Here is a 288,358-nt window from a genome sequence, read left to right on the forward strand (position 1 = left end):
TTACTGAGAACAATAATTAGGCTACACACTTGAAGCACATGGATAAAAACTCCAGTTCTGTTGAAATGAATATGAAGACATCTAAAAAGCATACAAACAGTACCGTATAGTTTAGTGAAACACTATTGTTGCTTTAGCCTCTAATCTTCATTGGCATATTGAGAAGGCGCATTTGAAGAACAGTCAGTAGGCTATGACAATGAGCACATGGCGATGTTTCTTCTTCTTCAATAATACGTTTGTTCATAGTTATGAAATACAATACTTAGTGGTAGCCTAATACATTAAATGCATGCATAACCTTTTTCGGAAGTTAAGGTGTTAAAGTTAACCATAGACCTATATTTAGCCTCTGCAATAACATTTTATTGTGCTGGAGAATGCTTTTATTAAAATTACAATTTGGCGGTCCAAAATTGTGCACAACTGCGGATGTAACTCCTCCTGCCCCTCAAAATATGAAAGTTCCTGGAATGAATACTAATAATATTTTATTCGAGTAGCCTAAAGTTAGCCTATTATACATTGATTTATTGCATGTTAGACCTTCTATTTCTATATGCTTAACTATTATTTAGCGGTAAGATATTATCATGGGACCAAATCCATTAAAAAACAAATCCATAGGCCTAGTTTGTTTTTGAGACGTAGGCCATATAGGAAATTATTATAACCGAATTGAGATAGGTCTACACCACTCAAGTAGATAAAAAAGCCTTATATATATATATATATATAATTTTTTTAAAATATATATTTCAGTGATGACTTCAGGAGCGAGAGTAATGGCTTTACAAGGGTGGTTTCCTCTCCCTCCCAAAACCTGGCTCCAGACCTGGCTCTTGCCTCGTCTTCTCCAGCTCCCTCTACCCAGGGCCCGCCGCGCAGGGTCTTGATAACGGCCCGGTGTCAGTGGGGACAAGAATGGGTGATAAAGACAATGTTAACTGGACTAAGACTTACATTTTGTACCAGAGTGGCAGTTATGCAAAACTAATAGCCTACTTCACTAACCATGTATGCATAAATTAGGTTGAGATATTAAGTTTATTTCATGAAGTCTATGCTAGCTTTTTGCTAGCTTTTTGCAATACCAAAATGATATTGATTGACATTTTGCAAATAATTTTGAGAGGCATTGGATTGTTTTCACAACAATAATAAAAAAATAGGCTAAATAAAGATAATAAAAAATAGAACGGCCAATAATATATTCACGATTTGGCTATACAGTTTGTATAGCCAAATAAATACAGATTAGAAAAATGTCCAACATGGAGTAGACCTATCAGCTATGGCTGGTCACTCAAAATAGATAGGGATTATCTTGATTTGTTGACCAGTTACTGTAGCCTAGATCACGCAAATAAAATACATATAATTAGCTAATCATATGCTTGGTATTTAAACAAAAAAGCATGTGAATTGAAGTCGAAATGGTAGTGTTCCATTCAGCGCGTCTCTTGAGACTGAGTGCACAGCTGAAGGCCCTAGCAAGGCTTGACTGTCATTTCCTGAGCAGGCAGATCCCTCAAGAGTGACTTCGAAATTGGATGTCTATCAATGTCCTGATGACGTCGAGAAATGCCTTCAAAACTGTCCACTAGGGGCAACAGTGAGCACTATTACCACCAAGGTGGCTTGGGTTTTGATAAGGCATTGTGGACGGGGTGGCAGATGAGCATAATCCCATGACTGGTTGAATGTTTGATCCAAGTGGTGGACAATCATTTTACATTTTAGGGTTTTTAATCCTATCCCAAACCTTAACCCTTACCATAACCATTCGAAAAGAGCACCTAAACTTAATGTTTTAACCCCATCCAAAACCTTAACCTGTGGAGCAACTTCAAAATTTGACGTTTGGAGAAAGGGAAAGATACTGAGCAGATGGAGTCAACCCAGGGTGTCAAAAACACTTTGAAATTTGATGTTTGGAGAAACATGTAAAAACGTCTAATTCTGCAGTGAGACTGTGAGAGCTTGTTGTTCCTGAGAGGTGTAAGGGTCGAAGATTAAAGTCAGGCAGAGTGTTGTTGTCTGTATGGTCGCTGGCTGGGCTCACTGCAGTGTTTGTTGTCTCAGTGTTTTTATTGACACCGGGGTTAAGCACTCCAAATATCAGGGGTCACTCTCCGTTCCTCAGGTGTCCACAGTCACACATCAGTCAGGAGTTAAGAATAGCTTGGAGAACACCAAAGGCTGGCTCAACTGATTGTTCTGTACGCCACTAGATTTTACAGCCTCTCCTAGAGCTTTTTCAACTTGATTAGATTGAGTTGATTGATACAACTTTTGTATTGAGTTTTGTGGTGAAACATGCAGTGTAGTAAGCTAGTCATTGTAGTCATACTTATTGGTCACTTTAAACAATACCACTTTATATAATGTTTACATAACCTACATTACTCATCTCATATGTATATACTGTATTCTATACCATCTACTGCATCTTGCTTATGCCGTTCGGCCATCGCTCATCCATATATTTATATGTACATATTCTTATTCATTCCTTTCCACTTGTGTGTATAAGGTAGTTGTGGTGGAATTGTTAGATTACTTGTTATATATTACTGCATGGTCGGAACTAGAAGCACATATGCTAACCATGTGTATGTGACCATTCAAATTTGATTTGATTTGATATGGTGGCCTTTTCAAATTCTAAACTTGAGTTTGTTTGCTTTTTAATTTTGAATAGTTGTAGGCTATGTAGTGGAGTACCTCCTTTGTATCATTCGTTCAGGGATTATATGCAATTTTTGATATTGTGTTGTACAGATACACATATTGTTTTCCGTTATGTCATATTGGCTATATTCCATTGGTCACACCCACAGAGATAAACAATAATTTATTTATACTGTAGTTTAAAATTATCATAATACCCAAGGCGGTAAATATAAAGTTATAATGCTGTAGTTTGACACATACAACAACACAGAGTTACACCTGGAGTAAAACAAACATACAGTCAATAATATAGTAGAAAAATAAGTCTATATACAAAGTGAGCAAATGAGGTGAGATAAGGGAGGTAAAGGCAAAAAAGGCCATGGTGGCGAAGAAAATACAATATGGCAAGAAAAACACTGGAATGGTAGATTTGCAGTGGAAGAAAGTGCAAAGTAGAAATATAAATAATGGGGTGCAAAGGAGCAAAATAAATAAATAAATAAATACAGTAGGGGAAGAGGTAGTTGTTTGGGCTAAATTATAGATGGGCTATGTACAGGTGCAGTAATCTGTGAGCTGCTCTGACAGCTGGTGCTTAAGGCTAGTGAGGGAGATAAGTGTTTCCAGGTTTAGAGATTTTTGTAGTTCGTTCCAGTCATTGGCAGCAGAGAACTGGAAGGAGAGGCGGCCGAAGTAGGAATTGGCTTTGGGGGTGACCAGAGAGATATACCTGCTGGAGCGCGTGCTACAGGTGGGTGCTGCTATGGTGACCAGCGAGCTGAGATAAGGGGGAACTTTACCTAGCAGGGTCTTGTAGATGACCTGGAGCCAGTGGGATTGGCGACGAGTATGAAGCGAGGGCCAGCCAACGAGAGCGTACAGGTCGCAGTGGTGGGTAGTATATGGGGCTTTGGTGACAAAACGGATGGCACTGTGATAGACTGCGTCCAATTTATCGAGTAGGATATTGGAGGCTATTTTGTAAATGACATCGCCGAAGTCGAGGATCGGTAGTTAAGTCAGTTTTACGAGGGTATGTTTGGCAGCATGAGTGAAAGATGCTTTGTTGTGAAATTGGAAGCCAATTCTAGATTTAACTTTGGATTGGAGATGTTTGATGTGAGTCTGGAAGGAGAGTTTACAGTCTAATCAGACACCTAGGTATTTGTGGTTGTCCACATATTCTAAGTCAGAACCGTCCAGAGTAGTGATGCTGGCAGCGATCGGTTGAAGAGCATGCATTTAGTTTTACATGTATTTAAGAGCAGTTGGAGGCCACGGAAGGAGAGTTGTATGGCATTGAAGCTCGTCTGTTGGGTAGTTAACACAGTGTCCAAAGAAGGGCCAGAAGTATACAGAATGGTGTCGTCTGCGTAGAGGTGGATCAGAGAATCACTAGCAGCAAGAGCGACATCATTGATGTATACAGAGAAAAGAGTCGGCCCAAGAATTGAACCCTGTGGCACCCCCATAGAGACTGCCAGAGGCCCCACTCTCTCTTGCCTCCTCGCTCCTCTGTATGCTATAGAGGTACCACCTTTGTAAATACTGGACTATCTGGGATCAAAATCACGAAGAAAAAAAAGCTTGCTCTTATATATTTTCTTTTCACCTATAGTACCAGTCAAAAGTTTGGACACACCTACTCATTCAAGGGTTTTTCTTTATTTTACTATTTTCTACAATGTAGAATAATGGTGAAGACATCAAAACTATGACATAACACATATGGAATCATGTAGTAACAGCAAAAGTGTTAAATAAATTGAAATATATTTTATATTTGAGATTGTCAAAGAAGCCACCCTTTGCCTTGATGACAGCTTGCACACTCTCAACCAGGTTCATGAGGTAGTCACCTGGAATGCATTTCAATTAACAGGTGTGACTTGTTAAAAGTTAATTTGTGGAATTAATTCATTTGAGCCAACCAGTTGTGTTGTGACAAGGTAGGGTTGGTATACAGAAGATAGCCCTATTTGGTAAAAGACCAAATGTGGCAGGAACAGCTCATAATGCAAGAACAGCTGAAATAATCAAGAGAAAGAACAGCCCATCATTAATTTAAGACATGAAGGTCAGTCAATGCAGAACATTTCATGAACTTTGAAGTGCAGTCGCAAAAACCATCAAGCACTATGATGAAACTGGCTCTCATGAGGACCGCCACAGGACAGGAAGACTCAGAGTTACCTCTGCTGCAAAGGATAAGTTCATTAGAGTTACCAGCTTCAGAAATATCAGCCCAAATTAAATGCTTCACAGAGTTCATGTAACAGACACATCTCAACATCAACTGTTCAGAGGAGACTGCGTGAATCAGGCATTCATGGTCAAATTGCTGCAAAGAAACCACTACTAAAGGACATCAATAAGAAGGAGACTTGCTTGGTCCAAGAAACACGAGCAACGGACATTAGACTGGTGGAAATCTGTCCTTTGGTCTGATGAGTCCAAATGTGAGATTTTTGGTTCCAACCCCCGTGACTTTGTGAGACGCAGAGTAGGTGAATGGATTATTTCTGCATGTGTGGTTCCCACCGTGAAGCATGGAGAAGGAGGTGTGATGGTATGGGGGTGCTTTGCTGGTGACACTGTCAGTGATTTATTTAGAATTCAAGACACACTTAACCAGCATGGCTACCACAGCATTCTGCAGCGATACGCCATCCCATCTGGTTTGCGCTTAGTGGGACTATCATTTGTTTTTCAACAGGACAATGACCCAACACACCTCCAGGCTTTGTAAGGGCTATTTGCCCAAGACGGGGAGTGATGGAGTGGTGCATCAGATGACCTGGCCTCCACATTCACCCAACCTCAACCCAGTTTAAATGGTATGGGATATGTTGGACCGCAGAGTGAAGCTGGTTGAGAAAATGCCAAGAATGTGCAAAACTGTCATCAAGGCAAAGGGTGGCTACTTTTGAAGAATCTGAATTTGTTTAACACTTTTTTTTGTTTACTACATGATTCCATATGTGGTATTTCATAGTTTTAATGTCTTCACTATTATTCTACAATGTAGAAAATCTTAAACATAAAGAAAAATCCTTGAATGAGTAGGTGTGTATAATTGACTGGTGCTGTATAATTGATGTATTCCCCTTGGCTTTATGGGGTTAACCTTTTTACTCTTTACGTTCAACATCTAGCCAGTTCAAGCCTCCTCACAGCAGAACATTGTCCTCTGAAATTTTTGTCACATGCGCCTAATACCTTACAGTGAAATGCTTTCTTACAAGCCCTTAACCAACAATGCAGTTTTAAGACCTTTTTTTTAAAGTCTTAAGAAAGCATTTGCTAAAATAAGTAAAAAGTAAATAAATAAAATAACAAATAAAAATATAGAAAAATAAAAAATTTAGGAGCAACAATAAAATAACAGTAGCAAGGCTATATACAGGTGGTACCGGTACAGAGTCAATGTTAGGGGGCACTGGTTAGTCGTGGTAATATGTACATGCACTGTAGGTAGAGGTAAAGTGACTATGCATGGATAATAAACAGAGAGTAGCAGCAGCGTAGAAATGGGGGTGGGGAGGTGGGGGCAATGCAAATAGTCCAGGTAGCCATTTGATTAGCTGTTCAGGAGTCTTATGGCCTGGGGGTAGAAGCCTTTTGGACCTAGACTTGGCACTCCGGTACTGCTTGCCATGCGGTAACAGAGAGAACAGTCTATGACTAGTATTCGGCAATTGTTTGGGCCTTCCTCTGACACCGCCTGGTATAGAGGTCCTGGATGGCAGGGAGCTTGGTCCCAGCTATGTAATAGGCCGTACACACCACCCTCTGTAGTATCTTGCGGTCAGAGGCCAAGCAGTTGCCATACCAGGCGGTGATACAACCAGTCAGGATGCTCTCGATGGTGCAGCTGAGGATCTGAGGATCCATGCCACATTTTTTCAGTCTCCTGAGGGGGAATAGACATTATCGTGCCCTCTTCACGACTGTCTTGGTGTGTTTGGACCATGTTAGTTTGTTGGTGATGTGGACACCAAGGAACTTGAAGCTCTCAACCTGCTCCACTACAGCCCCGTCGATGAGAATGGGGGCGTGCTCGGCCCTCCTTTTCCTGTAGTCCACAATCATCTCATTTGTCTTTATCACATTGAGGGAGAGGTTGTTACATTTAAATTGTTTGTTATATTGTAAAATAATGTTTTACTCCAAAATACATTTATTTCTTTGTGCAGCTATTGGCTATGTTTCCTAATTATGACAAACTTGTCCCAGTGCTTTCTTGAATAATAATTTTAAGTCACATAATTTTAAAGTCACAATCAGAAGTTTGTGTTTCAGCCCAGCAGCATCCCGCTACTTGATTTGGTAGAGCTGAGGGATGGGACTGTGGAATTATGACCATTCTCAAACTCATAAACAGAGTTATGGTTACAAAGACTGACAGTCTATAAGGTAAACTTGATAGTTTTTAACCTGTTTGGGGTAGGGGGCAGTATTGAGAATTTTGGAAAAAATATGTTCCCATTTTTAACTGCCTCCTACACCAACTCAGAAGCTAGAATATGCATATTATTGTTCAGGTTTGGATAGAAAACACTCTGAATTTTCTAAAACTGTTTGAATGGTGTCTGTGAGTATAACAGAACTCCTATGGCAGGCAAAAACCTGACAAGGTTTCAAGCAGGAAGTACCCTGTCTGACAAGGAGTCGTGCGTCTTGCATCTTTTTATTGAAAAGTAAGGATCTTAGCTGTAACGTGACAATTCCCAGGGCTCCAATAGGCTCTCAGAGCCCGCGAAATAACTGAAGGTTTACGAGGGAGCCTCAGGTTGAAACAGATTGTCGCCTTTTGTAAGTGGATGCTCCGAGGACCTTTGAATGATGCGCGTGCATGAGTCGCTTCTGAGGAGAAATTTTATTCGGCTGTTTAGGCTCAATGCATACTCCCGGTCGGAATATTATCACTTCTCTACGACATAAATGGCATAAAAATTGGTTTTAAACAGCGGTTGACATGCTTCGAAGTACGGTAATGGAATATTTAGACATTTTTGACACGCCAATGCGCCATGCGCGAGACCGGGAAGAAGCATTCTAGAACTCACGAACAAAACGTCGCTGTTTGGATATAACGATGGATTATTTGGGACCAAACCTACATTTGTTATTGAAGTAGAAGTCCTGGCAGTGTATTCCGATGAAGAACAAGCAAGGTAAGAACATTTTTCTTATAGGAAATGTGATTTTGGTGGAGGCTGACCTGGGTGGGTATCTAAATAGCTAGCCCTGTAATGCCGGGCTATGTACTTAGATTATTGCAAAATGTGCTTCATCCGAAAAGCTATTTTAAAATCGGACATATCGAGTGCATAGAGGAGTAATGTATCTATAATTCTTAAAATAATTGTTATGCTTTTTGTGAACGTTTATCGTGAGTAATTTAGCAAACTGTTAGTAAATTCAACGGAAGTTTGCCGGGGGTTATGCGTTTTCTGAACGTCACATGCTAATGCAAAAAGCTGTTTTTTGATATAAATATGAACTTGATTGAACAGACATGCATGTATTGTATAACACAATGTCCTAGGTGTGTCATCTGATGAAGATCATCAAAGGTTAGTGCTGCATTTAGCTGTGGTTTGGGTTTATGTGACATGATATGCTAGCTTGAAAAATGGCTGTCTGATTTTTTCTGGCTGGGCACTCTGCTGACATAATCTAATGTTTTGCTTTCGTTGTAAAGCCTTTTTGAAATCGGACAGTGGGGTTAGATTAACGAGATTCTTGTCTTTAAATAGCTGTAAAATAGTCATATGTTTGAGAAATTGAAGTAATAGTATTTCTAACGATTCAAAAATCGCGCCACTGGAATTTCAGTAGCTGTTACGTAGGTGGGACGAAATCGTCCCACATACCCCAGACAGGTTAAGACATGTTTTGAAACTCTGGATTGTTTGTATAGAATGACTCAAATGACAGAAAACAAATCAAATAGTGCAACAACCATTTTGTCTTATGATAGAATAAAACACTTGTCCTAAGCTCAATAAAAAAGTTATATTCTTCAAGAACCAATGGATATGTATAATTAAAGGTGCACTTCGCAGAAATCGCTCCGCCATTTCCTGGTTGCAAAAACTCAAATAGTTCAGTTTATGTGACTAAACAATCAAGTATAGTGTAGAGAATCATTGTACCATCTAAACCGCTGTGAAATATATTTTACACAAAGGCCTTTGGAGACTATACGATTTTAGCCGTCTTATGCCACAATTTTGCAGTCCCAGACTACATTTCTATGTCATGGGCAAATTCTTAGGTCGTAAACAGTTGTTGGACTTCTTGGCTCGTTCAGTGTGACAGGGTATACGGTCTGCAGATGAAGTACCGCTACGTGTGGTCGTAAGCTCAGACAAAGTTCTAGCAGTGTCAGAATTGTTTTGCCTTTATCGTGTAGTGTGTGGCTGGTGTTACGAGCCGATCTCTGTGACTGACCAATAGGAACACGGCTGGCAATGAGTATGCACACAATAATATGATTATTGAGAATAGTCAGATTAATATAATAGTTTGATTAAACATTTAGCCTACATGCTGTGCAATAAGAACGATTTCCCTAATAATGATAAATGCACAAAATCGCCAATCAAAATAAATGTTCTACCACAGCAACCATATTATTTTGTGGAAGCCTATTTGATTCTGAGTTCGGACACATAAAGTTTGTATGTGAAAACTATTTCTAAGATGAAAACTTTCAGTGAGGCTTGTGCTGGTGGCACATGCGCAGATCAAATACACCGCTGCAGTTGACATAGCCTTGCAAGCCAATCGCAGAATGTGATGACAGAACTGAAGCAAATCAAACAATCTGGCCAGGTTCATATCAATATTTTAATTTGGTAGCATCGGACAATGTGACATATTATAATCGTAAAATACAATGGCCTCCCGAGTGGTGCAGCGGTGTAAGGCATGGCAACGCAGTGCTAGCTGCGTTACTACAGATCCTGGTTCGATACTGGACTGTGTTGCAGCCGACCGCAACCGGGAGACCCATGAGGTGATGCACATTTGGCCCAGCGTCATCCGGGTTTGGGGAGGGTTTGACCGGCCGGGATGTCTTTGTCCTATCGCACTCTAGCAACTCATGTGGTGGGCCGGGCACATGCACGCTGACACGGTAGCCAGGTGTACGGTGTTTCCTCCGACACATTGGTGGGCTGGCTTCCGGGTTAAGCGTGCATTGTGTCAAGAAGCAGTGTGGCTTGGCGGGCTTGTGTTTTGGAGGACGCACAGCTCTCGACCTTCGCCTCTCCCGAGTCCGCATGGGAGTTGCAGCGATTGGACAAGACAGTAACTACCATTTGGATATGACTAAATTGGGGAGAAAAAGGGGGTAAAAAAATATAAAAAAATTATCAATTTGAAGCTGGTGTACAAAACCGAAACTAAAAGCTGCAAAAACGAAACGTAAGAACAAGAAGCATAGTAATAGCGCACATAGAACAGCTCTTCCACTTCTTAGACGTTCTTTCAATGAAAATTACAGATCTATAACTCACATTTCTGTGTGAATTTGGTCAGGTCACCAAAAAAGTTACATATTGCAGAATTCATTGAAATGACAATTGAAGAGGAGAAAATCATCAGAATGTACCTTTTGTTTTGGAGAGCTTTGGACACAAAGAAAACAACACTGTAACATCAAAGAGAAACAGTACTGACAACTGTAGCTAATACAGTCTGATCTGTAGGCTAGGAATATTTTATATGTTATAACACACAAACAATTAGGCCTGATGAACCCAAATTTGTTCATATGTCTGAATTCCACAATGACTTCCAATAAACTACAAAGTCTCTTTGAAAGAAAATCTGTTTATAACTGCTTGGGACTTGCGTAAGAGGATCTGTAGAGGCTTTAAAAGGAGATTGTCTCGGTTGTAGCCAAAACCATATTGCTAGCCTTGAGTCTCCTGGTCTTCATTAGGGGGCAAAGGAGGGGATAGCTGGTTCACTGCTACCATCGGTGTTGTTCACGTTTACATCTCGAACACTAACCGTGCCTATGGGAAAGGGGATAAGACTACGGGAGGGGGGGTAGAGACTACTATAGGGACCAGAGAGAGAAAGACTTTGGATGTAAGTGGGCTCTTTAAAAGTATGGCCTGTTGTTGGAAAGTCTCAAAGAGTGAATCTGTTGTGCCCTTAATGGAATCCTCTAGATCAGAGCAAAGACTCTGTGCACTCTGCCCATGAAAACAAGGATTAAAACTCTTACTGGGGAGGCCTGAACTTGAATTCTTGCTGACGTAAATAAATAAGTGTCTTAAACCATAAATATGGGTTGGGTATAAACCCATACTCCAGAGGGCTGTTTGTATGAATGGAAAGTCCGACTTAATAAATCGGTCGCCCTGAACTTTACAGCTTCGGTCGGTTTTACGAAAACTATTATAGTCAGGTTTATTTTTCTAGCTGTTTTTTAAAGATTTGTGTTGTTATTTGGGTCCACTTTGACTTTTGGGCTATGAATGGCAACAGTGAAACGGTATATAGCCAAGGTTATATAATAGTTTCTTTTAAAGGGTCTGTTTTTCGTAAAGCAGCGATATTAACCTCTTTGTAAAGGGGTCTGCCGAGTGACTCCGCCAAGAACGCCACCCCCGCACCTGGTGTGCATTAGAAACTCAATAAGTAAAGTGGCAGACATTTTATTGCCATATTGAAATTTCTCAAGCTTACACGCTCCCCCTCAAATCCCCTCCAACCTCTCCACCTCCACTCCTTCCAGTCTCTTGCCTTCAACCTTCCCCTTCCAATCCCAGAAACCCCATTCCTCCCAACTCCTCTTTCCCCTCCCTCAGTCAGCCTGGACTGTTTAATGGCAGCACTAATACGATGTGGATGTGAGTGGATCGCTTTCCTCTCAGAACATAAGGAGCGGCTTGGTTGGGCTCATGTGTGTGGGTGTGTGGGTTAGTGTGTTTTGGGGGGGCGGGTGGGGGTTCTGGAAATTCAGTCTGAGGAAGGGGAGAGAAAAAGGGAGAGAGGGACAGTGAGGGTTTCACGGGGCGTCTAATCCCTGGGTCTCTCCCAGCAACCAGGCACTTAGGGCTGAATCACAGAGGCCCCACTCCTTGTCTCACTGGACCAACCTCCTCCAACCCCCACTATTCCCCACCGTAAATCAGCACCTTCTTTCTGCCCCCACCAACTCCCTCTGCTGAATCACCCCTCAAAATACTCACTATCTACCCTAGGAGAGGATAGCGATATGATTGTTTCTATTACTTTCTAACTCTCTTTCCAAGACACATATACACCACCCATGCTATCATTCACGTTCACTGATCCATTCAATCTCTCTGGTACACAATCTCTAAGTGACTCCCAATCTGACACTCCTTTTCAGGCAGACAAGTACACACACACACACACACACACACACACACACACACACACACACACACACACACACACACACACACACCCTCTCTCACTTTCTCAGACACTCTCAAACTCTTACTCCTTAAATCTCTCCCTCTCCATCTTTCTCTCACCCTCCATCTCTTTCAGAGCATGTTATTAACAGTATTAGGGCTGGTCTGTCTTGAGTCGCTGGGAGGGTAAGGCAGGTAGCTTGGCTAGTAGAAATGGTACTGTACGCTTCAGAGACTTTCTCCATGAATGACCCATGCAGAGTTTTTCAATGTATTTTTAAATCATTACCGTATGTCCAATAAATCACTGTTTCATAAAAATTATATTTTTTATAATTTATTTCCCCGAGCCTCCTTTTTCCATTGAAATGTGCAGTCTGATCGTGTGGGTGTGTTGATCATTTAAAAAATATATTTACATACACAGCTCTGTTTGGTAGATACGATTGTCTAAACTCTAAAGCATACTCCACTTACCCCTTCAAAGTAGGAGGATGCACATACAAATGAAGATGACTGGTCATTGGTCAGAATAGTCAGATTTGATTGTAATGTCATGCTGTGGGCCAAAAACTCCATCCCAGCTGAACAGGCTGAAATTCCAGGCGCATTTTCCAAAAAGCTATTATTTTGACCTCAATGTGGAAATATCATTGGAAAAAACAGGAACATTTATTTTGACTGCACTGCCCCTTTGTACTGATGGGGAGTTTGTGTGAATTTGGCATTGTAAATGCATGGTCTCTCAAAGTATGATCTATTCCCTGCTCCCGAGGTATGCCTGCCTGCCTTTACTTTCAGATTTATATTCCGGGTTAACATCCTTGACCGCGCTTGAAATATCGTACGTTTGCTCGGTGCCAACACAATCGTTTCTTGATTCATATATATCCCTCAATGTTTCCATCATTCGTGAGTCTATTACTTCACACAATGTTGAACACCTGAGAAAAACATCTAATCTCAACTTAATAACCATAACCAACGTTTCGTGGAAAATACTGTAATACTGTCGAAGATTTCTGAGGTGAAATTCCAACTGGTTGCTGGGCAGGTTTGGAAGCAACTCCACTCGGCACTTACCGATATCAAAGGTAGAATAAATAATTACTGGCTGCAGACCAACAGCATTATAGATAACATTGTTCAAAACGTCAACAGAGCATCCTCTTCCTCGCAGTCCTCTCCACTTCCCTTTACCCAGACTCCTCGGCTGACCTTTGACCTCCACATGTGACCTCCTGTGACCTCCCTATGTCCAGCTGCAGACACAATCTCACAGCAGTCTTTTACCCCCGAGAGACCACGGTAGCCACGGCATGGTGGCAATGCTCTCTCTACTGTAGGTCACGGGAGGTCAATGTCAACAACGCTCTCATCCCGCTGGGGAAATAGCTTCTTAAGGAGGCCGGAGGGAATTCAATGCCATTTCGAAATGCATCAAAGGAATTGTGATGGTATGGTTATCACTCCATTATTACTGCATTATTGAAAGTGAAGTCATTGTGGTCAATAAGTGTTTTGGACATAAAAGGGCATTGAGTGCATTGAATTGAGGTGTGTTGTGTGATTTTCTGTGTCTGGGTGTTATTAGTTAGGTCAGGGGGTGATGGGAGTAATCAAAAGGTTTTTCAGAATTACCTCAATACTGTAGATCCCCTACAGTAGTCACAACGATGCACCAAACCATAAAAGTGCATGGTTTGAATTTGAGCTGAGCTACTTTCTCAACATGGCTTCCCTGCTGTTACCCTAAGTACATGATCAAACCACCGATACCCTGACCCAGTATTACACATAATGGGAAACCTAGACCTCGACCCTCTCTGGACACCCCATAGGGCTTTTCACACTACTGAGCCGAACTGACCAAACCTAAAACAATCTGTTCTGAGCTGGCTTGGTTACGCATCCGCCATAGTCGCTGGAATCGTGATGAGAAAGACAATGTGTAAAGATTTTTTTAAAGTTTGGTGGAGTTTGGTGCGGGTCTGCACGGTAGTGTGAAAAGAGTATAAGAAAAGAACATTACTACTTCCCTGGGCAACGCCAGTATTTATTATGGCTCTCTTTTACTGGAGAGGGTTCTGTTGACTGATCTGCAAGCCGAACAGGACCTGCAATGTAATAAAGCTTTGCTTTAAGCTTCAGCCTTCAGAGTCGGCTAGTTGGCTGGATGTCGTCAATCACGTATTATGTGGTCAGCAGCGAAACTGTTCGGACACCTGGAGATATTGGGAAAGATGTGTGTTTGCATGAGTGTGTGTCCTCATCACCTTAGTCCACCAGACAGGATATACAGAACTCCCTAAGGAGTAGTTATCATGTTATCATGTTTAGCACCAACACACAGCTGCAGGTACAGTAAAGCCAGTCATAAGTACAAGGGAAGTTCATTCACTATTTCTGTGTTATACCATTGCACTAAGGGATGGGAAGTGAGCCTGAACAGGTGAATAGTATATGATGATTGAATAGTACCTAGCGTTGCAAAATTTTACATAAATCCTGGTTTATTACCTCCTGATTCCGGGAATCTTCAGGGAATTGTGGATAAAGTTATCAGATTTTCCACTAATAGTACCTATTAAAGATAGCACCTCTAAATATATTGGTACAAGTTCACAGCCAAAATACATCAGGATAAATCTGGAGCGTTTGAAAGAAAGACTCATGTTGTTTTCAGACAAAGTTGTGCTTCGTCTAAAAGATCCAACATGAACCTACAGTATCATCATTGATGATATCATCAATATTTGGGTGTTGGAGTGAAACTAGTTCTGCTGGAGGCTGTACACACACAATCTCTCACCAACATCAACGACAGCCATGATTTACGACATGTATCTGTTGATACCTCTGGTATCAGAAAAGAGAGAAACCATAATCAATATCATATCATGTGTTATCATATCAGTTAACTATGATAGTAATAACTTTGTTATAACTTAATAACTTCTTAATACCTAAAAATTTGTTGGCTAGTTAAATTGGACACATTGACAGAAATGATGATTAATGTGCATTTTCCCAAAAAAAACAGTTCAAAAGTAAAGTAAACTTTTTTTTTTACACAAACATAGAGTAAATGGGTTAAAAAGCCCCTTGTGTGGCCGCGGTAGGTGACAGTGAAGGTGGGGTTCAGTTCAATGTTAGAATGTGTGGCCTGTATATCACACAGATGCGTGCTACGACATGGAAACCAGGGCAAGATCCCTGGGGGAGGAGGTAATCCAGTCACAATACACACACCACACACCACACACACACACACACACACACACACACACACACACACACACACACACACACACACACACACACACACACACACACACACACACCCTGAACTGGTTCACCTGTCCTTGAGACTCGGATCTGGTTTCTGACCCCTGCCTGGCCTGACCTCGAGACTGCATATCGTCTGGTACTGTTTGGACTTGCCTTTGCCTACTCCCTTTGCTGTAATAAATATCAGAGCTCTACCATCTGCCTCCTGTGTTGGCATTTGGGTCTCGCCTTGTGCCCTTATAGTACGAACTGGCCATGACAGATCTAGCAGACTTGGACCAGCTCTGTCACATTGTCTCCCTGTAGGGAGCCACCATTGGGAGGCATGAGGAGCTACTTCGTTCCCTGACGGAATGCCACGACCAAGGGTTCAAGGCGATAATGGAGCAAATCAGTGAATTAGCTCATAGGCAGCACGTCACATCTGAGACCTGCCAACCACCCAGTAACCTTCCTACTAGTGGTGGATTGGTTCAACCTACCTCGGCTCCCCAAGAGCCCCGATTATCTCCTCCGGAACGTTATTCAGGCGATTTTGGTATCTGCCGGGCGTTCCTAGCCCAGTGCACTCTCATCTTCGAACTCCAGCTCTCTTCATTCCCGTCGGAATGAATGTCTGGAAGGGCGCTCTCCTGGGCAACAGCTGTGTGTGCCAGAGCTTGGAGGAATTCATGGCAGAAGTGAGGAAGGTTTTCAATTCTCTGGTGCCCGGGAGGGAGGCGGCTCAAAAACTACTGCAGGTACATCAGAACTCCCGTAGTGTGGCAGACTATGCAGTAGATTTTCACACATTGGCCACCGAGAGTTCCTAGAATCCGGAGGCTCTGTTCGACACCTTCCTCAATGGACTGTCGGAGGGGATAAAGGACGAGATTCACAGCTCGGGAAATACCACTGGACCTCGATTCCCTTACCGCCCTTTCAAATTAGGATTGATGGTCGCCTACGAGAACACCGGTGTGAGAGGAGTTCGGACTTCGGGAACACTCGGTCATCTGATGGCACTCGTCCTAAGAAATCTGGAAATCCCCAAAGTGCGTATTTCCGAGGAGAGCCGAAAACACCCGAGGTTCCTCGAGAATCATCAACGACGGGTGAGTTGGATACTCCTGAGCTTATGCAACTGGAAAGAGCTAGGTTATCGGTTTGAGAAGGCTCACGTAGGCTGAGTTCAAACTGTTGTCTGTACTGTGGAGGGGCAGGACATTATATAGCTACCTGCCCTGTTAGGAGACCCTTGTCTCTGGTGGGTACAAGTATTCTGGTGAGCCAGACTGGGAGATCCCTAATTCCCATCACCTGCACTCCTTTTTTGTGCTTTTGCTGTGGGGAGACCAGTCTAAGTCTCTCCGAGTGCTCATTGACTCTGGGGCTGATGAAAGTTTTATGGATGCTACCATGGGTTCTGAATTAAGTATTCCCACTCAACCTCCCTCTGTCCCCATGGATGCAAGGGCACTGGACGGCCGCTCAGAGTCACCCATAGTACAGTGCCCGTTCATATACGGGTTTCAACAAACCACAGTGAGACCATACAGTTCCTCCTCATTGCATCTCCCCATGTTCCTGTTGTCTTGGGATTTTCCTGGCTCCAAAAACACAACACTGTTATTGACTGGACCACGAGCTCCATCCTGGGTTGGAGCCCATTTAGCCATTCCTACTGTTTTAAAGCAGCACAGTAGTCCCCGAGACGTCCTCCTCGGGGCGTTAGCAAGGCTTTGGATGCTCCTGCAATTCCAACTGAATACCATGACCTCCTGGAAGTTTTCAGTAAGGCACGTGCTACTTCTCTTCCCCCGCACTGTCCTTATGATTGTGCCATTGACCTCCTCCCAGGCACCACACCATCTTGTGGTTGGCTGTATCCTCTATCCGGGCCGGAGACCAAGTCCATGGAGGAGTACATAGAGGAGTCTCTGGCTACTGGAGGCGTCTGTCCATCTGCATCTCCTGCCGGCACAGGGTTTTTCTTTGTGGAGAAGGACAAGACTCTGCCTATGTGCATTGACTACCGGGGTCTGAATGACATTACGATTAAGAATCGTTACCCCCAGCCACTCCTCTCCTCGGCTTTTGAACCTCTCCAGGGGGTCACCATTTTTTCCAAGCTGGACCTTCGGAATGCCTACCACCTGGTTCGGATACGTGAAGGAGATGAGTGGAAGCCAGTGGACATTATGAGTACCAGGTCATGCCGTTTGGACTCTGGTAAACAATGTGCTCCGGGACATGCTAAGCTGTTTTGTGTCCGTCTACTTTGACGACAGCCTTGTTTTTTAAGGTGTTGTCCTTCTCTGTCCCTTACAATGGTCCCTCCCCAATCCCTGACACACACGCACGCACGCACACACACACACACACACACACATACACACAATCCCCCCTGGAGCTGGCACCCGGGGCGACGTGACTGATGCCTCAAAGGCCACCTGGACTTTCTCCCCTCTTAGTCGCTGGTTGCCTGGATTTTCCAAATGAGCACCTGGTATTTCTGGCACTGACATGTTTTTCAAGACTGGAGAGGGATGAGCTGGACTGCATTACCGTGGCATTATTTATTCTCTAACACCCCCTCCTCTTTTTCTTTTTCACCTGGCCTAATGTTTAATCTGGCATCCTCTGTAATTGTATGTGCTGGAGGATTACTCAGGGCTTGGATACTGTTTTGGTGCTTGTCAAGTGTGTGTCAGGGGACACGCTGTCACATTGTCATTACCATGGTGAGTCTACAGAGACCTTGGTGAGTCTATACAGAGAGCTTGTGAGTCTGCTTAGAGCATTCCGAGTCTACAGAGACCATGGTGAGTCTACAGAGACCACGTTGAGACTACAGAGACCATGCTGAGACAAAAGAGACCATTGTGAGTCTACAGAGACCATTGTGAATTTACAGGGACCAAGGTGAGTCTACAGAGACCATTGCGAGTCTACAGAGACTATTCTGAGACCATGCTGAGTCTACAGAGACCATGCTGAGGTCATGATGAGTCTACAGAGACCATGGTGAGATTAGAGAGCATGGTGTGTCTACAGAGGCCATGATGAGACCATGGTAAGTCTACAGAGAGTATGTGCCCTCAACCATTTTCTGTGTGGTCAAATGAAAATGGATGTTATTGTTGATGCTGTGTTGATGTATACAGTAGCTTGCGAAAGTATTCACCCCCCTTGGCATTTTCCCCATTTTGTTCCCTTACAACCTGGAATTAAAATGGATTTTTTTTTAGGTTTGTATAATTTGATTTACACATCATGCCTACCACTTGAAGGTGCAAAAACTTGAGCGTTCATAACTATTCACCCCCATAAAGTCAATACATTGTAGAGCCACCTTCAGCAGCAATTACAGATGCAAGTCTCTTGGGGTGTGTCTCTATAAACTTTGCACATCTAGCCACTGGGATTTTTGCCCATTCTTCAAGGCAAAACTGCTCCAGTTCCTTCAAGTTGGATGGGTTCTGCTGGTGTACAGCAATCTTTAAATCATACCACAGATTCTCAATTTCATTGAGGTCTGGGCTTTGACTAGGCCATTCCAAGGCATTTAAATGTTTCACCTTAAACCACTCGAGGGTTGCTTTAGCAGTATGCTTAGGGTCATTGTCCTGCTGGAAGGTGAACCTTTGTCCCAGACTCAAATCTCAGGAAGACTGAAACAGGGTTCCCTCAATAATTTCCCTGTATTTAGCGCCATCCATCATTCCTTCAATTCTGACCAGTTTCCCAGTCCCTGCTGATGAAAAACATCCCCACAGCATGATGCTGCCACTGCTAAAGCAGTTCTCGGGGTGAGGAGAGGTGTTGGGTTTGTGCCAGGCATAGCGTTTTCCTTGATAGCCCAAAAGCTCGATTTTAGTCTCATCTGACCAGAGTACCTTCTTCCATATGTTTGGGGTCTCCCACATGCCTTTTGATGAACACCAAACGTGTTTGCTTATTTTTTTCTTTAAACAAACATACCACCCTGAACCACATAAAACAAATACCCTCTGCCACGTCCTGACCAAACTACAATACTAATTAACCCTTTTACTGGCCAGGACGTGACAGTACCCCCCCCCCCTTAAATGTGCTAACCCCGAAAGCACCTTAACAACAAAAAAACAAAAAAAACAACAAAACAAATTTCCCCTCTACTAAAAGGGAGGGAAGGGAGGGTGGCTGCCATCAACAACGGCACTGTGCTACACCCCCCCTCCCCAACCCACCTATATCAGGAGGTGGCTCCGGTTCTGGCCGTTCCAGGCAGTCGGGCCACTCTGGCAGTTCGGGGCAGTCTGGCCAGTCTGGTAGCTCGGGGCAGTCTGGCCAGTCTGGCAGCTCGGGGCAGTCTGGCAGCTCGGGGCAGTCTGGCAGCTCGGTGCAGTCTGGCAGCTCGGTGCAGTCTGGCAGCTCGGTGCAGTCTGGAAGCTCGGGGCAGTCTGGCAGCTCGGGACAGTCTGGCAGCTCGGGACAGTCTGGCAGCTCGGGACAGTCTGGGCAGTCTGGCAACTCGGGACAGTCTGGGCAGTCTGGCGGTTCAGGCAGTTCAGGGCAGTCTGGCCACTCCGGCAGTTCAGGGCAGTCTGGCCACTCCGGCAGTTCAGGGCAGTCTGGCCACTCCGGCAGTTCAGGGCAGTCTGGCCACTCCGGCAGTTCAGGGCAGTCTGGCCACTCCGGCAGTTCAGCGCAGTCTGGCCACTCCGGCAGTTCAGCGCAGTCTGGCCACTCTGGCAGTTCAGCGCAGTCTGGCCACTCCGGCAGTTCAGCGCAGTCTGGCCACTCCGGCAACTGTTGACTGGCGGGCAGCTCCGGTGACTGTTGACTGGCGGGCAGCTCCGACAACTAATGACTGGCGGGCAGCTCCGACGACTGTTGACTGGTGGGCAGCTCTGACGACTGTTGACTGGCGGGCAGCTCTGACGACTGTTGACTGGCGGGCAGCTCTGACGACTGTTGACTGGCGGGCAGCTCTGGTGACTGTTGACTGGCGGGCAGCTCTGACGACTGTTGACTGGCGGGCAGCTCTGGTGACTGTTGACTGGCGGGCAGCTCTGGTGACTGTTGACTGGCGAGGCTGGGTTTACGCACTTGAAGCCTGGTGCATGGTGCTGGTACTGGGCTTACCAGATTGTGAACACGCACCTCCAGGCTAGTGCGGGGAGCGGGAACAGGACGAGTCGGACTGGGTTGACGCACTTCCGGGTTCGCATGAGAGACAGGAGCTGGAAACCCAGGGCTATGGAGGCGCCCAGTCGGTCTTGATCTTACCTCCTGCACAACCCGCCTTGGCTGGATGGAACTAGTAGCCCTGTACGAGCGGGGTGCTTGTACAGGGCAGACTGGGCTGTGCAGGGGCCTGATGGTAGCCATGCGTAGAGCGGGAGTTGGGTAGCCTGGTCCTCGGAGGCGTACCGGCGACCAGATGCGCTGCGCAGGCATCCTCCTACCAGGCTGGATGCCCGCTCTAGCACGGCACCTGCGAGGGGCTGGACTAACGCGCACCGGACTGTGCGTGCGTATGGGTGAGATAGTGCGCTCCTCAGCGAAACATGGCGCTCTCCACCCCATACGCTCCTCCATATAACCACGGGTAGCTGGCTTCCGGCTCTTCCTAGGCCTAGCCAAACTACCCGTGTGCCCCCCCAACATTTTTTATTGGGGGTGCCTCTCGTGCTTCTCCCTCAGCGCGTCCATGGCCTCGTACCTCCGCCTCTCTGCCTTGGCTGCCTCAATTTCCCACTGCGGGCGGCGATAATCCCCAGCCTGGTGCCAAGGTCCGGCCCCGTCCAGAACTTCCTCCCAGGTCCATTTCTCCCGCCAGTCCATCTCGAAGTCCCTCTGCTCCTTCCTCTGCTGCTTGGTCCATAGTTGGTGGGAGATTCTGTCACGGTTGTCGTCGGTAATGGAGGACCAAAACGCAGCAGGTATGTGTATGCTCATCTTGATGTTTATTTACTTTCAAAAATGAATATCAAAATAACAAAACCACGAGAACGAACGAACGAACGAAATGAACGAACAACAACAACAACAACAACAACAAACAGTCTGGCAAAGCATAAGGCTCAACACAGAACAATCTCCCACAATTAAACAAACAAACACACCCAACTAATATAGGACTTCCAATCAAAGGCAACACCAAACAGCTGCCTTCAATTGGAAGTCCACCCCAATTAACACAACATAGAAACACACTCACTAGACTACACATAGAAATACATAAACATAGACCATCAAACAAAAACCCGGAAATACTAAATCAAACACCCTTTAAACAAACACACCACCCTGAACCACATAAAACAAATACCCACTGCCACCTCCTGACCAAACTACAATACTAATTAACCCTTTTACTGGCCAGGACGTGACAAGCTCAGACACAAGACGTACACTTAAGTTCAAAGGTTTGGGGTCACTTAGAAATGTCCTTGTTTATGAAAGAAAAGCTAATTTTTTGTCCATTAAAATAACACCAAATTGATCAGAAATACAGTGTAGACATTGTTAAACAGCGGTTGACAAATGTTTTGTCACGAAACGCGTCGGGCGCGTCACCCTTCGGATAGTGTCTTGAACGCACGAACAAAACAGAGGATATTTGAACATAACTATGGATTATTTTGAACCAAACCAACATTTGTTATTGAAGTAGAAGTCCTGGGAGTGCATTCTGACAAAGAACAGCAAAGGTAATCAAATTTTTCTAATAGTAAATCGGAGTTTGGTGAGGGCCAAACTTGGTTGGTGTCTAAATAGCTAGCCCGTGATGGCTGGGCTATCTACTCAGAATATTGCAAAATGTGCTTTTGCCGAAAAGCTATTTTAAAATCGGACATAGCGATTGCATAAAGGAGTTCTGTATCTATAATTCTTAAAATAATTGTTATGTTTTTTGTGAACGTTTATCGTGAGTAATTTAGTAAATTCACCGGAAGTTTGCAGTGGGTATGCTAGTTCTGAATGTCACATGCTAATGTAAAAAGCTGGTTTTTGATATAAATATGAACTTGATTGAACAAAACATGCATGTATTGTATAACATAATGTCCTAGGATTGTCATCTGATGAAGATAATCAAAGGTTAGTGCTGCATTTAGCTGTGGTTTGGGTTTATGTGACATTATATGCTAGCTTGAAAAATGGGTGTCTGATTATTTCTGGCTGTGTACTCTGCTGACATAATCTAATGTTTTGCTTTCGTTGTAAAGCCTTTTTGAAATCGGACAGTGTGGTTAGATTAACGAGAGTCTTGTCTTTAAAATGGTGTAAAATAGTAATATGTTTGAGAAATTGAAGTAATAGCACTTCTAAGGTATTTGAATAACGCGCCACGGGATTCCACTGGCTGTTGAGTATGTGGGACGATTTCGTCCCACATACCCTAGAGAGGTTAATGTTGTAAATGACTGTTGTAGCTGGAAACGGAGGATTTTTTGATGGAATGTCTACATAAGCGTACAGAGACCAATTATCAGTAACCATCACTCCTGTGTTCCAATGGCACGTTGTGTTAGCTAATCCAAGTTTATCATTTTAAAAGTTAAATTGATCATTAGAAAACCCTTTTGCAATTATGTTAGCACAGCTGAAAACTGTTGTCTGATTAAAGAAGCAATAAAACTTCTTTAGACTAGTTTAGTATCTGGAGCATCAGCATTTGTGGGTTCGATTACAGGCTCAAAATGTCCAGAAACAAAGAAGTTTCTTCTGAATATTGTCAGTCTATTCTTGTTCTGAGAAATTAAGGCTATTCAATGCGAGAAATTGCCAAGAAACTGAAGATTACATTTACATTTACATTTAAGTCATTTAGCAGACGCTCTTATCCAGAGCGACTTACAAATTGGTACATTCACCTTATGATATCCAGTGGAACAACCACTATACAATAGTCATCTAAATCTTTTAAGGGGGGGGGGGGGGTTAGAAGGATTACTTTATCCTATCCCAGGTATTCCTTAAAGAGGTGGGGTTTCAGGTGTCTCCGGAAGGTGGTGATTGACTCCGCTGTCCTGGCATCGTGAGGGAGCTTGTTCCACCATTGGGGTGCCAGAGCAGCGAACAGGTTGGACTGGGCTGAGCGGGAACCGTGCTTCCTCAGAGGTAGGGGGGCCAGCAGGCCAGAGGTGGATGAACGCAGTGCCCTTGTTTGGGTGTAGGGCCTGATCAGAGCCTGAAGGTATGGAGGTGCCGTTCCCCTCACAGCTCCGTAGGCAAGCACCATGGTCTTGTAGCGGATGCGAGCTTCAACTGGAAGCCAGTGGAGAGAGCGGAGGAGCGGGGTGACATGAGAGAACTTGGGAATGTTGAACACCAGACGGGCTGCGGCGTTCTGGATGAGTTGTAGGGGTTTAATGGCACAGGCAGGGAGCCCAGCCAACAGCGAGTTGCAGTAATCCAGACGGGAGATGACAAGTGCCTGGACTAGGACCTGCGCCGCTTCCTGTGTGAGGCAGGGTCGTACTCTGCGAATGTTGTAGAGCATGAACCTGCAGGATCGGGTCACCGCCTTGATGTTAGTGGAGAACGACAGGGTGTTGTCCAGGGTCACGCCAAGGTTCTTAGCACTCTGGGAGGAGGACACAAGGGAGTTGTCAACCGTGATGGTGAGATCATGGAACGGGCAGTCCTTCCCCGGGAGGAAGAGCAGCTCCGTCTTGCCGAGGTTCAGCTTGAGGTGGTGAGCCGTCATCCACGCTGATATGTCTGCCAGACATGCAGAGATGCGATTCGCCACCTGGTTATCAGAAGGGGGAAAGGAGAAGATTAATTGTGTGTCGTCTGCGTAGCAATGATAGGAGAGACCATGTGAGGATATGACCGAGCCAAGTGACTTGGTGTATAGTGAGAATAGGAGAGGGCCTAGAACAGAGCCCTGGGGGACACCAGAGGTGAGAGCACGTGGTGCGGAGACAGATTCTCACCACGCCACCTGGTAGGAGCGACCTGTCAGGTAGGACGCAATCCAAGCGTGGGCCGCGCCGGAGATGCCCAGCTCAGAGAGGGTGGAGAGGAGGATCTGATGGTTCACAGTATCAAAGGCAGCAGATAGGTCTAGAAGGATGAGAGCAGAGGAGAGAGAGTTAGCTTTAGCAGTGTGGAGAGCCTCCGTGACACAGAGAAGAGCAGTCTCAGTTGAATGCCCAGTCTTGAAACCTGACTGATTAGGATCAAGAAGGTCATTCTGAGAGAGATAGCAGGAGAGCTGGCCAAGGACGGCACGTTCAAGAGTTTTGGAGAGAAAAGAAAGAAGGGATACTGGTCTGTAGTTGTTGATATCGGAGGGATCGAGTGTAGGTTTTTTCAGAAGGGGTGCAACTCTCGCTCTCTTGAAGACGGAAGGGACGTAGCCAGCGGTCAAGGATGAGTTGATGAGCGAGGTGAGGTAGGGGAGAAGGTCTCCGGAAATGGTCTGGAGAAGAGAGGAGGGCGGCCGGCCGTCACGAGACGCGAGATTTCATCTGGAGAGAGAGGGGAGAAAGAGGTCAAAGCACAGGTTAGGGCAGTGTGAGCAGGACCAGCGGTGTCGTTTGGCTTAGCAAACGAGGATCGGATGTCATCAGCCTTCTTTTCAAAATGGTTGACGAAGTCATCCGCAGAGAGAGAGGAGGGGGGAGGGGGAGGAGGATTCAGGAGGGAGGAGAAGGTAGCAAAGAGCTTCCTAGGGTTAGAGGCAGATGCTTGGAATTTAGAGTGGTAGAAAGTGGCTTTAGCAGCAGAGACAGAAGAGGAAAATGTAGAGAGGAGGGCATGAAAGGATGCCAGGTCCGCAGGGAGGCGAGTTTTCCTCCATTTCCGCTCGGCTGCCCGGAGCCCTGTTCTGTGAGCTCGCAGTGAGTCGTCGAGCCACGGCGCAGGAGTGGAGGACCGAGCCGGCCTGGAGGATAGGGGACAGAGAAAATCAAAGGATGCAGAAAGGGAGGAGAGGAGGGTTGAGGAGGCAGAATCAGGAGATAGGTTGGAGAAGGTTTGAGCAGAGGGAAGAGATGATAGGATGGAAGAGGAGAGAGTAGCGGGAGAGAGAGAGCGAAGGTTGGCACGGCGCAATACCATCCGAGTAGGGGCAGAGTGAGAAGTGTTGGATGAGAGCGAGAGGGAAAAGGATACAAGGTAGTGGTCGGAGACTTGGAGGGGATTTGCAATGAGATTAGTGGAAGAACAGCATCTCGTAAAGATGAGGTCAAGCGTATTGCCTGCCTTGTGAGTAGGGGGGGAAGGTGAGAGGGTGAGGTCAAAAGAGGAGAGGAGTGGAAAGAAGGAGGCAGAGAGGAATGAGTCAAAGGTAGACGTGGGGAGGTTAAAGTCACCCAGAACTGTGAGAGGTGAGCTATCCTCAGGGAAGGAACTTATCAAGGCATCAAGCTCATTGATGAACTCTCCAAGGGAACCTGGAGGGCGATAAATGATAAGGATGTTAAGCTTGAAAGGGCTGGTAACTGTGACAGCATGGAATTCAAATGAGGAGATAGACAGATGGGTCAGGGGAGAAAGAGAGAATGTCCACTTGGGAGAGATGAGGATTCCAGTGCCACCACCCCGCTGGCTCGATGCTCTAGGGGTATGCGAGAACACGTAGGCAGACGAGGAGAGAGCAGTAGGAGTAGCAGTGTTATCTGTGGTAATCCATGTTTCCGTCAGCGCCAGGAAGTCTAGGGACTGGAGGGTAGCATAGGCTGAGATGAACTCAGCCTTGTTGGCCGCAGACCGGCAGTTCCAGAGGCTGCCGGAGACCTGGAACTCCACGTGGGTCGTGCTCGCTGGGACCACCAGGTTAGAGTGGCAGCGGCCACGCGGTGTGAAGCGTTTGTATGGCCTGTGCAGAGGGGAGAGAACAGGGATAGACAGACACATAGTTGACAAGCTACAGAAGAGGCTACGCTAATGCAAAGGAGATTGGAATGACAAGAGGACTACACGTCTCGAATGTTCAGAAAGTTAAGCTTACGTTGCGACAATCTTAGAGACTAAAATGACGAAAATGCTAGCTAACTAAGACAACACTACACAAATCAAGTCGTTCCATTGTAATGTAATAGTTTCTACAGTGCTGCTAGTCGGTAGAGGTTGGCTATTATACAAAAGCAACTTTGTAGCTAGCTAACATAACATAACACTAATCAAGACGTTCCTTTGTAATGTATTTAGTTTCTACAATGCTGCTCGTCGGAATAGTTGGCTAGGTATGGAACGATGGCGTCGCGGGGGACGGAAATAGCTGGCTAGCTAACCTAGCTAACCTCGATAATTACTAAACTACACAGTTATCAAGCTATGACAAAGACAGCTATGTAGCTAGCTAGCTAACACTGCACTAGTCAAATCGTTCCGTTGTAATGTATTAGTATCTACAGCGCTGCTAGTCGGTAACGGTTGGCTAGCTAGCGGTGTTGACTAGCTAGCAGCTAGCAGCTAGCAGTGTTGACTACGTTAGGAGGACGAAAAAAATAGCTGGCCTCGATAATTACTCTAATTACTCTAAACTACACAATTATCTTTGATAGCTAAGAAAAAATTGTTCAGATCAAACAAACCAAACCGTTGTAATGTAAAGAAGTGTAATATTACCTGTGGAGCGAAGCGAAGTGCGACTGCTCGCTCCGGACCGGAAGTACACACAAAATGACAATTGGAATATTTTTCCTAATTGAAATGAAGAATAATATACAGTGTAGTCTTGGAAAGTGATAAACTGTTGTGTAGACATACTTGGTAATAAATAAATTGTATATTTTGCAGTGGTAAAATGAAAGCAGTGGTGTTGTAAGGTGCAGGAGTCTCCCTGCAATTCATGCAGGTGCACCAGCGAGGTTGTCCGGTGACCCTGGGATAGCGCTCCGGTACTCCATGATGTCAAAAATCACTCCAGATAGACAGGAAGCGGCCAGCTCCAGCACCTCTCCACTTTCTTCAAAGGACAGGTCTTGCAATTTAGCCAGCAATGATAATACAAAACAAACATGAAATTACAGAATGCAGCCAAATATTGTGTGATATTTTTTTATAATGTTGTGAAAGATTTTGTGGAAGATTTTTACTAAACGTAATCTTGCCCAGACTCTCTTCTTGCAGTCAAGCGGCCTTTCAAGGTCTTCATGTCCAAGTAAAGGAGTCAGAAACGGGCAAAACACTTGCCTAAGCCAAGTTTATTTTCCATGAAGGAAGAGCTATGACAGTCAAAATGCATTATCTTACAGTGCTTTTTGTTTGATAATTAATGTACTAAACTAATGATAACTAATGTACAAGATATTGCTGTCTTGAACCAGGCATGGAAATTCACGGAAGCTATTATCAACCATGTAACGTAAACTCACCCCATTCGGTACAAATGTGCGCAACCGCGACATTCAAACGAGGCTGCAAAGAAAACTAATGGGACTGTAGCGACTGTGTTGACTTCAAAATCTGGGGTGTGAACTATGTTTCTATTCACGCGTTGAGCGACATGGTAATGGCTCTATAGTATAGGAGAAAAGTTGAAAAAACTGACCCTCCGTTACATCATGATGTGTCATGCCGTAACGTACAGCACGCATAAAGCAACTATTTCTGTCTTACAATCTCTCTCCACCAGATGTAGCACTTCTCTCATCGTTTTAAAACAAGAAATGGACAGTGACGGGGTAATTTTTTGTGTCATCACTGCATGCGATCATGACTCTCAAAGCCGCTGTTTACTTCTGATGATCACTTTAGCACCGCCCTAAAAACCCGATTCAAATTCGACACAAACCTTCAGATAGGTATGTAATGACACATTATATAAACTCTTTATAGTCTTTTATTTACATTTTAGAGGCGATAAGGTGATAAGTTGGACAGATTGAGTGAAAAAAATAAGTTTTCCCACACGACATCTGTCCTTCTTACTATCACGCATTAGTTTCGCTTCCCCACACGCCATTTTTAAAAAGATCCGAAGGAGCTCATTGTCTTAGTGAGTTATGCAGAAACGGGCAGCGTGGAGCTCATGTCATTGATTTTGTTGGAATGGGGAGAAATTGTGCTTTACAATGGTATTGACATTACAGTTGATCTGGAAGAACTACGTTTTTGGGGAGCTAAAATAAGGTAAATTGTACGGACCAAGGCGATGTACAAAAGTGAGTGAGTTTACGTTAGCTAGCTAAGTTATCTAGCTAGCGACCTTGACATTGCTAACGTTAGCTACATTTCTTGCTGACAACGTGAATATTATAACATGTATAACATTTTAGTAATTGTTCTGAAGACATTATTGTTCAAATAGAGTCGAATTATCTTCAATCTTGTCCATAACTGTTATTGCATTTGCATTCACAGTCTCAAATTTCCCAACTGTTGGGTTGTCAATAGTTACCACAGTCACAAAGTTGGCATTGGCTACAATGGGTTTCCACTAGATAACAAAGCCACAAAGTTTCAGAGCGGATGTTGATGCTACGTCATCCCAGCAGTGACTAACAATGAGTTGGGCTTCTTGGATAGCGTGTTCAACTCTAGAACAAATACTGCATTCTTGCCAGAGGGGTCTCCAAAAACACCTGGTGACACATAGCTACGCAGCGCAGCGCAGGTTTAACTATGAATATCAAAATGTTCAGCTGATAAATCAATTTGATTACGTGACTTTCAATTCACTTCTACATTATATTTTGTGTCTTCATTTATCTTAATTAAGTTGAATAAATCAATGATCGAATCAAAGATCCAAGATATAGATCCAAGATACAGATCCAAAAATAGAGAAGAGGCAATATATCCTTTCGGTCTATTCAGCGAACCTCCACAACGACGCTTCTTAAATATTTGTTGTCTTGTCTTCATCCCAGAGGATTTGTACCTTATCCTCTTACATCTAGATGTTCCGCTAGCGGAACGCCTCACCAATATCCAATGATAGAGCGTGACGCGAATTACAAACACCTCAAAAATCCCCAAACTTCAATTTCTCAAACATATGACTATTTTACACCATTTTCAAGACAAGACTCTCCTTTATCTAACCACATTGTCCGATTTCAAAAAGGCTTTACAACGAAAGCAAAACATTAGATTATGTCAGGAGAGTACCCAGCCAAAAATAATCACACACCCATTTTTCAAGCTAGCATATAATGCCACAAAAACCAAAACCACAGCTAAATGCAGCACTAACCTTTGATGATCTTCATCAGATGACACTCCTAGGACATTATGTTATACAATTCATGCATGTTTTGTTCAATCAAGTTCATATTTATATAAAAAACCAGCTTTTTACATTAGCATGTGACGTTCAGAACTAGCATTCCCACCGAACACTTCCGGTGAATTTACTAAATTACTCACGATAAACGTTCACAAAAAACATAACAATTATTTTAAGAATTATAGATACAGAACTCCTTTATGCAATCGCGGTGTCTGATTTTAAAATAGCTTTTCGGTGAAAGCACATTTTGCAATATTCTGAGTACATAGCCCGGCCATCATGGCTAGCTATTTTGACACCCACCAAGTTTGGCACTCACCAAACTCAGATTTACTATAAGAAAAATTGTATTACCTTTGCTGTTCTTCATCAGAATGCACTCCCAGGACTTCTACTTCAACACCCAATGTTGTTTTGGTTCCAAATAATCCATAGTTATAACCAAATAGCTGCGTTTTGTTCTTGCGTTCAAGACACTATCCGAAGGGTGACGCGCCGGCGCTTATCGTGACAAAAAAATTCAAAATATTCCAGTACCGTACTTCGAAGCATATCAAACGCTGTTTAACCTGTTCGGGCTAGGGGGCAGTATTTGCACGGCCGGAAAAAAAACGTACCCGATTAAATCTGGTTACCACTCCTGCCCAGTAACTAGAATATGCAAATAATTGTTTGATTTGGATAGAAACCACCCTAACGTTTCTAAAACTGTTTCAATGGTGTCTGTGAGTATAACAGAACTCATTTGGCAGGCCAAAACCTGAGAAGATTCCAAACAGGAAGCGCTCTCTCTGACCATTTCATGGCCTTCTTGATCATCTCTAACAAAATCAGGCTCTCAGAAGGCGCCAGAAAGCTGATTCGTGGCTTTGCAGCCCATGGCTGAAAAACATTAGCGCATTTTGATAGTGGTCGATCTGAGGACAATGGGACGGGGCGCTTGTGCCCGAGTCGACTCCATGTTTACTTTCTCTGTCTTTGAACGAAAACCACCACTCCCGGTCAGAATATTATAGCTTTTTTACGAGAAAAATGGCATAAAAATTGATTTTAAACAGCGGTTGACATGCTTCAAAGTACGGTAATGGAACATTTACAATTATTTTGTCACGAAACGCGTCGGGCACGTGACCCTTATTTACCCTTCGGATAGTGTCTTGAACGCACGAACAAAACGTCGCTATTTGGATATAACTATGGATTATTTGGGACCAAACCAACATTTGTTATTGAAGTAGAAGTCCTGGGAGTGCATTCTGACGAAGAACACCAAAGGTAATCAAACTTTTCTAATAGTAAATCGGAGTTTGGTGAGTACCACACTTGGTTGGTGTCAAAATAGCTAGCCTGTGATGGCTGGGCTATCTACTTAGAATATTGCAAAATGTGCTTTCACCGAAAAGCTATTTTAAAATCGGACATAGCGAGTGCATAAAGGAGTTCTGTATCTATAATTCTTAAAATAATTGTTATGTTTTTTGTGAACGTTTATCGTGAGTAATTTAGTAAATTCACCGGAAGTGTTCGGTGGGAATGCTAGTCACATGCTAGTCACATGCTAATGTAAAAAGCTGGTTTTTGATATAAATATGAACTTGATTGAACAAAACATGCATGTATTGTATAACATAATGTCCTAAGATTGTCATCTGATGAAGATCATCAAAGGTTAGTGCTGCATTTAGCTGTGGTTTGGGTTTATGTGACATTATATGCTAGCTTGAAAAATGGGTGTCTGATTATTTCTGGCTGGGTACTCTGCTGACACAATCTAATGTTTTGCTTTCGTTGTAAAGCCTTTTTGAAATCGGACAGTGTGGTTAGATTAACGAGAGTCTTGTCTTTAAAATGCTGTAAAATAGTCATATGTTTGAGAAATTGAAGTAATAGCATTTCTAAGGTACTTGAATAACGCGCCACGGGATTCCACTGGCTGTTGAGTAGGTAGCCCATAGAGGTTAAAATACATTTTTATGCGATTTTTCTCGTTAAATATCAATAATATTCCAACCGGGAGACCTTGTTTTTGTTCAAACACTGAAAATAGAAAATGGAGTCTTCACATGCACGCGCGCACCAGTGTCATTGTTCTCAGAACGACCACTTTCCAAAAGCCCCACTGTTTTTCGCCCAGGGACTGCAGAGTTATCATTCCCCGTTCTGGCTCCTTCTGAGAGCCTATGGGAGCCTTAGAAAATGTCACGTTACAGCAGAGATCCTCTATTTTCGATAAAGAGGCTACAGAAAGCCATGAAATGGTCAGACAGGGCACTTCCCATATAGAATCTTCTCAGGTTTTGGCCTGCCATATGAGTTCTGTTATACTCACAGACACCATTCAAACAGTTTTAGAAACTTTAGGGTGTTTTCTATCCAAATCAAATAATTATATGCATATTCTAGTTTCTGGGCAGGAGTAATAAGCAGATTACATCGGGTACGTTTTTTATCCGGCCGTGGAAATACTGCCCCCTCTCCTAAACAGGTTATTTATGTTGTGCCTGACTAACTGTCATAGCATCATATGATGCAGAGGGAGTCAGCACAGTGCATTCTTCACCGTTGACACTGCCAGGCTAAGATTGTCTGTCTCTCAGCAGTGCTGAGACTTCGGTCACCCACTCAGACCTGGATGAGCCAACCTGCAGCAATGAGCCATCCTACCTAGAGCATGCCCTGTAAAGAAACCAAGGTGTTTGCTTTTAGACATCCAAACAAATTCCATAACACTATATCACTGGCTCAGAAAGATGAGCATGTGTGTGTGTGTGTGTGTGTGTGTGTGTGTGTGTGTGTGTGTGTGTGTGTGTGTGTGTGTGTGTGTGTGTGTGTGTGTGTGTGTGTGTGTGTGTGTGTGTGTGTGTGTGCATGTGTGTGTGTGTGTGTGTGCATGTGTTTGTGTGTGTGTGCATGTGTTTGTGGGTGTGTGTGACCGTGCATGTCATGTCTTTGTAAGTAACCCGTCCCCAGGCTCGAATTGCTGGAGCATAGAGCCTGGTAACTTTGTGCAACAAAGTGGGACTTGAAAAGGATGTGGTTAAAATCGAGCCTGGGAACAAGGTAGGGAGCAAGCCTGCTACAGCTGTATTAGATGGGATGTTGAAAAATTGAGGAAATCGTCAATCAAAATCAATTTTCTATCACAATGACCATATTATTTTTGGGGAGGCCAATGGATTCTGAGTTCGGCCATTTAAAGTTTATACAGTATGTGAAAAACTATTTCTAAGATGTGTACTTTCAGAAAAAAATATAATAAAATAAAAAAAAGAAAAAAAATAGAAGCATAAACATTTAGCTACACTCGTATTAACATCTACTAACCATGTGTATGTGACCAATAAAATTTGATGTGATTTGATATTCCGGACTCACTTCCTTGTTTGTCACCTGCGCCGCTCGCGGATTGAAGTCAATAATGTAGGGGGGAGGTTCTAAGGGTTATGCTAGATGGTGATGGACTGAGAGATCAGGCAATTAAAACTCGTGGTTGTTTCGTCTGCTCCTGCCATAGACTTCCAGTTGAGTCCTGTTCTGAGGCACTGTGAAACCAGATGGTTCAACAGAGAGAGAGACGGCTGGTGGATGAGATTACTGTGTGAGTGTATGTGTGTGTGTCTGTTTCAGAGATGGTTTTGTAAATGGACATATAACACCTGAATAGCTGGAGCCTACTTCCTTCCTTTTTACACCAAGCCATAAAGCTGGTAAATAGCTAATCAAATGGCTACCCGGATTATCTGCATTGACCCTATCTTGCACTCACTCACAGGACTATACCCACTCTCACACAAACCCACGCACACACATAATACACACACATTGATTTCCATTCAAAATACTATTTTCCCTAACCCCTAAACCTAACCCTAACCCTAACCCTAACCATTATCCTAACCTTAACCCTGTACCCACGAGGGAGAATTTTCCTTGTTTTACTATCCTTGTGGGGACTTTTGGGGATTTCCGGTACCCACAAGGATAGTAATACAATCCCCCCCCCCAAAGAAACTTTCACACTCATCATATGCTGCTGCTACTCTGTTCTTTACTCTTATTATTATCTATCCTGATGCCTAGTCGTTTTACCCCTGGCTGTATGTATATATCTATCTCAAATACCTCTTACACCTGCGCATTGATATGGTACTGGTAATCTATATAGTTTAGTTCTTGTGTATTTTATTTCTTTTGTGTTATTATTTCTTAGTTTTAACTCTGCATTGTTGCGAAGGGCTCGTAAGTAAGCATTTCACGGTAAGTGTACACCTGTTGTATTCGGCGCATGTGACAAATAAAAATTTATTAGATTGTCTCGCCTAACGTTATTCTCAAATGGTTCTTACAGGGGAGTGAGATGCCTTGTGGAAACCACAGCTCTATAAAGCTCTATGTAGCAAATCCCTAGATGCTAGATAGCTTGAACCTAATAGGGAACAAAAACAGCTCAAAAGACAAGCGTGAGAAGCACCCGAACAGAAAAGACTACAAAACCATGAGTTGCCAAGTACAAAAATGCTGATAACGTCAGTCAGTTTTTTTTATGACAACAGTACAGTTATATGTTTTTAGCTTGTCTGTACTTTCTGTTGTTTCTGCCATTTGTTTTGAACATAAATGCCGCGTGCCGCTTTCTGTGTGAACGTATTCTTGTTTCCAAAGGGTGCTGACTGCAAAACCTGGCAGAGCACTGCGGTGAGTTACCAAGGTCACACACCTCCTCTCTCTCTCTATAAAAAAAATCCTCAACCAAATTGGAACCTTGGCAGCCTCCTCCCCAGCGCTAGGGGCAAAGGTGCTCTAGATTAAAATAAATCAGCAAATTGAATTCTACACTCGATGAAACAAACACATTCGCTGGTGCACGGGTGTCTATTCGCCTGAGACGAGATGGCCAGCTCCAGGCAAGATACTGTCCCACCTCTGAACGATGTAATATGCAAAATTATTAATGAACTGTTATTGCAAAATGTGTCACGGAGTTCGAGATAGGGCGAGGCGACCCGAGCCCAAAATAAGTTGAAAAAGTAGGCTCACTTGAGCTATGGTCCACAGCTATTTTCAAGGCTGGGAGTAAGTTTAGCATATTTCCTGCTATAAATTAATGTGTGCTGGGGTTACTTCCTTGAGTGAGATTTTTGTTTTTTAAGTTTAGCTATGTTGTCACGTCCTGACCATAGTAAGTTGTTATTTTCTATGGTAGAGCAGGTCAGGGCGTGACGAGGGTTTTCTAGTTTAGTTTTCAATGTTGTTATGTCCTAGTTTTGTATTTCTATTTTGGGTTGTTCTAGTTTTGTATTTCTGTTGGGCTGTGTTTGGGATGATCTCCAATTAGAGGCAGCTGGTCATCGTTGTCTCTAATTGGAGGTCATATTTAAGTTGGTGTTTGTCCCACCTGGGTTTGTGGGAGATTCATTTTGAGTAGTGAATGTTTTCACCTCTGCGTCACGGTTTGTTGTTTTTTGTCATTCAGTTTATTTTATGTATTGCATAGTTTCACAGTATAAATAAAATATGGAACGACACACACACTGCACTTTGGTCCGCTCATTCCTACGACAACCGTGACATATGTATTGAAGTAGACACGAATCGTTCATCTGCTTCATGAAAGTAATTTTAAGTGGTTGCATTTGTCAACTGCATCAAATGATAACTTAGGTATTACAATTACTTAACCAACACAGTAATCACAATTGCACAATCACGATCTCACCATCTGTTTCATTGCCACTAAGCCATCTCCTTAACCAATGGGCCATACTGCTGCGACAATCCACATTAGCTTAGGGCTCCATTGGCCTATGAGAGCATCAGTAGTGGCATGCGGGTAGTGGCAGATCGGTTGGGCACCCGCGCCCACAGATAAACCTCTGCTCCCATGGTATGATGCATGATGGGATCACCCAAGGGGCCCATACTGTGGGCAGACAGTGTGACCTGTCTCCGCTACTAGACCAGACAAAGGTCCAGGCAGGCAGGAATGTCAACTTCTGTCAGCTGCTCTTCCAGTACACATGAACAATTAAGGCTATTCCTCATCATTCTATCTTCTTCACTTCCCTCCTCCTTTTCACTCATGCACGCATGCACACACTCACTTACTCTTTTTTTTAATCCTCATTGAGCATTCTGCGCTGTGCTCTTGCAGTCATCTTTGCAGGACAGCCAGACCTAGGGAGAATAGCAACAGTGCTGAACTTTCTCCATTTATAGACCATTTGTTTTACCATGGGCTGATGAACATCAAGGCGTTTAGAGATACTTTTGTAACCCTTTACAGCTTTATGCAAGTCAACAATTCAAGTCTTCTGAGATCCTTTTTGTTCGAGGCATGGTTCACATCAGGCAAAGCTTCTTGTGAATAGCAAACTCAAATTTTGTGAGTGTTTTGTATAGGGCAGGGCAACTCTACCCATAATCTCCAATCTCATCTCATTGATTAGACTCCAGATTAGCTGACTCCTAACTCCGATTAGCTTTTGGAGAAGTCATTAGCATGGGGGTTCACATACTTTTTCCAACCTACACTGTGAATGTTTAAAGGATGTATTCAATATAGACAAGAAAAATACAATAATTTGTGTGTTATTAGTTTAAGCACACTGTGTGTGTCTATTGTTGTGACTTAGATGAAGGTCAGATCAAATTTTATGACCAATTTATTGTCACGGCTTCCACCGAAGTTGGTCCCACTCTTTGTTCGGGCGGCGTTCGGCGGTCGAAGTCACCAACCTTCTAGCCATCGCTGATCCTCTTTTCATTTTCCTTTGGTTTTGTCTTGTCTTCCATCACACCTGGTTCCAATCCCATTCAATTACATGCGTATTTAACCCTCTGTTCCCCCTCATGTCCTTGTCAGTGATTGTTTATTGTAAGTGCTTGTGCACGTCTGTCCTGTAGTGCGTCGGGTTATGTACCCATTATTTTGATTGTTCTCTTTTCCGGTGGGCTTTTTGTTATTAAACTGCGCCGTTTGGAAACACAGTTTTTGTTCTCCTGTGTCTGACTTCTCTGCCACCAGTATGCACTCCTTACATTTATGCAGAAATCCAGGTAATTCCAAAGGGTTCACATATTTTTTCTTGCCACTGTATCTCCACTAAATAACCCATCCAGAAAAATAATATTTTTTTTACCCCTTTTTCTCCGGAAATACCGGTACAGAGTCAATGTGCGGGGGCACCGGTGTCGAGGTAATTAAGGTAATATTTACATGTACTCTAGGTAGTTATTAAAGTGAATATGCATAGATAATAACAGGGAGTAGCAGCAGCATAGAAGGGAGGGATGGGGGCAATGCAAATAGTCTGGGTAGCCTTTTGATTAGCAGTCTTATGGCTTGGGGGTAGAAGCTGTTTAGAAGATTCTTGGACTTGGCGCTCCGGTACCGCTTGCCGTGCGGTAGCAGAGAGAACAGTCTATAACTAGGGTGTCTGGAGTCTTTGACAATTTTTAAGGCCTTCCACTGAGACCGCCTGGTTTAGGGGTCCTGGATGGCAGAAAGCTTGGCCCCAGTGATGTACTGGGCCATACGCACTACCCGCTGAGCAGTTGCCATACCAGGCAGTGATGCAACCAGTCAGGATGCTCTCGATGGTGTAGCTGTAGAACCTTTTGAGGATCTGAGTACCCGTGCCAAATTTTGTCTGTCTCCTGAGGGGGAATAGGTTTTGTCGTGCCCTCTTCATGACTGTTTTGGTGTGCTTGGACCATGTTAGTTTGTTGGTGATGTGGACACCAAGGAACTTGAAGCTCTCAACCTGCTCCACTACAGCCCCACCAATGAGAATGGGGGCGTGGTCGGTCCTCCTTTTCCTTTAGTCCACAATCATCTCCTTTGTCTTGATAACGTTGAGCGAGAAGTTGATGTCTTTGCACCACATGGTCAGGTCTCTGACCTCCTCCCTATAGGCTGTCTCATTGTTGCCGGTGATCAGGCCTACCACTGGTGTGTCATCAGCAAACTTAATGATGGTGTTTGAGTCATGCCTGGACATGCAGTCATGAGTGAACAGGGAGTACAGGAGGGGACTGAGCACGCACCCCTGTGGGCTCCCCGTGTTGAGGATCAGCATGGCGGATATGTTGTTTCCTACCCTTACCACCTGGGGGCAGCCCGTCAGTAAGTCCAGGATCCAGTTGCAGAGGGAGGTGTTTAGTCCCAGGGTCCTTAGCTTAGTAATTATCTCTGAGGGCACTATGGTGTTGAACACTGAGCTGTAGTCAATGAATAGCATTTTCACATAGGTGTTCCTTTTGGCCAGGTGTGAAAGGGCAGTGTGGGCTTTCACACTGCCCTTGGGTTGTGCTGTGGCGGAGATCTTTGTGGGCTATACTCAGCCTTGTCTCAGGATGGTAAGTTGGTGGTTTAAGATATCCCTCTAGTGGTGTGGGGGCTGTGCTTTGACATAGTGGGTGGGGTTATATCCTGCCTGTTTGGCCCTGTCCGGGGGTATTGTCAGACGGGGCCACAGTGTCTCCCGACCCCTCCTGTCTCAGCCTCCGGTATTTATGCTGCAGTAGTTTGTGTCGGGGGGCTAGGGTCAGTCTGTTGTATCTGGAGAATTTCTCCTGTCTTATCCAGTGTCCTCTCTAATTCTCTCTCTTTCTCTCTTTTTCTCTCTCTCTTTCTCTCTCTCGGAGGACCTGAGCCCCAGGACCATGCCTCTGGACTACCTGGCCTGATGACTCCTTGGAGTGGATTTCGGGTTTCTGGGATAATGGTGTTGATGTGAGCCATGACCATCCTTTCAAAGCACTTCATGGCTACAGACGTGAGTGCTACGGGTCATTTAGGCAGGTTACCTTAGTGTTCTTGGGCACAGGGACTATGGTGGTGTGCTTGGAACATGTTGGTATTACAGACTCAGACAGGGAAAGGTTGAAAATGTCAGTGAAGACACTTGCCAGTTGGTCAGCGCATGCTCGGAGTACACGTCCTGGTAATCCATCTGGCCCTGCGGCCTTGTGAAAGTTGACCTGTTCAAAGGTCTTATTCACATTGTAGTGGTTAGAGCCTAGTGGTTAGCCTAGTGGTTAGAGTGTTGGACTAGTAACCGAAAGGTTGCAAGTTTGAATTCCTGAGCTGACAAGGTACAAATCTGTCATTCTGCCCCTGAACAAGGCAGTTAACCCACTGTTCCTAGGCCATCATTGAAAATAAGAATTTGTTCTTAACTGACTTGCCTAGTTAAATAAAGGTCAAATAAATTAAATAAACATTGGCTGATGAGAGTGTGATCACACAGTTGTCCGGAACAGCTGATGCTCTCATGCATGTTTCAGTGATACTTGCCTCGAAGTGAGCATGGAAGTTATTTAGCTCGCCTGGTAGGCTCGTGTCACTGGGCAGCTCACGGCTGTGCTTCCATTTGTAGTCTGCAATAGTTTGCAAGCCCTGCCACGTTCAACGAGAGTATGAGCCAGGTGTTGTACAATTTGATCTTAGTCCTGTATTGATGCTTTGCCTGTTTGATGGTTCATTGGAGAGCATAGCTGGTTTTCTTATAAACTTCTGGGTTAGAGTCCAGCTCCTTGAAAGCGGCAGCTCTACCCTTTAGCTCAGTGTGAATGTTGCCTGTAATCCATGGCTTCTGGTTGCATGTACAGTCACTATGGGGAGAACGTCATCGATGCACTTATTGATGATGTCAGTGACAGATGTGTTGTACTCGTCAATGCCATCAGAAGAATCTGGGAACATATTCAAGTCTGTGCTATCAAAACAGTACTGTAGCATCTGCTTCATCTGGCCACTTTTTTAAAGGACCGAGTCATTGGTGCTTCTGGCTTTAATTTTGCTTGTAAGTAGGAGTCAGGAGGATAGAATTAAGGTCAGATTTGCCAAATGGAGGGCGAGGGGAGAGCTTTGTACGCATCTCTGTGTGATGAGTAAAGGTGGTCTAGAGTTTTTTCCCCCGCTGGTTGCATTTTCTTCCCTCTGGCTGCACATTTAACATGCTGATAGAAATTAGGTAAAACTGATTTAAGTTTCCTTGCAATAAAGTCCCTGGCCACTAGGAGCGTTGCCTCTCGATGAGCGTTTTCCTGTTTTCTTATGGTGGTATACAGCTCATTGAGTGCGGTCTTAGTGCCAGCGTCGGTCTGTGGTGGTATGTAAGCTATGAAAAATACAGATGAAAACTCTAAAAGCTATAAAAAACACAGATAACTCTCTAGGTAGATAGTGTGGTCTACAGCTTATCATGAGATACTCTACCTCAGGCGAGTGAAACCTTGAGACTTCCTTAGATATCATGCACCAGCTGTTGTTTACAAATATACATAGGCTGCCACCCCGTGTCTTACCAAAGGCTGCTTTTCTATCCTGCCGATAGAGTGTATAACCCGCCAGCTATATGTTATTAATGTCGTTGTTCAGCCACGACTCGGTGAAAAATAAGATATTACTGTTTTTAATGTCCCGTTGGTAGGATATACGTGCTTTCAGTTCATCCCAGTATTTTGCAGAGATTGAATGTTGGCTAACAGTACGAATGGCAAAGGCAGATTAGCCATTCAACGCCTGATCCTCACAAGGCACCCCAATCTCTTTCTGCAAAATCAGTTTCTTCCTTCTGCGAATGACGGGGACGAGGGCCTGTAAAAACAGGCAGCCATCAAAGCGACTTGATGTTGAAATGTTAACCTCTTATGGCTAGGGGGCAGTATTTTCACGGCCGGATAAAAAACGTACCCGATTTAATCTGATTATTACTCCTGCCGCTAAAAGCATTAGCGCATTTGCTAAGTGGTCTATCAGCGGACAATGGGACTGAGGCTCGTGCATGAGACGACCCCATGTTTTTATTTTTTCGTCTTTGAATGGATACAACGACTCCCGGTCGGAATATTATCGCTTTTTTACGAGAAAAATAGCATAAAAATTGATTTTAAACAGCGGTTGACATTCTTTGAGATACGGTAATGGAATATTTAGAAATGTTTTGTCACGAAATGCGTCGTGCGCGTAACCCTTCTTTACCATTCGGATAGTGTCTTGAACGCACAAACAAAACGCCGCTATTTGGATATAACTATGGATTATTTTGAACCAAACCAACATTTGTTATTGAAGTAGAAGTCCTGGGAGTGCATTCTGATGAAGACAGCAAAGTTAATAACATTTTTGTTATAGTAAATCTGACTTTGATGAGTGCTAAACTTGGTGGGTGTCTAAATAGGCTAGCCCGTGATGGCTTGGCTATCTACTCAGAATATTGCAAAATGTGCTTTCACCGAAAAGCTATTTTAAAATCGGACATAGCGATTGCATAAAGGAGTTCTGTATCTATAATTCTTAAAATAATTATGTTTTTTGTGAACGTTTATCGTGAGTAATTTAGTAAATTCACCAGAAGTTTGCGGTGGGTATGCTAGTTCTGAACGTCACATGCTAATGTAAAAAGCTGGTTTTTGATATAAATATGAACTTGATTGAACAAAACATGCATGTATTATATAACATAATGTCCTAGGAGTGTCATCTGATGAAGATCATCAAAGGTTAGTGCTGCATTTAGCTGTGGTTTGGGTTTATGTGACATTATATGCTAGCTTGAAAAATGGGTGTCTGATTATTTCTGGCTGGGTACTCTGCAGACATAATCTAATGTTTTGCTTTCGTTGTAAAGCCTTTTTGAAATCGGACAGTGTGGTTAGAGTAACGAGAGTCTTGTTTTTAAAATGGTGTAAAATAGTCATATGTTTGAGAAATTGAAGTAATAGAATTTCTAAGGTATTTGAATAACGCTCCACGGGATTCCACTGGCTGTTGAGTAGGTGGGACGATTTCGTCCCACATACCCTAGAGAGGTTAACTTCTTGAGGCTACCTGGGACGTTAGCGTGCCCCCCGTGGCGCACCCTATCAACAGCAGGTGCATTTCAAGAGCGGCAAATTTGAAACCAAATAAATGTACAAATTCAAATTTCTCAAACATACAACTAACTTACAGCCTTTGAAAGATAAACATCTTCTTAATCTAACCACGTTTACCGATTTCAAAAAGGTTTTACGGGGAAAGCATAAAGTTAGGTTATGTTAGGAGAGTACATTGACAATAGCGGTGTGCAATGCATTGTCGATTCAAAGACAGGCTTCACCAAAACCATACAATCAGCTAAAATTATGCACTAACCTTTTACAATCTCCATCAGATGACACTCCTAGTAAATAATCCATTACCTTTGATTCTCTTCATCAGATGTCTCTTCCAAAGAATCCCAGGTCCATAACGAATGTAGTTTTGTTCAAAAAAGCTCATCATTTATGTCGAAAAACCTCCGTGTTGTAGCGCATGATCTAAGCCAGCCGGACTTCACTTCACTTCAAGAACGGAAAAAATATATTTCCGTTCGTTCAAACATGTCAAACGTTGTATCGCATAAATCATTAGGGCCTTTTTTAACCAGAACATGAATAAAATTCAAGGCGGACCATTGGGTTTTCTTTTAAAACGTTTCGGAATGAGAGTACCCACCATCAAATCGCGCGCCAGGTGTCTAATGGACCATCACGTTCCATGGCTCTTATTCGGTCAGATCTCACTGTAGAACACTCAAAACACTTTGTAAAGGCTGGGGACATCTTGTGGAAGCAATAGGAAGTGCCAGAATATTCCTCACCCCCTTTGTTTTTCAATGGCATAGGCTCAAAGTCAATTCAACACATCAGGTATCCACTTCCTGTCAGATTCTGTCTCAGGGTTTTGCCTGCCAAATGAGTTCTGTTATACTCACAGACACCATTCAAACAGTTTTTGAAACTTTAGGGTGTTTTCTATCCATATATAATAAGTATATGCATATTGTAGTTACTGGGTAGGTGTAGGAGGCAGTTAAAAATGGGCACATATTTTTTCAAAAAATTCTCAATACTGCCCCCTATACCCTAACAGGTTAAGCTTTTAACTGATGTATGACACTTGTATTTTCATGAATGTTGAATATTACTATTTCTGTAATTTGAAATTCGCGCTCTGCAATTTCACCAGAAGTTGTCAAGATGGGACTCTAGCATCCCAATGATCCGCAAGAAGTTAATGTGAGACTTCACTAGTAAACCCCCTTTGCATGTTGTATGGAATCCTTTGTGCTGTGGGAACAGTATAAGTATAGCTAGCTGGCACGAGATGTTACAGCTAACAAAGGAATAGCAGCCATTTTGTTTTCCTGTGTCACTGCTAAACTCTTCCGTCTTGGGCGACGGAAGAGTTCCACCATCGTACTTCCTTTCGAGTTTAGCTTTGTGCGATCAGTGACACCTGGGGGTTAAACATGGCCAGTACATTTCTTTAACCTCTATGGGACCCCTTCCCGTTCTCATCCCGGTAACGGGATTGCTTGACAAGATAGCATGGCGCGAAATTCAAAACAGCAAAAATCTAATAATTTCAATTTCTCAAACAATCAACTATTTTACACCAATTGAAAGATAAACATCTCCTTAATCCAACCACATTGTCCGATTTCAAAGAGGCTTTATGGTGAAAGCATAAAGTTAGATTATGTTAGGACAGTACATAGACAAAAAATTACACACAGCCATTTTCAATGCAAGGACAGGCGTCACCAAAAGCAGAAAACCAGCTAAAATTATCCACTAACCTTTGACAATCTTCATCAGATGACACTCCTATGACATTATGTTAGACAATACATGCATTTTTTGTTCTATCAAGTTCATATTTATATCCAAAAACAGCATTTTACATTTACATTGGCGCGTGACGTTCAGAAAATGTATTTCCCCCAAAACTGCCGGTGAATCAGCACTACAATTTACAAAAATACTCGTCATAAACGTTGATAAAATATTAAACTGTTATTCAAATAATTATAGATTAACATCTCCTGAATGCAACTGCATTGACAGGTTTCAAAATAACTTTACTGGGAAAGCAGACTTTGCAATAATCTGAGTACTGTGCTCAGAAAAATACAGTACGCAATACAGATAGCAGCCATTTTGGAGTCATCTAAATGCATAAATAGCATTAGAAATATTCACTTACCTTTAATAATCTTCATCAGAAGGCACTTCCAGGAATCCCAGGTCCACAACAAATGTTGTTTTGTTCGATAAAGATCATCATTTATGTCCAAATAACTCCATGTTGTTTGCGCGTTCAGTAAAATGTCACGACGAAAAGTTCTATTTACGTTCGTTCAAACATGTCAAACGTTGTATAGCATCAATCTTTAGGGCCTTTATAATGTGAAACTTCAGTAATATTACAACCGGACTCATGCATTGTCTTGAAAAACGTTTTGGAACAGAGCTACCTCTCGCGTTAATGTGCGCCAATGAACTGACATCCTTCCCTGGGTTACCAACTTCCCAGCCTTCTCATTCGGTCTCTGTTCATTATAGACGCCTCAAACAACTTTCTAAAGACTGTTGAAATCTAGTGGAAGCCTCAGAAATTAATCCTTAGTCACTGTGTGTTTGATTGGCAATGACTTGAAAAACCTACAAGCACCAGATTTTTCATGTCCTGGTTGTATTTTTCTCAGGTTTTTGCCTGCCATATGAGTTCTGTTATACTCAGACACCATTCAAACAGTTTTAGAAACTTCAGTGTTTTCTATCCAAATCTACTAATAATATGCATATTCTAGTTTCTGGGCCAGAGTAGTAACCTGTTTGAATTGGGTACGTTTTTCATCCGGCCATGAAAATACTGCCCCCTACACCCCAACAGGAGCAGCTTGCGGAGGAGCAGCTTACAGAGTCAATAAACACAGCAGCCTCTTCAGGTGTGTAGAGTTTTTTTTTAGGCGATCCGTTGACCACAATCTTCAATGTGGCTGGGTACACCAGTGCGTAGTCCATCTTCATTCTCTTGAGTTGAGCCTTCACCTCATCAAACGCTTTGTGTCTTCGTACAACCGCTGTGGAATAATCATTGAAGAATGAGACCTTTGGACCTTTACGTTGACTACCTTCAGAACCGATGTTTCTAGCCGCAACCATGACGCGCTGCTTGTCAGTGAAGTTGTGGAACTTTATAACCACTGGCCGTGGGCGCTGGTTGGGACCAGGTATCAGTGCTTGAGAGTGATGGGCTCTGTCCAGCTTCACACGACCAGCCTTAGTGTCCATTTGAAAGGTAGCCAGGGATCCATTCCTCAACTTTTACTGAACGTGTCCCTTCAAAATATTCCGGGAGTCCCAAAACACGGATATTGCATCTGCGTCCTCGATTGTCCAAGTCGTCAATGTGCTCTGCCATTTTGCGCACCTGTTTCTCAAGCACTTTTATCTTAGTGTCCATTGATGTAGTTGAAGTTTCCACAGTAGCAATTCTTCCTTCCGCCTCATCCACACGCTTGACAACACTCTGTAATTCAGCTGATTGGCCTGCTATTGCTTCCAAGACCTGCTTCCAATCTATCTTAACATCAATCACTTTAGTAATGTTATCCATCATCCTTTGAATCACCAGGTCCATTGTGCATGGATCCACAATGGTGTTAGCTTCGCTATCGTTAGTTAGCTCCTCCTGCACATCTACAGGGATGGTGGTTTTGGTTGAGTTCTTAGTAGTTCTGTTGGGCATGTTGTTGGAGATTTTTGAGAAATAGCCGTCAAGACTCATTGTAGGATAACTTATTTAGCAAATTCTACCACTTTTTCAAGCTAGGAGATTTATGTAAAAATATAAATTTACCAATGCCACGGGGGGAGCTCGCTGAAACTGTGTTCTCTCTACGGCGCCATTTTGTCTCCCCCGTGTTCAATCTATCAAAGAACCATCAGACGTAGAGCTCTGACACTTTATATACATGTTCTAGAGCTTAAGTCGATAGTGCACGGTGAGTTATGTGGCTCTAGAAGGTTCTCAAGATGAGAAACAGCCTCGTCCGTTTGCAATGACTTTAGTTAATTTTGAACATCACAAAAGTGACAACATTTAGAAAAGCCCCAGAATCACAAGAGTAGGTGCATTGAAACCGCCTTGGCCCATTGAGACGGACCCTAAACTTTCTATCCGATAGGTCTTTCAGGGACCCCGTAGCAATGCCCGGAAAAAGTGCGGAATTTTCAGCACTAGTAGCAACGCCCTTAACTAGTGCTGAATTTTCAGCACTAGTTAAGTTCGTTGCTCGGGCTCCGAATGACCTATCGATCCAAAACTCGGGATTCGGGATTGCCTCAGCTAGGCCTATACATAATGTCAGAACTGGACCCGCAGCTAGTGTTTTTTTTTTTACTTCACTAGGGTAGGGGCAGCATTCGGAATTTTGGATGAAAAGCATGCATATAATTGGTAGATTTGGATAGAAACCACTCTAAAGTTTCCAAAACTGTTAAAATAATGTCTGTGAGTATAACAGAACTAATTTGGCAGGCGAAAACCTGACAAAAATCCATCCAGGAAGTAGGATTCCTTTATTTTTGTAGTTTTCTATTGAATGCCTTTACAGTATCCATTGACTTAGGACTCAAATTGCAATTCCTATGCCTTCCACTAGATGTCAAAAGTCTTTAGAAATTGTTTCAGGATTGTATTCTGAAAAATGAGGGAGTAAGACCAGTCTGAATGTCTGGACCCTACAGTGTCACAGAGCTTTTTCATGCGCACGACCGAGAGCACGCCTTTCTTGTTTACCTTTTATTTTGACGACGTTATTGTCCGGTTGAAATATTATCGATTATTTAGGCTAAAAACAACCTTAGGTATGATTATAAACATCGTTTGACATGTTTCTACGAACTTTATGGATACTATTTGGATTTTTCACCTGCATGTTGTGACTGCATTTGAGCCTGTGGATTAGTGAAGAAAATGCGCGAAAAAAATTGAGGTTTTTGGATATAAAAATAATTTATCGAACAAAACAAACATTTATTGAGTAAATGAATGTTTTCTGAGTGCAACCATATGAAGATCATCAAAGGTAAGTGATTAATTTTATCTATATTTCTGACTTGTGTAACACTTCTACTTGGCTGGTTACTGTTTGTAATGATTTGTCTGCTGGGCGCTGTTCTCAGATAATCGCATGGTATGCTTTCGCCGTAAAGCCTTTTTGAAATCTGACACCGTGGTTGGATTAACCTCTCTGGGCTAGGTGGGACGCAACAGCCAGTTGAATCCTGTGGCGCGTTATTCAAATACCTTAGAAATGCTATTACTTCAATTTCTCAAACATATGAATATTTTACACAATTTTAAAGACAAGACTCTCGTTAATCTAACCACACTGTCCGATTTCAAAAAGGCTTTACAACGAAAGTAAAACATTAGATTATGTCAGCAGAGTACCCAGCCATAAATAATCAGACACCCATTTTTCAAGCTAGCATATAATGTCACATAAACCCAAACCACAACTAAATGCAGCACTAACCTTTGATGATCTTCATCAGATGACAATCTTAGGACATTATGATATACAGTACATGCATGTCTGTTCAATCAAGTTCATATTTATATCAAAAACCAGCTTTTTACATTAGCAGGTTACTAGCATGTGACTAGCATTCCCACCGAACACTTGAATTTACTAAATTACTCAAGATAAACGTTCACAAAAAACATAACAATTATTTAAAGAATTATAGATACAGAACTCCTCTATGCACTCGATATGCCCGATTTTAAAATAGCTTTTCGGTGAAAGCACATTTTGCAATATTCTGAGTAGATAGCCCGGCATCACGGGCTAGCTATTTAGACACCCACCAAGTTTAGCCCTCACCAAAATCAGATTTACTATAAGAAAAATTGGATTACCTTTGCTGTTCTTCGTCAGAATGCATTCCCAGGACTTGTACTTCAATAACAAATGTTGGTTTGGTTCAAAATAATCCATAGTTATGTTCAAATATCCTCTGTTTTGTTCGTGTGTTCAAGACACTGGGCCTGGAATTACGTCATTCAGCTTTTTCCCGGGTTCTGAGAGCCTATGGGAGCCGTAGGAAGTGTCACGTCATGCCAGAGATCCCCTGTTTTGGTTAGAGATGATCAAGGAGGGCAAGAAATGGTCAGAGAGTGCGCTTCCTGTTTGGAATCTTCTCAGGCTTTGGCCTGCCAAATGAGTTCTGTTATAGTCACATACACCATTCAAACAGTTTTAGAAACTTTGGAGTGTTTTCTATCCAAAGCTAATAATTATATGCATATTCTAGTTTCTGGGCAGGAGTAATAATCAGATTAAATCGGGTACGTTTTTTATCCGGCCGTGAAAATACTGCCCCCTAGCCATAAGAGGTTAAAAGCTTTAAAGGAACCTGTAACCACACCTGTACAGCATAAGAAAAGCCAATATAAAAAATAGACACACATTGTAATCCAGATGCATGCCTGGATAAGAAATGTCATAATCAATATAATGAATGTACTTGTGACTGCAGCGTGGTAGGGACCCCTATTATTTTTTAACCAGACTGTCACAGTTGCGCCACCAATTGAATCGGTTCAGTGATTTGTAGAGTGTTAAATGATTTGTAGAGGCAGGAAAAGCCTGCCTCCAAGAAATTACTTAGGGTGGGAAACAATAGTGGCGCGAAGCTAAAAAAGAGCTGATAATTTACATAGAGAGGAGTGACTATGTATGTGATGTAAAAATGAAACTGTATAAAAGGAGTGTGCTGAGGCTGGGAAAAACAGTTGATCCATGGACCAGCTCGGCTTGTTACTTTGTAATAAAGTCTACTTTGAATTCACAAGTCCCGGTATCTGAGAAATATTATTGGTCCAATATTATATACGACAAACCCGATCTAACATTTCTGGAGAGACCTGAATAATAATAATATATAATAATATTAAGGTTGCAGTGACACATCCATAACCTGAGCAGAAACCAGATTGTATTCCCGAGAGAATACCAGCCAGTCAGTTGATTATTGACAATTTCTTCCAACACTTTTGATAAACAGGGCAAAATAGAAATATGCCTATAACAGGGGGAGATCAAGCTGATGTACATTCCACTTATTCCACTCCAGCCATTACCGCCAGCCCATCCTCCCCAATTAAGGTGCCACCAACCTCCTGTGGTTGAACAGGGGTCTCCAACCCTGTTCCTGGAGAACTACCCTCCTGTTGGTTTTCGCTCCTACCCCAGTTGTAACGAACCTGGTTCAGCTTATCAACCAGCTAATTATTAGAATCAGGTATGCAAGATAAGGATTGGAGTGAAAACCTTTAGGACGGTCTCTTTCCAGGAACAGGGTTGGAGAGCCCTGATTTAGAACCACCATAAAATAAATCTGGATCTTTTCTATCAAACTTTGAAATGTGTCTGCCCTTATGGATTCATAGAATATATTTATATAAGCTGTACAGGGCTCTGTAGCATCAAACAGATGCTAGACATTCAGATTTCCAAATAATAATTATTTGTCAAATTCTAAAATAGTACACTATTTCATGCTATCTCAAGAGAACTGGGTACTCAACAAGAATGTATATGGTAAAAGTAACAAACAAAAACTGTTTTATGACCAGTGTAGTACAGTTCTGTGTGTGTGTGTGTGCGTGTGTGTGTGTAGACACACAAGTGCAGAGGACTGTAGCTACAGATTGTTACACCAGATAATGTGATTCACCCCCCAAAAACTGCTGACATCTTGTCTATTTGTCGACTGCCAGCACTTCTGCCCTTCTTATGTGAACACACCCTCCTCCTTCTGGTCGGTTGCATGTAAAATATCCACATCTCAGGAAATCGTTCTCGACCTATTGATGTTTGATGGCCCGAATGTCTGGCGAATATTGAAACTCAAGCCAACTTTACCACGTTTTTTTCAACAAGCTTTTCTCTTCGGACGCTTTTATCTGCTCTACCACGCACCTGTCTGGTAAGGTTGAATGCCTCCTCTCCTACTCAGCCTCCCGAAATAAAGCTTCTCCCAAGCAGTGTGACACCTGCTCCTGTTGCCTGCTGCACTGCAGTAATGGGCACTACCATTATTCTGTGTTGTTACAGCATTTAATCCACATAATGCATAGTGCATTTAATGTAAAAATAATATAATTGAAACCCAAATCAAAAAGCTGCATTATATGAATTGACCAAATGCCATTCTAATTTCTTAAGATAAATATTGACATAGTACTAGCTCAAAACATTTTTTATTTGCAAAAAAATACAAGTTAATCAGTGGGTGATGGTGATTTCAGAGAAAAAAGTGCGGGTACAAAAAGCATAAAAATCCCCCAACACTATTCTGATAGTGCTCAGTCTTCCCTTTGGCTCAGCTCAGGTGCCCACACACACCATTGAAATTGACACACACACACATACACAGAGAGAGAGAGGGTCACTCAGCTTAGAGATGTCATCCAATCAGCAGCAGATATTTATTTATTTAAAATGTCAAATGTATGTCTTCATGCAAGAACAACAAAAAAGTGCACTGAATCAAACCAATTCGCACCGAATCATTTCAAACTAAAACTAAACTGTGTATCGGTGCCCATGTATCTACATGCGTATCCAATCGTTCATGAAAGGAGAGATGCACATCCCCAATACTTGCTCTGAAGTAGAGGCGTCTCACCTGTCCTATAATGTTTAATGAGAGAGGGGTTACTGGATCGTTTCTTTAGTCATGCTAGTACACACTATCACGCTTTAGGTTGTCACCGTGAACACTATAAATCCTGAAGCCCTCCTCATTACATCCAGTCAAGCTATGCAGAATAGGCTTTGAGTAGTGTTGGGGGCAGGGAACAAGCTCCTTTTGCTATCCCAGGGGTCCAGACAAATTTAGTATTGAGCAGGACCCCTACAAGGCAGGCTATCCTACCACCTGTTACATGTAGCTAATGTACAAATAATTTTCACATATTCACATAGAAATGAATGCAATTAACTTTTGTTGTTATGCTAGCTCTTTGATATAATTGTAAATAAATGTTTTTACTTAGCTAGGTTTGTTTTGTTGATTTTCTTGTAATTAACCTCACTCTGAATTGTGTGTTTGTCTATATGTGACCCACCACCTGGTTTCGGTCCTAAGTAGCAAAATTTGATGAAATGTTTTTTTTTTAATCATTGGATGAAAGTAGAGACTCACAGCTGGATAATTCTATATCATACACTGCAATTGAGGAACAATGGGAAAGTAATTCTGCTTTGAAAGTTCCTAAACTTGTAACAATTTTTTTTTTATTGGCCTGTGAATGTATTGGTACACCTACTGGAAAGCTCTTCTTTGTCTACACCCATTCAGCTTTATTCACACCCTCTTAAGCCTTAGCCCCACCCATCTCTTTAAGGATTCACAATGTAGTAAACACCAAAGAAAAAGGTAGTAGTAAAAATACACTATATCTAGTCCTTTTCCTACATCCTAATCTGATTTTCGTGCAGGTCATGTTGGTCTTCACATTACCGTCTCTGGTAAACACACACTATATCAAATAAAATCAAAGTTTATTTGTCACATGCTCAGGTAACAGAAGGTGTAAACGATACAGTGAAATGGTTACTTGCATCGTGGAGTCTGCTGTTCAGACGTGTAGCTAGCTATCTAGCTAAACAATGAACCATAATCCCAACTCAAAAGAACTGGGAACTCTGAAATCTGACAACAACTGGGAACTCTGGTAAAAAAAACTAGCTCTGACTGGGAAAAATCCATTTGAACGGTCATCCAACTCGGAATTCCAACTTGAGAACTTGGGCCTCTTTCTTGAGCTCCGCATTTCCAACATGAAGATCACTGACGTCATGATTCGACTTCGTATTTTTTAGAGTTCCCAGTTGTTTTGAGCACTGCAATACTACCTTGCAAAAATATGCAGGTAGCTAAAGCTAATCAACTAGATTCAATGTTAGCTAGCTAGCTAACATTAGGGTATAACTTGCAATGCAAATGGATTTCTGAGATACTAATAACATTACAAAACAGATCATAAGCGTAACGTTAGTCAGTGAGCCAGCTAGCTAGTTAACAGTAAGCTTGCAATGAAAACTACTTTTGACTAAATTAGAAAAACATATACTGTATTATACCGGAACATTTTGCTAGACTCTTACCCATATACATGGATGAACTCTTCTCCCTCACTGTCATGGATGCCATGGTTACCCTTAGTTTGAAGATGTAATCCGGAGACAGGAGTTTTATACAACAGCCCTATGTGTTCTCTTTTGGACTCTCTTCGCATTTGGCAATCATCTCTCTGCTTCCACCGGGCATTCCACTGATTCAAAATTCGGCCGACTTCTTCCGTGACAACAACACAATTTTTCCCCACCAGTGTCATCAGAAGACTCTACAATGTCTGGTTCAATTAAAATGTATTTACCTAAATCTATCACGGCTGTCAAAAGGAGCGGACCAAAGTGCAGCGTGGTTGTAGTTCCACATTTGATTAAATCCGTGAAACTTTGCAATACACAAATAACTGAATATGACAAAACAACAAACCGTGACGCAGAGAGAAACAAACACTACTGAAAATATAATAACCCACAAAACCCAGGAAGAAAAGCACCTACTTAAGTATGATCTCCAATTAGAGACAACGAGGACCAGCTGGAGATCAACCCAAAAACAACAACATAGAAATAGAAAAACTAGAACTTAAACATAGAAATACAAAACATAGGAAAACACAAAACAGCCCCTGTCACACCCTGACCTACTCTACCATAGAAAATAACATAGTCAAGACATGACAGTACCCCCCCCAAAGGTGCAGACTCCGAATGCTCCTAAACAAAAACAAACAAAAGGGAGGGTAGGGTGGGCAACTCCTGTTTATGGCGGCTCAAATGCAGTCCACATAACCTTAACCTCCAGCAGAGGAGGCAGCTCCAGTTCGAGGCATAATCCCCGCTCCACCCGCTGATCCTTCTGCTTTATTATCACCGGACCGTGGATCGTCGTCGAAAGAACCGGACTGTAGATCATTGCTGGAGGTTCTGGGCTGCAGGCCGCCGCTGGAGGTTCCGGGCTGCAGGCCGCCGCTGGATGTTCCGGGCTGCGGAGCGTCGCTGGAGGCTCCGGACTGGGGACCGTCACTGCAGGCGCCTTGCCATGGATCATCACTACAGGTTCCACGCCATGGATTATCACTGGAGGCTTTGTGCCATGGATCATCACTGGAGGCTCTGGGCCATGGATTATCACTGGAGGCTTCGTACCATAGATCATCTCTACAGGCTCCGGGCCATGGATCATCCCTACAGGCTTCTTGCCATGGATTATCCCTACAGGCTCCGGGCCCTGGATTATCTCTGGAGGCTTCGTGCCATGGATCATCCCTACAGGCTCCGGGCCATGGATCATCACTGGAGGCTTCGTGCCATGGATCATATCTACAGGCTTTGGACCATAGATCATCACTGGAGGCTTCTTTCGTGGAGCTGGAAGAGGTCTCACCGGACTAGGAAACGTCACTGGGAGTTCTGGACTAGGGAACGTCGCTGGAGGCCGGGTGCGCAGAGCAGGCACAGGGTATACTGGGCCTTGGAGGCGCACTGGAGGTCTGGAGCTTATGGCTGTCACAACCCGTCCTAGCTGGATAACCTCCGTAGCCCGGCAAGCGCGAGGCGTTGTGACACGTTGTACAGGTTTGTATTGGCAAACTGGGGGTACCGTGCAAAGAGCTGGCGCAGGATAACCTGGGCCGAAAAGACACACCGGAGACCAGGAACGCTGAGCAGGCACACTCCTTCCTGGCTGAAAGCCAACTCTAGCACGGCAACGGTGGAGAGCTTGCACCGAGCGCACCGGGCTGTAGTTGTGCACTGATGACACAGTTCGCATCTCCTCATAACATGGTGCTTGCTCGATCACTCGCCCCCCACGGTAAGCACGGGGAGTTGGCTCAGGTCTCCACCCTGATTCTGCCAATCTCCCCGTGTGCCCCCCCCCCCCAATTTTGGGGGGGGGCTGCCTCTTGTGCTTGCCTTGTTGCCGGGCTAGTTCCTCTTTGCGTCACGGCTCTGCTCACGCTGCCTCCACCTGTTCCCATGGGAGGCCATCCCATCCAGCCTGGATCTCATCCCACGTCCAGGATCCCTTGCTGTCCAGAACTTCCTCCCAGGTCCATTTCTTTCCACACTGCTTGGTCCTTTTGTGCTGGGTTATTCTGTCACGGCTGTCAAAAGGAGCGGACCAAAGTGCAGAGTGGTTGTAGTTCCACATTTTATTAAATCCGTGAAACTTTGCAATACACAAATAACTGAATATGACAAAACAACAAACCGTGACGCAGAGAGAAACAAACACTACTCAAAATATAATAACCCACATAACCCAGGAAGAAAAACCCCTACTTAAATATGATCTCCAATTAGAGCCAACGAGGACCAGCTACCAGAGCAGTAGCAAAACTTTATCTCTTCTTCATGATAAAAAAAACACGCCGCAGAAAGGATTATGCACACATACTGAGCAGCTCATGTTATGGACAGAAGCATGCTACATGACAGACCAATCCAAAACCATCTCTCAGCATGTCCAGCCCATGTATTATTTTAGCCAATTATGGCTAGCGGGAAGGTTCCTATATTTTTCTGTGGCTAAACCAACTAGGCTCTTAATTTAACAATTGTATTCATATTTACAGATGGCATACAAGTTTGTTATTAAGGCACATGAAAGAACAGCTTCATTTTTACAGCCCTCTTACCTCATACCCAACCTGTAAGTGTGAAGGTGGTATCATGTCACACCAGGTTAAGATCACAGACAGATTTGCTGTTGTATTCATTAAATTGTACATGTATCTACATGGGAACAGACACCAATTCATTTTACAGTCCTGTTATTACAAACATGCATGGGTCGCATTAGCTTTCAGAAATCAGCATTTTCAAAACACAAACCATCAAAAATGATGCGTTTTAAACCATTTCAAATGCGTTTTGTCTTCAATAAAGTAATCAGGGGTTTGCAACTATAGTTTTCCTTCACGCAAAATATATTAATGCAACACATTCATCAGATGATGACAGAAGTGCAACGCTATTTTGGCTAGCAGCCACACATACTGTAAGTAAATGAGCTTACAATGAAAAAGCAAGGTGTTTTTTGCAAAAACAATGCATGGCCATCATACACTACATGACCATAAATGTGGACACCTGCTCGTTGAACATTTCATTCCAAAATGTCGCAGTTGCCATTCCAATTCATCCCAAAGGTGTTCGATGGGGTTGAGTTCAGGGCTCTGTGCAGGCCAGTCAAGTTCTTCCTCAACGATCTTTACCAACCATTTCTGTATGGACCTTGCTTTGTGCACAGGGGCATTGTCATGCTAAAACAGAAAAGGGAATTCCCAAACTTTTGTAACAAAGTTGGAAGCACAGAATTGACTAGAATGTCATTGTATGCTGTAGAATAAAGATCTCCCTTCACTGGAACTAAGGGGCCAAGCCCGAAACCATGAAAAACAGCCCCAGACCATAATTCCTCTTCGACCAAACTTTACAGTTGGCACTATGCATTGGGACAGGTAGTGTTCTCCTGGCATCCGCCAAACCCAGATTCATCCATCGGAATGCCAGATGGTGAAGAGTGATTCATCACTCCAGAGAAAGCATTTCCACTGCTCTATGGTCCAATGGCGGCAAGCTTTACACCACTCCAGTAGACGCTTGGCATTGCACATGGTGGTCTTAGACTTGTGTGTGGCTGCTCGGCCATGGAAACCCATTTCATGAAGCTCCAGATGAACAGTTATTGTGCTGACGTTGCTTCCAGAGGCAGTTTGGAAGTCAGTAGTGAGTGTTGCAACCGAGGACAGATGATTTTTAAATGCTACGCGTTTCAGCACTCAGAGGTCCCATTCTGTGAGCTTGTATTGCCTACCACTTCATGGCTGAGCCGTTGTTGCTCCTAGACGTTTCTACTTCACAATCACAGCACTTACAGTTGACCGCAGCAGCTCTAGCAGGGCAGAATTTTGACGAACTAACTTGTTGGAAAGGTGGCATTTTATGACGGTGCCACGTTGAAAGTCAGTGAACTCTTTAGTAAAGCCCTTCTACTGCCAATGTTTTTCTATGTAGATTGTTTGGCTGTGATTGGTTAAAAGGGCTTTCCAGACGGTGTCTATTCCACAAGTTAACACCGACTAAATCTATGATGTTAAAATGCCTATTTACTCTGTTCCATCTATCGGCGCAATCTACTGTCTCATCATCCCAGGCAGTGAAGATATAAACTTGATCTTTACTATAAAAAGCATCTTGACATTATCTCACATTTCTTTTAGACTAACATTTAGTTTTTAACAGCGGAGATTTGTATAAACCTTACTGTCTGTCTCTCCGACATTTGCAACATTGTTTCAATATTCAAATTCGATCTCCATCTGTCCCATAGTAATAAACGTGTAGGGGTCGGGAGTTGGGACGAGAGAGAGAGACAGGCAGCGTTTCTTAGCCAGTCTAAATCATAAATCAGCTGGCATCATTTTTATGAAATATACAAATAAATGTCAATTGAAAAAGGTAAAACGAAACAAAGTGCAGCTAGTTTGCAATCTTTCCAGCTTCAGCTTGAAGTTATTGTGTTAGCTGTGTTGTTTGCTAGCTTCTCTGAACAACAGTGTCCTAACGAGAGAGCACATGTTCTATGCCAGGCAAAATAGTGCATCATTAGCTCATTGCTATGGATGTATCCAAATAAATGTCACTAGAAAACAGCTTAAGAACCTGTTAGGGTATAGGGGGCAGTATTTTCACGGCTGGATAAAAAAATGTACCCGATTTAATCTGGTTACTAATCCTACCCAGTAACTAGAATATGCATATACTTATTATATATGGATAGAAAACACCCTAAAGTTTCTAAAACTGTTTGAATGGTGTCTGTGAGTAATACAGAACTCATTTGGCAGGCAAAACCCTGAGACAGATTCTGACAGGAAGTGGATACCTGATGTGTTGAATTGACTTTAAACCTATGCCATTGAAAAACAAAGGGGCTGAGGAATGTTTTGGCACTTCCTATGGCTTCCACTAGATGTCACCAGCCTTTACAAAGTGTTTTGAGTCTTATACTGTGAGATCTGACCGAATAAGAGACTTGGAATGGTGATGGCCAATTAGACCCCTGGCGCGCGAGTTGATGGTGGGTACTCTCGTTCCGAAACGTTTTAAAAGAGATCCCAATCGTCCGCCTTGAATTTTATTCATGTTCTGGTTAAAAAAGGCACTAATGATTTAAGCTATACAACGTTTGACATGTTTGAACGAACGTAAATATATTTTTTCCGTTCGTGAAGTGAAGTCCGGCTGGCTTAGATCATGTGCTAACAACACGGAGGTTTTTGGACATAGATGATGAGCTTTTTTGAACAAAACTACATTCCTTATGGACCTGGGATTCTTTGGAAGTGACATCTGATGAAGAGAATCAAAGGTAATGGATTATTTACATAGTATTTTCGATTTTAGATCTCTCCAACATGGCGGTTAGTCTGTATCGCAATGCGTATTTTTCTGGGCGCAGTGCTCAGATTATTGCAAAGTGTGATTTCCCAGTAAGGTTAATTTTAAATCTGGCAAGTCCATTGCGTTCAAGAGATGTAAATCTATAAATCTTTGAATGACAATATAATATTTTACCAATGTTTTCTAATATTAATTAATTATTTTGTTGTCATGACTTGACTGCCGGTATTGGAGGGAAACGATTTCCTGAACATCAACGCCATAGTAAAACGCTGTTTTTAGATATAAAATGAACTTGATAGAACTAAAAATGCATGCATTGTCTAACATAATGTCCTAGGAGTGTCATCTGATGGAGATTGTAAAAGGTTAGTGCATAATTTTAGCTGATTTTATGGTTTTGGTGACGCCTGTCTTTGAATCGACAATACATTACACACAGCTATTGTCAATGTACTCTCCTAACATAACCTAACTTTATGCTTTCCCCGTAAAACCTTTTTGAAATCGGACAACGTGGTTAGATTAAGGAGATGTTTATCTTTCAAAGGTTGTATGTTTGAGAAATTAGAATTTTGACATTTATTTGGTTTCAAATTTGCCGCTCTTGAAATGCACCTGCTGTTGATAGGGTGCGCCACGGGTGGCACGCTAACGTCCCACATAGCCCCAAGAAGTTAAATTAAGTCAGCTACTGTTGTTATTCTTTCTGCACTGTTTGATGTGACTGTAAGTTAGCCGTAGTTGGCTATCTAGCAAGCATTTACATTTAAGTCATTTAGCAGACGCTCTTATCCAGAGCGACTTACAAATTGGTGCATTCACCTTATGAAATCCAGTGGAACAACCACTTTACAATAGTGCATCTAAATCTTTTAAGGGGGGGGGGTTAGAAGGATTACTTTATCCTATCCCAGGTATTCCTTAAAGAGGTGGGGTTTCAGGTGTCTCCGGAAGGTGGTGATTGACTCCGCTGTCCTGGCGTCGTGAGGGAGCTTGTTCCACCATTGGGGTGCCAGAGCAGCGAACAGTTTGGACTGGGCTGAGCGGGAACTGTGCTTCCTCAGAGGTAGGGAGGCGAGCAGGCCAGAGGTGAATGAACGCAGTGCCCTTGTTTGGGTGTAGGGCCTGATCAGAGCCTGAAGGTACGGAGGTGCCGTTCCCCTCACAGCTCCGTAGGCAAGGACCATGGTCTTGTAGCGGATGCGAGCTTCAACTGGAAGCCAGTGGAGAGAGCGGAGGAGCAGGGTGACGTGAGAGAACTTGGGAATGTTGAACACCAGACGGGCTGCGGCGTTCTGGATGAGTTGTAGGGGTTTAATGGCACAGGCAGGGAGCCCAGCCAACAGCGAGTTGCAGTAATCCAGACGGGAGATGACAAGTGCCTGGATTAGGTTCTGCGCCGCTTCCTGTGTGAGGCAGGGTCGTACTCTGCGAATGTTGCAGAGCATGAACCTACAGGATCGGGTCACCGCCTTGATGTTAGTGGAGAACGACAGGGTGTTGTCCAGGATCACGCCAAGGTTCTTAGCACTCTGGGAGGAGGACACAAGGGAGTTGTCAACCGTGATGGCGAGATCATGGAACGGGCAGTCCTTCCCCGGGAGGAAGAGCAGGTCCATCTTGCCGAAGTTCAGTTTGAGGTGGTGATCCGTCATCCACACTGATATGTCTGCCAGACATGCAGAGATGTGATTCGCCACCTGGTTATCAGAAGGGGGAAAGGAGAAGATTAATTGTGTGTCGTCTGCATAGCAATGATAGGAGAGACCATGTGAGGATATGACAGAGCCAAGTGACTTGGTGTATAGCGAGAATAGGAGAGAGCCTAGAACAGAGCCTTGGGGACACCAGTGATGAGTGTCACGTCCTGGCCAGTATAAGGTTAATTGTTTTTGTAGTTTGGTCAGGGCGTGGCAGAGGGTATTTGTTTTATGTGGTTCAGGGTGGTGTGTTTTGTTAAAAGGGTGGTTGATTTAGTAATTCCGGGTTTTGGTTTATGTTTAAGTATTTCTATGTGGAGTCTAGTGAGTGTATGTCTATGTTAGGTTAATTGGGGTTGGGACTCTCAGTTGAAGGCAGGTGTTGTCTATCTGCTTTTGATTGAGAGTCCCATATCGTAGGGTGTGTTTGTGTTTGGATTTTGTGGGTGATTGTTCTGTGTTGAGCCTATGCTAGCCAGACTGTTTGTAGTTGTTAGTTCTTTCTTTTTGTTTTGTTATTTTGTACGTTCATTTTTTGAAGTTAATAAATTCTCAAGATGAGCATACACGTACCTGCTGCGTTTTGGTCCTCCTTCACCGACGACAACCGTGACAGTGAGAGCACGTGGTGCGGAGACAGATTCTCGCCACGTCACCTGGTAGGAGCGACCTGTCAGGTAGGACGCAATCCAAGCGTGGGCCGCGCCGGAGATGCCCAACTCGGAGAGGGTGGAGAGGAGGATCTGATGGTTCACAGTATCAAAGGCAGCAGATAGGTCTAGAAGGATGAGAGCAGAGGAGAGAGAGTTAGCTTTAGCAGTGCGGAGAGCCTCCGTGACACAGAGAAGAGCAGGCTCAGTTGAATGCCCAGTCTTGAAACCTGACTGATTAGGATCAAGAAGGTCATTCTGAGAGAGATAGCAGGAGAGCTGGCCAAGGACGGCACATTCAAGAGTTTTGGAGAGAAAAGAAAGAAGGGATACTGGTCTGTAGTTGTTGACATCGGAGGGATCGAGTGTAGGTTTTTTCAGAAGGGGTGCAACTCTCGCTCTCTTGAAGACGGAAGGGACGTAGCCAGCGGTCAAGGATGAGTTGATGAGCGAGGTGAGGTAGGGGAGAAGGTCTCCGGAAATGGTCTGGAGAAGAGAGGAGGGGATAGGGTCAAGTGGGCAGGTTGTTGGGCGGCCGGCCGTCACAAGACGCAAGATTTCATCTGGAGAGAGAGGGGAGAAAGAGGTCAAAGCACAGGGTAGGGCAGTGTGAGCAGGACCAGTGGTGTCGTTTGACTTAGCAAACGAGGATCGGATATCGTCAACCTTCTTTTCAAAATGGTTGACGAAGTCATCCGCAGAGAGGGAGGAGGGGGGGGAGGGGAAGGAGGATTCAGGAGGGAGGAGAAGGTAGCAAAGAGCTTCCTAGGGTTAGAGGCAGATGCTTGGAATTTAGAGTGGTAGAAAGTGGCTTTAGCAGCAGAGACGGAAGAGGAGAATGTAGAGAGGAGGGAGTGAAAGGATGCCAGGTCCGCAGGGAGGCGAGTTTTCCTCCATTTCCGCTCGGCTGCCCGGAGCCCTGTTCTGTGAGCTCGCAGTGAGTTGTCGAGCCACGGAGCAGGAGGGGAGGACCGAGCCGGCCTGGAGGATAGGGGATAGAGAAAATCAAAGGATGCAGAAAGGGAGGAGAGGAGGGTTGAGGAGGCAGAATCAGGAGATAGGTTGGAGAAGGTTTGAGCAGAGGGAAGAGATGATAGGATGGAAGAGGAGAGAGTAGTGGGAGAGAGAGAGCGAAGGTTGGGACGGCGCAATACCATCCGAGTAGGGGCAGAGTGAGAAGTGTTGGATGAGAGCGAGAGGGAAAAGGATACAAGGTAGTGGTCGGAGACTTGGAGGGGAGTTGCAATGAGATTAGTGGAAGAACAGCATCTAGTAAAGATGAGGTCAAGCGTATTGCCTGCCTTGTGAGTAGGGGGGAAGGTGAGAGGGTGAGGTCAAAAGAGGAGAGGAGTGGAAAGAAGGAGGCAGAGAGGAATGAGTCAAAGGTAGACGTGGGGAGGTTAAAGTCACCCAGAACTGTGAGAGGTGAGCCATCCTCAGGAAAGGAACTTATCAAGGCGTCAAGCTCATTGATGAACTCTCCAAGGGAACCTGGAGGGCGATAAATGATAAGGATGTTAAGCTTGAAAGGGCTGGTAACTGTGACAGCATGGAATTCAAATGAGGAGATAGACAGATGGGTCAGGGGAGAAAGAGAGAATGTCCACTTGGGAGAGATGAGGATTCCAGTGCCACCACCCCGCTGGCTCGATGCTCTAGGGGTATGCGAGAACACGTAGGCAGACGAGGAGAGAGCAGTAGGAGTAGCAGTGTTATCTGTGGTAATCCATGTTTCCGTCAGCGCCAGGAAGTCTAGGGACTGGAGGGTAGCATAGGCTGAGATGAACTCAGCCATGTTGGCCGCAGACCGGCAGTTCCAGAGGCTGCCGGAGACCTGGAACTCCACGTGGGTCGTGCGCGCTGGGACCACCAGGTTAGAGTGGCAGCGGCCACGCGGTGTGAAGCGTTTGTATGGCCTGTGCAGAGGGGAGAGAACAGGGATAGACAGACACATAGTTGACAAGCTACAGGAGAGGCTACGCTAATGCAAAGGAGATTGGAATGACAAGTGGACTACACGTCTCGAATGTTCAGAAAGTTAAGCTTACGTTGCAAAAATCGTATTGACTAAAATGACAAATGATACAGTACTGCTGGCTGGTGGAGTAGGCTAGCTAGCAGTGGCTACGTTGTTGACTTTGTTTGAACGTGTAGCTGGCTAGGTAACCTCGATAGTTTCAGTACTACACCTTGTCATGATACAAAAGCAACTTTGTAGCTAGCTAACATAACACTAATCAAGACGTTCCTTTGTAATGTATTTAGTTTCTACAATGCTGCTCGTCGGTAATAGTTGGCTGGGTTTGGAAAAAATGGCGTTGCGGGGGACGGAAATAGCTGGCTAGCTAACCTCGATAATTACTAAACTACACAATTATCAAGCTATGACAAAGACAACTATGTAGCTAGCTAGCTAACACTGCACTAGTCAAATCGTTCCGTTGTAATGTATTAGTTTCTACAGCGCTGCTAGTCGGTAACGGTTGGCTAGCTAGCAGTGGGTTTGATGATGGCTAAGTCTGGAGTCTGGACAACGGCGTCGCGTCGCGGCTGGCTAGCTAACCTCGATAATTACTCTAAACTACACAATTATCTTAGATACAAAGACAGCAAAGACAACTATGTAGCTAGCTAACTAACACTAACACTAAACTAATCAAGTCGTTCCGTTGTAATGTAATAGTTTCTACAGTGCTGCTAGTCGGTAGAAGTTAGCTAGTTGGCTAGCTAGCTAGCAGTGTTGACTACGTTAGGACGAAAATAGCTAACCTCGATAATACTCTAATTACTCTAAACTACACAATTATCTTTGATACAAAGACGGCTTTGTAGCTAGCTAAGAAAAATTGCTCAGATCAAACAAATCAAACCGTTGTAATGTAATGAAGTGTAATATTACCTGTGGAGCGAAGCAAGCAAGGGATAAGAATGTTGCCAGCCAATGGAACATTTAGAATGAACGACTGGGTCGCGTCCATAGAAATATAACAAAAAGACTGAATGACTGGCAACAGAACCAATAGAACAAACGACCAACCGGTGTCACGTCCTGACCATAGAAAGCTGTTATTTTCTATGGTAGAGTAGGTCAGGGCGTGACAGGGGGTTTTCTAGTTTAGTTTTTCTATGATGTTATGTTCTAGTTTTGTATTTCTATGTTGGGTTTTGTTTGGGATGATCTCCAATTAGAGGCAGCTGGTCCTCGATTGTCTCTAATCGGAGATCATACTTAAGTAGGTGTTTTTCCCACCTGGGTTTGTGGGAGATTGTCTTTGAGTTAGTGTATGTTTCACCTCTGCGTCACGGTTTGTTGTTTTTTTTATTCAGTTTATTTATATGTATTGCATAGTTTCACAGTGAAAATAAAATGTGGAACGACACACACGCTGCACTTTGGTCCGCTCCTTCCTACGACAACCATGACAACTGGCTTGGGTAGCAACCCTAGATTTGTTTTGGGACTATATCTTGTGGAAGGATGAAATAGTATGAATAAATTAATCAAAATAACATTTTAAATCAAAATGTCAATCATTATTTGAAAATGTTGGTAAACTGTTGTATGAAAGTGATAATGCCCTCGAAGCTGGTGTGTGGAGGATATATTGAGACGGTTTGCCAGCCCTCGACTGAGTCTCGGGCCACACAATACCCGTGCCAATATATCCTCCAAACACCGGCTTCTCGGGCCTTATCACTTAATTTATCACGTTACAGGTAAGACCCAAATGCAGACTGTGTTGAAGTAACAATGTTTATTACAGCAACAGGGGCAGACAAACGACAGGTCAAGGCAGGCAGGGGTCGACAATACAGAGTAGTGGCAAAGGCAGAGGCAGAGGATGGCAGGCAGGCTTAGGGTCAGGTCAGGCAGAGGTTGGTAATCCAGAATAGGAGCAAAGGCACAGGACGGTAGGCAGGCTCAGGGTCAGGCAGAGTGGTCAGGCAGGTGGCCTCAGAGTCAGAACAGGCAAAACCAGGAGAGTGAGAAAAAGAGAGACGGGAAAAGCAGGCACTGACACAAAATGCTGGTTGACTTAACAAACAAGACGAACTGGCAACAGACAAACAGAGAACACAGGTTTAAGTACCCATGGATAATTGGGAAGATGGGCGACACCTGGAGGGGGGTGGAGACAAGCACAAGGACCGGTAAAACAGATCAGTGTGTGACATAATTGTAGGTTCCATGTCTGTCTGGTGACATTGGATGCAGTTTTTTTGAGTGACAACAAAGGAGACCAATTGGAGAACATGATCATGGAATTACAGGTTCATAACGGAATTGTTGTGTAGTCTGTGGGTTCTTTAGAAGATAGATGTATGACTATGTGAACAAACACTGGATGGAGACCGATACTCTTTTGCAGATATATATATATATATATTATTATTATTTAACCTTTATTTAACTCTTTATTTAATGAACAACTGACCACAGTTACAGCCTTGCATCAACTCAACTACTTCCTGTCATGCACCAACAATTAACAAAACATCTGACCAATCAGAATAGAGCAAAGTCGTTGCCAGAAAGATCATCAAATGATCATTACAATTGCAGACAACTGACTCACCATACTTTAGACCTACACAACAGTGACTTAGAAAATGATACATATTATAAAATAATCATAGAGTTGTGTCAAATTGGGTTCTTTGAATTATAGCAGTCCGTTACCACTGGTAGAGAGGATTTACAGTAGTAACTTGTACATTGACAGTTTACTATGAATGAAGGGTACAGTATGTTGACCACTGTGGCACCATTTAAGTCTTTCAACCCATCAGTATTTTGTAATGAAGATGGGCTTTCCAAGTGAGTAACTCCTAAAATAACATAGGTCACTTTTCAGTTTAGTCATGCTCTTCTTGATATCCCAACTTACATGCAAAATATCTCCTATTTTAAATGACCACTTTCCAGTCGCAAGACTTTATTTTTTGAGTCATGTTAATGTTATAGCTAAACCGGCCACCGAGTAAAAAAATGTGTGGGATTGGAGCAATAAAACTATTCATACTCTGGAGGAAACTTTTCGCAGGTCTAAAAGAGCTGAAATGAGAATGTGGTCCCATCTAATTGGATTATGATATAATTTATCTTTTGCAAAAACCACTATGTAGGGCTGCCAATGGCTACCCCACAAACAAGAGGGCAGAGACCATGCCAAAACCCTATGGCAGACATCAGCTATTTCCCAGATTCCATTCCCTCCAAGCCTTGCTCAAATGAGTCCACCCCCCTCCTCATACTCTTTGTTGCTGTGGAAAAAGGCAAATCAATAATGCATGTCATGATTAAATTACAATTTAAAATGTGATGATAAAAATGTTAAAACTAACTTGTTTGTAAAAGTCAGACTGCATTACAATATTCCAAGCAGTGCTAAAAGTAGTGAAGGAGAAGAATATTTCGCCAAACTGAATTTTACGCAAGTTGGACTTCCAGCAGCTGGACTTCCAGCAGGCACAGGGACTGCCTTTTCACTGGTGGAGGGGTCTTTTTGGTGCCTTACCATGGTGAAAATAAACAGCCACTCACTGGCATTAAGTGGTTGCCAATAAAATGTATCTCCGCCGCACTAAATAGACCACAGACAATAAGAATACATGTAAATCAGAAAGAGAGCGAGAAGGAGAGAGAGAGAATGCAAAACGTACTCCAAATTTGGGACTCAAAAACTTCAACTTTGGATTTAAATGTCTGAGTGGAGCTCGTCGCAGGGATTTGTCATTAAAATGCAAACAGATTTGCCAGCAGTGCAGCCATTCTGTCTACGGTTGATTTTCCAACAGAGAAATGGCTTTTCAGTAAAAAATGCATATATTCATTTGATACAATATTCATAGACCTCATAATTATGTCTATAAAAGTCAGGTTGGATTTGTGGGATTGAGTTTGATGGGTGTGAGATTACCCCTTGTGAAATATTGCAATTTTTGATAGCTAATGGACGCCGCATGTGTTTGTGCGTAGATGCATGAGTGGTCCCAAATTGTAGTCAGTCAGTCAGTCAGTCAGGAGGAGTGACCAGCCATCCAAAAGGGAGTTCTGCACCCGTCCCTTTGAAATGAGTAACACAGGATGTAGCGGTGACCAAGTGGGCAGTACTTCCTGTCTGTGTGTCAACCTGTTTTATGGTCCCCTCTGGCACCTAGGTCTGCTGGATGATGGAGACAGACATTGTAACCTGCTGAACCATGTGTAGCTATTTGTCAACACAGTTAATAACCTTGGAACAGACATCCAAATTCCAGCCAACCAACCATTAGAATCAAAGATATCTCCCCCTGTCTCCCTGACATCCTCAGAAGTGTTTTTTTCTGTGTAATGTTAATTAAAATGACAAATTGGTCTCTACCCTACAATTCAAAAGGGATTATTGTATCGTCTACCCTTCAGTGTTCAATTCATTCTATTTTTGTGGATGAGTACATCTCGTTAATATGATGAATGTGAATGCTGTACATCCTCAATCATGGTAATTTTATTATTTTTCAGTGCATTGGGTCTTAAACGTTTGTCTCCATTTAATGTATAAAAGCCAATATGATATTATACAGGCATGGTTAGACCTGATGCTTATACTAAGTCTTCTGTCATTGTTTGATGCCAGGGCTCTAAAGTGCGATTATTTTGGTCGCATATGCTCCTAGATATTTTTATGTGCGACCTGACATTTTATTTTGGGAGCACCAGTGCGACCAGGAAAAAATCACCAAGATAATAATTGTTGTAATGATAGGCTTCCCTGTGCAGTTGTTTCCGAGTGCCCTAGACAAAAAAAACGAGCACAGATTAATTCAATCCAAAGCCTACATGTAAAGAATATTAAAGAATATTAAAGAATGCATCAGTGATTTGTAATTCTTGCAACTTTCTGCAGATAACAGAATGGGAATGCCTGTGTCTACCACTTTGTGTAGCCAGCTAGCTATTACAAAACAATCATTTCTAAACGGTTTCCCATAAAACTTTCCAAATTAAATGTTAACTGCAAAGTAGGCTTACTTGGCAGAATGATATGATGATTTGTATCAATTGTGTGGTCTTTAGTTTTGCAAACTATGCCTTTGTGCATGCAGTACAGATACACAGCCAGCCAAACATCAGTCTCTTGAGGTCTGCAATCGAAATTAAAGGGCAACTATACCCTCTTCCCCATACCTCACACATTGTTTCCTGGTATGGTTTAAACATTGTTTTGGACTGAGAACATCCAATTGTGTTGTTTTCTATTTAAAAAGTTTGATTTTGACAGTGAAAACTTTTTAATGTTATTTTGTTTTGGGGGGAATCCGAAACTTGGTTTTTGCCGTTATCATGACTAAGAAATGTACTGGCTCGTAAGAATTCTAAGTGGCTGGTAGATTTTTTCATCTACCTGCCACAGTGGCTGGTGGACCAAAATGTAATTTTCCAGGCCCTGTTCATAAACCATGTCGTGGGTCCTTACAAAACCACTCATGGGCATTGGTTTACACCTTGTTCAGTCATGTTACCTCATTAGCTAGCTAGCTAGCTAACAGCCAAATGTCTTTCCAGTTTGTGGTCACTTAGAAATGTCCTTGTTTTTGAAAGAAAAGCACATTTTTTGGTCCATTAAAATAACATCAAATTGATCAGAAATACAGTGTAGACATTGTTAATGTTGCAAATGACTATTATAGCTGGAAACGGCTGATTTTTTTATGGAATATCTACATAGGTGGACAGAGGTCCATTATGCGCAACCATCACTCCTGTGTTCCAATGGCACGTTGTGTTAGCTAATCCAAGTTGATCATTTTAAAAGTGAATTGATCATTAGAAAACACTTTTGCAATCATGTTAGCACAGCTGAAAACTGTGCTGATTAAAGCATCAATAAAACTGGGTCTGCCCTTATTGTCTACAGCTGGACACTCATTCCCACCCATGTACCATGGAAGGAAGGTCTCCATTGAAAGGCCACTACACATATCCCAAGGTTAGGTAAATGTCTTGAGGGTCTAGCCTCCCAAAAATATATGACAAACTAAAACAACACAAGGATGAAGTGATGACATACTGTATAAACAATCAATTAGCGCAAGAGAACATATGTTTTCCATCTCTGTTTACCCTGTCTGTCAACATGTTTCTTGGGTCCAATAAGCTGATGTCCCCTTGTACCACCTGTCTCCACTCTCCTGGATCCAGGACCCCAATGGGCATGGCGTGGTCAACAAAAGTGGGGTGGATATACCGTGTTGATGACTCCGTGTTGTCAGTGTCTGTAGTGTCTGTGGTGCAAAAGTAGTTGTGGAGGGCCACTCAGCTTTCTCTGGGGCAACCTCAAGAGCTCGTCCCAGGAGTCTCCATCTTGCAGCAAGGATTCCAAAGCAGTTCTCAGAAATGATTTTGTCTCTTGTGTGACGGTAGTTGTATATCTTCCTTTGCGTCATCAAGGCCAGTGGAACCTTTGAATAAAATAAGCGTTTCCATTAGTATTGAACAGGAACATTAAGGCCATCAAACATGTAGTGTAACACCTGTGTAACCTATGCTTGGACATAGGGCCCCATCCTGCCAGATCACTTTTATGTGAGGCATATAATTACAGCGTCTATACTGGTTTAATTTTTACATCATATGTATATTCAAGTATTTAGCGTATCTTAACTGGAGATGGTCACATCAGATTTACCCTCAGAGGGAATTTCTTGTCTCACAAAGACATATGGGCTCTGTGTTTGGGTACCCAGCAAGCACTCTGGCCTTGGTTGCAGCATCTGGCTTGCAATGAGATGAGATCCAAACAAGCTTCGCGAGATGATCCCTGTATATCCCTCCCAACCATACGAGGGCTTTGCTCTTCTTACCAGTCCAAAAAGTCTGTACTCTTCCATATAGAATCATCAAAACAAATAGGAGAAAGTATATCAGCTATTCATGTGTAACAGTCATATCCCCAAAAGAGACATTCCTATGGTAATATATGCCTTATGCCTTAACCTACAATTTAGTTCCACCTCCCACATATGCGGTGACATGACCTGGTTTAAACGTCTCTAGAGACAATATCTCTCTCATCAGCCCTTGCTGTCTCTGCCTGGCCGGTTCCCCTCTCTCCACTGGGATTCTCTGCCTCTAACCCTATTACAGGGGCTGAGTCACTGGCTTACTGGTGATCTTCCACGCCGTCCCTAGGAGGGGTGCGTCACTTGAGTGGGTTGAGTCACTGACGTGGACTTCCTGTCTGGGATGGGGCCCCCCCTTGGGTTGTGCCGTGGCGGAAATCTTTGTCGGCTATACTCGGCCTTGTCTCAGGATGGTAAGTTGGTGGTTGAAGATATCCCTCTAGTGGTGTGGGGGCTGTGCTTTGGCAAAGTGGGTGGGGTTATATCCTACCTGTTTGGCCCTGTCTGGGGGTATCATCGGATGGGGCCACAGTGTCTCCTGACCCCTCCTGTCTCAGCCTCCAGTATTTATGCTGCAGTAGTTTGTGTTGGGGGGCTAGGGTCAGTCTGTTATATCTGGAGTATTTCTCCTGTCTTATCTGGTGTCCTGTGTGAATTTAAGTATGCTCTCGCTAATTCTGTCTTTCTCTCTTTCTTTCTTTCTCTCTCTCCGAGGACCTGAGCCCTAGGACTACCTGACATGATGCCTCCTTGCTGTCCCCAGTCCACCTGGCTGTGCTGCCGCTCCAGTTTCAACTGTTCTGCCTGCGGCTATGGAACCCTGACCTGTTCACCAGATGTGCTACCTGTCCCAGACCTGCTGTTTTCAACTCTCTAGAGACAGCAGAAGCGATAGAGATACTCTCAATGATCGGCTATGAAAAGCCAAATGACATTTACTCCTGAGGTGCTGACCTGTTGCACCCTCGACAACTACTGTGATTATTATTATTTGACCATGCTGGTAATTTATGAAAATTTGAACATCTTGGCCATGTTCTGTTAAAATCTCCACCTGGCACAGCCAGAAGAGGGCTGACAACCCCTCATAGACTGGTTTCTCTCTAGGTTTCTTCCTAGGTTTTGGCCTTTCTAGGGAGTTTTTCCTATCCACCGTGCTTCTACACTGTCACGACTTCCGCCGAAGTCAGTCCCTCTCCTTGTTCGGGCAGCGTTCCGCGGTCGACGTCACCGGTCTTCTAGTCATCGCCGCTTCACCTTTCATTTTCCATTTGTTTTGTCTTGTTTTTCTGCACACCTGGTTTTCATCTCCTCATAACTCCTATGTGTATTTAGCCCTCTGTTCCCTCCATGTCTGTGTGGGGTATTGTTTATTTGTCAAGGTTGGCACGCTTCCGGCTGGTTTGCGCAGAGTTTTGTTTTATACCCGTGCTTTGTGGCAGCTGGTACTTTGTACTTGGTTGTGGTAATTTGTGCTGCCTCACTTGTTCCTTGGGCATTTGTTTTTGTGACGCGGTTGCGTTCTGTTTTAATATTGCCTCAGTAAAGTGCTTTGTCCACTCATCTCTGCTCTCCTGCGCCTGACTTCCATGCACCAGCTACACCCATCATTGACATACACCTGCATTGCTTGCTGTTTGGAGTTTTAGGCTAGATTTCTGTACAGCACTTTGAGATATCAGCTGATCTGGAATCAAATACATTTGATTTGATTTGATCATTACTCAATGCCTAGGTTTACCTCCAATGTACTCACATCCTACCATATCTCTGTCTGTACATTATGCCTTGAATCTATTCTCTCACGCCCAGAAACCTGCTCCTTTTACACTCTGCTCTGAACAAACTAGACGACTAGTCCTGATAGCCTTTAGCTAAAATTTGAACCAGGAACAGATATAGCCCTTGGTTCTCTCCAGACCTGACTGCCCTTGACCAGCACATAAACATCCTGTGGCGTTCTGCATTAGCATCGAACAGCCCCCGTGATATGCAACTTTTCAGGGAAGTTAGGAACAAATATACACAGGCAGATAGGAAAGCTAGGGCAAGCTTTTTCAAGCAGAAATGTGCATCCTGTAGCACAAACTCAAAAAAGTTCTGGGACACTGTAATGTCCATGGAAATTAATTAACCTCTTACATCTAGATGTTCCACTAGTGGAACACCGCTCCAATATCCAATGATAGTGCGTGGCGCGAAATACAGAGCGACTTCCAAATTGGTGCATTCACCTTATGATATCCAGTGGAACAACCACTTTACAATAGTGCATCTAAATCTTTTAAGGGGGGGGTTAGAAGGATTACTTTGTCCTATCCTAGGTATTCCTTAAAGAGGTGGAGTTTCAGGTGTCTCCGGAAGGTGGTGATTGACTCCGCTGTCCTGGCGTCGTGAGGGAGCTTGTTCCACCATTGGGGTGCCAGAGCAGCGAACAGTTTGGACTGGGCTGAGCGGGAACCGTGCTTCCTCAGAGGTAGGGGGGCCAGCAGGCCAGAGGTGGATGAACGCAGTGCCCTTGTTTGGGTGTAGGGCCTGATCAGAGCCTGAAGGTATGGAGGTGCCGTTCCCCTCACAGCTCCGTAGGCAAGCACCATGGTCTTGTAGCGGATGCGAGCTTGAACTGGAAGCCAGTGGAGAGAGCGGAGGAGCGGGGTGACGTGAGAGAACTTGGGAAGGTTGAACACCAGACGGGCTGCGGCGTTCTGGATGAGTTGTCGGGGTTAAATGGCACAGGCTGGAAGCCCAGCCAACAGCGAGTTGAAGTAATCCAGACGGGAGATGACAAGTGCCTGGATTAAGAACTGCGTCGCTTCCTGTGTGAGGCAGGGTCGTACTCTGCGAATGTTGTAGAGCATGAACCTACAGGATCGGGTCACCGCCTTGATGTTAGTGGAGAACGACAGGGTGCTGTCCAGGATCACACCAAGGTTCTTAGCACTCTGGGAGGAGGACACAAGGGAGTTGTCAACCGTGATGGCGAGATCATGGAACGGGCAGTCCTTCCCTGGGAGGAAGAGCAGCTCCGTCTTGCCGAGGTTCAGCTTGAGGTGGTGATCCGTCATCCACACTGATATGTCTGCCAGACATGCAGAGATGCGATTCGCCGCCTGGTTATCAGAAGGGGGAAAGGAGAAGATTAATTGTGTGTCGTCTGCATAGCAATGATAGGAGAGACCATGTGAGGATATGACTTGTGACTTGGTGTATAGCCAAGTGACTTGGTGTATAGCGAGAATAGGAGAGGGCCTAGAACAGAGCCCTGGGGGACACCAGTGGTGAGAGCGCGTGGTGCGGAGACAGATTCTCGCCACGCCACCTGGTAGGAGCGACCTGTCAGGTAGGACGCAATCCAAGCGTGGGCCGCGCCGGAGATGCCCAACTCGGAGAGGGTGGAGAGGAGGATTTGATGGTTCACAGTATCAAAGGCAGCAGATAGGTCTAGAAGGATGAGAGCAGAGGAGAGAGAGTTAGCTTTAGCAGTGCGTAGAGCCTCCGTGACACAGAGAAGAGCAGTCTCAGTTGAATGCCCAGTCTTGAAACCTGACTGATTAGGATCAAGAAGGTCATTCTGAGAGAGATAGCAGGAGAGCTGGCCAAGGACGGCACGTGCAAGAGTTTTGGAGAGAAAAGAAAGAAGGGATACTGGTCTGTAGTTGTTGACATGGGAGGGATCGAGTGTAGGTTTTTTCAGAAGGGGTGCAACTCTCGCTCTCTTGAAGACGGAAGGGACGTAGCCAGCGGTCAAGGATGAGTTGATGAGCGAGGTGAGGTAGGGGAGAAGGTCTCCGGAAGTGGTCTGGAGAAGAAAGGAGGGGATAGGGTCAAGTGGGCAGGTTGTTGGGCGGCCGGCCGTCACAAGACGCGAGATTTCATCTGGAGAGAGAGGGGAGAAAGAGGTCAAAGCACAGGGTAGGGCAGTGTGAGCAGGACCAGCGGTGTCGTTTGACTTAGCAAACGAGGATCGGATATCGTCAACCTTCTTTTCAAAATGGTTGACGAAGTCATCCGCAGAGAGGGAGGAGGGGGGGGAGGGGGAGGAGGATTCAGGAGGGAGGAGAAGGTAGCAAAGAGCTTCCTAGGGTTAGAGGCAGATGCTTGGAATTTAGAGTGGTAGAAAGTGGCTTTAGCAGCAGAGACGGAAGAGGAGAATGTAGAGAGGAGGGAGTGAAAGGATGCCAGGTCCGCAGGGAGGCGAGTTTTCCTCCATTTCCGCTCGGCTGCCCGGAGCCCTGTTCTGTGAGCTCGCAGTGAGTCGTCGAGCCACGGAGCAGGAGGGGAGGACCGAGCCGGCCTGGAGGATAGGGGACAGAGAAAATCAAAGGATGCAGAAAGGGAGGAGAGGAGGGTTGAGGAGGCAGAATCAGGAGATAGGTTGGAGAAGGTTTGAGCAGAGGGAAGAGATGATAGGATGGAAGAGGAGAGAGTAGTGGGAGAGAGAGAGCGAAGGTTGGGACGTCGCAATACCATCCGAGTAGGGGTAGAGTGAGAAGTGTTGGATGAGAGCGAGAGGGAAAAGGATACAAGGTAGTGGTCGGAGACTTGGAGGGGAGTTGCAATGAGATTAGTGGAAGAACAGCATCTAGTAAATATGAGGTCAAGCGTATTGCCTGCCTTGTGAGTAGGGGGGAAGGTGAGAGGGTGAGGTCAAAAGAGGAGAGGAGTGGAAATAAGGAGGCAGGGAGGAATGAGTCAAAGGTAGACGTGGGGAGGTTAAAGTCACCCAGAATTGTGAGAGGTGAGCCATCCTCAGGAAAGGAACTTATCAAGGCGTCAAGCTCATTGATGAACTCTCCAAGGGAACCTGGAGGGCGATAAATGATAAGGATGTTAAGCTTGAAAGGGCTGGTAACTGTGACAGCATGGAATTCAAATGAGGAGATAGACAGATGGGTCAGGGGAGAAAGAGAGAATGTCCACTTGGGAGAGATGAGGATTCCAGTGCCACCACCCCGCTGGCTCGATGCTCTAGGGGTATGCGAGAATACGTGGGCAGACGAGGAGAGAGCAGTAGGAGTAGCAGTGTTATCTGTGGTAATCCATGTTTCCGTCAGCGCCAGGAAGTCTAGGGACTGGAGGGTAGCATAGGCTGAGATGAACTCAGCCATGTTGGCCGCAGACCGGCAGTTCCAGAGGCTGCCGAAGACCTGGAACTCCACGTGGGTCGTGCGCGCTGGGACCACCAGGTTAGAGTGGCAGCGGCCACGCGGTGTGAAGCGTTTGTATGGCCTGTGCAGAGGGGAGAGAACAGGGATAGACAGACACATAGTTGACAAGCTACTGAAGTGTTATTTCTTGTATTATTGTCTCTTGTGTCTTTAGAGAACTGTTTCACTTTGATATCCTTTTTCTTCTGTCCTGATTTTCTCTTTCTTTTCTTCTGTTAACTAGATATTCTTTGTTATTCTTCGTTAGCTAGCTAGCTTCTTCCAAAAGAGTCCCTAGCAACTGCTTAGCAACTGGTAAACAATTCAGCTAGCTAAGATAACTACAATTTTATGAAAAATAGTAACTTTTTTCAAAAGCCTATCTTCTTTGTTTGTTGCTTGTTTTTTCTTCTATTCAGTCTTGCAGTTTTCTTTTGCTTTTTTCCGAAGTACTTCACTCTAAAAACCATGTAAATTTCAATATTTGTAGGAGCTCAATTTTTCAGCAGCTGCTGCTCAATTTGGAACTCCGGAACAAAAAAAGACAAGACTCTCCTTTCTCTAACCACACTGTCCAATTTCAAAAAGGCTTTACAACGAAAGCAAAACATTAGATTATGTCAGGAGAGTACCCAGCCAGAAATAATCAGACACCCATTTTTCAAGCTGGCATATAATGTCACAAAAACCAAAACCACAGCTAAATGCAGCACTAACCTTTGAGGATCTTCATCAGATGACACTCCTAGGACATTATGTTATACAATACATGCATGTTTTGTTCAATCAAGTTCATATTTATATCAAAAACCAGCTTTTTACATTAGCATGTGACGTTCAGAACTAGCATTCCCACCGAACACTTCCGGTGAATTTACTAAATGACTCACGATAACTCCTTTATCCAATCGCGGTGTCCGATTTTAAAATTGCTTTTCGGTGAAAGCACATTTTGCAATATTCTGAGTAGATAGCCCAGCCATCACAGGGCTAGCTATTTTGACACCCACCAAGTTTGGTACTCACCAAACTCAGATTTACTATAAGAAAAATTAGATTACCTTTGCTGTTCTTCGTCAGAATGCACTCCCAGGACTTCTACTTCAACAACAAATGTTGGTTTGGTTCCAAATAATCCATAGTTATATCCAAATAGCGGCGTTTTGTTCGTGCGTTCAAGACACTATCCGAAGGGTAATGAAGGGTGACGGGCCGGCACATATCGTGACAAAAAATGTCAAAATATTCCATTACCGTACTTCGAAGCATGTCAAACGCTGTTTAAAATCAATTTTTATGAGATTTTTCTCGTAAAATAGCCATAATTTTCCGACCGGTAGACGTCTTTTTTGCTCAAAGACTGAAAATGTAAAATGGACTCTTCATGTGCACGCGCGCACCCGTCTCATTGTTCTCAGATCGACCACTATCCAAATGCGCTACTGTTTTTCAGCCAGGGACTGCAAAGTCATCATTCAACGTTCTGGTGCCTTCTGAGAGCTTATGGGAGCCTTAGAAAGTGTCACGTTACAGCAGAGATCCTCTGTTTTCAATAAAGAGGCTAAAGAAGGCCATGAAACGGTCAGAGAGGGCACTTCCTGTTTGGAATCTTCTTAGGTTTTGGCCTGCCATATGAGTTCTGTTATACTCACAGACACCATTCAAACAGTTTTAGAAACTTTAGGGTGTTTCCTATCCAAATCAAACAATTATATGCATATTCTAGTTTCTGGACAGGAGTAATAAACAGATTAAATCAGGTACGTTTTTTATCCGGCAGTGAAAATACTGCCCCCTATCCATAACAGGTTAAAGGGAGTGCTCCTAACCGCAGCTTGTTACCTGTAATAAAAGACACCTGTCCACAGAAGCAATCAATCAATCAGATTCCAAACTCTCCACCATGGCCAAGACCAAAGAGCTCTCCAAGGATGTCAAGGACAAGATTGTAGACCTACACAAGGCTGGAATGGGCTACAAGACCATCGCCAAGCAGCTTGGTGAGAAGGTGACAACATTTGTTGCGATTATTCGCAAATGGAAGAAACACAAAAGAACTGTCAATATCCCTCGGCCTGGGGCTCCATGCAAGATCTCACCTCGTGGAGTTGCAATGATCATGAGAACGGTGAGGAATCAGCCCAGAACTACACGGGAGGATTTTGTCAATGATCTCAAGGCACCTGGAACCATAGTCCCAGCTGGTAACACACTACTTGGTAACACACTACACCGTGAAGGACTGAAATCCTGCAGCGCCCACAAGGTCCCCCTGCTCAAGAATACATATACAGGCCCGTCTGAAGTCTGCCAATGAACATCTGAGTGACTCAGAGGACAACTGGTGAAAGTGTTGTGGTCAGATGAGACCAAAATGGAGCTCTTTGACATCAACTCAACTCGCCGTGTTTGGAGGAGAAGGAATGCTGCCTATGACCCCAAGAACACCATCTCCACCATCAAACATGGAGGTGGAAACATTATGCTTTGGGGGTGTTTTTCTGCTAAGGGGACAGGACAACTTCACCGCATCAAAGGGACGAAGGACAGGGCCATGTATTATCAAATCTTGGGTGAGAACCTCCTTCCCTCAACCAGGAAATTGAAAATGGGTCGTGGATGGTTATTCCAACATGACAATGACCCAAAACACACGGCCAAGGCAACAAAGGAGTGGCTCAAGAAGAAGCACATTAATTAACCTGTTAGCAGGGGCGAAAATCTGATATCAACTTTGGAGGGGACAATTGCATAAAATTTTCTCAAGAGCAATTCCTGAGGGGGACACCAAAAGTAGTGCTGTAACACATAGCCTACATTGTAATATGGTAAATGTATATTGAGGAACCAAAGAAATAAGGTGTTTGCCGTACCCAAAACTACACAACTAATCACAACAGCAATACCATTGCCTTTAACAAATCTTAGTTCAGTCACCAGTTTAAGTTGAGAGTGGGGGTATCCATGGCATTTTCCAATTATGTTCCTATTTTACAAGTAAAAAAATTGGAGAACCTTTCATAACCTCTCTAGGGTATGTGGGACGAAATCGTCCCACCTACTCAACAGCCAGTGGAATCCCGTGGCGCGTTATTCAAATACCTTAGAAATGCTATTACTTCAATTTCTCAAACATATGACTATTTTACACCATTTTAAAGACAAGACTCTCGTTAATCTAACCACACTGTCCGATTTCAAAAAGGCTTTACAACGAAAGCAAAACATTAGATTATGTCAGCAGAGTACCCAGCCATAAATAATCAGACACCCATTTTTCAAGCTAGCATATAATGTCACATAAACCCAAACCACAGCTAAATGCCGCACTAACCTTTGATGATCTTCATCAGATGACACTCCTAGGACATTATGTTATACAATACATGCATGTTTTGTTCAATCAAGTTCATATTTATATCAAAAACCAGCTTTTTACATTAGCATGTGACGTTCAGAACTAGCATATCCATCGCAAACTTCCGGTGAATTTACTAAATTACTCACGATAAACGTTCACAAAAAACATAACAATTATTTTAAGAATTATAGATACAGAACTCCTTTATGCAATCGCGGTGTCAGATTTTTAAATAGCTTTTCGGTGAAAGCACATTTTGCAATATTCTGAGTAGATAGCCCGGCCATCACAGGCTAGCTATTTTGACACCCACCAAGTTTGGCACTCACCAAACTCAGATTTACTATTAGAAAAATTTGAGTGTCATCTAATGAAGATCATCAAAGGTTAGTGCTGCATTTAGCTGTGGTTTTGGTTTTTGTGACATATATGCTAGCTTGAAAAATGGGTGTGTGATTATTTCTGGCTGGGAACTCTCCTGACATAATCTAATGTTTTGCTTTCGCTGTAAAGCCTTTTTGAAATCGTACAATGTGGTTAGATAAAGGAGAGTCTTATCTTTCAAAAGGTGTAAAATAGTCATATGTTTGAGAAATTGAAATTATAGCATTTTTAAGGTTTTTCGTATTTCGCGCCAGGCGCTACTATTGGATATTGCTTAATCTCCATATGAGGTTAAGCACCAGCTGTCAGAGCAGCTCACAGATCACTGTACCTGTACATAGCCCATCTATAATTTAGCCCAAACAACTACCTCCTCCCTACTGTATTTATTTATTTATTTTGCTCCTTTGCACCCCATTTTTTCTATTTCTACTTTGCACTTTCTTCCACTACAAATCTACCATTCCAGTGTTTTACTTGCTATATTGTATTTACTTTGCCACCATGGCCTTTTTTGCCTTTACCTCCCTTATCTCACCTCCTTTGCTCACATTGTATATAGACTTATTTTTTTCTACTGTATTATTGACTGAATGTTTGTTTTACTCCATTTGTAACTATGTGTTTTTTTATGTGTCGAACTGCTTTGCTTTATCTTGGCCAGGTCGCAAATGTAAATGAGAACTTGTTCTCAACTTGCCTACCTGGTTAAATAAAGGTGAAATAAAATAAATAAAATAAATAAAGATATGATATCCTGGACGCCAAGTGATCTGACATCATGTTCTATAAGTACCAACGGGCACTTTCAACTGGTTAGATTACAGAAAGATTGTTCTTTTCCCCAATCTTTTGATGTTGCCCTACTCTCTCTATGTTAACAAAGGGCTTTCCAAGAGTCCATTCTGTAGAGTAGAGAGAGAAAAGGGGGGAAGGTATTTATGGGGGGTCATAAACCTCACCAAGAGGGCAACATCATGACACTATGGATATGGAGAACACATTAACATCAACACGCCAGAGGATATATCCATTGGACTTGGGGCTCTGCTGGGAGTTCAAATTCTGCTTTGCCAATAAAATCATAATAAACACTGACAACTAAAATATTGTGTTATTGTTATGCATATTATTATTAATAATAATCGGGGAGGGGGGTTCCCCCACAGTTTCACTTTGAAGAAACCCTAAAGGATACTCCAGTAACCTTTTATTTTTGGAGTGTATACTGTATGTGCCATACAGGGTGAACTTGCCTCATGGGGGAATGATGCAAAAAAAATATGTAAGCACCTCACAGCAGTCTACAGTCTGAACATATAGAAAATGACAGGGACTTTTCAAGTGCTCAGATGTCTGCCATGACAATATGTTGAACAGTTTCCAGCCTGAAATACCTCTCAACCATACTCCAGTAGCTGTCAGTTTCAATTTCAGTTTTGGACCAGAAGACATATTATTTTCCCCTATAATGGCATGATCTCTGCACAGTGAATGCCAGCAGCTTGCAACAGGCTCCATTGAATGACCGGCCAAAAAAAATATGCAGGGAAGCCATCGTAACAGCTGTGTTTGCTACTAAAGAAGACGTAGGGATGATGATTTGCCATTCTGCATTAGGGCCATCTTTCAGTGCAATGGCTCTGACCTTTCACTCGCCCAGTCTCATTAAAGAAAGGGATGCTGGAAAAGCAGTTATGAGGTTATGCATTGCTCAATGCCTCCATCTCTTCCCCAGAGTGGCAATACACATTCTCCAGCAACCTTGTTGCTTGACCCTCCGTCATAACTGGGCAAATTGGATATCTGTTTTCCTCTTCGAAAAGAGAGAGATGAAGTAGAAAAACAAACTCCTTCAGGCCTTCATAATATTAATCTCCTGGATATGATTAGACAAAAATCCAGGGTGTTTGACAGGTAACTAAAGGAAACTATAAGGACTCGTGAGAGTAAAGATGTGGAATATGGAGTTCTAAGTGCAAACATAGTTGTTAAAAGAAAAGAAATGTATGTTTGCGTACAAAATCTATCAAAGCATCCTCTTATGTAGAATTTTCTATTGCAAATTATTGTCCATGTTCATACTGTATGATTTAGTGAATGTTTCACAGTAAAAAACACACCCTCTCCACCAGTTCTTAATCCTACTTGTTCTTGCGTTATGTTGATAGCTATCACAATTACGCTTACAAGGTCCCTCCAAAAATTGCCATAATGTAAATTCACTAAATTGGCTAAATAATGAACAGGAGACCTTCATGTCATGGCCATTGTAATTTCATGACACGTGAAAACAAGATGATTACAGATGTAGGATCTTAATTTGAGCCAGATTGCCAAAGCAGGAAAATAATCCTGCAGCAAGAGGAAATGTGAGTTATTATGTGGATTACAATTAATGGACATTTTTGTAGGGTTTGATACATGTTTAATTAGGGCAAATCAAGTACAAACTTTAGATGCCTTTTAAAACCTTAAATACACTCAGTGCAGGAAAATTCTCATCAACAAAAGAGTGATCAAATTGAGAGCATCACTAAAGGTAAACATTTCTGCCCAATTTCATGCACACTATAATTTTTGTACAGCTGTGTGGAAAGTGTTTTGCATACAGATGTGATGCGATAATAAGACAATTGTTCTCTACATCAAATGAATGACAGCAGGAATTACCTGCACAAAAAAATTCCACAACTATCTGTCTAACTCTCTCAAGCCTCTTCAAGCAATGTTTGCAAGCCTTTATGGAGCCTCTGTGAGCTCTTGTCTGGAAGTATATTTTTTGCAAGGCATGTGTTTATTAGCTAGTGTCTGTGTGTTTGGCAGTGGAACTGAGATTTGGGTGCTTCCTGCTTGCTGTTGAGCAAGTACCCCTTTCATTTAAAGTAGACCGAGCAGAACATCAGAGGCAGAGAGGATTTCTGGTCTGGGGAGCCGCTCCAAGCTCGAGCTACCCTACCCACACACTGTTAATTAAGGGCCCGGCGCCCTTACCCTGCTCCAGCATGAATGCCTGTCCTCTGGGGACGGTTTCAACTGGGCCCCCAGGCTCCGCTGTCTGAGCAGGCCTCAGGAGGGCACCGGCTGGGGCAACAGAGCATATAGACAGACTGTGCTTCATAGTGGGACACTGTTTTTACCCAATTAAGACTTCCCTTTCTTATCGCCACCAACATCAAGGTCTACTGGTCACACAAATTAAGGGTCAATTATGCCTTGGAAGCACCAGAGAGATCAAAGCTGTGTCCACTGAAGTAGAAACCGCTCTGGAGAGCAAAACAGCTTGATAAGGTTGGATTGGGTGATTTAAAAGGAAGCTGACCACCAGAACCACACCAAATAATAATTTATGAACAACTGCTTTAAAAATGGGTCAAAGATAAACACATTGAGACAACTGTTGTTAGCCCAATTGTTGTTATTCTGCAAGATATGAGCTCTGATAATGCATTCATAATGATACAAGGCACAGTTCAATTCAACTGAATCTTTTCCTCTACCAGGCTCTCAAAAACTAAAAGGTTTTGCGGTGAAAAAGATGGAAGGAATCAACCCGACTGAGAATTACGGCTGCTCCAAGACACCGTCTGATTGGCTGTATCTGCAAAAAAAATGTATCAGCCTGCAGAAGAATGAAGAAATAGAAAAAAACAACAGGAACAAAAAAGACAGAGGAAAACATAATTCATCTTCCCTCACTTTGTTTCCTTGATTCTCTCCCTGGCAGTAATTCAATGCAAATCTCCCAGCAGTCAAACACATTTCAGAAATTAATGGAGCTTTATGGATTCAAATGTAATTTGCTAACAGTTAATGAAAACCCTCTAAATATAAACAGAGGGGTGCTTATTGAACTGGCGTCAGGGAACGGTTGAAACACCAATGCTCGGTCCGTCTGATATTTACAGATCGGCCCTTCTTCTATTCCCAGGGGAGATGAGATAGGGTGCCAATCTAATTTCAAAACGTGTGTAACGATATCTGCTCGGGCACGTGGTCGTGTTCACTTACCATGTAGAAATGCATTTTGTAAATGCTAACTTGTGTGTCCGCGTGTTCCATGACCTGCTAGTGTTTCATGTCTGAGTGCTATTCCTGTGGTAAGCCCACCTGCTCTGCCCCCCAAAAGAAACAGAAAACTAATAGGTAAACAGAAAGTGGGCAATAAACGGTGTTCAGCTACTGTTTGGGGACTTGCATGTGTTGAGCCCATCCTTGTGAAGAAAGTAATTTTCCTGAGTCTGTTGAAAGCAACAGCATATGAGACAGTCATAACTATTTAGTTAGTGTCCTTCACAGACACATTTTTCAGTATTTATTTGACATACTCCGTGTCCCTCGAAATATTCCAAAACTGTCTGGAGGCCTCAGCAGTGACACCAAGAGAGCATATGTTGACATGTGTGTAACGCTAAGCAGATTCACCCTGGGAGAAAGTTTGTCCCGTGTGTGTGTGTTTATGTACGTGTGTCTATTTGTGTGTGTGGAGGGAGGGAGGGAGGTAGCTTGACGACTCATATTAAATTATTCCTCTGCTCTTTTGTTCGTAACATACTTTAGTCTGACTGATTGAACTGATTCCAGAGGCAGATCCAAAACATCGCCGGCAGAGAAGAGGTACTCGGAGTGGACTTCTGGTCTTACACCACCCACCGCTTCCGAGGATATTACTCGCTAAAATGTTCAGTCTCTGGATAATAACCTCTCTAGGGTAGGGGGCAGTATTTTCACATCCAGATAAAAAACGTACCCGATTTAATCTGGTTATTACTACTGCCCAGAAACTAGAATATGCATATAATTGTTTGATTTGGATAGAAAACACCCTAAAGTTTCTAAAACTGTTTGAATGGTGTCTGTGAGTATAACAGAACTCATATGTCAGGAATAAACCTGAGAAGATTCCTTACAGGAAGTGGCCTGTCTGACCATTTCTTGCCCTCCTTGATCATCTCCAACAAAAACAGGGGATCTCTGGCATGACGTGACACTTAGTATGGGTCCCATAGGCTCTCAGAACCCGGGAAAAAGCTGAATGATGTAATTCCAGTTCCAGGATGAAACACACTAGCGCTTTTGGCAAGTGCTCTATCAGAGGGCCATCAGACTGAGGCTCGTGCATGAGGGGATCCCATGCTTTTACTTTCACTCTCTTTGTAATAAAAAACGATTTCCCGGTCGGAATATTATCGCTTTTTTACGAGAAAAATGGCATAAAAATTGATTTTAAACAGTGGTTGACATGCTTCGAAGTACGGTAATGGAATATTTAGAAATTTTTGTCACGAAATGCGTCGTGCTCATCACCCTTATTTACCCTTTCGGATAGTGTCTTGAACGCACGAACAAAACGCCGCTATTTGGATATAACAATGGATTATTTGGGACCAAACCAACATTTGTTATTGAAGTAGAAGTCCTGGGAGTGCATTCTGACGAAGAACAGCAAAGGTAATAACATTTTTCTTATAGTAAATCTGACTTTGGTGAGTGCTAAACTTGCTGGGTGTCTAAATAGCTAGCCCTGTGATGCCGGGCTATCTACTTAGAATATTGCAAAATGTGCTTTCGCCGAAATGCTATTTTAAAATCGAACATATCGAGTGCATAGAGGAGTTCTGTATCTATAATTCTTAAAATAATTGTTGTGTTTTTTGTGAACGTTTATCGTGAGTAATTTAGTAAATTCACCGGAAGTGTTCGGTGGGAATGCTAGTCACATGCTAGTCACCTGCTAATGTAAAAAGCTGGTTTTTGATATAAATATGAACTTGATTGAACAGACATGCATGTATTGTATAACATAATGTCCTAAGATTGTCATCTGATGAAGATCATCAAAGGTTAGTGCTGCATTTAGCTGTGGTTTGGGTTTATGTGACATTATATGCTAGCTTGAAAAATGGGTGTCTGATTATTTATGGCTGGGTACTCTGCTGACATAATCTAATGTTTTGCTTTCGTTGTAAAGCCTTTTTGAAATCGGACAGTGTGGTTAGATTAACGAGAGTCTTGTCTTTAAAATGGTGTAAAATAGTCATATGTTTGAGAAATTGAAGTAATAGCATTTCTAAGGTATTTGAATAACGCGCCACGGGATTCAACTGGCTGTTGAGTAGCCCAGAGAGGTTAAGGTCCTGGAGTGGCCTAGCCAGTCTCCAGACCTTAATCCCATAGACAATCTGTGGAGAGAGCAGAACGTTCGAGTTTTCAAACGTCATCCTCGAAACCTTAATGACTTGGAGAAGATCTGCAAAGAGGAGTGGGACAAAATCCACTTGAGATGTTGATGTTTGCAAACCTGGTGACCAACTACAAGAAACGTCTGACCTCTGTGATTGCCAACAAGAGTTTTGCCACCAAGTACTAAGTCATGTTTTGCAGAGGGGTCAAATACTTATTTCCCTCATTAAAATGCAAATCAATTTATAACAATTTTTTTTTTTTTTTTCTGGATTTTTTTGTTGTTATTCTGTCTCTCACTGTTCAAATAAACCTACCATTAAAATTATAGACTGATCATTTCTTTGTCAGTGGGCAAACATACAAAATCAGCAGGGGATCAAATACTTTTTCCCCCCACTGTACATTGACTTGAAATCACTGACCTCTAGAATAATGGAACACTAGTCATTTTAATAATGTTTACATATTTTGCATTACTCAACCCATATGTATATACTCTATTCCACTGTATCTTAGTCTATGCCACGCTGACATTGCTCGTCCATATATTTATATATTCTTAATTCCATTCCATTACTTAGATGTGTGTGTATTGTTGTGAAATGATTAGCTATTACAGTACTGTTGGAGCCAGAAACACAAGCACTTTGCTACACCCGTAATAACATCTGCTAAACACTTGTATGTGACCAATAAAAATGTATTTGATTTGACTGCCATTATTGAATTAGTTTGTGGTGAGGAGTGGCCTTGGACAAAAAAAAGTCATCAGCGATTTGGTCATTTCTAACCAATCAGAGTATCAAAGCCAATGACACATTTTCTAACTGTCGCTTTACCCACTTGTTTCTGGACCAATCAGAGTAACCGAATGTGGTCGCATTCGGAGAAGTGTCAGAGAGGTACTCATTGCGGTGAAGAAACTAACGTCCGTGGGCGTGGCGTAGCATTTGGCTGGAGCAAGGAGTCTGGGTAGCCAGGCAAGAAGGGAGGGTGGTTGTGTTGGAGAGAATGAAGAGACTTGGCATGTCTTGTCTGTCTTTCACAGGCATTTTCTCAGTCGCCGGAATGTTTTGTTTCGAGAAAAATGACGAGCTGAAGCCGTGGCACATTTTCCCATTCTAAAAAACGTGGATAGGGATAACACAAAGCACACATTCTCTCCCATTTACACCGATCGCCACAATATTGGGGAAAGTGGAGATGCAAGAAAATGGGATTTCTGACCGTGCTTAAAATATTTTTTGAAAGTCCTTGTAATTTAGATCAGACATTTCTGGCATGCGAGGGAGACTGTGCCAAGCCTCTGACTTGTTAAGCATGGGGGAAAATTTGTAACGAGTGTGCTGAGAATCGGGAAGCAAGTTCAGAGAGTGAGTGTTAATAAATAAAAGAAACAATGAACACAAACACAAACAACGTACCGACATGAAAACAGAGTTAACACCTGAGGAAAGAACCAAGGGGGAGTGACAGATATAGGAAAGATAATCAAGGAGGTGATGGAGTCCAGGTGAGTGTCATGAGGCGCAGGTGCGCGAGACGATGGTGACAGGTGTGCTGGATAATCAGCAGCCTGATGACCTAGAGGCCGGAGAGAGAGTATCCGTGGCAGTACCCGCTCCAGCAGCAGGACGCCGTCAAATGGGACGAACTCGGGGATCAGGAGCGGACCGGTCACCCTTGCTGATGAGCGAGAACCTGTCACGCAAGCTGAGGCACGGGAAACTGTCGAGTCAGCTGGGGTGCGGGAACCTGACAGATTGGTTGAAGCAGGGGAGCCTGACGATTCGGCTGAGCTATGATAACCTGACGAGCCGGCTGAGGCAGGGAAGCCTGGCAATATGGTTGAGGCATTAGAGCCAGTAGCAGTTCCCGGACCGAACGTCATTACTCTGACAAACAAATAAAATAAAGAAAACACTCCCTGCTTCCCTTAGGTGAGGTGTTAGTCTGTAACGAGTGTGCTGAGAGTCGGGAAGCAAGTTCAGGGAGTGAGTGTTTTAATAAATAAAAGAAACAATGAACACAAAACACAACATGAAAACAAAGTCAATAAAATCTGAGGAAAGAACCAAGGGGAGTGATAGATAAAGGGAAGATAATCAAGGAGGTGATGGAGTCCAGGTGAGTGTCATGAGGCGCAGGTGAGCGAGACGATGGTGACAGGTGTGCGGGATAATCAGAAGTCTGGTGATCTAGAGGCCGGAGAGAGAGTATATGTTACAAAATTGATTTCCAGGACAGGTCAATCTCTCAGCCTCCCCGGGCTGCTTTATTGATTGGAATTTGACCGTGGCTCTGGGCGGTTAACATAAATTTGCACCAGTTAACGTGTGAAACATTCCGATGCTTGGTGGGACTTTGCACGTCCAAAGTAATGACAAGTCTTCAGGCTCCCATCTCTAGTCGTAACACCTGACACCGATCTATTAAACATTCAAGTGCTGAGGAGGGAAGATTCCTGGGTGTAATAGCGTTACTTCAGTGTACCCATTGTCTGGAGTAAATCTGGACTGTCGACTTTAGCTCAAATCTTGGTAGATCACTTGCCCTAAAAGAGACATTACATGTCAAGGAATGTAATGTCAAGAAATAGCATCATTAATAATAAAACTTGCACAACAGTCCTATTAATTGCAGTATAAACGGAGTGTGAATAGTAAGTGTTTATGTCGACACCGAGTTGCCTGATCGTAGCCCTTTGAACTGAATCCAATCCTCTGTTTTGGTCATCATACCGCAGCCATGTTTGATGCTGGACGTATGACGCTCATGGTGCTACTGACCACATTTGGGCTTTAAATAAAAATGTTAACAAAGACCTCAGAAGGTGAACGATGGCTTGGGTCGTGGTCTCAAGGGTGGGTGTCTGGAGTATGGGGATTAGGGGTTGGAGATGGGGAGCGAGTGAGTGGCATCAAGAGGGCCATTCGTCATCCTGACAGAACGGTGGCATCAAGTGTGACATTCCTGGGTGTGGGGGGCCACCAGCGCCGGAGCTTGCCATAGAAACACACCCCCTGAGCCCGGGGCACGGCCCCTGCCACACATCTGGAGGGGAACCTGATCCTTTTCCACAGCCTGGGGGCCGGGGTGGGGGCTGAGAGGTGGTGTGGGGAAGGGGACGGTCCTTTCACTTATGAGCTGATCCCTCCATGCAACCCTGTTGGCACTTACATGTGAGGTCAAGATCGTAAAACATCAGAATGTACAGTTGGCGAGTTGCAGGGGGTCCGTGGGCCTGTGCCGGGGGGAGGGTAAGTCCAGACCTATTTGCATCACTCCGTGTTTGTTTGTGTGTGTGGGGGTGTTTGTGTTTGTGTGATTGTGTGTGTGAGGCCCAGCTGAATGATAGTGTCATTGAGGGTGGTGCAGGTTTTCTAAACATCGTATATCGTATTGTTGGGGGGAGGGGATGAAAGTGGGGGGTGGGTTACAGGTTCGGGGGGCAGCTGAGACCAACATCCCCATCTCAGCCAACCCCAACTGGCCATTAATTCCTCATTCATCCTTGATTTCTTCCATGCTGTGGGCTCATTTGTCTTTTTTGTAAGATATTTTATTTAAAAAAAATTACAATACAAAGCATACATTACACATACAAAAGACAACATACAGATGCACACAAACATCAACGACATCACACCTGCTCAGACCCACCTGTTCTCACCTCCAGTGCCTGCACTACTCTCCGCCACAATGTCTCAAATTGCACCATTTTGTTCCTCTCCATCGCCCATGCTCTTTCAATATTTAGATAATTAAGTGTATGATTTTTCCATTGTCTTAACGATGGAGGATTGATTGATTTCCAGTTTTTTAGTATACGTTTTTTCAAGATAATTGATGAGAAGAGTACAGTCCTCAGTCATCAGGTATCTCACAGCACCCACATATGACGTCTTGAAATATGCAGACACTGATTAAAAGTACATTACTAACAACCAACTTTCTAACTCTGCCCATAACTTTTGTACTTTATTGCATTCCCAGAAAGCATGGAATATTGAGTCATTGTTAGTTTTACACTTAAGACATGACTCTGTTGTACTGTAGAATTTGTGAATTTTGTCTCTTGTATAATACATTCTATACATTACTTTATACTGTATTAAGTGTACATTTACGTTAACTGTAATTTCGTTAGTTATGTTCCAACATCCATTATTTTGCCAGTTATTTGGCTTTTCTCCGCAATGAAAATTCCACGTGCCACATCAAGACAGGCATTTTACTATTCTGGCTCTGCTCATCCTGGTCCTAAGGGGTGAGCTGCAGACAGAGCAGCATGCACAAGCCTACAGATAAGAAGTGACAAATGTTTCTCCCCTCACCTTTCTCTCAGGAGATTTAGTGACTCGCTTGACTTTTTAATCCAAGACTTTTCATCTTTTTGAGACAATGGCGACACTTCACAGGGCTCTTCTTTTTTCTTTCTTCAAAATCCAGCACCGTATTACTTTAACTAGTCTGCTCATGTTTTAGATTTGTCCCTTGGGTTTGACAAAATGTAGGATTTTCATTGAACAATGGGGTCGTTTTCATGAGGCGTTATAATAAAGCATTCCATGCAATTCACCGTTATAATAAAGCATTCTATGCATCATTGCATTTGCAAACTTACAGTGCATTCGGAACGTATTCAGACCATTCACTTTTTCCACATTTTGTTACGTTACAGCCTTATTCTAAAATGGATTAAATAAAACATGCTCCTCATCAATCTACACACAATACCCCATAATGTAGAAGCGAAACAGGTTATAAGACATTTTTGCAAATGTATTAAAAATCTGAAAAGTATTTGCTTTGCTGTGAGACTCGAAATTGATTTGGAAAGGCACACACCGGTATATATAAGGTCTCTCAGTTGACAGTCTGTCAGAGGACAAACCAAGCCATGAAGTCAAAGGAACTGTCCGTAGAGCTCCGAGACAGGATTGTGTCGAGGCACAGATCTGGGGAAGGATACCAAAAAATGTCAGCAGCTTTGAGGGTCCCTAAGCACACAGTGGCCTCAATAATTTTTAAATAGAAGAAGTTTTGAACCATCAACACTCTTCCTAGAGCTGGCCGCCCAGCCAAACTGAGCAATCGGGGAGAAGGGCCTTGGTCAGGGAGGTGACCAAGAACCCGATGGTCACTCTGACATAGCTCCAGAGTTAATCTGTGGAGATGTGAGAACCTTCCAGAAGGAAAACCATCTCTGCAGCACTCCACCAATCAGGCCTTTATGGTAGAGTGGCCAGATGATAGCCCGCTTGGAGTTTGCCAAAAGGAACCTAAAGAACTCTCAGAACATGAGAAACAAGATTTTCTGGTCTGATGAAACCAAGATGGAACTCTTTGGCCTCAATGCCAAGCGTCACGTCTGGAGGAAACCTGGCACCATCCATATGGAGCAAAGTACAGAGAGATCCTTGATGAAAACCTGCAACAGAGTGCTCCGGACCTCAGACTGGAGCGAAGGTTCATCTTCCAAAAGAACAACGACCTTAAGCACACAGCCAACACATCGCAGGAGTAGCTTTAGAGCTATTCTCTGAATGTCCTTCAGTGGCTCAGCCATAGTACGGACGTCAACCCAATCGAACATCTCTGGGGAGACCTGAATATAGCTGTGCAGCGATGCTGCCCATCCAACCTGACAGAGCTTGAGACGATCTGCAGAGAAGAATGGGAGAAACTGCCCAAATACATGTGTACCAAGCTTGTCGTGTCATACCCAAGAAGACTCCAGGCTGTAATCGCCGCCAAAGGTGCTTCAACTAAGTACTTAGTAAAGGGTCTGAATACTTTTGTAAATGTGATATTTCCGTTTTTTATTTTTAATACATTTACAAAAAATAAAACCTGTTTTTGCTTCGTCATTACTGCTTAATGATGAGGAAAAAAATATTTAATCAGTTTTAGAATAAGGCTGTAACGTAACAAAATGTGGAAAATGTCAAGGGGTCTGAATACTTTCCGAATGCACTGTTTGTAAGAACCTACTATTCATAATGTGATGACTAAATGTCAAAATGTAGGCAAAAAATATAACTCAATCACTGTTTGCAAAAAATACCTCAATGCCGCTCGTAGTGGAATAGGCCTAGGCTAGGCTAAATCAGATACGTTTCTTTTCCTTTCTTTGCACGGGAAAATTGTGGCCCTTTATATACACATTTCAATCAATTCTACTACACTTTATATGACTGGAGACATTAGCAGAATCTTTTTAATACGACGTTCTAGCCTAGTGTTTGATATGCAATGCATTGGTGGAGAAAACGATTGGAACCATTTACGTGCTTGACCGCTAGGTTTTATGGGTATTTTGACACCTCTATTGTGGGGCTCCATTAACAGGCAGTGTTGACGAGTGTCCAAACGAGAACGTAAACATTTCTTGCTATCCCACGCAATATCAGGCATTATCAGCACATTGTTATGGATATATCCAAATTAATGTCAATAGAAAACAGCTACTTTGCTGTTGTTCTGGCTGCAGAGGTCATGACTGTGAGGTCATGACTGTGTTAGCCATAGCTAGCTGGCTAGCTATCAAGCAAGGAATAAGAATGTTGCCAGCGAGCATGGCAACGGAACATAAAGAACGAATGACTGGGTCACGTCAATAAATACCGAAGTAATCAAACGAACGACTGGGTCATGTCTCTAGCAACCAAAAGATGAGAAAGTATGAATATGCTTATTAAAATTAAAATATGAACTTTTTTTTTCTACTGGTAAATGTGTGCTTTCCTATTGTTTTCTTTGGCAACTGTGGTATAAGCGGGATGAATGCCTCCGTTCTGTACATTACCTTGGAAAAATTAACTCCTCAAAGGGACTCGGCTCCACCTCATCCTGCTGCGTCGTCCATTATTTCCAAGGTGATGTACAGAACGTTATAGACATGCCGCCTATGGTCATTTTCCAACACAAAGGTGACTTAAAACTCTTCCGATAAGCTCTGTCGAAATGAGGGATATCACTTTAAAAGAATGCCAGGAAGAATATGTTTGTCAGTCCTCAGTTAATGGATTCTTAATCAATGTCACTGTAAAGGAATCACTTTTCTCACAGACACATTCCACTGAGGTCCTGATAGCCAAAGTGAATCGCTCATCACACAATGACAAGCGTGAATATCCACTGACACAATGTTATGTGCTATTCCACACAGCAGTTTGGCTGGTTCTCTGGAAAATCTGCTCCACCCTCTCTATCTTAAGCATTGATGGCTTCAGGATGGTGGCGGGATGCCTGGAGAGCCCAATGATGGCACGGATCTTTAATAAATTTGTCTCCTTGAGTACAATGAGGGAGGATAGTTGTTAACATTATAATGTATCGATCAGTTCGACTCCCCTTTCCCAAGGCTGTGCACGACGGGCCATTACTCATCTCATCTCACCCCTCTCGGATCTATTGGGTGTCCACTGTCCCCTCTCTGTTCATGTGATAGGACTCTATACTCTCCTCGACAACCCCAAGCAGAGGCCTCTGTTAGAATACTCTAGGAATGCATCCTCCCTTCCTTGTTTCCTTGAGATAAACACAGATCTATAAATTAATGGATAGATGTAACCCCAATTGCTTGTAATAATCCACCCAACTTCATATATTTGATTACAAGGAAGGTAGAAACAAAGGATGCTTTTTTAAAGTATTTGAACAGGGCTAGTGTCTCATAGTAAAGGAAACATAGAGGGATGATAGAAATATGCAGTTCTCTTATGTGGGGCCAGATGTCTTTCAGCTGTAAAGGATGGGTAGCATGGCTCTGACAACCCATAAAGGCTGAAAGACAATCCAATTCAGCAAGACTGTCCAAATGACTTTCTAGGGCAATGGATCATCTTGGATTTTAATGGCTTGTGATTGTTACAGGTTAAAGGGTTGACCATGTTAAGAAGCTTGTGTGTGTGTGTGTGTGTGTGTGTGTGTCAGCGTGAGCGTCATTGTGCACAAACTTGTGTGTGTATGTATAACTTTGAGACATATTTTTATGAATGAAGGAGTGTGTTTGTGAGTGTTTGTGTGTGAAACAGTGCATGATGGCATTTCATCTGACTGAGGACAGCCTGCATGCACGCACACATACTGACCATACACACATACACACACACTTTCAAACACAAACACACATCCCAGCTCATGAGGAGGCCCCCAAAATCACCAACTAGAGGATGGATCCATCAGGATGAGTGTATCCAATCACCATGGCCGCTCCTGTCTAGGACTATTTGATGTCCTGCTGAAGATGGATGACGAGTCCATCGCTGGGTCACTGAAGATCAAATATCAATTTCCAGGATGATCATGCAAACCTATGTACCAATATGGTCCTGCTTCCAATCATGTTATTTTTCTGACCTGTTTCACTTAAAGCTGCAATATGTAACTTTTTGGGCGACCTGACCAAATTCACGTAGACATATGAGTTATAGATCTGTCATTCCTATTGAAAGCTAGTCTAAGATGTGGTATATCTGTTCTTTGTGTGCTATTTCTATGTTTCCCGTACTTGAGTTACATTTTTGCATCTTTTACTTTAGGTTCAGCTTCAAGCAGCTGAAAATACAATATGTTTGGTTATGGGAAATATATTTCAGAGAGGCTTAGATAGTAGAATGATTCTCTACAGTATACTTGCTTGTTTTGTCACATAAACTGAAAAGAGGTGAACTATTCACATTTTTGCAACCAGGAAATCCTTTAAGAGATTATACCGTTTTGACTTCAGTGAAGGATAATTATTTTCTTCTCTATCCAGAGATAATTTCTATATAATATGTTGTTACTGTAAAGCTTTTTGTCCTCTGTTATGCAATGTTAATATCAATATGAGCATTGTCTGAGTGTTTTGTGTATCAGGAATTCAAGATGTCAACTTTACAACTGCTCAACTTAGACCTCAGCATTGGTCGACTGTCTTGAATCCCAACCATCAGCAGAATCAGAGCGTGTTCAATCAAACAGTGCATTGTTATTGCGCCGGGTCAAACTAACCTGATCATCATTCATTCAGAGCTAACTTTCTATGCTCAATCATTGCAACTTCATTGGAGCCTGCCCAAGCCTGTGTTAGTTCAGGAAGGAGCCTTCCATGATGTGTGTGTGTGTGCGCGTGCACATACAGATTTTTTTAATTTTAAAATACATTCCAACATATATTATGGAATGTATTTATATGTATATATAAATGAATGTAAAACGTATATCACAATTAAATGCATCATTTTTTTCATATATATTTATTGGTAAATATATTTTAAAATCTATTTGGAAATGTTTTGTAAAATATATTCCAACATGCATTTAAATGTATTTGTAAGAAATACATTTTGTAATTAAAATGAATGGCAAATATAAAAAAAATTGGCCAAACTGTAACGAAATGGTGGCTGTCTTAACAATTTGTATTATTTGTCCTCGCTAGAGACAGCTATATCGGCTGTCCAGATTTTTCAGGTGGTGCTACAGCACCCTCAGCACCCCTACTTCATGCGGCTATGACCAGTTGGAGGGCCTTTCAAGTGGGTATTTCCCAGATGTGGTAAATTTCTACTTGGTTACAAACGCACCATAATTCCACGAACCATCCACTGTAGAACTGTTTAATAATAATATTTAAATACATATAAAATAAAATAATAATGAAAGCAACATAGTGCCCGATCTCGAGACCACCCACCTACTTGCAGGCTGACCTCTTGAGATGGAAAAACATGTTTTTTATGAAGTTGAACATGTGCTCTTTAAGACAGAATAAAAACATTTGGAGAAATCAAACAATTATTTTTTTAATCACCATCACATTTTAAATTATATCACTGGCAGTTTTGGCTTGCTGGCCCAAAACGTATCTGTCATGATCGTTATATAAATAATCAAACCAAGGCGCAGCGTGAGTAGAGTTCCACATATTTATTACAGTGAAACTTCAAAACGAAGAATTAACGAACGTGCAATATGTAGCGCACATAAGCACACACAAAAAATATCCCACAACGCAGGTGGGAAAAGGGACACACTAAGTTTGATCCCCAATTAGAGGTAACGATTATCAGCTGCCTCTAATTGGGAACCATGCACCTACCACAACATAGAAATAAATTAACTAGAAATTGCCCTAGTCGCGCCCTGACCTAAAACATCATAGAGAACCCCGTGGGCTCTCTATAGTCAGGGCGTGACAGAATCTCCATTAATCAATATGAAAAAAGTCATTTTAGAAAAGATGCAAATGTATCTACATGTATTTGAAATACATTTTACGTGACGTAAAATATACAGATTTTTCTTTTTCCGTATGGGGTGTGTGTGTCTATAGCTCTCTGAGACGTAACGGGCCCCAGTGTGAGGAGCACACACAAGCAATCCCTCACCCCATCCCAATTTGGAGATAATTAAATGCGATTATAAAACAAAACACTTCCCCGCCACAAACTACCACTCTCCAGGACAAGTTCCGGTGTGCTTCTTTTGTGGGGCTCCGTACCGCTCCACTTTGCTGCCATAGGGAGCCAGTGAACTGAGGAGGAGTGAATGAGAGTGTAGGCAGGGAGTTGAATGTGTTGGCCTACTGCAGTGTTGGACCACTGTGTGTGTTGAACATGGAGGTAGCCAACAGCTAGCTACCATGGGAGCCAGTTCTGGGTCCTCCCGGTTGAGAAAAGAGGAGTGTGTCAATTAAACTGAAAGTAAAAGTGGAGGAACTGCTCAAATAGACAGAAGATTCCAAGAAGTGTCATATTAATACTGTCAATTTTTACAAGGACTGGAAAGAAAAGGCAATACATCTCACACAACTATGACAATTGATGATTCATAATATCTATCACAATACTTATCACATCTATATTTAATATCTAGTCAGGACTATATCCATTAGACATATATATTTTTATGTAGTGTTGCCATTAGAGATGTTAGTTATCTTCCATTGATTGATTATCATTGATGACTGAATTTGGGTTTCATCTCTACCCAAATCTAACCTGAAGCTCAGGACCTGAAACAAGAATATGCATATTCTTGATACCATTTCAAAGGAAACACTTTGAAGTTTGTGGAAATGAGAAATTAATGTAGGAGTATATAACACATTAGATCTGGTAAAAGATAATACAAAGAAAAAAACATGTTGAAGCAGTTCAATACTGAACAATATTTTGTATCAAGTCTGCCCAAATGTGCTGAATTGGTCAATTAATACATTTTCAAGTACATAACTAAAGAGAACATACACAAATGATATGGTAATACAACATTTAAGTTTACACACTCCCAGGAATGTCATACATGATGAATCATTAGATTATACACTAACTTTCACACATCTAGATGGCCATCTAGATGGTGGGTGTGGAGCCAGAGACAGCAGGGTTTCAAACTGTAGAACCCAGTTCCTACATTTGAATATAAAAACGGATTTTATCAAAGAAAACTATGCTACCTTTTATCTATGAGACCCTCAGGATGACAAATCAGAGCAAGATAACTGAATGTAAGTACATTATTTACCTTCAGAGGTGAATGTATCAAACCAGTTGCCGTGATAAAAGTGTTTTTGTTGTTGTGCACTCTCCTCAAACAACAGCATGGTATTTTATCACTGTAATATCTACTCTAAATTGGACAGTGCAGTTAGATTAAGAATAATTTAATTATGACAACCATCACAGCTCAACACAGCGTTTAGACCATCTGCTTTGATTATTTTTTTTCACCTTTATTTAACCAGGTAGGTTAGTTGAGAACAAGTTCTCATTTGCAACTGCGACCTGGCCAAGATAAAGCATTGCAATTTGACACATACAACAATACAGAGTTACACATGGAATAAACAAAACATACAGCCAATAATACAGTAGAACAAAATAAAACAAAAAGTATGTTGATGAGAGATAGAGAGATAGAGCCATCAATTAACAAAGCAATTGCTGTGGTCCTCAAATTATGGTGTCCAAATGCATTAATGTTGACCAATAACTCTCAGAAATTCAGGAGAATTCTTTTTCTTTCTTTTTATTTTCTTTCTTTCTTTCTGTCTTTCTTTCTTTCACTCTCTGTATGTCTATCTGCCTGTCTCTCCCCTCTCTCTCCTCCTCTCTCAGTGTCTCTCTCCATCTCTCTTTAACTCCCTCGTTCTCCATCTCTCTCTCTAGGAGTCTTGATGCTGTAAAAGCCTGACATTCGCAGCTGCCTGCCTGTCTTCCAGGGAAGTCACTGTCTGTCCTTGAACAGGTGGGGTTGAGAAACTAATTTGTCGGCTGATTTCGGTGCGGTCGTCCCGGTCAGCGGTCTCGACCCTCCCTGGTGGCTGTGTTGAATTTTAATCCCTGCCGGGGACTCTGCGAAGGACAGCCAGTGATGGCTAACACCATCTCTCTGGCAGCCCCTGTCAGAGCAGGGCCACAAACTCCACAGACAAGACAATGAGCATGGGTGGGAGGTTGGAGAGGACCGAGGGGGAGGGGCGGAGGGGTTGTGTGTGTGAGAGAGAGAGAGAAAGAGAGGGAACAGAGGAGGTGTGGGCTTGTCAGTTTGCGTGTAAGTATATGATTGTGACTGTGTGCGTGAGCAGTTTGATGTGTTGGAGCGAGTTCTATTTTCCATTTTCAAATGTGCTAATCATCTTTTAATTAACGGTCCTTGACAATCTATCACTGATTTGGTCTTTCATTCACAGCAATAATGATGCTGCCTTGACAGCTAAGTAGCACAGAACTTGAATCCTTGAAAATATTACATACTGCTGAAAACATCACTGAACTGTAAAATGCACTATGTAACACCGCATTTCTGGTCAGGTTTTAACTCATAGCTCACTCAACCTTTTTCTTCCTCTCTCTCTTTTATCATCTCTCCCATCCTCTTTTTTCCCCCAGCCTCTCTCCCACTCTCTCTTTCTATCATTCTCACCTCCCTCTACCCATCCTCTCTCTTTCTCCCTATGCTATTTTATGTGTGTGTGTGGGGGGGAAGTAGATCAGCTTTAAAATTGCAGATAGATTGTGACATCCATCAATGTAATTGTCTACATCATTTCCAATCGCCCATAAAACAAATGTAAATATATACAGTATATACTGCATGTATATAAAATATGTAAACTCAGCAAAGAAAGAATCGTCCTCTCACTGTCAAATGCGTTTATTTTCAGCAAACTTAATTAACATATGTAAATATTTGTATGAACATAACAAGATTCAACAACTGAGACATAAACTGAACAAGTTCCACAGACATGTGACCAACAGAAATTGAATAATGTATCCCTGAATAGAGGGGGGTTCAAAATCAAAAGTAACAGTCAGTATCTGGTGTGGCCACCAGCTGCTCTAAGTACTGCAGCACATCTCCTCCTCATGGACTGCACCAGATTTGCCAGTTCTTGCTGTGAGATGTTACCCCACTCTTCCACCAAGGCACCTGCAAGTTCCCGGACATTTCTGAGGGGAATGGCCCTAGCCCTCACCCTCAGATCCAACAGGCCCCAGACGTGCTCAATGGGATTGAGATCCGGGCTCTTCGCTGGCCATGGCAGAACACTGACATTCCTGTCTTAAAGGAAATCACACACAGAACGAGCAGTGGCTGGTGGCATTGTCATGCTGGAGGGTCAAGTCAGGATGATCCTGCAGGAAGGTTACCACATGAGGGAGGAGGATGTCTTCCCTGTCACGCACAGCGTTGAGATTGCCTGCAATGACAACAAGCTCAGTCCGATGATGCTGTGACACACCGCCCCAGACCATGATGGACCCTCCACCTCCATATCGATCCCGCTCCAGTGTACAGGCCTCGGTGTAACGCTCATTCCTTCGACGATAAACGTGAATCCGACCATCACCCCTGGTGAGACAAAACCGCGACTCGTCAGTGAAAAGCACTTTTTGTCAGTCCTGTCTGGTCCACAAACGGTAGGTTTGTGCCCATAGGCGACGTTGTTGCCTGTGATGTCTGGTGAGGACCTGCCTTACAACAGGCCTACAAGCCATCAGTCCAGCCTCTCTCAACCTATTGCGGACGGTCTGAGCACTGATGGAGGGATTGTGCGTTCCTGGTGTTACTCGGGCAGTTGTTGTTGCCATCCTGTACCTGTCCCGCAAGTGTGATGTTCCGATGTACCAATCCTGTGCAGGTGTTGTTACATGTGGTCTGCCACTGTGAGGACGATCGGTTGTCCATCCTGTCTCCCTGTAGCGCTGTCTTTTGCGTCTCACAGTACAGACATTGCAATTTATTGCCCTGGCCACATCTGCAGTCCTTATTCCTCCTTGCAGCGTGCTTAAGGCACGTTCACAAAGATGAGCAGGGACCCTGGGAATCTTTATTTTTGTGTTTTTCTGAGTCAGTAGAAAGGCCTCTTTAGTGTCCTAATTTTTCATAACTGTGACCTTAGTTTCTTAATGACCGTTCCACAGGTGCATGTTCAATAAATGTTTATGGTTCATTGAACAAGCATGGGAAACAGTGTTTAATAAGCCCTTTACAATGAACATTGGTGAATTTATATGGATTTTTACGAAATATCTTTGAAAGACAGGGTCCTGAAAAAGGGACATTTCTTTTTTTGCTGAGTTTATATTTTCAATGAAGCATGAATCATCAATATTTGGACCGTATAGATTAATGAGCCAAATCTGTTTGTCACACCCTGATTTGTTTCACTGGTCTTTGTGATTATCTCCACCCCCCTTCAGGTGTTGCCCATCTTCCCCATTATCCCCTGTGTATTTATACTTGTGTTCTCTGTTGGTCTGTTGCCAGTTCATCTTGTTTGTCAAGTCAACCAGCGATTTTGCATCTCAGCTCCTGCTTTTCCCAGTCTCTCTTTTTCTCACCCTCCTAGTTTTAATCCGGCCTGTCCTGAATCTGAGCTCGCCTGACTGATCGCTCTGCCTGCCCCTGAGCCTGCCTGCCTGCCGACCTGTACCTTTGCCCCACCTCTGGATTATTGACCTCTGCCCACCCTGACCCTGAGCCTGCCTACTGTCCTGTACCGTTGCCCCACCTCTGGGTTACCGACCCCTGCCTGCCTTGACCTGTCTATTGCCTGCCCCTGTTGGATTATTAAACCATTGTTATTTCGACGTTGTCTGCGTCTCGGTCTTATCTTCACAGCTGATAGTTTATGGTCCAATAACATGTTTAAAATAATCCATCTACCTTCTGGAACTGTTTGAACAATTTGTACATTCGGATCAAAAAGATTGTTCATAAATAACATCACCCCTTTTGAGTTGCTTTGCCCATGGGAGAAGTATATTTCTCCCCACCCCAGTCCTTTTTCCACACAACTTAATCTAAACGTTTTCTGTTAACAATAGATATTATATTCCTTCTCTTTTAGCCAAGTAAATACTGATAATAAGAAATATTATCTGCCAAGCCATTACAATTATATCTGGCTATATTTATTTCACCATTTACGCAATGAGATACACGTTTCAATTCTATTCATCATAATACAGTGCCTTCGGAAAGTATTCAGACCCCTTGACCTTTTCCACATTTTCTTACATTACAGCCTTATTCTAAAATGGATTAAATAAAACAATTTCTCAGAAATCTACATACGATACCCCATAATTTGAAAGTGAAAGCAGGTTTTTAGAAATGTTTGCAAATTTATTAAAAATAAATTAACATAAATAACGTATTATGTAAGATTTTAGAGCCTTTGCTATGATACTTGAAATTGAGCTCAGGTGCATCCTGTTTCCATTGATCATCCTTGAGATGTTTCTACAACTTGATTGGACATGATATGGAAAGGCACACACCTGTCTATTTAAGGTCCCACAGTTGGCAGTGCATGTCAGAGCAAAAACCAAGCCATGAGGTTGAAGGAATTGTCCGTAGAGCTCCAAGTCAGGATTGTGTCTTGGCACAGACTTGCTGGAAGGCTATCAAAAAATGCCTGCAACTTCGAAGGTCCCCAAGAACACAGTAGCCTCCATCATTCTTAAATGGAAGATGTTTGGAAGCACCAAGACTCTTCCTAGAGCTGTCCGCCCAGCCAAACTGAGCAATCGGGGGAGAAGGGCCTTGGTCAGGGAGGTGATCAAGAACCTGATGATCACTCTGATAGAGCTCCAGAGTTCCTCTGTAGAGATTAGAGAACATTTTACATTTTAGAATAAGGCTGTAACGTAACAAAATGTGGAAAAATTAAAGGTGTCTGAATACTAAAACCTCCCCCCATCCCTAGTTGGATTGTCGTCCCAGTGATTGGCAGACCACCCCTGTCAACCTGTATCCCAGGGCCTTTGAAAGATTTGGACCCATCCTTTAAAAAGAGCACACTGTGCCACCCACAGAACGGAAGCAGATGAACTGCCTCCCTACCCTTTCTCTTTCACCCCCTCTCTCATACACTTGCATACACACAGAAGCGTAGACATGCAAGTGTGCACATACAGGCCAGGATTCAATGCAAGGTGTGTTACAGTGCAGCCCACTATAACAGACTTAATGTACAATTGAGATGACATGCACATTGTTTACCATGAATGTGATCTCTTGCGAGCATTGGGGAAAATGTCTTTAAAAGTCCTATTGTTGGCTGAACAGTCTGCTTTAACATGACATATAATGAATCCCTATCACAGTCTTCATCTCTATCTCTCTCCCATCCTCTCACGACCTCTTCCCCCATTTAATGCACTTGACAACGTGGTCTCGGCTGCCCTAGACAGAAGTCACCCTGGTTGAGCTGCTGCCAGAGTAAATGACGGAGGCTGCTATGAGGGAAAGATGAGGTGTTCTTTCCACTTTACTGACACCCTTCTCCTATCTCATTTGCTCTGAGCTCTGATCATCTCCTTCTCCACTTTCCTATGTTCAATGTCCTGCATGTTGAGGCCTATAGTGCTAGCCTCCACTTGTGTGTGTTTGTGTCTGTGCTGAGTGTGTGCATGTTTATCTGTGTACTAGGCACTATGCAACCTATGCTTTTGATGGATCTCATATGCATTCTCTGTGCGTAGACAGCTCTCATGTTACGCTTTCACACGCAGGGAGACAGAGAGCAGAAGAAACAGACACGTTGTCGTATCTGAGAGTTGTCTGTCTGTTCATGCCTTTCTGCTACACAGCTGCGAGGAAGATGTTGGGTATTTTTTTCTTGCTGCTGTTCATCTGAAATATTTTTTTCCCCTTCCCTGCGAAAGCTCACAGGGTCTCGGCAGGGTGTCCACACAGCTCTGCTCTGTTGTGGAATCACCAGGGCTCCTCAGGGAGATGTTGTTTGAATTTCAGATCTCAGAGTCTGTAACAGAGTGGAGCAGGCTGCTGCAGAGTTATAGAGAAAGAGAAGGGCTGTGCGTCAGACCAGGAGAATTGAACAGGACCAGATCAACCTCGCCCAGGGAAAAGAACATGGCAAAGAACAAGGCTAGAGCGAATCATATTGTGTGAATTATATTGACAGGCATGGCTGCATAAAATCCTTTGGTTTAAAAAGTCTCCTTTCTGGTGTATGACCTCAAACTAGCTATAATTAAGATAGCAATGGCATATACCCCTACCGGTTAAGAGCATTGGGCCAGTAAGCAAAAGGTCGGTGGTTCAAATCCCTGAGCCGACTAGGTTAAAAATCTGTCTGTGCCCTTGAGCAAGGCACTTAACCCTAATTGCTTCTGTAAGTCGCTCTGGATAAGAACGTCTGCTAAATGACGAAAATGTAAATTTAATAAACAACCATGTCATTTGTTGCTGCTTGTACACACCAGGCCCACCCACCCATGTGATGACAGAATTTAAAGAATGGAGCCACCAAGACCTTGGGGGAATCCTCGATGACTCCATTGGTGAAAACTTTGTAAAATGACAACGGATTGAATCCAAACTTGGTTCTTATATGAATGTATGCCAAGATTTTCCTCTTTTTTTTTTACATACAGTAGTTGCCGTTGGCTTCACAGTCATGGTCCTGCGATACAGATGACAGAGCTAATTGTAGGGCTTGGAACACCAGTGCTGAGAAATGTTGTGAAAACAGTGCTTAAAGCATGCTGGTGGCACTGACCCCAATGTCACAGTGTATTTATTCTCTTGAATGAAACCAGCACCGCTCTATAGACTCTTTGTTTGAACGCTGGCTGCAGTTGAGCTCTGCCAACTTCAACTAATAAGAAACAAACAAAAACATTCGCAGAAGACTGCTCACTATAGAGGATATACTATTGAGATTTGGGTCTATGGTAAATAAGTTGGGATTGTCTTGTGAAATCATTTCGTGCCATATCTTATAACAGCAGCAATATGTAACAATTTACACAAAGTGCAACTGTTTGGTATAGGATTAATTCGGCACTTTATGGGTGTTTGTGCATATGTGACAGTGGCATGTGTTTATGGACGTGAAGGGTTGTCTCTGTGTTTCATAATTTTCCTTTATTTAGCAAGAGGCTGTATCTACTGTATCTCACCAGAGAAAGCATCCGAGCGAGCAAAACAGCACCCCTCTATCTAAGTATGTGTAGCCCATCTATCTGATGCTGTCTGGTCAAAAAAAGTATGACATTGTTGCCACCCATAACATTGAATGCAAGGCAAGCCGGTGAGCATTTGGCCTCCTTTGATTTAAAAAAAAGTATAAAATAATAGCCAATCAGCATTGAGCTAAACTAAGTGAGCTTAACTGTGAAAGGTCCTGGAGCACCAAAACAAATGTGTCATGGGAAGCCAGTTTGGATTTGGCTTCACACAAATCACATCACATCAAAAGCACAACATAAGCAAAACTTGAATTGTTGCATTTCATTGTCCATACATTAGCCATGGATGGAGTTAGGGATTTGGACTTGTGGTATTACTTAATTCTCTGCACTGGCCAATGATTATAACAACAATTCTGATCCCACCATGAATTCATTATATTGTGCCCCTGGCATGAGAGGATGGAAGTACAATATGTAGCTAGATGTAGTAGGCTAATGTTAGCATGAAAGGAAGTTAGGCTAGCGAGCAAGCATTTTAGCAAGGTAACCTGGGACAACCTAGGTAAGACCTTTTCGTCAACATGAAAGAGAAGAGGATGGCATTGGCTTTTCTCTACAAGTAGGGTGAGTCAACATGTTTTTCTACTTGTACACACAGAGAGAGAGAGAAATCAGAACCATGGAAATCATATTTAGCTTGCATTGATTGGACTAAATTGTTTTTGGTATTTTTTAGAAATGGTGCTGGAATAGTGGAGGCAGATCCTGTTTTCTTTGTGACTTGCGGTAAATCTCTAACTTCAGGGGCATCAGCGTAGCCTAGTGGTTGGAGCGTTGGACTAGTAGCCAAAAGGTTGGAAGATCGAATACCCCAGCTGACAAGGTACAAATATGTCGTTCTGCCCCTGAACAAGACAGTTAACCCACTGTTCCTAGGCTGTCATTGAAAATAAGAATTTGTTCTTAACTGACTTGCCTAGTTAAATAAAGGTATAAAAAAAGTATGTGGTTCTAAATCAATAGTTGTTTAGTAGTCTGAAAATGTTGGAAACATTTAACTTGCTTGACCATGCTGTATGTAGGTCATGTAACTGTTTGTCCCATGCAATATGCTCTCTGGTTTTCTGATGAAACAAAAATGTGGCTGAATTTATACTTCCACTGTCTTCTTATTGTCTTGGCAATGCATATGAACTAACAGGTTATTGTGCAAACAACGCAATTATCACAACACATAGGTTGTAATATGGCATTTTTTCTGGCTTGGCTTCCACCGTAATTTTACCCAAGCACCGCTACTGGTGTGTGTGTGTGTGTGAGAGCGCACTTCTGTGTGCATGCTAATGTGTGTCTGTGTGTGTGTGTGTGTGTGTGTGTGTGTGTGTCTGTGTGTGTGTGCCTGCATACGTTTGTGGTCTAACTGCAATAACCATCTGGCATTCAACAATAATCATACATCTCCCAAACTAAAGTACATACATTTCATTAACAACTCATTTTCCATTGATGTGCAGTCAATAGCCTTTGCATTTTGCTGCTGGAAAAGCTTCAATTCAAGCACCAATAGTCTAATAGTACACCAATAGACTTGTTTCCTTTTTTGACCAAGGTCCTACTGAATCCAAATCAGTACTGGTTAGCCATGCTTTGCTACACCCAACGGGTTGAAGAGTCAAGGGTGTGTAAACTTGGCTTCTACTGACCTCTCTGACAGAACTTCTGCCCCATTGGGATATTGGGTCAATCAGGGCCACGGCTTAGCCCACCATGTGATGCGGTCGATGAGAGGTCAAAGGGTTCAAGTCCATTTCATCTTGCAGGTGGATAGGACTAATCTTACCTGGTCATGGGTGTTCTGCCACCCTAGGCGAGACAAAAAAATGACACCCTCCTCCTATACCCCCGAAAAACTAGAATATTGTAGCCCTACAGTGTAACCCACAATGGAATTCTATGAATGCACATCCATGTGGTGTGCCTACCGTTTGTAAAATGGGCAGTTGCATTGGATTTATTGGTCCTGATTCCTGTGACTAATCATGTTGTCTATTAAAGCTATATCAGCCTGAGCCTATTTGCAATGACAATAAATGTGTTTACACAAAACAAATACAAACGTAAAACCATTGATTATCATGACAATTTTAGCCCACCGGGTGAAACTTCTGGACAGCTGTTGTGAATAGCTTGATTTTCCATTCCATATTTTCCATTTTACTTTGACCTATCATGTTTTTGGATATTGTCACGTCCTGACCAGTATAAAGGGTTATTTGTTATTGTAGTTTAGTCAGGGCGTGGCAGGGGTGTGTTTGTTTTGTGTTGTCTGGGTTTTTGGGGTATTGTTCTATGTTTTGTATTTCTATGTTTTTTCTTTGTTGTGTATTTCTTTGTTGGCCTGGTATGGCTCTCAATCAGGGACAGCTGTACATCATTGTTGCTGATTGGGAGCCATACTTAGGTAGCCCTTTTTCCACCTGTCTTTTTTGGGAAGTTGTTTTTGCACTGCTATGGTTAGCCTGCAGTGCTGTTTAGCTGTCGTTCATTTTTTTGCTTTCTTGTAGTGTGTCGTGTTCTCAATAAAGTAAATATGAGCATTCACGTACCCGCTGCATTTTGGTCCAATCCTTTCGACGGCCGTGACAGAACTTCCCACCACAAACGGACCAAGCAGCGGGGTAAGGAGCTGGAGAGGAGCTATCTGGAGTCGTGGACTTGGGAGGATATCCTAGCCGGAGAGGGACCATGGAGGAAGGCTGGAGAGGAACGGGAGTGTTATGCTGGAACACGGCTGGCATGGAAGCCTGAGAAGCAGCCCCAAACATTTTTTGGGGGGGGGACACACGGGTAGTTTGGCTGGGCCAGGGTTGAGCCCTAAGCCAACTCCCCGTGCTTACCGGACACAGCGTGGTACTGGTCAGGCCCCGTGCTATGGGGTGATGCGCATGGCATCGAGACCGAGCATCCACAGGCCGGTGTGCTTGGTGCCAGCGTCCCGCATTTGCCGGGGGGAAGCGGGCACCCAGCCAGTACGGTTGGTGCCAGTCCTGCGCTCGAGACCGCCAGTGCACCTCCACGGCCCAGTGTATCCTGTTCCCGCTCCCCGCACTAGCCTTGAAGTGCGTGTCTCCAGTCTGGCGCCTCCAAAGCCAGCACCACGCACCAGGCCTCCAGTGCATCAGCCCAGTCCAGTACGTCCTGTTCCCGCTCCTCGCACTAGCCTTGGGGTGCGTGTCTCCAGTCTGGTACCTCCAGTACCAGCCCCACGCACCAGGCCTCCAGTGCATCAGCCAAGTGCAGTTCGTCCTGTTCCTGCTTCTCGCACTAACCCTGTGGTGCGTGCAAATAGTCTGGCTCCTCCTCAGCCAGCCCCACTCATCAGGCCTTCAGTGCGCAGCTCCAGTCCAGAGCTTCCGACGACAGTACCCCGTCCAGAGCTTCCGACGACAGTACCCTGTCCAGAGCTTCTGGCCCCCAGTCCGGAGCCGACAGAGATGGCCCACAGTCCGGAGCCGACAGAGACGGCCCACAGTCCGGAGCCGACAGTCGCCCTTCAGTCCGGAACCGGCGCAGCCAGAGTCGCCCTTCAGTCCAGAACCGGCGCAGCCAGAGTCGCCCTTCAGTCCGGAACCGGCGCAGTCAGAGTCGCCCTCCAGTCCGGAGCTTCCAGAGTCGCTCTCCAGCTCGAGGTCTCCAGCGATGCGCATCAGCCCGAGGTCTCCAGCGACGCGCCTTCAGCGGGGGTGGACAGGTTTGGTTGGGAACTAAGGATGGAGCCTGAGCCACCTCCGTGGTAGGAGGATTGGGGAGGGGGGGTGTTGCACAAGAACCGTCAGTGATGGTGGCCACCCTCCCTTCCCTCCCCTGTAGCTTTGGAATTTTTTGGGGGGGGGTTATTGTTTTGTTAGTTTTTGTTTCAGGTGCATCTGGGGTCTGCACCTTTGGGGAGGGGTACTTTCACGTCCTGACCAGTATAAGGCATTATTTGTTATTGTAGTTTGGTCAGGGCGTGGCAGGGGTGTGTTTGTTTTGTGTTGTCGGGGTTTTTTGGGTATTGTTCTATGTTTTGTATTTATTTGTTTTTTCTATGTTGTGTATTTCTTTGTTGGCCTGGTATGGCTCTCAATCAGGGACAGCTATACATTGTTGTTGCTGATTGGGAGCCATACTTAGGTAGCCCTTTTTCCACCTGTCTTTTGTGGGAAGTTGTTTTTGCACTGCTATGGTTAGCCTGCAGAATATGTTTAGCTATCGTTCATTTTTTCACTTTCTTGTTTTGTGTCGTGTTCTCAATAAAGTAAATATGAGCATTCACGTACCCGCTGCATTTTGGTCCAATCCTTACGACGGCCGTGACAGATATGGTGTTTCTTAACATGTCACATTCACATCAAAGCATTCTTTGGGGGATTGGGGGATATTTAAGCTAGGCTATATGAGCTTAGAAACGAGCATGATGTAAAAAGTGTTTGTCTTTGTAGGCTTCAGAAAAAGCCACACACTCATTCTACCACAGGCTATAGGCTCTTCGATTTATGTCAGATGATTTTTAGACATACCGCTGGTGGAGCGCCGCAGCAATGCGTATCTCCAACATCCCCTTGATGAGAAAATGGGTCTGAGTTTCATTGCTGTAGCATGGTAATCCAATGTATAGAGGTTATCTTGCACTATAGTCATATGTAGTGAATATTTGGTCCCGCTTTAAATGACCTGCAGCTTATAAAGGTTTCATAAAGCCTTCATGTCCTTCATAAACACTACATAAATGTGTTACAAATCATCTATATCCATATGTCATGCTTTATAAAGGGTTCATAAAATGTGGCATAACTGTGGGAAATAACCACCAATGTCAAATGGGAAATATTTCATAAACCTGTGCTTTATAAACGGTTGCATAATAAAGGCCTTATAAATCATATTAAATTGAGGCTTCACAAAGCATTATATATGTATTCACGCATGACTGTAAGTTGCTTTGGATAAAAATATTTGCTAAATTTGATATTATATTTCCCTCTTAGTCAATATTGGACCTGACCTCAACTTCCCCCAAAATGGTGTGTTGCAGGAAGACACACACTCTAAAGCGCGGCAATGCAAAGCAAAAAACTTTGTTGGGGCTTTTAAAATACCTTTTTTTTCTTGCTGACTTCTGTTTTTTCCTGAAATTAATTTTTCTTGGTTTTGTTTTTCCAGGGTTCGAATTTCCCCCATGTTTTTCTGGCTTTCCCCAGTTTTTTCACACTTTTTTTAATATATAAAAAAATGTATTTCCTGTGTTCACAACATGTGACGTTCGTTAAAAGAAGTAGACCAAGGTGCAGCGTGGAAAGTGCTCATATTTATATTTATTGCAACTCAGAACACTCAAACAAAAATAACAAACCAAGGAAAAATGAACATCACATTCTTCAGGCTAAACTGAGCTGTACAAAAATAAGATCCCACACTGAAGGAGGGAAAAAGGGCTGCCTAAGTATGATTCCTAATCAGAGACAACGATAGACAGCTGCCTCTGATTGGAAATCATATCAGGCCAATCAAAGAAAAAAAAACATAGAAATATGACAACTTGAATGCCCGCCCCATGTCACACCCTGACCTAACAAAACAGAGAAAAACGGCAATGCTTTAACCACATCAGGGGATGACTTTGGGGGATGGGGAGATGACTTATATATACACTGCTCAAAAAAATAAAGGGAACACTTAAACAACACAATGTAACTCCAAGTCAATCACACTTCTGTGAAATGAAACTGTCCACTTAGGAAGCAACACTGATTGACAATAAATTTCACATGCTGTTGTGCAAATGGAATAGACAACAGGTGGAAATTATAGGCAATTAACAAGACACCCCCAATAAAGGAGTGGTTCTGCAGGTGGGGACCACAGACCACTTCTCAGTTCCTATGCTTCCTGGCTGATGTTTTGGTCACTTTTGAATGCTGGCGGTGCTTTCACTCTAGTGGTAGCATGAGACGGAGTCTACAACCCACACAAGTGGCTCAGGTAGTGCAGCTCATCCAGGATGGCACATCAATGCGAGCTGTGGCAAGAAGGTTTGCTGTGTCTGTCAGCGTAGTGTCCAGAGCATGGAGGCGCTACCAGGAGACAGGCCAGTACATCAGGAGACGTGGAGGAGGCCGTAGGAGGGCAACAACCCAGCAGCAGGATCGCTACCTCCGCCTTTGTGCAAGGAGGAGCAGGTGAAGCACTGCCAGAGCCCTGCAAAATGACCTCCAGCAGGCCACAAATGTGTATGTGTCTGCTCAAACGGTCAGAAACAGACTCCATGTGGGTGGTATGAGGGCTCGACGTCCACAGGTGGGGGTTGGGCTTACAGCCCAACACCGTGCAGGACGTTTGACATTTGCCAGAGAACACCAAGATTGGCAAATTCGCCACTGGCACCCTGTGCTCTTCACAGATGAAAGCAGGTTCACACTGAGCACGTGACAGACGTGACAGAGTCTGGAGACGCCGTGGAGAACGTTCTGCTGCCTGCAACATCCTCCAGCATGACCGGTTTGGCGGTGGGTCAGTCATGGTGTGGGGTGGTATTTCTTTGGGGGGCCGCACAGCCCTCCATGTGCTCGCCAGAGGTAGCCTGACTGCCATTAGGTACCGAGATGAGATCCTCAGACCCCTTGTGAGACCATATGCTGGTGCGGTTGGCCCTGGGTTCTTCCTAATGCAAGACAATGCTAGACCTCATGTGGCTGGAGTGTGTCAGCAGTTCCTGCAAGAGGAAGGCATTGATGCTATGTACTAGCCCGCCCGTTCCCCAGACCTGAATTCAATTGAGCACATCTGGGACATCATGTCTCGCTTCATCCACCAACGCCACATTGCACCACAGACTGTCCAGGAGTTGGCGGATGCTTTAGTCCAGGTCTGGGAGGAGATCCCTCAGGAGACCATCCGCCACCTCATCAGGAGCATGCCCAGGTGTTGTAGGCAGGTCATACAGGGACGTGGAGGCCACACACTACTGAGCCTCATTTTGACTTGTTTTAAGGACATTACATCAAAGTTGGATCAGCCTGTAGTGTGGTTTTCCACTTTAATTTTGAGTGTGACTCCAAATCCAGACCTCCATGGGTTGATAAATTGGATTTCCATTGATTATTTTTGTGTGATTTTGTTGTCAGCACATTCAACTATGTAAAGAAAAAAGTATTTCATAAGATTATTTCTTTCATTCAGATCTAGGATGTGTTGTTTAAGTGTTCCCTTCATTTTTTTGAGCAGTATATATATATATATATATATATATATATATATATATATATATATATATATATTCTGGGTGCAGCAGTAACTGAAAGGTATATATATATATATATATATATATATATATATATATATATATATATCCTACAGACCCTATTGATACTGCTGCACCAGAATAGTTATTGCTCTAAACCAATATGTATTCCATGTACAGTGATTCGCATTGGGGGCAGTTATTTGACCTTGGACATGTTTTAAAACCTTATTTGAATTTAATGCAAATGTCACTTAAATATGAACAAATAGGAATCATTGTTAATGTTTAGACCTTTATTTTTCATATATCATGAATGGTTATTGAAACTTTTCTACTAATACGTGGGGGATTTTTTTTTTTTTAAATCCCCAAACTCCGTGACCCGGAAGTACTTTATTAGTGTTGCTGATGAGACACTGATCATGTGATTAGTTGGCAAATCAAATGCCCCATTTGTGCTGCCACTGGAGAGCGAAAAACAAGTACTGGTCAAAAGTTTTAGAACACCCACACTCATTCAAGGGATTTTCTTCATTTGTACTATTTTCTACATTGTAGATTAACAGTGAAGACATAAAAACTATGAATTAACACATATGGAATCATGTAGCAACCAAAAAAGGGTTAAACAAATCAAAATGTATTTTATATTTGAGATTCTTCATTTTGCCACCCTTTGTCTTGCTGACAGCTTTGCACACTGGGCATTCTCTAAACCAGCTTCATGAGGTAGTCACCTGGATTGCATTTCAATTAACAGGTGTGCCTTCTTAAAAGTTAATTTGTGAAATGTCTTTCCTTTTAATGGGTTTGTGCCAATCAGTTGTGTTGTGACAAAGGTAGGGGGGTATACAGTAGATAGCCTTATTTGGTAAATGACCAAGTCCATATTATGACAAGAACAGCTCAAATAAGCAAAGAGAAAGGACAGTCCATCATTACTTTAAGACATGAAGGTCAGTCGCAAAAACCATCAAGTGCTATTATGAAACTGGCTCTCATGAGGACCGCCACAGGAAAGGAAGACCCAGAGTTACCTCTGCTGCAGTGGTTCAGTTCATTAGAGTTACAGACCTCACAAATTGCAGCCCAAATAAATGGTTCACAGAGTTCAAGTCACAGACACATCTCAACATCAACTGTTCAGAGGAGACTGCATGAATCAGGCCTTCACTTTCAAATTTCTGCAAAGAACCAACTACTAAAGGACACCCGTAAGAAGAAGAGACTTGCTTGGGCCAAGAAACATGAGCAATGGACGTTAGACCGTTGGAAACCTGTCCGTTGGTCTGATGAGTCCAAATTTGCGATTTTTGGTTCCAACCGCCATGTCTTTGTGAGACGCAGAGTAGGTGAACGGATGATCTCTGCATGTGTGGTTTCCACCGTGAAGCATGGAGGAGGGGGTGTGGGGGTGTTTCGAGGGTGACAATTCAAATCAAGTGCTATGCATGTGTGGGAACTCCTTCAAGACATTTGAAAAAGCATTACTCATGAATCTGGTTGAGAGAATACCAAGAGTGGCAAAGCTGTCATTTACACTTTTTTGGTTACTACATGATTCAATATGTGTTATTTAATAGTTCCGATGTCTTCACCATTATTCTACAATGTAGAAAATAGTAAAAATAAAGAAAAACCCTTGAATGAGTAGGTGTGTCCAAACTTTTGACTGGTACTGTACATCTTCATATATAACCCAAAGGTTAGGATGAATATTTGTATTTATTTATTTCACCTTTATTTTTGTATTTACCTTCATTTAACTAGTCAAGTCATTTAAGAACAAATTCTTATTTTCAATGACAGCCTAGGAATAGTGGGTTACCTGCCTTGCTCAGAGGCAGAATGACAGAATTGTACCTTGTCAGCTCGGGGATTTGATCTTGCAACCTTTCAGTTACTAGTCCAACACTCTAACCACTAGGCTATGCTGCCGTAGTAGGCTAGTTGAGAACAAGTTCTCATTTGCAACTGCGACCAGGCCAAGATAAATCAAAGCAGTTCGACACATACAACAACACAGAGTTACACATGGAATAAACAAACATACAATCAATAATACAGTAGAAAAATCTCTATACAGCATGTGCAAATGAGGTAGGATAAGAGAGGTAAGGCAATAAATAGGCCATGGTGGTGAAGTAATGACAATATAGCAATTAACCTCTTATGGCTAGGGGGCAGTATTTTCACGGCTGGATAAAAAACTTACCCGATTTAATCTGATTATTACCCCTGCCCAGAAACTAGAATATGCATATAATTATTAGCTTTGGATAGAAAACACTCCAAAGTTTCTAAAACTGTTTGAATGGTGTCTGTGAGTATAACAGAACTCATTTGGCAGGCCAAAACATGAGAAGATTCTGTTCAGGAAGTACCCTGTCTGACCATTTCTTCCCCTTGTTGATTCTCTCTTTCCATTACAAAGGATCTCTGCTGTTACGTGACACTTCCTACGGCTTCCATGGGCCCTCAGAGCCCGGGAAAAAGCTGAATGACGTAATTCAAAGCCCTGGCTGAAACACACGAGCGCTTTTGCTAAGTGGTCTATCAGCAGACAAAAGGCTTAGGCGCGTGCCCGAGTCGACCCCGTGATGTATTTTCTTTCGGATGTTTACCTAATTGCAGATTCCCGGTCGGAATATTATCGCTTTTTTACGAGAATAATGGCATAAAAATTGATTTTAAACAGCGGTTGACATGCTTCGAAGTACGGTAATGGAATATTTAGAAATCTTTTGTCACGTTATGCGCCATGCGCACAACCCTTATTTACCATTGGGATAGTGTCTAGAATGCACGAACAAAACGTCACTGATGGAACATAACTATGGATTATTTTGGACCAAACCTACATTTGTTATTGAAGTAGAAGACCTGGGAGTGCATTCTGACGAAGAACATCAAAGGTAATCAAACTTTTCTAATAGTAAATCTGATTTTGGTGAAGGCTAAACTGGATGGGTGTCTAAATAGCTAGCCCTGTGATGCCGGGCTATCTACTGAGAATATTGTAAAATGTGCTTTCACCGAAATGCTATTTTAAAATCGGACATATCGAGTGCATAGAGGAGTTCTGTATCTATAATTCTTAAAATAATTGTTATGTTTTTTGTGAACGTTTATCGTGAGTAATTTAGTAAATTCACCGGAGGTTTGCGGGGGGTATGCTAGTTCTGAACGTCACATGCTAATGTAAAAAAGCTGTTTTTTTATATAAATATGAACTTCATTGAACAAAACATGCATGCATTGTATAACATAATGTCCTAGGGTTGTCATCTGATGAAGATCATCAAAGGTTAGTGCTGCATTTAGCTGTCTTCTGGGTTATTGTGACATTATATGCTAGCTTGAAAAATGGGTGTCTGATTATTTATGGCTGGGTACTCTGCTGACATAATCTAATGTTTTGCTTTCGCTGTAAAGCCTTTTTGAAATCGGACAGTGTGGTTAGATTAACGAGAGTCTTGTCTTTAAAATGCTGTAAAATAGTCATATGTTTGAAAAATGGAAGTTTTCGGATTTTAGAGGAATTTGTATTTCGCGCCACGCCCATCATTGGATATTGGAGCAGGTGTTCCGCTAGCGGAACATCTAGATGTAAGAGGTTATGAGTGTGCTCCTAATCTCAGCTCGTTACCTGCATAATAGACTCCTGGGAGATAGCAATCTTTCTGATTGAGAGGGGGTCAAATACTTATTTCCCTCATTAAAATGCAAATCAATTTATATCATTTTTGACATGCGTTTTTCTCGATATTTTTGTTGTTATTCTGTCTCTCACTGTTCAAATAAACCTACCATTAACCTCTCTGGGCTAGGTGGGACGTTAGCGTCCCACTCTATTCAACAGCCAGTGGAATCGCGTGGCGCAAAATACAATACCTCAAAAATGCTATAACTTCAATTTCTCAAACATATGACTATTTTACACCATTTGAAAGATCAGACTCTCCTTTATCTAACCACATTGTCTGATTTCAAAAAGGCTTTACAGCGAAAGCAAAACATAGATTATGTCAGGAGAGTATCCAGCCAGAAATAATCACACACCCATTTTTCAAGCTAGCATATATGTCACAAAAACCAAAACCACAGCTAAATGCAGCACTAACCTTTGATGATCTCCATCAGATGACACTCCTAGGACATTATGTTTTACAATACATGCATGTTTTGTTCAATCAAGTTCATATTTATATCAAAAAACAGTTTTTACATTAGCATGTGAATTTACTAAATTACTCAAGCGTCCCACCTCGCCCAGACAGGTTAAGCTATGTGTCACTCAAATACTGAACACCTGGTTCCACATGGTTCCTCAAGTTCTTGGTGACCTGGGATGACCACAGTAGATAGATGGAGAAGGGGCAAAGGAGGGACATGGGGACTCTGGCGAACTTTCTCTAAATTGCATCCTTCTGAGACTCATTAGAACTCTAATGTCTTTACACTGGGAACAATTGCCTTGCTCTTTCTCTGGTGGTGGTTCCAGAGTCAAAGTAATAATATATATATATCCACAGGGAAAAGCACAAGCAGGATATCAAAGTTATATGCTTAGTATTTTCACTTATTTAGAGCTAGCACATAAACACCCAACGGTTCAACTAGGTCTTATTCAAGGCTGTTCCAGAGTAAAACCAAGGCCGCTTAATAAGGCAGGATATAAAAGATTATCGAGGGCATGTTTTTAATAAGACATGAAAAGGAAGAAAAGCACTCTCTGGTTCCTCGTTTAGTTTTTCTCTTCCACAACTTCCTTTGACAAGTGCAGCAGCTGTGGCTCTGGGGATAGGGACATCTTCTCCAGGACTCCAGGAATGTCTTGGAATCATATTGGGAATCTTCGAGCATCCACAGAATCATTTGCCTGAATCTCCATATTTATCAAATGTATTAATGACCAGATCTTGTGAAGGAAGTGTGTGTCTTTTTACAGGAAAGTTGCGCTTTGATTTCTCCTATTGAACTTAATGTTTGGTATTAGTAATGTCCTGGATTTAGTTGAATATACTGTATGTTATTAGGCCAGGAACCAGGGCCATAACCTCATCCTCAGCCCCTATCATTCCATGTAACACCCTTTATTTACATAATCAGCTTTTCAAAATGTTCACAATGTTTGTTGGTGTTCTTATACTCTCAATTAAGTTAATTCTCTGTCTTGACTTTGCTCCATTGTTTTAACATTCGAAAAAATAAATGCTTGGTTCCTGTTCCGCATTGGAGAAAGAGATTGCAAAGAACTAATGTAAACAGATAAACCTATGGGTAATTAAATAGAGCTGCAATGACATAGCGCGTGACTGGGATTGTTTCCTCTCCACCTGCAGCTCTGGATCTGTGCTGCTCTCCTGCTTATTGTCCACAGAAGTGCACTGCATTGTATTATATTGTGTTGTGATATGTGTGTATGAGAGAGAGAGAGAGAGAGAGAGAGAGAGAGAGAGAGAGAGAGAGAGAGAGAGAGAGAGAGAGAGAGAGAGAGAGAGAGAGAGAGAGAGAGAGAGAGAGAGAGAGAGAGAGAGAGAGAGAGAGAGAGAGAGAGAGAGAGAGAGAGAGAGAGAGAGAGAGAGAGATCAGTACAAGTAGAAAACCATAGTATTTTGGTGAGGGTAGAGAATGTGGTTCTGGTGTACATGTGTCTTTCCAGAGAGAGAGAAAGTAAGTGAGGCTGAGAGAGTGAAGGGGAGAGCGAGAGGGAGAGTTAGGGAGATGGGAGGGAGAAATTGAGAGGCTGCCTAGCACTTTTCTCAGTGAGCTGACAGGGCTCGACGCTTGACTAACAGGACTGTTTTGACAGGTGTCAAATGGTCCGTATTGCCATTTCACCGCTGGCCCTTGGGAACCCGCATCAGTGCCCGCAACAGGACTGGCCAGGCTGCAGAAAAATAAAGAAAACCGTCATGGAGGAGAACAAAAAAACGTGACCTCTTTACCATTTCCTCCCTGCTTGGTCTCCTCTGGATTCTCCCAGAGTTTGGGCATCTGCTGTACGTTTGCTGCTTTTACAGTCTGTGAGGTAGGTGTGTGTGTGTGTGTGTGTGTGTGTGTGTGTGTGTGTGTGTGTGTGTGTGTGTGTGTGTGTGTGTGTGTGTGTGTGTGTGTGTGTGTGTGTGTGTGTGTGTGTGTGTGTGTGTGTGTGTGTGTGTGTGTGTGTGTGACCCATATAAAAAAAGGGTGATGGGAAGGTTGTCTCTTCATGGACCATTGAAAAGGTTGGATAGTTGGAGAGCAAGGTGAGGATAAGGTAGTTTATTTTTCCCATTGGCTTTAGACCGTTTCTATGTAATTACCCACACAAAGACAGCCCACAATGGGGTGGATTATTTTAAGAGAATTATAATTGTAATTTTTTTATGGCCATTTCTTTTAAGCAACCATTTTTGAATTTAACCTTTATTAAACTAGGCAAGTCAGTTAAGAACAAATTCTTATTTTACAATGACGGCGTACCTCGGCCAAACCCTCCCCTAACACAGATGATGCCCTATAGGACTCCCTATCATGGCCGGTTGTGATTACATCCCAGGATCGAACAGGGTCTGTAGTGATGCCCTGGCACTGAGATGCAGTGCCTTAGTCCGCTACGCCACTCGGGAGGCCATGTCTGATTTGATTACATGCTGTGATTATGTGTAGTGACAATAAACCTCTAGTGGTATAGGCTAGTACATGACCTTCACTCATGAATCAATGCACTACCACATTGAAGAAAAAGCAAGTTATCTTTGAGGTATAAGTTTAAAAAATGATTTAACTGAAGCATAAAAATCTCAGAGAAGTTGGATGGATATATGGTTTGGTTTATTTTGAGTTTCTTTCTATCGCCCTACAACAATTAGCATCCCTGCTGCTGCCTAGAAAAATTATGATATATCACCAAACCATGCCCTTGAAAGTGTTTGAAACCACATTAGTCGGTGGACAACCTCCAAATGCATGAAACTTTGATCTGTAACGAGTTTGTAATTGACCTCGTTAAATGGTTAAGATGAGCCAGTACATAACAGTGTTGTGGTATACAGAGATGTATCACTGGTGATTGGGGTATGTTTTATAGTTTGTAGTTACCACATTGAATGAAGTGTCTTATCCCTCCTGGTGATTTGATGCAGCTTCACGCCTTTGAATAAGAACCCAATGTGACCAAAGTAATGATCTATGGGGTTTGTTGGGGATGGGGATGTACATTTTACCATTATAAAATACACAAGGAAAATGATCTGTGGTGAATGGTGGCTAACGGTAAAATCACAAGATAATGACTCAACTCAATGTGCTGAGGCGCACTGGATGCACAAAATAACTTTTTCTGTGTGTTTCTATTGCGAACCAGATTTTATTAAATGTAAAAACATTTTACCGACCTTGTGTGTAGAGTGAAAACTCTTGAGGCTATTGGGAATTATAAGCCATATGAAAGGCCAAAAGGGGAAGGTTGCATGGCCTCATGGTGTAATTTTTTGGGGTGAAAGTTAAAACTATCAGTCTTTTGTGAGCCTGCTTCCCTTCTAATACACATTCCTCCCTACTATATCTCTCAAACATCCACAGAGAGTAGGTCACGTAGGCAGTTATGGTTAGCCATACAGCAAAAAGGCAGTATGGTTTTCTGCTCATATTCCCCATGGCAGGTGGGGTATGTGACCATTCTCCCCACCCACCCACCCATCCTCCTTGTCGATGACAACTGATCCAGATTTCGGGGAAACCGTGACCTACACTGTACCTTAACTTTTGCCCTTTTCACTACAGGAGGCCCTGGACCACACATACACTACTCGTTATGCACAGTCCCATAAAGACATTGTTTTTCGGGAATTAGATAATGTAATTTGATATAGCTATAAAGTGTTTACGAGATTACGTCATCAATGAAACCTTTTCCCTGCAACCCCCCTTTACATCAGCCTGGTAATTGGGCTACTGTTCTCCCTCTCTCCCTCCAAAGTGGATGAGTTCAACACCTCATTCGGCATCTCTCCATCGGCCACATCACTATCTCCTCCTGTCCAACAATAATTTGGACTCAGAGGGCTACAGTACAGGGGATCATTGTAGGCCTATATGGAGCCAGTCCCGTTAAGATATAATAGGTAACTCTGGAATAGCATGGCCGGCGGTTTGTCTCTGTCTGCCACAATGACACAATTTATATCACAATTTATATCATCCCCCTGAGCCAAGGCGGTCTGAATCAGCTGAAAAACAGCAGAAGAGGACAATAAACACTAGCTAAACTTTGCCTGTCCCCTTTTGCTATTTTAAATGCGATATAAGCACTCTTTTCACAAAGAGTCCGATTCAGTTTCCCTGGTGTGTACTAAAACAGAAGCCCCCCCCCAGTTTTATGAGGTGTCCTGTTTTTCTACCATACCTCCAGTGATTTAGGTGATATGCTTGAAATAAAGGTTCAGAGGGGCATGGGGCAGCTTGAGTTTTACTGTGCCCCCACTTAAAAAATAAATAAAATGAAATTACACAGGATGCTGTATAATTGTGCTATGGGGGGACCGTTTGACCCTTTTCTTAATTTTGGGTTTCTTTGTTTTTCAATGTGCCAAGCTGGACTTTGACATTTTACTTGCATGACTTTTCAATTACATCCAGTTGGTTAAAAAGTCACAATTCCACACCGAGAACCTCATCTCAGAGCGAAATATGGAAAAGGGATAAGGCCTATGTTTGAGGGAGCGAAGAGAGTGAGAATTTATGGGCGGCTTGGTGAGTTGGATCTGCGAGTGTTCCCGTGGTCTCATAGCACCTCACCCTTCCAAGTTAAATACTCTGCTCTAGTGTCCAAAGAGCTCATGATCCGTCTGTAATCCAGTCTTATCAAGTCAAAATGCACACAAAGAAACTACTATTTATGTCAACTCAAATGGCATTTTCTCATTTGTGTCATCATTTATTCATTCTGTCGAGGAATGATTCATGAAAAAAAGACTAAACAAAAAAAATGACTGTTCTATCAAAACACCAACCTATGAAACTGCCTGTAGTGTGAATGTTAGATAATCTATCTCCTTGACTAAATAATGTTAGGGAGAATTATTAAGTGTGTGTGTGTGTGTGCATGTGAGTATGCATGTGTGCACATGTGTGTGTGCGCTCACATGCGTGTGTACATGCATGTCTGCTCCTTGGCATGGTGGGGTGGGTGTTGGTTATGTATGGGCTTATAAGCGGAAAACATGTACGAGTCTCATTTCTGTACAGCACCTTGAGATATCAGTTGATGTAAGAAGGGCTTTATAAATACATTTGATTTGATTTGAGTCAAATCACAAATCTACTCTACATTATTACCACATACTGTTAAGTGGGCAGGCCATACAGTATATACCCAATGATCATTTTATTTGCTCTGTATACGCTTTGTTGTTTTTTTAAAGTTTTTTTTTACAAATTAGACCTGTAGCAGACTGTTTTGTCGCCAGAGGAGGAATTAAACAGGTTCCCTGGCATTTATCCAGCATGTTTTTACGAGCTATTTTGTCCTTCTAAGTATACGGTTTATCGTGTTTAATGATGCTCTGCATTTTTACCGATTCCTCATTTCCCTTCATTGGCTAACGAGAGTGAGAGACTGGCTGGGGGAAGTGATAAAAGAGGTTTGTGGTTGTGTAACACGTGTCATAAAACAGAAAGAAAAAAGGCCTGTGTGCATGCGTGTGTGAGTGGGTGTGTGTGGTGTTGTCTAAAAGTTACAACAAGCGGCAGTTTAAGATGCTGAGTGTGTTAGGATGATGAGGTGAAGTCTGTGGAGCGTATGGCGGTGTGTGTGGGTGTGTGTGGTGGAGCATACTTTAAAGTATTAAAACCAGGGGTTGGAACCGGTTCAGGGAACAGAACCGAAAACTGGAAAATAACTACATTTTTCAAGGAACAGAATCAGAACCGGAACGAAAGTGATCTATACTGTTCTGGAACAGAACCATTATTTTAAAAGCATGGGAACTGGTTAATAATGTGTTTTTTTCATTCCGGGCATTTTTTACAGTCCAACAAAAAATGCAACACAGCGTCTATGCAAAACCCTCCCTCTGTCAATCATAAACTTCTTCCATTGTCTGCCTGTCAGCTGAAAATCTTTGCCAGTGTGTGGGTGTAGGTTATCTGCCCCTCCCCCTCCGAAGCATAGCCGTAGCCTACTGATGATAAAAGCGTGATTCAGAAGCTAGGGAAAGATTTTTTTTATTAGAGAAGAATGGATTAGGTTTTTCAATGCTAGTTAGGGATAATGTAGTTATCACATTTCACATTGGATTTATTAATTACAAAACGGTAAGAAGTGTTTTTAATTCTGGTCCTGCTCTGAACACACCAGCTTCTTAGCTAGCTAGCTCTGGTGCAAAGTTAAGCCAACTCTGAAGTTAATAGACATTCAAAGTTCCTCCATATGTGCTCCTCTGTAGGTTAAATTCTGTGGGCCTAATTCAGATAATGCATGTCATCACAAGATGCCCAGTGCTTCAAGCCAAGCCTCCTCCATCCTCCACCTGCACAATTTCAGTTGCATCTCGTGCCCTACACTTGTCTTTCTATCATGCATGTAAACAACTCACTGAGCTACAGCTTGACCGCTCCATATCAACCTGCTCTATCTGCACTGCATGATTGGTGAAGTAATTTAAGATTTCAGAGATTTAAAAAGGAACAATATGAACCAGTACTTTTTTTGTTTATTTTGCTGGTCGGAACAGTGGAACGGAAGAAAAAAAGAATGGTTATGTTCAGAATGAAACGATTGGAAAATGATTTTGGTTCCAACCCCTGATTTACACCCACAATTAGATTCCTGAAATGGGACGTTTTAAATTGTCAGACACAATGTCAAACACTCTATATACAGTCCATAACTCGGCAGTATTGGTTAGCTCTAACCAAATCATCCCTATCCAGACTGAGATATGTCATTGGGTATCGACTGAGGGTTGAGGCGCTCTAGAACCAAGTGGAAGAAAACCAGGGCTGTGTCCCAAATAGCAGCCCTACATAGTTCCCTACTTATGACAAAAACCCTAGGGGCTTGGTCAAAATGTATGTAGGGTGACATTTGGGATGCACTACAGGGATGCACAGTGATAATGAGGAATGGCTAGTTGTTTGACATGACTTCATCAGGTCCTGTCTTCATTTGGTCATAGAGCGCAGGCTGTCCCAGATGCCTATCTAGAAATTGTGTGTCTCTCTAATAAAGCCAGAACGTCACAAAGCCTAAATACTGCACACACCCGCAAAACTCTGTGTCTACAAAACATAGTCAACATGAAAGTGACAGACATAAGAAATTACCTGTTTCCAAGGAATTAATGGTGGCGAACACAGATAGCCATGTAGAGTCGTCCGCTTTCAAGCCAAACACACACCAATAATGGCCCAATAAATAACTGTAATAATGTTGCAATGAAAATAATTTTATTACCAAATGTACCCCTATAAAACAGTACAGTCACTCCAGGGCCAAGTGTGTTTTCCAGCAATCCCTCTAATGGTAATATGGCTATTATCTGAGATGGTGGCCTGTTTGCTCACTGAAGAAAAATACCAAAAGCAGGTATTTATGGTGAGATACTCAATCTGGTGCTGGTTATGTATTACTGACCAAGGCAGTTCACACTGCAAGGCTATCATGGGAAAATGTGCTTGAACTGCAGCTCTGACTTTGAGGCTGATTGTGGCAGTATTTTCTGTGTGTGTGTACATTATGTGTGTGTGGCGAAGGGCATCTAGCTAAAGGATACTGACCATACCACTCTAAAGCACCCATCCATACTAATTTGCCGCACCTACGATCTAAGAGATCACATTGTTATTGTTTTAATTTTCTAATAATGTTTATTTTGTTATTGAACCTTCATTTAACTAGGCAAGTCAGTTAAGAACAAATTCTTATTTACAATGACGGCCTACCACGGCCAAAACCTAACCCAGACGACGCTGGGAAAATTGTGACCCACCCTACGGCCAGTTGTGATGCAGTCTGGAATCGAACCAGGGTATGTAGTGAGATGCAGTGCCTATCTGTGCCTGTCTGTTATGATTGCTGCTCAGTGTTTGACTTGTCCTCCCCCCTATCCACTGTCGCTGATGGTATGTCCCTTTCTTCTTGACTAATGTAAGCTAATATTCATGGTTGACCCAGTACAGCGCCATTTAGGAGCATGCTCCTCACTAATGTAACTGAAACTCCCCTGTTGACCCTGTCTCCTTCCATAAAATAGTGTAATCTTACTAATGGAGGTTCAAAATCCCTTTCTCTAGCCCCTTTCCACCCTGTCCAATTCCAAAGGCAAAAAAATACTGCATACCTTGTTGTGGTCATTCTCAGTTGTAATGCTGTTTGGAGTGCACTCGATGGTTTAGGTCCTCACCTGGCCAAAGTAGAGAGAGTGAAATGTGCAATGAAACATTATATGTCTGGATTGAAGATTGGATCGTGTTCAGCCCAGAATAGACATAAACGTTATAATGCTCTAGAGCATTTAAATGTTTTTCTTCCACCAAATTATTTAATTAGGTAACATTTGATGCTAGATGACTCATCCTCCACACAATTTGTCACCTACACACATGGAAAGTGGATTATGTCCCAATCAGTCAAATGTAAGCACAACTGGAGAAACCTCTTTTTTCAACATTTTGCCTGACAGCATTAAGGCAGATAGAGAAAGTGTAGGAGCGTACAGTACTAACCTGCTGCAAGCCACTTTAGCTCGCTAGCTAACTACTCGCCTGAACATCCACCTGAGATACAGTAGCTAGCATAGCAACATGCTAGCTATTCACAGTTGGACAATTTGCCACAGACTATCAAACATTTCAGCTTACTCTACCGGTTGTCTGGGGATTTGGTAGTTTGTTCAGTTTTCATATGCACAGTTTGTTCAGTTTTTGGCAACATGAGAGGCTAGCTAGCGATCTTGGCTAACTGTGTGATGAAACAATTAACTTGTTTCACTTGTCTCCAGTTTTGATAACATGTTGATGTATCCTCTTTCCAAGACCAGGCATGTTGTGAAAGGTGGAGACAATATATTTTGGTCCTTCCATTATCCTGTAACTAGAACCCAGAGGTATGTCTGTGTTTACCTATTTTCACATATTGTTTTCACTGAGGATTGTGTTATTCCTGGGCAATTATTCTATAGATTCCCAGACCGCAGCACAAACCTCCCCTGTTCGGCTATTATCGTCAGAAACAAATCCATTAATTGACCCATTTGTCAGTGGGAGCTCAAGTGTGTAAACGTCATGCACAAGGTGTGTTATAGTTGGACCTTTATCAAAAGAGGCGCACTCAGGCAAATACATGAAATATCATCTCCCTCTGCATATTTCCATCTCCTTCCCAGAACTTCTCCATTTTGTGTTTGAAAATGTCTGCTGCCCCAGACAAAAACACATGCACATTAGTTTCGGACACTTCTCAAATTCTTCATAGTTTTAGAAAGTTGCTAATACCATAAAATACATAGCCTTGGGATCTATGACAAATAAAATGAAAAAAAAGTATTTCTGCAAATATCTCTGTATTCCTCTCAATTTTCACCTAAAATCACATACCCTATGCAAGGATATGCATATTCTTGATACAATTTGAAAGGAAACACTTTGAAGTTTGTGGAAATGACCCCTAAACAAGAGGATATGACATAGATAAACATGTTTAAAGAATAATTGTATACAGTCTGCTATCTGTAGTGGTGCAATATCTTTTCAAGGGAGAACTTTATAGCACTGGAGTTAGGTGATAACTCACCATACTATTTATACACTTAGGGAAATTAATGGGCTATTATCTGTATTGTATGAGACAGTAATTTACTGATTTTGCACTTGGAAATTAACTGCTCCGTTTATAACCCAGCAACAGGGAGCTACTGTAGGGACCAAGTACCAGAAAAAGGCATTCAATATTGATGTACCTCATTGGTGTGTGTGTGTGTGCTTGCTATGAGGATAACACAGTGCCACCAACGTGGCCCGCTCCCAGGGAATGTGGGCTCTCGTTCTCCGTGGCTGACGTGAGTAAGACATTTAAGAGTATTAACCCTCGCAAGGCTGCTGGCCCAAACGGCATCCCTAGCCGCATCCTCAGAGCATGCACAGACCAGCTAGCTGGAGTGTTAAAGGACTTAGGTGACCCGTTTCAGGAAACTAGGCATATGTTGCAGGTCACGATTTCACAGGTGAGCCGTTTGAACGTAAACATTTTTTTAAATCAAAATACGTTTTTTGGCAGAAATGCCTTCTCGAACATGTGAACTTTCATGTGCCTTAACAAGCTTCCTTGCCATCTGTAAATACGATTAAAATTGTTAAATTACAAGCCTAGTTGGTTTAGCCAAAGAAAAGGTCAGGAACCTTCCTGCTAGCCATGATTGGCTGAGATGAGTGGGCTGGACATGCCGAGAGATGAGTTTCAGATTGGTCTGCGGTGCAGTATCTTGTGCATATAAAATGAGCTGCTCGTTATGTGCAGATAATCCCTTCTACTGCAGATTTTTTGAAAGATATAATGTTAGCCATGGAGAACTGCAAATATGTTGCTACTGCTTTCAATAACATTGCTGCCTTGAATTTATCAGGAGCTATTGACAAAGGTCAGTGGGAAAAAGTTGTGATGGAGTACTTTCTGGACGACGATCGTTCTATGCTGACTATCTCTGACTCTGAAAATGAATCAGACGATGAGGAAATCCCTGATTTAGGTAAAAACATATTTGGTTTACTTTAGCTAGCTATGACAATTGGATTGTATTGCTAGTTAAAGCTTGCTGTTTGTTAGCCAGCTGAAGTTCGATGGCTGGCTTAATAGCTAACATTGAACTTATTTGGTTAACTTTAGCTAGCTATGACAATCGGTTTGTATTGCTAGTAACGTCACTCTATGGAGTGGGATTGTAGTTAAATTTTTAGCGAGCTAGCTAATGCTACATGTCTAAACAAAATACCCCAAGTTGAAACTTGCTGTTAGCTAGCTACTCTTAGCTGAGGTTAGATGGCTGGCTTGCTAGCTAACATTACCTTATGTGTATGAAGTGTGTGTAACATTAGTGATGTTTTCTCAGAATGCCATTTCACATTGCTAGTTATAGCCTAATGTTAGCTAGCTAACTAGCTAACATTGAACCTATTTGGTTAACTTTAGCTAGCTATGACAATTGGTTTGTATTGCTAGTTAAAGCTTGCTGTTAACTAGCCAGGTGACGTTAGGTGGCTGGCTAGCTAGCTAGCATTACGTGTATGAACTGTATGTAGTGATATCTCAGAATGCAATTTTGCATATATTGTATAATAATGCTAAAATATTTGTATCTGGAATTTCTCTTTCAGCATCAGTAGAACAGGCCTGACTCGCCTCCACCAGTCATACAAGGAGAATGGTCTAATGCCTCCCATCAAAAAGAGAGCTGGCCCAAGCAAGCACAGGTTACACCTGAAGCATGAGGACTTGCAGCAAGTGGTGAACTTCGCAGAGGATAATGCAATAGTATTAGCAGGACGCCACTTAGAACACAAACACTTTGGTGGAAAGCTGCTGCCATCCCATGTGACAAAAGCAGCAGTGTGGCGTCTCTACAAGGAATCAATGACAGCATTTAGTATGTAAAGCATAAACAACACGTTTTGATTATTTAATTGACCTCCAACATGATTGGCACGACTTTTATTGATCTCACATTATTTCTGCCTCCGACTGGTGATTTGGCCTCATCAAGCAGCGCTTCAGAAGACCAAAGTGAACCCTTTGTCTGAGATTGCTGGTGTTGTGAAAAGCTATGGCTGGCAACAACCCCTGAGGGGAGGTTGATACCCCATGGAGCGCTCAAAAGGGGAGAGTCCAGTTGCTGAACAGGGAAGGGTGTTCTGGGCATACTCCACCCAGACCAGTTGTTGGCTCCAGGTAGTGGGGTTGGTTGAGACCAGGCATCTTAAGGTGGTCTCCAGGTCCTGGTTAGCTCACTCCAACTGGCCGTTCGACTGGGGGGGAATCTGAAAGAAAAGGTTGCCCCGAAGCCCCAATTAGGGTGCAGAACGCTTTCCAAAACTGAGATGAGAATTGAGGACCCCATTCGGAAACCATATCCACCGGGAGTCCATGGATCAGGAAGATGTGTTGCACCACGAGCTGGGCCATTTCCTTGGCAGAGGGAAGTTTGGGGAGAGGGATGAAATGAGCGGCCTTAGAGAACCGATCCACTACTGTCAGAATGACAGTGTTGCCATCAGACAGAGAAAGCCCAGTGACAAAGTCCAGAGAGATATGGGACCAAGAACGATGAGGAACCGGTAGTGGATGAAGAAGGCCATAAAGAGCTTTCCGTGGAGTCTTGTTCTGGGCGCACACCGTGCATGCAACGACGAAGGCAGAGACGTCAGAAACCGTTGTGGGTCACCAGAAACATTGTCGGAGGAGTGCTAGTGTACGGCGGGAACCTGAATGACAGGTTAGCCTGGAGGATTGAGCCCATTCCAGGACCGGACTGAGTTAGGGACAAACAGCCGGTTAGCCGGGCCCCTTCAGGTTCAAGCTAGGAGTATTGTGCCTTGCGAAACAGGGTCTCAATACCACAACCCACTGGGGCTGCAAGGCATGAGGTAGGGAGAATGGTTTCGGAGACCGAGGGTGTGGCAGAGGAACTGTATAGGCGGGAGAAAGCGTCAGGCTTAACACTTTTGGACCCTGGGTGGTATGACATGGTGAAGTTGAATCTAGTAAACAAGAGAGCCCACCGAGCCTGCCTGGAGTTAATGCGCTTGGCTGTACGGATATATTCCACATTTTTATGGTCGGTCCAGACCAAGAATGGCTGTTCTGCTCCTTCCAGCCAGTGCCTCCACTCTTCCGAAGCCATCTTGACCATCAGGAGTTCTCGGTTGCCTACGTCGTAGTTCCTCTCTGCAGGATTGAGACGATGGGACAGGGAGGCACAGGGATGAAACTTTTGGTCATGGGCAGATCGCTGGGACAGGAAGGCCCCCACTCCAACGTCAGAAGCATCAACCTCTGCCACAAATTGATGAGATGGGTCCGGATGGATGAGAATGGGTGCTGTTGTGAACCGATGCTTCAGCTCAACAAAGGCTTTGTTGAAAGCTGCAGACCATTTGAAGAGTACCTTGGGAGAGGTGAGTGCCGAAACCTAGGAGTCATTGCAACTGCACCCTGAACGTAGGTTGAGGCCAATCCACCACTGCTTTCACCTTTCCAGGATCCATCTGGACATTACCCTCAGCAATGACATATCCCAGAAAGGCGATTGTAGAGTGGTGGAACTCACACTTCTCGGCTTTCACAAATAATTGGTTCTCCAGGAGGCACTGGAGGACCTGCCTGACATGAAGAAAATGTTCTTGGGCCGACCTGGAAAAAAACAGGATGTCGTCAAGGTAGACGAACACAAAACGGTTTAGCATGTCCCAGAGCACATCATTTACCAAAGCCTGGAAAACAGCAGGGGTGTTGGTGAGACAAAACGGCTTGACCTGGTACTCATAATGTCCGCTGGTCCTTCGCTTATCCGAACCAGGTGGTAGGCATTCTGAAGGTCCAGCTTGGAAAAAATGGTGGCTCCCTGGAGCTGTTCAAAAGCCGAGGAGGGGAATGGTAGGGGGTACCGATTTTTAACCACAATGTCATTCAGTCCCCGGTAGTCAATGCATGGTCGCAGGGTCTTGTCCTTCTTCTCCACAAAGAAAAACCCTGTGCCGGCAGGAGATGCAGATTGGTGGACGGCCCCAGTAGCCAGAAACTCCTCTACGTACTCCTCCATAGCCTTGGTCTCCGGCCTGGATAGAGAATATAGCCGACCCCGAGATGGTGTGGTGCCTGGGAGAAGATTAATGGCACAATCATAAGTACGGTGCTGGGGAATTTAAGTAGCACGTGCCTTACTGAAACTTTCAAGGGGGTCATGGTATTCAGTGGGAATGGCAGAAACATCCAAAGCCTTGCTAACGCCCTGAGGAGGACATCTCGGGCCGTCATTGATGATTCATGATGGAGCTCGGGTGACTTCGGATCCTCTCGGAAAAACTGCCGTAGGGAAGTTCCGGATTCCTTCGAAGGTGAGCGAGCCATGGTGGAAGAATGATTGTGCACGAGACCAGACCTCCTCTCACTCCTGCATTCCCTTAGGTATCCATCAATTCTAATGGAGAGGGCGATGAGGGAGTTGAGGTCCACCGGTAATTCCCAAGCATTTAGCTCATCTTTTACCACCTCAGATAATCTGTGAAGAAAAGTATCGGAAAGAGACACCGGATTCCAGGCACTCTCGGCTGCCAATGTGCGAAAATCAACCGCATTGTCTGCCACACTACGGGAGTTTTGACGTAATTCAAGAAGATTTCTGGCCGCCTCTCTCCCGGATACCGGAGAAATGAATACCTTCCTCAACTCTGCCATGAAATCCTCCAGATGACAAAAAATGGTGGATTGTTGCTCCCAAACTGCCGTAGCCCAGGAGAGCTCCCTTCCATAAGTATTCACACCCCTCACACCACTCAGGAACATTCAATGTCATCTGGGTAAGCAACTCCAGTGTATATATGGCCTTGTGTCTGGCTGAAAGGTGAATTTGTCTCCAAGTATCGCCCCAAAATCCCTAGACCTTGCTGATGACAGGCATACCTATAACATGATGCAGCCACCACCATGCTTGAAAATATGAAAATGGTACTCATTGATGGGTTGTGTTGGATTTGCCCCAAACATAACGCTATGTATTCAGGATATAAAGTTCATATCTTATTCCCATTTTTTGCAGTTTTGCATTTGTGCTTTATTGCAGACAGAATGCATTTTTGGGATATTTTTCATCTGTACAGGTTTTCCTTCTTTACACTCTGCCATTTAGGTTAGTATTCTGTAATAACCACAATGTTGTTGATCCATCCTCAGTTTTATCTGATCACAGCCATTATTAACAAGGGAGTCACTTCTCTTGCAAACAGAGTCAGGGTATATGCAGCAGTTTGGGCCGCCTGGCTCGTTGCGAACTGTGAAGACTATTTCTTCCTAACAAAGACAGCCGACTTCGCCAAATGGGGGATGATTTAACCTGTTTAGGATAGGGGGCAGTATTTTCACGGCCGGATAAAAAACGTACCCGATTTAATCTGGTTGTTACTCCTGCCCAGAAACTAGAATATGCATATAATTGTTTGATTTGGATAGAAAACACCCTAAAGTTTCTAAAACGGTTTGAATGTTGTCTGTGAGTATAACAGAACTCATATGGCAGGCCAAAACCTGAGAAGATTCTATACAGGAAGTGCCCTCTGACCATTTCTTGGCCTTCTATAGCCTCTTTATCGAAAACAGAGGATCTCTGCTGTAACGTGACATTTTCTAAGGCTCCCATAGGCTCTCAGAAGGCGCCAGAACGGGGAATGATGACTCTGCAGTCCCTGGGCGGAAAACAGTAGCGCATTTGAATAGTGGTCGATCTGAGAAAAATGACACGGTGCGCGCGTGCACTTGAAGACACCATTTTCTTCTTTCAGTCTTTGAATGAAAACAACGTCTCCCGGTCGGAATATTATCGCTATTTTACGAGAAAAATCGCATAAACCGTGATTTAGCATTCTGATAGTGTCTAGAACGCACGAACAAACGCCGCTGTTTGGATATAACGATGGATTATTTGGGACCAAACCTACATTTGTTATTGAAGTAGAAGTCCTGGGAGTGCATTCTGACGAAGAACAGGAAAGGTAAGACCATTTTTCTTATAGGAAATATGATTTTGATGAAGGCTAAACTTGCCGGGTGTCTAAATAGCTAGCCCGTGATGGCTGGGCTATGTACTTAGAAAATTGCAAAATGTGCTTCATCCGAAAAGCTATTTTAAAATCGGACATATCGAGTGCATAGAGGAGTAATGCATCTATAATTCTTAAAATAATTGTTATGCTTTTTGTGAACGTTTATCGTGAGTAATTTAGTAAATTGTTAGTAAATTCCCCGGAAGTTTGCGGGGGTATGCTTTTTCTGAACGTCACATGCTAATGTAAAAAGCTGGTTTTTGATATAAATATGAACTTGATTGAACAGACATGCATGTATTGTATAACATAATGTCCTAGGTGTGTCATCTGATGAAGATCATAAAAGGTTAGTGCTGCATTTAGCTGTGGTTTGGGTTTTTGTGACATTATATGCTAGCTTGAAAAATGGGTGTCTTATTATTTCTGGCTGGGCACTCTCCTGACATAATCTAATGTTTTGCTTTCGTTGTAAAGCCTTTTTGAAATCGGACAGTGTGGTTAGATTAACGAGAGTCTTGTCTTTAAATAGCTGTAAAATAGTCATATGTTTGAGAAATTGAAGTAATAGTATTTCAAACGTTTTAAAAATCGCGCCACTGGATTCAACTGGCTGTTACGTAGGTGGGACGAATTCGTCCCGCCGGTCCCATAGAGGTTAATCCAGCCACTTTGTCAGATTTCAAAAACGCTTTACAGCGAAAGCATAACATGCAATTATCTGAGGACAGCGCCCAGCACACAAAAGCATACAAACATTTTTCAACCAAGCAGAGGAGACACGAAAGTCAGAAATAGCAATAAAATGAATCACTTACCTTTGAAGATCTTCATCTGGTTGCAATCAGAAGGGTCCCAGGAACACAATAAATGGTCGTTTTGTTCGATAAAGTCCCTCTTTATATCCCAAAAACTCTCTTTTGTTGGCGCGTTTTGTTCAGTAATCCACTGGCTCAAAGGCGGTCAAAACATGCAGACGAATACATCCTAATAGTACCGGTAAAGTTCATTGAAACATGTCAAACGATGTTTATAACTAATCCTCAGTGTGTCAATTATCGAAATAATCTATAATATTTCAACCGGACAATAGCGTATTCAATAGAAAGGAAAAACAACGAAGGGTGTGCACACAGTGATGCACGCAATCCAGTTCTGCATGCTTCTCCAGTCCCTTGACCAAAAGGTATTTTCTTTGTCGTTTTTCAGAAAACAAGCCTGAAATCATGTGTAAAGACTGTTGACATCTAGTGGAAGCCATAGGCACTGCAATCTGGGCCCTAACCAATTACATTGTCAAAAGGAATTCAATGGAAAACCACTCACATCCAAAAAAAATCCACTTCCTGGATGGATTTTCCTTGGGTTTTCGCCTGCAATATCAGTTCTGTTATACTCACAGACCTAATTTTAACAGTTTTTGAAACTTTAGAGTGGTTTCCATCCAATTCTATATGCATATCCCAGCTTCTGGGCCTGAGTAACAGGCAGTTTACTTTGGGCACATCATTCATTCGAATTTCCGATACTGCCCTGTCACTAAAAAGTTAATCTGATACTGTTATAGCTCCGGCTAAACTGTTTGATGTATGTAAGCACTTCAGTGTTATATCAAGCTAATAAGTCACTTGCAAGACAAGAAAGTTGTAAGTGTGCTTAACTGTATTTTCATTTACTTTATAGTTCTCACGGAAGGTGATAATTCTGACTAAAACTACAGAATAAAGCCGCCAGCAAAAATCAAGGAACGGTTGTGCTCGTGGTTACTGGAGGGAGCTGCATAAATGTCCCTGTATTTGCTGTGTGTGTGTTGATAAAGCATACAAGACAGGTAGCTTGTTAATGCCAACTGATATATTTGTGTTCAGTTGTCTTAACAAAATGTTTGTTTGATTTTAGGATGACGTCTTCATCCCTGAAAATATTTTCATCCTGGTGGAGACTGTGCAGGAGGCAGAGGAGGTACATGCAAATCCATGTTATTTGTAACGCTATTGTTCATTTCATGTATATGCAGTGATTTTGCAATATAACTATAGCCTAATAGATGCCTTAATTGTTTTCTACAAACAGGAAAGAAAGGTTAGTACAGCATGCCAAACTGACCCCTGGGTGCCAGAGTGTTCCTGTGCTGCGGCGGAGAAGAGGTCCACCGGGACCATCACTAAAGAGCTCGGGGCCCAGCTAGATTGCGCTCATGACCATCAGTATACAACTGAGTCCTGCCCCTATACGCCACAGGTGGAGCTGACGGAGAGTAAGATCAGTGAAGACCATAACTTGCTGTATGAACCTGAGAGCTCAGAATCACAATCATCACAGTGCGAGCCAAGATATACTATCAATCACTTTGGGGGAGTGGGCTGGTGTTCCGAAAATGGAGAAGGAGCAGGCCATTCTTCAGCGAATTCAAAGATATACTCGTCCATAAAGGGAATCGAAGTGGAATAGTTTTTCCACAGATTTTTTTTACCCGTTTCAATGGATGTCCTTCCTTGTCCCGGTCCTGCTGTTTCGACTCTCTCAACCTATGAATGCTCAGCTATGAACAGCCAACTGACAATTGTTCCTGAGGTGTTGAACTGTTGCACCCTCTATAACCACTGTGGTTATTATTTTGATGTAAAAGGGCCTTTTGTAAAATACATTTGAGTGATTGATTGTTTGCTGTGCTGGATGCTGTGTATTCACTGACTGTCTGAGTGATGGGACATTTTTATAGTATCTGTAACATATTTTGGTGTGTATTTCATTTGCATCTTAAAGTGGTAAACAGCAGTAGAAACAATAACAAAGTGTCTCCCTGCTCCTCTTTCGGTAAATAGCTGAGGGATGGGGCTGGACAAATGTAACCACTCTCAAATTCATAGACAGAGCTAAAGATGCAAGGACTGACCATCCACGATATCAAAATTGTAATCCTGTTTCTATGATCTGCTTCCACTACCATGTACCCAGTTTGCATTGGATAAAGGCTTCTGCTAAAAGGCATATATTATTAAAGTCTACTTTGACTCTGCCAACTAGCTGCCCAGTGTAGTTACCATTCCTTTCCAATAGATGACAGCCAAAGCTAGTTGAAGTCACTACTCTAGCGACAGGGACCCAGGATTAGTGCGCACTGAAAGTAGTTTTATCTTCAAAGCAAATTTATCTGGTTATGCTTGAACCTGTTATTATAGTGGACAAGCTAACTAATATTATCTTTACATAAGGCACAGGCATTATGTCTATGTCTTAGGCTAGGCCAGATTTACTAAATTAACTGGTTTTATTCAAACTTTAATTCAATGCCTTTGCTTCTGGCTGTGTGCATCTTATGGAAGAAATGACAAACGCAGGGATGAGACACCGTACACCTCGTCCAACTCTCCCTTGTGCCCATAGGGTGAACTGGCGATAATCTCAGCTCTGCAAACAAAATCATAAGAAAAGTTAGTCTGATACCGAAACTAAATCACAATGTATTTATAATGAGAATGCCCCAATATTGGTTAGAATGAAACTGTACGAATCATGATGCTGTCTGGGATTCAAACTCTGGTTATGTAATCAAAAGGTAAATGTGTTACCGTCACACCAAAAAGCGCTGGTGATAAACATCGTTATAGAATACTGATTATATATATTGAGCATCTACCCATTACTGATATTAACCTTAAACAATTTATATCGAAACAAAATTTCACCAATTATTTAACTGGCATATCGGCTGCTGACTGGTCGAGTAACTGTCACGTCCTGACCGGTATAGGGGTTATTTGTTATTGTAGTTTGGTCAGGACGTGGCAGAGGGTATTTGTTTTATGTGGTTCAGGGTGGTTGTTTGTTTGGAAGGGTGTTTGATTTATTATTTCCGGGTTTTGGGCTATGTTATATGTTTTGTATTTCTATGTTCATTCTAGTATTAGTATTTCTTTGTTTAGGTCATTGGGTGTTGTACTCTCAATTGGAGGCAGGTGTTTCCTAGTTGCCTCTGATTGAGAGTCCTATATATAGGTATGTGTTTGTGTTGGTAGTTTGTGGGAGATTAAGGCTATACCTAGCACAATGCCTTACCGGCCTGTTATTCGTCATTGTGTTTTGTGTACGTGTTTATTTTGGTTTTTCCTTCTTTGCAAATTCAATAAAAGAAGATGAGTGCACATAACCCCGCTGCGTTTTGGTCCGACAATGATTTTTCTTTATCATCTGACAAAGAAGAATTTTACAGTAACCTCTTCTGCCACGAAGTCATTCATAAGCAATAATGACACGTCCAATAAATACATCGCCATCCAGACAGACTAACAGGAACCTCTGACTGGATGTAATATAGCTACCATCCGCTGGGATTGTGTGCTGTATTGCCACCATCTCTCTACAAGACACACACTCATACTCTAGCCATTACCTGACAGCATCCCCACTCACACCAGTTTGTGTTTGCCTATGATGACCCTCTAGCTGAGGTGTTTCAGGCAACATATCTGTGTTGTTACTGCTACAAGAACGATCTCTTGATCTGGGGTAACGATTGGCTCAAACATGAAAGGCTTCAGTAGGGTTATTGGCTCCCTAAGTAACATTATTTCATTCTCTGTAATAAACTCATTCTCTGATTCGGAGCTACTCGTTAAATTCTGCCATTTTTGGGAGTTCCAAATGTTCTCTCCTGCCAGTATGGCGATTTACATGCACAGGTAGCTGGCGTTCTAAATCATAGTGTTTCCATTCCCCTTTAAACTTTGTAACAGTTTTAAAGTCACCATTGGCCTCATGGTGAAATCCCTGAGCGGTGTCCTTCCTCTCTGGCAGCTGAGTTAGGAAGGACGGCTGTATCTTTGTAGTGAGTGGGTTTATTGATACATCATCCAAAGTGTCATAACTAACTTTACCATGGTCTAAGGGATATTCAATGTCTGCTTTTTACATTTGTACTCTTCTACCAATAGGTGCCCTTCTTTGCGAGGCTTTGGAAAACCTCCCTGGTTTTTGTCGTTAAGTCTGTGCTTGAAATTCACTGCTCGACTGAGGGACCTTACAGATAATTTTATGTGTGGCGTACAGAGATGAGGTAGTCGTACAAAAAATCAGGTTAAACACTATTATTGCACACAGAGTGAGTCCATGCAACTTACCCGCCTGCTCGACCCCATCCCCTCCCTTCTCCAGACCATCTCTGGAGACCTTCTCCCATTCCTCACTTCCCTCATCAATTCATCCCTGACTGCTGGCTGCATCCCCTCTGACTTCTAAATGGGCTAAGTCACTCCCCTCAGGATACCATCACTCGACTCCTCTGACGCCAGAAACTACAGACCGGTATCCCTTCTTACTTTTCACGCTGTCTCTGATCAACTCTCTTGCCATCTCTCTCAGAACAATTTTCTCAACCGAGACTTGGCGTGACACTGGACAGCACGCTGTGATTCTCTGCAAACATCAAAGCAGTGACTTGCTCTTGCAGGTTCATGCTCTACGATATCCGTAGAGTACGACCCTACCTCACACATTGGTGGCTTTGTTGATGTTTAGGGGAGAAATGTGTTTTGCAAATGTACAACAGAGTGGAACACGCTTTAATTGCCCTAGCTTGCTCTCCACGCAGCCAACTGACAGAGGGAGGTAGTCTTGGTCCTTGTTCCTTTCAAAGGGAGATCTGAGGTAGTTGGAGGGGTGAAGATTGAATAAGGATGTTATCTGTCTGCCACAGCCCACTATCCCCAACCCCTGGCCTTAAGCCAACATTTCAACATTGTACTGTATCATGATGCTTCTCATGAAGAAGAAAAACATAGAAATGTGAACATTAAACAGGATTTGCTCAGTCATTCTCACCGAGCCAAAGCACAAAGCTTTTGTATTTGGCTTAAACTGCATTGATATTAGATAACACTGTCAAGGTATTTGAATTATTTCAAATGAACATCATCATATTTTGCAGAGTTGGCACAGTTGTCGAGGGCACTGGCGTTGTAGTACAGTTAAGTTCAGTCAAACCTCCCAAATACAGAAGTCTGAAAAGCCAGGAATGAGGCAGAAGAGAATATATCACAAACAGTCAGAAGGAAATGCATCATAGCCCCATAGCTCCAAAATAATACTTCAGCTAAAGGTCTTGAGTGGATTAGAGTGATGGGATCGGTTTGCAGAAGCAATACTCAACCCTTGCCATTCATTATACTGCCCATGACTCTTAATGTGGTCATATTGTACAACTCATGCCAAACAGTACATAGCCAAAATGATTAAGCATCTCTATACCATAATCTTGATTTGGATAGGAAACATCCTAAAGTTTCTAAAACTGTTTGAATGGTGTCTGTGAGTATAACAGAACTCATATGGCAGGCCAAAACCTGAGAAGATTCCAAACAGGAAGTGCCCTCTCTGACCATTTCTTGAACTTCTTTGTCATCTCTATCCAAAACAAAGGATCTCTGCTGTAACATGACATTTTCTAAGGCTCCCAAAGGCTCTCAGAAGGCGCCAGAACGTTGAATGATGACTCTCCAGTCTCTGGCTGAAAAACAGTAGCGCATTTGGTAAGTGGTCGATCTGAGAACAATGAGACGGGTGCGCGCGTGCACGTGAAGAGTCCATTTTACTTTCTCTGTCTTTGAACGAAAACAACGACTCCCGGTCGGAATATTATCGCTTTTTTACGAGAAAAATCGCATAAAAATTTATTTTAAACAGCGTTTGACATGCTTCGAAGTACGGTTATGGAATATTTAGAATTTTTTTGTCACGAAAAGCGCCAGGCGCGTCACCCTTCTTTACCCTTCGGATACTGTCTTGAACGCACGAACAAAACGCCGCTATTTGGATATAACTGGATTATTTGGAAGCAAACCAACATTTGTTGTTTAAGTAGAAGTCCTGGGAGTGCATTATGACGAAGAACAGCGAAGGTAATCCAATTTTTCTTATAGTAAATCTGAGTTTGGTGAGTACCAAACTTGGTGGGTGTCAAAATAGCTAGCCTGTGATGGGCTGGCTATCTACTCAGAATATTGCAAAATGTGCTTTCACCGAAAAGCTATTTTAAAATTGGACACCGCGATTGCATAAAGGAGTTCTGTATCTATAATTCTTTTAAAAATTGTTATGTTTTTTTGTGAACGTTTATCGTGAGTAAGTTAGTAAATTCACCGGAAGTGTTTGGTGGGTATGCTAGTTCTGAACGTCACATGCTAATGTAAAAAGCTGGTTTTTGATATAAATATGAACTTGATTGAACAAAACATGCATGTATTGTATAACATAATGTCCTAGGAGTGTCATCTGATGAAGATCATCAAAGGTTAGTGCTGCATTTAGCTGTGGTTTTGGTTTTTGTGACATTATATGCTAGCTTGAAAAATGGGTGTCTGATAATTTCTGGCTGGGTACTCTGCTGACATAATCTAATGTTTTGCTTTCGTTGTGAAGCCTTTTTGAAATCGGACAGTGTGGTTAGATTAACGAGAGTCTTGTCTTTAAAATGGTGTAAAATAGTCATATGTTTGAGAAATTGAAGTAATAGCATTTCTAAGGTATTTGAATATTGCGCCACGGGATTCCACTGGCTGTTGACTAGGGTGGGACGCAAACATCCCACCTAGCCCAGAGAGGTTAACGAGAGTCTTGTCTTTAAAATCGTGTAAAATAGTCATATGTTTGAGAAATTGAAGTAAGAGCATTTCTAAGGTATTTAAATATCACGCCACGGGATTCCACTGGCTGTTGACTAGGGTGGGATGCAAACATCCCACCTAGCCCAGAGAGGTTAACTGTTAGTTTTGCAATTTTGGGTGGGATGGTTCACCAATTTTAAATGTTGCCACTACTTGTCACTATGTCAATAACAGTAGTTTTGCCATTTGTACAGCAGTAAAAAACTCAAAAGCACACAAACCAGAAACAATGCCTATTTCCATGTAACATGTTTTTCTCCTTATCATGTCTCAGTGCTCACACACACCGAAGTCAGTTGAGGAATGACGAGTGCAATGCATACAGGTGTGACATTGTTTTCAGATCAGAATTCACAATCACCCCCTTTACCCAGATTAAACCTCCCAAACCTCTGCAGAGCTACTGATTAAATTACAGATCTGAACTCTTTCAGCCTCTCATTCTCCCGTGCAGATGTGAAATTTGCTAGAGACTGCTCTGCAGAGCACATCAATGGGGGGATCCTAGCCCGATATGCTACTTTAGGCTGACATACCCCTGAAACTAAACGCTCCCCAAAAACACTCTCCCGAATAAAATAGACCCGGTTTTGAGAAAGACGTGACATAAATATCTTGAGTGTCTGTGATCTCAGTCAGCTCGTCTTTCCTAAGGGAACGCTCTCGATGTCTCTTTTTTTCCAGACGTACTGTAAATCGATACGCTGATGTAAAAATCACTCTGTATTCTGTTCTGCATCAACACATTTGTTTTTTTAAGACGCCATGCTGTGATGTGGAAACGGAGTCACGATTGTGGCAGCTCACAGACCCACAGAGAAGGAGTGGCATGATGAAGAGAGGGTATTCATGGTGAGTTTTACAGTACACAGGCCCCTTCAATGATTTCACAGAATAACAGTTTCATGTTGCACATACGTATAGGTTCTGTTTTAAATTATGTTCAGCTTATAAAAGACTTTATAAAGCCTTCATAATGCCTTGCTAAGCACTACATAGATGTGTTACAACGCATCTATAACTGTACGTCATGCTTTATAAATGTGGCATAACTGTGTGACATAATCACCAATGTCAAATGTGACATAACCCAGTATGTTGAATATGAAACGTGCTTCATAAAGTGTGACATGTTGTGCTGAAGGATGGTATATGCTCTAAAGTGATGGGAAACTCTGGTGGACCAACGCATCAAATTTGGCCTTCATTAGTTAGAGTTAGGTTTAAATTGTGGAAATGGGCAGGCTTTAGCCATAATTATGACTTCTAGACTGTGTTAAGTCAACCTAAATAAATGTTACATGTTTCTCTTCTGGAACCAAGTTACTGTACATGTTCCTCAGTACATAAACAAAAACTAGCCATACCACGCGGTCTTTGATCTTTTAGCGGGGGAGGGGGTGAACGGGTTGGACTACTCCAAATAATTTGTAACATTTTTATTTCACCTTTATTAACCAGGTAGGCCAGTTGAGAACAAGTTCTCAATTACAACTGTGACCTGGCCAAGATAAAGCAAAGCAGTGTGCCACAAACAACAACACAGAGTTACACATGGGATAAAGAAACGTACAGTCAATTATACAATAGAAAAATCTATGTACAGTGTGTGCAAATGTAGAAAAATAGGGAGGTAAGGCAATAAATATGCAATGGAAAGGAAATAATTACAATTTAGCATTAACACTGGAGTTATAGATGTGCAGATGATGATGTGCAAGTAGAGATACTGGGGTGCAAAAGAGCGACAGGATAAGTAACAATATGGGGATGAGGTAGTTGGGTGTGCTATTTACAGATTGGCTGTGTACAGGTGCAGTGATCGGTAAGCTGCTCTGACAGCTGACGCTTAAATTTAGAGAGGGAGATATAAGACTCCAGCTTCAGAGATTTTTGCAATTCGTTCCAGTCGTTGGCAGCAGAGAGCTGGAAGGAAAGACGGCCAAAGGAGTGTTGGCTTTGGGGGTGACACGTGAAATACACCTGCTGGAGAGCGTGCTATGGGTGGGTGTTCCTACGGTGACCAGCAAAGCGGGGCTTTACCTAGCAAAGACTTACAGATGACCTGGAGCCAGTAGGGTTGGTGACAAATATGTAGTGAGGGCCAGCCAACGAGAGCATACAGGTCGCAGTGGTAGTATATGGGGCTTTGGTGACAAAACGGATGGCACTGCAAAAGACTACATCCAGTTTTCTGAGTAGAGTGTTGGAGGCTATTTTGTAAATGACCTCGGTGAAGTCAAGGATCAGTGAAGTCAAGGCCAGTCAGTTTTACGAGGATATGTTAGGCAGCATGAGTGAAGGAGGCTTTGTTGTGAAATAGGAAGCCAATTCGAGATTTAATTTTGGATTGGAGATGCTTAGTGTGAGTCTGGAAGAAGAGTTTACAGTCTAACCAGACAACTAGGTATTTGTAGTTGTCCACATATTCTAAGTCAGAACTGTCCAGAGTAGTGACGCTAGTCGAGCGGGAAGGTGCGGGCAGCAATTGGTTGAAGAGCATGCACTTAGTTTTACTTGCATTTAAAATTAGTTGGAGGCCTCGGAAGGAGTGTTGTATGGCATTGAAGCTTGTTTGGAGGTTTGTTAGCACAGTGTCCAAAGACGGGCCAGATGTATACAGAATGGTGTCGTCTGCGTAGAGGTGGATCAGAGAATCACCATCAGCAAGAGAAACATCATTGATATATACATAGAAAATAGTCGGCCCGAGAATTGAACCCTGTGGCACCCCCATAGAGACTGCCAGAGGTCCGGACAACAGGCCCTCCGATTTGACACACTGAACTCTATCTGAGAAGTAGTTGGTGAACCAGGTGAGGCAGTCATTTGAGAAGCCAAGGCTATTGAGTCTGCCGATAAGAATACGGTGATTGACAGAGTCGAAAGCCTTGGCCAGGTCGATGAAGACAACTGCACAGTACTGTCTTTTATCGATAGCGGTTATGATATCATTTAGGACCTTGAGCGTGGCTTAGGTGCACCCATGACCAGCTCGGAATCCAGATTGCATAGTTGAGAAGGTATGGTGGGATTTGTTAACTTGGATTTCAAAGATTTTAGAAAGGCAGGGCAGGATGGATATAGGTCTATAACAGTTAGGGTCTAGCGTGTCTCCCCCTTTGAAGAGGTGCATGACCGCGGCAGCTTTCCAATCTTTGGAAATCTCAGACGATACTAAATAGAGGTTGAAAAGGCTAGTAACAGGAGTTGCAACAATTTCGGCTGATTATTTTAGAAAGAGAGGGTCCAGATTGTTTAGCCCAGCTGATTTGTAGGAATCCAGATTTTGCAGCGCTTTCAGAACAACAGCTGTCTGGATTTTGGTGAAGGCGAAGCGGGGGGGTCTTGGGCAAGTTGCTGCAGGGGGTACTGAGATGTTGGCCGGGGCTGGAGTAGCCAGGTGGAAGCATGGCCATCCGTAGAAAAATGCTTGTTGAAATGATCGATTATCGTAGATCGATCAGTGGTGACAATGTTTTCTATCCTCAGTGCAGTGGGCAGCTGGGAGGAGGTGCTCTTATTCTCCATGGACTTTAGTGTCCCAAAACTTTTGGGAATTACTGCTACAGGATGCAAATTTCTGTTTGAAAAAGCTAGCCTTAGCCTTCTTAACTGACTGAGTATATTGGTTCCTGACTTCCCTGAAAAGTTGCATATCTCGAGGGCTATTCGATGCTAATGCAGAACGCCACAGGATGTTTTTGTGCTGGTCAAGGGCAGTCAAAACATGGGTGAACGAAGGGCTATATCTGTACTTAGTTCTCCATTTTTTTAATGGGGCATGCTTATTTAAGATGGTGAGGAAAGCACTTTGAAGAGCAACCAGGCATCCTCTACTGACGGGATGAAGTCAATATCCTTACAGAGTACCCGGGCCAGGTCGATTAGAAAGGCCAGCTCCCTGAAGTGTTTTAGGGAAAGTTTGACAGTGATGAGGGGTGGTCGTTTGACCGCGGACCCATTACGGATGCAGGCAATGAGGCAATGATCGCTGAGATCCTGGTTGAAGACAGCAGATGTGTATTCAGAGGGCAAGTTGGTCAGAATGATATCCTGATAGGGACAGACTTTCCGCTAGCAGAACGCCTCACCCATATCCAATGGTATAGCGTGGCGCGAAATACAAATACCTCAAATGCTATAACTTCAATTTCTCAAACATATGACTATTTTACACCGTTTTAAAGATAAGACTCTTGTTAATCTAACCACACTGTCCGACTTCAAAAAGGCTTTACAGAGAAAGCAAAACATTAGATTATGTCAGGAGAGTACACTCCCAAAAATAATCACACAGCCATTTTCAAAGCAAGCATATATGTCACAAAAACCAAAACCACAGCTAAATGCAGCACTAACCGTTGATGATCTTCATCAGATAACACTCCTAGGACATTATGTTATACAATACATGCATGTTTTGTTCAATCAAGTTCATATTTATATCAAAAACCGGCTTTTTACATTAGCATGTGATGTTCAGAACTAGCATACCCACCGCAAACTTCCGGTGAGTTTTCTAAATTACTCACGATAAACGTTCACAAAAAACATAACAATTATTTTAAGAATTATAGATACAGAACTCCTTTATGCAATCGCGGTGTCAGATTTTAAAATAGCTTTTCGGTGAAAGCACATTTTGTAATATTCTGAGTAGATAGCCCGGCCATCACGGCTAGCTAATTTGACACCCACCAAGTTTGGCCCTCACCAAACTCAGATTTACTATAAGAAAAATTGGATTACCTTTGCTGTTCTTCGTCAGTATGCACTCCCAGGACTTCTACTTCAACAACAAATGTTGTTTTGGTTCGAAATAATCCATAGTTATATCCAAATAGCTCCGTTTTGTTCGTGCGTTGAAGTCACTATCCGAAGGGTGACGCGCGGGCGCATTTAGCGAAAAAAAATATATATATATTCCATTATCGTACTTCGAAGCATGTAAAACGCTGTTGAAAATCAATTTTTATGCTATTTTTCTCTAATATTCCAACCGGGTGACGTTGTGTTCATTCAAACACTGAAAGAAAAACATGGAGTCGTCTCGTGCACGCGTGCCTCAGTGTCATTGTTCTCAGCAGGACCACTCACAAAAACCCCTGCAGTTTTTCGCCCAGAGACTGGAGAGCTCTCATTCCACTTTCTGGAGCCTTCCTAGAGCCAATGGAAGCCTTAGAAAATATCACGTTACAGCAGAGATGCTGTATTTTTGATAGAGATGCCCTAGAAGGAGAACAAATTGTCAGACAGGGCACTTCATGTATAGAATCTTCTCAGGTTTTGGCCTGCCATATGAGTTCTGTTATACTCACAGACACCATTCAAACAGTTTTAGAAACGTTAGAGTGTTTTCTATCCAAATCTACTAATTATATGCATATTCTAGTTACTGGGCAGGAGTAGTAACCAGATTAATTTGGGTATGTTTTTTATCCGGCCGTGTAAATACTGCCCCCTAGCCCTAACAGGATAACTAACCTTTTGGGGACACACAATTCAGTCCCATTCAAAATCCTATTTTCCCTAACCCCTAACCCAAAACCTAACTCTACCATTAACGGGTTTTGTTGCTTCTTATGAACCCCTTTACTGCTTCCCAGAGGGTGCCTAGAGGGCACTCAAATTGCATGCAGAACGATTCATGTTGCAATAGCGTGGTGTAAAAAAGCCAGCAGGTTGCTCATGGTCTGTCAGAAGTTAAATATGTTGTACAATGGCTCGCATTATGGTCAGCAGTTGGTTTAAGATCAAAAATATATTTTGAAATAAAAATGTCATCAATTTGTGAGTATGTTTTAATGTCTTAATAAAAGATAAAATGATTTATTGAGTGCCAAAGATCGATAACAACAATGTCAACTGCCCATCTTTGCAGAGCAGTTTAAGCCAACCGTTGATCTCTACTCACTGCAAGCCCATCTTCAAGTTTTAATGTCACATACACAGTGAAATGCCTTTCTTGCAAGCTGTAACCCAAACGATGCAGTAATCAATATCAATGTAATACTGAAAATAACAAGGTAGAACAAAAACACACGAGATCTAAAATAAGAAATAAGACAAACATGATGAAGCAAGTAAGCATATTATATACAGGGTCAGTTCCAGTACCATATTTACCATGTGCAGGGATACTGAATCAATAGAGGTAGATGTATACAGGGGTAAGGTGACTCGGCATCAGGATATATGATAAACAGAGTAGCGGCAGCATATATGATGATTGTATGTGAGTGGGTGTGTAGCGTCAGTATAAATGTATATACAAAGGTATGTGGACACCCCTTCAAATTATTGGATTTTGCTACTTCAGCCACACCCGTTGATGACATGTGTATAAATTGAATACACCGCCATGCAATCTCCATAGACAAACATTGACAGTAGAATGGCATTACTGAGGAGCTCAGTGACTTTTAACGTGGATGCCACCTTTCCAACGGGTCAGTTAGTCAAATTTCTGCCCCGATCAACAGTAAGTGCTATTATTGTGAAGTGGGAACGTGAAGTGGGAGCTTCATGAAATGGGTTTCCATGGCCAAGTAGCCGTACACAAGCCTAAGATCACCATGCGCAATGCCAAGCATCGGCTGGAGTGGTGAAAAGCTCGCCGCCATTGGACACATATCTGGGTTTGGCGGATGCCAAAAGAACGCTACCTGCCGCAATACATTTTGCCAACTGTAAAGTTTGGTGGAGGAGGAATAATGGTCTGGGGCTGTTTTTCAGTGTTCGGACTAGGCCCCTTATTTCCATTTAAGAGAAATCTTAACACTACAGCACACAATGGCATTCTAGAAGATTCTGTGCTTCCACCTTTGTTGCAACAGTTTGAGAAGGCCCTTTCCCGTTTCAGTGTGACAATTGCCCCTTGCACAATTTTGAGGTCCATACAGAAATAGTTTGTTGAGATCGGTGTGGAAGAACTTGACTGGCCTGCACAGAGCCCTGACCTCAACCCCATGAAACACCTTTGCTATGAATTGGAACGCAGACTGTGAGCCAGGCCTAATCACCCAACATCAGTGCCTCACCTCACTAATGCTTTTATGGCTGAGTCCCCACAGCAATGTTCCAACATCTAGTGGAAAGCCAGAAAAGTGGAGGCTGTTATAGCAGCAAAGGGGGGACCAACTCCATATTAATGCCCATGATTTTGGAATGTGATGTTCGACGAGCAGGTGTCCACATACTTTTGGTCATGTAGTGTGTGTGAACAAATTATGGAGTGAGTGTTTGTATGTGTGTTGGAGTGTGCGTAAGTGTGTAGGGCCCAGTGAGTGTACATAGAGACAGTGCAAAAGTAAGAATAAAATACAAGGTTCCACTCAAATAGTCTGTGTAGCCCCTTTTGTTAGCTATTTAGTTAGCTATTTAGCAGTCTTATCACATGGGGATAGAAGCTGTTCAGGAGTCCGTTGGTGTCAGACTTGATGCACCGGTACCGCTTGCTGTGCGGAAGCAGAAAGAAGGCTTGGGTGGTTGGAGTCCTTAACAAAATCTGCCCCTGCCATATAGAGGTCCTGTTGTACTATTCTGTCTAAAGCATGTTCTAAAACAGCATTCAAGTCACCACTGATGACCAATCGAAAAGCTCATGCTAATTCAAGCGTCAATTTAGTCAGAGTAGCAAAAAAAACGTTGTCATGTGAATTTGGTGCGTATATGGATACAAAGGCATCTTTCTTATTGAAAGTCAGTTTTCACAAAGGTTATTCTTCTTTCAGTGTCACCACCAATTTACTAATTTAATTTAATGAACTGTAACTCAGTAGAAATGTGAAAATGTTGCATGTTGCGTTTAGATTTTTGCATACTTTTTTAGTATACCCCACAGCTCTCAGTTTCTTAGTTGTGGTTTTTGAGACCTATAGTCAAAGGTGGGTTTCACTTCAACCTAAACTACAAGGTTACCATAACCAGTATTGAACAATTCTCTGTTGGTGGTTGCTTACACTTGTGGTTTTATAATTGCTGACATCCTCTTCCCCAGAAGATTTATCTCTGGTATTTAACAGAAAGTGTCTGTTGAATCTAAGGAATGAACATTGGCTTTTGACTGTTCATTCACTGTGAATCACCCGACATGAAACTGGTAAAGACTGAGAGGGAGTTCTCTGCTCTCTATGGTCTATTGAACAACCTATCAGTCTATGTCTAATGTTACACATAACTCATACCAAAGATTTAACATGATTTATTTTAGAGCATTTTTTTTTAGATTCCATCGTGTCCTTCGTTCAGAGCCTGTATTCCTGTTGTTATTCTCAACATGTGGCCATTGATTAAAGCTCAAGTATACACAATTAATCCACTTTCTGTTAGCACAGGGAAACCTAATCCAAACCCAATGGTTTGCCTCCTCTGTGGTAATTCTTATTAAAATAGTACAGACCTGGATCTATACACTAGAAACTCTCCTCAGACCTGTCGGAGCACCGGAGACTCCAGTTGATTGGAATCTCACATACCATCTACAAACAAATATAGCCATAACTTCTACATCAGCTAATTTGTTTCCCATATTATAAAAAAAACATTTTTTTTTTTGTTAATGGACAGAAATGATGATAAGTTTCCAGTGTGAAACTCTCCCACACTGGTTCTGGCAAACCTTTCCTCATACACTGTCAGCAGTAAAGTAGCAGTAAGGTAGCCTTTCGTTCAACGCTACAGGTCATATTGTATAGATTAAAGATGAAAAGTGGGATATCAGGGTCTCATTTTTGGATCCAGACAAGGGTGGCCTTCGCTCCTTAAATAAAATATTATTTGATTTACCACGGAAGCAAACAGCCCAATTGGTTAGGAATCAAGCTGTTGGCCATGTTTTAATATCGATAGGTTTTAACTGTTATTGAAGTAAAACGGGTCAGAATTATAAATCTTAACCCAGATAGAAAACTGAAGATAAACTGATGAAGGGGATTTAGGACGTTGTTTGGAGCTTGATGGCGTTCTCAGTGCGCCACCTGTGCTTGAGTCAAGTTCTTCAGGCAAGCTGAGAAGCTGAGTGTGACGTATTGAAAAACTCCTCTTCCAACACACACACACACACACACACACACTCTTGCAGCTCTTGCTGGTTGTGTAGCATTGGCTGGGAGTAGTATGAACACACCTCGCTCTTCACTCTCAATTACAAACCTAGTCACTGTTTTCATTACTCACTTCCAGTGTACGCCCCCAAGTTCACTAACCCTGTGCTCAATGTTACCCTCCAACTGAGTCGGGGCGAAATATCTTCTCCTGTCGGCTTATTGACAAAATGCCTCATGCAGAGACCGTGTTTCACCACACACACACACCCCTCTAACTTCTCCCCTCTACCTCTCATGGCTGCCCACACACACACACAGACACACAACACATACACACACCCAGTACCTTGCAACTGTAGCAACAACTCGCCCCGTCTAAATCCATACTATTGAGCCCTGCCACTTCATCGAGCCATGGGTGGGCGAAGTTTACGTAACCCATTCCATCCCAGCGAGGGGTGAGCTCCTCTTGCTCCCATTATTGTGTTGAGCAACTTTCTATCAGATCATGCTCTATTATAATCCATTGTAATGAATCTACTTGAGTGAGTATCAAATATCGGAATCGATTACTTGCTTGGTATTGATCCTGTGAGAGCCAAGTTTATTCGAGATGCCTCCAGGCTGACTGATGGAGTTTTATGCCTCCAGGCTGAGGGTTTGTGGAGGTCACTAGAGGGTCATAAGGGGCCGCCTGTTTTACATTCTGTGCATGCTTGATTAACGATGTATTGATGGGATTACTTTAACACTTGTAGCCTAGAGCACCTAGCTATTTAGTCTTTGTCAGCCACTGCTAGAGGCCTTTACCTTCAGCACAGACTCCAGCCGCTTTTAGCCTGGATAACACTTGCCAGCCTGCCAGTATCGGACAGTTTTCTCCACTACAACACCGGATTCCTGCCGTAAGCCCTGGACCATTACTCCTGATCATCACAGCTAGCTAGCTGCCACCGAGTGGCCCAGCCCTGAAGCTAGCTATGAGCCAGGCCCACCTCCCGGCCTGCTCAGTGATCACTTGGCTACACAGCTGATGCCTCCAGGACTCTTCCCCAACACAGCTAGAATTCCACTACTTCACCGGATCCTTGCCGTAAGCTCTGGACCGTTGCATCGGATCATCGCTGCTAGCTAGCTGCTACCAAGTGGCTAATTCCCCTGTCCCGAAGCTAGCACTAGTTTGCTGCGAGCCAGGCGCATCTCCCGGCTAGCAAGAGAAATTACTACAACCACAATACCTCTTTCGCCAACTGGCCTGACCCTTTTGTTAACACGAAGCTCCGCCGTTCCACCACGAGTGGTCTGCCGACGTAACTCCATCCAATGTGCCCCCAACCGGCCTTTTCCGGACGTCGGAGCAGGCACTTCTACTAGCCCCGGCCTGCTAACTTTAAACGCTGTGTCTCCCACTTGCTAGGCAGTAACGACTACCCAGCGGCTTCCCTGTCTCATCTATTGCTATTCACTGGACCCTATGATCACCTGGCTACATAGCTGATGCCTGCTGGACTGTTCATTAATCACGGTACTCCATTTTGATTATTTTTTTTAATCTGTCGGCCCCAGCCTTGAACTCAGGCCCTGTGTGTAGTTAACTGACCCGCTCTGCCCATTCATCACCATTTTACCTGTTGTTGTTGTCTTAGCTGATTAGCTGTTGTTGTCTTACCCGTTGTTGTCTTAGCTAGCTCTCCCAATCAACACCTGTGATTGCTTTATGCCTCACTTTATGTCTTTCTCAAATGTCAATATGCCTGTTGTTTAGGGTAGTTATCATTGTTTTAGTTTACTGTGGAGCCCTTAGTCCCACTCAACATGCCTCAGATACCTCCTTTGTCCCACCTCTCACACATGCGGTGACCTCACCCAGCATAATTAGTATGTCCAGAGATGCAACCTCTCTTATTGTCACAAAATGCCTGGGTTTACCTCCACTGCACCCGCACCCCATCGTACCCCTGTCTGTACATTATGCCCTGAATCTATTCTACCACTCCCAGAAATCTGCTCCTTTTATTCTCTGTCCCCAACGCACTAGACGACCAGTTTTGATAGTCTTTAGCCGTACCCTCATTCTACTCCTCCTCTGTTGCTCGGGTGATGTGGAGGTTAACCCAGGCCCTGCGTGTCCCCAGGCACTCTCATTTGTTGACTTCTGTAACCGAAAAAGCCTTAGTTTCATGCATGTTAACATTAGAAGCCTCCTCCCTACATTTGTTTTACTCACTGCTTTAGCACACTCTGCCAACCCTGATGTCCTTGCCATGTCTGAATCCTGGCTTAGGAAGGCCACCAACAATTTGGAGATTTCCATCCCCAACTACAACATTTTCCATCAAGATAGAATTACCAAAGGGGGAGGAGTTGCAATCTACTGCAGAGATAGCTTGCAAAGTTCTGTAATACTTTCCAGGTCTATGCCCAAACAGTTTGAGCTTCTAATCTTAAATATGAATCTCTCCAGAAATAAGTCTCTCACTGTTGCCACCTGTTATAGACCCCCCTCAGCTCCCAGCTGTGCCCTGGACACCATATGTGAATTGATTGCCCTTCATCTATCTTCAGAGTTCGTTCTGTTAGGTGACCTAAACTGGGATATGCTTAAAACCTATGGCTTGGGGGCAGTATTTTGACGTCTGGATGAGAAACGTGCCCAAATTAAACTGCCTGTTACTCAGGCCCAAAGACTAGGATATGCATATAATTGGTAGATTTGGATAGAAAACAGTTTCGATAACTGTTAAAATAATGTCCGAGAGTATAACAGAACTAATATGGCAGGCAGAAACCTGAGGAAAATCCATCCAGGAAGTGGGATTTGTTTTAAGTGTGTATTTTCAATTGAATGCCTATAGAGTATCGAATGGGTTAGGACCCAGATTGCAGTTCCTATGGCTTCCACTAGATGTCAACAGTCTTTAGACATTGTTTCAGGCTTGTTTTCTGAAAGAATAAGAAGAATGAGATCTTTCTGTCAGTGGACTGTAGAATCATGCAGTGCTGGTTCGCGTGCGTGACTTAGTGTGCGCCCTTTGTTGTTTTTCCTTTCTATTGAATATGCTATTGTCCGGTTGAAATATTATCGATTATTTAGACAATTGACAACCTGAGAATTAATTATAAATATCATTTGACATGTTTCGATGAACTTTACCGGTACTATTAGGATGTATTCGTCTGCATGTTTTGACCGCCTTTGAGCCAGTGGACTACTGACCAAAACGTGCCATCAAAACTGAGTTTTAGTGATAAAAAGAGGGACTTTATCTAACAAAAGGAACATTTATTGTGTAGCTGGGACTCTCGTGACTGCAACCATATGAAGATCTTCAAAGGAAAGTGATTCATTCTATCGCTATTTCTGACTTTTGTAATTCCTTTACTTGGTTGTAAAATGTTTGTATGCTTTTGCAAGCGGGGCGCTATCCTCAGATAATCGCATGGTTTGCTTTCGCCGTAAAACCTTTTGAAATCTGACAAAGCGGCTGGATCAACAAGAAGTTCATCTTTAAGCCGATGTATAACGCTTGTATTTTTATGAATGTTTATTATGACTATTTCTGTATTTTGAATTTGGCGCTCTGCAATTTCACCGGATGTTGACGAGGTAGGTCGCTAGCGGAACGCCTGCGCCAGAAAGGTTAACACCCCGGCAGTCTTATAATCTAAGCTAGATGCCCTCAATCTCACACAAATTATCAAGGAACCCACCAGGAACAACCCAAAATCCATAAACATGGCACCCTCATAGATATTATCCTGACCAACTTGCCCTCCAAATACACCTCTGCAGTCTTCATTCAGGATCTCAGCAATCACTGCCTCATTGCCTGCATCCGCTATGGGTCCGCGGTCAAACGACCACCCCTCATCACTGTCAAACGCTCCATAAAACACTTCTGCGAGCAGGCCTTTCTAATCGACCTGTCCTGGGTATCCTGGAAGGATACTGACCTCATCCCGTCAGTCGAGGATGCCTGGTCGTTTTTAAAAGGAATTTCCTCACCATCTTAAATAAGCATGCCCCTTTCAAAAAATGTATAACTAAGAACAGATATAGCCCTAGGTTCACTCCAGACCTGAGTGCCCTCAACCAGCGCAAAAACATCCTGTGGCGGACTGCAATAGCATCGAATAGTCCCCGAGGTATGCAACTGTTCAGGGAAGTCAGGAACCAATGCACACAGTCAGTCAAGAAAGCAAAGGCTAGCTTTTTCAAACAGAAATTTGCATCCGGTAGCTCTAATTCCCAAAATTTTGGGACACTAAGTCCATCGAGAATAAGAGGACCTCCTCCCAGCTGCCCATTGCACTGAGGCCAGGTAACACTGTCACCACCGATAAATCCACAATAATCGAGAATTTCAATAAGCATTTCTTCACGGCTGGCCATGCTTTCCTCCTGGCTACCCTAACCGACAGCTCCGCACTCCCCGCAGCAACTTGCCCAAGCCCTCCCCAGCTTCACCTTCACCCAAATCCAGATGGCAGATGTTCTGAAAGGGCTGCAAAGCCTGGACCCTTAAAAATCAGCTGTGCTAGACAATCTGGACCCTCTCTTTCTAAAATTATCCACCGCCATTGTTGCAACCCCTATTACCAGTCTGTTCAACCTCTCTTTCGTATCGTCCGAGATTCCTATAGATTGGAATGCTGCTGCGGTCATCCCCCTCTTCAAAGGGGGTGACACTCTAGACCCAAACTGTTACAGACCTATACCTATCCTGCACTGCCTTTCTAAAGTCTTCGAAAGCCAAGTTAACAAACAGATCACTGACCATTTCGAATCCCACCATACCTTCTCCGCTGTGCAATCCAGTTTCCGAGCTGGTCACGGGTGCACCTCAGCCACACTCAAGGTACTAAACGATATCAAAACCGCCATCGATAAAAGATTGTACTGTGCAGCTGTCTTCATCAACCTGGCCAAGGCTTTCGACAGCCTTGGTTTCTCAAATGACTGCCTCGCCTGGTTCACTTCTCAGATAGAGTTCAGTGTGTCAAATCAGAGGGCCTGTTGTCCGGACCTCTGGCAGTCTATGGGGTACCACAGGTTTCAATTCTCGGGCCGACTCTTTTCTCTGTATATATCAACGATGTCGCTCTTGCTGTGGGTGATTCTCTGATCCACCTCTATGCAGATGACACCATTCTGTATACATCTGGCCCTTCTTTGGACACTGTGTTAACTAACCTCCAAACGAGCTTCAATGCCATACAATACTCCTTCCGTGGCTTCCAACTGCTCCTAAATGCTAGTAAATCTAAATGCATGCTTTCAACTGTTCGCTGCCCGCACCCACCCGCCCTACTAGCATAACTACTCTTAATGGTTAGACTTAGAATATGTGGACAACTACAAATACCTAGGTGTCTGGCTAGACTGTAAACTCTCCTTCCAGACTCATATTAAACATCTCCAATCCAAAATGAAATCTAGAATCGGCTTTCTATTCCGCAACAAGCCTCCTTCACTCACACCAACAAACATACCCTAGTAAAACTGACTATCCTACCAATCCTCGAATTCGGCAATGTCATTTACAAAATAGCCTCCAACACTCTACTCAGAAAACTGGATGCTCTATGACAGTGCCATCCTTTTTGTCACCAAAGCCCCATATACCACCCACCACTGAGACCTGTATGGTCTAATCGGCTGGCCCTCGCTACATATTCGTTGCCAGATCCACTGGCTCCAGGTCATCTATAAGTCTTTGCTAGGTAAAGCTCCGCCTTCTCAGCTCAGTGGTCACAATAACAACACCCACCCATAGCATGCGCTCCAGCAGGTCTAGCTCACTGGTCATCCCCAAAGCCAACACTTCCTTTTCTTCCAGTTCTCTGCTGCCAATGACTGGAACGAATTGCAAAAATCCCTGAAGCTGGAGACTTAAATTTCCCTCACTAACTTTAAACATCAGCTATCCAAGCATGTAACCGATCACTGCAGCTGTACATAGCCCATCTGTAAATAGCCCATTCAATCAACCTACCTCATCCCCATATTGTTTTGGCCTATTCATTGCCTTACCTCCTCACGCCATTTGCACACACTGTGTATAGACTTTCTTTTTTTCCCCCATTGTGTTATTGACTGTACGCTTGTTTATTCCATGTGTAAATCTGTGTTGTTGTTTGTGTCGCACTGCTATGCTTTATCTTGGCCAGGTCGCAGTTGTAAATGAGAACTTGTTCTCAACTCAGCCTACCCGGATTAATAAAGGTGAAATAAAAAATACTTTAAAAAAAATAATGCCTGATAAAGAAAATGTAATCAATGGGCTATCATGTTCAAGTGTTTTTCTCATTCATTAGTTTCAGACTATGTACATTTTTATTCAATTCCAGCTCTATAGCTCTACATCTAAACTGCCTATAAGCCTAGGAGAAGTGTTGTGGGTTTGCTCGGCTCCAGACCATGTCAGGCCAATAAAAAATACATTTCCTACGTTTTTTCCCCCTCTAAAGCCAGAAGAAGTTGGAAATTCCTCCTCTGCTTTCAGACGCAGGATTTATCAAAACTGGGTCTCTGTGGGTCCATGTTTAGAAATACTATTCGGGAATAATGGCTCCTATCAGGAGGGCAGCAGTTTTCGTTTGCTGATATCTTGTTTATTAAATCAAAAGCACACTGTGTTGCCTTCGCCCTTTGACCTCAGATGTGCGCAGGGAGATTGTGGGTGTCTATGGCTTGTGAATCCAACCCATTCTGAGTCAGTAGAAAGAACTACAGTATTATAGATGCGATGATAGGTTTTGAGCGAGCAATGTTTGTTAAAGTGAGTTTTTCACCTCGTCATTTGTCTGTCAATACTCCATATAACTGAATGAAATTTGGCACACCGGTTAAGAACTCAATTCCCTAAATGGTCAGCAGATGGTGCCATGATCCGCTCGCTAGTTTTCTTGCTGGAAGGATGTATAGAAATGTAGCACTCTCCCGTATGGATTCTCTAAGAAGACATTGAAGAAATTCACTAAATTGTTGAATTACCGAGAACGATTACATACAGAAGTGCCTTCCGTTTGAATATCTGAGAAAGTTGTTGTTGATGTAATCAAAAACAATATTTTCTCTGCTAATTTGTTAAGGCAAATTGTGAAGGAAAGCTAACTAATTACAGTACATGGGGGCTAACAGGCTACTTTTTCATTATTGTTGAAGGAGAAACAAAATAAGATAGACAGAATTCGGATTACAGATGATACAGTCTCTTTGAAAGTGAGAAATGCAGCATGTCCTCATTGGCGATCTATACGTACCGAGCTTTGGCACAAAACTGAAACCATTCTCTCGTATCTTAGCAACAGTAGCTAGCTACACAGGTTTTTAGTTAGCTAACGTTTTATCTCGACAAGATTGACACTCAATATATTTTTGTTCTCAGACATATCAAAACCGTAATCCAAGTTTAGTTCAAGCCAGATAGCCAACATCATTGAAATTATATTTGTTTTATTAGTTGACATTGTAATGTTAGTTGCTAGTTAGATAGCTAGCTAGATAGCTAGATAGCTAGCTAGCTAGCTAGCTAGATAGCTAGATAGCTAGCTCCCGGGTTCAAGTCTTCAGCCCAACTATGGCACAAGTTGCCAAGCTAACTAGTTGTACCTTGACAACATACTTGTTTTGTTCAATTCTCTCAGCCATATTTACATTGAAATGGAAGGCAAATTAACTATCTAACATGCAGGCATAAACTAATTCATTTTGTTGCATCAAATCGACCACTCCACCGTAGCTAATAAAACCGATGCTCAAATTACATACAATAGCAGAAAGATAGTTTCCTCAAACAGATCCCCTGCTGATTTTGTACGTTTGCCCACTGACAAAGAAATTATCAGTCTATAATTTTAATGGAAGGTTTATTTGAAGAGTGAGAATAACAACAAAAAATCCAGAAAAACGCTTGTCAAAAATGTAATAAATTGATTTGCATTTTAATGAGGGAAATAAGTATTTGACCCCTCTGCAAACCATGACTTAGTACTTGGTGGCAAAACCCTTGTTGGCAATCACAGAATTCAGATGTTTCTTGTAGTTGGCCACCAGGCTTGCACACATCTCAGGAGGGATTTTGTCTCACTCCTCTTTGCAGATCTTCTCCAAGTCATTCACTTCTTGGGGCTATGTGGGACGTTAGCGTGCCACCCGTGGCGCACCCTATCAACAGCAGGTGCATTTCAAGAGCGGCAAATTTGAAACCAAATAAATGTCAAAATTCACATTTCTCAAACATACAACTAACTTACAGCCTTTGAAAGATAAACATCTTCTTAATCTAACCACGTTTACCGATTTCAAAAAGGTTTTACGGGGAAAGCATAAAGTTAGGTTATGTTAGGAGAGTACATTGACAATAGCTGTGTGTAGTGTATTGTCGATTCAAAGACAGGCGTCACCAAAACCATAAAATCAGCTAAAATTATGCACTAACCTTTTACAATCTCCATCAGATGACACTCCTAGGACATTATGTTAGACAATGCATGCATTTTTAGTTCTATCAAGTTCATATTTATATCTGAAAACAGCGTTTTACTATGGCGTTGATGTTCAGGAAACCGTTTCTCTCCAATACCGGCAGTCAAGTCATGACAACAAAATAATTAATTAATATTAGAAAACATTGGTAAAATATTATATTGTCATTCAAAGAATTATAGATTTACATCTCTTGAACGCAATGGACTTGCCAGATTTAAAATTAACCTTACTGGGACATCACACTCCGTGTTGTAGCACATGATCTAAGCCAGCCGGACTTCACTTCACTTCAAGAATGGAAAAAAATATATTTTCGTTCGTTCAAACATGTCAAACGTTGTATCGCATAAATCATTAGGGCCTTTTTTAACCAGAACATGAATAAAATTCAAGGCGGACCATTGGGTTCTCTTTTAAAATGTTTCGGAATGAGAGTACCCACCATCAAATCGCTCGCCAGGTGTCTAATGGGCCATCGCCGTTCCAACGCTCTTCTTCAGTCAGATCTCACTGTAGAAGACTCAAAACACTTTGTAAAGGCTGGGGACATCTTGTGGAAGCAATAGGAAGTGCCAAAACATTCCTCACCCCCTTTGTTTTTCAATGGTATAGGCTTAAAGTCAATTCAACACATCAGGTATCCACTTCCTGTCAGAATCTGTCTCAGGGTTTTGCTTGCCAAATGAGTTCTGTTATACTCACAGACACCATTCAAACAGTTTTTGAAACTTTAGGGTGTTTTCTATCCATATATAATAAGTATATGCATATTGTAGTTACTGGGTAGGATTAGTAACCAGATTAAATCGGGTACATTTTTTTATCCAGCCGTGAAAATACTGCCCCCTATACCCTAACTTAAGGTTTTGAGGCTGACGTTTGGAAACTCGAACGTTCAGCTCCCTCCACAGATTGTCTATGGGATTAAGGTCTGGAGACTGGCTAGGCCACTCCAGGACCTTAATGTGCTTCTTCTTGAGCCACTCCTTTGTTGCCTTGGCCGTGTGTTTTGGGTCATTGTCATACTGGAATACCCATCCACGACCCATTTTCAATGCCCTGGCTGAGGGAAGGAGGTTCTCACCCAAGATTTGACGGGACATGGCCCCGTCCATCGTCCCTTTGATGCGGTGAAGTTGTCCTGTCCCCTTAGCAGAAAAACACCCCCAAAGCATAATGTTTCCACCTCCATGTTTGACGGTGGGGATGGTGTTCTTGGGGTCATAGGCAGCATTCCTCCTCCTCCAAACACGGTGAGTTGAGTTGATGCCAAAGAGCTCAATTTTGGTCTCATCTGACCACAACACTTTCACCCAGTTGTCCTCTGAATCATTCAGATGTTCATTGGCAAACTTCAGACGGGCATGTATATGTGCAGGGGGACCTTGCTGGCGCTGCAGGATTTCAGTCCTTCACGGCGTAGTGTGTTACCAATTGTTTTCTTGGTGACTATGGTCCCAGCTGCCTTGAGATCATTGACAAGATCCTTCTTTGTAGTTCTGGGCTGATTCCTCACCGTTCTCATGATCATTGCAACTCCACGAGGTGAGCTCTTGCATGGAGCCCCAGGCCGAGGGAGATTGACAGTTCTTTTGTGTTTCTTCCATTTGCGAATAATCACACCAACTGTTGTCACCTTCTCACCAAGCTGTTTGGCGATGGTCTTGTAGCCCATTCCAGCCTTGTGTAGGTCTACAATCTTGTCCCTGACATCCTTGGAGAGCTCTTTGGTCTTGGCCATGGTGGAGAGTTTGGAATCTGATTGATTGCTTCTGTGGACAGATGTCTTTTATACAGGTAACAAACTGAGATTAGGAGCACTCCCTTTAAGAGGGAATCAAATACTTTTTCCCTCACTGTAGCTATGTTTAGTCTGACCTTGATCATCGGTATTAGCAACTCTTTGGCCATATCTCCAATATTATTTGGCTTCTCATCACAAAATAATACAAATGTTAGCATCTTAGCTGGATTTATCCTCACTTTCTGACAATTGTGTAATTCATAAACAACTTAGATATTGAAATACTAGCGGCAGGTGATGAGAGCAGTTACAGAAAGTATTACAATACCAAAATATAAAAAACATAACAATATTTCACTCAAGTCAACCATTACCCTCATGATTGTAATACAATCAGTATTATTCATATTAATTAACCTACTGGACGTCCTTAGCACATACAAACAAGAATATGAAACAAAGATCATTCACTTTATTTTAGATGATGATGTAATGGTGAATGAATCACAAATTGTTAAATGTGGTAGCTGCAAGCTGTCTGTGTTTCCATCCCTCTCAGTCCAATCAACAAAGATGGCTATAGCAGAAGGATAGAGGTTACAAGAGAAAGGTGGAGGTTCAGATGTCCTGGAGTGTTACCCTCCTGTAGCTTATCAACCAGCTGGTTATTAAACACTACTGTTCAAAAGTTTGGGGTCACTTACATGAAAACATACATGAAATGAGTTGCAAAATGAATAGGAAATATAGTCAAGATGTTGACAAGGTTATAAATAATGATTTTTAATTGAAATAATAACTTTGCTTTTGTCAACGAATCCTCCATTTGCAGCAATTGCAGCCTTGCAGACCTTTTGGCATTCTAGTTGTCAATTTGTTGAGGTAATCTGAAGAGATTTCACCCCATGCTTCCTGAAGCACCTCCCACAAGTTGGATTGGCTTGATGGGCACTTCTTACGTACCATACGGTCAAGCTGCTCGCCCAACAGCTCAATAAGGTTGAGATCCGGTGACTAATGGAGTGGCCAGCACATAGAATACCAGCTGACTGCTTCTTCCCTAAATAGTTCTTGCATAGATTGGAGCTGTGCTTTGGGTCATTGTTTTGTTGTAGGAGGACATTGGCTCAAATTAAGCGCTGTCCACAGGGTATGGCATGGTGTTGCAAAATGTAGTGATAGCCTTCCTTCTTCAAGATCCCCAGACCATCACATTGCCTCCACTATGCCTGACAGATGGCATCAAGCACTCCTCCAGTATCTTTTCATTTTTTCATGCGTCTCACGAATGTTCTTCTTTGTGATCCGAACACCTCAAACTTAGATTAATCTGTTCATAACACTTTTTTCCAATCGTCCCGTCCAGTGTCTGTGTTCTTTTGCCCATCTTAATCTTTTCTTTTTATTTGCCAGTCTGAGATATGGCTTTTTCTTTGCAACTCTGCCTAGAAGGCCAGCATCCCGGAGTCGCCTCTTCACTGTTGACGTTGAGACTGGTGTTTTGCGGATACTATTTAATGAAGCTGCCAGTTGAAGACTTGTGAGTCGTCTATTTCCTAAACTAGACACTGTAATGTACTTGTCCTCTTGCTCAGTTTTGCACCGGGGCCTCCCACTCCTCTTTCTATTCTGGTTAGAGCCAGTTTGCACTGTTCTGTGAAGGGAGTAGTACACAGCGTTGTACGAGATCTTCAGTTTCTTGGCATTTTCTCGCATGGAATAGCCTTCATTTCTCAGAACAAGAATAGACTGACGAGTTTCAGAAGAAAGTAATTTTTTTCTGGACATTTTGAGCCTGTAATCGAACCCACAAATGCTGATGCTCCAGATACTCAACTAGTCTAAAGAAGGTCAGTTTTATTGCTTCTTTAATCAGATTAACAGTTTGCAGCTGTGCTAACATAATTGCAAAAGGGTTTTCTACTGATCAGTTACCCTTTTAAATTATAAACTTAGATTAACTAAAACAACGTGCCATTGGAACACAGGAGTGATGGTTGCTGATAAATGGGCCTTTGTATGCCTATGTAGATATTCCGTAAACAATCTGTCATTTCCAGCAACAATGGTAATTTACAACATATTTACACTGTATTTTGGTTCAATTTGATGTTATTTTAATGGACAACAAAATGTGATTTTCTTTCAAAAACAAGGACATTTCTAAGTGACCCAAACTTTTGAACGGTAGTGTACATACATATCTTTTTTTTTTAACATATTTCCTTTATTACCCTCCAACCCTACCACCCCTCCCCCAATTGGAGCAAACTAGTGAACAACAATGCTTAGGCCTGTATTTCCAAGTTATACATACAATATACATTTTATGGACACAGTCTATTTTACAATAGTTTTATTTTGTTTGTTTTTAACTCATGTCCTTCCTCTACCCTCAACCTCTCCCATATATTTCTGATGGCCATCTGGTTTGATTTATATTTGCCATATCTTTCAAACTGTGTTCTTTCAAAAAAGTTCTTAACCTATATACCTTTTACAGGTACAGTATGGTTTACTTTAGTTATCTTGTTGTTATTAGTCCCAACCTTCAGCTCCAGTCAACCCCTGCCATCTATCTCTTAACGCCATCCATATTGGATTACTACTTGCCATATATTTTTAAACTGCGCTGTGATGTATCACAAAAGTTCTGAACCTTTCTATTCTCATGGTTTCTACAGATTGTAAATTTAAAATGTTTTTTTTTGTTGCTAAAAGTGTTATTATATTATTGATCGATTGACCATGACTTTTCAGATTGCCCAGTAGTGCTATCTGCATGGTTAGCTTCAGGTAAATATAGCAATTCTTCAGCCATACCTGTACCTGTGACCAAAAACAAGCTACATATGGGCAGTACCAAAACAAATGATCTCATGATTCTGCCTCTTCGCAGCAAAATATACAGAGCTGGGAAGGTTGTATCCCCCATATAAATTACATTCTGTTGACTGCAAGAATTCTCTATAATAATTTAAATTGAAAAATTCAAAGTTTTGAATCCGGCGTCGTTTTGCGTATCAGTTCATAAACCATGTGCCATGGAATCGGTACGTCAAAAATCTCTTCACAACTATCTTACAATCTATATGGCACGGCTGTCAATCTTTTGGTCCTTAAATGAAACTGGTGTACTTTTTTATTTATCACAATTTTCTTTAACCAATTATGGTCTTTAATGCAGAGCTGACAGACAAGTTCCTTACTTTTTCCCCCTTCCACTTTCCTTTTTTTGCAGTAATGCTGCAAATAGTTAGTTGTAATTTTGTGTGGAGCAGACATTTCCATATATTTTAGTCAGCTGCACATATGACATAACTCCACCAGTCATATTTATGATTTTGTTTACGAAGATTCTGCCTTTTTTTTCAATTAGTATATTTCAGTTTAACCACAATATTTGTTGTATCTTGGCTTTTGGTGAATCTGTTCTAATGATCTAAAGTCGCGCTGTTGCAACTGCCTGTATACACACTATCCAGCTCAAAGTGAATGATGGCAGGCCCGTGTGGCAAATGGCTTGTTTGTATGAAGGCTTATTGTAGCTCTGATTGGCTATAGCACACCGGTCTATGTAGACTCCATTCCCGGACAAGACAGATGTTTTTATTTGCAGTGTCTGTTAATTGTCCAAATGCACAGTCGCTTTCCCAATATATATTGCTAAAGAATTTTCACAAATGCCTTAGTATACGTAATTCCCAAACATTCTAAGAATTTATGAAAATGTGAAAATGACCATATTCTTCCTGGCGCTGTAAATGAACAGATTGTAATAAGATTTCATGTTGCAAAGTTCCAGTAATTTAGTGAATGCATAACCAGACCAGAGTGGTACAGCTCATCCCGACTGGGTCAGTAGTGTAAAAAGGATATCTTTTAATGTCTTCTCTGTTTTTAGTGTATGCAACATGATGGACTGACTGGTTTAAATGTGTATGATATGAGAATGTATGTGAATATGATCCTTTTAATGGAAGGTGTTGCCAAAGAAAAATGTCCATTCTGGATGGACAATAACATTTTATTGTATTCTATTCAATAAAATGTTACCGTTACCACATTTGCTTCTACCAAATAATTAATGTGTATGACGCAATGACATATTAATACAAAAAACTAAGTGAAGTGTTTTCAATGTTAGCTCGTCTAAAGCCGAAAAAGACAGGAATTTCAAACGCTAATTTGACCTAACAAGGGTTTTCAGCATAAGCAGCTTGACTACTGCTAGAGTACTGTAGCTTTAATGATCTACTGTACTTCAACAACAGATGTACTCACATTGGATGGGTTGATTAAGATTAAAACCTTTTCTCAAACAACCTAACACATACTCTTAAATTAGGTTAACCCCATTAATGTACTTGGTAATATAAACATGTTTTTTCATGTAAGACATCATCCCATTCCAATCGTTTAAACTTTATGGGGCGATTTCCCCGGACAAAGCTTAAGCCAAGTCCTGGACGAAAAAGCAAGATCAAGGAAACATTTACAACCAAAATGATTTGTAGTCCAGGACTAGGTGTAATCTGTGTCCGCGAAACCACTCCATAACTCTATATTTCACCTAGCCTAATACATAAACCTACACAGATGGGAAATGGACAAGGTAGTTGACAGCTGTTGAACATATTTTGTGCTATACATGGTTTATGTTCCTGTTATAAATAATGGAGTAATGCAGCCTATATTTTGGGTTATGATAGGGTAAAGCCGTTACGCTATGCTCTTGAGACATTTATAAGTATTTAATCTGATTATTACTCCTGCCCAGAAAATAGAATATGCATATAATTATTGGCTTTGGATAGAAAACACCCTAAAGTTTCTAAAACTGTTTGAATGGTGTCTGTGAGTATAACAGAACTCATAGCCAGCGGAACGATTTTAAAATAGCTTTTTGGTGAAAGCACATTTTGCAATATTCTGAGTAGACAGCTCGCCATCACAGGCTAGCTATTTTGACACCCACCAAGTTTGACCCTCACCAAACTCAGATTTACTATAAGAAAAATTGGATTACCTTTGCTGTTCTTCGTCAGAATGCACTCCCGGGACTTCTACTTCAATAACAAATGTTGGTTTGGTTCCAAATAATCCATAGTTATATCCAAATAGCGGTGTTTTGTTCGTGCGTTCAAGACACTATCCGAAGGGTGACGAAGGGTTACGCGCCCGACTCGTTTCGTGACAAAAAAATTCTAAATATTCCATTACCGTACTTCGAAGCATGTCAACCGCTGTTTAAAATCAATTTTTATGCGATTTTTCTCGTAAAAAAGCGATAATATTCCGACCGGGAGTCGTTGTTTTCGTTCAAAGACGAAAGAATAAAAACATGGTGTCGCCTCGTGCACGCGCCTCCAGTCTCTGTTCTCTGACCGACCACTATCCAAATACGCTAATGTTTTTCAGCCAGGGCCTGCAAAGACATCATTCAGCGTTTTGCCGCCTTCTGAGAGCCTATGGGAGCCGTAGGAAGTGTCACGTTACAGCAGAGATCCTCAGTTTTCAATAAAGAGAGTGTAGAAGGCCAAGAAATGGTCAGAGAGCGCACTTCCTGTAAGTAATCTTCTCAGGTTTTGGCCTGCCAAATGAGTTCTGTTATACTCACAGACACCATTCAAACAGTTTTAGAAACTTCGGAGTGTTTCCTATCCAAAGCTAATAATTATATGCATATTCTAGTTTCTGGGCAGGAGTAATAATCAGATTAAATCGGGTACGTTTTTTATCCGGCCGTGAAAATACTGCCCCCTATCCATAACAGGTTAAATGTATTTGGCTAAGGTGTATGTAAACTTCCGACTTCAACTGTATATATAGTCAGAATTTATTTTCAATATATAACAGATGTTCCCTACACGTAAGCTACTTAGAAATTATTGCTTTATCAAGATAAACCATTTCATGGTAGATTTGATGTTGAAGTAATCATGTTGCGTTGAACACATTTTTATGAATTATGGATAACAATTTGACTTAAACAGATGTCTGCTAATGTACTCTGTGATCTTAAACCATATTTTAAAATCATTTAAGCTATTTCCTCTGTCATTCCACCTGCTAAACCACCCGTCTCATTTTCAATTGCAGCTTAAGTAAAACGTGTGCAGAATTTAACTCCCCAAACCACATATCAGTTTGATTTCTGCATGTTTATGTCTGAACTAATTACGCCTGAAATAGTTTTGGTAGACTTTTGGTGACAGCCTTGGCCGTATAATGGATATATGTGTGTGTTGGCGTGCGTAAATACAGTATGTATGTGTGCACTGTCATAGGTGCATGTATATGTGGGTTTCACATTGTATGGTCATCTGAACACGTAACTGTAATAACGTTCCAAGGTCTGATTTGCACATTCAAAAAGCATGGAGTTAGAAGCTGGCCTCTGGTCCTTGGCCAACTGCACTGTGTAAAATATGTTAATGTAATCACACGTAAGTGCATATGAATGTAGGAGTAGAAGGAAGATATGTTCTCTTATTTCACATGAACGTATACACATTCACACACAGGCATATACATACATATGCATACATGCATGCAAGCATTCACATGCACACACACCTTCCCATGTTTGGAGAATATTGCAATGTGTTAATTTGAAATGGTATGGGAAGTATGCCATAAAAATTGAGAAGTTGACAGCATTTTCCATCAAAATTGAGACAACCAGTCATTATACTGCAGGTTAGAAAAAACAACATTCTAACTACTGTAGTCTTAGTGTAATGTAAAGCTATTCATATTATAGAATGGTGTGGGGGACAAAAACAAGACACACACAGTATGTCATAATATTATTTTTCTTTCCTTTAAGCTCATTAGAGTTCTACTCTTCTGTGCCCATTCATTTCATTAAGTCAGACCTGGAAGTTTGCAGACACCTCGTCAATGGTGTTGGTGAAGTGTGATGCTTTCCAGATTCTGACCACTGCAACTTTTTCCAGAAAACCACCCCTTTTCCTTCCTCTCTCGTTCTCACACACATACACACACACAGGCACAAGCATGGACACACATGTGCATATATGCATGCAGACACACACAAAACCTTGTCCAAAATGTGCCAACAGAGGAAAATATTGAGCACATTTCCAAGGCGCTTCCTGTGTCCTCAATGAGAAATCCATTTGAAATGTACTAGGTCTCATTGGTTCTGTGATTTTAATTTGATTTATTAGGATCCCCATTAGCCGACGCCAATGACGACAGCCAGTCTTAATGGAGTCCAACACATAACAAAAAAGATATTACTGACAAAAGACTACAATTTACATACATTTAAAAACATTCAAATGTGTTTGTGTGTGCATCTTTCAGTTACACATAAAGTGACTTGCGAAAGTATTCACCCCCCTTGGCATTTTTCCTGTTTTGTTGTCTTTCAACCTGGAATTAAAATAGATTTTTTGGGGGGTTTGTATCATTTGATTTAGACAACATGCCTACCGCTTTGAAGATGCAAAATATTTTTTCTTGTGAAACAAACAAGAAATAACAAAACAAATTGAAAACTTGAACGCCCATAACTATTCAGCCCCCGAAAGTCAATACTTTGTAGTGTCACCTTTTGCAGCAATTACAGCTGAAAGTCTCTTGGGTATGTCTCTACAGTGCCTTACAAAATTATTCACCCCCCTTGGCATTTTTCCTATTTCGTTGTGTTACATCCAGTAATGTGAGTGGATTTTTATTTGGATTTCATGTAACAGACATACACAAAATAGTCCAAATTGGTGAAGTGAAAAAATTACTTGTTTCAATAAATAAAAAAAATTGGAAAAGTGCATATGTATTCACCCCCTTTGCTATGAAGCCCCTAAATAAGATCTGGTGCAACCAATTACCTTCATGACTCACATAATTAGTTAACCTGTCTGGGATAGGGGGCAGTATTTTTACGGCGGGATAAAAAAGATACCCGATTTAAACTGGTTACTACTCTTGCCCAGAAATGGAAATATGCATATTATTAGTAGATTTGGATAGAAAACACCCTCAAGTTTCTAAAATTGTTTGAATGGTGTCTGTGAGTATAACAGAACTTATATGGCAGGCAAAAACCTGAGAAGATTCCAAGCAGGAAGAAGCAGGAAGTGGCCTTTCTGCGAATTTGTAGTTCTTCTGTTGCTTGTCTATCAAAACTACAGTATCTGAGCTGTTACGTGACACTTTCTAAGGCTTCCATTGGCTCTCTAAAGCGTTCAGAAAGCGGATTGACGCGTCTCCTGTCTCTGGGCAGATAACAGTAGCACAGTTTGTCAGTGGACTGCCTGGTGACAGAGAGATTGGAGATGCGCATTCACGAGATCTCGCCATTTTCTCTCTTCCTTTTAGAATGAATACAGCATTGTCCGATTGGAATATTATCACTATTTTACGTGAAAAATAGCATAAAAATAGATTTTAAACAGCGTTTGACATGCTTCTAAGTATGGTAGTGGAACATTTTGAAACTTTTTGTCTGGAAATGCGCTCGTGCGTTACCCTTTGGATAGTGACCTGAACGCACAAACAAAACGGGATATTTGGACATAACTATGGATTATTTGGAACAAAATCAACATTTGTTGTGGAAGTAGCAGTCCTGGGAGTGCATTCTGATGAAGAACAGCAAAGGTAATACCATTTTTCTTATAGTAATTCTGAGTTTAGTGAGCCCCGAAGTTGGTGGGTGTCTGAATAGCTAGCCTGTGATGGCTGAGCTATGTACTCAGAATATTGCAAAATGTGCTTTCGCCGAAAAGCTATTTTAAAATCTGACATAGCGATTGCATAAAGGAATTCTGTATCTATAATTCTTAAAATAATTGTTATGTATTTTGTCAACGTTTATGATGAGCAATTTAGTAAATTCACCAGAAGTTTTGGGTGGGAATGCTAGTTCTGAACATCACATGCTAATGTAAAAAGCTGTTTTTTGATATAAATATGAACTTGATTGAACAAAACATGGATGTATTGTATAACATAATGTCCTAGGAGTGTCATCTGATGAAGATCATCAAAGGTTAGTGCTGCATTTAGCTGTGTTTTGGGTTTTTGAGACAAATATGCTTGCTTTGAAAATGGCTGTGTGATTATTTTTGGCTGTGTACTCTCCTAACATAATCTAATGTTTTGCTTTCGCTGTAAAGCCTTTTAGAAATCGGACAATGGGGTTGGATTAGCAAGAGTCTTATCTTTCAAATGGTGTAAAATAGTCGTATGGTTGAAAAATTGAAATTATTTAATTTTTGAGGTATTTGTATTTCGCGCCACGTTCTTCCATTGGATATTTGGCGAGGCAAGAGGTTAACCTCTCTAGGACCGGCGGGACGAATTCGTCCCACCTACGTAACAGCCAGTTGAATCCTGTGGCGCGATTTTCAAAACCTTTGAAATGCTATTACTTCAATTTCTCAAACATATAACTATTTTACAGCTATTTAAAGACAAGACTCTCGTTAATCTAACCACACTGTCCGATTTCAAAAAGGCTTTACAACGAAAGCAAAACATTAGATTATGTCAGCAGAGTACCCAGCCAGAAATAATCAGACACCCATTTTTCAAGCTAGCATATAATGTCACAAAAACCCAGAAGACAGCTAAATGCAGCACTAACCTTTGATGATCTTCATCAGATGACACACCTAGGACATTATGTTATACAATACATGCATGTTTTGTTCAATCAAATTCATATTTATATCAAAAAATAGCTTTTTACATTAGCATGTGACGTTCAGAACTAGCATACCCCCCGCAAACTTCCGGGGGAATTTACTAACAATTTACTAAATTACTCACGATAAACGTTCACAAAAAGCATAACAATTATTTTAAGAATTATAGATACATTACTCCTCTATGCACTCGATATGTCCGATTTTTAAAATAGCTTTTCGGATGAAGCACATTTTGCAATATTCTGAGTAGATAGCCCGGCATCACAGGGCTAGCTATTTAGACACCCACCAAGTTTAGCCTTCACCAAAATCACATTTACTATTAGAAAAGTTTGATTACCTTTCCTGTTCTTCGTCAGAATGCACTCCCAGGACTTCTACTTCAATAACAAATGTAGGTTTGGTCCAAAATAATCCATAGTTATGTTCCATAGTTATGTTCCAGCGACGTTTTTTTCGTGCATTCTAGACACTATCCGACTGGTAAATAACGGTCACGCGCACGGCGCATTTCGTGACAAAAGATTTCTAAATATTTCATTACCGTACTTCGAAGCATGTCAACCGCTGTTTAAAATCAATGTTTATGCCATTATTCTCGTAAAAAAGTGATAACATTCCGACCGGGAATCTGCAATTTCCTAAACAGCCGAAGGAAAATACTGCACGGGGTCGAATCGGGCACGCGCCTAATTCCATTGTCCTCTGATAGACCACTTGGCAAAGGCGATTATGTGTTTCAGCCTGAGGCTGCCTCGTCATCGTTCAGGTTTTTCCCGGGCTCTGAGAGCCTATTGGAGCCGTAGGAAGTGTCACGTTACAGCTAAGATCCTGACTCTTCAATAAACAGAAGCAAGAACAACAACACCTTGTCAGACAGGCCACTTCCTGCATGAAATCTTATCAGGTTTTTGCCTGCCATAGGAGTTCTCTTATACTCACAGACACCATTCAAACAGTTTTAGAAACTTTGGGTGTTTTCTATCCAAAGCCAATAATTATATGCATATTCTAGTTACTGGGCAGGAGTCGTAACCAGATTAAATCGGGTACGTTTTTTTTCCGGATGTGAAAATACTGCCCCCTAGCCCAAAGAAGTTAAATAAAGTCCACCTGTGTGCAATTTAAGTGTCACATGAACTGTCACATGATCTCAGTATATATACACCATACACTCCACAGAGCTGGGCTTTATGGAAGTGGCCAGAAAAAATACATTGCTTAATGAAAAAAATAAGCAAACATGTGGGAGACTCCCCAAACATGTGGAAGAAGGTACTCTGGTCAGACGCAACAAAAATGTAGCTTTTTGGCCATCAAGGAAAACGCTATGTCTGGCGCAAACACAACACCTCTCATCACACCGAGAACACCATCCCCATTGGGATGTTTTTCATTGGCAGGGACTGGGAAATTGGTCAAAATTGAAGGAATGATGGATGGCACTGAATACAGGGAAAATCTTGAAGGAAACCTGTTTCAGTTTCCCAGAGACTTGGGTACTTGAAATTCAGTCTATTCTAAATTTTCACCCATATGAAAACAGAACGCATTTTTTTATAAATAAATTACAAATGTATTTCTTTTCTAACTATGCTGTATTGAAACTTAACAGTGCATTAAGAAAGTATTCAGACCTCTCCCCCTTTTCCACATTTTGTTACATTACAGCCTCACTCTAAAATGTATTAAATTAAAGTTTTTCCTCATCAATCCACACAATACCCCATAATCACAAAGCAAAAATAGGTTTTCAGATTACTTTTGCAAATGTACTCAAATAAAAAAATGAAAAACCTTATTCAAATAAGTATTCAGACCCTTTGCTATGGGACTCAAAATTTAGCTCAGGTGCGTCCTGTTTCCGCTGGTCATTCTTGAGATGTTTCTACAACTTCATTGGAGTCCAGCTGTGGTAAACTAAATTGATTGGACATGATTTGGAAAGGCACACACCTGTCTATATAAGGTCCCACAGTTGACAGTGCATAATCAGAACAAAAACCAAGCCATGAGGTCGAAGGAATTGTTCATAGAGCTCAGAGACAGGAGTGTGTCGAGGCACAGGTCAGGGGAAGGGTACCAAACATTTTCTGCGGCATTGAAGATCCCCACTCTGACACATCTCCAGAGTTCCTCTGTGGAGATGGGAGAACCTTCCAGAAGGACAATTCTCTCTGCAGCACTCCACCAAACAGGCCTTTCGGAAGCCACTCCTCAGTAAAAGGTACATGACAGCATGCTTGGAGTTTGCCAAAAGGCAACTCAGACCATGAGAAACAAGATTGAACTCTTTGGCCTGAATGTCAAGCGTCACGTCTGGATGAAACCTGGCACCATCCCTACGTTGAAGCATGGTGGTGGCAGCATCATCATGTTTATCAGCGGCAGGGACTGGGAGACTAGTCAGGGTCGAGGGAAGGATGAACAGAGCAAAGTACAGAGAGATCCTTGATAAAAACTTGCTCCAGAGTGCTCTGCACCTTAGACTGGGGAGAAGGTTCACCTTCTAACAGGACAACGACCCTAAGCACACAGTCAAGACAATGGAGGAGTGGTTTCAGGATAAATCTCTGAATGTCCTTGAGTGGCCCAGCCAGAGCCCGGACTTGAACCCAATCTAACATCTTTGGAGAGACCTGAAAATAGCTGTTCAGCGATGCTCCAACCTGACAGAGTTTGAGAGGATCTGCAGAGAAAAATGGGAGAAACTCCCCAAATACAGGTGTGTCATACCCAAGAAGACTCGAGGCTGTAATCGCTGCCAAAGCTGCTTCAACAAAGTACTGAGTAAAGGGTCTGAATACTTATGTAAATGTGATATTTCAATGTTTTATTTTTAATAAATGTGCAAACATTTCTAAAAAATGTTTTTTGCTATGTCATTATGGGGTATTGTGTGGATTTAAAATAAATAAAAAACGTAGAATAAGGCTGGAAAAAGTCAAGGGGTCTGAATACTTTCCGGATGGACTGTATATAAAGTCTACACGAAACTTTTCCTTTCGATGGCAAACTGTCCTGTGACCACCTAGAATTTGCCCTGCCTGGTCTGAGTTGTGTATGTTGACCAGCATCCCCTTGGAGCTGTGTACATTTGGAGGTTAATGAAAACCGTGCCTCTCCTAATGCCATCTCTCTTAACACTGTCTGGGGCTGTTAAAGGCCTCCTGTGGAGGACAGCACTTAGCTGAACAGAAGTTTACCATAACTTCTCTAAAAGCAGTTAAAGCATAATACATCCTGCTGATTGAGTGCTAATGTTCTTTAAGTATGCTTTTGTTCTAGGTTACAATAAATTAATACGAACCTGTCAATTTAAAGTTGATGTGGCCATGAAGAGTAGCAAGCATTTGAAATATGATTTTATAGAAAATTGTGTGTGCTGTGAAAACAACTGATCTTGACTGTAAAGCGGTATACAGTATATCTAGCTGTATATATGATTGTTACAGAACTATATAAATACAGAAACAACATAACAAATATGGAAATAATGTTGTATGCCAAGTATTCAAGCAGTCAAAAGAGTGACAGAGAACCGTCCAAATGTTCCCCAACATATGCTGCTGTATGGGACTTCCTTCAAAGCACTGTGAGATTTTCACATTTCTCTTCCCAACATGTATGCATGTAAAATATTATTGAGCGGAACTTAACGTTAAGTTACCGTTATGCCACAGACAGTAGTTACCTTTTTATGGATCCCTTCGCGCGCCAATCCCTTTAGCGGGATCGACTTGACAACACCCAGTGAAATTGCAGCGCGCCAAATTCAAAAACAGAAATACTCATAATAAGAATTCATAAAACATACAAGTGTTATACATCGGTTTAAATATTAACTTCTTGTTAATCCAGCCGCAGTGTCAGATTTCAAAAAGGCTTTACGGCGAAAGCAGATCATGCTATTATCTGAGGACAGTGTCCAGCGTACCAAAACATGAAAATCAGATTTCAACCAGGCAGGTGCTACACAAGTCAGAAATAACGATATAATTCATGCCTTACCTTTGAAGATCTTCTTCTGTTGGCACTCCAAAATGTCCCATAAACATCACAAATGGTCCTTTTGTTTGATAAATTGCTTCTTTATATCCCCAAAATGTCAATTTATTTGGCGCGTTTGATTCAGAAAAACAACGGTTCCAACTCGCCCAACATGCCTACAAAGTATCTAATAAGTTACCTGTAAACTTGGTCCAAACATTTCAAACAACGTTCCTAATCCAAATTTATGTATCCTAAAACATAAATAATCAATAAAATTTTAGGCGGGAAATACTGTGCTCAATACCGGACGAAAACAAAGTGAAGCACGTTCCAGGTCGCCGGCACCAAAACATTAGAGTGCACCTGGAGTGACACATGGAAATAACAGGGCTACTTCTTCATTTCTCAAAGGAAAAACATCAATCAATTCCTAAAGACTGTTGACATCTAGTGGAAGCCATAGGAACTGCAAGCATATTTCTAGATTGTCATAGAAAGGGATTGCCATAGAAATATAATGGAAAACAGATTGAGCTCCAAAACAATTTCCCTGGATGGAAAGTGCTCGGGGTTTCACCTGCCAAATCAGTTCTGTTAAACTCACAGACATTATTCAAACAGTTTTAGGAAATTCAGAGTATTTTTTTATCTAAATCTACTAATATTATGCATATCCTAGCTTCTGGACCTGAGTAGCATGCAGTTTACTTTGGGCACGCTTTTCATCCGGATGTGAAAATACTGCCCCCTAGCCCAAAGAGGTTTTAACGTGTAACTACTTTGGAAGCCAAAGTGTAATTGCTGAGCTGTATATCATCATTAAAGCAAACTGCATGGCATAATTAAATTAAAATCTGTTTGAAATTAATGACAAGCAATTAAACCCAGAAATCAAGAAAATGGGTGATTCTACAGAAGTGGTGCAAATTGCAATCCTACCCCCAAAACAATTTTTTCAAAAACAGTTAGGTCTCCAAACGGAAGACATTTATTTACATCATGATATGTTTAAATTCAATCCATGGCAATAACAAACATATTGTTAAATTATTATAGTACAAATTCATTGTTTATACACCTATTTCCATTGAGCGGTGGCTGTCCCAAACCCCGACTCCTGAACTTCATGTTGGAAAATAAAGCAATTAATGATTTTTATTTCAATAGAACATCTTGAGTTGTTCTATTATGCCATTGAAAGGTACTGATCTAATTAGTCTATTGATGTCACTATTGAAACATTCACATTAACAGAGTGTTTAATTAATGTGCCTTAAGCCTCAAACCTACAAATATCACCAGGTGATGGGATTGCATCCCTTTCCATTATGGCCACATGGTGAATAGTCTGACTGCAAACATTTTGGAGAAAATGAGTGAGCAAGTTGGTAAATCTTCAGGTATTTTTCAGAAGTGTCACTACCGAACATCTAATAATATATCAAGAAATGTGTAAAGTACGGTTTTGGGATTAAAATATATATTTGCTGGGATGTACGTCTGTCAAAATGAAAGATAGCCAGCCAAAAGTTAGCTATGGGGATTCTTTAAAGCCCCAAAAAATATCAAATTTTCCAAACCAAAACAGTCACAACTGAAACAATTGACACCATACAGCTATATAGTCTCATCTTTTTATCTGTGCCATTAGAGCTGCCGCATTCAAGGAGCAGGACACTAATCAGGACGCTTATAAGAAATCCGGCTACGATCTCCGACTGGCCATCAAAAAGTCAAAATGTCAATACAGGACTAAGATCGAATCCTACTACGCCGGCGCTTGCAAACAATCATGAATTACAAAGGGAAACCCAGCCGCAAGTTACCCAGTAACGCGAGCCTACCAGACGAGCTAAATTCCTTCTATGCTCGCTTCGAGGCAAGCAACACTGAACCACGCATGAGAGCACTAGCTGTTCCGGATGACTGTGTGATCTTGCTCTCCGTAGCCGATGTGAGTAAACCTTTAAAGATGTTCATATTCACAAGGCCGTGGGGCCACATGGATTACAAGGACGCGTACTCAGAGCATGCGCTGACCAGCTGGCAGGTGTCTTCACTGACATTTTCAACCTCTCCCTGACCCAGTCTGTAATACCTAAATGTTTCAAGCAGACCACCATGGTCTCTGTGCCAAAGAATGCCATGGTAACCTATCTAAATGAATATTGCCCCATAGCACTCACAGCTGTAGCCATGAAATGCTTTGAAAGGCTGGTCATGGCTCACAACAACACCGTCTTCCCAGACACCCGGGACTCACTCCAATTTCCATACTGCCCCAACAGATCCACAGAAGATGCAATGTCTAATGCGCTCCACACTGCCCTTTTACACCTGGAGAAGAGGAACACATATGTGAGAATGCTGTCCATTGACTGTAGCTCAGCGTTCAACACCATAGTGCCCTACAAGCTCATCACTAAGCCCAAGACCTTGGGACTGAACACCTTCCTCTGCAACTGGATCCTGGACTTCCTGACGGGCCGCCCCACAGGTGGTGAGGTGAGTGTAGGGACATCACATCTGCCACGCTGACCTCAAACATGGGGTTCCCTCAGGGGTGCACACATAGACTCCTCCTGTACTCCCTGTTCATCCATGACTAGGTGGCCGTGCACAATTCCAACACCATCATTAAGTTTAATGATGACGTCACGGTGGTTGGCCTGATCACAGACGATGATGAGACAGCCTATAGGAAGGGGGTCAGTGTCCAAGGCAGTGTGGTGTTAGGACAACAACTTCTCCCTCAACGTCAGCAAGACAAAAGAGCTGATTGTGAACTACAGGAAATGGAGGACCAAGCATTCCCCCATCCACATCGACGGGGCTGTAGTGAATTGGGTTCGAGAGCTTCAAGTTCCTTGGTGTCAACATCACTATCATGGTCCACACACATCAATACAGTCGTGAAGAAGGGACAACAACGCCTCTTGCTCCTCAGGAAGCTGAAAAGATTCCGCATAAGCCCTCAGATCCTCAAACAGTTTTACAGCTGCACCATTGAGAGCATCTTGACTGGCTGTATCACCGCTTGGTATGGCAACTGCTTGGCATCCGACTGCAAGGCGCTACAAAGGGTATTGCGTATGGCCCAGCACATCATAGCGGCCGAACTCCCTGCCGTCCAGGAACTCTATACCAGGTGGTGTCAGAGGAAGGCCCTACAAATTGTCAAAGACTCCAGCCACCCAAGTCAGAGACTGTTCTCTCTGCTACCGCACAGCAAGCAGTACCAATGCACCAAGTCTGGAACCACCCTGAACAGCTTCTACCCCCAATCCATAAGACTGCGAAACAGTTAGTCCATGTAGTTATTGGGTAACCTAAGAGTCTAAGCCTGTCTAAGCCGGGGGGTAGACCTCCTTGAAGTATAAAAAAAAATATTAAACACTTATTTGATGAAAAAAGGTATTTGGACTTACTGCTATTAGCCCATGCAGGTGCACTGAATAACAGATTCACTACATGGAACAACAGATAGTTCCCCCAAAAAAATCTAAATGAAGTTTGTTCTGAGGTGCCTATCCTATATCTGAGAGGCATAAGAAAGGTCAAGAAACATTTTTTTATTTTTTGTTATTTTTTTACCTCTTACTTTTGTCACTAAAGAGTCGCCATATATTGTATACTTCCATAAATATTTTAAACTGGTACCGGGGGACCTCCGGGGAGTCTTGTGAGGCCTGTGGGGTATCCTAGAGCAAACAAATATTTGTGAGAGCCTCACCTTTACACAGAGGTGTCATATTGGTGTGTAGCACAAACTTTTCAGATGCTACAGAAAGAAGTTGGCAGGTCGGCTGTACCAACTTCATACGAGTCCTAAGATGCTTTGTGGGGGACGTTGAGCAAAGCCGTTCTTTATTTATTTTTCAAGTCTTTTTTTACCCCTTTTTCTCCCCAATTTTGTGGTATCCAATTGGTAGTTACAGTCTTCTCCCATCGTCGCAACTCCCGTATGGACTCGGGAGAGGCGAAAGTCAAGAACCGTGCGTCCTCCGAAACACAACCCAGCCAAGCCGCACTGCTTGTTGACACAATACCCGCTTAACCAGCTGCACCAATGTGTCGGGAGAAACACTGTACACCTGGTGACCGTGTCAACGTGCATTGCGCCCGGCCTGCCTCAGGAGTTGCTAGTGCGCGATGGGACAGGAACATCCCTGCCGGCCAAAACCTTCCCTAACATGGACGACACTGTGCCAATTGTGTGCCGCCCCACAGGTCTACCGGTCTCGGCCGGCTGCGACAAAGTCTGGACTCAAACCAGGATCTCTAGCGCCACAGCTTAGCACTGTGATGTAGTGCCTTAGACCACTGTGCCACTCGGGAGGCCGAGCAAAACCATTCTGAAGCTTTAGACTGTTTTGTGAGAAGACCAATTTTCGGGATGACTCAGTCTGACAAACGCTGCTCTCGCTCTGTCACCTTTCACCACAGATGCAGAAGTGTTACATAAATGGATGTGGTGGATTTGAGACACAGCCAATGCAAAAAAATGATATCTCTAGCTTAAACTGACAGATTTTTATGGGGATGTTTTTATAATGCTAATTTAACTAGGGGGCGCAGACATCGATTTTAGGTTGATAACTATATAACTATCTGGCATTGACCCTTTTTTCACTATTTTGACTCATCACATACTGTATGCAGCTGCTACCGTTTAATATCTATCCTGTTGCCCAATCACTTTATTCCTACCTATACATGTACATACTGTATCTACCTCAATCACCTTGTACCCCTCCACATCGACTCGGTACTGGTACCCTGTTTATATAGCGACGTTACTGTTACTCATTGTGTGATTATTCCTTGTTTTATTATTTTACTATTATTTAAAAAAAAGAATCTCTGCATTGTTGGGATGGGCCCATAAGTAAGCATTTCACTGTTAGTTTACACTTGTTTACAGTGCATTTGGAAAGTATTTAGACATGTTGACTTTTTCCACATTTTGTTTTTACGTTTCAGCCTTATTCTAAAAGCGATTAAATACACGTTTTTCCACATCAATCTAAACAAAATACCCCATAATGACGAAGCAAAAACAGGTTTTTTGAAATTTTTGGAAATGTATAATTAATTTTTTTACAGAAATACCTTAGTATTCAGACCCTTTGCTATGAGCCTTGCAATTGAGCTCAGGTGCATCCTGTTTCCATTGATCCTCCTTGAGATGTTTCTTCAACTTGACTGGAGTCCACCTGTGGTAAATTCTATTGATTGGACATGAGTTGGAAAGGCACACACGTGTCTATGTAAGTTCCCACAGTTGACAGTGCATGTCAGAGCAAAAACCAAGCAATGAGGTTTAGAGCTTTGAGACAGGGTTGTGTTGAGGCACAGATCTGGGGAAGGGTACCAAAAATGTCTTCAGCATTGAAGGTCCCCAAGAACACAGTGGCCTCCATCATTCTTAAGTGGAAGAAGTTTGGAAACACTAAGACTCTTCCTAGCGCTGGCCGCCCTGCCAAACTGAGCAATTGGGGCAGAAGGTGTCACATCTGCTCCTGCCACACCCCCTAGTGGACATCCGGTGTCTCCTTGACCTGCAGCCATTCCCCTAGTTCTCTCTCCCTCTCCCTCTCTCTCTGTGTGTGATTGTGTGGTTGGAGACAGGTGTGCTGGAGTCAGAGCAGTTTCCCACCAGCTGCAACCCATTCCATAATCAAGACCTCTACAAATACTCAGTCCTGCCACTTCCACTCTGCCAGATCTTAATCTCCATTCAGTCAGTCATGCTTCTAGCTATTTGTTATTATTTAAGATCCTGTATCCTGCTGTGCCTGTTTCCTTGCCTGATGCTGTTTCTCCTCTCACTACAGTTTTGCCGCTCTGACCCTGGTTCCTGTCTCCTGTTCCATATCTCACCACCCTGATACCCTGTTCTGGATTCAACTCACCATCACTCCCTTGGATTCCCCTCCGGACCTGTTTACCCTGTCCAAACCCAGCTCACTCCAACCTCAGCCTCCACATCTGGTTTCCTACAACTCATCCGAACTTCCCTGGATCTGCACTTCATCTCTCCCTGTTACAATAAATATCTTGGTTCATTCATCACTGTTTTCTGGTCTGAGTCTGCTCTTGGGTTCCCCTGTGCTGCTCCGCCTAACAGAAGGGTGTCACACCCTGATCTGTTTCACCTGTCCTTGTGATTGTCTCCACCCCCTCCAAGTGTCGCTTATTATCCCCGGTGTGTATATATCCCTGTGTTTCCTGTCTCTGTGTGGCAGTTCGTCTTGTTTGCCAAGTCAACCAGCGGTTTTCTGTGCTTCTACACCTGCATTGCTTGCTGTTTGGGGTTTTAGGCTGGGTTTCTGTACAGCACTTTGAGATATCAGCTGATGTAAGAAGGGCTTAATAAATACATTTGATTTGATTTTCCTTGCTCCTATTTTTTTCCCAGTCTCTTTTGGTTCTAGTCCTCCTGGTTTCGATCCTTGCCTGTCTTGACTCCAAACCCGCCTGCCTGACCATACTGCCTGTTCTGCCCTCAAGCCTGCAAATCCCCTTGTACTGTTTGGACTCAGATCTGGTTTCTGAACCCCTGCCTGGCCTGACCTCGAGACTGCCCTTCGTCTGGTACTGTTTTGGACTCTGACCCGGTTTATGAACTCTCGCCTGTCCCCGACCTACCTTTTGCCTACCCCTCGGAGCTCAACCATCTGCTTCCTGTGTCTGCATTTGGGACTCGCCTTGTGTCGTTATAAAGGGCCTTGGTCAGGGAGGGGACCAAGAACCCAATGGTCACTCTGACAGAGCTCCAGAGTTCCTCTGTGGAGATGGGAGAACCTTCCAGAAGGACGACCATCAATTTATGGTAGAGTGGCCAGACAGAAGCCTCTACTCAGTAAAAGACACATGACAACCTGCTTGGAGTTTGCTGCAAAAAGGCAACTAAAGGCCTAAAGACCATGAGAAACAAGATTCTCTGGTCTGATGAAACCAAGATTGAATTCTTTGGCCTGAATGCCAAGTGTCACGTCTGGAGGAACCCTGGAACCATCCCTACGGTGAAGCTTGATGATGGCAGCATCATGCTGTGGGAATGTTCTTCAGTGGCAGGGACTGGGAGAGGGAAAGATGAACGGTGCAAGGTACAGAGAGATCCTTGATTAAAAACCTGCTTCAGAGTGCTCAGGACCTTAGACTGGGGCCAAGGTTCACCTTCCAACAGGACCATGACCCTAAGCAGACAGCCAAGGCAACACAGGAGTGGCTTCAGGATAAATCTCTGAATGTCCTTGAGTAGCCCAGCCAGAGCCCGGACAGAGCCTGAAAATAGCTGTGCAGCGACACTCCCAATCCAACCTGACAGAGCTTTATAGGATCAAAAGAGAAGAATGGGAGAAACTCCCCAAATAAAGGTGTGCTAAGCTTGTATTATCATGCCCATGAAGACTCGAGGCTGTAATCGCTACCAAAGGTGCTTTAACAAAAGACTGAGTAAAGGGTCTGAATACTTATGTAAATGTGATATTTCAGTAAACGTGATATTGTGATATATGTGATGTTTTTAAATCATTTGCAAACATTTCTAAGTGTTGCTTTGTCATTATGGCGTATTATGTGTAGATAGTTTTTTTGTTTTTTTATCCATTTTAAAATATGGCTGTAATGTAACAAAATGTGGAAAACTCAAGGGGTCTGAATACTTTCCAAATGCATTGTACGAAGCATGTGACAAATTACATTAATGGCATCTGTGACAGCCTCAATGGTGCTGCCCATGCCATCTCCTTTTTAAAGTCCCATGTGCCATGCTCTACCAATTGAGCTACAGAGTACCACCATGTGGGTAGTGGACAAGATCACACTTCAGGAAAAAGTGTTAAATATTGAGATGCATAGCCAGCAGGGGGATTCCAACCCTCCAAGAGCCCATCTGTTTGGTCAAAACATGGACGTCTGTGTTTCAGATTCATACAATCAACATTTAACATTTTAATGAGAACAAAGGAGATGCTATTTCTTTAAATTCAATTTAAAGGTTTTGAAAATTACAGGGTACAATTTCTAAAATTAATCTGCAATAGAAGGTACATCAGAATGATCACTACTGTTCATGGTTCTCCCTTTATTGCTATTGCAACTTTTTTAGTGGGGTGGTATGGAATTCAGGTAAATATTTCCAACACGCAATATAAACAAAGTGTGCGAGTAGTATATATGTCTTCATGACATACAGTATGTTGGAAGACATGCATGCTGAAAGCTTAGAACAAATTTGATACAATTTCTATGTACTTAACCTTGTGTTTAGCTTTTAGTTGGACTGCAGGGTACTCTCCTGACATAATCTAATGTTTTGCTTTCGCTGTAAAGCCTTTTTGAAATCGGACAGTGTGGTTAGATTAACGAGAGTCTTGTCTTTAAAATGGTGTAAAATATTTCATATGTTTGAGAAATTTAAGTTATAGCATTTATGAGGTATTTGTATTTCGCGCCACGCGATTCCACTGGCTGTTGACTAGGGTGGGACACGTCCCACCTTGCCCAGGGAGGTTAACTGACTTGCCTAGTAAAATAAATAAAAGAAATGTGAAGAAGGGATGGATTCGAGTTCAGGAAATACTGTGTTACATTGTTTTCTCTCCATATGAAATGTCTTTGACTTTGTTATGAAGATCAAACGTTCACAAAAACGATTGTGTTTTGTATAAAGACCCATAAGTATACAGACCAGTCAAACTCTATATGAAGCATTTCACTGTCTCGCATACATCCGGTGTCAACTTCTATCGAGTCATTGTCTGACAACTCATCGATTCCGACGCAGCATAAGGATCCTGGCACGGCTTTGTGGGGAATGTACATGTAGTTATATCCAATATCCGCAACAATTTCGAACACAACAACACTCTATTCCACAATCCGTTGCTTCAAACACTCTTCTTCCAAAGAGAAAAAAAACAAAAAACATTGACCAAAGTTTCCTGAGGGACGTAAAAAAATGTTTACACAGAGAGTTGTGTGCACAAAGGGACCTGTCATCCTCCTCTTCTGGGAGTGTGAGGGATTGGGTGAGAGAGGCAAGGCCTGCCAACTGTGACCTGCTTGAGACATGGCCACCTCTCTCTCTTTTTCTTTCTCTCTCCTGTCCGTCCTTCATCTGAAAGCAGGAGAGAAAAGTAAATTTTCCTGGCTGACTCGACAGCTCAGGTTGCCGGTCTCCGCCAGCCCCTTCATTTCTCCTGACACTCGTTACGGCCCAGTGAGAGGCAACCATTTCCCCTGCACCTGTGACTGACCACACAAAGGAGCTCCGCTCTGTCGTCAATAAAACATGTATGGTAGGTGGATACCTGAGCAAGGAGAGAGGGCTGTATGAGTGCTATAGGATGATTTGTTGAGTACTGTACTCTATCTCACTTTAGGCTACCGTGTTTTTCTCACTGTATCCATTACTGTGTATACTCTTGCTCTGTCAATTCAGGTGAGCTCAACTTAAAAAATGTATTTGGCAATGCAACTGTACTTTGGTTTAACAACTTTGCTTTGCAGTATGTTGCTAACATTTTAAAAGGAGCAGAAGTCTACATGGCATTAAGTGGTACAAACAAAATACCCTCATTATTGCTACTACACACCAGACCTGGGTTCAGATGGTGTTTGTTTTCTTTCAAATATGTTCACCAGAAGTTCAAAGTTCAAACCTCACCCATTTGGCATTCCGGGCAGGCTAAATTAAAATACTCACTGTACTTGAAAGAAAACACACTATATGAACCCAGATCGACTCCCTTACTCCTCATTTACACCATGCAATCGAGGATTCCCTTGTCCTCGTCAACAATGTTGTTATCATTCTCTCCACCCCGGACTCTGCCATCCCTTAGTGCCCCAGCTGTGGATCTTTGTCTCTTCCTGAGTGGAAGGAACTCAAATCTGTAATTCGAAGCCATGGGAAATCCCCAGAATATTCGTAATACACGCAGGAATAATGCACTATAGAATCTGTGGGATGCGAAGGCACACTTCCCCAACAGCACACAGGGAATGGGGAAGGTGTGCCACACAATTCCATGCCTTAATCTAAAGTACAGTTGCAGGGGAGTGATGGAGGTGCAATGAGAAGTTCAACTAGGAGCTTGAACGGCGCTGTATTGACGACACATACAGTAACAGATGATACAGCAGTGGCTGAGTGATTTTATAGTTTGTCAAATGTTGGCAATGGCTTCACACGAGAGAGAGCTACACTACCGGTCAAAAGTTTTAGAACTCATACAAAGGATTTTCTTTATTTTTACTGTTTTCTACATTGTAGAATAATACTGAAGACATCAAAACTATGAAATAATACACATGGAATCATGTAGTAACCAAAGAAATGTTAAACACATCAAAATATATTTTGTATTTAAGATACTTCAAATAGCCACCCTTTGCCTTGATGACAGCTTTGCACACTCTTGGCATTCTCTCAACCAGCTTCATGAGGTAGTCACCTGGATTTCAATTAACCTTTCTGGTGCAGGCGGTCCGCTAGCGACCCACCTCGACAACATCCGGTGAAATTGCAGAGCGCCAAATTCAAAATACAGAAATAGTCATCATAAACGTTCATAAAAAATACAAGTCTATTACATCGGTTTAAAGATTAACTTCTTGTTAATCCAGCCGCTTTGTCAGATTTCAAAAAGGCTTTAAAGCATACCATGCGATTATCTGAGGACAGCACCCCGCTTACAAAAGCATACAAACATTTTACATCCAAGTAGAGGAGTCACGAAAGTCACAAATAGAGGTAAAATGAATCACTTACCTTTGAAGATCTTCATCTGGTTGCAGTCAGAAGAGTCCCAGCTACACAATAAATGTTTGTTTTGTTCGATAAAGTCCCTCTTTATATCCCAAAAACTCAATTTTGTTGGCGCGTTTTGTTCAGTAATCCACTGGCTCAAAGGCGGTCAAAACATGCAGACAAATACATCCTAAGAGTACCGGTAAAGTTCATCGAAACATGTCAAACGATGTTTATAATTAATCCTCAGGTTGTCAATTGTCTAAATTATCGATAATATTTCAACCGGACAATAGTGTATTCAATAGAAAGGAAAAACAACGAAGGGAGCGCACTTGGTCACACGCGCTAACCAGCACACCATGATTCTACAGTCCACTGACAGAAAGGTCTCATTCTTCTTCATTCTTTAGAAAATGAGCCTGAAACAATATCTAAAGACTGTTGAAATCTAGTGGAAGCCATAGGAACTGCATTTTGGGTCCTAACCCATTAGATACTCTATTGGCATTCAATTGAAAATACCCACATCAAAAAAATCCCACTTCCTGGATGGATTTTCCTCAGGTTTTCGCCTGCCATATCAGTTCTGTTATACTCACAGACATTATTTTAACAGTTTTGGAAACTTTTGAGTTTTTTTTACATCCAAATCTACCAAATATATGCATATCCTAGCTTCTGGTCCTGAGTAACAGGCAGTTTACCTTGGGCACGCTTCTCATTCAGATGTCGAAATTCTGCCTCCAAACCATAAGAAGTTTTAACAGGTGTGCCTTCTTAAAAGTTAATTTGTGGATTTTCTTTCCTTCTTAATGTGTTTGAGCCAATCAGTTGTGTTGTGACAAGGTAGGGGTGGTATACTGGTATACAGAAGATAGCCCTATTTGGTAAAAGACCAAGTCCATATTATGGCAAACACAGCTCAAATAAGCAAAGAGAAACAACAGTCCATCATTACTTTAAAACTTCTTAGGGCTAGGGGGCAGTATTGAGAATTTTGAAAAAAATATGTGCCCATTTTTAACTGCCTCCTACACCGACTCAGAAGCTAGAATATGCATATTATTGTTCAGGTTTGGATAGAAAACACTCTGAATTTTCTGAAACTGTTTGAATGGTGTCTGTAAGTATAACAAAACTCATATGGCAGTCAAAACCCTGAGACAAATTCTGACAGGAAGTGGATACCTGATGTGTTGAATTACCTTTAAGCCTATGCCATTGAAACACACAGGGGCTTATTAATTGTTGAGCACTTCCTATGGCTTCCACTAGATGTCACCAGTCTTTACAAAGTGTTTTGAGTCTTATACTGTGAGATGTGACCGAACAAGAGCCATGGAACGGTGGTGGCCGATTAGACTCTGGCGCGCGAGTTCATGTTGGGTACTCTCGTTCCAATACGTTTTAAAAGAGAATGCAATCGTCCGCCTTGAATATTATTCATGTTCTGGTTAAAAAAGGCACTAATGATTTATGCTATACAACGTTTGACATGTTTGAACGAAGGTAAATATTTTTTTCCCCCTCGTTCATGAAGTATAGTCCGGCGGTCATAGATCATGTGCTAACAACACGGAGCTTTTTGGACATAAATTATGAGCTTTTTCGAACAAAACTACATTCGTTATGGACCTGGGATTCCTGGAAGTGACATCTGATGAAGAGAATCAAAGGTAATGGATTATTTACATAGTATTTTCGATTTTAGATCTCTCCAACATGGCGGTTAGTCTGTATCGCAAAGCGTATTTTTCTGGGCGCAGTGCTCAGATTATTGCAAAGTGTGATTTTCCAGTAAGGTTATTTTTAAATCTGGCAATCCGGTTGCGTTCAAGAGATGTAAATCTATAATTCTTTGAATGACAATATAATATTTTACCAATGTTTTCGAATAGTAATTATTTAATTTGTTGTGCTGATTTGACTGGCGGTTATTGGAGGGAAACGATTTCCTGAACATCAACGCCATAGTAAAACGCTGTTTTTGGATATAAATATGAACTTGATAGAACTAAAAATGCATGTATTGTCTAACATAATGTCCTAGGAGTGTCATCTGATGGAGATTGTCAAAGGTTAGTGCATAATTTTAGCTGGTTTTCTGCTTTTGGTGACGCCGGTCTTTGAATTGACAAAACATTACACACACAGCTATTGTCAATGTACTCTCCTAACATAATCTAACTTTATGCTTTCGCCGTAAAGCCTTTTTGAAATCGGACAACGTGGTTAGATTAAGGAGATGTTTATCTTTCAAAGGGTGTAAGATAGTTGTATGTTTGAGAAATTTGAATTATGACATTTAATTGTTTTCAAATTTGGCGCTCTTGATATTTCACCTGTTGTTGATAGGGTGTACCAGGGGTGGCACGCTTGCGTCCCACATAGCCCCTAGAGGTTAAGACATGAAGGTCTGTCAATACAGAACATTTCAAGAACTTTGAAAGTTTCTTCAAGTTCAGTCACAAAAACTGTAAAGATCTATGATGAAACTGGCTCTCTTGAGGAATGCCACAGGAAAGGAGGACCCACAGTTACCTCTGCTGCAGAGGATAAGTTCATTAGATTTACCAGCCTCAGAATTTGCAGGCCAAATGAATGCTTCACAGTGTTCATAACAGACACATCTCAACATCAACTGTTCAGAGTGTGGGAATCAGGCCTTCATGGTGGAATTGCTAATAAGAAACCACATTCAAAGGACACCAATAAAAAGAAGAGACTTGGTTGGAGCAAGAAACATGAGCGATGGACATTAGACCGTGGACATTTGTCCTTTGGTTTGAGTCCAAATTGGAGATTTCTGGTTCCAACCGCTGTGTCTTTGTGAGACGAGGTGTGGGTGGATGAATGATCTCTCCATTTGTATTTCCCACCGTGAACCATGGAGGAGGAGGTGTATGGCCTCCCTGTGGCTCAGTTGGTAGAGCATGGTGTTTGCAATGGTGTTTGCAACGCCAGGGTTGTGGGTTCGATTCCCACGGGGGGCCAGTACGAGAAAAAAATAAATGTATGAAATGAATTGAAATGTATGCATTCACTACTGTAAGTCGCTCTGGATAAGAGCGTCTGCTAAATGACTAAAATGTAATGTAAATGTATGGTGTGCTGGTGACACTGTCTGTGATTTCTTTAGAATTCAAGGCACACTTAACCAGCATGGCTACTACAGCATTCTGCAGCAATACACCATCCCATCTGGTCTGGGCTTAGTGGGACCATCATTTGTTTTTCAACAGGACAATGACACAACACACCTCCAGGTGGTGTAAGGGCTATTTTACCATGAAGAAGAGTGATGGAGTGCTGCATCAGATGACCTGGCCTCCACAATCACCCGACCTCAACCAATTGAGATGCTTTGGGATGAGTCGAACCGCAGTGTGAAGGAAAAACAGCCAACAATTGCACAGCATATGTGGGAACTCCTTTATGACATTCCAGGTGAAGCTGGTTGAGAGAATGCCAAGAGTATGCAAAGCTGTCATCAAGGCAAAAGGTGGCTATTTGAAGAATCTCAAGTATAAAATATATTTTGATTTGTTTAACACTTTTTTGGTTACTACATGATTCCATGTGTGTTATTTCATAGTTTTGATGTCTTCACTATTATTCTACAATGTAGAAAATAGCAAAAATAAAGGAAAACCCTTGAATTAGTAATGTTCTTTGACCAGTAGTGTATGATGTGTATCTTCATCTGCTGGCTCCATTTTACAGCACAGTATAAAAGCTCTTTGCTCACTATTGAAACCAATCAATTGTGTAAATCAATGAGGAATTACATGTATAGCTACACAGATTAACACACTCTACATCCTACTCTACAAATTAACCCAGTCTATAATTAACACATTCCCCTGTTTCTCCCCACTATGGTCGCTTGTTTATTATGGTGTGGTAATCAACTAGAAGTCTATTCAATTTAATTGGGAAAACATTGGTAGAGTTTGAGTTACACAGAGTCACATCCATTATGGACAATTTTACATTTACATTTTAGTAATTTAGCAGACACTCTTATCCAGAGCATTCATCTTAAAATAGCTAGGTGAGACAACAACATATCACAATCTTAGCAATAATGGCGCAGGAGGGGCTGGCTGACATTTTACTTGCTCCTAAGCAGCTGTGTTATTTTGTTAGTTTTTTCGCGTTGTTTGTAACTTATTTTTTTTACTTATTTTGTACATAATGTTATCACCGAAAATAACTTCTGGACATCAGAACAACATTTACTCACCTCGAACTGGAATACATTTTTTTCTTTAACGAGTCCGACGTGAAGGATATACTGCTTTCAGGACCAAATCCCCGTCATTTGCGTGAAGAAAAGATGGAGAAAAAGGGGGCGGAGGTCGGGCTGCCTTCCATTGAATTCGTAGGCGAGCGAGTAAACTCCCACTGCCATCCGTTCTATTGGCCAAAGTGCAATCATTGAAAAATTAAATCAATGACGTACGATCAAGGTCATCCTACCAATGTTTCACCGAGTCATGGCTGAACGACGACACGGATAGTATAGAGCTGGAGGGATTTTCCAAGCACCAGCAGAACAAAGAAGCTATGTCTGGTAAGATGAGGGGTGGGAATGTGTGTCTATTTGTCAATAACAGCTGGGGCGCGATGTCTAATATTAAAGATGTCTTGAGGTAGAGTACCTTATGATAAGCTGTAGACCACACTATCAACCAAGAGAGTTCTCATCTATATTATTCGTAGCCATCTATTTACCACCACAGACCGATGCTGACACTAAGACTACCACTCAACCAACTCTATAAGGCTATAAGTAAACAAGACAATGCTCATCCAGAAGCGGGGCTCCTAGTGGCCGTGGACTTTAATGCAGGCAAACTTAAATCCGTTTTACCTCATTTCTACTAGCATGTCACATGTGCAACCAGAGGAAAAAAACTCTAGACCACCTTTACTCCACACAGAGATGCATACAAAGCTCTCCCCCACACTCCATTTGGCAAATCTGACCAATCTGACCCTACATTTGCCAACAGGCAACATCCGCATCGAGCTAAAAGCTAGAGCTGCCGCTTTCAAGGAGCAGGACACTAATCCGGACGCTTATATGAAAGCCCGCTATGCCCTCAGACGAACAATCAAATGGGCTCCCGAGTGGCGCTGCGGTCTAACGCAGTGCTTGAGGCATGGGTCACCAGATCCTCAAAAAGTTCTACAGCTGCACCATCGAGAGCATCCTGATCGGTGGCATCACCGCCGGGTAAGGCGCTACAGAGGGTAGTGTGTACGGCCCAGTACATCACTGGGACCAAGCTTCCTGCCATCCATTGCAAAAATTGCAAAAATCATAGAAGTTGGAGACATATCTCCCTCACTGACTTCAAGCATCAGCTGTCAGAGCAGCTTACCGATCGATGCAGCTGTACACAGCCCATCTGTAAATAGCCCATCCAACAAACTATCTACCTCATCCCAACAAACTACCTACCTCATTTTTCTGCTCTTTTGCACACCAGTATTTCTACTTGTACAACCTCATCTGAACATCTATCACTCCAGTGTTAATTGCTAAATTATAATTACTTCGCCACTATGGCCTATTTATTGCCTTACCTCTTTACTTCATTTGCACACACAGTATACACATTTTTCTATTGTGTTATTGACTGTACGTTTGTTTATCCCATGTGTAAATCTGTGTTGTTTTTGTCGCACTGCTTTGCTTTATCTTGAACAGGTCGCAGTTGTAAATGAGAACTTGTTCTCAACTGGCCTACCTGGTTTAATAAAGGTGAAATAAAAAATACAAAAAAATCCAGGACCTATATAATAGGCTGTGTCAGAGGAAGGCCCTTAAAATTGTCAGAGACTCCAGTCACCCAAGTCATAGACTGTTTTCTCTGCTACTGCATGGCAAGCGGTACCGGAGCGCCTAGTCTAGGACCAAAAGGCTCCTTAACAGCTTCTACCCCAAAAGCCATGACTGCCAAACAATTAATCAAATGGCCACTTGAGTATTTACATTGACCCCCCCCTCTCCGTTTGTTTTGTACACTGCTGCTACTCCCTGTTTATTATCTGTACATAGTCACTTTACCACTACCCACATGTACAAATCACCTCGACTAACCTGTACCTCCGCACATTGACTCGGTACCGGTACCCCCTGTATATAGCCTCGTTATTGTTATTTTATTGTGTTACTTGTAAGTAAGCATTTCACGGTAAGGTCTATACTTGTTGTATTCGACGCATGTGACAAATAAAGTTTGATTTGAAGTACATTTTCCCTCAACAAAGTAGTTTGTTATTAGTAAAATCAGTAGGATTTATTTTTAGGGGAAGCTTGTTCCACCATGGTGGTGCAAGGACAGAGAGGAGCTTTGACTGGGCTCACGTGTGGGTGGGAGGGCCTAGAGACCAGAGGTGGCAGAATGGAGGGCTTGGGTTGAGGTTTAAGGTTTGACCATAGCCTGAAGGTAGGGAGGGGCAGTTCCCCTTGCTGCTCCGTAAGCAAGCAACAAGGTATTGAAGAAGGTGCAAGCTTGTGAGCGGAGTGTGCGGAGGAGCCGGGCATAAAATAAAATACACTAACACAGACACACACACACACACACAGACATGCACACATGCACACAAACTGTACACGCAAACAAACACACACACAAACGCACACACACAAACATACTGTACACGCAAACAAAAACACACACACACCTCCCTGAGCAGACATAAAAGAAGAGCAGTAAACGAAAGGCGTGAGTTAGCCAATACAGTAATGGGCTGTGCACAAGACAGGAGCTAGAAGCAAACAATCACAAGATGCCTGTCTGCTCCGTGTTCTCTCACAACGGCCCGTCCTGACAGGCTGCGTTGAGAGGATGTTTACTTGAGCGCCATTAGGGATACACAAACAGGCTCACACTGACGGCTTTCTCCCATTAGTTCTGTCAAACATGTGTACAGTGGAGCTCTCTCTTCCCTTCCTCATTCTATCCCTCCCTCTTTCCCTGTCTCCCTCTCTGCCTCTCTCTGCCTTCACTTGTCCACCACATCTCTTCTTATTTCCATCCTTTTTCTCCCTCATCCCCCTCTCCCCATCCACACCAAGGACAGCGAGAGTAAACACACAGCATGGGAAACATCAGCAATTAGACCAGGGAGGAGAGGAGAGAGAAACATTGTCATAAATGAAACCAGTACACAAAAGCTTGAAAAGTTGTTTTGGCACCTCTGCGAAATGGTACTGCGTGACTTGGATGAGTGGGAGGCAGTACTTCTTTGTGTCACACCACATGCAACTTGTTCACATCCAGAAAGACAAGATGAAATAAGAAAGGATGAGAAAATATAGAGATTGCTTTATTTAGGACAGCATCTGCTACAAACCAGTGGTTTCCAAAGTGAGTGGACTCTTTGTCAATCAACAGTGGTAACTAACTTAATTTGATAGTATTTTTTGTGTTATTCTGGATTCCAGGATGCCCTGAACAGACCAGGACAGACAGACAGACAGACAGACAGACAGACAGACAGACAGACAGACAGACAGACAGACACATTTGCTAGTGAGAATTAAAACAACAAAATTTGCCCCCCTGAGAATCACAGCATTGGGGTTATAATGATGTAAAATATGTGAGCCCTGCATCCAGACCTCGTTCTGTATTCTCCATATTCCATAAATCAGCATGTCACACAGGGATTTGTCTGTTGGATGTCCAATCTGACACCTGCTATAGTCTCAGTGGTTCCTAACCTGGGGTAAGGGTACTTGGGAAATCCACAGGGGGTAATTGAGAAGGCTCATAAGACCATAGGCCTACTGGTAAAATTCACATGAGAGGTTACTTTGTGGGTTCTCCGAACAGAGCAAAATGTGATTTGGTGTACAGTAACCAAAAAAGGTTGGGAATCGCTGGTCTAGACTGACTCTCGAATGAGGATACACACCCAAGTGACCACTACCAAATCCACACAAACATAACCTAAAGGTTGTCCAAGGATGCGAAAACACTCCTAGCAGCTGTGACTCTGACCCGTCTCTCAGCCATCTTGGCAAGAAACGTCCTAGAAGACGAGTCTGAAAGTGAAGGCTTGGATCTTGTTAGCTTTATATCATTCACAGACCACGGGAAGACCCTCTCTCCTTCTCTTTGTCTGTAGCTCGGTGGGAGAGCTGTTGGCTTCCAACTAGAGGGGAGTGTGGATAAAAGGCGCTCGCAAGTCTGTGTTTAAATTCATGCTCCGCCACACAAAGGAGAAGACAAAAGAAAATCTGCTTCTCAGATGGTGGAGCAGCTGAAAGGAAAAAGGGGCCCAACACACTGGAAACTCAAAATATTCTCGGAGTCTGGATGGATCATTTCATCAAAGACTCGCTTCTCGTCAAACACATTTTTTTTCGGGAGAGGGAGCAAAGACTTTTAGGTTTTGGTTGGCCACTGGCCCCGGCCACACCGTTACAGAACGTGAGCTGCCCCTACACATGGCCATATGCGAGCAGGGGTTGAACACATTTCAAACAGGCTGTATTGTCCCCCCACACACTAAAAATTATAAATCACTTCAACCCTACGTAGATGTACAGGGCCTTCAGAAAGTATTCACACCCATTGACTTCTTCCACATTTTGTTGTGTTACAGCCTGAATTTAAAATTGATTACATTTAGATGTTTTGGTCACTGGCCTACACACAATGCCCCGTAATGTCAAAGTGGATTTTTTTTCCCCGAAATCTTTACAAATGAATAAAAGATTTAAAGCTGAAATGTCTTGAGTCAATAAGTATTCAACCCCTTTGTTATGGCAAGCCTAAATACGTTCTGGAGTATAAATGTGCTTAACAAGTCACATAATAAGTTGCATGGACTCACTCTGTGTGCAATAATATTGTTTAACATGATATATAAAATTAATACCTCATCTCTGTACCCCACACTCACAACTATCTGTAAGGTTCTTCAGTCGAGCATTGAATTACAGACATAGATTCAACCAAAAAGACCAGGAGATTTTCCAATGCCTCACAAAGAAGGGTAGATGGTTAAAAATAAAAAAGCAGACACTGAATATCCCTTTGAGCATGGTGTTATTATTACACGTTGGATGGTGTATCAATAGTGTTGCACAATCCAGGTGTGGAAAGCTCTTAGAGACTTACCGAGAAGGACTCACAGCTGTAATTGCTGCCATAGATGATTCTAACATGTATTGACTCAGGAGGTTGAATATTTATCTAATCAAGATGTATTACAGTTGTATTTTTCATAAACGTTTTACACATTTTTCTTCCACTTTGACATTAGAGTATTTTGCGTATATTGTTGACCAAAAAATGACAATTAAATCAATTTTAATCCCACTTTGTAACACAACAAAATGTGGAAAAAGTAAAGGGGTGTGGGTACTTTCTGAAGGCACTGTATACTGTATATACACACAGTTGAAGCAAACGCTTGTGCACGCACGCTCACACGCACGCAAGAACACAAACATACACACACACACAGTCTTGTTTAACCTCTCTAGGGGTTAAACCTCTCTACGTAACAGCCAGTGGAATCCTGTGGCGCGTTATTCAAATACCTTAGAAATGCTATTACTTCAATTTCTCAAACATATGACTATTTTACAGCATTTTAAAGACAAGACTCTTGTTAATCTAACCACACTGTCCGATTTCAAAAAGGCTTTACAACGAAAGCAAAACATTAGATTATGCCAGCAGAGTACCCAGCCAGAAATAATCAGACACCCATTTTTCAAGCTAGCATATAATGTCACATAAACCCAAACCACAGCTAAATGCATGTGACGTTCAGAACTAGCATACCCCCCGCAAACTTCCGGTGAATTTACTAAATTACTCACGATAAACGTTCACAAAAAACATAACAATTATTTTAAGAATTATAGATACAGAACTCTATGCACTCGCTATGTCCGATTTTAAAATAGCTTTTCGGTGAAAGCACATTTTGCAATGTTCTAAGTAGATAGCCCGGCATCACAGGGCTAGCTATTTAGACACCCACCAAGTTTAGCCCTCACCAAATTCAGATTTACTATAAGAAAAATGTTATTACCTTTGCTGTTCTTCGTCAGAATGCACTCCCAGGACTTCTACTTCAATAACAAATGTTGGTTTGGTTCAAAATAATCCATAGTTATATCCAAATAGCGGCGTTTTGTTCATGCGTTCAAGACACTATCCGAAAGGGTAAAGAAGGGTGACGCGCCCGACGCGTTTCGTGACAAATAAAATCTAAATATTCCATTACCGTACTTCGAAGCATGTCAACCGCTGTTTAAAACCAATTTTTATGCAATTTTTCTCGTAAAAAAGCGATAATATTCCGACTGGGAAACCGTGTTTTAGTACAAAGAGAGAGAAAATAAAAACATGGTGTCGCCTCGTGCACGCGCCTCAGTCTCATAGTACTCTGACCGACCACTATCCAAACGCGCTAATGTTTTTCAGCCAGGGCTTGCAAAGCCACCATTCAGCTTTTTCCCGGTTTCTGAGAGCCTATGGGAGCCGTAGGAAGTGTCACGTTACAGCAAAGATCCTCAGTTTTCAATAAAGAGAGCCAAGAAGCCCAAGGAATGGTCAGAGAGGGCACTTCCTGTACAGAATCTTCTCAGGTTTTTGCCTGCCATATGAGTTCTGTTATACTCACAGACACCATTCAAACAGTTTTAGAAACTTAAGGGTGTTTTCTATCCAAAGCCAATAATTTTATGCATATTCTAGTTTCTGGGCAGTAGTAATAACCAGATTAAATCGGGTACGTTTTTTATCCGGCCGTGTAAATACTGCCCCCTAGCCCTAACAGGATAACTAACCTTTTGGGGACACACAATTCAGTCCCATTCAAAATCCTATTTTCCCTAACCCCTAACCCAAAACCTAACTCTACCATTACCCCAACCTTAACCTTAACCCTAACCCCAAAACCTAACTTTAACCTTTTGACGTGTAAGTGCTAAATATTAATAATGGCCCTTGCAGCGTGAGTTCTTTTTGCACGCATTACTTAGAAAATGCCTTGTTTTTGAAAGAAAAACACATTTTTTTGGCCATTCAAATCTCATAAAATGGATCAGAAATACAGTGTAGACATTGTTAATGTTGTAAATGACTTTTGTAGCTGCAAGCGTAAGATTTGTTAAGGAATATCTACATAGGCGTACAATGGCCCATTATCAGCAACCATCACTCCTCTGTTCCAATGGCACGTTGTGTTAGCTAATTCAAGTTTATCATTATAAAAGGTTAAATGATCATAAGAAAACCCTTTTGCAATCATGTTAGGACAACCCACTGTTCCCCGGTAGGCCGTCATTGTAAATAAGAATTTGTTCTTAACTGGCTTGCCTAGTTAAATAAAAAAATATCAAAAAAAATAAATGAGCATGAAGGGGCCTATTACATATGCCCACCATTGCTAAGGCCGGGAAATGCTGGCATCCTAAATCATTTTTGTTCATTTTTAAAAATGTATTTAATTTATTCTCCCCTGAAAAAACTAGGCTACAGCGGTGGCTACATTTCATCATCATGTCAACATATTTACACACCTGGACATGTAGTCTACCGATGCCTGCCTCACGAGGAAGATATTTCAAGGAAGATATTTCACAATCATCAAATGTAGTGAGTATTATGGCTTGGATAGCTTTTAGCCTGGTCAACGCGAAGGAGAATGAGAACAGGGTGGAGGATCAAGTCATGAAAGCAACAAAATTATGTTGTGTGGGTGTGTCACACTGATCTGTTTCACCTGTCTTTGTGCTTGTTTTCACACCCCTCCAGGTGTTGCCCATCTTCCCCATTATCCCTGGTGCATTTATACCTGTGTTCTCTGTTTGTCTGTTGCCAGTTTATCGTGTCTTGTCAGGTCTTACCAGTGTGCTTACCCGTCTTCCTTTTTCTCAAGTTCTGTTTCCTAGTTTTCCCGGTTCTGACTATTCTGCCTGCCCTTACCCCAAGCCTGCCTGCCATCCTGTACCTGCCTGAATTTGACCTGATCATGAACCCCTGCCTGTGCTCGACCTCCCCTTTGCCTGCCCCGTGTTTAGAATAAATCAGCTGAGAACTGTACTAACTGTACACTCATGTGTCTGCATCTGGGTCATATCCTGAGTCATGATAGGGTGATCATATTGAATCAGCTATATTGTATGCAGAGACCATGGCATGAGTGAAGCGAGGTTGTAGATATAATGGGTTATTGTAAACTAACGAGCTAGACAGGTTTTGCTTTGTTACGTGGGTGGACCAGTTATCACTTTCCTTCCAAAACGTGGTTACATTTTTAGAAACTTAAGTATTACTAACTACACAGTATATTCCCAGGAAAACTCAAATTGTGCTCTTTAGTCTACAGTAGTCTACAGATTAGGTTAAAAATTGTTGGTTAAGGAAAATATGATTTTGAAAAGTTTGATTGAAATTGATTAAACATAACTACGAGAATGCATTACAAATCAAGGAATAATACAATTTGATTACATGCTTTTCTCTTTTTTTCTTTTTTATATCAGAAATGAAGCCCAGGAGTCAAACAAAGTATTTAATTTCAGGTAAAGAAACATGTTACATTTCTATGTTTTTATTTTTAATAACATTTCTCTAATCCCCCCTCATCCACTACACGTCAAATACCTCAAGTCATACATTTCAATAGTTTTTAAGATTACTTAAATGTTTATATCAGCATAAAGCATCAATTGTATCAGCCACTATATGCCCACTTTCCACTTAGTAGTGCTTCAGGGTGTGGTACTCGTCAAAGCAAGGAACTGCAAACAAGGCTGTGTTACAAGGCTCACACATGTACTTAGTCATCTCCCTTTGCTTCTGTCGTCGGGTAGATATTAAACAGACCTTGCAATGCCTCCTTGTGCTTTTCCCTTGCAGGGTGGTCTGAGGGACATCGCTTGGGAAGTGGCATCCAGTGAGGCGTAGAGGATTGTCAGAGGCAGGCCTGCCCCCAACTGACGGACGACAAGGAGTGTGGTAGTTCTCAAGGAGCTGTCGCATTAGGTTTATCCTGTACTGCTGGTACGAGATCACCTGTCCTGTGATCTGCCAGTGGACAATGTGGCCGTTCACGAGAGCTATCTATTAGGTGGAAAAATAGCTTCTTGTACCATTTGAGGGAATTTCTGGCACACTAAACAAAACTCTTCTGCATGTCCACATTGTCAACTGCTCCCATCCTCTTGTTGTACTCCAAGACACAGTCTGGCTTCATTTTCCTCTCTCCGGTGACATAGTCTAGTTCTCCTGTGTCCGACATTTTGGAGGTGTGCACAGTGGACAGAAAATGGACATTGCGTTTCACTTCCAATATCTCCCCGTTTGTTTGGAAATCTACCTCCTCCTTGTTCATTTTCCACAAGCCCCTGTGTTCTCCCTCAAAAGATACTGTAAAAGGGTAGGGCTACTGTACCACAAATACAGTTTGCCCCTTTCTGAGGTAAGGCTGCAGCATGGTGATCACCACTGATCCAGAAATGCCAAGACCCTCAAAATTCCTTATACCTGTGGTGGCGCCGGTGTAGATGATTAGGTCCTGCACATATCCTGTCAGACAGTCACATAAAACAAAGAACTTGACTCCAAATCTGTGGCGCTTTGATGGGACGTATTCACGGAATGCAAGCCTTTCTTTCTAAGCCATGTGAGACTCATCAATGCACATGTCCTTGTAAGGCACAACCACTCTAAATGCCTGGTCAAGCTGCCCAGGACATCCTAATTTTGTGAAGGGGGTTGGCGAGGTTGGCAGTGGCATTGTTCACAAAGTGGAGCACTCTCAGAAAAACAAGGAAGCAGTCTTGGGAGAAAGGGGTGGGGAAAAAAGGTGTCTGCAGCATGGGCTCAGTGGTCTAGTAGGCTCTCACAGAGCCCTTCTTCACCAGCCCATCAGCAGCACCGGGACCAGGAAGGTATACATTTCACTGATGGTAGTGTTAACCCATTTTGAGAGCTTCCCTTTTACGCCAGTATACACTGTAACAAGCACATTGAAGATTTGTAATATGCTGAAAAGTGACCAAACTAAGTTGATATTTTTAGGACAATGGGCACAACCATCTTTGACTTTGTTTATCTGCGTCTTATAGCAAATGGCATTCTGGGATTAAGTAGTTTTCGCATGTCAAGCATAAACAGACATGGCTGCCATCATAAAGAAGTTGGCTGCTGTCAGATTAGCTGACACATACTGTATCTCTTTTCTAAACAACATTACATTTCTCCCTTTTCCTCACCAGAGATGTGGTACATAGTAAACAAGTCTAGCTGTTAGGTCGCTAACTTATGTTTCTTTTGCAAGCGCAACCTGCTATTTAGACTGTTATATGGAATTCGTTTTTTTTTTTACTGTGGATGTGTTCCGTGTGATGCTGTGTGATGTAGTTCGCATTTATCTTTAACAATAAAAGGTGAAATTGAGGAATAATGTTGAAGACCTTTATTTTCCATCAGTACAAAACATTGTTTAGATGTTGTTCAGACATCAATGCTGTTTAGACATGTTTTATGTTGCTACTGTTTCAATCCCATATTTGCCAGGGACCACTCAACATTGATCACAAATATGTCATCGTGTGCGTCAAAGAGTTAACACTAACCCTAAACCTAACCCTAGCTCATAATCGTAAAACTAACCCTAGCTCCTAACCCTGACCCTAAATCTAATTCTAACATAAATTCTAACCTTAACCCTAAACCCCCTAGAAATAGCATTTGACCTTGTGGGGACTAACAAAATGTCCCCAGTTGGACTTCTGGTCCCCAGAAGTATAGTTAAACCAGAAGATAATCGGCCTATATTAAAATATAGGAAAGTTATATTAGGAAAATTATAACTTTGTAATCTGAAAATTTTCCTTGGTGCCCCGATCTCCTAGTTAATTACAATTAACCTGTTAGGGTATAGGGGGCAGTATTTTCACGGCTGGATAAAAAAATTTACCCGATTTAATCTGGTTACTAATCCTACCCAGTAAGTAGAATATGCATATACTTATTATATATGGATAGAAAACACCCTAAAGTTTCTAAAACTGTTTGAATGGTGTCTGTGAGTAATACAGAACTCATTTGGCAGGCAAAACCCTGAGACAGATTCTGACAGGAAGTGGATACCTGATGTGTTGAATTGACTTTAAACCTATGCCATTGAAAAACAAAGGGGCTGAGGAATGTTTTGGCACTTCCTATGGCTTCCACTAGATGTCACCAGCCTTTACAAAGTGTTTTGAGTCTTATACTGTGAGATCTGACCGAATAAGAGACTTGGAACTGTGATGGCCGATTAGACCCCTGGCGCGCAAGTTGATGGTGGGTACTCTCATTCCGAAACGTTTTAAAAGAGAACCCAATCGTCCGCCTTGAATTTTATTCATGTTCTGGTTAAAAAAGGCACTAATGATTTAAGCTATACAACGTTTGACATGTTTGAACGAACATAAATATATTTTTTCCGTTCGTGAAGTGAAGTGAAGTCCGGCTGGCTTAGATCATGTGCTAACAACACGGAGGTTTTTGGACATAAATGATGAGCTTTTTTGAACAAAACTACATTCGTTATGGACCTGGGATTCTTTGGAAGTGACATCTGATGAAGAGAATCAAAGGTAATGGATTATTTACATAGTATTTTCGATTTTAGATCTCTCCAACATGGCGGTTAGTCTGTATCGCAATGCGTATTTTTCTGGCGCAGTGCTCAGATTATTGCAAAGTGTGATTTCCCAGTAAGGTTAATTTTAAATCTGGCAAGTCCATTGCGTTCAAGAGATGTAAATCTATAATTCTTTGAATGACAATATAATATTTTACCAATGTTTTCTAATATTAATTCATTATTTTGTTGTCATGACTTGACTGCCGGTATTGGAGGGAAACGATTTCCTGAACATCAACGCCATAGTAAAACGCTGTTTTTAGATATAAATATGAACTTGATAGAACTAAAAATCCATGCATTGTCTAACATAATGTCCTAGGAGTGTCATCTGATGGAGATTGTAAAAGGTTAGTGCATAATTTTAGCTGATTTTATGGTTTTGGTGACGCCTGTCTTTGAATCGACAATGCATTACACACAGCTATTGTCAATGTACTCTCCTAACATAACCTAACTTTATGCTTTCCCCGTAAAACCTTTTTGAAATCGGACAACGTGGTTAGATTAAGGAGATGTTTATCTTTCAAAGGGTGTAAGTTAGTTGTATGTTTGAGAAATTTGAATTTTGACATTTATTTGGTTTCAAATTTGCCGCTCTTGAAATGCACCTGCTGTTGATAGGGTGCGCCACGGGTGGCACGCTAACGTCCCACATAGCCCCAAGAAGTTAAACGATTAATCAGTTTAATCGCGTGATAATAATTACAGGGAGTTAATTTATAAACATGTCTTCAGTTTAATGGTACCCCAAAGACACGACATATATGGTGCCCCGTGTGAGGCATCTAAGATAGAATTGGACTTTGCTGTGAAATTCTATATATCAATTGTGCAAAGAGAATTGTACAAACAGCCTGCTATCTAAACAAAGTGATTGTGTATTTTCCATTGGGAGAAGCTATTTAGAGTGGCTCCGGTCTTATGTTGATAGCAGTAAGGGATAAATTCCAGTTTTAGTCCGTTAGGCCAAACGGTACTATTTCTGTCGGTCAATATTAACTTCTAGAGTAAGGTTAGAAATTAGAAGTTAACTGTCCGGTAACCGAGCCGAATAATTTGCCTACCGCACTAAGACAGTGTGGGCAGACCGTATGCGTATCTGTATTTAAGTACCGTGTCGCTCCGGTCAGCATAAACGCTAGCAGAATATGCTGAATGGGGTTAAGGTGAGACGTCACTAGAAAACCCACCCTTTCCATAGTGAAAGGATCCTATTTTGGTGCTTGGAAGGATAATCCTGAACCAAGTAGCAATAGCTTAGCATTACGGGCAAGCTAACAGAGAGGTAACATTTTACCCTCCCCGTACCATGTTTAAAATTCCTCCGTAGCGCGACGGAAGTCCGACCTTTGTACTTCCGTTTAATTTCAGTATTCTGCGCCCTGGTGGTGAAGAATTGCCAGTACATCTCTAGGGGAAATCCAAACGTGGAGCACAGTAACATATCCAGACAATCGCAATTGACTGGATATGACGTCTCATTCAATTTAACTAACAAGTGAAATTGCCAGATTTACCTTTTCAAGTGGATCTTTTAAATAAGGTCCAAAATTGATTGGGCGTCTACAATGAGACATGATTAACTTTTTCCAAACTTAACTTAGATGAAGCAATGCTCTCAGGTTAATTGAAAGTTAATTCCCAGATAGCCTATACAGGTTTGATATATCATAAATAGATTAATCAGTAAAATCTGCTTTAGCAAAGCACAGTCAGTAAAACCCATTACTGACGCTCAGCCCCAGGGAGGAGCGTACCCTAGTGGTGAAGGGTCCCAACATTTGACCTACGGTTTACACTTATGATATCCAATCAATGGAGATTGTATGGATTATCGTCTCATTCAATTTAATAAGTTAAATTGTCGAACAGACCTTTCTAGGTTCTTCCAATTAAATGAGACAACTTAAACTTTGCATATTAACCTGGATGAAGCAACCTCTCAGGTAATTCAAGTTTAATACCCAGATAGCCTACCCAGGTAGGACTAATCATTGGCATTGATTAATTCAATTTGCTTTGGCAAATTCATTCACGTCCAACTTCTACAGTACTGTACAGTACTGTTGGTTCATTAACGTCTATAAATAGATTAAAATCGTCTTTGCAGCTCCCCACATTCCAAAATTTTGGAAAATTAGGAAAAACATTTTTTCCTTTCAAATGTTCTAATAATGTGCAGGCTATCAGAGGGGGTGGTCCCCACTCGCCCGCTAATTAGTGAACCTCCACCCGTAAATGGATTGATCTCTGACCTCAGCAGCGATAACAACCCTAATTATGCCATTAGTGGAAAAGCAGACAACAATGTTTTCCAAAATCAACCATCGGGCGCAGGCCTCGTAAAGGTTCTCTCCAGTCTAGCTCTGATGTCTTGCCATCCGAGATTGCCATCTGTCCAATACTGCAGTGCACAGCTGAAGCACGAGCAGGTAACGGTAGACATAAAGGGACAGGTAGAGAGAACCGGGAAACCAATGACAAATGCAGAAAAGGGAAAAATTCTGCTAGCTATGGAACTGCGTTTGAAAACTGACCAATTAAATGTAAGTGCAAAAACGTTGATGAACAAGCACAAGCTCTTCAACAAAATCGTTTTCTACAGGAACAAAATCATATGCTACAGGAACAACTCGATTTAGCCAAAACTAAATACGATGATGTCCACGCCAAACTAGATAAATCTGAAGAGTTAACACACATGTCACTAATAAATAGGACCCTCCATTCAGGAGGAAAATTATTAGAAGTCATGAACCATGATCACACCACCTTTGACTGGTCTAACTTCTTGGGGCTATGTGGGACGTTAGCGTGCCCCCCGTGGCGCACCCTATCAACAGCAGGTGCATTTCAAGAGCGGCAAATTTGAAACCAAATAAATGTCAAAATTCAGATTTCTCAAACACAACTAACTTACAGCCTTTGAAAGATAAACATCTACTTAATCTAACCACGTTTTCCGATTTCAAAAAGGTTTTACGGGGAAAGCATAAAGTTAGGTTATGTTAGGAGAGTACATTCACAATAGCTGTGTGTAGTGTATTGTCGATTCAAAGACAGGCGTCACCAAAAGCATAAAATCAGCTAAAATTATGCACTAACCTTTTACAATCTCCATCAGATGACACTCCTAGGACATTAAGTTAGTCAATGCATGCATTTTTAGTTCTATCAAGTTCATATTTATATCTAAAAACAGCGTTTTACTATGGCGTTGATGTTCAGGAAATCGTTTCCCTCCAATACCGGCAGTCAAGTCATGACAACAAAATAATTAATTAATATTAGAAAACATTGGTAAAATATTATATTGTCATTCAAAGAATTATAGATTTACATCTCTTGAACGCAATGGACTTGCCAGATTTAAAATTAACCTTACTGGGAAATCACACTTTGCAATAATCTGAGCACTGCGCCAGAAAAATACGCATTTCGATACAGACTAACCGCCATGTTGGAGAGATCTAAAATCGAAAATACTATGTAAATAATCCATTACCTTTGATTCTCTTCATCAGATGTCACTTCCAAAGAGTCCCAGGTCCATAACGAATGTAGTTTTGTTCAAAAAAGCTCATCATTTATGTCCAAAAACCTTCGTGTTGTAGCACATGATCTAAGCCAGCCGGACTTCACTTCACTTCAAGAACGGAAAAAATATATTTCCGTTTGTTCAAACATGTCAAACGTTGTATCGCATAAATCATTAGGGCCTTTTTTAACCAGAACATGAATAAAATTCAAGGCTGACCATTGGGTTCTCTTTTAATAACCTGTTAGGGTATAGGGGGCAGTATTGAGAATTAAAAAAAAAATATGTGCCCATTTTTAACTGCCTATTACACCAACTCAGAAGCTAGAATATGCATATTATTGTTCAGGTTTGGATAGAAAACACCCTAAAGTTTCAATAACTGTTTGAATGGTGTCTGTGAGTATAACAGAACTCATTTGGCAGGCAAAACCCTGAGACAGATTCTGACAGGAAGTGGATACCTGATGTGTTGAATTGACTTTGAGCCTATGCCATTGAAAAACAAAGGGGGTTAGGAATATTCTGGCACTTTCTATTGCTTCCACAAGATGTCCCCAGCCTTTACAAAGTGTTTTGAGTGTTCTACTCTGAGATCTGACCGAATAAGAGTCATGGAACGTGATGGCCCATTACTCACCTGGCGCGCGAGTTGATGGTGGGTACTCTCATTCCGAAACGTTTTAAAAGCGTAAATATATATTGATTGCAATTGTTCCCGAATGAGTGAGCGTTCAATTTTCAATTGTTAATATTAATGAACTCTGTGTACCTCCTCAGCTGACCGTTTATGACCCATTGTCTAACAGACCAGCCATGCCTGTTAGCCATTAGTGCACATTACTATACCAATCCTTTGTGACGATAATTACTGTTTGTATGTTTTCTGTTAATTACTTAGTGTAGTAAATAAATGATTTTAAGACAATTGATGTATGGATGATTTTAGTAAAGACTGGGTTCGTGCAGATACAACAATTTACGACGTTTGGAATGAGACCGAACGCGAGGTAAATACACCACTTAAACCAGAAGATAATCGGCCTATATTATAATATAGGAAAGTTATATTAGGAAAATTATAACTTTGTAATCTGAATATTTTCCTTGGTGCCCCGATCTCCTAGTTAATTACAATTAAACGATTAATCAGTTTAATCGCGTGATAAAAATTACAGGGAGTTAATTGATAAACATGTCTTCAGTTTAATGGTACCCCAAAGACACGACATGTGTGTGTGTGTGTGTGTGTGTGTGTGAGAATCAACAGTGTGCGTTATAGTAGGGCAGTGGCCAGAGATGATGTTGTGTATATCCACATGCCATGCCTTGACAGCCATAGGTCTGACACTGCCTGGTATCCATGCAACCACACACACCCAACCAGCCTTCTGTAACGCGTGGCTAATGTGAACAATTACCTTTACAGATGACACTTAAAACGAATGGTAAAAACCTTGACACTGAAGTCTGGGCACCATACACAGCACCATTTAAGCCTGGTAGTGACTGGCCTCTGTGGCTATTCATGGTATGCACTTCATAAATGCCATTGTTTTCTTAAAGAGTACATGAAAAATGAATACAGTGAGATCCAAAAGTATTGGGACAGTGAAACACATTTTGTTTTTTTGGCTCTGTATTCCAGCACTTTCGATTTGAAATGATACAGTGACTATGAGGTTAAAGTGTACTGTCAGCTTTAATTTGAGGGTATTTTTTATGCATATAGGGTGAACCGTTTAGAAATTACAGCACTTTTTGTACATAGTCTCCCCATTTTAGGGGAATAAAAGTATTGCGACAAATTCAGTTATGTGTTAAAGTAGTAAAAAGATTTGGTCCCCTATTCATAGCACACAATGACTATATCAAGATTGTGACTCTACAAATTTGTTGGATGCATTTGCTGTTAGTTTTGGTTGAGTTTCAGATTATTTTGTGCCCAATAGAAATGAGTGGTAAATAATATATTTAGTAATTTCACAAGCTTGATGTAGTCATTCAATACTTTTGGAGTTCACTGTAGCACAGTACTAATAACCTCTTTGTTGCATATCTTAAATTGCTAATTTGAAAACCCTGGTACTTAACTGTTGTGTATGGCTTCTCCTCCACATGTGGGAATATATTAGACAAAAGTCATTACAATATCTTGAAACAAACAAAATGTGTTGTTTATCTTACAATTACCATAAGTATTCAGCGTTTTATTCTCATATGTGCCAGTGTGAGCGAAGAATTGTTTTTGGACTCACGCTTTGCTATCTCCAATTCGAGTACATCAGAGGCATAATTAATAGTTTATGACAACGTCAATCTGGATGCCTGGCAGAAAAGGTGGATTCCTCGCAGCTATATATTCTCGCAGTCCCTTTTCCAGATGGAATCAGGCATAGCCACAGCTATGCCTGAGCCATCATCTGTCACATCAGACATGAAAAAAGATATCTTGATAGGAAGGACACAAATAGAAAGTTGTCACGACAGAGAAATGAGTACTATCTGCTTTCCTCTCTTTCATTATGTGATTTAAGCTTTCAATTGTGCATATGTTGAGAGAGACAGACAGAGAGAGCGAAAGAGATTGACACACAGAGAGAGAGATAGTGAGGAGAGAGACAGAAAGGGAGAGAGTGCTGGATGAAATGTAATTAACCTGTATGTTTCCTGACAAACCTGTACCATCAGACATGTGCGTAACAGGGCAGAGCGTATCGTCTCTGACTGAAGTTAAGTTTTCCCGTGTAATTAAAAGTGTGTTTTTTGCTAAGTGGGCCTCGTGTGGGTAAGTGTGGGCTCAGGCAGTGTGCATCCAGCAGACAGCTCGTTTGTGGTAAGGTATGACACATTGGTTACCTTACCCTAAGTGTCCACAGCAGCAGAGCCAATAGAATGCATCATTTGAAGAAAAAACATAATTGTGGCATTTCATATCTTACAGTAAAACTGTAAATATGACTTTAATCTCAAGAGAAGAAAGGTTTAATGTTAAAAAAGGTTATCCTACTTAGAAAACAGTCCTGATCATATAGGCCTAGACGATATCCAAAACAACGAACAACACACTGAATTCTTACATTTTCAGTAATTTTAATTGTAAAGTCATGTTTTTCTACTCAATACCACAAGGAATTTTACCAATCTGTAAGATAAAGTTGTTAAACTATTGGATAATATAGCTACGTATTTCGGGTTGGAATCAAGGCATTAATATACCACTGGCTACCAAAATACAGCTTGTTCTGCAACAACAACAAAACATCACTGGGTGCATGACTCCCTGGACCCCCCCAGCAGGAACTCCCTTGCTGGCTACTTTTTCTATTTGGCTGACTACTCCATGCACTGATGTTAAACACTGCCATATCCCCAAAGATAGTAACAGTTGTAATATGTAACAATGTGTACCTACCATGTAACTACTATGTAAATACAAAGGTATTTGGGACACGTATTGTAAAATGGAATGTATTGTAAAATGGGACGTATTGTAAAAAAAATTTCATGTGAAATTACTCAGTAATGTACTTTTTCCTAAACTGCCACAAAACCACATTTTGTGATAAGACACATGTCACATACGATAAGATGACCAACCACGTACACTACTGCTTATACATTACTCTCATGGAAGCAGTAAAACAGGGAATTCGGTCTACTTAAATCATATTGTTTGTTCTTGTACGGTTATGCCAAGTATAATCAATATCGTGCCCAGTAAATGAGGCATCTGGTGACAGCACTGCACAGGAACCCAGGTCCATATACTGTTTGATGGCTTTGATCTAATGTACTACTTTAAAGCAATCTCATGCACCACATTAAACCTTTATAATGTCGGTGGGAAGAAGTGCCATTGACAATGGACTCTCATTCTGCACATACTGGCATTGAGTAAAGACTATGTGCTCTTGAAGTTCACTTTACTACTTACAGGTATGTGGATATGTGGGTGGTATCTGGGAACATACAGTAAGTGACCAGTAAATGCAATTGCTCAACTTAATATGTGCTCATGTTATTTCTGTAATCTGTAAAACAGGTTACAAACCCTGATTTTCACTGAAAAGCAACCATTGTTCCAACAGATGGGAAAAAGGGATGTCTGAAAAGTATCGATCTTCTCTTATTTGAACATGCACACAATTACATTTATTACTTTTCTAGTATCTCCTTGGAAAGTCAATTTTCTCTCAGCAGGAGACAGATATTCATATGTCTGGGAATCCCTTCAAAAATTGTAATTTTCAAATTACTAGTCTAGAGGACCATGAATATGGCCTTCATATTTCTGAAATCGGAGAGGAATTACGAGATGAAAATAGAGCGGAGAAACAATCCCTGCGATGATCATCTTCCTGGTGATGTTCCATTGAAACCTAGTGACATCCATTTGTCTACATATGCCACATGACATGTAACCGCCACGTTTCTGTCAAATATGAATTGCAGTGAAAACAATAAAACAAATCCTGGAAAACACATTTTCTTCTGAAACGGACTCACCGATATTCATCAACCTCGTTTCTACTGGCAAGGTGATTGAAATCTGTAGCCCTTTAATCAAATCAAATCAAATTTTATTTGTCACATACACGTGTTTAGCAGATGTTATTGGGAGTGTAGCAAAGTGCTTGTGTTTCTAGCTCTGACAGTGCAGTAATATCTAACAAGTAATATCTAACAATACACACAATCTAAAGTAAAGGAATGGAATTAAGAATATATAAATATTTGAATGAGCAATGTCAGAGCGGCATAGCCTAAGATAAAGTAGAATAGGATAGAATACAGTATATACATATGAGATGAGTAATGCAAAATATGTAAACAATATTAAAGTAACCAGTGATTTCAAGTCTATGTATATGAGATAGAAGCTGTTTTTCAGTCTTTCTGTCCCAGCTTTGATGCACCTGTACTGATCTCGCCTTCTGGATGATAGCAGGGTGAACAGGCACTGGCTCAGGTGGATGTTGTCCTTGATGATCTTTTTGGCCTTCTTGTGACATTGGGTGCTGTAGGTGTCCTGGAGGGCAGGTAGTTTGCCCTCTGTGATTCATTGGGCAGACCGCACCACCCTCTGGAGAGCTCAGGCGGTGCAGTTGACGTACCGGGGGGTGATACAGCCCGACATGACACTCTGAATTGTGCATCTTTAAAAGTTTGTGAGGGTTTTAGGTGCAAGCCAAATTTCTTCAGCCTCCTGAGGTTGAAGATGCACTGTTACGCCTTCTTCACCACACTGTCTGTGTGGGTGGACCATCTCAGTTTGTCAGTGATGTGTACACTGAGAAACTTGAAGCTTTCCACCTTCTCTGATGCGGTCCCTTCAATGTGGATAGGGGAAGCTCCCTCTGCTGTTTCCTGAAGTCAGCTCCTTTGTTTTGTTGATATTGGGTGAGAGGTTATTTTCCTTGTCCCACACTCCCAGGGCCCTCACCTCCTCCCTGTAGGCTGTCTCGTCATTGTTGGTAATCAAGCCTACTACTGTTGTGTCGTCTTCAAACTTGATGGTTGAGTTGGAGACGTGCGTGGCCACACAGTCATGGGTGAACAGGGAGTACAGGAGATGGCTGAGCACGCATCGTTGTGGGGCCCCAGTGTTGAGGATAAGCGAAGTGGAGGTGTTGGTCCCTATCTTCACCACCTGTGGGTGGCCCGTCAGGAAGTCCAGGATCCAGCTGCATAGGGAGGGGTTCAAACCCAGGGCCTTGAGCTTAATGATGATTTTGGAGGGTACTATGGTGTTGAATTCTGAGCTATAGTCAATAAACAGCATTTTTACATAGGTATTCCTCTTGTCCAGATGGGATAGGAGCTGGTGCAATGCGATGGCGATTGCATTGTCTGTGAATCTATTGGGGAGGTATGCAAATTGAGGTGGGTCTACGGTGTCAGGTAAGGTTGAGGTGATATGATCCTTGACTAGTCTCTCAAAGCACTTCATGATGACAGAAGTGTAGTCTTGCTTTCTATGATTTTGTTTTGGTTTTCTGTCCTGTGCCACTCAAGGACATTCAGAGACTTGTCAGAGTGACAATCAGGTTCTTGTTCACCTGCCTGACCAAGGCCCTTCTCTCCCGGTTGCTCTGTTTGGCCGGGCGGCCAGCTCTAGAAAAAGTCTTGGTGCTTCCAAGCTTCTTCCATTTAAGAATGATGGAGCCAACTGTGTTCTTGTGGACCTTAAATGCTGCAGAACAGTTTTTGTACCTTCCCTAGATCTGTGCCTCGACACAATCCTGTCTCGGAGCTCTACGGACAATTCCTTCGACCTCATGGTTTTTGCTCTGACATGCACTGTCAACTGTGGGACCTTATATAGACAGGCGTGTGCCTTTCGAAATCATGTTCAGTCAATTGAATTTACCACAGGTGGACTCCAATCAAATTGTATAAACATCTCAAGGATGATCAATGGAAACAGGATAAACCTGAGCTCAATTTCGAGTCTCATAGTAAAGGGTCTGAAAACTTTTGTAAATAAGGTGTTTTATGTTTTTTTGCAAAAACGTCCAAAAGACAGTTTTTGCTTTGTCATTATGGGGTATTGTTTGTAGATTGATGAGGAAAAACATTTATTTAATACATTTTAGAATAAGGCTGTAACGCAACAAAATGTGGAAAAAGTCAAGGGGTCTGAATACTTTCCGAAGGTACTGTACTTGGCACTGAAAACAGTTTTCACACCTCCAGAGAGAAAATACTAATATTCAACACTCCGTTTTCAGCTGATGCGTGTAGATTTCATTAACAGTTATGTGTAGCAAGGCTTTTTCTTTACCAACCACACAGTTTTAGAATATTCCATTTCACACACTGATTTCCTTATTCCCTCCCTCAGAAAACATTTAGTTTATTAAAACAAATTATTGAATTGCGATAAAAAAGACATGGTACTGTATCTGTTCTCTGTCCAAAATGTTCATCCTGTGCCCTAATACCACAAAGTGCCCAGATTTTCCCCCTTGGAACCTCCATCTTTATGCATTACAGAAGCTCCATCCATCCAACCCAGATTTGGACTATTGCATCACTATAATCAACCCACCAACCACATTTCTGATTGTTACATTAGCCAAATTAATTTCAGGATATCAGAGCAATTGATTGGCTGATGTTAAACTAGAGCACATATTTGGTCTGGTTACCCTCACTCCCGAGTCTCCACTCTCAGGGAAGATTTTAATGCATTATTTCAATGGATTTGAATTATTGTAGGTCATGTAGCACCATAGCCATTAAAAAAGGTATTAGCATTTTGATAGCATGCTGTAGCACATAGCAGTCTGCACCGCTTTTTGCCATGCTTTTGAAGAACATGTCAACCCATGAGGTGATGATTCTGTATTCACAGAACTGAGCTTTTACAGTAAAAGTCAGAGAAACATCCCAATATCCACAATGGAAATACAATACGCCTCATGAAATAGCATTTTACTTATCCGAAATAGAAACATTTGCTCTTAATGATTCTATATAATTACTATACTGCATTACAACTGGGATCTGATGTACTATAACTAGAGCACGCTGTATACTGTAATACGCACCCACTCACAAAGCCCCCTTTGTTCCAATGGCCCCGGGAGTGGGAGGTCCACGCACCCCCATGCTACCCCCTCCTCTGTCTATTAAGCTCTCCAATTCCTATTTCAAATTGGCCCTTGTTATTAATTCCAATCACCCGGAACCTGGCGACCACAACTCACCCTGAAACTCATGCGAAAACCCCCACCCCCGCGCGCTGCTTCTAATTAATTAATTACATCCCAGGTGATTTCACTTTAAGATGGAGGAAAAAGGGAGAGGGGGAAACTGCACCCTGCAGGCACCACCAAATTGGCAACAAAATCTCCTAGAAAAAAGTCTCAGTTCGCTTCTCCAGGGAGAGCCGAGCTTTGCTGCTTTCTAACTACTCTTTCTCTCGCTTTTCTTTTTTTCTTTCTCACAAACTCGTCAGTCTGCTACCCACAGCATCCTAGTAAAAACACTCTCTGGAATGAGCCCACAACAAATTGGTATCCTATTATAAGGATTTAACATTTTGTGTTATTTAACTGCATACAAACCATATTTCTGACTATTTCAACAATCTCAAATAAATCTCTATGGAAAAATAAGGGCTTTTCTCAGCATTGCGGCTGTATTGAATAAAACATCTCGACAAGTGATTGCATATCTCATTCATTTGATGTTGATGGTTTTTGCATATTTCTCTCATGTCCTTCCAGGGTTCAAGCCTCAATATCTGGGACACTCTCTTCTTGTGCTCCTGCTATCTCAGTAATCTGCTGACTTGTAAATGTTATCCTCTGCAAATTCCCTATGCATCATGTTTAAATATTGATAACTATCAACAATCTTTCTAACAACTCATCTTTATCAGTAAAATGTAGTTTGAGTGGACTTTGACAGAACTTTCTGACTTGCTTTGGGCATAAGAATCTAGTGCAGCAAGCAGTAACTGATCAATTCCCTAATGTTCCAAGCAAAAGTTTTTAATATGGATGTTATACAGAGAGTTCATTTAAAGATGGTCAAATATACATTTCTCCTTGAGGTGATCTCAGTAAGAAATGTGAAAATATGTTGTAAAGCTTACTTAAGCATTAATTCAAGAAAGTCTATGTTATGGATACCCAGCTTGATATGTTTTCTGTTGAGTTAGTTATTGAAAATATTCCATAGTTTATTTGAATACACTTTTTTACCTCTCTTTGAAAGTGTAGGTTTCTCTCATTTTTATTTTTGCTCTTTCAAGAAATAGAAGGAACAGAGGGCACTGCAGGTGAAGTAGAAGTATACATGTTTTAACTTTGAAATGTGACCAAATGATGTGCAGAGATGGGAAACGTTTTATTTTTTTAAACAATAGTTGAAGTTTGAAAAAAAGTTTGATGGAAGAGCTGCTTCCCAGTGGTGTACTAAACATCATTTCAAACCACTTTGTCCAATGGATAACCCTGAATGTCTGTAAAACCAAATCACTATTTGTATGTTCTCTCTCTCTCTCTCTCTCTCTCTCTCTCTCTCCCTCTCCCTCTCTCTCTCTCTCTCTCTCTCTCATATAACAGTTTTTCAATCAAATCAATCAAATTTATTCATAAAGCCCTTTTTACATCAGCCTATGTCACAAAGTGCTATACAAAAATATAAGATTGCCACTCTCTATGGATACTTTATCCTTCTTGGATAGTGTCCAATTGACCTAACACATTAATGTTTGATGTCTTTCCACTTCCTATTCAAATATCCTTCAGTCTCTCTCTAATACACACAAATGTTTAGCCTCTACATTATTCTGGCTTGTGCATGTGGAGACATTCTTTTTCAGTTACTAGTAGCCCTCTCTAAATCAGAGTACATGGATCGCTGCCATCTTCTCACCTCTCTGTGACTCTGTTTATACCTGGCCACCCTTCCCCGGGCTCCTCTTCATGTAAATTAGTGCTCGAGGGGATTCTGGCATGGTGTTACCAAATGACAGAGCGCCAGGTTAGGATGAGCAGGGTCTAACAGAGCAGGATTAAGTGTTTCTCTGAGACATTTTGTCAATTAATCAAAATTGAAGGTGCTTCTTACAAACAGATTAACAAATGGCCTAGCAACCGCCTCTGTAGGACTTGTTTTCTTTCTTTCCCTCCCTTTTCCTGGACGGTAATTAAGTTGTCGCAGGTCTTTCATTCCTTGTTTGGCATCTGGCTCGAGGGTTAGTGGCCTGGCCTGGCTGCGCAGGCGTGTTTAAAACTTCTTAGGGCTAGGGGGCAGTAGTGAGAATTTTGAAAAAAATATGTGCCCATTTTTAACTGCCTCCTAAACAACTCAGAAGCTAGAATATGCATATTATTGTTCAGGTTTGGATAGAAAACACTCTGAATTTTCTAAAACTGTTTGAATGGTGTCTGTAAGTATAACAGAACTCATATGGCAGTCAAAACCCTGAGACAAATTCTGACAGGAAGTGGATACCTGATGTGTTGAATTACCTTTAAGCCTATGCCATTGAAACACACAGGGGCTTATTAATCGTTGAGCACTTCTTATTGCTTCCACTAGATGTCACCAGTCTTTACAAAGTGTTTTGAGTCTTATACTGTGAGATCTGACCGAACAAGAGCCATGGAATGGTGGTGGCCGATTAGACTCTGGCGCGCGAGTTCATGTTGGGTACTCTCGTTCCAATACGTTTTAAAAGAGAATGCAATCGTGCGCATTGAATATTAATCATGTTCTGGTTAAAAAAGGCACTAATGATTTATGCTATACAACGTTTGACATGTTTGAACGAACGTAAATATTTTTTTTCCCCTCGTTCATGAAGAGAAGTCCGGCGGGCATAGATCATGTGCTAACAACACAGAGCTTTTTGGACATAAATTATGAGCTTTTTCGAACAAAACTACATTCGTTATGGACCTGGGATTCCTGGAAGTGACATCTGATGAAGAGAATCAAAGGTAATGGATTATTTACATAGTATTTTCGATTTTAGATCTCTCCAACATGGCGGTTAGTCTGTATCGCAAAGCGTATTTTTCTGGGCGCAGTGCTCAGATTATTGCAAAGTGTGATTTCCCAGTAAGGTTATTTTTAAATCTGGCAAGCCGGTTGCGTTCAAGAGATGTAAATCTATAATTCATTGAATGACAATATAATATTTTACCAATGTTTTCGAATAGTAATTATTTAATTTGTTGTGCTGATTGACTGGCGGTTATTGGAGGGAAACGATTCCTGAACATCAACGCCATAGTAAAACGTTGTTTTTGGATATAAATATGAACTTGATAGAACTAAAAATGCATGTATTGTCTAACATAATGTCCTAGGAGTGTCATCTAATGGAGATTGTCAAAGGTTAGTGCATAATTTTTGCTGATTTTCTGGTTTTGGTGACGCCTGTCTTTGAATTGACAAAACATTACACACAGCTATTGTCAATGTACTCTCCTAAGATAATCTAACTTTATGCTTTCGCCGTAAAACCTTTTTGAAATCGGACAACGTGGTTAGATTAAGGAGATGTTTATCTTTCAAAGGGTGTAAGACAGTTGTATGTTTGAAAAATTTGAATTTTGACATTTAATTGGTTTCAAATTTGCCGCTCTTGAAATGCACCTGTTGTTGATAGGGTGGACCACGGGTGGCACGCTTGCGTCCCACATAGCCCCTAGAGGTTAACCATTGGAGGTTAACCATTTAGAGGTTAAATATTATTAGTAATTTATAATCTGATTGTTACTATATTTAGAAAGTATTGAAATCATTTCAAGCCCAATTCCCCCACTTGTTAAATAGGAAAAATAGATATATTCACATTATTTTTCATATTTGTACTGTGTAATGGAGCGTGTGTCTTCAAAAGTGACTACACCTCAGCAATTTATAACTATTTTTTACTAGCAAGGTGAGATTTTAATCTTTCTGTCAGTATAAGCATTTCTGGCCTGATCATAGAATTACACATAGAATCCCTATTAATTCAATAGGATCTCTGTGAGCGGTAAAGATTTGTAATTTAACTTTAAATATATGACCTTTTATTGTGGCATAAACACAACCAGCCATGATGTTTTCATCTGATTGTAAAACAATCACTTCAAAGGGCTCCTTTACTAGGCACATTCATCCACTCGCAACATATTTACAGCCTCCAGACAGTGGTGAATGGAAAGAGACATCTGTTAGACAAAATACCAAAAAGTGTAATGACATTTGGCGATTGTCAATAGTCCAGAATAAATGCATCCACTGCTGTCAGTGTGCGTCTCGGTGTCGGCCATGTGTTCTTGTTGAACCACATTGCATTTTGGAGAGAAAGCTAAACCACCTGTTTTCAAGACCAATCGCTCATTTTGTATGCCTCTAACGTGCAATAATGATAAATGTGGTGCAATAGCCTACAGTTTTCTTGACATTTTGTTTTAATTATTGTGATAGACTCATGGTTTACCACTATTTATTTTGCCGGGATGCCGTACTGGACCGTACCGCCTTACTTTCACCTCTATACTTTATACTGGGTTTCATGTGAACGCTCAGCAGGGGTTCTCCTTCACACCCTTAACTGGTAGAAAAATGAGCCACAGATGGACTAAAGATGCTGGATTTTTTCTGCTGCTCATCCTAAAAGCTACAAAATGAACTTTGGTACAATGGTGATAAAGACACCGTATGGGAAGTGTGTTGGAGACATGGTGCTTCTAGGTGAGGTGTACTGTACATCACTGTGAGCCTTGTGGAACTCGTGGGTAAAGAGAGGAAACAGATGTTTTTGGTGCCCAAAGGGAAATGTAAGAGGATAGAATAGAAGAGCTTAATGAAGGATACGAAGAAGTGCTAAAAGAGACATTGATGCGTGAATTCTGTGATTTGAAATAAGTACAGTACCCTCGCTCTTTTTCACATTTGATAGGCCTGGATTTGGAGATTCAAATCTACTTTACATAGTACAACATAGTACAATTGTTTATTATCATCCCTAGGGCTTATGTATCATTCATAATAACATGGTAAATACACGTGTTATAACATTACTTCGACAAATAGCCTGCATGTTCAAAATAGGTGTACTTTACTGTATCCCTGTAACTCTGTCACCACCATGTGATTGTCTGCTTTGGCCATTTCTTTTCAAATGGAGTGGATTGAAGTGATAAAACAGAGTTATGCACTGTTTTCCTTTTCTGTGCAGATGAACCATAGCGAGCTCAACATCTACCAGAGGGAAAGATTGCAGTGAATCCTGTCAATATGCTCCGAGGGGCAAAAATGTAACTATATGCTTTTGAATATTTAAAGCACATTTATCTGTTCAGCAGAACAACTGCACACAATGAATCTCTCTCTCTCAAACATGTGCATGGACAAAATATATTTGATTTAACCATTCATCCCAAGGCCTAATCTAATCTGTTGAATATACTTTTCACTTTAGTAAAAAACATTGAAGTTTCTGCCCACAAGGTCTAGATCGGGACACATTCAAATGACAGGAATATTCATCAACACAAGAAGGAACACCATAATATAACTCATAATAAATACAGCCAGGTCACCCATGATACACCAAGTCAGTATTCAACGTCCATCCATGTCTGAGGATGTCGAGAGATGAAGTGGAAACCGGCCACTAGGGGCAACAGTGAGCGCTGTTACCTTTAAGATGGTTTCGGTTTTGCTAGGTCATTGTGGATAGTGATGGCGGATGGGTGTAATCAGGCGATAGAACGTTTTTTGTATAATTTTGTTGTTGTAAGCCTATCCCAAACCTTAACCCTTGCCTTAATAAGGTTAATGTCTAACTTTAAGAATTTGGAGTTAAAAACCTCTTAAGGATCAGACCAAATCTGACTGCCAGTAGCTCAATACCTGAAGCAAGGATATGCATATTATTGATACCATTTGAAAGGAAGCACTTCGAAGTTTGTGGAAATTAGATCTGTTAAAAGAAAATACAAACAAAAAAACATGCATTTCCCCCCCCAAAAAATTATTATCATCTTTGAAATGCAAGAGAAAGGCCATACATTGAGATAGGATTCAAGGTGTCATTTAGATGGTACCAGTGTGTATGCAAAGTTTCAGACTGAAAGTTTCTAGAATTACTTCACTACACAATATTTTGTATCAAGTATGCCAGGAGTTTGCCCAAATGTGCCGAATTGGTCAATTTATACATTTCCAAGTACATAACTATAGAGAACATAAAAAATGTAAGTTTACACACTTCCAGGAATGTCATAGATGATGGATCATTAGCTTCCCTTACCCTCAGGATGAAAAATCAGAGCAAGATTACTGAATGTAAGTATATTATTTACCTTCAGAGGTGAATATAGCAAACCAGTTGCCATGATAAACCAGTTGCCACTATCCTCAAACAATCACATGGTATTTTTTTGCTCTAACAGCTACTGTAAATTGGACACTGCAGTTAGATTAACAAGAATTCAAGCTTTCTGCCCATATAAGACATGTCTATGTCCCAGAGCTGGCTGTTGTTTATGTCATTTTAGTCACATTATCGCATATTGAGCAACAACTGTCCCGGTTTAGGGACACCAATCCCGGAGAGGTTTATGCCTAAACTTAATCCTAACCTTACAATTTTGGAGTTAATGCCTAAACTTAACCTTAAATACTTTGAAATTTGACGTTTGGAACAACTTCGAAATTTGACCTTTAAGAAAGATGTTTGAACGTCTAATTCTGACATGAGACAGCTGGTAGAATAAACAATGAACAAATGTTGATGAAATCAATATAAGTTAACATGCATATTGAAAACACATGTCAGGATATGAACCTAAGAGATGTCAACAAAATGTCAAAACAGCATCACAGAGATAATAATATAAGGCAACTACTGTATGTACCAAGCACATTATATTTACATGAGTGTAGCATTGTTTTACTAAAGATTGGCATAAACCGAACTGGATTCCAACTCATCCCGTCTCCATCAAGGTTACTGTGAAATAAACATGAGGTTTCAGCCTCTATCAGTGACAAAGAGTGGCTTCTTTTTGGAAATGTATTGATGACATCAGTTTGACTCAGGCTACCAGGGTTAAGCCTATGTTGTCAGTACGTGTGAGCAGACCAGTGGAAGCTGCTGAGGTGAGGATGGCTCATAATAATGGCTTGAATGGAGTCAAAGGAATTGTATCAAACACATCAAACACGTGGTTTCCATGTGGTTGATACCATTTTATTGACTCCATTCCAGCCATAATTATGATCTGTCCTTCGCTCAGCAGCCTCCACTGGAGCAGACAGAGACAAACAACGTCAAATAATCCATGTATTGTCTCAGATGCAGATCTTGTGACGGGGTAACACAATCCCTACACTTTATAGGCCCAGAGGGTTGTGACATATCCCTATGCCTGTGGGAAAATAGATTATAGAACTGAATATATAAAATATATAAAAGTCCTAATTGTGGCTCCTGCCATGAAGAGGATTAAAGAAAATACGAATTGTAGAGTTATTGCATTTGAACATGATTAGAAATGAAAAGAAAGAAGGAGATGGAATGTATAATTACCACAAAATGAACCAGCACACGGCCATGCTTTACATACGGTTGAGAATACCTTGAACTTGTCCTTGATATAAAATACCCACTCAATGCATTTTAATAAATGTTTTGTTATTTTAATCACATTGAGGTTTGTGCAGACAAATTGTTCCTGTGTATGTTGTCTGTGTTGGCTTCGTTGGTTGCAATGTAAAAAGATAGTTTTAATATCCTTCAAATGGTGCCTGTAATTGTAATATGGGATCAATTGCATTGCATGTCCTATTGCATTAGCTGTAAGATATGTTTTGCTCTTCAATGCATACAGATCATGCAAAACATATAGACTAACAGTCATAACAATCAGCATCATATTCCCATTGTAGCCTATATAAAGTCAAACCCTACGTCACTTTCACCCAGCATAATACAGTGTTAATAAACACTTTTTTTGTGTTATTACATGACGTAAAGTAGTGCTCAGTGCCACAACGGGCAAGATTACTGTTCCCATAAAGGTTCGGAATGTGAATGGATGGGGTAATTAATTAAGCCAAAACATATATTTATTTATTTTACCTTTATTTAACTAGGCAAGTCAGTTAAGAACAAATTCTTATTTTCAATGACGGCCCAGGAACAGTGGGTTAACTGCCTTGTTCAGGGGCAGAGCGACAGATTTTTACCTTGTCAGCTCGGGGATTGGACTAGCAACCTTCCGGTTACTAGTCCAACGCTCTAACCACTAGGCTACCTATCGCCCATGAAAAATAAATGGGCTACAAAAGGAGCCTGTTTCCCAAGGACCTCCACTTTTGGAAGAATTACCAGACCCCTGTCCAATGGGCCAAATGTAAAAAAAAAAAAATATTTATGAAAGTGATGTTTAAAGCCCAGCTGACATGGTTTACATTATAACATAATTTTAAATTAAAACTGTTCCCTCCACTTGACTTTTTTTTACTTGCACTGACAGCTGATAGCTACTTTATTGAGGAAAAATGTACTTACTATGATTGTGATATGTGGTTGTCCCACCTTGCTATCTTAAGATGAATGCACTAACTGTAAGTCGCCCTAGACAAGATCGTCTGCTAAATGACTAAAATGTAAACTGTAAAAATGTAAATTGAGTTATGGAGAGGTAGACCATGTGGCTTTTACACTGCTGGGAGAGAGCCAAGGGAGAGAGCTTCAAAAAGGAAAATACCAGGCAGGTTAAAAGGAAAAGTGCAGTATTTCATTCAAAAGCTTTTGAAGAATCTACAGTCGAAAATGCTTTAATTTTGGAGGCTTTATGAAGTTTGAAGTTACTTTACAGTTTATAGAATATTGCAAAATCTTCATATAACAATTTTCACTAGATTTTGGTCAACCTTAGATACACTGTACTGTTCTCCGGGTATGTTTTTGTTGATACAGTAAGTTGGCCTCTGAAGTGATATTTTTTTGCCATCCAACGCAGAAATTAAGTAAGTGTTGCAAGTAAAGATGTCATTATTGACTTTGGCTTTTAACATAATTTTCATAATTTTTTCACCATTCCTCATAGCTAGACTGAACCAAATTAGTGCATGTCTTCAAACGGATTTAAAAAAAGTCTAGTGATAAAATTAAACTTAAAGCACTGTTAAAATATCTGTTTAGAATTTTAGACATTTAAATGTGCCCTAAATTCTATAAAAATGTAATATAAAATGTTGACAATACACAAGAGGAGCAGCTTTTTTGGATTGTGTTCATTAGGCACCAAATGAAATAAAGAGCACAAAAACAGTATGAATCAGAGAATTGTCCAATAACTGAAACTGATTTTCACTTTCCTTTTTAAAACACTTTAAAACATTTTCTGTTGCGTGCCCTTATGAAGACAGCCCAGGTAGATTACAAATGACCTCACAGCTCAAAGTAGGTTGAGGAACAGGTGCCTGACTGTAATGTAGAGCTACTCCCTATGCCACTGGGTCCTCGGGAATGGGTCTTTAAAAAGACAGGGCCATCTGCTCTGTACAGGATGTTCTCAATAGACTGGTCTGACCTGGTAAAAGCCTGAGCTGCACGTCAGTCACTTCAGGGGGCCCTCCCAGGGGATGCAGCGTAATTACGAGAGAAAGGGCCCTGGGGCCACATCAAATCCACTCTGAGCACTGTGAGCCACCCACTAATCACAAATCACACACCCTGGAGGTGGCTTCCCTCAGAAACTGAACCAAAAACATTTTAACTGGAAAAAGGTCAGGTTGGATGATAACTGCGGAGCCAGGTTTTGTATGTGTGTGTTTGAGAGTATGTGTGTGTAATCCCAAAATAGTTTTGAAAGGAAACCCAGCTGTGATTTCTAGGACAGGGTCATTTTTTGTTGACTAAGCTGTCACAGGTCAAAGTTGACCAATGAGCTGATTTGCATGGCACTATACTAGGAAAAATAGAAGTAATTTGCAAATGTTACATAAGACCAAGATGGCTAGGTTCTTAATGGACACAAATAAGTATTGTTGTCAATATTAATCTGTGCTGATTGAACAGTGTGACAGTGTTGTCATATGTTGGATGCTATTCTGTTGCTGTAGTAATATATGATATGGTTATGTCTTAGAATGTGTATTTGTATTTATTAGGAAACCCCATTAGCTACTGTGAAGGCAGCAGCTACTCTTTCTGGTGTCCAAACACACTAAAGCACTCACGTTACATATAAAACAAAACAAAATAAAAAACTGTGAATTATGTTTGTACTGAATGAGCTAAAAATAAAACAGTACATCAAAGAACATCCCTACACTACCACATAGCCACAACACAAAATGTTCAATACCAACATACAACAATATCACAATCTGTGCATATGCATGTGTCTGTACTTTTGTGTGTGTCTCTTCATAATCCCTGTTGTTCCATAAGGTGTATTTTTAGCTGCTTTTTAAATCTGATACAACTGCTTGCATCAGTTACCTGATGTGGAATAGATTTCCATGTAGTCATGGCTCTATGTAGTACCGTGTGCCTCCCATAGTCTGTTCTGGACTTGGGGACTGTGAGGAGACCTCTGGTGGCATGTCTTGTGGGGTATGCATGAATGTCTGAGCTGTGTGCTCGTATTTCAAACAGACAGCTTGTCAACACCTCTTACAAAAACAAGTAATGATGAAGTCAATCTCTCTTCCACTTTGAGTCATGTCATTAATGTTAGCTCTCCGTGTACTTTTAAGGGACAGCCATGCTGCCCTGTTCTGAGCCAACTGCAATTTTCCCAAGTCCCTCTTTGTGGCACCTGACCACACTACTAAACAGTAGTTTAGGTGTGACAAAACTAGGCCCTGTAGGACCTGTCTTGTTGATAGTGTTGTTAAGAAGGCAGAGCATCGCTTTATTATGGACAGACTTCTCCCCATCTTAGCTACTGTTGTATCAATATGTTTTGACCATGACAGTTCACAATCCAAGGTTACTCCAAGCAGTTTAGTCACCTCAACTTGCTCAATTTCCACATTATTCATTACGAGATGAGGTTGAGGTTTAGGGTTTAGTGAATGATTTGTCCCAAATGCAATGCTTTTAGTTTTGGACATATTAAGGACTAACTTATTCCTTACTACCCATTTTCGAAACTAACGGCAGCTCTTTGTTGAAGTCATTTCAGTCGCTGTTGTGGCTGACGTGTATAGTGTTGAGTCATCTGCATACATAGACACACTGGCCTTACTCAAAGCCAGTGGCATGTCATTAGTAAAGATTGAAAAAAGCAAGGGGCCTAGCCAGCTACCTTGGGGAATTCCTGATTCTACCTGGATTATGTTTGAGAGAATTCCATTAAAGAACACCCTTTATATTCTGTTAGACAAGTAACTCTTTATCAACATTATAGCATGGGTGTCACGCCCTGACCTTAGAGAGCCTTTTTATTCTCTATTTTGGTTAGGTCAGGGTGTGACTAAGGTGGGTACTCTAGCTTTTTTGTATTTCTATGTTGGCCGGGTATGGTTCCCAATCAGAGGCAGCTGTCTATTGTTGTCTCTGATTGGGGATCATATTTAGGCAGCCTTTTCCCACCTGTTGTTTGTGGGATCTTGATTTTGTATTGTAGCTTTTAGCCCTACAAAGCGTACCGTTTTGTTGGTTACTCTTTATTGTTTTGTTGCCGGTTATCATAAATAAATAATGATTAACCTACCCCACGCTGCATCGGGGTGTAAAGCCATAACACATATGTTTTTCCAGCAGCAGACTATGATCGATAATGTCAAAAGCTGCACTGAAGTCTAAGACAGCAGCCCCACAATTATTTTATCATCAATTTCTCTCAGACAATCATCAGTCATTTGTGTAAGTGCTGTGCTTGTTCAGTGTCCTTCCCTATAAGCGTGCTGAAAGTCTGTTTTCAATTTGTTTACTGTGAAATAGCATTGTATCTGGTCAAACACCATTTTTTCAGAAGTTTACTAAGGGTTGGTAACAGGCCGATTGGTCGGCAATTAGAACCAATAAAGGGGACTTTACTATTCTTGGGTAGCTGAATGACTTTAGCTTCCCTCCAAGCCTGAGGGCACACACTTTCTAGTAGGCTTAATTTGAAGATGTGGCAAATAGGAGTGGTAATATCATCCGCTACTATCCTCAGTAATTTTCCATCCAGATTGTCAGTCCACGGTGGCTTGTCATTGTTGATAGACAAGAATAATTTCTTCACCTCTTCCACACTGACTTTACGGAATTCAAAAGTACAATTCTTGTCTTTCATAATTTGGTCAGATATACCTGGATTTGTTGTGTCAGCGTTTGTTGCTGGCATGTCATCCCTAAATTTCCTTATCTTGCCAATTAAAAAGTCATTAAAGCAGTTAGCAAAATCCATGAGTTTTGTCATGAATGAACCCTCTGATTCAATGAATGATGGAGCCAAGGTTCTCCAAAGCTTTTTTCAATCATTCTTTCTATCATTTATCTTTGTTTCATAGTAAAGTTTTTATTTTATTTAGTTTAGTCACATGATTTCTTCATTTGCATTACGTTTGCCAATTAGTTTGGCTGCCTGACTTTTTTGCCTTACCTTTTGCCTCATCCCTCTCAACCATACAATTTTTTCAATTCCTCATCAATCCAAGGAGATTTAACAGATGTTACAGTAATTTTCTTAATGGGTGCATTCTTATTAGTAACTAGAATATGCTATTTAATAAATGTGTCAAGTGCAGCGTCTGGTTGCTCCTCATTTCACATCACAGACCATCAAATATTATTTGCATCATCAGCATATGAATTACTACAAAACCTATTGTATGACCTCTTATACACTATATTGGGCACAGCCTTTGGAACTTTGTTTTTTGATATAGCTATTATATTGTGATCACTACATCCTATGGTTTTGGATACTGCTTTAAAGTAAATTTCTGCAGCATTAGTAAAGATGTGATCAATACATGTTGATGATTTCATTCCTGTGCTGTTTGTAAATACCCTGGTAGGTTGACTGACAACCTGAACCAGGTTGCAGGCACTGGTTACAGTTTACATTTTTTGAGTGGGCAGCTTGATGAGAGCCAGTAAAGTTTAGGATTATGTCATGACCCAACTTCTGTCCAAAAACTAAGCAAGTGTCAACAAATCCTGTAAATATGTCATTCTCGATCTTTGTATTCAGAACTGAATGGTAGAGTGACAAAAATAAAAAAAATCTGCATTAAACACATATTCTCATTAAAGAATACTGCAATAAAGTGAGCACTAGTACCATAGTAGCGCTTTCTTGCAGTCAAATGACCAAGTGGTCCCAAGTGGTCTCATGTGTGCTATGTTATTAATATCATTCCTTATTTCATAAAAATTATTTTAAAAAGCTGTTGAAAATTCAGTATTTCTATTTCTATGTTCAACAGTTTTGTTATATGTTAGTCTTCTGTGATGTACAGTAACAGTCAACAGTTTGGACACACCTACTCATTCCAGAATTTTTCTTTTCTACATTGTAGTATAATAGTGAAGACATGATCACTAGGAAATAACACAAATTGAATAATGTAGTAAACAAAAAAGTGTTAAACAAATCAAAATATATTTTATATTTGAGATTCTTCAAAGTAGTCACCCTTTGACTTGATGACAGCATGGCACACACTTGGAAATGAATAGGTGTGTCCAAACGTTTGGCTGGTACTGGATATAAAGTGTAATATTGGGATGCAAACTCAAAATGTTATATATTTAAACTCTATTTCTGACATGGTACAAGTGTCTTACACTTGTGGTAAACCGTGCTTTGTTGGGTTGAATGTGCAAAGATAAACACAGAGACAAGGAGGTTCTAGTCAGAAAACACAACTTTATTAGGCAACAAAATTAACATAACAACAAAATTACTTAGGTTTCGCTCGGTCCACCTCAGATTTGGCTCCGTGTCTGTCTCTCTGTCTTCTCTTGTGGTGTGCCACGGTGCTCCCTTTATGTGGCCTGCACAGCTGGTTGTTACTCTCCCCTAATTACCTCTTCTTCGACCCATCAGGTCGGGGTGCCCAGCCGTATACTCCCAGCAGAGGAAGCCAACGTCGCGGCACATACTTCCCCTCTATCACCAACCCCCGGGGTAGATGCGTGCTCAAGGCTAGGTTTGTATCCCTCCTGTGCTGGGCCCCCGACCTGTGGATGACAAATAAGGAGAATCGCTGTAAGGACAGGAACCAGCAGTTAGGTACAAATCGGTCATTTGTGTCCGATTTGTACTTGCCATCCACACAAGAGGGGCATGGTCAATGTTCAGGGTGAACTTCCTGTTGACATACATGATGGGGTACTCCTTGCCTTACTGTATTTGGGACAAGACGACGCCTACCACTGTGTCTGACTGGACCAGGAGTTTTTTTGAGAAGTCCGGGGTGACGAGTACCAGGTGCGAACATCGGGCATCCTTCAGGGCCTGGAACGCCGCCTCTGTGTCCTCCGTCCATCGCACCGTCTGGGGTAGTCGTGCCTTCGTTTTGTCTGTGAGGGGAGAAACTATTGCGGCAAAGTTAGGTACAAATCGACTGTAGTAGCCTGCTAACCCCGGGAATGACTTCACCTGCCTCTTGGTTCGGGGGACCGGCCATTCCAGAATGGGGGCAATTTCTTTTTATTGGGGCTTCACATTTCCCCGCCTGACTTAATAGCCCATGTACTCCACCTCGGCGTAGCCCAGCTTGCACTTGAGGGGGTTCGCTGTCAGCCCCGCATCCCTTAGCATATCCACCACCGCCTGTAACCTACAGAGATGGGACTCCCAACTGTCACTTTGCACGATTATATCATCCAAATAAGTATTAGTGTACTCACAGTGCTGGAGCAGGACGCGGTCCATGAGTCGCTGAAAGGTCACTGGAGCCCCGTGGAGCCCGAAAGGAAGAACCTGGCAGGGGTATAGCCCGCCCAGGGTGGAGAAGGCCATCTTCAGGACCTGCTGCCTTGGTAGCTTTATTCTTGTATTCTTTATTCTTGTAGCTTTATTCTTGGGGTTCATGTGGTTCTTACAAACCTCACATCCCAGATCCAGTGGGCTTTTACATCTGTGCACCATGAGTGTTGCTTTACACTCTCCATCACTGATGGGGAGTACAGCTCTACTGGTATGTTGTTTTGCGCTTTGGGGGTCAGCTCCTGCCTTTGTTTGTTCACTGTTCCGAGCAGGCTCGTCTTCTTTGATTGTATGCCAGGGAAATTGATATGAAGAAGTTGTCCATGGTCACATTTCTTCCTTTGCCCATGTAAGGCTCCAAGAGTCTCAAAACCACATTCTCACTGTCACTCACCCACTGGCCTGGTTTCATCTTTCCCCTGATATGGAAAGCCATTGAGAGAGTACTTGGTTTCCACATCGACGGCTTACCAAAACTTAACTGAAGTCACATGAACCATTATCAGTTTCTATCTGGTTTCTATCGCCCATTCATCCATTGACAACAAAATAACATATCGTAATTTTACGTTTATTAAGTTACTAGTTTTTGCTTAGTAGCCAGGGCAATGCTGCCGCTCGAGTGCTCATGTGCTGAATGCATGGGCAGCACGATATTCTTGGAAAAAGTGACATTTGGAAAAAGACCTGCACCTCTTGAATTTTGAGAGTTATTTGACAAAGTAAGCGTCATAGAAACTGCAGAATATGCTCTTGCAGATACTATATACAGTAGAAATCACAATGTTTTACCTGCATGTGACTCTGAAGGATTTGATAAAGTGATGCTCTTTTCCCTGCATCTGTCAATTACAAGATGTGCCCATCTCTTTATGTACATTTTGACAACTGATAGGCCTAATATTGTCACTCATTAGTTTATTGTCAATGTAATCTTGTCTATAGGCCAACTCTTATTATGTTTGAAATTAGATTGGGTATAGTTTAGGTGTAGTTTCGATGGGCCGGCTGTGCAGGCTGACTGGCATCATTTGTTTCCCGCTTATTAACTTGGATAGAGTCAAGTATATGTTTTGCATTATTCTAAAGGCCTACTGCAACATGTAGCATGTTTTCATTTCCCTAACAATACATTTGATTAGAAATAGAGTTACAGTCCCATAACAGCTTATTTTTACAAAGTAAAATATGAAACAGAATGGTATCAACCTGCAAACCTTTCGGTCAAATTATTAACATGAGCACCAACGCTAATAAACAGGCATAACACAAAATCATCATTACATAATTGTTTTTCTCAATTAAATCAACCTCTTCACCCTCATCAGTCAGTTAGGCCTAATTTAAATTTTATTGTGAAGTAACTTGCACAATTATCGGCCATTCTATCAATTTGTCATTCATTCAGTGGGCTGGCATCATTTGCTTCGCTGGATAGAGTCAATTATATGTTTTCCATTATTCTAAAGGCCTAGTGCAACATGTAACATGTTTTCTTTCCCTTAAAATAAATTTGATAAGTAATAGAGTTATAGTAAATAAAACAGTCCTGTAACAGCTTCTTTTTACAAAGTAAAACGTAAACGAGAATGGTATCAATGGTAACATGTATGCTAAGAGTCAGGAAGCAAGTACAGGGAGTGAAAATGTAATAAATAATGGAACAAAACAAGAACCACGAACAGCGTACAGACATGAAACAGAAACAGAGTCAATAACACCTGAGGAAAGAACCAAGGGGAGTGACAGATATAGGGGAGGTAATCAGGAAGGTGATGTACTCCAGGTGAGTGTACGATGGTGACAGGTGTGCGTAATAATGAGACAACTGGTGACGTCGAGTGCCGGAGAGGGGGATCGGGAGTAAACATAACATCAACCCGCAAGGCATGCGGTCAAATTATTTGCTGCTGATAAATAGGCATAACTTAACATGCTGACCGAAACGGACACCCTTGTGCGCCCGCGTGCGCCTACGAGAGCACGTTGATTTTGTTCACCCAGCCCAGAAGCGATCAGGACAAGCAGGTTGAAATATCAAAACAAACTCTGAACTAATTATATTAATTTAGGGACAGGTCAAAAAGCATTAAACATTTATGAAAATGTATTTAGCTGGCTTGCTATTGCTAGCTAATTGTGTCCTGGTATATAAACATTGGGTTATTAATTTACCTGAAACACACAAGGTCCTCAGCTACGACAATTAATCCACAGATAAAACGGTAAACCGAGTTTGTTTCTCATCATCTCTCCTCCATCCTTAAGGCTTCTTTTTCTTCTTTGGACTCTATATGGCGGTTGGCAACCAACTTTAAAGCATTACTACAACCTACCGGAGTGTGGACCTAAGTTCATCTTTCAATCACCTACGTGGGTACATGCTCCTCAAACCCAATGAGGAGATGGCACGTGGGTATATGCTCCGAAAAACCATTGAGGAGCTGGGAGAGGTCAGACTTGCAGCGTGTTGAGCATCACAAATATAACCAATTTCTATTTTAGCGCCGGGCCACGCAAACACTCGCTGACGTCCATGAGCAGTGAGGGTGCAATGATTGAATAACATGCATGTGTACATTTATTTCGTTGTGGTCAGTATGTTACACAAACTCATGATTACACTATTCTCTTTCCAAATTAAATCAACCTCTTCACCCTCCTTTAAATGCAGTATATTTTAATTTTTTATTTCACCTTTATGTAACCAGGTAGGCCAGTTGAGAACAAGTTCTCATTTACAACTGCGACATGGCCAAGATAAAGCAAAGCAGTGCGACAAAAACAACAACACAGAGTTACACATGGGATAAACAAACATACAGTCAATAAAACAATCGAAAAATCTGTATACAGTGTGTGCAAATTAAGTAAAGAGGTAAGGCAATAAATAGGCCATTGTGGCGAAGTAATTACAATTTAGGAAATGAACACTGGAGTGATAGATGTGCAGATGAGGATGTGCAAGTAAAAATACTGGTGTGCAAAAGTGCAGATGAATGGGCAGAGAGGGTCAGTTTGCTACACACAGGGCCTGAGTTCAAGGCTGGGGCCGACAGATAAACAAAATGAAGTACCGTGTTAATGAACAGTCCAGCAGGCATCAGCTGTCTAGCCGAGTGATCATAGGGTCCAATGAGCAACAATAGATGACACGGGGAGCCGTTCGGTAGTCGTTACTATGCTAGGCGAGTGGGAGACAAGGCGTTCAGAAAGCTAGCGGGCCGGGTCAAGCAGATGGGTCTTCACCAACATCCACGACGCAGAGGCCGGTTGAGAGCACATCGGCCTAATTACGTCAGCAGACCAGTTGTGATGGATCGGCAGGGCTCTGTGTTGACAAAGGGTCCAGGCCAATTGGCAAGAGAGGTATTTAGTTGGTGTACTTCGTTGGATAGCCGGGAGATGGACCTAGCTCGAGGCTAGCTCGAGGCTAACAGGTGCTTGCAAGGGCGTTAGCCACAATAGCCACACAATTGCCACAAGGGCATTAGCCACAATAGCCACTCGGTAGCAGCTAGCTTGCTGCGATGGTCCAGAGCTTGCGGCAGGATTCCGGTGATGTAGTGGAAAAAGCAGTCTGATATGCTCAGGGCTGATATCGTGCTGTGCAGACTGGCAGGTATTATCCAGGCTAAAGCGGCTGGTGTCTGAGTTAAAGGTAAAGACTGCTAGCAGTGGCTAACAATGACTAAATAGCTAGTAGCTAATTTGCTGGCTAGCTTCTGATGGCTAACTTCTGATGGAGGTTCCAGTTACAAGGTCAAAAAGATAGCAGATCCGTACCACATTGGGTGAGGAAGGTATATTTAACATGAAAATGGAAAAAAATAGACTGAAATATATTGAAATATATATATTTTTAAAGTTTTTAAATGAATATTTACACGAGACAAAACAACACACGTCTTACTGCTATGCCATCTTGTGAAGTAAGATGATCAATTAACCCCCATTCATCCATTTCTCACTAATTCAGTTAGGAGAATGGGTACCAACGTCCTACAGCACATTGTCTTGATGGATTAACCTCTCTTGGGTAGGGGGCAATATTTTCACGTCTGGATGAAAAGCGTGCCCAAAGTAAACGGCCTGTTACTCAGGCCCAGAAGCTAAGATATGCATAGAATGATAGACTTGGATAGAAAACAGTCTAACGTTTCTAAAACTGTTAATATAATGTCTGTGAGTATAACAGAACTGATATGGCAGGTGAAACCCCGAGGACAAACCATCCCCCCCAAAAAAAATCAGCCTACCACTATTTTTAATGGCTGTCGCTTTTATTATAAGGCGAAGTCCTCCCAGATTGCAGTCCCTAGGGCTTCCACTAGATTTCAACAGTCTTTAGAAAGAGTTTCAGGCTGGTTTTTGGAAAAATGAGCCAGAAATTGTAGTTTTTCTAGGTGGCTCCCATTTGGGCCTGTAGTGTTTCCAAGCGCGTGAATGAGATCGCGTTCTTTGGTATTTTCCTCCGGTAAAGACAATATCGATTCTCCGTCTTAAATTGTTTCATTTATTTATGTATTAGGGTACCAAAGGTTTGATTATAAGCATTGTTTGACTTGTTTGGAAAAGTTTATTAGCAAAGTTTGGGATTAATTTTGTATGCATCTTGATGGAGGGAAACTGGGTGGATTATTGACTGAAGCGCACCAGCTAAACTGAGTTTTTATGCATATAAAGAAGGACGTTATCGAACAAAAGGATCATTTGTGATGTAACTGGGACCTTTTGGAGTGCCAACAGAAGAAGATCATCAAAGGTAAGGCATTTATTATATTGCTATTTCTGACTTTCGTGTCGCACCTGCCTGGTCTTACATCTACACGTTCCGCTAGCGGAACGATTGCTCCAATATCCAATGATGGGCGGGGCGCGAAATTCAAACTCCTCTAAATCCGAAAACTTACACTTTTCAAACATATGACTATTTTACAGCTATTTAAAGACAAGGCTCTCCTTTATCTAACCAAACTGTCCGATTTCAAAAAGGCTTTACAGCGAAAGCAAAACATTAGATTATGTCAGCAGAGTACCCAGCCAGAAATAATCACACAGCCATTTTTCAAGCTAGCATATCATGTCACATAAACCCAAACCATATCTAAATGCAGCACTAACCTTTGATGATCTTCATCAGATGACACTCCTAGGACATTGTGTTATACAATACATGCATGTCTGTTCAATCAAGTTCATATTTATATCAAAAAACAGCTTTTTACATTAGCATGTGACGTTCAGAACTAGCATTCCCACCGAACACTTCCGGTGATTTTACTAAATTACTCACGATAAACGTTCACAAAAAGCATAACAATTATTTTAAGAATTATAGATACAGAACTCCTCTATGCACTCGATATGTCCGATTTTAAAATAGCTTTTCGGATGAAGCACATTTTGCAATAATGTAAGTACATAGCCCGGCGTTACAGGGCTAGCTATTTAGACACCCTGCAAGTTTAGCCTTCACCAAAATCACATTTCCTATAAGAAAAATGTTCTTACCTTGCTTGTTCTTCATCAGAATACACTGCCAGGACTTCTACTTCAATAACAAATGTAGGTTTGGTCCCAAATAATCCATCGTTATATCCAAACAGCGACGTTTTGTTCGTGCGTTCTAGACACTATCCCAACGCTAAATCTCGGCCACGAGCATGACGCAAAATATGACAAAAAATTTCTAAATATTCCATTACCGTACTTCGAAGCATGTCAACCGCTGTTTAAAACCAATATTTATGCAATTTATCTCGTAGAGAAGCGATAATATTCCGACCGGGAATCTGCCTGTCTGTAAACTGAGGAAAAAACCGAAAGCCGGGGGCGGGGCGTGTCACGCGCCTAAGGCTTAGTCCATTGAGTGACCACTTAGCTTTTGCTCTCCTTTGTTTCAGCCAGGGCTTTGAATTACGTCATTCCTGTTTTTCCCGGGCTATGAGACCTCATTGGAGACGTGTGAATTGTCACGTAAGAGCAGAGATCCTTTGTAAACGATAGAGATAATAAAGAAGGGCAAGAAATGTTCAGACAGGGTACTTCCTGAACAGAAGCATCTCAGGTTTTTGCCTGCCATAGGAGTTCTGTTATACTCACAGACACCATTCAAACAGTTTCAGAAACTTTGGAGTGTTTTCTCTCCAAAGCTAATAATTATATGCATATTCCAGTTTCTGGGCAGGACTAATAATCAGATTAAATCGGGTACGTTTTTTATCCAGCCGTGAAAATACTGCCCCCTAGCCATAACAGGTTAATCGCATGGTGTGCTTTCGCCGTAAAGCCTTTTTGAAATCTGACACAGCGGCTGGATTAACAAGAAGTTAAGCTTTATTTTGATGTATTACACTTGTGATTTTAAGAAAGTTAAATACACTGCTCAAAAAAATAAAGGGAACACTAAAATAACACATCCTAGATCTGAATGAATGAAAGAATCTTATTAAATACTTTTTTCTTTACATAGTTGAATGTGCTGACAACAAAATCACACAAAAATAATCAATGGAAATCCAATTTATCAACCCATGGAGGTCTGGAATTGGAGTCACACTCAAAATTAAAGTGGAAAACCACACTACAGGCTGATCCAACTTTGATGTAATGTCCTTAAAACAAGTCAACATGAGGCTCAGTAGTGTGTGTGGCCTCCACGTGCCTGTATGACCTCCCTACAATGCCTGGGCATGCTCCTGATGAGGTGGTGGATGGTCTCCTGAGGAATCTCCTCCCAGACCTGGACTAAAGTATCCGCCAACTCCTGGACAGTCTGTGGTGCAACGTGGCGTTGGTGGATGGAGCGAGACATGATGTCCCATATGTGCTCAATTGGATTCAGGTCTGGGGAACGGGCAGGCCAGTCCATAGCATCAATGCCTTCCTCTTGCAGGAACTGCTGACACACTCCAGCCACATGAGGTCTAGCATTGTCTTGCATTAGAAGGAAGCCAGGGCCAACCGCACCAGCATATGGTCTCACAAGGGGTCTGAGGATCTCATCTCGGTACCTAATGGCAGTCAGGCTACCTCTGGCGAGCACATGGAGGGCTGTGCGGCCCCCCAAAGAAATGCCACCCCACACCATGACTGACCCACCGCCAAACCAGTCATGCTGGAGGATGTTGCAGGCAGCAGAAAGTTCTCCACGGCGTCTCCAGACTATGTCACGTCTGTCACATGTGCTCAGTGTGAACCTGCTTTCATCTGTGAAGAGCACAGGGCGCCAGTGGCTAATTTGCCAATCTTAGTGTTCTCTTGCAAATGCCAAACGTCCTGCACGGTGTTGGGCTGTAAGCACAACCCCCACCTGTGGATATCGGGCCCTCATACCACTCTCATGGAGTCTGTTTCTGACCGTTTGAGCAGACACATGCACATTTGTGGCCTGCTGGAGGTCATTTGGCAGGGCTCTGGCAGGGCTCCTCCTGCTCCTCCTTGCATAAAGGCGGAGGTAGCGGTCCTACTGCTGGGTTGTTGCCCTCCTATGGCCTCCTCCATGTCTCCTGATGTAATGGCCTGTCTCCTGGTACCGCCTCCATGCTCTGGACTCTACGCTGACAGACACAGCAAACCTTCTTGCCACAGCTCCCATTGATGTGCCATCCTGGATGAGCTGCACTACCTGAGCCACTTATGTGGGTTGTAGACTCCGTCTCATGCTACCACTAGAGTGAAAGCACCGCCAGCATTCAAAAGTGACCAAAACATCAGCCAGTAAGCATAGGAACTGAGAAGTGGTCTGTGGTCACCACCTGCAGAACCACTCCTTTATTGGGGGTGTCTTGCTAATTGCCTATAATTTCCACCTGTTGTCTATTCCATTTGCACAACAGCATGTGAAATGTATTGTCAATCAGTGTTTCTTCCTAAGTGGACAGTTTGATTTCACAGAAGTGTGATTGACTTGGAGTTACATTGTGTTGTTTAAGTGTTCCCTTTATTTTTTTGAGCAGTATATTTATAATTCTGTAGTTTGAATTTCGCACTCTGCAATTTCACTGGATGTTGGCCAGGTGGGACGCTACTGTCCCACCTGCCCATAAAAAGTTAAGTTAGGAATAGGCGTGAAAAAAACAGGTAAAAAGACTCTAAATATAGTACTTTTCTGTTTGAGATTTCAAAACTCTCAAAACTGACAAATTAGCAGTGTAAAATTTTTTTAAATAATTGTTGCGAGAGTGTGGCTAACTTCTGACATTAACATATCCCTCACCACCACTCCTCTGACTGTTGCCAAGAACCTAATGGCCACTGACATAAGTACAGAGTTTCTTGCCTGAGATGGGAGAACCTGCCAGAAGGACAACAGTTTCTACAGCACTTTACCAATCTGGGCTTTATGGTAAAGTACAGGACTGAAGCCACTCCTGAGAAAAAGGCACATGACAGCATGGCTGGAGTTTGCAAAAAGGCACGTGACAGACTCAGAGCATAAGTCAAAAGATTCTGTGGTCTGATGAGACAAAAAATGTACTTCACTTGAGGAAATTTGTCAAAGACAGATCAGTCAATGTTTTCTCCCTCTCTCTCCGTTCATCTTCATTGTTTTTCTCTCTCGTGTTCAGCTGGAATTCACCATGATAATTGAGCATTGGAAACAAATCATTCAAACGACGACAGAGGATTTCTCCTAAGAATGCTACAGTTCCAACTTAATTTGTCATTAAGAGGCAGACATTTCTGTTTAAGTAATACGGAGTAGGAAGGCAGAAAATGGTTAATTTGATTAGGCATGTCTAGTGGTTGTCTGTCTGCTCAGACTCCAGCAGGGGAGGGATTTCGAGTGAACAAGCAGAATCAACGTGCAGTAAATACTATTTCTAAGAAGAATTGCAGGTTAACTTTGTACAGTAACCATGCCATGTAAGAAAGTCCACTCTTTTTGGTTATGGTCACTCTCATCATTTCCTTTTCCTGATATTGTCTCCCTTTTTTCCTGCCTACTCCATTTCCTCTTGATTTGATTAACTTGAATGTATCCTAGCTTTCTTTTATTAACGTCATCAATTTCTCTTATCTATCGGTTGTTATAGTAATCCTCCATATCTCTAGCTGTCCTCCTTCGTCTTTTCTATCCCCCTTACCCTTTCAAACCATCAGGGCCTTCAAGGTCTCCTCAGATCACGTCACTGTGCCTCGGCATCTGGTTCCAATCCCATGCAATTAACCAGGCCGACTGGGGAATGTTGTTCTCTCCTGCATTCCCCTCCATTTCTCTCCCTCCCTGCTTCTCTCTCTCTCTCAATCTCTCTGTCTGTCTCAATCTCACTCTCTCTGTCCCACTCGCTCTGTCCCATTGTTTCTCAGCTCTTTGGAACATATCCATTGTTTTCGTGTCTCTCTGAATCAATACAATGACCAATCTCATCCAATTACAAGGTTTGTTTCCAATGGGTGGGCTCCCTCAGTCTTGTGCTCAGAATGTTAATTTTGTAGTTGTAGAGTAGAGACAAGAGCATTTATATGCCCAGTTCTTAGGTATTCATAATATTCCATGAGCCAGACCCCCAAATGTGGGCCGTTGGGCTCACTTGGGGTTACGATGTCTCATAGTGATTTTTTTGAAGGCCTATGTCCCTATAGCTGTGTGATAGCAGTGGAGAAATGGTAGCTTTCTGTGTGTAATTACGCGTTCTTTCATCAATACATCCCATTATTTTTCCCATAGGGATTTTACCCTATGACAAACAATGTCACCCCAGCTAGCACATAACGTTCTGAGTGCTTGGTGAGAGTGTGGTTGTCCTATGGCTATTTTGCATACAACCTTCCCACAACTTTCTGGGAAAGGTGCAGGATAGTTGCTTGGGTTTGGAACATGCTCAGCACATTTAAGGAACTTGACAAAAAAATATATTTTCTTGGTATTTCAGTAATGTAACCCTCATACTACTGACTGGGTCATATTTTTCATCATAGACCAGAAGTGGTTAATTCAATTCTTCCAATATTTCTTGACTTTGTCAATCAACTTGTTCTTAATTAAAGTAAATCATTGTTTAGTGTGTCTGTATCAATATGGACTTTTAAAACATTCAAGTCCTTTGGGGTCATTTTGATCCCAGCCCAAAAAAACGAATTCTGCCTATAGTAATTTGATAAATAGGACCTTTATCTGAATCTAGGTTCATCTGGGGACATAATTACAAGTTATCCATACCACCAGAGTGTGGAGGGGTACCTGTATCAGTGGTTTTTACCAGATAGATAGATTGTCTGCCGAGATAAAACACCCCATGTACTCGCATAAGATTGTACTTATCACGGCTCAGGATAAGACCCAGATGCAGACAGTTTGAAATAACAAACGTTTATTTACAAAACAGGGAGCAGGCAAATGACAGGTCCAGGGCAGGCAGAGGTCAGTAATCCAGAGCAGAGTCTGAGAGGTACAGACCAGCAGGCAGGCTCAAGGTCAGGGCAGGCAGAGTTCAGTAATCCAGGGTAGTGTCACAAGGTACAGAATGGCAGGCAGGCTCCGGGTCAGGGCAGTCAGAAAGGTCAAAACCGGGAAAACTAGAAAACACAGACTAGAGAGAAAGCATGAGTACGGGAAAAACGCTGGTAGGCTTGACGAGACAAGAACTGGCAACAGACAAACAGAGAACACAAATTGTATTTGTCACATGCTTCGTAAACAACAGTGAAATGCTTACTTACGACTCCTTTTCCAACAATGCAGAGTTAAACATAAAATGCAAATAGTGATACAAAGAATAAATACAGAGTGAATAGCGAATAACAAAAACAAGTAAAAATAAAATATTTTTATACAGGTAGTACCAGTACCAAGTCGATGTGCATTTTCAAATCAAAACAAAATGTATTTATATAGCCCTTCTTACATCAGCTGATATCTCAAAGTGCTGTACAGAAACCCAGTCTAAAACCGCAAACAGCAAGCAATGCAGGTGTAGAAGCAAGGTGGCTAGGAAAAACTCCCTGGAAAGGCCAAAACCTAGGAAGAAACCTTGAGAAGAACCAGGCTATGAGGGTTGGCCAGTCCTCTTCTGGCTGTGCCGGGTGGAGATTATAACAGAACACAGCCAAGAAGTTCAAATGTTCATAAATGACCAGCATGGTCAAATAATAATAATCAAAGTAGTTGTCGAGGGTGCAACAGGTCAGCACCTCAGGAGTAAATGTCAGTTAGCTTTTCATAGCCTATACACATCACCCCATAATGACAAAGTGAATAGATGTTTGTAGAATTTATTGAAAATAAAATACATAAATATTTAATTCACACCCCTGAATCAATTAGAATCATCTTTGGCAGCAATTACATTTTTATTTAACTAGGCAAGCCAGTTAAGAACAGATAGGGACTTCTCCTGTGTAGTCGTGCTGTACTTCGCTCTGCAAGTAAAATTACATTACATTTCATTTCATTACATTACATTACAACGGAACGATCTGATTAGTGTAATGTTAGCTAGCTACATAGTTGTCTTTGCTGTCTTTGTATCAAAGATCAAGGTGCAGTTTAGAGAAACTATCGAGGTTAGCTAGCCAACTATATTCGTTCGCAGCGACGCCGTTTTCCAAACAAAGTCAACACCACAGCCACTGCTAGCTAGCCAACTGTACCAACTAGCAGTACTGTAGAAACTTAACCTCTTATGGCTAGGGGGCAGTATTTTCACGTCCGGATAAAACTAGAATATGCATATAATTATTAGCTTTGGATAGAAAACACTCCAAAGTTTCTAAAACTGTTTGAATGGTGTCTGTGAGTATAACAGAACTCATTTGGCAGGCCAAAACCTGAGAAGATCCCAAACAGGAAGCGCCTTCTCTGACCATTTCTTGCCCTCCTTGATCATCTCTAACCAAAACAGGGGATCTCTGGCATGACGTGACACTTCCTACGGCTCCCGTTTGACATGCTTCGAATTACGGTAATGGAATATTTTGAATTTTTTGTCACGACACGCATCCGCGCGTCACCCTTCGTTACCCATCGGATAGTGTCTTGAACGCAGGAACAAAATGCCGCTATTTGGATATAACTATGGATTATTTGTAACCCAACCAACATTTGTTGTTGAAGTAGAAGTCCTGGGAGTGCATTCTGACGAAGAACAGCAAAGGTAATCCAATTTTTCTTATAGTAAATCTGAGTTTGGTGAGTGTCAAAATAGCTAGCCCTGTGATGCCGGGCTATCTACTTAGAATATTGCAAAATGTGCTTTCACCGAAAAGCTATTTTAAAATCGGACATATCGAGTGCATAGAGGAGTTCTGTATCTATAATTCTTAAAATAATTGTTATGTTTTTTTGTGAACGTTTATCGTGAGTAATTTAGTAAATTCACCGGAAGTGTTCGGTGGGAATGCTAGTCACATGCTAGTCACCTGCTAATGTAAAAAGCTGTTTTTTGATATAAATATGAACTTGATTGAATAGACATGCATGTATTGTATAACATAATGTCCTAAGATTGTCATCTGATGAAGATCATCAAAGGTTAGTGCTACATTTAGCTGTGGTTTGGGTTTATGTGACATTAGCTTGAAAAATGGGTGTCTGATTATTTATGACTGGGTACTCTCCTGACATAATCTAATGTTTTGTTTTCGTTGTAAAGCCTTTTTAAAATCGGACAGTGTGGTTAGATTAACGAGAGTCTTGTCTTTAAAATGGTGTAAAATAGTCATATGTTTGAGAAATTGAAGTAATAGCATTTCTAAGGTATTTGAATAACGCGCCACGGGATTCAACTGGCTGTTGAGTAGGTGGGACGCTTGCCCAGAGAGGTTAGGTAAAGGCTGATTTGTAATTCGTATATCCAGAAAAAAATAGTACACTACACTTGTTATGCATATCTAACTCCCTTCATCTGCATTAATCTGATGACACAGGATAGTATTTCAATGAGATACGCTTTATCGAAAGAAGTTCATTATCCAGTTGTTATAAATACATAATACATGCATTATAATTATAATAATTGTGATATTATATTATAAATACAAGTTCAATCTGTACTTCAATGTACATATGGTGTGAATTATAAAAAAAGAGGAATAAAGACGAGATGGGGAGAGAGGTGTAGAAGACGAAAAGGGAAAGAGGTAAGAACAGAGGAGCAGGGAAGACAGCATATGATTAATGAAATACAGTGCTACCCTAATATTCTCTCAGTTCATCACAATTACATAGTGTCCCTAGTGATGTCTCCTAACCAGCCTTGGGCCCCCAGTTGGCCTGAAGGTATTCTTAAGAGTGGGTGAGGTGGCGATGATGGGACTGGCTTCCTCTCTCATATCAAAACATACCTGCAGACGAGAGGCACATGGATAGAGAGAGAGCATGATTAAGTCTTGTTTTTTTTTATTCTAACACGCTCAGTCATTATAATCATCAGGAGGTGAAATGCAAAACTGACCTTGGATCATTAACTCTGGGACTACTACATCTCTATCTGTATTTCAATGTAAAGCATCTCTTTAATAATATTTCCTGTTGACCCGACCAAGTGACCTCTTACCTACAGTATGATCATGCTATGCCCCCTGTGTCAGCCAGTTCAGTTGCGGGAGGGGTTCATCAACACAGCTGATATAACCTAGAGGATTTAGGGAGAAAGGGGAGACGGATGAAATGAAGGAGAGAGATTGTTATTGAGAGAATAAGGTAGTTAAAGTGACTGTGTTCAACAGGAATCTCTGTGTGTGTGTGTGGTCTCACCTGGTGTCCACACTAAGTGGCTACAGAGTACCTTATGCTGAAAAACAGACACATGAGGACAAACAATAGAAGGTAATGTCATTATTAGACTTTTACATGACCAGATCATTGTGAATTATTAAAGTATAATATCCCTTATAACAAATCCTGATAACATTAAATAGAGAGATACATGTGCATGTGTTGCATGTGACAATAGCAAGATCATATCAAGGAAGGGTCACAAATGAATACATTAATACCACTTGAAGCTTGATGATGACTTGATCATTTGAATCAGTTTGAGGTGCTAAGCGAAAACAAAAATGTGCACCCCTTTGAGTCCCCAGGACCAGGACAGAGAACCGCTGCTCTTCATTGGGACCTCTTAATCTGCAGACGGGCTTTCACAGCTCTCTGTATCTGAGGACAGAAAAGCCTATTTTAGCACCGTTTCGCACTGCTCTGAGACAAGCATGGGGACTGGTCTTGATAAATCAATGAGATTTTTATTTTCACTTCATCTCCTTTTGGGTATTGGTTAGACTAGAATTAGAAAAGGAGGGTGCAGAAAGGTTATGATCTTAGTGTAACCTTTATTTAACTTGGCAAGTCAGTTAAGCAAGTTGTTACTCCTGATCTTATTTATGATTGCCATTACAATGGGGTTGAATGCTTATTGACTCAAGACAGTTCAGCTTTTAATTTTTTTATTAATTTGTAAAAATGAAAAAATTTATATAATTCCACTTTGACATAGATTATTGTGTGTAGGCCAGTGACAAGCTATAACACAACAAAATGTGGAAAAGGTCAAGGGGCGTGAATAATTTTTAAAGGCCCTTTATTGGTGTGTTGGTGTGTAATCTCCGTAGAATTTTTTTAACCGAAAAATGTTACATAAATACCTTATATCCCATAATATCCTCCAATATTCTATATTTGCAACTTGTTATGATATTTGGGTTGCTATAAAATTTGGTTTGAAGTGATTTGGGCATGCTTTTTGAAGCATCCTGCAATAGGCCCTACCACTCCCATTGTTTCAATAGCAGTTAATAATGGCACCGGAGGGGATGGCTGTCGTTTTACGGGCTCCTAACCAACTGTGCTATTCTGTTTGTTTTTTCGCATTTTTTGTCACTCATGTTGTACATAATGTTGCTGCTACCGTCTCTTATGACCGAAAAGAGCTTCTCGACATCAGAACAGCGATGACACCTCGAACTGGATGAAGATTTTTTCTTTAATGAGTCCAACTCAAAGGATATACTGCTTTGTCAAGAAAAGGCCCAAATCCCTGTCATCAGAGTGAAGAAAAGAAGGAGGAGGGCAGGGTGCCTTGTAATAATTTGCAGATGAGTAGGTAAACCACTACCCTCCGTATTATTGGCCAACGTGCAATCATTGGAAAACAAACTGGATGATCTACGATTAAGACTATCCTACCAATGGGATATTAAAAACGGTAACATCTTATGTTTAACAGAGACGTGGCTGAACGACGACACGGAAAATATAGAGCTGGTGGCTTCTCCGTGCATCGGCAGGACAGAACAGCTACATCTGGTAAGACGAGGGGCGGGGGTGAGAGTCTATTTGTCAATAACTGACGGTGCACAATGTCTAATATTAAAGAAGTCTCAAGGTATTGCTCGCCTGAGGTAGAATACATCATGGTAAGCTGAAGAGAGTTTTCAGCTATATTATTCGTAGCTGTCTATTTATCCACCATAAACCGATGCTGGCACTAAGACCTCTCTCAACGAGCAGTATTGAATCAAATAAAATCACATTTTATTGGTCACCTACACATGGTTAGCAGATGTTAATGCGAGTGAAGCGAAATGCTTGTGCTTCTAGTTCCAACAGTTCAGTAATGTCGAACAAGTAATCGAACAAATACCTAATAAGCACAAATCTAAAGGGGTGAAAGAGAATATGTACATGTATATGGATGAGCGATGACAGAGTGGCATAGGCAAGGAGCAGTAGATGGTATAAAATACAGAATATACAGTTGAAGTCGGAAGCTTACATATACTTAGGTTGGAGTCATTAAAACTCATTTTTCAAACACTCCACAAATTTCGTGTTAACAAACTATAGTTTTGGCAAGTCGGTAAGGACATCTACTTTGTGCATGACCCAAGTAATTTTTCCTAAAATTGTTTACAGACTGTTTACAGATTATTTCACTTATAATTCACTGTATCACAATTTCAGTGAGTCAGAAGTTTACATACACTAAGTTGACTGTGCCTTTAAACAACAAGAAAATTATGTCATGGCTTTAGAAGCTTCTGTTAGACTAATTTACATCATTTGAGTCAATTAGAGGTGTAACTGTGGATGTATTTCAAGGCCTACCTTCAAACTCAGTGCCTCTTTTCTTGACATTATGGGAAAATGAAAAGAAATCTGTACAAACAATTATATGCAAGTATAAACACCATGGGACCATGCAGCCATCATACCGCTCAGGAAGGAGACACGTTCTGTCTAGAGATGAACGGACTTTGGTGCAAATCAATCCCAGAACAACAGCAAAGGACTTTGTGAAGATGCTGGAGGAAACAGGTACAAAAGTATCTTTATCCACAGTAAAATGAGTCCGATATTGACATAACATGAAAGGCCGCTCAGCAAGGAAGAAGCCACTGCTCCAAACCGCTATAAAAAAGCCAGACTACGGTTTGCAACTGCACATGGGGACAAAGATCATACTTTTTGGAGAAATGTCCTCTGGTCTGATGAAACAAAAACAGAACTGTTTGGCCATAATGACCATTGTTATGTTTGGAGGAAAAAGGGGGAGGCTTGCAAGCCGAAGAACCCCATCCCAACTGTGAAGCATGGGGGTGGCAGCATCATGTTGTGGGGGTGCTTTGCTGCAGGAGGGACTGGTGCACTTCACAAAATAGATGGAATCATGAGGGGGGAAAATGATGTGGATATATTGAAGCAACATATCAAGACATCAGTCAGGAAGTTAAAGCTTGGTCGCAAATGGGTGGTCCAACTGCACAATGACCCCAAGCACACTTCCAAAGTTGTGGCAAAATGGCTTAAGGACAACAAAGTCAAGGTATTGGAGTGGCCATCACAAAGACCTGACTTCAATTCCATTCAAAATTTGTGGGCAGATCTGAAAAAGTGTGTGCAAGCAAGGAGGACTACAAACCTGATTCAGTTACACCAGCTCTGTCAGGAGGAATGGGCCAAAATTCACCTAACTTATTGTGGGAAGCTTGTGGAAGTTAAACAATTTGAAGGCAGTGCTACCAAATACTAATTGAGTGTATGTAAACTTCTGACCCACTGGGAATGTGATGAATGAAATAAAACCAGAAATAAATTATTCTCTCTACTATTATTCTGACATTTCACATTCTTAAAATAAAGTGGTGATCCTAACTGTCCTAAGAAAGGGAATTTTTATTTTTACTTTTAACCTGTTATGGCTAGACGTTCCGCTAGCGGAATCCCTCGAAAACATCCGGTGAAATGGCAGAGCTCCAAATTAAATTAACCTCACTGGGCAAGTTGGGACGCTTGCTCATTGATGAACTCTCCAAGGGAACCTGGAGGGAGATAAATGATAAGGATGTTAAATTACTATAAATATTAAACTTTCATGAAATCACAAGTGCAATACATCAAATTAAAGCAAAACTTGTTGTTAATCCAGCAGCCATGTCAGATTTCAAAAAGGCTTTACGGCGAAAGCAAACCATGCGATTATCTGAGGACAGCGCCCCATCATACAAATGCATAACAAATCATTTTCAACCAGGGAGGTGCGGCACGAAAGTCAGAAATAGCGATATAATAAATGCCTTACCTTTGATGAACTTCTTCTGTTGGCACTACAAAATGTCCCAGTTACATCACAAATTATCCTTTTGTTCGATAATGTCCCTCTTTATATCCATAAAAACTGTTTAGCTGGCGGGCTTCAGTCAAAAATCCACCCAGTTTCCCTCCGTCAAGATGCATACAAAATTAATCCCAAACGTTACTAATAAACTTTTCCAAACAAGTCAAACAACGTTTATAATCAAACCTTAGGTATCCTATTATGCAAATAAACTATAATATTTAAGACGGAGAATCGTTATTGTCGTTACCAGTGATAAACAAAAAGAATGCGCACTCGTTCATGCGCTTGGAAACACTACAAGCCAAAATGGGAGCCACCTAAAAAAACTACAATTTCTGGCTAATTTTTCCAAAAAGCAGCATGAAACTCTTTCTAAAGACTGTTGACATCTAGTGGAAGCCCTAGGAACTGCAATTTGGGAGGACAGGGGCTTATAATTATAGTACTAGCCATTGAAAATAGAGGTAAGCTGATTTTTTTTGGAGGGGGGGCGGCAAACCTCGGGGTTTCGCCTGCCATATCAGTTCTGTTATACTCAGACATCATTTTAACAGTTGTAGAAACTTTAGAGTGTTTTCTATCTAAATCTACCAATTATACGCATATCCTAGCTTCTGGACCTGAGTAACATGCAGTTTACTTTGGGCATGCTTTTCATCCGGATGTGAAAATAGTGCCCCCTAGCCTGAAGAGGTTATCCTGTTAGGGCTAGGGGGCAGTATTTACACGGCCAGATAAAAAACGTACCCCATTTAATCTGGTTACTACTCCTGCCCAGTAACTAGAATATGCATATAATTATTGGCTTTGGATAGAAAACACCCTAAAGTTTCTAAAACTGTTTGAATGGTGTCTGTGAGTATAACAGAACTCATATGGCAGGCAAAAACCTGAGAAGATTCCATACAGGAAGTGACCTGTCTGACAAGTTCTTGTTCATCTTGGCTCTTTTTATTTAGACTGAGGATCTTTGCTCTAACGTGACACTTCCTATGGCTCCCATAAGCTCTCAGAACCCGGGAAAAAGCTGAATGATATCGAGGCAGCCCCAGGCTGAAACACATTAGCGCGTTTGGAAAGTGGCCGATCAGAGGGCCATTAGACTAAGGCTCGTGCACGAGGGGATCCCATGCTTTTACTTTCTCTCTCGTTGAATGTAAACAGGCTTTTCCTGTCGGAATATTATCGCTTTTTTACGAGAAAAATGGCATAAAAATTGATTTAAACAGCGGTTGACATGCTTCGAAGTACGGTAATGGAATATTTAGACATTTTTTGTCACGAAATGCGCTGTGCTCGTAACCCTTATTTACCCTTTCGGATAGCGCAAGCGTCCCACCTAGCCCAGAGAGGTTAAAGACAAGACTCTCGTTAATCTAACCACATTGTCCGATTTCAAAAAGGCTTTACAATGAAAGCAAAACATTAGATTATGTCAGGAGAGTACCCAGCCAGAAATAATCACACACCCATTTTTCAAGCTATTATATAATGTCACAAAAAACAAAACCACAGCTAAATGCAACACTAACCTTTGATGATCTTCATGAGATGACACTCCTAGGACATTATGTTATACAATACATGCACGTTTTGTTCAATCAAGTTCATATTTATATAAAAACCCAGCTTTTTACATTAGCATGTGACGTTCAGAACTAGCAAACATACGCAAACCTCCGGTGAATTTACTAAATTACTCACGATAAACGTTCACAAAAAACATAACAATTATTTTAAGAATTATAGATACAGATATCCTTTATGCAATCGCGGTGTGAGATTTTAAAATAGCTTTTCGGCGATAGCACATTTTGCAATATTCTGAGTAGATAGCTCGCCATCACGGGCTAGCTAATTTGACACCCACCAAGTTTGGCGTTCACTAAACTCAGAATTACTATAAGAAAAAGTGGATTACCATTGCTGTTCTTCGTCAGAATGTACTCCCAGGCCTTCTACTTCAACCACAAATCTTGTTTTGGTTCAAAATAATCCATAGTTATGTTCAAAAATCCTCTGTTTTGTCCGTGCGTTCAGGTCCCTATCTGAACAGTGACGCGCGGACGCATGTCGTGACAAAAAAATTCAAAATATTCCATTACCGTACTTCGAAGCATGTCAAACGCTGTTTAAAATTTTAAAAAATGCGATTTTTCTCATAAAATAGCGATAATATTCCGACCGGGAGACGTTGTTTTTGTTCAAAGACTAAAAGTAGAAAATGGTGTCTTCACGTGCACGTGCGCACCCGTGTCATTGTTCTCAGATCGACCACTATCCAAATGCGCTACTGTTTTTCAGCCAGGGACTGCAGAGTCATCATTCAACGTTCTGGCGCCTTCTGAGAGCCTATGGGAGCTGTAGAAAATGTCACGTTACAGCAGAGATCCTCTGTTTTCGATAAAGAGGCTATAGAAGGTCAAGAAATGGTCAGAGAGGGCACTTCCTGTATAGAATCTTCTCAGGTTTTGGCCTGCCATATGAGTTCTGTTATACTCACAGACACCATTCAAACAGTTTTAGAAACTTTAGGGTGTTTTCTATCCAAATCAAACAATTATATGCATATTCTAGTTTCTGGGCAGGAGTAATAACCAGATTAAATCGGGTACGTTTTTTATCCGGACTTGAAAATACTGCCCCCTACCCAAGAGAGGTTAAACAAAAACAAGAAACCGTGACGAAGAGGTGCAACATACACTAACTCAAAATAATCTCCCACAAACCCTAGTGGGAAAAACAACAACTTAAATATGATCCACTATTAGAGACAATGATGACCAGCTGCCTCTAATTGGAGATCATCCCCCCCCAAAAAACATAGAAATACATAAACTAGACAAAATCCCAACATAGAAAAAAGAAACTAGAACCAACATAGACATAAATAAACTAGACAAAACCCCCTGTTACGCCCTGACCTACTCTACCATAGAAAATAAAAGCTTTCTATGGTCAGGACGTGACACTAGGATATGCATATAGTTGGTAAATTTGGATAGAAAACACTAAAGTTTCCAAAACTGTTAAAATAATGCCTGTGAGTATAAGAAAACTGAAATGTTTTTTTATTTTTGAAAATATTTAGGACTAACTTATTCCTTACTACCCATTCCAAAACTGACTTCAGCTCTTTGGTAAGTGTTGCAGTCATTTCAGTTGCTGTAGTAGCTGATGTGTATAGTGTTGTGTCATCCGCATACATAGACACACTGGCTTTACTCAAATCCAGTGTCGTTAGTAAAGATTGAAAAAAGTAAGGGGCCTAAACACTTACCCTGGGGAATTCCTGATTCTACCTGGATTATGTTTGAGAGAATTCCATTAAAGAACACTCTCTGTGTTATGTTAGACAAGTAACTCTTTATCCACATTATAACAGGGGGTGTAAAGCCATAACACATACGTTTTTCCAGTGCAGACTATGATCGATAATGTCAAAAGCTGCACTGAAGTCTAACAAGACAGCCCCCACAATAATTTTATCATCAATTTATCTCAGCCAGTCATCAGTAATTATGCAAGTGCTGTGCTTGTTGAGTGTCCTTCCCTACAAGCGTGCTGAAAGTCTGTTGTCAATTTGTTTACTGTGAAACAGAATTGTATCTGGTCAAACACACATTTTTTCAGAAGTTTACTAAGTGGTGGTACCAGCTGATTGGTCAGCTATTTCATCCAGGGGGCTTTACTATTCTTGGGTAGCGGAATGACTTTAGCTTCCCTCCAGGCCTGAGTGCACACACTTTCTAGTAGGCTTAAATTGAAGATGTGGCAAATAGGAGCGGCAATATGGTACGCTATTATGCTAAGTAATTTTCCATCCAGATAATCAGACCCTGGTTGCTTGTCATTGTTGATAGACAACAATTATTTTTTTTCACCTCTTCCACACTGACTTTACGGAATTCAAAAGTAAAATTCTTGTCTTTCATAATTTGGTCAGATATACTTGGATGTGTAGTGTCAGCGTTTGTTGCTGGCATGTCGTCCCTAAGTGTGTTTATCTTGCCAATGAAAAAGTAATTCAAGTAGTTGGCAATATAAGTGAATTTTGTGACGAAGGAGCCATCTGATTCAATGAATGATGGAGCCGATATTGCCTTTTTTCCAAAATATAATTTAAGGTTCTCCAAAGCTTTTTACCATCATTCTTAATATCATTTATATTGTTTAATACAATGGTAAATGTTTTATTGTATTTAGTTCAGTCACTTGATTTCTTCATTTGCAGTAAGTTTGCTAATCAGTTGGGCTGCCATACTTATTTGCCATACCTTTTGCCTCATCCCTCTCAACCATAAAATTTTTCAGTTTTAAATATCAATAGCGAGGCTATAAACAGGGGGTACCGATACAGAGTCAATGTGAGGGGGCACCGGATAGTCGAGCTAATTGAGGTAATATATACATGTGGTAAAGTTATTAACCTCTTGACGGTCGCCTAGGATAGGGGGCGCCACAGCGCATTTTGAAGAAAATTTGTGTCCATTTTAAACGGCCTACTACTCAAACTCAGAAGCTAGGACATGCATATAATTAATACTTCTGGATAGAAAACACCCTACATTTTCTAAAACTGTTTGAATGGTGTCTGTGAGTATAACAGAACTCATATGGCAGTCAAAACCCCGAGACAGATCGAAACAGGAAGTGGAATTCTGAATTGCGGACTCAACTTCATCACGTTGCCTATTAATCACACCGTGAGCTATGGTTCATTGAGCACTTCCTATTGCTTCCGCTAGATGTCCCCAGTCTTTACAAAGTGATTTGAGCCTTCTACTGTGAAAACTGACAGAATGACACGCTGTGGAACGTGGTCACACGGAGAGGGCCATCACCATTATGACATTGGTGTCCCTAGCTACCCTCCCCTTTCGAAACGTTTTGAAACACAATGCAATCGTCCCCCTCGAATCTTATTGGAGCTCTAGTTGAAAAACGCCCTAAAGATTTATGTTATACAACGTTCGACATGTTTGAACGAACCTAAATAAGAAAAAATGCATTTTGTTGAAAGAGTAGCCCCGCGCACGTCGGAACTTTTGGTGCAGCCTTCAGAATGCGCTAACAACAACAAGCTAATGGAACATAAAGGATAAAGTTTTTCGAACGAAAATACATTTGTTGTGGACCTGGGATTTCTGGAAGTGCTTTCTGATGAAGATAATCAAAGGTAAGGGATTATTGACAATAGTATACAAGACTAGATTTGATATGCGATTGTTCCAAGATGGCGCTGACCAGTATTGCTAGCCTATTGTTCTGAGTATCGCATCCCCTTTTATCGCAAAGTGTGATTACCCAGTAAAGTTATTTTTAAATCTGGCATTACAGGTGCCTTCAAGAGATATTCATCTATAAATCTTAGAATGACAATATTACATTTTAAAAATGTTTTCGAATAGTAATTTAGTAAATTGTAGCGCTGTTTCATCGGATGCATTTGAGGGAAAACAGTTAGTCAACGTTACGCACCGATGTAAAATGCTGTTTTTATATATAAATATGAACTTTATCGAACAAAAGAATGCATGTATTGTGTAACATGATGTCCTAGGTGTGTCATCTGATGAAGATTGTCAAAGGTTAGTGCTGCATTTAGCTGTTTTTTGGTTATTTGTGATGCATGTGGTTGGTGAGAAAATGCATATGTGGCTATTTTTACGATATACTCCTCTAACATAATCTAATGTTTTGCTTTTGCTGTAAAGCCTTTTTAAAATCGGACAACGTGGTTTGATTCAGGAGAGGTGTATCTATAAAACGATATAATTTGAAAAAAATGGAGAAAAAAAAGTATTACATTTTGTTATGCTAATGGCGATAGGATTTTTCGCTGGAGGCCGCACAGGGGTTAAAGTGACTTATGCATAGATTGTAACAGAGAGTAGCATCAGTGTAAAATAGGGGGGGCAATGCAGATAGTCTAGGAAGCCATTTGATTAGATATTCAGTAGTCTTATGGCTTCAGGGTAGAAGCTGTTTAGAAGACTCTTGGACCTAGACTTGGCGCTCCGGTACCGCTTGCCGTGCGGTAGCAGAAATAACAGTCTATGACTAGGCTGGCTACATTTTTAGGGCCTTCCTCTGACACCGCCTGGTATAGAGGTCCTGGATGGCAGGAAGCTTGGCCCCTGTGATGTACTGGGCAGTACGCACTACCTTTTGAAGTGCTTTGCTGTCGGAGGCCGAAAAGTTGCCATACCAGGCAGTGATGCAACCAGTCAGGATGCTCTCGATGGTGCAGCTGTAGAACCTTTTGAGGATCTGAGGACCCATGCCAAATATTTTCAGTCTCCTGAGGGGGAATAGGTTTTGTCGTGCCCTCTTCATTACTGTTTCGGTGTGCTTGGACCATATTAGTTTGTTGGTGATGTGTACTCCAAGGAACTTGAAGCTCTCAACCTGTTCCACTACAACCTGCTCGGTCCTCCTTTTCCTGTAGACCACAATAATCTCCTTTGTCTTGATCACGCTGAGGGAGAGGTTCCCTATATGCTGTCTCCTCCCTATATGCTGTCTCGTCATTGTTGGTGATCAGGCCTACCACTGTTGTGCATTCAGCAGCTTAATGATGTTGTTGGAGTCATGCCTGGCTGTGCAGTAATGAGTGAACAGGGAGTACAGGAAGGGACTGATCACACACCTCTGAGGGGCCCCAGTGTTGAGGATTAGCTTGGCAGATGTCAACACCTCTCTCCGGAATCTTGCGTCGAGTTCTTCCCTCATCTCCCTGACTGGCTCTGGTTCACCCCTCGGCTCTCCACGGTAAGCAGGAGGAATGGGCCAAAATTCACCCATCTTATTGTGGAAAGCTTGTGGAAGGTAACTTCCGACTTCAACTGTAGATGTGTGAGTTAGTGTATAAGGTAATGATTCATCATGTATGACATTCCTGGGAGTGTGTAAACTTACATTTTTTATTTCCATAGCATTTTTGTATGTTCTCTATAGTTATTTACTTGAACATGTGTCAATTTACCAATTTGGAACATTTGGGCAAACTCCTGGCAGACTTGATACAAAATATTGTGCAGTAATGTAATTCTTCACTGGATCAGTCTGAAACTTTGCATACACACTGCCTCCATCTGGTGGCCAACATCTAAATTACACCTGAACTCCTAGCTGAAAGTATGGCCTTTCACTTGCATTTCAAATATTATCTTCTAGTTTTTACCAGATCTTACATTCCCCTACATTCATTTCTCATTTCCACAAACTTCAAAACGTTTCCTTTCAAATGGTATCAAGAATATGCATATCCTTGCTTCAGGTCCTGAGCTACAGGCAGTTAGATTTGGGTATGTAATTTTAGGCTAGAAAAAAAAGGGTACGATCCTTTTAAGAAATACGGTTCTTCTGTGGAAATTTCAGTACTTCAACTTAACGTTTCCTACAGGTTTCCTCATGGTTCTATTGTTGTTAAATTGTTATGAAAACGTTAAGAAACTTTCCATAAAAACATGCCCCATGCACCCTCTGTGACTTCTAGGAAGATTTTTGTCTCCTAGTTTCACCATCATTGTAAAGCCCTAGTTATTGTGTTGCTTTGACCAAATTAAATCATACATTATTTGTCACTTGCTTTGGAAACAGCAGGTGTAGACTAACAATGAAATGCTTACTTGCGGGTCCTTTCCAACAATGCAGTCTATTTCATGTGATTAGTGATTCAAAGTTGGTTATATTATATATAATTTGAAAGGTAATTTCATGACCTTTCAGAACCACTTGTCAAACAAAGTTTAAAATGTATCAGGGCATCCTTTTTAAAGAAATTACACAGTAACCTTTCGCTAAGCCCCGCCCCACTTGGTTACTGTTGCAACCTCAGACAACAATTTCCCGGGAAGCCCAATTCCCCATTGAACCACTGGTGAAATCCGCTCAAATTGATCTCAAACTGTGCTTCAAATACACAATTACATTTAACACAGACTACCCCTTGCTAATCAGGAAACTATTGGGCATGTTGTGGAGGACTGTCATTACAATTGCTTCACGGGAACCTGGTAAAATTATGTTTTACCATCATGCAGTTATAGCTATAACCAATTTTGGAGCTAAATAGGGCTCTCAAACGGTTTCCTGATATCTACAGCATATTGGAGTTGTATTCATAACATTGCTAACTTAGCTAGCTAACATATATTTTGAGATAACAAATTACATTAAGTGGCTAGCTAGCTAGCTAGTGTTAGCAGTGTTTGGTGGTCAATGAGAGCTTGTTAACCAGCTTAGCTAGCAAACAATGTAAGTATAATTTCGGATTAGAAAAATACTCCATCAACATGCTCTACATTTCGGGAATCACAGTAGTAAGTATTCCTGGTGCACTGTTAAATTATTTAACCATTTAAACAAACTCCGTTTTTGCCATAGCCCTCACTGGCTTTCATGCGATTTAAATGTGAGCTTGTGTTGGACTCGAAGACAGTTGCTTTCCATTGGAGCGCTGCGATTGGTTGTCCAACATTCTGGGCGGGGCATATCATAGGGTCAATTCTGATATGTACCCTAGAGGTCAAGGTTCTGTTGACTTGAACATTCTGACAATGCTAACCGACACACAGAAAGATACCGTTGCTGCATTGCTATCACACATTTTCTAACTCTAGGGACATAGACCTTCAAAAATCCCTATGAGACATAGTCACCTGGAGTGAGCCCGACCAACCCCCCTGGTTCATGGACTACATGTGTGAAAGAACAATGTAAAGGTCTTGTTTGATTCTTCAAACGTTTTAAATGAAACATCTGTTCAAATGACAAATCTGCTCAAATGACACCAAATAACAAATGCCAGAAAGCAGATATTATTTAAATGATGTGTACACAGTGGATACATTAATGCAGTCTGGGCTGCAGGTCTGAAAAATATGTCTTGTTTTTCTTGGTAACCATACAATAACCCTTGGAATAGTGCTTTTATTCCTCATTGAAATGGCTGCTTCCCACTTCAAATGCTCCGCTAGCCCATATATCCCAGCCTTCCAAGCGCCCGAAAACTTGAAAACTCGGAACGCCAATTGCGGAGAGGAGAAAGACTGAGAGAGAAGCAAAAGTTCCTTATGTTCCTGGGTTTTCTCTGAGCCAGAACACAAGCTGGGGTAAAGGAGGCTTCTAGAGCATGGGGTTCGGCAGGTCCACCACAAACGTAACCGACAGTCGCCATGGGGTTTAGACTGAGTACAGCACTGAGAACAGCCAGTGACAGCTTTATAAGCTTGTGGCCGACTCGCAATACAATTTACAACCAAACTACATTTGGCCCCTTATTGTCTCCATTTAACTGCATTTCATATATACACTGCCTAAAGAAGATTGTGTCCTGATTGATCCTTGTAGACAACAAGATTGAAGACCAAACTTTACCATATATATGAAATGCTGTATTTACAGCTGGGGCATAAAGCAACCATAATTTTAGAGAGGGCGTGAAGTGCGTGAGGATGGGGGGGTCGGGAATTCAGAGAATTTAGCATTTTTCGAACACCTTTGTCCTGCAATTTAGAGCCATAATCATTGCCTAATTTGATGTAAAAAATGTATGTCTATTTTTCTGCAAAGGTTATAAAAGTATACCTATTTACCAGTTCAATTGTCATTTAAATTAATGATGAGCACTGATTCTTTAAGAACTTTTATGCCTTAGGAGTTTAGTACAACTGCCACACTGATATACACTGCTCAAAAAAATAAGGGGAACACTTAAACAACACAATGTAACTCCAAGTCAATCACATTTCTGTGAAATCAAACTGTCCACTTAGGAAGCAACACTGATTGACAACAAATTTCCCATGCTGTTGTGCAAATGGAATAGACAACAGGTGGAAAATATAGGCAATTAGCAAGACACCCCCAATAAAGGAGTGGTTCTGCAGGTGGGGACCACAGACCACTTCTCAGTTCCTATGCTTCCTGGCTGATGTTTTGGTCACTTTTGAATGCTGGCTGTGCTTTCACTCTAGTGGTAGCATGAGACGGAGTCTACAACCCACACAAGTGGGTCAGGTAGTGCAGCTCATCCAGGATGGCACATCAATGTGAGCTGTGGCAAGAAGGTTTGCTGTGTCTGTCAGCGTAGTGTCCAGAGCATGGAGGCGCTACCAGGAGACAGGCCAGTACATCAGGAGATGTGGAGGAGGCCGTAGGAGGGCAACAACCCAGCAGCAGGACCGCTACCTCCGCCTTTGTGCAAGGAGGAGCAGGAGGAGCACTGCCAGAGCCCTGCAAAATGACCTCCAGCAGGCCACAAATGTGCATGTGTCTGCTCAAACAGTCAGAAACCGACTCCATGAGGGTGGTATGAGGGCCCGACGTCCACAGGTGGGGGTTGTGCTTACAGCCCAACACCGTGCAGGACGTTTGGCATTTGCCAGAGAACACCAAGATTGACAAATTTGCCACTGGCGCCCTGTGCTCTTCACAGATGAAAGCAGGTTCACACTGAGCATGTGACAGACATGACAGTGTCTGGAGACGCCGTGGAGAACATTCTGCTGCCTGCAACATCCTCCAGCATGACCGGTTTGGCGGTGGGTCAGTCATGGTGTGGGGTGGCATTTCTTTGGGGGGCCGCACAGCCCTCCATGTGCTTGCCAGAGGTAGCCTGACTGCCATTAGGTACCGAGATGAGATCCTCAGACCCCTTGTGAGACCATATGCTGGTGACGTTGGCCCTGGGTTCCTCCTAATGCAAGACAATGCTAGACCTCATGTGGCTGGAGTGTGTCAGCAGTTCCTGCAAGAGGAAAGCATTGATGCTATGGACTGGCCCGCCCGTTCCCCAGACCTGAATCCAGTCTGGGGAAGGTTGGCGGATGCTTTAGTCCAGGTCTGGGAGGAGATCCCTCAGGAGACCATCCACCACCTCATCAGGAGCATGCCCAGGCGTTGTAGGGAGGTCATACAGGCACGTGGAGGCCACACACACTACTGAGCCTCATTTTGACTTGTTTTAAGGACATTACATCAAAGTTGGATCAGCCTGTAGTGTGGTTTTCCACTTTAATTTTGAGTGTGACTCCAAATCCAGACCTCCATGGGTTGATAAATTGGATTTCCATTGATTATTTTTGTGTGATTTTGTTGTCAGCACATTCAACTATGTAAAGAAAAAAGTATTTAATAAGATTATTTCTTTCATTCAGATCTAGGATGTGTTGTTTAAGTGTTCCCTTTATTTTTTGGAGCAGTATATATTATCATAACCCAAGAAGTAAAGCAATGTGTTGTATCTTCTAAAGTCTAGTTAACTTGCCAGCAGGCACGTCAACTAAGATAGTTAGTCAAGCTACTCTAATTGCTTGTTTGAAATGGCTTGGTGGCTAGTTATGAGGTTGGGAGATAGGTTCCCAATCTAGCTGGCTTGCTATAGACAATTTAATAAAATTGCTAGGTGGCTAATATTACAGAGAAACAACAAAACGTTGTTGTTTTATTTATCCATCGAGAATGGATCAATAGGCTACATAGCTTGATCAAATTCATTTACAAATCAATTTACAAATTCATACTCTACCAACTGAGCTACAAAGGACCAGTTGTCAGGTCATGGAACTTACTATAACGTCCTGATCAACGGTATCAAAATGGGGGGAATTTTATTACAACCCAAGATCTTGGCACTGCTTGGACATAATATGTATAGCATTAGATATACATCAAACAAAAAATTAACACAAACTGAATGTTAAACCTGTTATATACACACACATACCTTTCTCTCCTCCTCACACTCAACGCTTAATGATCCCTATATAAGTAAAGCTTGACCGTGTTTGTTTGGTTTGGAGAGCCTGAGCCCACAAAATGTGAGGGTCCACTTTTACTTTCAAACCTCGCCAAGGCTCCACACTCTTTCTCTCAATCCAAGTGGTCAGTAATTTAGTATGGAGTTTGTATATTTGTCTAACACCAGTAGCCTTGGGCTTAGAGCATAAATGATGCGTAACCAGTGTATTTTATTTGAAATGAATTAGCAAGGCACATACAGTAAGTGTTTTTTTTTTATTTGCCAATGGAAAAATCAAAAAAGAGTGAGAAGTAGAGAGGGAGAAGGGAAAAGCATGGTGACAGCTCTCCAGTAGAAGATTATTTGTTAACGGAGGTACTCTACGCCATGGAAATGCCCACAGCGGGCCCTTCTCCAAGCCTGCATTGAGAAAGAAGCAGGCATCGGCCCAGTCGCAGGGAACAAGACCTCAATTCTTCCCTCATTATCCAGGCTAGAAAAACACATGCATCTAACATTTGGCACCACATGCCAAGGAAGCCAGTACCTGTTCTATATTTTAAATTTTACTATGGCAGCAAAGGCTAAATCATATACACACAACTTCAAACCAGAGTCCTTCTGTTTCCCACCCCCACTTTGACGTTGGTGATCTGTAAATAGAGAGAGAGTTTGGTCAATTTTTCAAACGTGCCACAGTGCAGTAACTCTGGTGCGGCGAGTCAAATTGGCTCAGCAATTAACTTCGGGTTTAGCACGCCGTGCTAATCATCTGCCTCGTTAAGGTGACTGGACTGATTTTTCTCTTGGCAAATAGCCCGTATCATTAATTAACTAATTATGCATGCGATAGTGTAAATCACATTTGCTGTAAGCACTCTTTGGGAAGTTGTGTTGTTGCCTCTAAAATACTGCATTGGCAAAGTAATCAATTGCACTGACATGTTGGATTAATGGACTTGAAAGTATACAGTGCATTATTAGGTACTGTAAACATTAGCATACAGTGCATTCGGAAAGTAGTCAGACCACTTCACTTTTTACTTATTTTGTTACGTTACAGCCTTAATCTAAAATTGATTAAATTGTTTTTTCCCCCCTCATCAATCTACACACAATACCCCATAATGACAAAGCAAAAACAGGTTTTTAGATTTTTCTGCAAATGTATTAAAAATAAAAAAAACTGAAATATCACATTTACGTAAGTATTCAGAACCTTTACTCAGTACTTTGTTCAAGCACCTTTGGCAGCGATTACAGCCTCGCGTCTTCTTGGGTATGACGCTACAAGCATGGCACACCTGTATTTGAGGAGTTTCTCCCCTTCTTCTCTGCAGATCCTCTGAAGCTCTGTCAGGTTGGATTGGGAGCGTTGCTGCACAGCTATTTTCAGGTCTCTCCAGAGATGTTCAATTGGGTTCAAGTCCGGGCTCTGGCTGGGCAACTCAAAGATATTCAGAGACTTGTCCCGAACCCACTCCTGCATTGTCTTGGATGTGTACAGTCGTGGCCAAAAGTTTTGAGAATGACATAAATATTAATTTTCACAAGGTCTGCTGCCTCAGTTTGTATGATGGCAATTTGCATATACTCCAGAATGTTATGAAAAGTGGTCAGATGAATTGCAATTAATTGCAGTCTCTCTTTGCCATGCAAATGAACTGAATCCCCAAAAAACATTTCCACTGCATTTCAGCCCTGCCACAAAAGGACCAGCTGACATCATGTCAGTGATTGTCTCGTTAACACAGGTGTGAGTGTTGATGAGGACAAGGCTGGAGATAACTCTGTCATGCTGATTGAGTTCGAATAACAGACTGGAAGCTTCAAAAGGAGGGTGGTGCTTGGAATCATTGTTCTTCCTCTGTCAACCATGGTTACCTGCAAGGAAACACGTGCCGTCATCATTACTTTGCACAAAACAGGCTTCACAGGCAAGGATATTGCTGCCAGTAAGATTGCACCTAAATCAACCATTTATCGGATCATCAAGAACTTCAAGGAGAGCGGTTCAATTGTTGGGAAGAAGGCTTCAGGGCACCCAAGAAAGTCCAGCAAGCGTCAGGACCGTCTCCTAAAATTGATTCAGCTGCGGGATCGGGGCACCGCCAGTACAGCGCTTGCTCAGGAATGCCATCAGGCAGGTGTGAGTGCATCTGCATGCACAGTGAGGTGAAGACTTTTGGATGATGGCCTGGTGTCAAGAAGGGCAGCAAAGAAGCCACTTCTCTCCAGGAAAAACATCAGGGAAAGACTGATATTCTGCAAAAGGTACAGGGATTGGACTGCTGAGGACTGGGGTAAAGTCATTTCTCTGATGAATCCCCTTTCCGATTGTTTGGGGCATCCGGAAAAAAAGCTTGTCCGGAGAAGACAAGGTGAACGCTACCATCAGTCCTGTGTCATGCCAACAGTAAAGCATCCTGAGACCATTCATGTGTGGGGTTGCTTCTCAGCCAAGGGAGTGGGCTCACTCACAATTTTGCCTAAGAACACAGCCATTAAAACAGAATGGTACCAACACATCCTCCGAGAGCAACTTCTCCCAACCATCCAGGAACAGTTTGGTGACGAACAATGCCTTTTCCAGCATGATGGAGCACCTTGTCATAAGGCAAAAGTGATAACTAAGTGGCTCGGGGAACAAAACGTTGATATTTTGGGTCCATGGCCAGGAAACTCCCCAGACCTTAATCCCACTGAGAACTTGGTGGACAAACAAAAACCCACAAATTCTGACAAACTCCAAGCATTGATTATGCAAGAATGAGCTGCCATCAGTCAGGATGGGACCCAGAAGTTAATTGACAGCATGCCAGGGTGGATTGCAGAGGTCTTGAAAAAGAAGGGTCAACACTGCAAATATTGACTCTTTGCATCAACTTCATGTAACTGTCAATCAAAGCCTTGAACACTTATGAAATGCTTGTAATTATACTTCAGTATTCCATAGTAACATCTGACAAAAATATCTAAAGACACTGAAGCAGAAAACTTTATGGAAATTAATATTTGTGTCATTCTCAACTTTTGGCCACGACTGTACTTCGGGTCATTGTCCTGTTGGAAGGTCAACCTTCGCCCCTGTCTGAGGTCCTGAGCACTGGAGCAGGTTTTCATCAAGGATCTCTCTGTATTATCTCCGTTCATCTTTCCCTCGATCCTGACTAGTCTCCCAGTCCCTACTGCTGAAAAACATCCCCACAGCATTATGCTGCCACTACCATTCTTCACCATAGGGATGGTGCCAGGTTTTCTCCAGACGTGAAGCTTGGCATTCAGGCCAAAGAGTTCATTCTTGGTTTCATCAGACCAGCGAATCTAGTTAAGTGCCTTTTGGGACTTAACTCAAGGGAAAACCATGTCCGTGATGAAGAGGGCTTTAACTTATCTTCATCACGCATAATATTCCTCAAACTTAATTAACAAGAGTAAAGGTCATTTATTACTAGGGATTACGGGGTGATAAAAAATTGTTATATTGTCTCAAGTGGTCCGAGAAAATTGTTATGACTTACTTAACATTGTAGTTGCAGGAAAAAGTTATCACTGGCTGGAAAGAATTCAAAGTAAATGCAAGTTCTGCTTTAAGATGAACCATCAATAATGTAAGCACTTAGGGCCTAGCTGGCATTGGTCAGCCTTGACCCCTAACTCACATTGACCAGGAACTTACCCAAGTCCTCTGTGACACACACATGCACACACACATCTTCACACACAAACACACACATTTAGCAAACGCTCTTATCCAGAGTGACTTACTGGAGCAATTAGGGTTAAGTTCCTTGGTCAAGGGCACATCGACAGATTTGTTCTCCCAGTCAGCTCGGGGATTTTAACCAGAGACCTTACCACTCGGTTACCTGTCACCGTACATCCACAAGCACACACACATAAAAAGACACACTCATGCACACAGACATAGACATACATACACGAGATAAAAACTACAATGTGTGGCAAGACTTTAGAAACAGTATTGTGTATAGAACAGATACAATGACATTCAGTTTTATTTCACTTGTGGTTGTGGTTAGACTGAGACCATATTCCCAAATTTTTTTTACTGTTGTTCTTAGGTCAATTTGGGAGGGAAATTAAGTCATTTTAAACCCCCAGAAGAAACGAAGATAGACAAAATATTTCCTTCTCATTATTGAGAAAACACAGTTGGGATACGACGCCACTAGTAGCTGAATCATTTTAAGAAGAGGTGGATTAGACACTGCTATGTTTTTTGTTACACAGTTTCTTTTTGTGGGTGGAAATATATAAATTACTAGTTAGCTCTGTACGAGCTCTGTTTAACTATAAGGCCATGTGGTTGCTGCTAGAATAATGTTACCCTGTATTTCTGTGACCACAGGAAATTACTTTACAGAGCCTGCACTTGTCACTTCTCCCCTCTAAGGAAAGTAGACTGGCATCAAGGCTTCTACCATCAGCCATCTTGGCCTGTTATTGATTCAAAGGAGTGAAAATGATTGGAGCAAGGTCATCAAAAATAATCACTATCCCCACTTCAGTGGTATGTCCTGAGATTTTGAATGGGGTGGCCAAGGTGGGGCAAAGACCCAATTTAGCGGGGCCCATAACATTTTGAACCTTAATCGATGCAAGGTGGATTTTTGCAATAAAATGATGATGGTTTAATGCATTAAATGCCTTAGCTTAGGTTTGGTTAATTTCCCTGTTCAAATAAATCTTAAATCAATTCCAAAAGTCTTGTTACAATGTTTGCATTCAAGGTCAGGATTTTATATAAGGGCAATAACATACATTCACTTGAATATGCCATCCATAGTGCGAGTTATACCGTGACATTCGGGGGGGTCTCTATTTTTTTAATGGGACCTCCCATAATTGTTTTATGGGCTTTACAGTAAAGACGTAAGTTAACTGTAAAACTGTGTTACCTTTTAATGTGTCATGAACACATAACAGTCATGATGTTTTCATCTGATTGTCAAACAAACACTTAAAAAAGTAGGTTAACCTGCGCACATTCGTCTACAATAAGTCCTGCATCATAACAGTGTACTGTGCACCCGCCATTTGAATGGAAAGGGACATCTATTACAAACACCATTAGTGTAATGAAATTAAGCCTACAAAGTGTTTAATGGATGCCCCAAAATGTGTACCATAAAAAAAGAAACAAACTTAATAACCACTCTGAAATTCATAAATGGCTCAGTAATTCATGAGATCAAAAATTGTTGAAAATATCACCCTCAGACTTAGTGGAGAATTGATATGGTATTTCTCAAATACAACATGGAGGTGGCTGGGGTGCAACACCCAGAGTTCTCCGTTTTGGGGTTGTCCTTCCTCCTCTTTCCCATCCAGGGCAAGAAATGAGGACAGATCGCCTAACTTTCTGTGGCAACTTCCTTTTATTTCACACCCGAGACCTGTCGCCATATATCAAATGCAGATATGAAGATGACTTCTACTAGCCAGGGCTTAAGGTCTGTTCTGTTGGTTTTCCAGCAATGCTATAGCAATTTTTCCATTGTATTTCTGTTGGGGGAAACCTGGGAGTTATTTTATTGTAATCATTCCTTTTTTCTGTTTACTGGTGTATTTCCACTCAACTCAAATGAAGTCACCCCTCACCTTGCTCTATAAGTTTGTCAAATATATGCACATGGCATACACTTCGTCCAAAAACTCCATCTAGACTTCATTGATCATTTCGCAGGCAGTTATTATTAATATGTTTAATTTATGATGGATTGGAACCACAGTGCCTGGGTTCTCGGGAATCAGAACTAAAAACCCTGACTAGTTGATTTTAGTTGAATTGATGGTGTTGTTGATAACATGTCAGCTATTGCAGCATATCATATTACCATATTGACGATAAACAGAGATTTGGAGCAGGAAGCCAACAGTGAGGGAGTTAGCGATGTCTGTCATTCCCAGGATAATTCAAAAGAATCTGGTACAGTTCACTGTGATTTGAACTGAATTATTTGTTTTCCTCTAAAAGGAGTCAGCTGCAAAGAAGTTCCAGTTATTTTGATCTACAACAGGCTTGATGAATACCACCATGAACAATCAAAGATCATTGTTTGTTGCCCAAACTGCGTTCAGCCATTTCCATTCAAAATGCATTTTCACAGCGTGAACAAAGTCAACACCCAGCCATGCAGTAAATAAATCCACAACAATTTACAGCTGTGTTTCTGAACTTGAGTAAATGAAGGCAAGCATATTTACGCCGTGGTGTGAAAAAAGTTATTCTTGACATTGACCTCTTGTTCTGTAACCACTATCCCCCATTTTTACTACTCATAGCTTGGGAGTCGTAATCCTTAGACAGCGCATAGAGCTCTTTTGCTCTTCAAATAGACTTTACAAGTTGAAAAAGAGAATGAAACACTCCGATTTACCCTGTTGACACTGGCAGCAGCTGGTTCTAATTTACATTTGAAAGACTGAGGTGAGTTTTGTTTGCATTGCTATCCACACATTTCAGTGACACAAGCAAACAATTGTTTGGTAGGAAAATATTTAAAAACTCCCAGTCTTTCAGAGGGAAAAAAACTGCTCTGGCTGTTTAGAAACTGGCTTTGAGAAATGGCTAGTGAGATACCTGCAGACAAAACAGGGTTTTATGATAAGGCCTAGTCTATGAAACTGTCTGAGCTTGACGTTCTCCAGTGAGGTCAACTGCAGAGTCTTACAGCTTTGTTCATATTTGTGTCATTCTGAAGTTCACTCACCCCATGGTTATTATCTATGAGGGAAAGCCAATCTACTGTAGGCCAGCTCCTAACAGGGTTAGTTGTACCAAGAGCCCATAGAAAGTTATATATCTCTATATACGGCTCAGGTTGTACAGTACTGTCAACTATACTGTGACAAGTGAGGTCAGAAGCATCACTGTGATTGGAAAAAGCAGGTAACCATGTGTAAAATAGAGCGACAAATGTTTAACTTGACCTTCCCATGAACCAATATTGCAGGCCTTAATGGTTATACTAGATATCCCTCCGCTAACAACAGTTTTTCCACCTAGTTACTAAATCATACCGTACCCAAGCTAGTACTGGTGGATCCATTTGTCTATTACATTTGGGTGAGGTGAGGTTCATGCGGGCCAAAAGCGCACCAGTCTGGTACCCGAAAATATATGGTACTGGCTTGCTTGTAATGCATACTGAGGGGGCGGAGTTTTGCACTGTCATCCATTGTCTATAACAGACTGAAATAATCTAAGCTAAAACAATACATCTGTGGATAATATTGACATACAGTACCATTCAAAAGTTTGGGGTAAAAAATACTGTTAGACTTGGGGATTACGGTCACGGACAGTGCTATTCGCAAACACTATCGTCAGATGCTTGTGTTACGCTGAAAGCAAAAGCCCAGGAATATTAACAGGTACAGTAGGCTACAGTACCGTACAGCAGGCCTAATAATGCAAAAAAGAATGCTTAAATAAAGTAACGTTAGACGGAAAGACAGAGGTAGAGTATAGTAGAGATTGTAGAGAGCTTTACAGAGATGTAGACTAGTGAAGGAAAGAAAGGAAAGTAAGTTAATTGGAAAGTAAGAGTTTCGAATTGGAATTGTTTGGACTGATTAAGATTTAACAAAATGGAAACTAACAAAATGTTTATTTCTCTCCCTTTGAAATGTTTCTGAGGTTATTGCCTTGGAAGAGCAGTTAGTGAAATTCTGTAATTTTATAAAGTATAAAGGTACCCAATTCGAAGCTCCCACATTAAATAAGGCCTGGCAAATTTTGTTTGTTTTTACCCTACATTATGAATAATTGTTACTGTTTTAATACCATGTCTGATTTATTGTGAGTGGTCTATTTAATTTAGTTTTTGTGGGTTTTTCATGGGATAGAACTGAGGTATCTTAAAACCTGTTGAGGACAGGCGTTCCGTTAGCCAACATCCAATGGAACAGCAGGACGCGAAATACAAAACATCAAAAATCGAATAATTTTAATATCTCAAACATACAACTATTTTACACCATTTTAAAGATACACTTCTCCTTAATGTAACCACATTGTCCTATTTCAAAAAGGCTTTACAGCGAAAGCAAAACATTAGATTATGTTAGGAGAGTACATAGACAAAAATAACCACACAGCCATTTTCCAAGCAAGGAGATATGTCACTAAAACCCAAAACACAGCTAAATGAAGCACTAACCTTTGACGATCTTCATCAGATGACACTCCTAGGACATCATGTTACACAATACATGTATGTTTTGTTCGATAAAGTTCATATTTATATCCAAAAACAGCATTTTACATTGGCCAGTGATGTTCAGAAAATGTATTCCCACCAAAACCGACGGTGAATGTGCACATCAATTTACAAAAATACTCATCACAAACATTGACAAAATACATAACAATTATTTTAAGAATTATAGATACAGTACTAGTACAGGTCACTATCCAAAGGCATAACGCGCGAGCGCAAATTGAGACACAAAAAGTCAAAATGTTCCATTACCGTTCTTAGAAGCATGTCAAACATTGTTTACGATCAATCTTTATGGTATTTTTAACGTAAAATTGTGATAATATTCCAACCTGTCAATAGCATATTCATTCAAGAAGAAAAAGAAGGAACAGTGCGCTTGTGGGATCGCGCATCTTCAATCCCTTGGTCCTCAAGCAGTCCACTCATTGACTGAGCTCCTTTTCTCTGCCCAGTTACAGGAGACCGATGAAAAAACTTTCTGAAGGCTTTTGACAGCCAATTGAAGCCTTAGGAAGTGCAACGTGGCCCCACAGACACTGTAGTTTCGATAGAGATTCCAAAGAAGAACTACAATTCTCAGACTTTCCACTTCCTGGTTGGATTTGTCTCAGGTTTTTGCCTGCCATATGAGTTCTGTTATACTCACAGACATTATTCAAACAGTTTTAGAAACTTCAGAGTGTTTCCTATCCAAATCTACTAATAATATGCATATTCTAGTTTCTGGCCCAGAGTAGTAACCAGTTTAATTTGGGTACATTTTTCATCCGGCCGTGAAAATACTGCCCCCTACACCTTAACAGGTTTTATGGGGCACAGAAATATATTTTTTTTAAGGTTTTAACTGAACATGTGAATTCTTCTGATAAGACATGTACTGAAGAAACGTATGAAATGTAGGAGCTGCTGGCTGAGTTCAATCAGTAGCACAGATAATCTCAATTTCTCATTGTGTGTCTGCGTGTGTGTGTATGTGTGTGTGAGTGTCTTTGTGGTTTTTGTGGTGTGTGAATTATTTTATAACTGCCGGGTCAAAAATGACCGTAAGACAATCTTTGTACCCTGGTGGTGTACAGCTTTCATGGAAATATGAACAAACGCGATGTTTCACTTTTTCTAATGTTGGGGTCACTCTAGGAAAAGTAATCAAATTTCAAGTTGAAAAAATATCATTTAGGGGGTTTTCTCTGCTGTTAAACATAGTAGCGGGTCATTTTGACCCTTAAGACAACTCAAGGGTTAATATAAATGTATATTCTGCCAGTGCTGATGTGTGTTAAGTTGAGGGTTTTAAATTTGAGTGATAGAACCAATGTCATTCTAAATGTGAGTTGGATAATTAATTGGGTTTTGATTATAATTTGGAAACTAAATGATTTTAAAACTGAGTAATTGATTTGAGTAAGTTGTTAGTTTGTTAATAACTATATGAGTAAAACAATTAATATATTATGGTTTGATTGTTTCGATTATTGTTATGCTGATTGTGACATGTGTAAAGAAGTTGATTCCAAAGATGTTGACACATTCTCAGCATGCCCTGGTGAATGGAGAGGGTGAACTCTAATCCTGAGAATGAAACTGTTTGACAAGTGTGTCGGGTAAGCGTCATCTAATGATTACAACAAATATATTAAATATTTTTATCTGGACACTTTCTGTTTTTGATATTGCTACTATGCAATTATAAAAATATTTTGAAGATAAACACACAACGCAGTGGATGAGAGCATGCTGAGAGGTCGAGAGTACTAAAAACTGAGTCATAATGGTCATGTGGGAATTGTCAATAGGAGTTGGGTTTCAGTTCAACAGCTATTTAGAATCTGTGGAATGTCACTCCTGAACTCAGAGTGACGTGTGCTACGTTCTGTACATTGAGTCGGGGGCAGGATACTGGTTATTTAGCCATTGGCTCAGTGGTACTGCAAGGACATTTAATTGGCCAACCCCAGGCTAGGGTGAGGGGTTATAAATGGCATCCTGTTCCTTTGTTCGGTGGAGAAAAAATGAGGACAGGGTAGACTGAACATCTACCTCCCAGCATAACATTGTGATTTGTCCTTCTCAAATAAACCTATTTTTCTCCCCCTGATTTGCTTAGGAGTTTATGTTATTGAAGTATTACATAAATTGCTAACACAAGTAACCATTTCAGTGTTCCGTTTACACCTTCTGTATCCTGTACATGTTACAAATAAACTTAGATTTTATTTGATATAGCATGTGTTTACCTCATGGCCTCACATATGAATCCTTAATGAGATGGATGGGCTAAGGCTTAAGAGGGTATGAACGATGCTGAATGGTGTAGACAAAGAAGACCTCTCCAGTAGGTGTACCAAAATATTCAATGGCCATTTTCTCAAAAGTGGGGTAACAAGTTTATCAACGTTCAAAGCAGAATGACTTTCCCATTGTTATTCAACTGCCGGGTATGATATACCATTTTCTAGCTCTAAGTCTCTACTCTTATCCAATTTCAAAAACACAATTTAAAATGTTGCTACTTAAGACCAAATCGAGGCGGTCGGTCACATATGATGTCTCATGTGACTGTCAAATGTCCTAGCCTTCTTTTTATCAAATCGTCCTATTTCACCTATCGGTCATTCTCTTATCCTCCCTAACTATCTCTCCATCTCTATTCTAGCATGAAGTATTAAAGAGCACATCTCCCCTCTCTTTTCACAGTATACTTCCAATCACTTCCAGGTGGTGTTCTCAACCTGCCAAGCAAGGTATCCCTCCAGATATATATACACCGATACGGTGTCCATTTTGGGACACCCTCGGCTTTACATTTCACCCCTTCTTTAGTCAATCGTCAATCCTTCTTGAGTTAATTGTCACTCCTCTGACTCAAGATGGGTTGAGATGTGCACCGTACTCTCCTTGCAACATGTCATCCCATTCAAGGAGAAGGAGGAGAAGTAGAAGAAGGTATACTCAGAAGGCAGTGACCCGGCGGAGGACAGGAGGGGCTGTGGGGAGTTGACTAATGAAAAGCCCAATCAGCACACGGAGGACGATAAGGAGGAGCTCCGGGCTCTGATGGAGAGATGGGAGGGAAAGAGAGAGGGATGAGCAGAGGGATGGAACCTCCCAGAGGACCTCCCCATTACCACGGTCTGATTCAGAGACAGAAGATGTGATTTAAAAGTGTAGCGGCCTCGTAAACCAGCAGGACTATTCAAGTACCAGCCCTCGAGGGCCGAACTACATCTGGGTCGTGATCATTTGGGAGCAAACGGAAGAAAAAGGGCTGAATAAGGGAGGGACTACCTGGACTTTCTTTCTGTTTCGTGCCATTATGAACACGACCTGGTGTTATTTTCTACCTGGTTGTTTACTGATCAATTAATATAATTGATTGGCCATAGAGTCCACTCAACTGGTTTCCCAGGCCTCTGATTAACAGGAAATAATTATATTTGGCCTACCAGTACCTAAGTGTACTGTAGCATGACCAGACAGAATTATACAAGAGAGAAGTGTGGTAACTCTTTCTTTCACTGTCCAGTAATAACCAATATAGCCACAGGTGTAAATTTCATTTATGACCAAAATAGACACTAGCTAGATTTCCATCCATTGGCAACAGATTTCATGTGACTATTCAAAATCTGCTTAAAGAACATATGAGCATTTTGTCATCAGTGGTGTTTCCACAAAACTGACTTGTTGAGGATAGAACTTTTTATTTAATTTTAATTAAACCTTTATTTAACTAGGCAAGTCAGTTAACCTGTTAGGGTATAGGGGGCAGTATTTTCACGGCTGGATAAAAAAATGTATCCGATTTAATCTGGTTACTAATCCTACCCAGTAACTACAATATGCATATACTTATTATATATGGATAGAAAACACCCTAAAGTTTCAAAAACTGTTTGAATGGTGTCTGTGAGTATAACAGAACTCATTTGGCAGGCAAAACCCTGAGACAGATTCTGACAGGAAGTGGATACCTGATGTGTTGAATTGACTTTAAGCCTATACCATTGAAAAACAAAGGGGGTGAGGAATGTTTTGGCACTTCCTATTGCTTCCACAAGATGTCCCCAGCCTTTACAAAGTGTTTTGAGTCTTCTACAGTGAGATCTGACTGAAGAAGAGCCTTGGAACGTGATGGCCCATTAGACACCTGGCGTGCGAGTTGATGGTGGGTACTCTCATTCCGAAACGTTTTAAAAGAGAACCCAATGGTCCGCCTTGAATTTTATTCATGTTCTGGTTAAAAAAGGCCCTAATGATTTATGCGATACAACGTTTGACATGTTTGAACGAATGTAAATATATTTTTTCCGTTCTTGAAGTGAAGTGAAGTCCGGCTGGCTTAGATCATGTGCTACAACAAGGAGGTTTTTGGACATAAATGATGAGCTTTTTTGAACAAAACTACATTCGTTATGGACCTGGGATTCTTTGGAAGTGACATCTGATGAAGAGAATCAAAGGTAATGGATTATTTACATAGTATTTTCGATTTTAGATCTCTCCAACATGGCGGTTAGTCTGTATCGCAATGCGTATTTTTCTGGCGCAGTGCTCAGATTATTGCAAAGTGTGATTTCCCAGTAAGGTTAATTTTAAATCTGGCAAGTCCATTGCGTTCAAGAGATGTAAATCTATAATTCTTTGAATGACAATATAATATTTTACCAATGTTTTCTAATATTAATTAATTATTTTGTTGTCATGACTTGACTGCCGGTATTGGAGGGAAACGATTTCCTGAACATCAACGCCATAGTAAAACGCTGTTTTTAGATAGAAATATGAACTTGATAGAACTAAAAATGCATGCATTGTCTAACATAATGTCCTAGGAGTGTCATCTGATGGAGATTGTAAAAGGTTAGTGCATAATTTTAGCAGATTTTATGGTTTTGGTGACGCCTGTCTTTGAATCGACAATACACTACACACAGCTATTGTCAATGTACTCTCCTAACATAACCTAACTTTATGCTTTCCCCGTAAAACCTTTTTGAAATCGGAAAACGTGGTTAGATTAAGGAGATGTTTATCTTTCAAAGGCTGTAAGTTAGTTGTATGTTTGAGAAATTTGAATTTTGACATTTATTTGGTTTCAAATTTGCCGCTCTTGAAATGCACCTGCTGTTGATAGGGTGCGCCACGGGTGGCACGCTAACGTCCCACATAGCCCCAAGAAGTTATTAAGAAGAAATTCTTATTTACAATGGCGGCCTACCCCAGCCAAACCCTAACCCTACTACAGACTGTGGTCCAATTGTGCGCCGCCATATGGGACTCCCAATCACAGCCGGTTGTGATAAAAACTGGAATTGAACCACAGTCTGTAGTGATGCCTCTAGCACCGAGATGCAGTGCCTTAGACCGCTGCGCCCCCACATAGTTTCTAGGTCTTGGACCAAAACAACGTTAACCCTTCTTTCTGTCCTTCTATCAGTCCCCTCCCTGAGAGCAAAGTCACAGAACATCCTAACACAATAACAAGAAACAATACACTACATGTCATCACACATTTTGAGAGATACAGAGGACACAAAAAATGTTCACTACATGTATCCATCTCATTTTCAACTCTACCTATAGTTGAACTGTTGCGTTAAATAGCAAATGTACCTACTCTGGTCTTGGCATGTGTGCTGTAGCCAACAGCATGCAGATATAGTGCGGGTAGACTAGTCGACATGATAAGGTTATTTTGGATAATAGCAAGAATATTTTTATTTGTCAAACGGTAGTCAATCATCGATCATGTCACCAGAATAAGACCCTCGATATTTATTGGGAAGTAGCATCAAGCTCATCACTGTGCACTTACACCACCCAGTGAAGTTCATTATATTTAATTTAATTTGCAACCTAATAAACTGCATGCTTTCCTGAGTCGTAGTGGGATGTATAATTATTATATCAATATTCACGCTTAAAGGTGTTTCCGCCGCCATTTCTGACATAATGCATTTTACCAACACAAAAAGATCCCACCGTGTCGAACTAACAAATTATCTGTCTGCATTTATACAATTTTAACAAAATATCCTGTTTTAAATTACATGCAGCTTATAAAGGCTTCGTAAAGACACCATTCAATCAGTTTTAGAAAATTCTGAGTGTTTTCTATCCAAACCTGAACAATAATATGCATATCCTAGCTTCTGAGTTGGTGTAGGAGGCAGTTAACTTCTTTGGGCTAGGGGGCAGTATTTTCACATCCGGATAAAAAACGTACCCGATTTAATCTGGTTACGACTCCTGCCCAGTAACTAGAATATGCATATAATTATTGGCTTTGGATAGAAAACACCCTAAAGTTTCTAAAACTGTTTGAATGGTGTCTGTGAGTATAAGAGAACTCCTATGGCAGGCAAAAAACCTGAGAAGATTTCATTCAGGAAGTGGCCTGTCTGACAAGGTGTTGTTGTTCTTGCTTCTGCTTATTGAAGAGTCAGGATCTTAGCTGTAACGTGACACTTCCTATGGCTCCAATAGGCTCTCAGAGCCCGGGAAAAACCTGAACGATGACGAAGCAGCCTCAGGCTCAAACACATTATCACCTTTTCCAAGTGGCCCATCAGAGGACAATGGAATTAGGCGCGTGCCCGATTCGACCCCGTGAAGTATTTTCCTTCGGCTGTTTAGCTAATTGCAGATTCCCGGTCGGAATATTATCGCTTTTTTTACAAGAATAATGGCATAAAAATTGATTTTAAACAGCGGTTGACATGCTTCGAAGTACGGTAATGAAATATTTAGAAATCTTTTGTCACGAAATGCGCCGTGCGCGTGACCGTTATTTACCATTGGGATAGTGTCTAGAACGCACGAACAAAACGTCGCTGTTGGAACATAACTATGGATTATTTGGGACCAAACCTACATTTGTTATTGAAGTAGAAGTCCTGGGAGTGCATTCTGACGAAGAACAGGAAAGGTAAGACCATTTTTCTTATAGTAAATGTGATTTTGGTGAAGGCTAAACTTGCCGGGTGTCTAAATAGCTAGCCCTGTGATGCCGGGCTATCTACTCAGAATATTGCAAAATGTGCTTCATCCGAAAAGCTATGCTAGTTCTGAACGTCACATGCTAATGTAAAAAGCTGGTTTTTGATATAAATATGAACTTGATTGAACAAAACATGCATGCATTGTATAACATAATGTCCTAGGTGTGTCATCTGATGAAGATCATCAAAGGTTAGTGCTGCATTTAGCTGTCTTCTGGGTTTTTGTGACATTATATGCTAGCTTGAAAAATGGGTGTCTGATTATTTCTGGCTGGGTACTCTGCTGACATAATCTAATGTTTTGCTTTCGTTGTAAAGCCTTTTTGAAATCAGACAGTGTGGTTAGATTAACGAGAGTCTTGTCTTTAAATAGCTGTAAAATAGTCATATGTTTGAGAAATTGAAGTAATAGCATTTCAAAGGTTTTGAAAATCGCGCCACAGGATTCAACTGGCTGTTACGTAGGTGGGACGAATTCGTCCCGCCGGTCCTAGAGAGGTTAAAAATGGGCACATATTTTTTTCAAAATTCTCAATACTGCCCCCTAGCCCCAACAGGTTGTACTAAGTACTGTATCTAAGACACTGAATTTAACTTCTTGGTGACAGGGGGCAGTATTCAGAAATTTAGATGAATAACAGGCCCAAATTAAACTGCCTGCTACTCGGGCCCAGAAGGTAGGATATGCATATTTTGGATAGAAAACACTCTGAAGTTTCTAAAACTGTTTGAATGATGTCTGTGAGTATAACAGAACTCATATGGCAGGCAAAAACCTGAGAAAAAATCCAACCAGGAAGTGGTTTGTAGTTTTTCAAGTGATTCCCTATCCAAACTACAGTGTCTGTGGGGTCATTTTGCACTTCCTAAGGCTTCCACTAGATGGCAACATTCTTTAGAACCTTGTTACATGCTTCTCCTGTGAATGGGGAGAGAATAAGAGGTCCTGGAGTCAGATGACTGAGAGAATGACATGAGTTCAGTGACGCGCACTCTCGTGAGAGTTAGCTGTGTTCCTTTTCTTTTTTGAAGACAAAGGAATCGTCCAGTTGGAATATTACTGAAGATTTATGTTAAAAACATCCTAAAGATTGATGCTATACATCGTATGACATGTTTCTATGAACGTAAATAGAACTTATTTTGACTTTTCGTCGTGACATAAATGATGGACTTTATCGAACAAAACAAACATTTATTGTGAACTGGGATTCCTGGGAGTGCATTCTGATGAAGATCATCAAAGGTAAGAGAATATTTATAATGCTATTTCTGATTTTAGTTGACTCCAAACTGGCGGGTATCTGTATTGCTTGTTATTGTTGTCTGATTGCTGTACTCAGATTATTGCAAAGTGTGCTTGAAATCTGACACAGCGGTTGCATTAACCTGTTGAGGATCTTATCCCGATCTTATCCCGGTATTGGGATTCATTGTCATGTGACCATGGCGGGGAATTCAAAACTGCAAGAGTAATCATTTCAAAAAATCAAATAATCAACTATTTTCCTCCATTTGAAAGATATATCTCCTAAATCTAACCACGCTGTCCGATTTTCAGAGGCATTACGGAGAATGCATAAAGTTAGGTTATGTGAGGAGAGTACATTGACAATAGCTGCGTGTAATGTTTAGCCAATTCAAAGAAGGGCATCAACAGACAGAAAACTAGCTAGAATTATGCACTTACCTTTGACAATCTGCATCAGATGACACTCATAGGACATTATGTTATACAATACATGCATTTTTAGTTCCATCAAGTTCATATTTATATCCAAAAACAGCATTTACAGTCGCGGTGAAATTCAGAATTTTTTTCGGCTCGAATGCACCCAGTGAATCCAGCATTACAAATCACGGAATTACTATTCGAAAACATTGGTAAATTATAATATTGTCATTCAAAGAATAATATATTATCATCTCGTAATTGCTACCGAAGGGCCAGATCTCAAAATAACTTTACTGGGAAATCACATTTTGTATAAACTGGGTACTATGCTAACAACAATAAGCTATATGCTAAGCTAAGCTAAGCTATACCGTTAGCATTAGCATCATCTAATATCGATAATAACATTCTAAATATCCCCTTACCTTTGATTATCTCCATCAGAAGGCGCTGCCAGAGATCCCAGGTCCAGAACAAATGTGGTTTCTTTTGACAAAGTTCATAATTTATGTCCAAATAGTTAGCGTTCAGTAGGCTCCCACAAAATGAGGTGGGCAGTGTAAAGTCACGTCGAAAAACTAAAGAAAACCTAGTAAATAATCTATTTACGTTTGTTTAAACATGTCAAATGTTGTTTAGCACTAATCTTTTGTTCCATTTTTAACGTGAAACATCAGTAAACATCAGTAATATTTTCACACAACCTATCAAGTGTCTAGAATAAACGATAATGACAAAGGCACTCTTCTCAGATTCATGCGCAGGCGCAAAAAATGAAGTGATGACGTGTCAACTTGTAAGCTTTCTAATTCGGTGTGTATTTATCACAGATGCTTCAAACAACTTTCTAAAGATCGTTGACATCTAGTGGAAGCAGTAGGAGTTGCGAACTGAATCCTTTCTCACTGTGGTATCTTTAAAACAATGACACTAAATAGTACAGCCACAAAATTCTCATTTTTTTTAATCTATTTTTCTCAGGTTTCTGCCTGCAATATGAGTTTTGTTATACTTACAGACACCATTCAAACTGTTTTAGAAAATTCAGAGTGTTTTCTATCCGAATGTGTTAATAATATGCATATCCTAGCTTCTGAGTTGGTGTAGGAGGCAGTTAAAAATGTGCACATATTTTTTTCAAAATTCTCAATACTGCCCCCGTGGCCCGTAGAGGTTAAGGAAAAGTGTATTAATAATTCTTTGAATAACAGTTTAATATTTTATCAACGTTTATGATGAGTATTTCTGTAAGTTGATGTGCTCATTCACCGGAGGTTTTGGGAGGCAAAACATTTCTGAACATTACAAGCCAATGTAAAATGGGGTTTTTGGATATAAATATGAACTTTATCGAGTAAAACATACATGTATTGTGTAACATGAAGTCCTATGAGTGCCATCTGATGAAGATCATCAAAGGTTAGTGCTTAATTTTAGCTGTATTTCTGTTTTTTGTGACGCCTCTCCTTGCTTGGAAAATGGCTGTGTGGTTTTTCTTGTCTCGGCGCTGTCCTAACATAATCTAATGTTATGCTTTCGCCGTAAAGCCTTTTTGAAATCGGACAATGTGGTTGGATTAACGAGAAGTGTATCTTTAAAATGGGATATAATAGTTGTGTGTTTGAGAAATTTGAATGATGAGATTTTTGTTGTTTTGAATTTGCCGCCCTGAGGTTAACTTGGACCATCCGGTTATTCTCTTCAAATCATCGTCGCCTACACTGCTCTCATCACCACTCTGGGGATCATCGACATTACTAATTAGCAGTCCTCATAAGACCACTCTTCCAGAACGAGTGCAAGTAAACAGACAACTAAGAAGGACATTGTGACTGCTTGTGGACAATCAGAGACTTACACCTGAGAACGAAGGAGAAGACCATCCGAAGAAGAAGGCCCTCCGTGGAAAGGGTTCTGCTTTGTGAGAAGGGTCGATTGGGCCTTTTTCTTCGGAGGCCTGGGCCCAACAGAGATACCCGACGAAGACCTTCAATACGTAAATACATACATTACTTCTTAACCAAAAGAGCAGCAGTTTGGGGCAAGGTATTAGGGTTACTTTGAGCGCAGTTCCCAAATGTATCCAAATGTTACATCTCTTTTTCTCTTGCTTTCTCTCTCTCTCTAACTCTCCATCTTGTGTAACAAGTGTCATATTGTGTTAGACTGCTAGTGACTTGTTGTCATTGTATTAAGTTTCTAATCAATAACCTATACTGTGTGTGTGTGTGAGTGTGTGTGTGTGTGTGTGTGTGCATATCCTATGTTAACATTTAGTTTGTTAGTAAATACATATTAAAATCAATTTGAGTGGTATGGAATGATTAGTAAAACGTTGGTTTGTGCAGATTCATGAAGTCGGCGATGTTCAGAATGAGACTGATATGAGCAAATGATTATTTAGTGACTGGTATCAAAATATATATTCTTGAGATAATTCGGGAGACGGTAACTCTTTACACAACTTTTCCCGTGACGCCCCAATTTCCCAATGAGTTAATTGTTAAATGATTAATTAAATTGAGTAACAATTAAACAGTTAGTTTGATTCGATAAATAACTTTCATCAGGTTAATGATTGTCACATCACGTGTCACGCCCTGACCATAGAGACCATAGCCTTTTATTCTCTATGTTGGTTAGGTCGGGGTGTGACTAGGGTGGGTAATCTAGGTTGTTCTATTTTTATGTTGGCCTGGTATGGTTCCCAATCAGAGGCAGCTGTTTATCGTTGTCTCTGATTGGGGATCCTATTTAGGCAGCCATTTCCCCACTGTGTTTTGTGGGATCTTATTTTGTTTTTGTGTAGTTGCCTGTGAGCACTCCAGAACATCACGTTTTGTTTGTTCTTTATTGTTTTGTTTGTGCTGAAGTTTCACTTTATAATAAAGATGTGGAACGCTACATACGCTGCGCCTTGGTCCAGTTCCTACGACGATCATGACAGAAGATCCCACCACAACAGGACCAAGCAGCATGCCCAGGAGGAGAAGGTATCCTGGGCTTGGGAGGAGATCAAGGAGGTGAAGATATCCTGGACATGGGAGGAAATCATGGAGGGACATGCCTTCCTTGGAAGCAGACGCAAGGAGATAAGGGAGGACTGCGATGACGCCGGGGTTCGCGGCCACAAGGAAAGCCCAAAGGACAGCCCAAAATGTTTTTTTGGGGGGGGGCACACGGGGTGGTCAGCGGAGCCGAGGAGCGAACCAGAGCCAATCTGAGAGAAAAGGGAGAAATTGGAGGAGAGTGAACGGAGTCAGAGACCGTCAGTGAATTGATAGAGTAATTGGAGGAGAGAGAAATTAGAGAGTTGTTGTGTTGGTGTATGATGCACGACATTCGCCCTAAGGAGTGTGTTAGCTGTTTGATGCCACCTGAGTCAGCTCTCCGCACCAGGTCTCCAGTACGCCTCCACAGCCCTGTACATCCTGTGCCAGCTCTCCGCACTCGCCTTGAGGCGCGTATCATTTGTCCGGTAACATGTGTGCCGGCTCTATGCACCAAGTCTCCAGTACGCCTTCACAGCCCAGTACGTCCTGTGCCAGCTCCCCGCACCCGCTGTGCGAAGTGTGTCATCGTTCCGGTACGATTTGTGCCGGCCCTACGCACCAGGTCTCCAGTGCGCCTCCACAGCCCAGTACGTCCTGTGCCAGCTCCTCGCACTCGCCCTGAAGAGTGTGTCACCAGTCCGGTGCAACCTGTGCTGGTCCCATGCATCAGGCCTCCAGTGCGCCCCCCCAGTTCGGCATGTCCTGTGCCTCCTCCTCGCACTCGCCCTGAAGAGTGTGTCACCAGCCCGGTGCAACCTGTGCCGGTCCCACGCATCAGGTCTCCAGTGCGCCTACCCAGTCCGGCATGTCCTGTGCCGGCTCCCCGCACTCGCCCTGAAGTGCATGTCACCAGTCCGGTGCCACCTGTACCGACTCCACGCACTAGACCTCCAGTGCGTATCAACAGTCCAGTGCTTCCGGCAACGGTCCCCAGTCCAGAGCCTCCGGCGACGGTCCCCAGTCCAGAGCTTCCGGCGACGGTCCCCAGTCCAGAGCTTCCGGCGACGGTCCCCAGTCCAGAGCTTCCGGCAACGATCCCCAGTCCAGAGCTTCCGGCGACGGTTCCCATTCCAGAGCTTCCGGCGATGGTTCATAGTCCAGAGCTTCCGGCGACGGTTCACAGTCCAGAGCTTCCAGGCGACGGTTCACAGTCGGGAACCTCCTACGACGGTCCACAGTCCGGAACCTCCTACGACGGTCCACAGTCCGGAACCTCCTACGACGGTCCACAGTCCGGAACTTCCTACGACGGTCAACAGTCCGGAACCTCCTACGACGGTCCACAGTCCAGAGCTTCCGGCGACGGTTCCCATTCCAGAGCTTCCGGCGATGGTTCATAGTCCAGAGCTTCCGGCGACGGTTCACAGTCCAGAGCTTCCAGGCGACGGTTCACAGTCCGGAACCTCCTACGACGGTCCACAGTCCGGAACCTCCTACGACGGTCCACAGTCCGGAACTTCCTACGACGGTCAACAGTCCGGAACCTCCTACGACGGTCCACAGTCCGGAACCTCCTGCGACGGTCCACAGTCCGGAACCTCCTGCGACGGTCCACAGTCCGGAACCTCCTGCGACGGTCCACAGTCCGGAACCTCCTACGACGGTCCACAGTCCGGAACCTCCTACGACGGTCCACAGTCCGGAACCTCCTACGACGGTCCACAGTCCGGAATCTCCTACGACGGTCCACAGGCAGGAGCCCTCCTTTGCGCCGGTGCCCAGTCCAGGCACGGCGTCCAGTTCAGCTCAAAGGCCGGAGCCTTCCTCTGTGCCGGTGCCCAGTCCAGGCACGGCGTCCAGTCCCGCTCCAAGGCCGGAGCCTTCCTTTGCGCCGGTGCCCAGTCTGGGCGCGGCGTTCAACCCAGCTCCATGGACGGAGCCTTCCTCTGCACCGATGGCCAGTCCAGGCACGGCGTCCAACCCAGCTCCATGGCCGGAGCCCTGTTCCGCGCCGGTGCCCTGTCCAGGCACGATGTTCAGCCTGGCGCCATGGCTGGATCCGGGGTCTGGGCGGGGGTTACGACCTGCACCGGAGCCGCCACCAACGCTAGATGCCCACCCGGACCCTCCCCTATTGAGTCAGGTTTTGCGACCGGAGTCCGCACCTTTGGGGGTGGGGTACTGTCATGCCCTGACCATAGAGAGCCTTTTATTCTCTATGTTGGTTAGGTTGGGGTGTGACTAGGGTGGGTTATCTAGGTTGTGCTATTTCTATGTTGGCCTGGTATGGTTCCCAATCAGAGGCTGCTCTTTATCATTGTCTGTGATTGGGGATCATATTTTGGCAGCCATTTCCCCACTGTGTTTTGTGGGATCTTATTTTGTTTTTGTGTAATTGCCTGTGAGCACTCCAGAACGGCACGTTTCATTTGTTCTTTATTGTTTTGTTTGTGCTGAAGTTTCACTTTATAATAAAGATGTGGAAAGCTACGTATGCTGCGCCTTGGTCCAGTTACTACGACAATCGTGACATCACGACATATGACAATCAGTTTGTATTGCTAGTAACGTTACTTTATGGATTGGGATTATAGTTCCTTTTTTAGCTAGCTATCTAACATTAACGTTACATGTCTAAACAAAAGACACCAAGTTAAAGCTAGCTGTTAGCTAGCTAACGTTAGCTGATGTTAGATGGCTAGCTTGCAAGCTAACATTAACTTACATGTGTGTAACATTAGTGATGTTTTCTCAGAATGCCATTTCGCATTCTAGTTATAGCCTAATGTTAGCTAGCTAACTAGCTAACATTGAACCTATGTGGTTAACTTTAGCTAGCTATGACAATCGGTTTGTACTGCTAGTTAAAGCTTGCTGTTAGCTAGCCAGCTGACGTTAGATGGCTGGCTAGCTAGCTAACATTACGTGTATGAACTGTGTGTAGTGACGTTATCTCAGAATGCCATTTCGCATATATTGTATAATAATGCTAAAATATTTGTATCTAGAATTTGTCTTCCAGCAACAGTAGAAAACGCCTGACTCTCCTCCACCAGTCATACAAGGATAATGGTCTAATGCCTCCCAACAGAAAAGAGAGCTGGGCCAAGCTTACACCTGAAGCATGAGAACTTGCAGCAAGTGGTGAACTTCATCAAGAACTACGCAGAGGATAATGCATTAGTATTACCAGGATGCCACCCAGGACACAAACACTTTGGTGAAAAGCTGCTGCCATCACATGTGACAAAAGCAGCAGTGAATTGATGTTGTGCAAGCTTGTAATTTGTTATTTTTTTTGTTATTTCCTGGTTTACAGCTCTGGACTTTGGTGTTGTTGTCGCCAAGGAGTGTTTGGACTAAGTCGGGATCAGGTTTCAGCTGCTGCACAACGCTGACATCCTTCCTTCCATAGATTGTCTTCCTGTACAAGCACTACCTGGACTACCTGTATATATATTTTTTTTTATTGACACTATCTATTTATAATTTTGATACTATGCAAGTAACCATTTGGCTGTACCGTTTACACCTTCTGTAGAGACAAATCCACTTAGCAAGCCTTAGCAAAATATTGATATATAAAATGAATATTGATATGTGCTGTCGTAACATGATTTTGTGACATACCACAACAATATCATGTGACCGTATCAGGTGTCCACCACATAAATATATGGCGCACGCATCTGTTTATGTACTGTACATGTGCACCTCACTCAGGTTGCATGGCCTTAACTTATGTATGGAATACTATGTGGTAAATGCGTATGTAACAGTATATAAAGTATGGCAATGTACCAGTGTGAAGGCATTTGAGCAGTGGTTTAAAGTACTACTTAATAATTTTTTTGGGGTATCTCTACATTACTTTACTATTTATATTTTTGGCAACATTTACTTCACTACATTCCAAAAGAAAATAATGAACTTTTTACTCCATACATTTTCCCTGACTGTCACGGTTGTCGTCGGTGAAGGAGGACCAAAACGCAGCAGGTACGTGTATGCTCATCTTGAGAATTTATTAACTTCAAAAAATGAACGTACAAAATAACAAAACAAAAAAAGAACGAACGAACAACTACAAACAGTCTGGCTAGCATAGGCTCAACACAGAACAATCACCCACGAATCACAAACACACCCCAATATATGGGACTCTCAATCAAAGGCAAAGAGAAAACACCTGCCTTCAATTGAGAGTCCCAACCCCAATTAATCACCCATAGACATACACTCACTAGATTCCACATAGACATACATAAACCTAGACCATAACCCAAAACCCCGGAAATACTAAATCAAACACCCTTTAAACAAACACACCACCCTGAACCACATAAAACAAATACCCTCTGCCACGCCCTGACCAAACTACAAAACAATTAACCTTATATACTGGCCAGGACGTGACACTGACACCCAAAAGTACTTGTCCATGTCACACACTTATCAAGAGAACATCCCTGGTCATCTCTACTGCATCTGATCTGGCAGACTCACTAAACACAAATGCTTTGTTTGTAAATTATGTCTGAGTGTTGGAGTGTGCCCCTGGCTATCCATCAATTCAAAAAAAGAAAAGACAATTGGTCCTTCTGGTTAAATATAAGGAAATTGAAATCATTTACTTTTGATATTTAAGTATTTTTAAAACCAAATACTTTTATACTTTAACTCAAGTAGTATTTTTCTCTGTAACTTTTACATGAGTCATTTTCTATTAAGGTCTTTTTACATTTACTCAAGTCTTACAATTTAGTACTTTTTCCACCACTGGATGTGGCTGGGGGTTATAGCATTTATTTCACATCACCCATAAATTTAGACAAGAGTGTCTGGGTAAGCATCATCTAATATTTATAAAATATTTTTATCTGGACACTTTCTGTTTATTTGAATGTTTTCCTTATTGTAGGCTACTACCATTTTTTAGTCTTCATCTTTACTACACTACTCACTGTTTGGCCTATTAAAATCAATTAATATTTTTTTATCTTCTGTTTTTTTCCAACATCCAATTTCCTCAGTTTTGTTTGTCCAGGTTTCGGATTTCCCCCATTTTATAGTTTTTTTTTAAATTGAAAAACAACAACATTTGATTTTCTGTTTTCAGAACAATGCTTAAAACCTGTTTGGGCTAGGGGGCAGTATTGAGAATTTTGGAAAAAATATGTGCCCATTTTTAACTGCCTCCTACACCAACTCAGAAGCTAGAATATGCATATTATTGTTCAGGTTTGGATAGAAAACACCCTAAAGTTTCTAAAACTGTTTGAATGGTGTCTGTGAGTATAACAGAACTCCTATGGCAGGCAAAAACCTGACAAGGTTTCATGCAGGAAGTGGCCTGTCTGACAAGGAGTCGTGCGTCTTGCATCTGTTTATTGAAAAGTAAGGATCTTAGCTGTAACGTGACAATTCATAGGGCTCCAATAGGCTCTCAGAACCCGCGAAATACCTGAAGGTTGACGAGGCGGCCTCTGGCTGAAACAAATTATCGCCTTTGGTAAGTGGTGGATCAGAGGACCATTGAATGAGGCGCATGCACAATTTGCCCCCGTGGAGAAAATTAATTCGGCTGTTTAGGCTCATTGCAGATTCCCGGTCGGAATATTATCGCTTTTCTACGAGATAAATGGCATAAAAATTGGTTTTAAACAGCGGTTGACATGCTTCGAAGTACGGTAATGGAATATTTAGACATTTTTTGTCACGCCATGCGCCATGCGCGAGACTGTGATGTAGCATTCTGATAGTGTCTAGAACTCACGAACAAAACGTCGCTGTTTGGATATAACGATGGATTATTTGGGACCAAACCTACATTTGTTATTGAAGTAGAAGTCCTGGCAGTGTATTCTGACGAAGAACAAGAATGGTAAGAACATTTTTCTTATAGGAAATGTGATTTTAGTGAAGGCTGAACTGGGTGGGTGTCTAAATAGCTAGCCCTGTGATGCCGGGCTATGTACTTAGATTATTGCAAAATGTGCTTCATCCGAAAAGCTATTTTAAAATCGGACATATCGAGTGCATAGAGGAGTAATGTATCTATAATTCTTAAAATAATTGTTATGCTTTTTGTGAACGTTTATCGTGAGTAATTTAGCAAACTGTTAGTAAATTCCCCGGAAGTTTGCGGGGGGTTTGCTTTTTCTGAACGTCACATGCTAATGTAAAAAGCTGGTTTTTGATATAAATATGAACTTGATTGAACAGACATGCATGTATTGTATAACATAATGTCCTAGGTGTGTCATCTGATGAAGATCATAAAAGGTTAGTGCTGCATTTAGCTGTGGTTTGGGTTTATGTGACATGATATGCTAGCTTGAAAAATGGGTGTCTGATTATTTCTGGCTGGGCACTGTCCTGACATAATCTAATGTTTTGCTTTCGTTGTAACGCCTTTTTGAAATCGGACAGTGTGGTTAGATTAACGAGATTCTTGTCTTTAAATAGCTGTAAAATAGTCATATGTTTCAGAAATTGAAGTAATAGTATTTCAAACGATTCAAAAATCGTGCCACTGGATTGAAGTGGCTGTTACGTAGGTGGGACGAATTCGTCCCACATGCGCCAGAGAGGTTTAAACCACATCACGGGATGACTTTTGAGGTCTGTGATTTTTTGTTGTTGTTGTAGTTTCCCTTTAATGCAGTGCTCATGCCCTGCACTGTTGTTTGATTAGAGGGTTTTCTGTAGTCCAGTAATCACACATGTGATGATTATGTATTCCATGTACAGTTATTCGCATTGAGGCCGCCAATGGAACGGGTGGAGTAAAAGGCTAGCAACACTCCGTATTATTCAAAGCCCCATGAAATGACACCATACTGTATATACATTATATACATTATTACATTATTGCGGCACCCTTAACAGTTTTTGACCAAAGGTGTCTGACTTTATAGTAAGTACAGCATCATATGATACAAGGCATTTATGTATGTGTTATAAATTACCCAAAGGGTCTAACTTTAAATTACGTACAGCGTCATGCAATAGAGTCTTTAGGGATGTGTTATGAATGACCGAAGGTGTCTCACTTCAAACTAAGTATTACAGGACACTACATAAAGTGTCAATAAACAGGTTATTAACGTTCTGCTGATTTATGAAGGTCCTCTCACGATCCACAGGTTACTGTAGGATGTGAGAGGTATTTAAATGGGTTGATGGACCTTCAAAGCTTGTGTTTGTGTCAGAGCTAAGATTATTTGGAGTAGTCCAACCTGAGACCACAGTACCTCTTCTGTTCCTATGCTGGAGATCAGGGCTTGATTACAACCTGTTATGAATGGTGTCAAAATTTTGTGGCTGATCTTTCAGCTGGGGTGTGGGTGAATGTGTCAAAGACATGATGGGCCCAACACCGCACAGTATGGCTTGTTTTTGTTGTGTGTGTGTTTGTGTAGTGAGGAACATATAACTTGTTTCCAGAAGAAAGAGGCCCATTGTCGTGCCATTCATATGCCGCCATCATCTCATGTTTCATCGTGATAATGCACGGCCCCATGTTGCAAGGAATTCTGTGGCACCCCCCGCAAGCTGTGCTGCAGTATGTCGCAACTTTTAAAGGAAGAACCACCAACTATGACCAACCGATGCATGTCTGTATTCCCAGTCATGTGAAATAAATAGATTAGGGCTTAATTTATTTATTGAAATTGACTGATTTCCTTAAACAGTATGAACTGTAAAATGTTTCATGTTGCATTTATATTTTTGTTCAGAATACTGTCTTTTCTTCTTCCAAAATCGCTCTGGCTGCAACTTTTTTCGCATTACTCAGAGTAATGAATAATCTATAACTGAAAGTATAAGCACAATTTGCACAGCTCAAATGGAGCATTGGTGTGCTGTACTGTCTGGAAGTAGGTTTTCTGTCATTGGGCACAAATGGCTTTGGGCACTCAATGTCACAGTTTGATGCCCTGAGGGACTTCCTAAAAGCCCGGGATGATTAGAACACTGGGTAACACTTTAATTGGATAGTTTGTAGAGCATCTACAGATGAACTATCTATGTCAACTGCATGTCTGTTGACTTTCAACAAAAAATTGTCTGTAGTCCATAGATGTGCAACAAACAATCAGGAGACTATAAGCAGCATCTCAAATCAAATCAAATTGTATTGGTCACATACACGTGTTTAGCAGATGTTATTGCAGGTGTAGCAATTTGCTTGTACTTCTAGTTCCGACAGTGCAGCAATATCTAACAGGTATTTTATTTTTAATTTCACCTTTATTTAACTAGGTAGGCCAGTTGAGAACAAGTTCTCATTTATAACTGTGACCTGGCCAAGATAAAGGAAAGCAGTGCGACACAGTACAGGTAATATCTAACAAATTCACAACATATACCCAATACAGACAAATCTAAGTAAAGGAATGGAATTAAGAATATATAAATATGTGGACAATCTCAGAGTAGCATAGACAGGCAAGGGTCAAAAATGGGAGGACTAGCAAAAGAGAGAAGAAAAATCAGGAACTCGGAAAAACACGCTGGTTGACAAGACAAGACGAACTGAAAAAAGACAAACAGGGAACACCAGAATAAATACCCAGGGACTAATGGGGAAAACAGGTGACACTTGGAGGTGGGTGGAGACAATCACAAAGACACGTGAAACAGATCAGGGCGTGATAGGTATGGCCTTTTTGAGTTGCGTTTGATCGAGCGGGCCCTGGATAGGGTCTAGAGTGAGAGTGGGAGTAATTTGATGGTTTACATCCTCGTTAAGGGTGTTAATTCCGGCCGACCTGTTGTCTGGCAATTCCATGCCTAGTCATGGCGACTTATCTTTTTCCTCTTTGTCAAATCTTTGGCGCTTTTGTAATTTTCTTAGCAGAGCTTCTAGAAAGCATCAATCTACAATTTGAACATCATTGAACACTTTGTGACCGTTGTGCCCTGGCACTTTGTGTGGGTTTGATGCAGGAACATAGCGATCAGGTTGATTGTAGCGGTGGTCGTTTCACTGGCAACATACTTTGTAGTTATTTTGAACACGGCGGTTATTGGTATCGTGGTTTCGTGATATATACCTTTGTTGTGCATCATCTCTCAATGCTCCTATCCCTGATAACTTATCCTCTAACTGGAGTGAGTGCTCCTGTTCAATCTTCAATACCGAGATGTCAGGGCTCTTAACGCATCTCACTTTTGATGTCTCAAATGCTGTGATTGCAAGCTTTCTGAGTTCTGAGGTTGGCAAATCAACGTGGGCTGAAGGGCCCAACTAGTTAATGAAGTTTGGATACATGTTCGACAGAAACATTTGTTTGAATAGTAATCACTCTTCCATTCCTGTTTCAGTGAGTAGGCCAAAGTAAGCTGAACGATAGTATGCTTGTGGGTGTTCATTCCGAGCTTGTTTGACGGTGTTAGACATCGAGCTGTCGTGTTTGCATTTCGCAGAACCACTGAATTCTATTTTCAAAGCCGTGGCAAGTTTTGCGTAGTCGTTTTGCATATGTTGTTGTTGTAGATGGATGAACCTTGTCTCTTGTCTATTCAACGTTTGCCTCAACAGGTAAAGCCTGTCATTACCCGTAGCTTTCGGTTACCCATCCAAGGCGTCTTCTATGTCTCAGTGTTGTTTGGCTTCCTGGAACAAGGTGAAATGTGTGAACGTTTTTGACGATTTGGTCAAGGCGTTCCATGCGAAGTGCACAGAGAGAGTTGGCTTCATCCTGTGGGGAAATTTGGACCGAAAAGGCCAAGAGGAGAAGCCAAGCTTTGGCTTTGTTGGTGAGGAGGCGCCATAATTCTCTGTGCCGAATGGCCAAGAGAAGAAGACTTAGGGACACCTGAGAGAGGCAAAGTCTGAAACCTGTCATCTTCACTCCTTTGTGTACCGAGCTCTGGTTGCGAGCTTGGTTGCTTGGTTGGGTAGTCAAGCTGTAGCTCGTGAATGTTCTGGAATTCCTCCAGATTTTTCCTAAGGGTGGTATTCTGCTGCATCACAGAGTCCACATGGGCACTTATTTAGACACGTGAGTGTCGCACTTGCTCCGTTCATCTTCATACTTATCTGTCATGGTTTTCAGGTAGAGGTCTTGAGATTCATTGATGAGATTTCCTCCGCTTGATTGGAGATCCATTTTTCCATCTTTCTCACCTGGGTTCTCTCATCATTCATTTGGTCAGTGACTTCAATGAGTTCCACTGTTTTGTCATCTAACTTTGTGGACATTGTGTTCATTAACCTCTTATGGATAGGGGGCAGTATTTTCACTGCTGGATAAAAAACGTACCCGATTTAATCTGATTATTAGTCCTGCCCAGAAACTAGAATATGCATATAATTATTAGCTTTGGATAGAAAACACTCCAAAGTTTCTAAAACTGTTTGAATGGTGTCTGTGAGTATAACAGAACTCATTTGGCAGGCCAAAACGTGAGAAGATTCTGTACAGGAAGTACCCTGTCTAACCATTTCTTGCCCTTCTTTTTACATTTTTTACATTTTAGTCATTTAGCAGATGCTCTTATCCAGAGCGACTTACAGTAGTGAATGCATACATTTCATACAATTTCATACATATCATACTTTTTTTTTTTTTCCTGTGCTGGCCCCCCGTGGGAATCGAACCCACAACCCTGGTGTTGTAAACACCATGCTCTACCAACTGAGCTACAGGGCTTTCTTTGTCATCTCTATTCATTACAAAGGATCTCTGCTGTTACGTGACACTTCCTACGGCTCCAATGGGCTCTCAGAGCACGGGAAAAACCTGAATGACATAATTCAAAGCCCTGGATGAAACACACGAGCGCTTTTGCTAAGTGGTCTATCAGCAGACAAAAGGCTTAGGCGCGTGCACTGGTCGACCCCGCCTTTCTGTTTTTCCCTCTTTTTAGCGAAACGCAGATTCCCGGTCGGAATATTATCGCTTTGTTACGAGATAAATTGCATAAAAATTGATTTTAAACAGCGGTTGACATGCTTCGAAGTACGGTAATGGAATATTTAGAATTTTTTGTCACGAAATGCGCCATGCGCACGACCCTTCTTTACCATTCGGATAGTGTCTAGAACGCACGAACAAAACGCCGCTGTTTGGATATAACGATGGATTATTTGGGACCAAACCAACATTTGTTATTGAAGTAGAAGTCCTGGGAGTGCATTTTGACGAAGACAGCAAAGGTAGTAACATTTTTGTTATAGTAAATCTGACTTTGGTGAATGCTAAACTTGCTGGGTGTCTAAATAGCTAGCCCTGTGATGCCGGGCAATCTACTTAGAATATTGCAAAATGTGCTTTCACCGAAAAGCTATTTTAAAATCGGACATATCGAATGCATAGAGGAGTTCTGTATCTATAATTCTTAAAATAATTTATGTTTTTTGTGAACGTTTATCGTGAGTAATTTAGTAAATTCGCCGGAAGTTTTTGGTGGGAATGCTAGTCACACGCTAGTCACCTGCTAATGTAAAAAGCTGTTTTTTGATATAAATATGAACTTGATTGAACAGACATGCATGTATTGTATAACATAATGTCCTAAGATTGTCATCTGATGAAGATCATCAAAGGTTAGTGCTGCATTTAGCTGTGGTTTGGTTTTATGTGACATTATATGCTAGCTTGAAAAATGGGTATCTGATTATTTCTGGCTGGGTACTCTGCTGACATAATCTAATGTTTTGCTTTCGTTGTAAAGCCTTTTTGAAAATCGGACAGTGTGGTTAGATTAACGAGAGTCTTGTCTTTAAAATGCTGTAAAATAGTCATATGTTTGAGAAATTGAAGTAATAGCATTTCTAAGGTATTTGAATAACGCGCCACGGGATTCCACTGGCTGTTGAGTAGGTGGGAGTAAGCGTCCCACCTAGCCCAGAGAGGTTAAGTGGCATTGTAAATAAACGTCTTATACATTGTGCAGACAGGAGTCAGTGCTGATGTTGCACCGAAGTACAGCTGTGAAAAAAGACAGGCCACAGACAAATAAAACAAATCAATCAAAAAGTTGAAATATTCTGTTGATCAGCGTAGGTTTGCATGTGCTGATGCTACCCGGCTGTCCAACGCAATTAGCCTGGATTATACCTTATTCCCTGTTCCCATTCTCATTTAATAGATGAAGTAAAGAATTTAAGAAACAGATCCGCTATATCTGAAATAGAAAATTAGGAATTTAGATTCCTAGGAGATATCACTGAAGGTTTAGAGTACACACTAACAGCCTTAGATTGCAGATCCGCATCAGACATGAAAAGTATGTAAACAAGGCCTAATACAAACACACACACGCATACACCCATTGCTTCCCCTAGAGAGCAGTCATTTGTGACCCTGTTTTGGTAATGGCAGACACATTTTATAGTAAAATGGAGCGTTGGGGAATTAGCTTCCCTGTTGACTTGTTCAACTCTCCCCTGTGCCGCTAACATATTCAATGTATTCGGAAGGCCTGAGGCGAGGATGGTTAGGCTGTGGAGAAACCAACTAACCCAGACACACGTGCCAATGTGCAGGAGTCCAGATGCTTTCTGTTTTGGAATGCTGATACAATTAGTTAGGTCCCTTGGTATTCTCCTGGAGTTTTGGCGCAAACTTCTAGCTAGCTGCCTCGGGGCAAATGCCATTAGATTGAACATTCCAGGCTGTGGAGTCAATACATGATGCTAGTAAATATAAGGCCTAGTTACCATGCTAATAATGATAAGAGAATACCTCTAGGACCAGCACTATTTGACAATACTATCATAATAAATAAAACATGATATTTGTCAATTTTTGATATGTCACATTTTCACTTAGACACTCGTGGTTAGTGCCAAATCAGTCTCTTATTTTTCCACTTTACTAAATCAAGCCGATATGTTTTTTTTGTCCACTATTTGGCGCTATGAGGATTCACTTTCAACCGTTAACATGCTGGAATAATCCTCTTAGAACAACATAACGGGGAAGAGACAGAAAAATCAGGAAGTGCATCATGTAGCCCTCAAATCACCATGCAGGAAGTGGTGTGTGTACAATTTGCTTGCCCCGTTTCCATGTGCGGGATATTCTGAATGAGAGGATAGAGGAAAAGATGAAAAGAGAGAAATAAAGAAGTCTGTGGTGATGTAAATATAGAAAACATGAGAAATTCAGACAATCCCCTCATCTAGGTAAGTAATAGTAGTAGTAGAGGAAGCGGAATTCAAAATAGACCAAAATAGAAGACTCTGCAAACCATTCGAGGTGAAAGACTCTTTTCTCACATCTGGGATTCATGCTGAAAACAGTCCTTGATATTGTACCACTGAGATTGTGTTCATGATGATAGGCTTTGGACATCCTGTACAACTTCATTCAAATGCCCCACTGCCTTTCAGTCTTCGATAGGTTTGCGAAACCACTCTAGGATAAAAAACGTTTGGATCTCCACAGCCATTGCACCAGCTGTCGTCATCGGCAGCTCTATGGTGAGAAACATAGAGCTATCCTGGAGCACGAGTACAGGACATTACAAGGCTGCTTCCGACCGTTCTACGACAGCTGCCAGGAGCTGAAGCTGTCGTAGTCGATGTGGGGTCAAACAACATTAGGAGGGCTAGCTTGTAACTGCTGAATAGGGCTGTTGCGGTGACCGTATTACCGCCACACCGGCAGTCATGAATCATTTCCTTGTGGCCGTTGAGTCATGGTAAACTCCTTTTATGCACTGTGGACATGCTTTGGTAGTACCCAAATTGCTAACGACGATCAGGCGCTAATGACCTGGTACTCAGGGCTCTATTGTCCCTCCAACGACTCTGACATTAATGCAAATGCTATGGAAAATGACATCAAACACATACTGTATCATCAAAACAGTAGGCCTATAGCACTTTTAAACTCACCTCACTGGGATGATCAATTTGAAGAAAGTAGATCAACAGCAGAAACTATGTAAAACATGGTTGTTGTGGATGCTATTTCAAAGCCTACCACAACAAAAGGGACAGTGCTTTCTAAGGTGATAATTAATTCAAAACACCCACACGCATATGCATATGCATAGGCTTATGAGCCCAATCCCGAAAAAATAAACCTGAATTCAAATTATGATTGTGTCATTATACAATACATAGCCGACCACAAAATACGCATGGCAGAAAAACATCAAATAAAACTGTCTTTGGTACATAATTGGTCTAACCTATACTCTATAATTAAACAAATTAGAGTAATCGCCTTTGAGTATTAACTGTATTATTATGCATACCTTATGCTCCCAAATTTCTATCCATGAGTCTGGGAGAGTATGTATAGCCCAAGGCGATGCTGTTGGTTCATTGATTGTGCAGGGTGGCTTACAGTTAGCCTACAATTAGTGAATTTGTATTTGATTTTGAATAGCCTAGTAATAGGGCATTTTTTACATTTTCATAATTAATTGGGTGACACATTACCTTTAGCTATACAGAATATCTCCCCACCATGCGTTTCCATCTCCTCTCTCTCCTTTATTCCTTTCTCGAGCACGCAGACCGGTTGTCAACAGTTTAGTGATATATGTTTTGTTGCGAAAACATGTTACTATCGATGTTCCCGAACAGATTTCACAGGTTTCCCAAATTAAGCACTGGGTATCTGCAGGAACAAGTTTGGAGAGCCCATGGCATACAGAGTTTGGGTGGAATATCACCTGTCAGGGCAGCAAGAGCATGCTCCTCAAATACAGTGGTTGATGCATGAAGTGAAATAAGTGTTCTCATATGTGACCGACCGGCTGAATTCGGTCTTATGGGTTTTTTACATTGTATGAAAGTAGAGACTCAGAGCTACAAAATTGTATATCATACACTGCATTTGAGGAACAATGGAAAAGTAATACTGCTTTTAAAGTTGATAAACTTGTCAACTCACATTTGAGAAAATGGCCTTTGAATATTTTAGCACCTACTGGAGAGCTCTCCTTTGTCTACACGCATTGTTCACACCCTCTTAAGACAGCTCCACCCATCTATTTAAGGATTCACAAGTGCTAAACAGTGAGTAGTGTAGTAAAGATTGAGAATAAAAGTGGTAGTAGCAGGAAAAATTCCAGGTAAACATAAAGTGCCCAGATAAAAATATTTTATAAATATAAGACCCCAGACACACTTGTCTGAATTGATGGGTCATGTCAAAGATATGCTATAACCCCCAGCCACATATTGCCAAGTGGATGAGTCTCTACAGAAGGTGTAAACTGTACGGCCAAATGTCCAACTAGCAATGAGGAATCGGCCCAGAAGCGGCACTCTTCCGGGTGGCTGGAACTGATTGAATCGGCCTGGAATCGAGTGGCGGACTCGGCCCGGAATCAAAATGAATGACTTCTCAGAATCGGCCCAAGTACATTGGGCCGTTTCCGTCTACCGGAATTCAGCCGACTTTGCTGGCATCTTACCAGAATCCCCCCAGAATCGGCCCTATGCAAATTTAAATACATGTACACAAAATTATCCGGTTTAGTCATTTTAAATATTACAATTTTATAAATACAATTTATACCCATCAACAAAAAACATTTGTGTCGGAAACACCATACACCTGGTGACCGTGTCAGCATGCGTGTGCTTGGCCCGCCACAGGAGTCGCTACACTGCGATGGGACAAGGACATCCCAACCGGCCAAACCCTCCCCTAACTCGGACGACACTTGGCAAATTGGTCTTAAACCAGCATCTGTAGCAATGCAGTTTGCACTGCAACGCAGTGTCTTAGACCGTTGCACCACTTGGGAGGCTCCATCTGCTAAGTTTTTAATGCTTATTAATTGCACAAAAGTTTTAAAATACCACGCAGGACTCTTAAAGAATTAAATTTAATTGTTAATTGTATTTTTTGATCAGAGAAACAATGAGAAAATATGGAAAAATAAACAATGAAATGTTAATTACATAAAACAGCCCGTGTAATCATCTGCCAGAGTAGCCCCAATTGTTACGAGCCCCAAGTAATACATTTGGCCAAGATAACTCTCACCGGAATTGGCCCAAGCCTCAAGTAAAACATTTGGGCAAGATAACTCACACCGGAATTGGCCCGAGCTCAATCCCCGTATCCTAGCCATAACTAATACTGCCGAAGGCGGCCCAGACTCGGGCCACATGAGGTCGGCCGAGTCTGACTCTCAGCCGAGTGCCCGACTCTCAGCCGGAATTGGCCCAGATCTACTGTGCTAGCTGGGTGGTTACTTGCATAGTTGCAATATAAGAAATAGATACTATCAAAATAAAAAAAATAATATACAGTATGTACAAGATCATTAACAATATTAGTGATATATGAGGTAGTTACAGTATATGCATACAATAAGGGGTAAAGTGGCTGAGCAGCAAGATAAAAAAATAGTAACATTAACCTCTCTTGTGTATAGGCTAGCGTCCCACCTGGCCAACAGCCAGTGAAATTGCAGAGCGTTAAAATTCTAAATACACCATTCGTAATATTAAACATTCTTGTGAATACATGTGTCTTACATCATTTAAAAGCTTAACTTCTTGTTAATCCAACCGCTGTGTCAGATTTTAAAAAGGCTTTACGGCGAAAGCAAACAATGTGATTATCTGAGGAGAGCACCCAGCTAACAAAAGTATTACTACCATTTTCCAACTAAGCATTAGTGTCACAAAATTCAGAAATATCAATAAAATAAATCGCTTACCTTTGAAAATATTCCTCTGGTGGCAATGCCAATTGTCCTAGCTCCACATAGCCTAACACGATATATTTGTAAACCGCTTGCGTCGTGATTTCCGTCTCATTCAACTTTGGACGAAACATTTGTGGTAAATACACACACTAAACACACGTTTATCCAGTCGTGGTTGGTTTCATTGCAATCCTCTGTTTGTTAGTAACACAATCACACTTGATGGCTCTTTTCCCGGGACGTATTGACCGAAACAAACCGATTTGAAGACACCAATCAATGACCTCATTGCGCACCAATGGTAGGACTGGTCTATCGTTGATTGACTGTATTTTGGCCCAATGACCACTGATCATCTTCAAATCTAGCTTGGAAGATAACCAATGAGCTGAGGTAAACGGCAATATGTAATGGTTATACGTTCGAAGCTAAAACAAAGTCTAGATATACAGATGTAACACAAATTGTAGAGGAAATTGATAGAGAAAGCGAGACCGAGTTGCTTCAGGAAGATGAATCTTTCAGCCAGGCAAGTTTTGACTCCCAGGCGGAAGACATGTTTCTGCACGGAGAGGATGCCATGCTGGACTGGTAAAATCTTGTGTGTGTGTGTGTGTGTGTGTGTGTGTGTGTGTGTGTGTGTGTGTGTGTGTGTGTGTGTGTGTGTGTGTGTGTAACGGC

At 41.9% G+C, this 288,358-nt stretch overlaps 1 protein-coding gene across 1 annotated transcript; it reads left to right on the top strand.

Moving 5' to 3' along the window:
- The first annotated feature begins 16,315 nt into the window (after positions 1 to 16,315).
- On the top strand, positions 16,316 to 132,352 carry LOC115158935 (uncharacterized). The gene is made up of 4 exons (XM_029708378.1): positions 16,316 to 16,474; positions 114,788 to 115,006; positions 130,666 to 130,728; positions 130,840 to 132,352. Exons 1-4 carry the CDS (start codon positions 16,316 to 16,318, stop codon positions 131,215 to 131,217), a joined length of 819 nt encoding a protein of 272 aa, XP_029564238.1. The 3' UTR covers positions 131,218 to 132,352.
- The last annotated feature ends 156,006 nt before the right edge of the window (positions 132,353 to 288,358 follow it).

Source organism: Salmo trutta, chromosome 22, assembly GCF_901001165.1.
Source record: "Salmo trutta chromosome 22, fSalTru1.1, whole genome shotgun sequence".
Lineage (NCBI taxonomy): Eukaryota > Metazoa > Chordata > Actinopteri > Salmoniformes > Salmonidae > Salmo > Salmo trutta.

What these genes read in the sequence shown, in the direction of transcription:
- LOC115158935 (XM_029708378.1), top strand. Translation starts at nt 16,316, where the DNA reads ATGGTCGCCTACGAGAACACCGGTGTGAGAGGAGTTCGGACTTCGGGA. An exon ending in CTGCTTTTACAGTCTGTGAG is followed by an intron (nt 115,007 to 130,665) that starts GTAGGTGTGTGT and finishes GTTTGATTTTAG; the next exon opens with GATGACGTCTTCATCCCTGA. An exon ending in CTGTGCAGGAGGCAGAGGAG is followed by an intron (nt 130,729 to 130,839) that starts GTACATGCAAAT and finishes TTCTACAAACAG; the next exon opens with GAAAGAAAGGTTAGTACAGC.